General features: G+C 43.8%; 2 protein-coding genes and 3 long non-coding RNA genes across 8 annotated transcripts; 4 read left to right on the top strand and 1 right to left on the bottom strand.

Annotated features, from left to right (window-relative positions):
- Positions 1-10657: 10657 nt before the first annotated feature.
- Positions 10658-105482, top strand: LGR4 (leucine rich repeat containing G protein-coupled receptor 4). The gene is made up of 18 exons (XM_044751732.2): positions 10658-11226; positions 59660-59731; positions 79527-79598; positions 80817-80888; positions 87435-87650; positions 89014-89085; positions 90845-90913; positions 91801-91872; positions 92038-92109; positions 92446-92514; positions 94238-94309; positions 95801-95866; positions 96552-96623; positions 98247-98318; positions 98606-98731; positions 99562-99677; positions 99920-100003; positions 102462-105482. The coding sequence occupies exons 1-18, from the start codon at positions 11042-11044 to the stop codon at positions 103736-103738; spliced, it is 2856 nt and encodes a 951-aa protein (XP_044607667.2). The 5' UTR covers positions 10658-11041; the 3' UTR covers positions 103739-105482.
- Positions 105483-108311: 2829 nt separating this feature from the next.
- On the top strand, positions 108312-132105 carry CCDC34 (coiled-coil domain containing 34). Of its 2 annotated transcripts, XM_014831428.3 has the most exons (6): positions 108312-108727; positions 113851-113986; positions 120064-120171; positions 129264-129422; positions 129987-130128; positions 131572-132105. In XM_014831428.3, exons 1-6 carry the CDS (start codon positions 108408-108410, stop codon positions 131784-131786), a joined length of 1080 nt encoding a protein of 359 aa, XP_014686914.2. In that variant the 5' UTR covers positions 108312-108407; the 3' UTR covers positions 131787-132105. The 2 variants fall into 2 exon arrangements, with proteins under 2 accessions (XP_014686914.2, XP_070347477.1); XM_070491376.1 differs by lacking the exon at positions 120064-120171.
- A 1188-nt stretch (positions 132106-133293) lies between these two features.
- Positions 133294-168894, top strand: LOC106824920 (uncharacterized). 2 transcript variants are annotated; one of them, XR_011495966.1, is made up of 4 exons: positions 133294-133389; positions 166088-166513; positions 168276-168459; positions 168757-168894. It is a non-coding gene; the product is annotated as an uncharacterized lncRNA (long non-coding RNA). The 2 variants fall into 2 exon arrangements; XR_011495965.1 differs by lacking the exon at positions 133294-133389 and having other exon boundaries at positions 165545-166513.
- A 15459-nt stretch (positions 168895-184353) lies between these two features.
- On the top strand, positions 184354-190401 carry LOC139041071 (uncharacterized). Its single transcript, XR_011495602.1, has 2 exons — positions 184354-184609; positions 190079-190401. It is a non-coding gene; the product is annotated as an uncharacterized lncRNA (long non-coding RNA).
- A 19948-nt stretch (positions 190402-210349) lies between these two features.
- On the bottom strand, positions 210350-211897 carry LOC139041284 (uncharacterized). Of its 2 annotated transcripts, none has more exons than XR_011496137.1 (3): positions 211582-211897; positions 211182-211217; positions 210350-211099 (listed from the first exon to the last, which is right to left on the bottom strand). It is a non-coding gene; the product is annotated as an uncharacterized lncRNA (long non-coding RNA). The 2 variants fall into 2 exon arrangements; XR_011496138.1 differs by having other exon boundaries at positions 211182-211303; positions 211582-211882.
- Positions 211898-230132: the final 18235 nt, after the last annotated feature.

The following is a 230132-nucleotide window of genomic DNA, read 5'->3' as shown; positions in this document are numbered from 1 at the left end:
TCTACTTTTTAAAATGCCTATTGTGTAATTTTAAATAAGACATAACAGTAATGACATAGTATAGTGGAAAGAACACTGGACTTAAGCTACAATTCTGCAACTTAACATATGATCCTTGAGTCCTAATTTCCTTGATTGTATAATAAGGAGAGAGGTGGTTTCCAATCTTTTTTTTTTTTTTTAATTCATTAAGGAGCTCCTCTCTTCAGCCAAAGCTTAATATGTGGTGACTAGAACTCTGGTTCAAGGAGTCGGGGGTGCCCTGAGGCTGCCCCCTGGACACCCCTCCCCCTGCCCCAGAGCCTGGGGCTTCCTCTGAGCACTATTTGACAACCTCTGTCCCAGGTGATCTATAAGGCCATTCCTGTTCTAAAAGTTCAATGATACCAAAATGCAGTTGGTTTGATGCGAATGATTTTTATCATGTGACATATAAACCATGCACGCAGAAGCATTTGCTATAATATATATCAGAAATATTGAAGATATTAATAGCTGCTTGGATTAAGCATCTACTAGGCACTGAACCTAATTCTGAAAACCACTCAGCAGGAAGGGTACTGTCCCACTGTCACAGAATCAGAGACTAAATGGTTTGTCCAGAATCAGACTGTTAGTGATCAACACAGCCAAGATTCAATCTCAAATTTGTTTTCAAAACCCATATTTTTTTCCCAATGTCATGGTGAACTTTTAACTAGTTTTTTTCCTCTTGTTCATTTCATTTTTTTAGGTTTCTTGGCACTTTTTGTTTAAATGTGGGGTTTTTTTTGAGCTAGAGTCCTGTGTCACCCAAATAAAGAACAAATTTAACCAGTGAATTATGTCAATATTCACTCGGGCATTTTCAGGTTGGCATCTTTTCCCCAGTACGTAGGTATTATTATTCCATTAAGTTGCATTAGTGCATTGAAAATATCACTTTCCACCTATTGGGTTCCTTTGTATCACAAAATTAGGAATAACAAGTAGATTATAGCCATTTAAAAACTCTAAGCTACAAATGCTATAGAAATGGCAGCAATTTAAGTGAATTATAGCCATAGCAAAAACACTTGAAAAATAACAAAATAGGATTTTAATGACTGCTTTAGAATGGGAAATGGAACTGACAGAAGAAACGGCCATGACAAAGTTGGAAGAAGCAAGTCATCCACTGTGTCTCTATTCGTTTCAATGAAATGAACTTGATCTTGAGTCTCGTATTAGTGGATAGAAATCATAAAATTCATTAGCTCACTTATGCATTCCCTCAGCATCTATTTACTGCACAGCTGTGATGTACTGGGCCCTGTACTCAGGACACAGCAGTAGACAAGGCAACCCCTCTGACAAGGAGCTGCGTTCTTGCCAGATAGCCCGAGGAGAAGGAAACAACAGGCTCTCAGTAGGCGGGAGTGTTAGGAAGTCCCACGGGGAGAGCCTAGAGAGGCCTAGGAAAGGAAGACAGGGACTTTCAGCGCCTCTTTGCAGTTCAGAGTGAGGATCCCACAGTCCCTTCTCGTCTGCACATCTGAGGTGGGCACATCCACAGGGGCCACCATGTCTGAGCTGCTGACTTTGTGGGTTCCATCGGAACCTCCATGCAGCACCAACTCCACTTCCCATAATGCTTGTAATTACTAAGTACGAGCACTATTATAAAGCACCTTCTGTGTGCTGATGATCCATTCCTATCAGTTATCCTTAACGTGTCCCTTGGCTCCCCGACTGCAGTTAGAATAAAAATCTACGCGCCTCCCCATGACCCACCATGCCGGGCTGGTCCAGTCTCTGCCTCCCTCTCCAGCCTCACTCACGCTGCCTCCCCGCCGCCTCCAGCCTTCATGGGGCTCCAGCACGGCAGCCTCTACTGTGCCCTCTGCCCGAACTCTCCCGCCCCCTCTGCTGATGTCCGCCCACCCCTCCTCCCATCGTGAACATCTGGGGGGCTGGGGGGGCAGTACTCCGGCTGGTGCACTGCCGTGTACCCAGGGCTGAGAACGGAGCCCTGCCCGGAGGGGCCAGTGCTTGTGGAAAGAACGTGGAAGAATGCAGCCGAGCTCCTTAGGGAGGACCCGGAAGGCCTCTCCAAGAGAGAGTGGTTGAAGAGAAGCCTCAATGGCCTGAACTGAAGAAGCCGCCCACGTGAATATCTGGGCCGTGGGGGTTTTGACCCGGCCCAAGAAATAGCATCTCCCTTCCCCATACGGTTCTGAATATGGCAGGAAGTAAAACAAATGAGTGGGCAGGTGGGGATCAAAATTTCACCTTTATTATTTATTCATTCATCCTACAAATATTTGCTGAATGTTGACCATGCGCCAGACACATTCTAGGGTATAGGGACACAGTGGGAACAAAGAAACCTCTTGCTCAAGGAGCTTGCTTTCTGTTAGAGGCTGGGCAGGCTCACAGACCTGAGCCTTGAGAAGGAGATGCGCTGCCTCAAATTAGCCAGCCTGACCGGCAGTCTGGACCATGACTGGATGCGCATGATCCCCATCCCGCAGGGGCGGAGCTTGCTCACTGCAGGGACAGGTAAGGACAGAGGCGTGCCTCCTTCCTCTTCCCAGATTGACAGTCAGATCCTCACTCCATCTCCCAGAGGGAGTGCTTCCCAGGGTGGAAGCAGTTAGGAGGAGCCCCGAGATAGAGTCAAGCCTAGGAAATGTGGTGTCCCAGCAGCCAGGTAAAAATAGGAACAGATGAGTAATTTTGTGAGCAGAATGCCTGGAAACAAAATTGAAACATAAATTTTAAACCACCATTTAAACCATTTTTTAAACTTGCACATAGTGGCAGAAGTGGAATTTTAAAAACCCAAATGTGACATTTTATAATATGAATATTTTTCTTTTAAAGCTGATTAAGGAAGGAAGGAGTCAACAATACACACACATCCTTTTTTTTCCCCCACCTCTTGCTATAAAGACACCGAACCTCACAGATTTCTTATACTCTACGTGGATAACCTTTTTCTCCCCCCTTTTTACATTTTACCACAAGGTGGCACCAAAGTGCTGTTGTTGCTGTTTTAGAACTTTCTAGCAGTTCTTTTGAACTAAAGATCCGGCTGAAGTTTAAAAATGTACACAATATTTTCTTTTAAACTCAAAATTAGTATTTAAATGTATTTTATAAAATTCAAAGCTTTGTAAATGTGGAGAGAAAACTTTGCAGACTTACCTTAAAAGAGAACAAAACAAATGTATATAAATTACCAAAGGACATGAGTATCTGTCTACCATTTGGTACATAGGTTTTCAGCATCAGGAGGAAGGAGGGGTAATTCACTATTGTTTTGGTGCTTCTACTAATATGAACAACTTTAGTTGAGTGGAAACTGTCTTTGGCTTTGCACCTCTTATTAGTTACCTTCACCCAAGCTCAAACAGGATGCTTGACCTTGAGAAGAGTTGTTTCAAAGGGGATGTGGCAAGTTTCCTAAATAAACCAAAGCCCATCTGAGGCATTGAGATTAACTTGCTTTGTATGACACTAAATTTGTCAAAAAATTTTCTCTTTTCCATGAAAATTAAAAATACGAACTAACCCAAATATAGAGGGGAAAGATCAGTTGACCTAGGTATTAGCTCCAGTCCTGCCCGTCACGAGGGGTGTTGCACCCAGTAACGTAGTTATCCTCCATGGGTCAGAGTTCTCACTGTTAAATGAGGGGATTTATCACGTGATCTCAAAGTTCCTCCTATTTCTGAGGATGTTAAAGGTATGAAGGAGAAAGAGTTTGGCACAACATAAGACAGAGCTTTCTGGCAGCCAGAACTACCCAAAGATGGGCTCCGCTCCCAGTGGGATGCGGGGATGCTAACCCCAGACGTATCTAAGAGTCGAAGGGGTGCTGTCGAGCATTCTTAAGCCTTGGGCAGGTGACTGAATTAGTCTTACGGTCCTCTCTAACCCTGTCTTTCTAAATGCTGTAAATTAAATTAAATTGTAAGCTGCCTGAAGAGAGGGGCTCCTCCTCAGACGGTCTCTCCTGAGGCTGCGGTGAAAATGCACCTCTCCCATCTCTGACTATGGGGAGGCTGATTGATTACAGTCCTGCTGGGAAATCCTTCACCACCTTTCCCGCAGCCTGGGCCCAGGCAGTGACTGAGCACAGAGGGGATGCTAAGGCAGGCCTGGTCAGGAGACACGGGAGTCCTCTGATGGGTGATTTTTCTTTTGGGGGTCTCCCCATTGGCCTTGCCAAAGGTTGACAGAACTGCACTGCAGTCTAAGACTCACCAACCCCTTCTCCTTCCTTCTCTTCCTGACCTGGAGTCAAACCTGCACTTGGTCTCAAGGATCTAGAAGTCTCCCTCAGCTCCTTCCCCATCTTCCCTCACAAACATTTCCCCTAATAAACCTCTTGCACGAGTAATCCCATATTGGGGTCTGCTTCTCATGGGACCCAAAGTTGACGGTCCTCCAGCAGAGAGTCATAAACCTGGTGGGGACTACGTCAGACTCAGGAACTTCTTAAATAATGAGAAACGAAGTCCCCATCTCAGACCCACAATAGCAGAGTCAAGGGAGGTGCAATTTGTGTTTCTGAATCTTCCAGGTGGCTTACATGTCCGCTGGCCTGCAGTAATCAAGACTTTTCAACCCCCAACAGGGTAGATTCTGAGGAGTAGGTGCATGGTAAATATTCCCTGAAAAAAAATCCAAAAGAATATTGCAAAGATTGACAAGTTTGTGGTATTTTGGAACAAAAGGAGCAAAGTGGCATAGTTACTATGATGTGTTCCCCTTTCACCTCAAAGTCCTCCATTTTCTCTTTCATATTGAAATTTTTTTTATTTTCCTCATAGTATTCTGTGAACTGAACTTATATATTTTAACAATAACATGAGGCCCCCTCCAAAAAGAGTTCCATACACAGTACCAGATTTTGCCAACAAGACCCCGAGAAGAGCATCTGTGTCACCCTCGTAACACCCAGCACTGCGGATCTCGTCCCCGTGGCTCTCTTTGCTCTGTCGCTTTCCAAGGGAACCTTGAAAATCGCAAAGGCTTGGTAGTTTGCCCATGTTTTTAAAAGCATTACCTCAGAAATTTCTATTTTGAAAATGATTTTAAAGACACTTTCAAAAACCTCAGGATTGTTAACATTTTCACTCTGATGGCCACTCCTCTCATTTTGAAGGCAGCCAACGGTAGCTGTCACTAGACAATAGGGAAGGTTTGAGGCTTACCCAAGAGGTGCTGACAAGTGCCTTTTTTGAGACAATATTAGGCGTCCGGGTCAGGAAAAGACCATTTACAGAATGTGAAGTCCTCCCTCCACATACTACCACAGCTTCTCCTTGAGTCTAAAATCTCTTCTTGCCTTCTTTTCTAGATTTGTTTCCAAATATACTCCTGTGGTCAAAGAAGAGCTTTCCAGCACATTTCAGTAGCAGCAGCAAGAACGACCCCCACCCCCGACCCCCAACCCCAAGTGCACATTTTTTGTGGGATGCACAGATTTTGCATTCAGTTCTTTGAAATAATTGTCTCATGCTAAGTTGACGTGTTTAAAGTTTTATTTGGAATCCTGAGAGAGTGAAAAGATGTCCAGTTCTATGACTGAACTTTGTGTCAACATTTTGGTCCCGACAAACCCTCTGCATGATTGGTGGTACCCGTCCTGGTTTTCACTTTGCTCTCTTTACAACACTTGGCTTCTTTCACACTCATTTCCTCGTTTGCCCATGTCTGTTTCTCACCAGCAGTTCAGGCACTCAGCCCTTGGGGTCCACATGTGGTTCTGTCTTTCAGAAGTTATTCCTCTGAGTCTCGTTCTCCTCTTGGGTTAGATGTGAAAGAGAAAGATCAGGAAAAGAAAATTAGATTTTGAGAGGATTAGGCATGAATAGGAAAATATTCCTGATATGTAGCCTAGTGTTTGAAACTTGGGGTCAATATGGGTCTTCAGGAGTACTGAAAAGGATATCTGATTCTAGGCTATCCCAGCAGGTCAGGAGACTAAGAAACTCGTTGGTGATGTTTGGGAAAGGGCCGGCTTCCAGCAGCGCCTTCAGTCAGTCACACCAGAGGCCTCCCTGCAGCCCTCACATCCCAGAGGCCCACCAGTTCTACACAGGAGGCATCTGCTGCTTCCAGCCAGTATTTCCTGTTACAATAGGACCACTCTAGGGATGTTGAGACTCAGAAGAAAAGGACAAGTGAGTGAACGCCCCTATTTAAGACTGCCAGCCTCTGGGGCCCAAGGTATGAGCTTCTCCATCCCAAAGCCCCAAATGCAAGTGTGGAAACCTTGGGCACAGAAACAATAGCATTTATTTTGAGGACTCAACTGATAGAGTAGATACACATCAGAAGTCTGATGGGTAGGGGTTAGACCTGATATTCTTTCCTTATTCCCTGAATCTATCATGTTTTGAAATGTTTGTGCATGTATATGTACACATAGAGACCCATATACATTTGTATGTGTGTATATATAGATACAGATCTATTTTTAATATACATTTTCAGCTTCTAACTCCAGGTGACAGGTTTGGTGCCTATACGTTTGTAAAGTCAACACTAGCTATTTTTCAGAGGTCATGTGATTGCACCAGGTCAACTATTCGGGGTGCCTTTTGGATGAAAGGTATGATAAACCCTAAGTGCTCAGAACAATTTCTGAGCCATTCATTCCATAAAGAAGGGCATTTTTAAGCTTGTAAAGGGCTCTTTTTGGCTCGTTCTGCAATATAACAGTTGGCATGAGCTCACTGTGGAGACCAGATGTTTGAAAGTTTAAAAGTGCTTGACCTCAGCTTGCAAGAAAAGATGGACACCTTGGAGGTGTGTCCCTCTGAGTTTTATATAATCCTGCAAATGGTTTTCAAAAGTAATCAGATTTCAATAAAGGATTAGCACCCAGAAAACAGGGTTGGGAAGCTATGGCTCACAGGCCAGAACTGGTCCATCCCTGACTTTGCCAAAAAAGTTTTATAGGAACACAGCCACGTCTATCTATTCACATATCATTTATGGGTGCTTTCGCGCTACAAAGGCAGAGTTGAATAGGTGGGGTAGAGGCTATATGGCCACAAAGTCCAAAATATTTACTATCCGGCCCTAAACAATAAAAACAAATATGAACAACCCAATAGAAAACAAACAGGCAGAGGGAATGAACAGGAGATGCAGAGAAGGGCACGGCGCAAATCCAGGAGGCACCGGAGAAGACGCCGTGGTGATCAGGGAGACTCAGATTTAAACTGCGCCTTGATTTCACCTCATATGCATCAGATTCGCAGATATTTAAGTCTTATAATATCAGATGTTGGTAGGATGTGGGGTAATGGGGTTTCTTATTCTCCGCTGAAGGAAGCACAAATAAAGACAGTCACTTTCGAGAGCCATTTGACAACATCCCATAATGGTGAGTGCACATAATCTATGACTAGGCAATTCTACTCCTAGACACACACACAAAGGAAATAAAACTTAGAGAAACTCTTGCCTAGGTGAACAAGGAGACTTGTACAAGAATATTCATGGCAGCATTGTTAGAAAAAATAGAAATAAATTTAATATTAACAAGAGAATGGATACATAAATACTGGGTATGTTCTTTAAGTGGAACACAATATAGTAATGAAAATCAATTAACAAGAGCCACATATTTCGTGAACATGGATAAAGCTCACAGGTTGAGTGAAAAAAGCAAGCTGCAGAAGAGTACAGAATGCTATTATTTGTATTTGCAAAACCATACTACATATTGTTTAGGGATGCACACAGACGGAAGTATGAAAATATGCATGGGGACTAATTGCAGAGTTTAGGGAAGGGCTCACTTCCCAGGAAGAGGCAGGAGGGAAGGAATACGACTTGGGAGGGTACAAAATGGAGCGTCCTCTGCATTTGTAACGCTTAACATTTCTTAAGCCGGTTGCTGTGAACTCGGATCTTTGTTCTTTTTGTAAGTCAGAATTATTTCATAAGAAGTCAAATTCTGTGTGTTTGAAGACTTTTAATCCGATTGATCAATCATTATAGCACTACCTGTGAGCCCCCACAACCTCCACTTTTTGTTTCCTTGGTGGAGCACCTTGGCCCAGCCCCCCAGCAGGTAGGGCCACAGCACACACGTGTGCAGGTTCTGTATTTACAAGAGTGTCTGGGCGAGGCAGGGAGTGAGTGGGACCAAAGTCCAGTTTGTCCGCCAGTCAACAAGCCCTGTGCCCTTTGCAAAAAAAGCCCCGAGGTGAGCACCACCCGAAGGGGTTCCTTCTTCATTACCCGAGAGCGCCCTGCAGTGTCTGTAGAGGCACTGCAGCCGGCCCACTTCCTCTCACCCACCCTGTGGATGCCACAAATTTACTCGTCCACAGCCATGGAAAACTAGAAGGAGGAACCCGTTTGGAGGCAGAGTCTCTGTTAAGTTTATTTTTTGCTAGCCACCAAATTTTTTTCATCCCGATATTTTCCTGGGTCCTTATGGCTTATGTAAGAGCTGATTATTTTTCTCTAGATATCTGGGCTAGTATCTTAAAAATTAGGGGGGTTTTTTTTGGTTTTTTGTTTTGCTTTCTTGGGACATCTTATCCAAAAAGTGAAGACTAATTGACCAATTTATCTTTAATGCAAAGTACATATAATATAGCAACTATAAGAAATACTAACACTTTAACAGATCTTATCTCTTTTCTTCCCTACTCAAGTCCTTTGTTCCTGGTATTTTGTCTTGGACAAGCTGCAAATTTGAATCCTCCTTTCTTACCTTCTTCATCTGATAGATAACAGGAAGGTATTCTTCAATATAATCTACATCTCTCCTTTCTCCAAATCTGAAGCTCTCCTTTCACCTAAGTTGCCGGCCCTAAGATCTTATTCCTTGGAAGCAAAGAATAAAGTTCTCCAAGTATGGTTCACGGGCCAACTGTATCACTTTCACATCATGTGCATCAAAATGCTGATTCCTGGGTTCCACCCGGGCCTATTCAATCACTTCGCATTTTTAATCAAGCTTTGCATGTGATTCTTACACTTACTAAAGTTTAAAAACACTACTTTATAACAAAGGAAATGAGTTATTTGGGCAAAATAAAATCAATCAATATAACATATAATTGTTATTTAAAAACATCAGAAGAAAGTGATATCTTGGCAAGAGAAATTGTCATCTTTCAGTGTTGTTCTGAAAGAGAGGTCTCAAAGGAACCAATTAAAGACATCAAATTTACAATTTTTCCTCACTTCACTTGCTCATGAGAGTTGCCAGGAAATAATGGAAATTATTTAGATAGTGGAAGGAAGCCAATTCAAGGGAGGCTCCAGGGGCTCCAGAGCGAGGGACCCAGGGGCCCAGGTGTTGCTCTGTGATGATCTTGGGCAGAGGGCAGTGTCTGAGAGCTTCAGATTTATCTCCAAAGCCAGAGGGTTGTCCATACATCTGAAAGTTCTCTTTCAGACCTGCAATTAGAGGAAATATGTCATTCCCAAAATTTGAAGTCAAGGCATATCTGTGTTTATTGATCCTCTAGCATGTAAATAAATTTACTGTATGTTAGTCATGTGCCCAACTGGACATTATTTTTAAAGATAAGCTCCTGAATGCAAAGAAGATAGAAAGGTTTTATATTAAACTTCTTAGGTCTGCTTCAACTTGTTTCCATTTTCTTTATTTTCACTTAGATGACAGGAGTAGTCAACTTTATGATAGGGACATTTTTAACCTGTCTGCCTTAAAATATTCTTGAAAAATGTCTCTAATATAGAGTAAAACAAGGCATAGTAGAAAGCAAGAAAGGAGCTGGCCGTAAAGCAGTGTTTGGTACGAAGAACAGTTCTGTGGGGTTTGTTAAGCCACGAGAGTCCAGAGGAGGAAGGAGTGCTGACAGTTACCTAACACCGAAGGCGCTGCCGGCTTCTCAAGGGTAGTCACCTAGCACTCAAATGTTTTGTTGTCTGGAGAAATCGTCCAGTGTTCAGAAACACCACCTCCTTTGACCCTTACTAGATTCCCATGTTTTAGGATTTTAAAGTATGTGAGCAAGCAGTCCGAATTGCCGTCACCAGGAGGGTTAATTGCTAAGACCTAACTACCAAGCGCCTATCAAGATAGGTATACAGATCTCAGGTGAAGTGGAGGCTTGTGGGAGAAGATGTTTTAAACTAACGTAGAGCTAAAAACCTAAATATTCATGTCAGATTAAGGGAGACTTTCTCCCTCCTCTTCCAAATCTTTTTTCCGTTTGCACAGCTCCCAAAGCCCTCGCCCTTTGAACAGTGGAGAGTCATTTGAAACTCAACCGAACGCTGGAGGCAAGTTCTGCTTCTCAGGCCATCCAATTTAGGAGATCCAGTTTCTGCAGAGGAAGAAGATGGGTGGGGGAGGGAAAAACCAGAGTCTCATCTTCAGATCCTTCCACCTTCAATCCGCAACCTGCCACCCAAATCGAGCCTAGTCAGGGATTTTGCCTTGAACCACCACCACCACCACCACCACCACCTTGTCACTCACGCCCGATAAACACGCCCCCTTGGTTCTTACCCTTGGCCAATGGCGGCTCCCCTCCTTGCATAGTAATGAGCTCGAGACCTCCCCGGGCCAATGGCGCTCCGGGAGCAGGGTTAGTTTTGCATGTACCTAAGTGATTTGCATACCCCGGCGGCCGGGGGCCTGGGAGCCCGAACGTGCAACCGTAGAAGGGAAAGGAGCGGGGAGGCGAGCGGCGAGAGAGCGAGCCAGAGCCGGGGTCGGGGCGCGGGCGGCGGGCTGGGCGCGGGCCGGCATGGCCGAGCGCTGCGCCCCGCAACCTTGAGAGCGGCGCGCGGAGGCCGGAGCGAGGCGGGGCGATGGCGGCGCGCGGCCCCCGCAGCCGCGCCCGGCCGGGCCGGCGGGCCTGAGCCGCCGCGAGCGGGCTGCCTCTGCGCTCCATGGAGCGGCGGCGAGGGCGACTCTCGGGAGCGCCGCGTCCCCGCGCCGCCGCCGCCGCCGCCTGCTGAGGCCCGAGCCCCCAGCCGCCGCCGCGAGCAGCGCCCCCGCCCAGCCGGCCGGCCCCGGGGCGGGGGCGTCGAGGGCCGCGGAGGCCGCCGAGAGCGCGCAGCCATGCCGGGCCCGCTGCCGCTGCTCTGCCTGCTCGCCCTGGGGCTGCGCGGCGCGGCCGAGCCCAGCGGCGCGGCGCCTCCGCCTTGCGCGCCGCCCTGCAGCTGCGACGGCGACCGTCGGGTGGACTGCTCCGGCAAGGGGCTCACGGCCGTGCCCGAGGGGCTCAGCGCCTTCACGCAAGCGCTGTGAGTGCGGCCGGGCCGGGGGGCGCGGGGGGGGGCGCGGGGCCGGGGCCGGCCCCGGGGCCCGGGGAGGGGTGCCGCCCGCCGGGGTGCTGCCTCGCTCCCGCCCGCGGCTCCCCGGACTTGGCCGGGGCGGTCCGAGCCGCGGGCAGCTCTCTTTCCCCCACTTCGCCCCCCACTTCCCCCCCCCACCCCCACCACGCACGTCCTGGACCGGGAGGAGGGAGGCACCTGGGATGGCTCGCCCCGGCCGCCTTTCCCGCGACCTGCCCTGCTCCCTCGGGCCCTGCTCCGCGGCCGGAGCGCCGGGACCTGGCCGAGCCGGCGTTCGTGGGGAGCGCCCGGAGCCTGCTGGCCTCCAGCCTGCGCGGACAAGAAACACCTGCGCCGCGGGCAGGGCGACCCGCCTTCGTCTTGGCCCCCGGTGCGGTGCCACTCTGGGCTCCCCCGCGAGCGCCCGGGCTTCTGGAGGCGCAGGGGCCGGGCCGCAGAGCAGGGGGAAGGAGGGGACATGGCAGGTCTCTCCTGGCGAAAATACTCTCCTTGGCCAGGAGGCCCTTGACGAAGGCCCGCTGAGCCGGGTGCGGCGCGTTGGGGGAAAGCACGGCCCCGGAGCGCCTGCTCTGCCCGGTCCCCACGGGGCCCCGGGGGTCTGCGGGACTCGACCGGCAGAACTTCTCTTCCGAGCTGCCTGCGGCTGGGAGGATCGCTGAGATGGTGCTGACTTCGAAAACCTCCCTCCTCAAACGGGGACCTGGGCAGCTTTAGACGTTCCCCTCCGAAAAGGAGGGGAATCTGAAATAGGTGCTGGAGGTGGTGTTGGCAGAGGCCACCCATAGGGAAAGAAAGCACAGGGTGACTCCGGGCAGGGCTTGTGTCCCTCGCTGTCTTCGTGCTTCTGCTGGGTTAAATCAGAAGCAGGGAAAGGCTGCTTGAGAGAGGAGGGGATTCTGAGAGGCCTGGGTGAAGGGAAGGGCCTTTTACCTTATACTGCTGAAGGGGACCTCCGAGGAACGGACAGTTGTGGAGGAGCCCAGGCCTCGGGAAGAAATCCTTTCTGTGCAGGCCAGAGCGCGGCCGTGTTTCCAGGTGCCTGGTGGGAGGTGTTCTGCTTGCTCTCTGCCACGGGATTTTACTGAGTCCTGAGGCCTGTTGCCTTGGACCCTGTCTCATTCTTTGGCCTCCAGCCTCCCTCCTGTTTTTTCCCCTGTATTGGGGGTTAGATATGTGTTTGAAGTCATTTTCCTTCAGTATGGTGAAATTTAACTTTCACTGAAAAAAGTTAGCTTTGCAGTGAAGAGTGGTTTGTCCAGGGACCTGACCTGGGCGTGGGGAGAATGGAGGGAGCAAGGCAGGGCCGAGGGGGTGGGCTGTTTGTTTCCCCAAGTCCTGTTTCTTTGAGGGGATTCATACAGGAGAGGTGCCTTTACCTGAAATGTCTCAAGCCTCTCGAAAAGCATGATTTTACAGTTTTGACCAGTTGTAAAGACCTTCTTTAGCACACTCCTTGAGTTTGAATGAGTAGACTTGCCCTATAAGGAAAAGGGCTGTTTTACATCAGTACCTGAAACCACAAAGAAATACCTCATTTTTATGAGAGCAGCTTCTCTCTGTCAGGCATCTTCCCTCAGAACTCACCCAAGGTGGTGAAATGTTACATTGTCGCCTTTGAGCCTCATGGAAGTTACTCTCCATGACTTGGGAGACAGAAAAATACCTGGCAGCGGTCCAGGGTAGATTGCCTGAACTAGCATCATCCTAGCACTTTCTGAGCTGCTGTGGTGAGCGAGTGTGCTCTCTTTTCTTCATCCATTCATGACCTGTAGATAGAGTGATCCTACATCCTGATAACTACTTATTTCACCCGAATACTCTTCATTTCTCCCTCAAAAGTGTATTATTATATGGTGACCCCATCTCAAGGGCATTTCAAGGGCAGTATATTTGCATTTTGGGGAATCAGCTAGTCCAGTGATTCTGAAAAGCCCTGTTGAGGAGGGGCAGGTGCTGTGGTGTGCACTCTCCCATTGATTTGGGATCCCTTGGGGTCTTTTCCCAAGTACTTCTGATCTGCTGTCCCATCCCAATCTTCATGAGCTGTGGTCACCCCTAGGCACCAGATCTGGGGTCCCCAAACTTGTTCACCTCTTCCTAATTTCTGGAGCACGTGCACCAAGCCCTATTGAGATACACATAAAATTACAAGCACCAAAACAGAAGTTGAAAAGGTGAGACTGTAGTTATTACCCAAAATTCTTTTATATTCTCATTCCTCGGTGGAGTATAGTGCTTTCATCTCCCCCTGTGGTGTCCGAATCCCACTTTGGCGACCCCAGGACTGACCGGGCAGGGATTTATTTTACTCAGCTTGGAGTCCACAGAGCCTGGTACATAGGAGGCACTTAAAAATGTTGTCGCAAGTAAATAAGGACTTGAGGCCACAGCGAGGGGCAGAGCTGGGGCTCCTGCTCAGCCGTCTTTCCCACGCAGGATTGCCAGATTCAGCATTCTCAGCCTCGGGTCTTTGTCCAGAGCTGAGGAGGCCCCAGAGGAAGAGTACCTGCCGCTTCTCCTTCAGGCTCGTTTCAACTTGTTCAGGCGACCAGTGTCTGTTTCCTGCTGGAAGCTGCCTTCTCGGAGTCTGGGGGCAGAGTCAGCTGCAATCCTCAGTGTTGTTGACGGGATTCCCATGTTCACACCATTTGCTGCACCTGTAGGGATTATTTATGTTTTGCAACAGCAGTTCTCAGTGCTTTGTCAGAATGCACTGGCTTGTCACAGTTCACCTGGGGGTGTTTTAAAGGAAGTAATCTTACTTACTAGTATTAAAATTCCAAAGTTTATTTTAGGAAAAGGATTGAAGGTTATTCCTATATTAGTGGTGATAAGGTCACCCTTAATCACCCATGTTCCATGATTCCTGACTAGGGGAGAAAGGGAGGGGATTATGCACATCTGTCCTCTGGTTTGGGTGTTACTGCCACAAAGTCTGAGACCTGTAGACCTGGAGCACAGATTTCCACATCCTCCATTATACCTGGTGCACAGGTATTAAGATGATGAGTTGTGGAGACAGTGGTGGGTCTGAACCTTTCATCATAGTCTTTACCATGCCACCAAGTAATTGTGTGGCCTTGGGCAAGTGATTCTACTTTGTTTTGTGTGACAGTCTCCTCATCTGAAAAATGAAGTAATTGGATTCACTCATTATATCTAAGGCTGCTTGTAGCTTCCAGAAGTTCTATGATTTTATAATTCTTAATTTTAGGATGGCAAGGTGGCAACAATGTTTACAATCTTCTCATAAAAAGATCCCAGGAGTAGCAGAATACGTTGCTAGTTGAAGTTGCACAAGCCTATTTGTTACCGCTCGCTTGGAGGAGGCGTTCTTTGTCTTTAGAAGTGTGTGTTAGGAAATTTGCCATGGAGACTTTCTGCAGGATGCACGACTAGCTAAGGCGCTTTGCTGGGGGAGAACAGCCCTGCTTGTTTCCTGTGGCTATGGCTTAGCACTTGGAAAATAAAATCACTCAGTTTTAGTAATTTGGATACTGTACAAAAAGTTACTCAACGTCCTCACTTCCATATAATTAGTCATAATCTCTCCAACCTGCACAGTGTGCGTATGCTGTACACCAGCGGGTTATCGAGCTTTCTATGTGGAATGATGATGGTACCTGAGGGACTTTGAAGTGTTTTTAAAAATAATGTGTTGCTTTTACTCCTCCTTTTGGAAGCATCATCTCAGATTCTTCCCTGAGGTGTATTTTTTCACTGCACTGAACACCTTTCTTCTTTTAATAGTATCATTTGAAAATATTTTCTTATGTTTTCGCCAACTGTATTCCCTGGCAGGTCAGTAGTCAGTGGCTAACTGTTTATACCTTTTCTGATGGTAGATTTTGCTATCTCTTGATTTCTGATTTGCTGTCTGTAAATTTTGACATTAGCCTGGTTTGTGTAGTGTGCCTTCCTAGAGATGTATTAGTCTCACCTACAAGTGAACTTGGTCTGAACAAAGCCACCATATGAACATCTTTAAGTATAGATCCTTTATTTTACAAACTAGTGAACCATTGGGTTCTCTTTAAATACCAAGAACAGAAAGAACATTCTGCTGGGAATTTGGAGAGCGGTTTCCAGATCTGCCAATAAATCTTGAGCGACCTTGAGTGGGTGACATGCTTAACCCTGGAGGGCCTTGGTTTCTTCACCTGTAAAACAAGGAAGTAAACAACTCTTACTGCCAAGAATTTTCTTTCTATTTAACTTGATTTTGTTTTTTTATGCATTTCTAGGATCCTTTCTGTTGCATGAAGTGACATGTTGGTGTCTAAATCATGGAATCTCTCTCCTACCCAGGAAACGTTTCCAATTGTCCAACTCTCCTGGAGTATTTCCATTGAGTGGGGAACTCACTGCCTCCCAGGGCAGCCTTGTGCTGGGTGTGGTCTGAGCAGTATTCAGGACTTGGACCTGTGATTCTCTCATTCTGGGCTCCTTAAGGCTTGTGGTGACCACTAATATTTTATGATTTCTAGTTGGACTAAATGCTAATGACAGTTATGGCATCACAAGCATTTAATGTCCAGGCACTTGGCTCCTCACATTAGAAGTGTAAGGTAACATTTGACAATTTAATCTCTTAGGGAAGATCAAAGTTCTGTGCTAGTAGGTGGATCCAGGCAAGTTTAGGCATTTTCTTGGCCTCTGTCAGTCTCTCTCTCAAATTCATATTTTAGTCATCTTTGTAATAGTGGAAGTACTGACAGCCTGCAAGTTTGGATTTTGGTTTCTGGTCTCCCTGGTTGTGTCTTTTATTCCCATTTTTCTTATCAGCAAATAATGGATATTGGAGCAGATGATGGCTGATGTCTCTCACAGCTTTGAATTTCTCTGAATCTGTGTAAAATATTAAGCAAGTAAAGTTGTGAGCATCCTTCAGTGACTCATTGAACTTTTTCTAAGCCTGTCTTTCACTTTTTCTCTCGAAAAGAGACAGAAATTTTCCGCAAAAGCACGATATTTGTTGGTATACCTGGGAGAAAAGTTAAACCCTGCCAAATGTGCCCTTAACTCTGAAAAATGTAACTCATACGACTTAGAATGTTCTTGATAAGACAGCTTTGCTCTTTTAATCTTTTAAACTAGATCTCAAGGTTTTGGCTTTAGAAACATGTTATCCAGCTTGCTCTTTAACTGCTTGGTGCAGCCTTCAAATTTTTGGCAATGTGAAAAGCTTGTTTTCCTATCTATATAAGAGAATGGGCAACTTTTTCCTCCCCCACCAACTTTGCTCAGTGAAGGACAGTTTTTTTAAAGCTTCATTGCAGATAATAAAATGCTCTAATTTTAAATTCTGTCAGTGAAGAAAAAAAATCTAGCACCTTTAGCCAGTCAGGACTCTTACACAATGGCTGATTTGTCTGCCTTTCTTGACATTTCTTTTATCTTTAAGTGCTTGATGGTCAAACTATAGGCCAGGTATCAGCTCTGTTGTCTGAAATCGGGTGAGTTCAAAGTTGAGTTTAGAAATCAGTCAGAACAGGAGACAATCATGATTTTATGGTTCCTGTACATTTAATAACTTCTCAACTTTCTGAAGACTTTAGCACGTGGGTGCTCAGAGACCCCCTTTAAATAGCAAGATGTAAAAGTTAGTACGCTCTGGGTTCACCCAAGCATGAACAGATATTTGCTATGAAACTATGTGGATGGCTGGGACTATTTTTAGCAAGATTGTTAAAATGTACTGAAGTATTCTGTGTCATGTACAAGTGATTAAATCTGAATGTTTGGGGTGGTGGTTTTTCGTCTCTAAATACCTTTTGACACCATTACGTGTTTTAGTTGTCAGGAAAGCACACCGCGTCCTCCCTCTCTGCAGTAAGATTTGGCACTATGCTTCTCTTATTTTATTTTATTTATTTATCTTTTTGAGGAAGATCAGCCCTGAGCTAACTATTGCCAGTCTTCCTCTTTTTACTGAGGAAGCCTGGCCCTGAGCTAACATCCATGCCTATCTTCCTCTATTTTATGCGTGGGACTCCTACCACACCATGGCTTTTTGCCAAGTGGGGCCATGTCCGCTCCCGGGATCCGAACCGGCGAACCCTGGGATGCCAAAGTGGAAGGTGTGCACTTAACCACTGCGCCACTGGGCTGGTCCCAATGCTTCTCTTATTTTAGATGCAAGCGATGGAGGTTCCGGAATGTCCTTCTAATACTGTAGGTCCAAGAAATGAACATTTGTTTTAAAATGTATTTTTGTAGCTTTTCTGTACTGAAAGATCTTAGGGGAGAGCATTGAACTGCCCCACTGTGGCAGTCTGCGGGCCCATTAGAATATAAGAATATCCTTGTAAGGAAATGTAAACCATAGATATTTTGGGAGGCAGCTGGGCCCAGACTGGGTATACGTTCAGCTCCCAGACTGGTCCGCTGTCTGTGCCAGTGAGAAGACGTGGGGAGGAAGCATATCTAATATGTTACAAGATAATTAATGATCCTTTATCCTTCATCTTTCATTTCTAGTTAAGAATTCTGAATCAAGATAAGAAAAGGTTGTGTAAGCCCCTTTAGCTAGTTTTTTCCCTCTATTTTTACCCTACGAGAATGTAGCCTTTTTTTTTTTTAGCAAAGTTTTAAATACAAAGTTGACCATTGAAAGAGTGATCATCTTTTTTTTTTTTAAAAGATTGGCACCTGGGCTAACAACTGTTGCCAATCTTTTTTTTTTTTTCTGCTTTATCTCCCCAAATCCCTCCTGTACACAGTTGTATATCCTAGTTGCACGTCTTTCTAGTTGTGGGATGTGGGACGCCGCCTCAACGTGGCCTGATGAGCGGTGCCCTGTCCGCGCCCAGGATCCGAACCCTGGGCCACCACAGCAGAGCACGTGAACTTAACCACTCGGCCATGGAGCCGGCCCTGAAAGAGTGATCATCTTAATGCACTCTGACAACAAAATATTTTTGATATTTGAATCAGATTTTAGGACCTGATATCCAGAAAAATCATGCATTAGATTCTTTGCATTGCCATATATTTTTAAAGTTTTATTTGGGGAAATTTTCTTTCCTAAGAAGAGTGACATAAATTTGGCAGGGAGATGGCAACTTCACCTTGGAGCTGTGCGAGGCATGGCTGAGGAATGTGCCTAGGATGGCTCAGGTCTCAGCGCTCCGCTCCCCTCCGGCTGGGAGGTGCCCGCATGTGGCGCTGAGTAAACCACAGAGTAATTTAGTACAAGTGGTGACATAGAAACTTCCCCGAAGAGCTTGATCAGGGCTGTTTTCCTCGGAAGGTTGATGGATGTTCTAAGTCTTACTCTCTTCACATTTCTCCTTTTGGAGGAGCAGGATAGGAGGTGTGCTTCCAAGGTGGCCATCTTTTCTCCGAAACTCTAGATATTGAGCTATAATGTTGATTGCCTTCTAGATTTTTCTCGTTTTCCTAGGGGGTAAGAGCATGCATAGAGGCCCTTGGAGAAGCTATATGGATAGTAGGGGGAGGGCTTGGCAGACTAGATTTTCTCAGGAGAGAGGAGACTCGTGGTTGCCACTCTGTTCCAGATTGTCACCCTTCCCGGGTGTGGAAGCCATCAGCGTCTGCTCTCCTGCAGGAGAGTTCTCCACGATGAGAGCACTGTCCCATGAATAGCTTACAGCTCAGGAACTCGGGGATTCTAAGGTCTGTCAACTCTTTCCGGAGGCGAGGGAAGAGGACACAAACAGCGTTGACTAACCTTTAGGTTTCTTAATGTTCTTCAGGACCATTCATGTGCTCGTCTGTTTTAGGCACTAAATTAATCCAGTCTTTGCATTTTCCAGATGTGCTAATTGCCATTTAGGTCCTCTTCAAGCTCTTTTTATCTCACATAAACTGAAGCATATACAGAATTCTCGTATGTGTAATTTGATCAGAGGTAAGAAGGGAACATTAAATGGATTTAATACACCTCAAATAGTATCATGTTTTAAAAATTACACATTATGGGTTTACTAACTGATATTTAGCAGTTTATCGTAATCCCGGTTTTCATCCTTTTTGTGCTACTTCTGCTAGTTCATCTCATTTGATTAGTTTTTTTTTTAAATCTTAATATTTTCCTATCTTTGTAACAAAGAAAAGTTTTCTTGTTGGCCTTCTGTTTTCTCCAAGGTCATTTTGAGTGCATGGTCATGGACTCCAGCTTTTTATGTCACTATCTACTCTCCAGTCTTCTTTTTATAGGCATATTTTTGTAAACAGGCCTTTAAGAAGGGTTTTGTTTTTGAGACTGTGACAGGAATCAAGACTCCTGAGCTCCTAAGTCTGTGGGCTTGGGCATGTCACTCAACCACTTTGGGTGTTGGCTTTTCCATCAGCAAAACGAGCTAACGTCTTTATCTTTGAGGGTCACACGTAGCAAATCCTTCAGCATGACCTATTTGAGTGACAGTGAGAACCCAATTTGTTGTCATTTCTCCTGGGAGTGGTTAAGCAGTTGTGTATGTGTGTTAACACTTTGCAGTTTAAAATTCTGAACCCCATTTCTCTGGCTCTTTGGATGTACATCATGTTCAAAGTCCGCTGTGGACTGCCCGGGTGAGCTGCTGTGCTGGTGGAGAGAGAAGGCTGCTGTCGGCACGTCCTCCATTCAGGGACTCACGGTCCTGGTGGGAAGGAGTATGCCTGTGCGTTTATCAGGGGACTTGCTTATAGGCGGTGCTGCTCCCTTCTGACACAAAAGCCGGCTGGTGAGAGTTCCAGTTTCTCTGGAGGAAAGAGCTCGAGGGACATTGTGTTGCCTGGCCTCAGTCTCTGACTTGGCACTGCTTTCCTGAGATGGCCGGTCAGTGTTTGTCCTCACAGCAGACAGGCATGTGACCTTCGACAGTGTCAGCATGATCTTTAGATACGCTTAGTAGTCCCTGCTTATCCAAGGGGCTACGTTCCAGTGGATGCCTGAAACCATGGGTAGTACCGAACCCTATAGACACTATGTTTTTCCTATACATACATACCTATGATAAAGTTTCTTTTATAAATTAGGCACAGTAAGAGATTAACAACAACTTCTCTTTGGCATATGTGAATTGCTGGCATCAGGATTCTTGTGCTGTGGAGCCGTTGTTAAGTAAAATAAGAGTAATTTGAACACAAGTCCTGTGCTACCCTGACGGTCCATCTGATAACCAAGACAGGCTGCTAAGTGACTAACTGGCCAATGGTGTCCACAGCGTGGATCCACTGGACAGAGGGATGAGCCACACCCCAGGTGGGATGGGATGGAACAGCACGTGATTTCATCACGCTGCTCACAGTGACGTGCAATTTAAAACTTATGAATTATTTATTTCCGGAATTTTCCATTTAATGTTTTTGGACTGAGGTTGACCGCAGGTAACTGAAATCGCGGATAAGGGGGTACCACTGTACTAATTTTCTCCCTTTAGACTTTGGAACACTGAGGAAGTGCATTAAACAATGCTTCACTCGTTGGGAGCCTCATGCCAGTGTGTGCCCACTGTAGTTTTTCTGGTGACTTTCTATGTTGGGGATGGGTGAGAGTTACTCAGGACTGACAGTTTAGCTGTGTTCTTGTTTCTTCATCTCACTGTTTCTAGAAATATGCAGATCATAGGAGAAATTTTTCTAAGTATTTTGGAAAAGATATTTTACTGGTTATTGGATACCTGTGTATTCTTTTTTGCATTTGGGACTAATGCTCGTGTTTTGTGGCTAAAGAAAAGCTTAGTATCTAAAAAGTAATTTTAGAACTAAAATCCTTTCTTTAAAAACTTTCATATTTCTAAAAAGTTATGGCATTCTTGTTAAGTACAGTTAAGTCTTTCTTAGAAACTTTAAAAACTTTTCCGGGTTTTGATTCAGACTTGATCTGAGAATGAATTATACAGCCGGAGCAGTGGCTAACGTATGCAGCAGTGCTCACAAGCCGTTTAGACTGGCCGAGCGTTTCCAATACAGTTGTGCATTTTTCACCCTGGGTCTCTTTCTTTAGAAAAAAAAAAAATGTTTGAGATGTTTTTCCCATTACCATCTTGACATCTGCCTGGTTACACATGAATGGCTTCACCCAGTCCCACAGCAGGCAAACTGCTGTGGCCCTGCTTTCAATAGCCATGTCACTGACAAAGAAAACATATGGGATATTTCATTGCTGTCCTTTGCGAACAGTCTGGGGCTGGGAGGGCATGCAGCAGAAGGCTTCATACTTCATGGTAGATTGGCAAGTTTGTCTGCTAACCACAGCCTCTGCTGTTAGCAATCAAACTGTGTTTCCCAAAGCCCCATTACATTTTGTGGAAAGGAAATCTCGTGTTTTGGATAAATCAATTTCTAATAGCAGTTTGGATTAAGTTTGTATGACCTGCTTCCATGGTGGGGTTTCCTACTTAATCATATATTTCACCAAAGGGAGTTGTGTGTGTGTGTGTGTGTGTGTGTGTGTGTGTGTGTATATATGCAGGACATGTGTATGCAGGTTTGATATGTGGTCTGTATTTGATGGATACGCAAGTTGGGAAGGAGGATGCTTGATTCCTGATAGAACATGCCTTGAGGACTGCCCGCCTTTCTGTTTGTCTTCTTGTCAGTGCCTAGAAAGAGATTCTTCTCATGCTGGCCCAGCACTGCTGCATTGACCTGTGAAGGTTTCTCGTGCACAGTACCAGCCTTCTACTTGGGGATGCGGTTTCGCTTCAGCCAGCGTTAACGGCTTTGCTTTGTGCATCTGAATCCACAGTGTGGAGGCCTGTCAGCATGTATGGCAGGAGGGGGACAAGTGCGTGGAAAGAGGGGTAAATCAATTGCTGTTTTTTTCAGGTTGTCTTCTACGTTAAAAGAATTTGCCATTGGGGCCGGCCGGGTGGCATAGCAGTTAAGTTTGCACATTCTGCTTTTGCGGACCGGGGTTCACCGGTTCGGATCCCAGGTGTGGACATGGCACTGCTCGGCAAGCCATGTTGTGGCAGGCGTCCCATATATAAAGTAGAGGAAGATGGGCACGGATGTTAGCTCAGGGCCAGTCTTCCTCAGCAAAAAGAGGAAGATTGGCAGTAGATGTTAGCTCAGGGCTAATCTTCCTCAAAAAAAAAAAAAAAAGAATTTGCCCTTGACACCACCGTGGCTGAGGTGGCCTTCCAGAAGGAGAAAAATAAAGCCCTATGACATCCAAAGATGAGAAGATTCATGACTTCGGCTAAGGACATAATGACATCCATTTCATCAGGGTCCTTTCCAACTCAAGTTACCCCAGCCTGAATTTCTAGTTTCATTGTCTCCTAGGCATGCAGGCTGGTTTTGACGGGAGTTGGTGATTTATCGAAAAGGAAGTGAGCTCTTGTTTTATCCCAGATATAGCCAAATATTTACATTTATATATAGATGTCATCTAGAAGGTATTTCTGATGGTTATTGGTATTGTTACTGAACATTATCTGCAAAGCAATGTGCTAGTGGAAATTACTGCCTTTCACGTTTTCTCATAAGAGTAGTTCCTTTTGCAGTTCTTGAGGATAATAGATTTCGTTCAAATTTGTTGGCTCTTGGAAGGTTACATTTTAAAAAGTTTCAGTTTTATGGTCCTTTACAAATGAGTCTATTTGAGGTTCCCTCCCCTCCTGTTTTTTGTGCCTCCATATTTTTATCCTAAAATAACTACAGATCTTCCTCGACTTAACGATGGGGTTATTTCCTGATAAACCCATCATAAGTTGACAATATCGTAAGTCGAAAATGCATTTAACGCGCCTAACCTACCGAACATCATAGCTTGGCCTCGCCTACTGCAAAGGTGCTGAGAACACTGACATTAGCCTACAGTTGGGCAAAATCATCTAACGCAAAGCCCATTTTATAATGAAGTGTTGAATGTCTCATGTAATTGATTGAATACGGTGCTGAAAGTGAAAACAGGATGGCTGTAAGAGTCTTGGTTGCTCACCCTCGTGACTGCGTGGCTGACTGGGAGCGGTGCTCGCTGCCCTGGCCCAGCATCGTGAGAGAGGATTGTACCACGTATCACTAGCCTGGGAAAAGATCAAAATTCAGCTTTCCCAGTACGGTTTCTACTGAATGCGTATCGCTTTCGCACCATCGTAAAGTCAAGAAATCCTAAGTTGAACCGTCGTAAGTCAGCGACCATCTGTAGTTTAATCTTGGATATTCCATCTTCTTTCTTTCCTGACTGCTTAACTGACCCTCTTACCTGTGAGTTCACAGGGAAAACTCCTCTAAACCTACCAGTCTTTAAAGTGGTGCTTTTTAGCATACAGTTCTGTGAGTTTTTGTCACCACCATCACTGTGAAGCCCTAGACCATTCCCATCCCCCCCACCCCGTGCCCTTTGTAGTCAGCCCCTCTCCCCACTCCTAGTCTCTGGCAACTGAACATCTATTTTTGACTTGGGTCTCTTATTTTGTATTGTTTTGCATTTACCAGATTGTCATATAAATTGAATGAAACAGAGTGAAGTCTTGTGCCTGGCTTCTTTCACCTATCATAAAGCATCTGAGAGTCTGCCATGTTGTTGTCTGTCTGTATGTAATAGTCCTTTTTGTTGCTGAGGAGTATTCCATTATATGGATGGGCCACACTTTGTTCTTCCGTTCCCCAGTTGAGGGATATTTGCCTTGTTTCCACTTTTTGGCAATTACAAATAAAGCCAATATAAATATTCACATAGAGGTTTTTGTATGAACATAGGTTTTCATTTCACTTGTGTCAATAAATATAAATACCTAGGAGTGAGATCTTGGGTCCTAAGTATGTGTTAATAAGAAATGTTGGTCTAGATTTTAATGTCTTAGAGCTGTTGTGAGGTTTGATGTCACGAATCCCTTATAGCCTCAATATATACCTTTAGCAGATGCATATGTAGTATTAGCAAAAGCTGTTGAAGCTGATTTTGTTTAAATGTCTGTACTTCTAAAAGGGTAGACTGTTAGCTCCCTTTCTGGTCCTGGCAGTTATTGTGAGACCCCCGAGGAATGACCCAATATGGAGCATTTTGCTGACAGTGAAAAAACTTTGAATTATTAGTGTATCCACGTTTGGAAAGTCTGATTAAAAAAATGGAAACTTGATGAGGAATTGCTGGGCCCACTTTGTGTCCTAGGCCTGTCCCTTGTGTTAACTCTGATTTCTGCGGTGTACACCCCCACCGCCCGGCCCCCATTCGTGGTGGCGCGGTTCCTATTTTATAGCTGAGCAGACAGAGATTGAAATGGATGCGGTCACCTGCCCAGGCGGCCCACAGTTAGCAGGGGGGTGGGTGTCTATGAGGCTCAGGTGTCCATTTTTGTCCGTCCTGTGGTTTACTTAGATAGTTGACAGAGTTTAGCAGAAGAGGAAAGGTAAAATGAGAAACGAAATGGTGAGAAGCTACAAGTTATTATGGGGAAAAAAACCCTCAGAAGTGAAAATAAAGCATACCCACGTCTCTATACATACGTCCAGCGGGAGGCTGACTTGATTTAGGAGGAACTTATATCAGAAGTATTTACTGTGTAGAATGGAGTTATCTTTTCTTCACAGCAGAATTTTTATAAAGTATCTCTCGCTTAGTCTCCTTGCTTTTTGCACATCTTCATTTAAAAGCTTTCACGTCATTTTCTCCGTTAATAGTGTTTGTCTGTGTCCAGACAGTGTCAGTCGTGTGCATTTTGGCTTTTTCTTGTGGAATTCACTTAGATGGTCTGTGAAAGTCAGAGCCGTGAGCCTGCGACACACTGTTCTGTTCCTTCAGGAGCACGTTTCTGAATGTGCGTCTTTAAACCAAACCCTGAAGTACGTTAAAAAGCCAAGTGTGCAGTGTGATGGTTTCCATATAGCTGCCCCCTTCACTCCCTGGAATTTCCTGCCTCTCCTGTTGAAGATGTTTTTAGAGGGAAGTCAGCATAAACGTGAATCACTCATGAGCCTTTTTTCCCCCCAAGGCATTTCATTTAGTCAACTTGGTATTAATTTAGTCGGTCTCTCTAGTTGACTCGAACACTGTGCGTGTTGACTGTGTGAGCTGATGTTTATTAAGCTGTTAATGTTTTACGGACTGGCCGGGTTCCTGTTTGCATCTGTGCGTTCTTTCCTTTAGCAGCAGGGCTGTTTGGGATTGAACATTTTGATTTTGAATGTACCCGTGAAAGCCAGCCCCATCCTGGACAGTCATTTGCTTGGCAACTCTAACGGCTGTCTTCTCCTGGAAGCGCTTTGCTTTTTTATTTCATTGATGTTGCATTTTTCGTCATGAAGAGCTTCTTGACGGTCTGTCTTGCCATTCAGATAAACCATCATTATCGTCTTGTTATTAACTTAGGTGCTAAAAATAATAAATGTTAGTGAGTCCCAGGCATCCTGTGAGGTGCTTTGCATGCGTTATCTGTTTAATACTCCCAGCGTGCTGTGATTCCCTCCATTTGGGAGCTGGAGAAATCACAGGCGGTGAAGGCTCATGGGTCATAAATGAGGCTTGGTACGTGGGGTGCTGGACCTTGGTTTTCCAGAGCGGGTTGTTGGTTGAGTGGGTGGTATGACTGTGCGTTAGTGCTCCTCCTCGATGGAGGCATTCGTCCAGCTTGCGTGTGCTGGATATCGTGAGCTGCGCATTTTACAGATGAGGAGTTAGTTCTGAAGAGGTTAAATCTGTTCTGTCCTCTGCTTGAAGTGTTCTCAGCTCCTGAGAATGTAGGTTGGGACTCATCTAGATCCTAAAATCCTAAAGGCCATCTGGTGAGTAGTCCTAAAACTTGTGTGTGTTATGGCCCCTCATCAAAGAGGCAAGGTCTTTCCCTTGAGGAAACAAAAAGTCCGTTTTCCCCAAGGACGTATATTTACATTTATATGTTAATAGACCTGACATCTGTTTATTATTTTCTAAACCTTTCAACTGCATACATCATAGCCCCAAATTCTTGCTAATGTTTTTCAGACCTTCCTTCCTCCATCCTCCTCTGTTAAGAACTAGTAGTAAACAGTTGATCTGGCTCAAATTCTCCGTTGAACAGGGAAGAAATCCAGTTACGTTTAGTTGTGTGGCTTGGCCCAAACTATTGGTAGTCCTCCAGAGTATGTCAAAGACAAAACAAAGCAGAAGGAAGCTCGTTATCGGAATAGATGGTCTTTTCTTTAACTATGTAAACTTTCAGTATTTAATAAGATTTTGACTTGTGTTGCTTGTGGCTTATGCTTGTCAGATAGCAAGATTTCTTGAGCTTCTTCCTTTTGGTCCTGTCTTTCATGGGCCCGGTACTGTGTTGAAATTGTAGGAGATAGTTGTTTTGTGGAGATGCATCAAAAAGTTTCATGCAAATAATTTATTTTTTGAGAGCTACTAATATTTGTCTAATTATTCATGGAATCAGTAGTCTTTCAACGTGAAAGTAATAATTACTTACTGAGATAATGTCAGCACTTAAAAAATTAATTTGTTCAACATATATTTATTAAGTGCTCGCAGGGTTAGGAACTGTTCTTGGTGCTGGAGACAAAGATAGCTGATGATATCTGACAGTGTCCCTGCCCTCATGTTACTTACCTGGCAGGAGATGGTGGGGGTAGAGGTGGCAGTAGACAGTAAAAAACTAAACACGGTACACGTATAAGGTCAGGTGACATTAAATACTGTCAAGAAGAGTAAAGCAGGCTGAAGGATGCTCACTTCTTGAGTAGAGTGGTCAGGAAAGCCTTGAATGATTGAGTAAGATAATTACTGATTGAGACGATCAGTCTGTATCTGTTGGAATATGAATCCATCTTAAGCAACAGCAGAAGATTTTAAAAGTTCCTCCCCATCCCATCGTGATAAGTTTGCTAAAACAAAGAAAGAATAAAATCAATATGCCATAATAAACTGGTCTATCAATACAGTGGAATAGTACACAGCAATTAAAGAATGAACTGTTGATAGATGCAAAACATGGGTAGATCTTCAGGGTGAGTGATGCTGAGTGAAGAAGCCAATCTCAAGAGGTTATATATGTTGTGTGGTTCTATTTAAAACACTCCAGAAAGGACACAATTATAGTGATGGAGAACAGGCCAGGGGTTGTTAGGGTTGGAGATGGGAGCACAGTGTGACTAAAAGGATAGCAGGAGGACATGATGGAGCAGTGATAGCAAACAGATGTCTCTCTTATTTTGTTTAGTTTTTAATATAGGTGTAGTTGCATCTAGAGACCTAATGCAAGGGATGGAGATGAAGGCAAAGTTTTCCTTGAGTATGTTTTTATTTCACAGCAACGACATTATAGGAAGCTCTGTTTCATTTTCCAAGTGGATGTCTGGAATTGAAGGTGTCTGTTTTCTGCAAGGAATTGAAAACATTCTGCCAGGGTGAATTGAAAGTATTAATTCCACCCAGGGCTTTGTTTCAAGTAGAGTAATATGCCCATGATTTTTGTGGTGATGGAGCAGTTCGTTCCTTCTCGTGATGGTAGTGGTGGTTCCAAGAATGCATATGTGTGCTTCAAAAAGTGAGTGCATGTAAAAAGTAGTGGAATCTGAGTCGGGTCTGTAGTTGAGTTAATAGTTGTACCAAAGTGAATTTCCTGGTTTAGCTGATGTGTTTAGTTAAGTAAGATGTTGCCACTGGGAAAAGCTAGGTAAAGAGTGCATAGGAAAACTCTCTGTACTATTTATTTTGCAACTTCTGGTGAGTCTTAAATTATTTCAAATAGCAACAACAACAAGTACACTAGATCACTTTAGAGTCTTGAGAAATCTTAGTCTTGGCCTCACTCCGTCAATAAGATGAGGAACCCAAAAGTCTCTGAGGTGAGATGATAACTTGAGGTTGCAGAACCTAAGTCTGAATGTAGGCCTTTTTACTCTCAGCTCAGCACTGTTTTGCTCCCTTAGAGCAGAACCACTTTTAATTGCTTTTGTGCAGTTGTTGGGAGATTTTGTGTATCTCCCATCTTTCTCCCCAGCTTCCCTCCCCACATCCTCCCTGTTTGTGTGCGCGTGTGAATTCTCTTCTATGTCCTGCAACACAGAAAGTGTAATGTGTAAAGTATGCATTAGGTTTATCATTTAAATGGTTTTAGCCATCTATTTGAATGAAACCCACCTGCACCTCCTATTATGGAGGGGTTTCCTTACCGAGCGCCTGGTACAGTCTCAGGCGTATGGGAAAGATGTTGGATCTCTGCCTGCGAATTTGTAGCTGAGTGGTGTTTTACTTCTGATGATTCAGTATATTTGCCTTAATTGCTGGATTAACCAATTTCTTGCCTCCCACAAAAAACACACACATTTGTATAAAGAGAGGATAAAATGAATGAAGTTTTAGGGACTAATTTTTGTGGTATTTAAGCAACAATAGTCTAGATTACCCACAACCTTAATTTCCTTTGCTGAGTCCTATAGATGGGCTTTGTCACCGTTTACACTTGATTACTTCATTGTTAACCCCACTGATGTGATTTACCATGCAAAGACTTAATTATTCCTCTCTGGCCTAGTGAGAAATTTCCTTCCAATAATTGCCTCCAGTGCCCTTTAGCCTCTTAAGCTTTTGGTTTGTTTGCAACAACATGGTTGCTCAGTAAGCAATTCCAAGCTCGGTAGTGCCTAGAGCTGTCTGTGGACCATAATTTACCCCTTTGTCAGAGGAACTCAGGCCTCGGTTCTTGAGCAGTGTCCCTGGGAGGGAGATGGTCTTCGTCGGAGAGGAGTGCTGTGATGCATCTGTCTGACGGTGCGGGAGGAAAGTTCACGTCTCGGTGGCCCTGAATCACTCTCCTGTGGGCCGTTCTTCAATTTCGCATTTCCTTGTTTTACGTGAACAGTTGTGCCAACTTTGCAAATAAGATTAGCCTCTTAAAAAAAAAAAACCTTTATTTTTAAGAAGTGTTTTCATAAGGCAGTCACAGTTACAATACAGACGACATTGTTATGAGATGTGTCACTGTCAACGTGAGATCAGACTGGCTGAGAAGTTTAGGCAGGGTTGGCAAAGAGATGTCTTTGTTTTATTTTCTTTAGTTTTTAATATGGATGTAGCTGCATCCAAAGCCCCGAAGCAAGGAACAGATGAGAGCAAAATTTTCCGTGAGAGTATTTTTTCACTTCACAGGAGCAACATTATGGGAAGTTCTGTTTCACTTTCCAAGTGGAAGTTTGTGGAATTAAAGTGTCTATTTTCCATGAGGAATTGAAAATATTCTGCCAGGAGTAATTGAAAGTATTAATTCTACCCAGGGCTTTGTTTCGAGTAGAGTCATATGCCCACGTCTCTGTAGACAATTTACGAGGCTTGTTTAATGTCGGTTTACTGGGGGCAGCAAAGTTGTAGAGCTTTCCTCCTGAGGCCTCTGTCACTCAGCTCCAACATTCCATCCCGTCTCCTATCCTTAAACAATATTAACTGCTCCACTTCTCTCAGAGGTCTAGAATAACAATGGCATCACAGAGTAATCGGATCTTCTGCAGTAAAAATACTCATATGCCAGTCTTGTTCTGGGTACAGCCATGCTGTCAGAAAGTTGAATATCACATTTGTCCCACTAATTAAAAATGTTCTTAAGGAAAATGTTTTATGTGGCCAGGTTCCACCTTTCAACTTCCATGCTTACAAAACAAATGTCTTGCCCTAAATTATCAGTTTTGGGGAGAACCAACTTATTTTACTGATATACGAAATGGAAGGAACACTTGCTGAAGAGTTGTAGGTAAAGTAGTTCCGATTGTTAAAGATTTGGTCAGAAAGCACAGCAGAAACAGTCGAAGCTCTCCTGTAATGTAGTTCCTAGAGTTTAAAGTATTCAGCACACTATGGATGTTTGCCATTTGATTTCTGTAAGTAACATCTCAAGTAACAGAATTTTGCTCATAAAGGATATTTTCAAAATTTCACACAGTGATTGAAATAGATTTCTGTTAAACGTTAGTTATTGTGATACTATAATAAATTTATGATTATCCTTTCTAAACTCTCAGGGATGTTTTAAGGATTCATTATATTTAAGTAGGCATTGATTATTTTACAGATAGCCGGTAAATATCTGGATAGTGTTAAGATGATGGGTACCACTTTCCCTTGGATGAAGATAATAAGACTCTTGACAGTTTGACTTATTATTATAGCTTAGTTAGCTTAGGATAGTTAGATATGATCAACTAGGTGAATTTTCCCCCCTCCATTTGTATACTTCCATGGAAAAATAAGGAAAGCAACCAAAATTTATGATGGTGTGTTTTTATTTTGTTTGATTTGAATTTGAAATCTCCCCGAGTGAGTGTGGGAAGGAAGCTAGTTGGTGGTCTGGTCCAGTGAGAGGAGAGGAAGGAGGGCGCCTTGCTCTGGGGCTTGGTTTAAGGAGCTAATTTCTGCTAGTCTGTTGTTACTTAGTATTTTATGACAAAAGAATTTGAGTCATGAACAAATGTGTAGCAAAGTCGTTTTGTTTCTGTAACATTCTTTTCAACTAAAGAACAACTAAAACTCTGGATGATTTAATTTAATAATGGTTTTAAATTAGTAATGATTTCATTAAAGTAGATCTGACAAAAATTGCTACGTTTAAGCAAGTGCTCCTGTATTTAATGATAAAGTCTTTGAAAAGAGCATCATGGAAACAAAATGACTTTGCTGCGCATTTGTTCATGACCTGAAATCTTTTAATTTCATGCATAAGCGGTTTTGACTTTTACAGCGCTTCAGAGAGCAATAACTGTTATCACGGGACCCAGGCCGTAGACCTGGAACCAATGCATGTGCTCTGTTAATGTGGAGCATTAGTAAGAAGAGTAGGGTTCATTGAAGTATATGAACTAGAACATCCTAAACTTTCTTACTTTCTCTTCTCTTGGTGAAATGAGACACACTGGTTGTACATAAATCTTTTAAATGTTTGATGATTTAATATGCTGTTGAGAAAATGCACATTAGTCAAATATATTGTGAAAGCATAACATCAGCCATTAAGACAATAGACATATATTTCCAGATGCCTCGGGCTTGGAATTGCTCCTAAGCTCTCTGAGGGCAGGAGTCAAGTCTCACTCAGCATCTCCTTAACTCCTACCTTGCCTATATCTGACTTGCACGTAACATGTTCTTAAATGTTGGATAAATTGAAGGACATGGAAAGATTGCCTTTATAAATTGTATTTTATATTTTAACTGTTGACATTTTATTAGTAAATTATCTTGCCATGAGCATAGCCTATTATCCTCCCAGCTATGCTGCTGTCTTTGACGGGAGAAGGGAAGATAGGGACCATGCTTTGTGTCTTAACATTGATCAAGCTCTTGGTGGGTGCCAGACATTGTGGGAAGAGCTTTGCATTTGTGTTATTTCTGGATCGTCACAACAACTGTAGGAGAAAGCTGTTCTTTAACCTCGTTTAAAGCCGAGAACGCCAAAGTGGAAAATAATGTGTCCAAGGTCATATGTTTTATCATGTCTAACCGGGACTTGAACCCAAGGAGTCTTACCCAGAGCCTGTGCCCTCCTCCCTTCTGCCACGCCAGCTCACAGGCATCCGTGGGTGATCCGGTTTGCTGGAGAAGACAGACGTAAACACAAATAAAATAGAGTGTGGGAGTGCTGCAAGGAGGACGAACAAAGGCTGTGGGAGCAGAGAGCAGAGGAACTTGCTCTGCCTTGGAGAGTTGGGAGCCCTGCAGCCAGAGGTGACATTTGAGCTGGGTCATTTAGTCTTCCTGGGGCAGCTGCCCGAGTTCTGCCTCGTCTGAAATAAGCACATTTACAAGAGAATAGTGGAGCGCATTCCCCTTGATGGATTGGATTGACAGTTTGGAAGTAACTGCCCAGAATGATGGCTTTGTTAGGTATTTGTTCCGAGAACCCTACCTGCCACTCCCCTTGGGTGAATTGTGGCAAGAAAGCTGTCACATTAAGCTGTCACTCAGGATATTTGCGAGAGGGGGAGGGAAGAGAACAAATTATGGGCAGAACTAGGTATTTTCAGAACAGTCTAAACCCCGGAAAGATTAAGTTTCAGAGCGTTTAAAAGCGAACACAACAGCCTTTTTTAAGTTGTGCAAAAAGAAAATTGAATAATGAAAAGTCGATTAGACTATGGATATTTTTAAAGCTAGACATTCTGATTCTTATCCACTGTAATTATATGAAGCTTTGTTAAGGCCAAGATAGAAAAAAAAAATAGAGGCAGAAATCAGTTACAGAACTGTACAAAGTTCTTACAGAGATTGCTTAATTGTAAAAATACTTTATCTTTTTCTGTGTGATTTTTTTGAAGGAGTGTGTAAGAAGCTGATTCAGTTCCAGCTTGTGCTACTCTTTGTCTCAGTCGCCTAGTTGTTTGGTTTAAGAACCTCTCATGAGTGTTGCTGTTTCTTTCAGTGTGTAGATGTCAAGCTATTGAAAGTTTAGGAGCCCGATCTGGATCTTTCTAAATTATGTCTGCTAACTGTTATTTCTGGAGACACGGTTCCTCTACACTTCAAGTTGGCGCTCTGCTCCTCCTCCAGCTCCCTCTTTCCCCACCTCCCTCTGCAGCCCCTCATTCACCCTCCACCCCCCCCCCCAGCCTGAAATGGAAAGAACTTGCTTTGTTACTGATGATAATATTTAAGCTCTAAAATTTTAACAGTATTTCAGTTGCAAATAAATGGAAATTGTGTATTCTGTTTAATGTGTTTCAGAAAATCCCTGCTATTTTTTTTCTTTAAATACAAGAAAACAGGCGTGTAATGCCTCATTGAAAAAAGCCTGTGGGGGTGCTTTGTACAGGTCTTAATTAAGGGCTTTGAAAGACCAAACAAAAGGAAAAAGGAAAATGCTACAGGGTTATTGTTATTCCACCCCATTGGCTCAGCTAGCTGACCATCCATTGGAGCATTTTGTCCATTTTGAAACTGAATGACACTTTTGTCCGTGATTAACAGAGGTGAAAGAAGCCAATTATTGGGCCGTCTTTTTCCATAGAGCAGCTGCTGTTGGATTTAACTGCAGGCAAATATGGCCTTTTACGACCACAGGGATGTTGTGATGGCAGTTTATTTTTATAGAACTATGTGGTAGAAAACAAAATCTGTCTGACTCCTGTTATGAATATGCCCTGGAATTTATCATGAAAGGATGATTTTAGTGTTCTAGCTGTTCCACAGTTCTCTTTTTAAAAATAAATCTATGTGTGTGTATGTGTGTGCGTGTATATATACCCACACACACATACACACACGCATTTCTTAACAGCTTTTTATGTGTGGATTCCAACATTAAAGTTATATAAGATATTTGTTAATGTGTACATTTGCAAGCTGCTTCAACTTTCCCCTATTTTAATTTCAGTAGCCCCTCCCCCATTACTTGTTAAAGTTGCAGAGTAATTAGAGGAAGACTGAGTGGTATTGCCTGAGGCTTAACTTGTTGTGATATATGGACTGCTGAGGTGGGACAAACGTGTCTCAGAGACCACCTACCCATGCAGTTCTCCAGCATTGGGGGTAGGATGTAACCTGGGAGGAATCTCCCAGGTGCCTTGGTATTAAGCGAATGTGTAATAATGGGATGTAGCTTGGGGATGGGCACAGGGTCAGCTCAAATGGTCCCTCTGGTAGGCCCCCAGATGACACAGCAGGAGGTGGGGCTGTGGGACCAGGGCTTAGCCATGGTTTCCTTCAGTAAGACGCTAGGTATTGGTTTTCATCTTTGAGGCCTCCTGGTGCCGTGCACAGAGCACCATGTCCAGCCCTTGGGCAAGTTTCTCCACCTTTCTGCGCCTCGGGTGATGCCTCAAGTTGGAGTTCATAATGCTTGCCTTCAGAGGTGTTGTGAGTATTGAACAAATTGAGTGTGCTGTGTGCTAGCACAGTGCCTGGCACACAGGAAGATTTGATCTGTGCTGTTTCCCATGTCCTTTGGCGGTGGGTGGCTCCTCATACCTAGATCTGAAGCCAAGGGGCAAGGGTTCAATTTGTTTTGGTCTCACCAGATTTTCAGGTAGCAGAGGGTTGAGCGTTCAGGGATAATTTAATAAGAATAAGTGGTTTCTCTCTGCAGCCCTCTATTCATTGGCCCAGGACAGAACCAGTGTGGCCCCTCCCTGCTTTCTAGGCCTTCTGCGAACAGCCCGGAATATTGACTGGGTCCTTGAGAACCATTCTCATAAGTCATTTAGGCATCTTCTCAGGGCTGGCTCTGTTTGTTTTCTAGCCCTGGGAAAGTCACTTCACTTCTGTGTTTCTTTATTGGTGACATGGTGATGGTAACTCTTAACTCACTACCCACTCTTCAGGTTTGAAGGTGATTACATCCTAGGTAGTTAAAGAGCTCTGTAGAAATCACTACCTTAAACTGGAAGGGTGAGGTCCCCAAAACTGTAGAACAAAATAAATAAAATTTTGTGGTGAGGTGGGTAACTTAGGTGTGTAGCTGCACAGGATTAAGTTTCAGTCGAACAAGCTGTTTAATATTGAAGTGCAGTTTGGGGCTAAATGGGGTCATGGGACAGCATTTTCATCCCCATGAGAAGGTGAGTAGTTCTGATTGTAGACTTCCCAGAAGAGGTGTTGGAGCTGCGTTGTGTATCTCTTCTCGCCTGGCTTGATTCCCCATTCTTCCTCTTCATCCCAAACCCTTGCCCCTGTTCTTTGAAACTCTCCTGAGCTTGGTGCACTTTCTTCCATACTCAGCCTCTTCACGGTTCCTCCTGACCACACCGTTTCCCTGCAGCCCTTTGGTTAGAGGCTGCTCATCTTCCTACACCATTAGGAGGGTAGCGTTGACGTTCTTGCCCCTCCTTGTTGCTGCCCATGGGTCACCAGGCTTCTGTATTCACTTAGAACTCTGCTTCTTCTGTGGTGCGTGACCCTCAACAATGCTATCGTCGGTTGGCTTCTCTGTTGGTCTGCGTTAGAGAAGAACTCGGCACTAAGCTTATGGTCTTCTCATTTCTGCCATCCCTATGTGACCATAAGTCCTGTTGTTTACCCCAGTAGACAATCCTTCCTACACCCTGATGTCTCATTTCACTTCTCTCCAGCACACCAGGGAGCCCTGTTTCCACTCCACTTTGGCCATTTCCCATGGCCACATCCTGTCACCCCGAACTGCTCAATACCTCTTGACCGTCACTGGCTGCTGTTGCTACTTCTTCAGCTTCTCTCGGTTTCTCCATGACTGCACCAACTTTTCAACCTCATTGAGTCCTCAAGTCCTTTGATTCTTTTACTTTCTCTCCATCATTTATTCATTTCTTCTCTGGTCAGATTAAGGTCCGCTCCCCATTCCTTTAGTCTCTCTCACCAGCATCCTTAGGCTTCTTATCCTGTTGTCTTGTCAAAGGTCTCTTTTTGTTTAACGATGACAGTAGTGTACTTAGTCACCTGTGCAAATTTTTGTGTGTGTGTGAAATGCCTAGTAGGTCCCAAACTAAGTACTTCTCACCTGAGCCTCAGGGGAATAAAAAGTGACTCTTTGGGAGGTAGTTAACTATCAGGGTCTCACAGCTCAGATGGAGGGTTTGGTGGAGAACGAGCTTTCCATTATGATGCTGTGTTGTCTTCTTCAGTTTGTGAGCCTTCTCTGGGTTCTATTTGCCTCATCCAAATAATGAACCCACTTGGCTAAGTGATCTCCGGTTTTTCCTAGCCCTACACATTACATGATACTAAAACTAATTTGTCCCAACTCCTCAGCTCTGTCACTTTACGTAAGTCGGATGACTTCTCTGGGCCTCAGTCTCCCCATTTGTAGAAAGGGGCACTCCCCAGGCCCTGCTTGTCTCACACAGTTGTTGTGAAAGTCCAGACAATATCAGAAATGTAAGAGCGCTTTGTGCGATCTAGGCAGTGGGTCTCAGTTGTGCCACTTGAGTGTGCATCCGACTCTGCAGGAGGGCTGAGTAGAACTCCCACAACCAGGCTCCACCACTGAGTTTCTGAGTCTGTAGACCTGGGACACGCCCAGTTGTTTGCGTTTCTCATACATCCCCAGGTGAGGCTGATGTTGCAAGTCCTGAGAGCACACTCTGAGGGCCACTGCCTTTGAGAGTTCTAGACGTTACCCTCTCAAACAGTTCTGCATGGGTATGTTAACCACACTTTTCAGTTAGAAATCAGGATAAGCTTCCAAGAGTTTTTGTGGCAACAAAGTTACAAATTAATTGGAATTCATAGTCTTCCTGCTCATCTTGGGCTTACTGTTGTCCCGCGTGTACGTATGTAAAACCACATTTCTCCAAGAATTAACTCACGGGGATGACTGGACTTAGGTTGAAAGTCTACCCAATGGTAGTACTGTATCCTGTAAAAGCAGAATCTTTTTCCATGAGGTGCGTGTAAATAAGAGATCTTAAAAATAGTAAGACCTTTTTTCTCAAAGAGGGTGCCACATAGAAAGCTCAAGATGATGTGGGGAATTATTTCTATTAGGTTTCACCGACTGGAGTCAGAGGTGATTTCAGAATGTGTTTGGAGAAGGGTCGCCTACTGGCCGTGCAGGTGTATTCCTTCCCACGTTCTCCATGCCTCCCCACACCCCTTCGCCTGGCTAGGATGCATTACAGAAATTGTACTTCAAGGAAAATTAGAGGGCGAGTATTCATATTAAAAACTCATCCCCCAGGGTTTCTTTAAGGGTGCTCCAATTTTTAAAGTGCTGCTCATGCCCTGCTTCGTGAAAGTGCCAGGGTGTGGGAAGGGAGGTAGAGCAGAGAGAGATGACAGGGGAAAACTTCAGATCTTGGGAGCCTTGCCAATTCGAAGTGCACCTGAAGGAACGTAAAGTGGTGCAGCCACGGTGAAAAGCAGTATGGTGGCTCCTCAAAAAATTAGAAACAGAATTACCTTGTGATGCAGCAATTCTCCTGGGTATATACCCAGAAGGTTTGAAAGCCGGGTCTGGAAGAGATATTCACACGCCTATGTTCATAGCCCCGTTATTCACAGTAGTCAAAATGTAGAAGCCGCCCAAGTTTTTCATTGGTAGATGGATAAACAAAATGTGGCATATACATCCAGTGGAGTATCATTCAGCCTGACACGTGCCGCAGCATGGGTGAACTTTGAAGACATTATGCTGAGAGGAATAAGCCAGTCACAAAAGGACAAATACTGTGTGATTCCCTTTATATGAGGTACTTAGAGTAGTCACATTCATAAAGACAGAACACAGAATGGTGGCTGCCAGGGGCTGAGGGCGGGGAGGGTGGGCAGTTACTGCTCAGTGGGTACGGAGTTCCAGTTTTACAAGATGAAGAAAGTTCTGTGAATGGATGGTGGTGATAGTTGCCCAACAGTGTGAATGGACTTGCTGCCATTGGACTGTACACTTGGAGTACTTAAAATGACAAACTTTATGTAACATAACATAACATCGCCATTAGGATAATGTCAGTATTTTTGTCTATCAGGGTTTTTCAACCTCAGTATCGACATTTTGAGCTGGATAATCGTTGTGGGGGCCTGTCTTAGTCGGTGTTCTTCAGAGAAACAATCCAGTGGGATATACATAGGATATATATAAAAGAGATTTATTATAAGGAGTTGACCCTTGTGATTCTTGAGGCTTAGAAGTCCCAAGGTCAGCAGTCTGCGAGCTAGAGACCCAGGAGAGCCGGTCATATAGTTCCAGTCGTGTCTGAGTGTGGAGGCACGAGAATACTCATGGCCCAGCTCAGAGACTGGCAGAGAGAGCAGGTGCCCCCTTCCTCCACCTTTGTGTTCTATTCAGGCCTTCAGTGGGTGGGGTGAGGCTCACCGCTATTGGGGAGGGCAGTCGGCTTTACTCAGTCTGCAGATTCAAATGTTGTTCTCATCCAGAAACACTCTCAGACACATCCAGAATAATGCGTAACCAAATATCTGGGCACTCTGTGGCCCAGTCAAGTTGACACACAAACTTTACCATCACAGGGCCTGTTCTGTGCATTGTAGAAAGTTTAGCAGCATCTCTGGTCTCTGTCCACTAGATGCCAATGACAACCCCCATCTCTCCAGTTGTGATAACTAAAAATATCTCCAGACATTGCCAAATGTCTCCCAGGGGACACAGTCACCCCTGGTTTAGAACCATTGCTGTATATTCTTCAGATCTTAGGTCGGGAAACTAGATATTCTTTCTAGACTTGCATCGTTTTGCTGTCTTCTCGTGTTTTTTTAGATTTTGATGTTTGTATGTAATACACATTCATTACCAGTTTGTTTTAGGAAGAATGCAGGAAATGCAGAGATCTAGATTCTGGTTTTGATTCTGGTTGTGTGGCTTTGGGAAAAAAACTCTCCCGTTTGGGACCTTAGATTTGCTCGTAAGTTCTGGGGATGGGGTGGGGTTGGACGCAGCTTGAACTATTTCATTTCTGTTGCTTCTTTTAGCATAAACACACACACACATGACTCTGCTCCTTTAAATGAGATCAGGTAAAAATCCATAACGACTTTACAAGTAGAATCATCTTCTATCCATAGCTACCATGACCAGGAATGGAAGGTCAGATCTAGTCCCTATTCTTGTAGGAAATAGAGCATGTGGCATTCAGTAAAAATAGCCACTACTTCCCAAATTTAGCTCACTGTTTATTTATAAAGCACTTTGCAGAAAGTGCACAGTATAGAGATACACTGGTTTTAATGACTGCTCCTGGATACCACTTGGAAACCTTTTTCAATACTAGCAAATAGTAGCATGGCATTGGTCTATCCAGCACACATGGATGATCATGATTTCTTTTCAAAATAGCAATTTATAAAAAAAAATTGGCCAAAACAGTAGGGTTCCTTGGCTATTTTTAAGGAAGAAATTACTAAGATGCAAAATGAGATTTAAAATAAAGACAAATGTGTGTATATTTGGACTGACTTCCATGGTTGTTCTGGCTCAGCCACATAAGTGGCAGCTTGCACTCTGTGCCAAGCATTTTAGCCTTGCCATCCCCCAGATTTTAGACCCATCCCAACTTTTATGGCTCATGTTGCTGTCTAAATATTGGGTGGAAACAACAGAAGAACCAAAATAAAATGGAGGGGGGATTATTTGAAATTAAAACTAGTTAGTAACCAAACCAAACAGGCAGATGTGTGCCAGGCTTTTTAGTGTCACCCCCTCGGCCCCCTCGACATTTAACACCCCCCCCCCCACACACACACATACCCCCTTCTCCTGGTTCTCAGTGTAAAGACTGGCTAAAGTACAGCCATGGGAGAGCCCCTCCTGCAGATACAGGATTTGCAAACACATGATATTTAGGCTTGAAGTTACTTGCAAGTGTGTGATAGTTGCATGATAACACTATGCACAAACAAGATTAAGTTAACACCTGTGACCAGGACAAGCGGTCCAGAAGTGATTTTCACTACCATATTGTAAACTGTAATTATGAAAATTGTAGAGCTCCTAGAAGACATCTTTACTACCATCAAACATTTTCCTGAGATTTTTCTTTTCTTATTTTTCTCCATATGCATGGTGAAAAACTATCGTGGAAAAAATACGTAGTAAATATTTTAGCTATGTATCTGGCTTCACTTTCCACCAGACCAAATGAAATGCCCATTCTTATGGGATAAATTTCCTGGAGCAGTGGCTGGTTTTAGAATGTTTCTTCCCCTAATTTGTTAGTTCCTGACAGTGTTCTTAAAGCGTTATGGTGGAGTGAGACAGGCCACCTGCGTGCTCGAATCCTGGCTTGACATCGCTGCCAGGCGATTGGACAGTTCCATTTGCAGGTGTATAAAATGGAAGTAATGACAGCGTCTACCTCTCACGATGGTCATGAGGTAACGTATGTGACTCGTTTGCCACAGGGCCTGGAACTAAATGCCAGCTCTTTATTGTTGAAAGTAGTGTTGATTAGTGGAAGTGGCACTTGGTCAAATCAATGTTATCTTGCTAGGATAATCCTGTTAATAGAACTTCATCCTTTAAGAGAAACTAAGAGTTTGTGTCCAGTTATAGTGTCATAATCTCTGAGTTAAAAAAATTTTTTTTTCTTCATCTTCTCCCCACAGCCCCCCAGTACATAGTTGTATATTGTAGTTGTGGGTCCTTCTGGTTGTGCTGTGTGGGACGCCCCCTCAGCATGGCCTGACAAGCGGTGCCACGTCCGCTCCCAGGATCCCAACCAGCGAAACCCTGGGCCACCGAAGCAGAGCGCGTGAACTTAACCACTCAGCCACAGGGCTGGCCCCAGAGTTTTAAAATTTAAGTAGTCAGAAAGACCATCTGATGTAATGGTGTTGGTTCCCACCTGCCTGTGTAACAAATTGCATGGTGAAATATGAAAACTAGGGGTAATGTCATGATTTTTAGACAAGTCTACTTTTCATCATCTTAAAGGGCCATCTTTTATTCTAAGATTATACCCTTTTGGCTTGTGTTGGTATTAAATTGCCTTCTCGCCTTTTAAAATAGGTTGATGAATGTTTTGTAAATGTTCTCACGTGTCAAAATAAAAAGTTGGCAACTCTGGGTTGGTTTCCCCAGTTGTGTGGGATTTGGGGGGTGGGGTTTGGGTGCTCTGTTGATTTAAGGTACCAGAATTCTGGGAGTCACATCCATGGTTGGAATCTTCTCTCAGGTCCTTGACGGATGGTTTTGTAGCCACTGCCTAAGTATCTCCACTGACGGGGCAGCGGCTGCCCCTACTGACCAGCTCTAAGGCATTAGCAGTGTCCTTTTTTCTTCTATTGTGTGATACACTATGCCTCCAGTTCAGTGTGGCAGAAAGACCATAGGCTTCTACTCCAAATAGTATTTTATTGGGTACATAAGGCGCAGAGTTATGAACATTAAAATGGGCCACACATGTAAACACTAAGCATCTATTAGACACTCAGGAATTGTTAGTTTCTTTCCCATCTATAGCGTCTGTTCCTTGTACCCAATTCTCTCATCTACAGCGGTGGAGATGCGTCTTCTCTGATCTGCACGAGAGCTCTTCAGTTCCCCGCTTCAGTCTCATCTTCTCCAGACCAGGTCTCCTGTATTTTCAGTGGCTCCCCTAGTCGGAGTTTCGAGGCCCTCACCGTCCCAGGCTTCAGTTTTGGAGGTGGACTACCTGAAATTTCCATGTTCGGTTCATGCATTCTGCACAGGCTCCTAGTATGTGCAGAGTGGCAATGATAATACGTCTAGTTCACAGAGGGCGCTGCAGTTTTAACAATGCTTTCCTGTCTCCCCAGCCCTGTGGCAGGGTGCATGTTCTCCCATTTGCCCATGAGGAACCTGAGAGCCTTTCTAAGAACAGATAGACATTTAATTTTAGAATTGGGAAGGCTTTGTGTTCCCATGCCAGCCTCACATCCCAGAAGAGAAGCCAGAAGCTCAGAAGAGTTAAGGGACTTGTCTCAGGCCCCATGGTCAAGTATCACTGTGGCCCTGGGGAAATATTGGGGCTGCGTTTGAAGTCAGGTTTCAGTCCAGACGTTGAACCACCGCGCTGTGCTGCCTGTGTGCTATGTGACGGGGGAGGAGCAGCGGAAAGCAATTTGGTGGGGCTCCTCAGGCAAGACGTTTGCCCGGGGATGGAGCGAATGATTTGTCTGCTTCTGCTGAGTTCATTTAAAAATTTCAGCAGCTGGAGTGATGATGGATACGAACTTTGGGAAAAAGGTCCCCATGGAGTGGGGCTGTTCCAGGGGGACATCTTGGAGGAGACCTTGAAGAGAGATTAGCTCAGTGTCCCATGTGAAGAGTCTGGGCCGTGCTCCTTCAACTGTCTGGGCCCATGGGCCAGTTTGTTTGTTTTTTAATTTCCCATCCAGTGTGGCTTGATATTTTGTAAAGTACAATAAAGATTCATTTTTAGGAGAATAAAATGGAAAAAAGAAAACATACAAAATACAAACTCAAAGTTTTTATTGTTTGATTTAAGACATAACTTTACTCTGTCGAGTTGCTGTGATGAGAACTTTTGGTGTCTCCGCTGGACTCACTGTGGCTTGTCAGCAGTTCGCAGACTGGTCCCGCGTTTTGAGCAGCCCTGGTCTCCTGTGAACAGAAGTGGGAAGAAGCGGGCTGTGGTGGCAGGAGAGCAGGGGACGGGGGGCTGGGGAGGAGGACCCAGCCAGGGCAGAAGTATGTAGGTGAAGCGCGGGAGAAAAAAGAAGGTTAAGGTGGTGGTAGCTGATGGAGAATCCCAACTTCGATGAGGAGGCTAACGCACAGAAGTTGATCAGTTTGTGGAAGACCACACGGCTGGTGCATGGTGGAGCTTGGGTTTGAACCCAGGTCACATTGCTACAAAGCCAGCTTTTACCTGTTATCTTCCGCTGAGGCTGATAGGATCTTGCAGTGTGGACGGGTACCCTGAGGAGTGATCACATGCGTGGATTGGATCAGTCAGCTCTACGAAGGGATAATGCTTTTATCCTAAGTGCTGAGAAGTATGGGAAAAAAATAGTGACCTAAGTGTCAAGAAGGAAGAAAAGCGGAAGCAAGAGGGTCCCAAGCTCAGCAGTGTCTTTGGGGGATCCTGGGTAACAGCAGGTGTTGAACACACGTGCGGTCTGCACAGTTGTGGTTCAGTGGCCACCATATTGGTTCTGGAATGAGATACCTCTTCCCCCCGAATACCTACAGTGTGTTAGGCCCTGGACTAGGAGTCAGAAAGTCCGAGGTGAATAAGACAGGCTAGATCCTTGCCCCTGAAAGTGTTCCTTTCCGGTGGGGGGACCATTCACAAGCGAGGAGGCAGCATAATGCAGTGCACAGCTCTCACTTGTGTGCATGTCGGAATCGCCTAGAGAGCTGTCAGTGCACTGGAGCATCTGACCGTAGGTCTGGAGTAGGACCCAAGAAGGTGCATTTCTGTCAGAGTCCTGGGCAGCACTGGGTGACACTTAGAGAAGCCCTGGTTGAGTGGTTGGTGCTGTCCTATGCTAACTGCTGTGTGACTTTAAAAATAAGTGAGGCGGTTACAAATAAGAACCCAAATGATAAAAGCTGGGAAGAGGAAATACACTGGATGGTACAATAGAGTTAACTGGGAGCCGCTGTAAGGGGGCTAAGGAAGGATAATCTGAAGGGGTGACATTTGAGATGGACCCAGAAGGGGAGAATGAGCCTGCTATGAAAGGAGCCAGCCTGGTGGCATAGTGGTTAAGTTCACACCCTCCGCTTCGGTGGCCCAGGGTTCGCAGGTTCATATCCTGGGCATGCACCTACACTCCCCTCATCAAGCCATGCTGTGGCAGTGTCCCACATACAGAATGGAGGAAGATTGGCAACCGATGTTAGCTCAGGGCCAATCTTCCTCACACACACAAAAAGAAAGGAGCTGGGAGGGTCAGTGTTGGCAGCGAGGACAGAGGCCTCAGCAGTGCAGAGGCCTGGAGAATGTCACACAGAAAGGAAGGGGGGTAAGCTGGGGGCGGGGAAGACATGGTCTGGGAGGAGGTGGGGGAGGAGCACAGGGACAGTCAGGTAGGGCCTTGGTGGAGAGTGGGCAGAATTCTCAGGAGAAGAGACACAGCACCAAGTGTTTCTTATTTTAAAAAAATCACTTTGGCTCCTGCATGCAGGCTGAATTGCAGAGAGGCACGTGTGGAAGCAAGAAGACCAGACTGGAGGCGACTAGTGGTCCAGTGAGACATGGTGACGGCTTGGATGAGGGCGGGGGAGAAGCAGAGGGAGGTGAGCTGGAGGAATGCGCCAGCGTTTGTGTCTGGCGGTTTACCACAACTTTGGGTGCTCAGCGTGGAGGCCCACGAAACAGTTAAATTATATTTTATACGTGCTGTTTTAGAAAGTAGAGAAGTGCAAAGAGCATTTCAGAGAAGTTGGTGTTATCAGAAGTTCTTTGAATGCCTGTATGTTCTGCTGAGGGCAAACCCTCAACTCTGGAGAGCTTGGCTGTCCAGGCCACGTGGTTCTCTGAGACCTCTGGTTTAGCTATATTAAGGTGGAGTATAATCTGTGTGTGTGTCATTGCTTAGTTGTCGGCATGTAGTGACTCAACTGGTAATTTAAATTAATAGACTGTGCATATAAGCACACTATTGTTCTTCTTAGATCTCGATGGAGCTTTGATTGGCACTTTAGTGATGGTGTATTTGAATTAATTACTGTAGCTGAGAAAGATCTGGGAAAACACATTAGGAAAAAAAATAGATAGTTGTGATGTGATGTAGGAGTGAGAGGAATACATTCAGTGTGAGAGTCAGCCTGGAATAAATGCTCCTGAGTGTTTGGAGTCAGGCATGGGCGCCCAGTCTGTACCCAGGGCCCCGAGGAGCTGGGTCAGCGGAAGGCCCACCTGCTCACCGCTGGGGAGGCCGAGGTGCTTTTCCGCTCCTGCTGTCTCCGTCTGTCCCTCGGGAGGAAGAGTCACATTAGCGCCCTTCCCCTGCCCTTGGGACCCAGCCCAGCCAGCTCCACCTCACGCAGGCTCCATCCCACGTGTGAACACACATCCTCTTTAAACCTTGTGTTTCTTTTCCTTTGCTCTTATAAATCTTGCCCAGTTACCTCAGGAAATTCTCTCCCTTTCTTTGTTCTATTCCTGGAGCCAAAATAAGAAAAAAATATAGTGGTCATGGTTGATATTCATGACATTCATGCTATGATAAAACCTGCTGACAAACGATTGAAGTCCCCATCCTGTGGCTAATAGATTTACTGAATACTTGGCAGCATGTGACACTGTAGCATTTTATCTCCTCGAAACCTTTCCTTCAGGTTCTTCCCTCGCTCGTGCCTGCTCCCCGCCTTGCCTTCCTGTTTCTGTTTCTCAAACTGAGTTATTTCTAAAACTCTTTTTCTCAGCCATTTTCTTTATTTGTCCGCCTGCCCTCCCTGGGGGTTGCCGTGCACCTGTGCATATTGATTGTCCCACACCTTGACGCCCTCCCTGAGGCCTCGCCTCAATTCTGGGTTGAGTTCACAGCCTCCTGCTGCTAACCCACGTGATCTGCCAGCCCTCACGCTCTCCCTCCTGTATGTCCCCAGCGCAGGGCATCATCCCTCTGCCAGCTCCATGGACAAAAAGCCACCCTGCCATCTTCAAGGTTCGCCTTTGCTTTTTCCCGGCCTCTGATCGCTAAGTTCTGCTGCTGCCTCTGAGCGGGTGCTCGTCTTTCTTTCCTCCTTATCCTTGTGCTGCTGTGTCGGTTCCAGAGCTCATTATCCTGCACTGTTGTGTTCTCCACCTCCACCTTCTTGCCTCTACAGTCACCCTTTATATGACCACCAGGACGTGTCTGTGCATCTGTTGGCTTATGTACGCCAGGTGCATAGGGACTGCTCACAAAATGCCAGGATAATCCACCTTATTCCAGAAAGCATTCAAGATGGCTTTCAAAAATGCATGAAACAAAACAATAAATAAGTAGACGAGAAGACCGGGACTGTCCTCCACCCCCAAATTAGGACGAGAAAACATGGGTTGAAGACAGGAGTTACTGACTGTGCCCACCTAACATAAACATGAAAGGGGGCCACAGTTCTAGCTCAGAGAATCTTGGCAGCCGATAGGAAGAGGGAGAGAGAATCGACTTCCGTGATGCCACATTGTCCGCAAGATAAACAGGACACGTTGTGCAGGAGGAACACAGCCGTTCTTGGAATTGAGGTCAGAGAGAACTTTTCCCCAAGGGATATCTGATGAAGGGAACACCCTGAGGCTCCCTGAAGCAGAACCTCATCGCATTCTTACAGTATCCACGGTGATGCTGCTCGTAATGTCACTCAGGGGGGCCGGCAGCAGAGTGCCCATGAGTGGTTCAATAAAGGCAGTTGTAAAGGTGTGGAGAATGTCAACATTGTGCACATCCACTGGCAGTTCTTTGTAAGGCAGCCTTCTTTGGGTTCCTTAAAAAATCTTCCAGAGTTCTTGTTCCTGTCCTCAAACTCCTTCTTATACCGACACTCAGTGTCCCCTGTCCTCTGAGCCTGAGCTGTCTCTAGGCTTGCCCCTGACCCCTGCTCCACATCCCTGCCAGGGCTGTCTACGTGCTGTTTCCTGAAGGACAGGCTCTTCCTTCAGCCTTAGAGGCCCGCCCCTCTCTACCTCTTCACCTGGCTTTGCACACAGCTGCTTTTTTTTTTAAGATCAGAGGAAATGTTTTACTCATCGTGCCAGTAAAAATTTGTTGAACAACCACCACAAAAGCTCTGATATCTTTAGGATAAATTGAACATACCACCGTCAATGCATGCTCACCTTTTAAAAGTACCCAGAGTTCCACTTTGGAAATTTTGCTCTATTATGACTTCAACGACCCCTATTCTTAATAAGTAAGAGACTCTCCGGGCATTTCCTTGGTTACCTGCGGGTCGCGCTGTTTTCCTCCCTCCCATTGTTTGGTTGCAGCATTTGTTCATTATTTCAGCTACTGTGTGGGGCTCAGCCAGCTCTTACCCGTTAACCGAGAGTCCAGCACCATTTAACACGTGGTTTCTGGGGAAGTTGTTTTCCCAAACTCCAGAGCATATTGCTCCAACAGAACTGCTACACTATGTTCCAGTTGAGGGTGGTGGAACGAACCCTGGACATTGATTATCTTTTTGATTCTGATCTTGGTTCTTTGATTAACTAATTAATTATTTAACCCCTTTGGGTCTCAGTTACCTCATGAATGAAATGAGATGGTTAGATTAGGTGGTTGTTGGTGTTGATGCTAATAGTAGGAAGAATAATAGCTGACGTTGCTTGAGCGTTTGCTGTGGGCTGGTACCATGCTGGACGCTGCTCCGAGGGCCCAGCGTCTCATCCTCACCATCGTGTTCTGAAGTCAGAAGTGTTATCCCTTATCCCCTCTTAGGCTTGAAGAAACTGAGGCACAGAGAGACTAAGGGATTTGCCCAGGGTTGTGTGGCTGGTGAGTGAGCAGAGCTGTGTTCAAACCCGGGGCTCTCAGTCCGGCTTCTGGGAGAAACTTAACCACTACGCTTTCTAGTTCAGTGGTTCTGTGAGACTCTATTTATAGGACAAAGCTTGTATTTTGAAATTTTGAGGAAGAAAAAGTAGTTTTACTGAAATTCAACTTTACATCATTCCTCCCTAGCTATTTTTAAATCCAGGAACTTGTATTAAATGAAAGCCTTGCTTGCTTTCTTGCTTTTCCCCAAATGTGTTTGCATATAGGGTTATTATTTGGTTATATCAATAGACACTGGGAGGAAATCTGTCATGAAGCCTCTTTGCTGTCCGTAAGAAATGTTGTGTTCTTGACTGTGTGTCCTGGAAGCAGATCAGGTGTCACTTGTAAAAATGAGGCTATTTTATGTGCTCCTCCTGTCTTTCCTCTTGCAGCCAGGCCTCTGACTTCCTTGGCATGGCTGGGAAATTAAGCCTGTCGAAAAATTTCTTTTTTTGGAAATGCTAAGTAAGTACTTGCTACCGTGACTGTTAAAGCACTTAACGCCGTGTCTGGCATGTCATTCACTCAGCTGTGGCCACACATTGTGCCAGAGGCTTGGGATACAGCAGTGAGCAAAACACACCCCTGCCCTAATGGAGTGTAGGTCCAGGTCGGGGAGCGGGATGTTGACCAAAGTGATATTTACAAACTCTACGGATGCTTGAGAAGTTGTTTTTCATGTTATTATCATCATAATATCACACAGGTGAGGAATTAGCCTTTTAGTGAAGTCTTCCCCAGGGCAATCCAAACCAAGAATCCTACTTCCTACCATCACAGCTCATCCCGTATCATCCATTCAGGCCTTCTGCTGTTACTGGGATCATCATTTAATTTATCATCCAAATGCCCGTACCTGTGAGAGTGAGTAGGAGCACTATTTGTAATGATGCTGAGACAATAGATGTAAACTGGGCTTGTCCCGGGCAGACTGGGGTGTGTCGTCACTGCCCCTGTTGCTTTCTGAATTGATCCTCTAGTCTTACATTCTTTACTTATGGTTGATTAAGCTCTTTATGGAGTGTGAGTGTGTGTGTGTGTACGTGAATGAATCAGAAGTGTGTATCTGATTTCACTGGGGGTTGGGGACATTAAATATTCTCTTCCTTATAGAATTTATTTTCTAAGACAGTATTTCTTCTCTGCTTATCAATTTAGTAATAAAAGTGATTCAACAAAACATCGAGTCAAAGCAGAGTTGGGAGATTTTCTTAGATGAACATCCTAAAGCAATTACACTGAATGTGTTTTGATGTTCCTAGCGTGTGTGTGTGTGTGTGTGTCTCTGTCTCTCGCTCTCTTTTTAATAAACAAATTTCAGGGTGGCCCATTGTTTGCTGTTCAGGTTAAGAAACAAAGGACCAGATGACCCATATTGATCTCAAAAGTTAAAAGGAATTGAAGTATTTTTTTCCTGGGACTTTTTAGAACTTAAACACTTGTCACAAGTGGAGCTGCCCATGAGTATTACAAAACCAGATATGAGAATCTTTGCTCCCAAAGGTTCAGGGCCATCTCAGATTTGATTGCCTCGCCTCTTCTCTACCGAATAGATCATTAGTGACTTTAATGAGTGCTAAGTCGTTCCTAAGGGAATATCTTGAATGACTACAATTCAAGTCCTTATCAATGTCTGTTGACTGTAAAACAACAACTCAAATGACTTAGAATTTTGAGTCATTCCTTTAAGGCTAGAATATGTTTTATAAACCTTTTTAAAATGGCTGTCGGTGGGGAGAAGGGGCAGAGTGTCTGGTGTGTGTGCTGGGGAAGATATTGCATGCCTCGTGGCCTGAAGGGAAGCAATGGCCCCACAAAGCCCGCGTTACAGGGAAGGTGAGATCCAGAGAGCCTGCCTCTGGGCTCAGGCCTTGACCGTTGGCAGCTGGCTTTCGGGGTATAGACTGCCTCATCACTTGGAATTCTCCTCTTGCCCAACATAATGAGGTCACTGCCTCAGTGTCTTGGAAATTGGGGCTCCTGCCTAGGGTGATTACTGGGTGTACAAACAGTGCTTATTGGAAGACCCTTTTGGGATTTGGGGCATTAGAAGGGATTTATTGGAGTGTAGATTTTTTTGGTCTTTTTTTGTTTGTTTTTAACCTTTAAATCATTACATTTATCTAATGGATGGATTTGTTTCATCAGGTTATTTATAAACATTTTATGCACAGTAAGTGAAAAGTGTCATAACGTTATCATATATACTTCTAAAAACCCCAGTAGAGCCCAGGGTAGCCAAGTAGAAATTTATCTAATTCGGCTTATTTGTCGCCAGTTCTGTTGAAGCAGTTGAAAGTAGTAGCGTAATAAAATCTTTTAAATATGCATGTATGTGTTACGCTCTCTCTCTCTCTCTTTTTTTTTTTTTTGGTGAGGAAGATTGGCCCTGACCTAACATCTCTTGCCAATCTTCCTCTTTTTGCTTGAGGAAGATTGTTGCTGAGCTAACAAATGTACCAATGCTCCTCTATTTTATATGTGGGATGCCACCACAGCATGGCTTGGTGAGCAGTGTGTGGGTCCACGCCTGGGATCCAAACCCATGAACCCCAGGCCACGGAAGTGGAGTGCATGAACTTAGCCACTATGCCACCAGGCCAGCCCCCCACTCCTTTTTTTTAATAAGCAAATTTCAGGGTAGCTCATTGTGCCATTCCCTCATACCATTACTGTCCATTTTAGAGAGCCGATGTCACTAAAATAGGAAGATTTAAAGGTCACTCCATCCATTGGGCCAACCTTGTGGTGCTGGGAAAGCAGCTGTAGTTTTGACTCCATTTGGAAGGAGGAATGGGAAGTGTTTGGCTTGGATAGCCAGTTCCTTGTCCTCATGGTTGTGACTGTGTTTCACAGACGATGTGTGTGTCTGAAGTCGAGACTAAGTGGTATATACGAATTTGAGGCTTTGCAGCAGGGAAGCCAGAAGTACACCAATGCTGAAACAGAATTTCCTGAGACAATACCTGCCTTTACTACGTTTGATGCATTCTGACATCTTTCTGTTTTATTCTATTCTTTCCTATTTCCGTTAAAAAAAGAAAAGTTGGCTATGACCCATTAAAATGATTTCACAACCCATTAATTGGTTGTGAGCCCAAGTTTAAAAAGTATGTGTCTAAACAGAAGTTTTTGTGGGTGTGCATGTTTGAAGGCAAGGACCATGAAGTCATGTTTTCCTATCAATGGTGTTAATAACTCTAACTGTAATAAAACATAAACCGTTTAGTTAATTAGAATATTTACCATAATAAATGCCGTTGGGTTGATTTCTTTATGAATAGTGCATTTTGTCTGCTAGGATGAGGTAATTGAGTGTTTCCAGTCTGCCCAGACGCCATCCTTCACGATGCCTCTTGTTGATGTTAAATGCACTATTGAAATAGCATTTTGTCTGTGTGTCTTGGCTGGTAATGAGCCCTGCTTTGTCATCGTTGGGGTCACCAGAACAGCTGTTGACACCCAAAGAATGCCTGAGAACACCCGTTAAGTAGCAAGAAAACAAGGAATATTATAGTTTAATCCTTGTCTGTTCCATGTCATGCCAGATGCTGGGGTCCTTGACCAAACCATGGGGTGGAAAGTAATGTTCTTTTTGTCTTTGGGATTCATGTCTCTTTGCCATTTAGTAAACGTTGCTCCAGATTTAGAGCATTTTATATTTTTCTCTTTAGAACACATCTCACACTTGAAAACAGACTGTTTAAAAAAACAAAAACAAAAAGCCCTGAAAACAATCAGAACTTGGTTCAATATTAGAAAATATTGAATTAGCCTAATTAGTTTTATTTTTTAAAGTTACCATTTTAAGGATGTGGAATTTAAACCACACATGCCTTTCGCTGTGATATGATGTTTACACACCGGCGTTTTGTTCTGTCTGCCTTCTGACTTGACAGGTTAGCATCTCCTGGAAGAACACACCCTTAAATGTCTCCTGGGCTGTGTTGCTTCATCGGGAGCTTTAACAATTACAGCATAAAATAGTACCTTTGGAAATGAAGTCATGCGTCTTTCTTAATTGCCGAACCCTTGTAATTCTGGAGGAGGTATGTTTAAGTCTGTACTCATTCACACACTTGCTAACACAAGCAAATGTGCCTACATATATAGGAAAAACGTGAATCTAAGGGTTTCTTGTTTTCTACTAATTATGCATGGAATGTGCAGAAGCAGGAATGGCAAAGTGGGTTCACAATGATAGATTTGGAAAGGACCTGAGAAGTTAGTGAGCACAAAAGATTTTACAGTAAAGGAAGCTCAGTTCCAAGGAGCTGTGTTTCTTTTTCCTAACTTCTCCCCTTTTCCTCTCGTCATAATGTATGGCTGCCAGAATGATCTTTCTACCGCAAACCTGACATACTTAAACTTCCTCTGGCAGCTTTCCATGCTTTTAGAATAAAGCTCTGGTTTCTAGAGGTCACATCCAAGGCCTTTTCTGCTTGTCTTGGTGGCTTCTCTTACCACTTGTAACCATCCTGCTCGTAATGCTCATTTCCTGGATAGTTTTATCTCTTGGACCACTCTGGCTTTATCTCATGGACCATGCTTTCACACATGATGTTCCCTCTGCCCCGAAGGCACCCTCTACCCAAACAAACAAGTTATCTAGTTCAGAGTCTTTCAATTTTGTTTCCCTATGAACCCAATGAGGACGACGTTTTACATCACAACCCAAAATATATTTATAAAATCTAAATAATCGTCAGGGAACTTATTTTGTGTGATGTACTTAACTTTGATATTAACTATTCATTATATTTGTTTTAAAGAATGCCATTTGCCATCGCTAAATAGATTTCATGCCCCTCTCCGTGCTGCCAGCTTCCTCCGGGAAGGTTGGAAGTGTTTGGGGAATGTTTTTAGTTGTACTAATTAAGGTGCTGGGGGAACAAGGATGCCAAGCCCTCGATAGTGAGCAGGATTGTCTTGAATAATGAAGAATTCTTCTGCTCAACATGCCGGTGGCGTCTCTGCTGAGAAACAGTGCCGACCTAGTGAGTGAGACCCTAGATGGAAAGAGAGCTCTCTGAAGTAGGGTCTGCCCTTCACACCTCAGCAGGCAGCCCGGCCTGGGGAAGCCTTTCTCCAGCTCCAGGTTAGGGCAAGCCTCTTTTCTGCTGCGTTGCATGAATCCCAGTATTTACTTGTGGTTTTATTATTGCCTTGTCTGACTTGTCTTTCTGTGCCCGGTGCCCAGCACACAGACACAAGCCTAACAGGTGCTCAGTAAAGAGAGAATGAAGAGACTCAGCTCAGTGTCCTAATGCAAGTGGATAGCAGATGTTGGGAAAAAAAAAAAAAAAGGGACTGCAGGTTTCCTCTCTCAAGTCAGTGCCGCGCATCACATGATCTGGATTGGGGTAGAGCTGGGAGAGAGGACCTCTGATCATAGGATGAATTATTTTTTCCCATGGGAGAAATGTGAGAAGGTGGTATATATATACTTATTTGTAAAAGGGCAACATGGATATTGAGGTTTAATTTCCATATGGTAAAATTTGCACTTTTTAAATATGTAGTTCTGACAGTTTTGATAAATGTGTATAGTTGTACAACTAACATCAAAAGCAAGACATAGAATGTTCCATCACTACAAAAAGTTCTCTTGTTTCCCTCTGGAGCCAGCCTTTCTCCCCCCCATCGCCCAGCCGTTGACCTCACTGATCTGTTTTCTGTGTCTAAAATTTGCCTTTTTCAGAATGCCAATCAAATGGAGTCATACAAGGTGTAGCTGTTTGAGTCAGGCTTCTTTGACTGAGCATGAGGTACCTGAGATTCATCCACGCTGGTGCTTGTATCAGTAGTCTGCTCCTTTTTGTTGCTGGGTATTATTCCATTGTATAGATATACCGAAGTTTCTCTATCCGTTCACTAGTTGAAGGATATCCGGGTTGTTTTCAGTTTGGGGGAATTATATTGTTTATACCTAGCATTGCTGGGTCATGGTCATAAGTGTATGTTTAATTTTATGAGAAACTCCCAGGCTGTTTTCCAAAGCGGCTGCACCGTTTTGCATTCCCACCAGCAATGTGTGAGGGTTCCAGTTGTTCTGCATCCTCGCCTGCACTTGGTAAGCGTCAGCTATTGTGTTTTTACATTTTAGTCATTCTAATACTCGTGTGGTATCTCACTGGGATTTAATTTTCATTTCCTTAATGACTAATGTTGAACATCTTTTTATGTGCTTTTTGCCGTTTGTGTAATCTTCTTGGGTGAAGTGTCTGTTCAAATCTTTTTGCCCATTTTAAAATCAGGTTTATTTTCCTATTGAGTTTTGAGAGTTCTTTCTATATTATAGAAGCAAATCCTTTATCTGATAGGTGTTTTGCAAGTAGTTTTCTTCCAGTCTGTTTCATGTCTTTTCATTCTCTTAACAGTGGCAACACAGCTTTGAAAGTCTTTAATGGAAAAATTCTAAAAGGCACTCAAAAAGAGGTTTTAATCCATGAAAAGAGATGATGACAAAAGGAATGAAACTTTGTTCTCTGTATCTCCTGTAGCAAAGGTGTTATTTATATTATTTTTCAAGATTTGGAGCTGGCATTCTCTCTAGCCTTTCCGTGTTGTTAGGGAGGTTGTAAACTAGGATGCTCCAGCACCTTAAGTAGCTAGTGACCTTACAGGGTGATGACTTTGTCTGCAGTGACTAACATTTCTTTTTGGGGGTCGGTATGGTGGTCATCGCAGCCGTCCTAAGGACTGCAAGGCTGCAAAGAAGGAAGTTGTGGATTCTTTCTTCTGGGAAGCCCTGAGCCTTTGCGCTTGAAACACCAGGGAAGAGGCCAGATAGCGTGGAGCCAATTTATCCTGCTACCTGAAACTAGTAGGGGTGTGGCACACGGCATTGGAAGGGGGTCTGATGTCACATCTTGTTGGATTCTAGTGGTGCTAAAACCTGCAAGGTCAGGAAGACACCCTGAGCAGCGTCTGACTGAAGTGGCATGCGTACTGTTGGCCCTGTTTCTGCAGAGTAAAGAGCAGTCGTCTTCACATGGATGTACTTGCTGTTCTTATGCTTTCATACAATGATGCATTTTAAAGAGGTTAGATTTAATTGAATGTTGGAACAATGTCTTAAACTAATAAGTTAAAAATAGAGTGGACTGATGAATTTTAATAAAAAAAGAACCATGAATATATCTTTTGATATAAAAGCCTGGCCGTCCTGGCATAGCCCCTTGCACATATGTGGATAATGGGTACTTTGTAAAGCTGTGTTAGATGGATGACAGGGTACCACCTTTTCTCTTGTAAAGGAAAATCCTTAATTAATTTCTTTTCCTTTTGGCATGGTGGCTTCCAGTAGCAAAGACGTTCCCATCCCATGATGTGTGGCCTGCTGAAAATAGCATTGAGTGATATTAGACTTTGATACTTACACTTTCATTAAAAGATATTTTCAGAGACGATTTTTTTTTTCCATTTTGCAAATGAATCTTAGGTGTCAAGAGATAAACATGTTCAGAACTGTAGGATTTCATATTTGTAAAAACATATACCATGCATAGCAAAAGAATCTGTAATGACACCCATGAAATATAACAATGGTTATTTCTAGGTATTGATATTGTGGATGGTTTTTTCTGCATTTCAATTTTTTAAAAACAATTAACATAGGCTACTTTTGTTATCATAAAAAGGTGGGGAGAAAAAGAGATTACTTGCCCGAAGATATGGAATTGTGTAGAAAGGGAATTAAACTCTTGATAAGCTTTGAGTAGGACTTTGGTGTCACTTGTATGTCTGTGCTACTTGTGGATGAGAAATTCCCTTCAGGTTTGTTCCACCAGAGCCATTCTTCAAATTTAGTTGTAGTTTCTGTTTTGGTTTGTGCTGTAGACATCTGTGCATTAGAGGTTGGCCTGAAACTTTTGGCTGATTACAGAAGACCCTAGAAGAGTCACTGGGGTGGTATTAGTTCTTAACTGTTATCAGCATGTGTTTGTTGAGTTTAAAGACATCATCGCCATTCTCTAGAGAGCAGACTCTAGAATGCTGTGTTCTCTAGAACCTGTGTGTCGGTTTTTAAATTGCTGGGTAATATTTGAGGTATAGTGATCAACAATATGGCAGCAGCAGTACGGTTTTATCTAATACAAATAGGAAGACTTATTCAAATTTAGATAACATTGGGTCAATCACAGTATATTTAAAATTAAATAATTCCATGGCAGAAGGCCCGGTCCTGGCGGGCGTGCAATGGTGGAGTCCACAGTGCACACGCTTGGCCATCAGCAAACAGGTTAGGCTTGCTTAGGGAGCGTTTTACAGGGATTTTAAAAGGTACCTTGTTGAAACATGATGTTCCTCTTTACTCTGTAGATATTTCAGCATTGGTGAATTTTATGAGGGAAAAGAGATGAATGTTTAACCACTGGGGAGTTTTAGCAGTTTCCATTAAACAATTGCACCTTTAAATTTTAATTTTGAAACCAGTGACTGCTGTGTTTGAGTGTTCAGCTTTATTTTTTCAGAGGAGTAATGTGCTTTTGTGTTTCTGATCTCTGTTGTAAGCACATGGGGTGTTGCACTGTGTGGGTCTCTTATGTAGACCTTTGCGCTGTTCCAGTTGGTGTACCTTGAGAGACCTACCCATAAAGAAAGCTGTTACGGAAGAAATCAATACAGAAAAGACCCTTTCAGGCATCGTCTCCCTGCTCAGAGTTCTAGATCCTATCGCCTGCTTTATCACTAAACTCCTTTAGGTCATCCTGATCTTTTTGAAAATGGCTCTGGTCTTCCCTTGTTCTTTTTTTTTTTTTTTTTAAGAGTGCTTGACTGTCAGCAACTGGGCCTAAACTTTTTTCTTTTAAAATGAAGTATTTGATCTTGAGGGGCTCTTCCAGGTTAAAATCTTCAGCTCTTGGGGTTCTGGAGTTCAGAGTCTAGTTTCGTAGTTAGGAACAACTCCAGGTTGTAGGTCTTCTGCATCATTTACTGTTGCTCTCATGTAAAAGTGGGTTCTTTCTGGGAAAGAAGGCCACCGAAAGTCCCTGTGATTCTTGGCCTGCAGGCTGTCAGTCCGCCAGATGCAGACAGCTTCCAGGAACAGCAAAAACATGGACCATGATAGGAGATACCTGTTACTTATTAAGCTTCTTCTGTGTGACTTGACATTTTCTGATCCTCACAGCAATCTACAAGGTTTGGTTATTACTGCCTTCATTTTTCCAGATGAAGGTGGTAGGGCTCAGGAAAGATGAACAGCCTGCCCGAGATCGCACAGCTCGTGGTAGTGAATCCACAGGTAAACCTTGGTCTGGCTCCCAAGCCGTACACTTCCAACTACACCAGCCACCTCCCAGTAAGGCCATCATTTCTCTTGAAATTACCCTTCAGAGGCCTTCATGGGTTGGTGGCGCTCAGACCTTGTGTGAGCTTTTTTTTATATATTTATTGTCTTCATAGGAACCTGGGATGGCAAATCCCTGGGTTTAATTACAGCTGTTACTGGCAAGATTGTGTTGCTCATATGAATGTCAAGGCACTGCTCTGGGGCTGTATCTTCTGGCTGGAAATTTTCTATGCAGCTTCCTTTCACTTATGGATTTTAATAATTTTTATGGCTTTTGAGCCTAATATATTTGTAATTATTGGCACAGGGCTTCCATTAGTAAGTTGGGACAGTTACTCATCAGCCCAGCATCCTTTCCAACCTCAAGCTCTCTTGCTGGTGTCGATGATGTCAGGTCTGGAGTCTGCTCTGAAGGCTGTCTGTTGGTTGTTTATCACCGTTAGCCCTCATTATTTTAAATGAGTGCCCACCCACCTTATACTTTGTAACCACATGTTTCCAGAGCTGCTCTGGAGATAACATCTTGTAGCAACCTCCCCCCCCCTTTTTTTTTTAACCTTAGTTACAATGTTTTGTAACTGAAGCCCAGAAAGTATGAGAGAAAATACTTATAAAGAGAGACCCTCTCTAGGTGTGTGAAATTCTGAACAATTTGGAAACAAGTGTTGCTCCTGAATCTGAAGGTTTGAAACAAAACCTCACCATGTGTTTAACATCCATTAGTTTGTAAATATGGAGTCCCACTAATTGCATTTAAAGCTCACAGCAAAACTACCTGTTATGTCTTGTTAGTCTGAAGGGAAAAAAAAATGAGAGAATTATATAGGTGTATGCGTTTTAGAAAATTGGAATGCAGAGACTAGTATGGTGTAAATTCTCTCTTAATTATGTGTCTTTTTCTGGTGAGGCATTAATCAGTTTTTCTGTTACTATGCTCCTCACCTGAATTCAGGTGTGCCAAACTTGGAGGAAACTGAACGTACGAAGGGCCTCCTTTTGTAAAGTAATAAATCATGGTTGTCCCTCTTTCTCCTTTTATTGGAATGACTCGAGAGCTCCAAAATTGTGTGATATTTTATAGAATCACTGCTTACTCAGATTATTATTTTGCCTTTCAACGTGATTAAAGGTTTTGTCATATTCTTAAGGATTTTATTGGTTAAGGGCAGATGTGTTTCCAGTGGGGGTGACTCATAGTTTTATAATGGCAAGCTAATAGTCTTTAAATTTTGTGTTATGGTAAATTTTTCAAAAACATACCTTTTCCATAAAATGAACCTCATGTATTTTCATCAGAGAGGATGGACCTCTCCATGAAAACTACAGAAAAAGGTGAAGCCTAGGGGTCTATCATGTCAGGCCAGGAAGCCCCCCAGCCGGTCCGTTCAACTCCCTCATTTTACGGGTGGGCACACTGAGACCCAGGTTTACCCAGCAGCTGTTCGGCGGTGCGCGGAGCTGAGCCCGCAGCCTCTGAGCCCTCTGTCCATGCTACTTCTCCAGCGTCTTGCTTGAGTGTTTATGAGAAACAAGGGCTCCACTCCCCCTCCCCAGGGATAATGATAGCTGCCTACAGGAGGATGGGAGCCTGTGTTTAAAAATAGTAATTCCTTGAGAAGTATGTTAATTTTTTTCATACGTTATCTTTATTAGAATTTGAGTTGTTTTCAATGAGATAAAAGTTCAGAATGCATGTGAGTCTCTATGGTCGTAGGATTCATCCCAAGGGAAGTTTCATGCTCTAAGAAATATATATGAACTTTGGTTCCCCAATGTCTAAAGCTATTTATAGTTGTTTTTTTTTTTGAAATTGTCAAGCAGAAGTGCTCACCCTGAGATTCGCTGGCATCTGTGCCAGGGTCCCCCCCCCCCGTTACCCTTGGTGGGACCAAGGGCTTGCTTTCTGTCTTCACAGCCACTGGAGAGAGGTAACAGGATTAACTGATACTTGGGGAGACTCTGAGTTTGCAGTCAAGATCCTGGACTCTGAAGTTCACATTTCCCATTACACCCCCTGTTGGGTGGCCTTGGGGAGCTTGTGTACCTCAGTATGCCTCAGTTTACCCGTTTGTAAAGTGAGATTTTATCGGAGGTGTTATCACATTACCAGTATTCTCTGTGTGGGAGCTGCCACTGCTATTGCTGTTTTTGCTTCTGCTGTCACCATTACTCTCAAGCCGCAAAAGTTTTCCAAACCTGTCTTGGCAAGGGCTAATAAGGAGGCAGGCGAATTCCGTTTCTCAGTTTGAGTAAGAGGACAAGATGGGGAGAAGGGACTCACCCACCTTGGTACTGAAGGTATCACCTCCTTTAACAGAAAATTCCGCCTGACTAAAGAAGCAAAATGACACGGTGTTTTTATTGTTAGCTGATTTGGGCGTTTTGTTGTTAGCTGATTTCTCTTGTACCTCCTTATACTAACATGTCTAAACCAGTGATAAGAAAGTTGCACGTGTGAATTTTCATGATGATGTCTAGAAAGGAGAGACCTGAGGGCTCAGCCACAGACTTGAACAGGAGATAAAGGGCAGAGGAACCCGAGAGGGGCCACCGACCCAGTGCGTGCCGGGACCATCCCTAGTAAGGCTGCTTTAAGTTGCCTTTCACTGCATCGACGCTGAGTGGAGTGTGGAAGGAGAAAGCCAATTCAAATGGCAGCTGCCAGGGAAGAAGGAAATGGTTGATAAAGTATGTTTTAACTGTTGGAACAAGTTAATTGTTGAGTTGTATCGTCAAGTGAGTTCCCTGCTTTCTGCTGCCCTTCTAAGGAAGAGCTGGAACAGCCCGCATACCTTTCAAGTACACACTTGCCTCCAGGCTGCGTCTGTTCATGGGCTAAAAGTGAACGCCACTTACAACTGTTACCTGGAGGACTTTCATAGGTTTAGCAGACAATATGATGGAATACAGCCAGGACCCGTTATTGTCCCTGACAGTGGTTTCAGAAGCCACGCTTGGCCGCACAGCTCTTGTATCAAGTCCTGGGGTCTTCATTTGTTTATTTTGAGCAAGGACAGGACTCGGAATAGCAGAGCACTGGGCAGTCCAACTGGCCCACTTGCTGTGGGTAGTTTGAGGCATCCTTTTCCAAGGATATTTAAAGGGGGGAAACCCCAGGATCTGGGCACATTTCTAAATTATGGTACATAATTTATAATAAAAGATTTAACTTTTCTCCGTTTTCAGAGCATCGCATTCTAAAGCCAAATTCTGACCTGTCTGTCTTCTAAGCTCCTTTTTCTTGCTTCTTTACAAAATGTCAGCACCGAATTATTTTTCTGTTAAATTCAGTGTTTAAGTGTAGTATCACTTAGTTAATGCTCTTCTTAACTTCTGTTTTCCAGAGATATCAGTATGAACAACATTACTCAGTTACCAGAAGATGCATTTAAGAACTTCCCTTTTCTGGAGGAGCTGTAAGTATTACTTTGAGAGATGTTTTTTCGTTTGTTTGTTTTTTCCAGTCCTCTTTGGAAGCTCTTTATAACAGAGAGAGTCTGATGTTTTCTGTTAGGGGACCTTCGGATAGCCTAGTTTCAGGGGGCTTTGTGCAGAGGCAATCATGTTTTTGTGGGAAACGAACTTGATGTTTTAAGCAATATAGTTACTGAAGTTGTTTTGAGAGCCAAAACTAAAAATGCTACTTCTATAGGACTTTTTCACTACAGTTATTATACCCGTGAAAGCGGCAGTGACACAAGTTGATTGCAGCGTTATCCGGAGATGACAAGGCTGCTGTGTAATTACCACTGTTGACAGAGGAGCTGCTGGGTGGGTAACCCAACCATAAAAATAATACAAGGCATTTCAGGGTTATGACACAGGAGACAGTTCATCCCAAGGGAGTGGAAAACCAAGCGTAGGTCCCCTTGGACAATTGCGACTGGCCTTTGGGGACAGGGTGAAGGCGTGGAGAATCGTGTCTCTCAGAGCACCTTCCACTCTAAGAATGTTTCTGAACTTGTCAGTTGCATCTCACATTTCCAGTTTAACAGTTTGCGTTGTGAGAAATTTCTTTCCACCTGTTGTAGCCTCCATTTTGTTTTGCTCTCTATCCTTTTTTGAAGTTCGTAATCAAAATAGGCATGTTTAGATTTGAAAGGGATTGGGAGCTATATATTTTAAGAATCCAGGTGAAAAAGTAAAATCTGACTCGAATCAAGTTAAATATAGGCTTTTAATGGCCAAGCTAATGGATTATGTAACATGTGGAGGTAAGAAGGTGACAGTTAGATACTAAGAACATCAAAGAATATAGCCCTGAAGGAGTCTAAGTTCTCTTTCCCCAGTGTGTCCTGCAGCCCCACTGCCGAGCATAGACCCAGAGTGTCTCTGTCCTAGCTCAGCCCCTCCCCCAACACGGGGACCAGGAATCAGAGATAAACCATGCAGGTTGTGCGCCCTGCTGCTGACAAGAGCCTTGAAATAGCAGTTAAGGACTTAGTAAAGTTTAGGGGAAATTTTTCTTCCCACACTACTTAGTTGAGCACCGCATTCCCACAGCAAAAACTGAACGGAGATTATTTGCCGCTTCCAAGCTTGAGAACTGGGCCAAGTTACTTACCGTCCTCTGCTCCGGGTCTTTGTCTGTAAGGTACGGAGAACAATAGCCCTCCCTCGTAGTGTTCTCTGCTCCGGGTCTTTGTCTGTAAGGCACGGAGAACAATAGCCCCTCCCTCGTAGTGTTCTCGTGAAGAAGGAATGAATTCATGGATGTTAAATGTGTAGGAGAGCGCATGAAACAGATGAGTGTTATGTAAACGCTAGCTAGTATTTCTTTTACTGTTTTAAAAGTGCATAAGAAAAAAGGCAGTAGAATATGTACCAAATATTATGTTTGGGTAAAAGGATTAAATGTGTATTTTATTTTATTTTTGCCCATTTTTTTTTCTTTAATGAACATAAATTTTCTAATAAATGGGTATTCATTTTTAATTAAAATTTTAAATACAATTAAAAAGAAGTGAACTGTGTATCTGAAGCCCCCACTCCCCACTGCCCCTAATCAAACTTTAAGATGCTTTTCCTATTTTTTTTTAATTTCACATATAGTTTTAAACTAGGATTAATCTCCCTTTACAGAAGTAATGATGCAATGAAAGGACATTAGCAAGTGGTTGTTGAGCCATTGTGTAACCACTGTGGGGTGGGTGACACACCAGGTGGGAAATGCAGATGCTCTCCTGCTCTGGATGGGGCGACTGTGTGTGGACCACCTTTGCTGTTGCCCTTGATTGCCAGCTCCGCTCTGAGGAGCTTTGTAGTGAGGACCTTATGTGGAGTCGAACCTGCTTAATCTCCTGAAGTTCACATCTTGGAGTTCTTAAGGTCTCGAATGACCAAGCATATGTCAAGCTCATGAGTTCTGTCCACCAAGACTTTTAATTGGAACCAAATTCAGTGTGACTGCTGGTTCTTTGTGGCCACGTTCTCTCTGTATTCTGTTGTCGCAGAGTTGGGAGCCCGTCATATCAAATCAGTACACCTCTCCAAATATTGTGTGGGATTTCAAAAATGAATTCAGTTAGGAGAGCTGATGTTTAATTTTAAAGAATACTTCAGAGTGGTCTTTAATGCCCTGGCAATACTTCAGGCATTCAAAGGAATTTTTTTTCCATGTTAATATAAGCATGGTAAAAAGCCCGTGTTTTTTCTTTATAAAACATTGTAGTTGATTTTGACATTTTAAAGTGATGCTGCCATGACTATTATAATATTTCATAAACAACGTAACCATTGGTCCAGAAGTCATCTGGAATTCATTTAAGAGGGATTGCGAAGTTGAAGTGCCCTGAGTAGAAATGAATGATTTATGGAGGGTTTTTTCCATGATGCTTAATGAGGTACACTTTACAGGATGTGACCAGTTTGGCCAAATTTTATGTGATAACCCAGAATTCTTGGAGTATTGCGTGGAACCGCTTCCTGACAATAAATAAGAAGTGTTTAAAGATATTTACACATTCACTTACTCTTTCAACCAATACCGAATCCTGCTCTAGGCCAGGTCCTGTGGTGGGTACCAGGGAGACAGAGACAGGTGAGTGTGGGCTTCGTCCTTAGAGCTGACAGTCTGTCTAGAGCTGTGCTGTCCAGTACCATAGCCGTTAGCCACACTATTTAATTTGTGGCTATTTAATTTCAGATTTAAAATAATAAAAATTAAATAAAATTTAAAATCTGGTTCCTTAATTGAATTAGCCATTTTTCAAGTACCCAGCAGCCCCCTGTGGCTAGTGGCTCTTGTGTTGGACAGCACAGGTTTCGAACATTTCCAACACTGCAGAAAGTTCAGTTGGACGGCGTTGGTCTAGAGGAAGAGCTGGAGCTAACACTGAGTGCGGTGTGGTGAAAACTGTTGTGGAAGTCTTTGCAGGGCAGTGGAAGCCTGAAGCAGCACGTTTACTCGAGACTGTCGGATTTGGCAAGAGCTTCCTAGAATAGGTTCTTCTGAGTCTTGAAGGACGCATAGGAATTAGACAGAGGAGGATGGGTAGTAAGGATGCTCCAGGAAGAGCCTATGGCGTGTGCAAAGGCACAGACATTCCAGAGGCATTAGTACCCATGAAGTGGTTAGTTGTTCCTATTGAAATATAGAGCAAAAGAAAGAGAAGAGTCAGGGGATGAGGCCAGATCATGGAGGGACTTATTAAGCTGAGGAGTTTAGACTTTATCCTGAAGGAGTTGAACTGGATAGAAGGGTGAGTAATAGGGACAAGACGAAGATTTCTGCCCTGAGTGACTGGATGCTGTTCACTGAGACTGGGAACCCAGAGAGCAGATCTGTTTGGGGCAGGAAGAATTCAATTTGATAAAGATAATGGTGGTAAATAGGGTACATATAGAGCTTTACAATGTGTAACAGTCCATTCTTGTTAACTCTGTGAGGCGAAGCAGTTTTGTGGATGCAGAAGCCAAGCCAGAGGGTAAGTGGGTGCCTCTTCCAGGTTCCTGGGCCTGGTTTGCAGTTTGGTGGGACTTGAAGTCAGCTCTCCAGAGCTCTGTTCCTTCTGAACTGCCATGAGTGATGTGTATGTGTCCTCAGGGAAACAGTTCAGCCAACTTTTCAGTGAAATGTACTTTACGTGCTATTGTTGCTAGTTGATTATTTTCACCTTTAACCTTCTTTCAAAAGTTTTATAGTTCGCAATCATATAACCCAGTGATTCTCCCCCCGGAATACAAAAACATAGATTCTATCCCTAAATTCAATACATACAGGCTCTGAAATCTTGGGACAGTCTCTTGATGTTTGCACCTCAGTTTCCTACCCTTTAAAATGTGGCTCCTCCCTGTAGGATTGTGAAGGGAAAATAGGATAATTTTTATGAAAGTGCTTTGTGACCACAAAGTGCTGTGTCCACGTGAGCAAGGTGAATTTCACTAATCCTCTTAAACATTGCAGTCTTTCTTTTTCTTGAGTATTTAGAGGAAAGATTGCTTTGCTTGGGGATAGGCGTGGGAGTGGGACAATACAGGTTTCTGTTAGCGATGTAAAAGGAAAGCCGGGGTTCTTGGAGAACAACGCTCATTTAGCATCGACAGGACCTGTTGTCTGATGTGGCGCTGCCATGACTGTTTTCGGCCCTCCTGGAGACATGTCAGGGCTGGGGAACGGCTGCAATGCGGAGTTGTGAAATTGATTTAATTAGAAACAGCAGAGGGAATAGCCAACCCCTTTTCCACAGGCGACCCCTGAAAACTCCCCTGGGTGTTACTTTGAGATTAGATGTCGCAACAGCGGTGGAACCGTCGCCAGCTTTGGCACTCGGGGAGTCATTGTTTCGTACACACTGCGAGACTAGGATCCTTCCATTTGTTTCAAAATCTGCTTCGACTTTGGAGCTGTGCACAAGGCCGAAGTGAAGCATAGGTCTCTGAGCACTAGTTCAAGGTCACTCGTCCTTGTTTTTCATTTGTAGGACAACTCATTCTAAGTGGAGACATTACTTTACGAAAGAGCGCTAGTAAATATTTTGAACAGAGAGATTTCAAATCAAATACAAACAAAGTGAGTCAAAACTACATTTTTTTTTAAAGATTGGCACCTGAGCTAACACCTGATGCCAATCTTGTTTTTTTTTCCTTACTTCTTCTCCCTGAATCCTCTCAATACATAGTTGTCTATTTTAGTTGTAGGTCCCTCTGGTTGTGCTGTGTGGGATGCCGCCTCAGCGTGGCCTGACAAGTGGTGCCATGTCCATGCCCAGGATCTGAACCAGCGAAACGAAACCCAGGCCACTGAAGTGGAGCGTGCGAACTTAACCACTCAGCCACAGGGCCAGCCCCTAAATTGTTTTAAATAGTTTAATGTGTCTAATACTTATATATAAAACATTTTATATACATTTATATGTGTGTGTATATACATATATATGTGTATATATATATGTGTGTGTATATATACACACACATGTATAAAATTTCAGATTTAGAAAATGTTGCAAGCATAAAGAATTGTTGCACATACCATTCACTCAGATTCCCCAAAGGTTAACATTCTCCCTCCCTGTCTCCACACACGCACCTAATATAAAATGTAAAGTATATGTCCATTTTTTTCTGAACCATTTGAGAGTAAGTTGGAGTCATAATGCCTCATTACCTCTAAATATTGCATTGTTTTATTCCAAAAATACAAACATATTGGCTTAAATAACTGCAGTACAGTTTTCAAATTCAGAAAACTAGCATTGATCAATGTTATTATCTGATCTGTAAATCTTATTAAAACTTAACAGCTGTTCTACTAACATTCTTTATAATAAGAGAATCAAATTTCTGGTTCAGGAAACAGTCTAGAACCACAAGCTGCATCTGGTTGCTGTGTGCTGACAATGTGTTTTAAATTTCTAAAACTGTTATTTTGTGGTCTCTATCTGATTTAATGCATATAATTAAAATTGGTCAAGCCTGGCAAAGGGAAATTATTTTAGGGTGCAAAGGAAGTAATAACAGCAGCCCACATTTATCAAGAGTGTATTAGGGGCTGGAAACGTCATACCCACCACCTGACTTACTGCTCATGGGCCCTTACCCTGTGAGGGAGACAGCACTTATCATCAGCCAGCCTGCAGATGAGGACCTGGAGGCTGTAGAGAGGTGGAAAACTCGCTGTGGTTGTGTAGTAAATGGCAGAGCCAGGATTTGAATCCGTGTTGATCTGATTCAAGTTTTTCCTGTACATTTCTCAGCTATAATATTGCTTCGAGAGGCACAGGATTGGAAGGGAGCTAGAGGCCATCCCCTTGCTATCATCTCCAACCCTGAGTGTGTCCGTAGCTGACCATCCGGGGTGGTTGGCTGCCCATCCTTTCCCTTAGTAAGTTCATTCAACAAAAAGTTTATTTACAAGGGGCTGGCCTCGTGGCCGAGTGATTAAGTTCGCGTGCTCCGCTGCAGGCGGCCCAGTGTTTCGTTGGTTTGAATCCTGGGCGTGGACATGGCACTGCTCATCAAACCACGCTGAGGCGGCATCCCACATGCCACAACTAGAAGGACCCACAACGAGAATATACAACTATGTACTGGGGGGCTTTGGGGAGATAAAGGGAAAAAAATAAAATCTTAAAAAAAAAATTTATTTACGAGTTCTTCCTAGAAGGAGATTTTCTTGCCCAGCCATACCTTTTGCACGATATATTTTATGTTTTCAAGGCTCAGTAGCAGATGAGTGGTTTGTCCAAAGTACCACAGTGAGTGAGTAACTGAGCCAGAAGTAGACCTGCAGAGTGAGGTGCCGTTTCCACTGTATCCTGTCAGCCTGTACATCTCTGGGATGTGTAAGTAGTCTCCAGTAGTCTTACTGGGGTGTTTAGAGCTATAGAAAGTAGCTGACTCTTGTTCTCTTCTAAGACTTACAAGGAATTTCCTTTGCTTCCAAACTAGAGTTTGACTTGCTTAGCGTTTACTCCCTTGATCAACTGCAGTAATTTCCTGGAAAAAGCAGGAGAGCTCCTCAGTTGCTCTGGTGATATTTGACAGTTAAAAATATTATGTTCTTGGAAGCCTTCTCTTGTTCCACTTTGTAGCCATCTGGTAGGTGACTTGATAGCAGAGATCCCACCCTTACTGTTGGGAAGGACAGGGTGCGCTCATGGAGGAGGGTTGCTCGTCTGATGTATACTGTTCCCTAGATGTTGTTTGGGAAACTCAGATTAGTGAGTAAGGCTGAAAAGAGGGAAATGAGAAGGGACCTTGTACTGATTGGACCTGCCATATACTGGATAGGCCCTCCGAGAACAAGCACTGTTTTGTTTTAACTCATAAAGCTCTGTGAGCTCTCTTTATTCCCATTTTGCTGATGAGGAGGCTGCACTTTCTTCAGGGAAGTTCCGTAACTTTCCCAGTGTTGTACAGCTTGTTGGTAATGGACCTGGGTTTTTTTAAAGATTGGCCCTGAGCTAACATCTGTTGCCAATCTTTTTTTCTTCTTCTTCTCCCCAAAGCCCCCCAGCACATAGTTGTGTATTCTAGTTGTAGTCCTTTTAGTTCTGGACCTGGGATTAATCCCAGGTCTGACTCTGCCCCTGTAGATGTGGAGAGGATGAGGAAAGACTTATCAGACAATTCATTAATTCAACAGCCTTTTTTATTTTAGGTAAAGCACTGTATTCAGTGTTAAATGGGATTCTTGCCTTCAAGAGAGATGAATGGTAGTAGAGTTATGGGAGTTCAAAGAAGAAGAGAAATAACTTCTAGCAAGAAAGATTAAGGATGAACTCATCAAAGAGTTGGCACTTCTGGGGAGTCTTGAGAGATAATAGGCGTTATTCACGAGGAAATGTGGAGAAAGGAGCATGAGCAAAGATATGGAGACAGACCGGAGTGATGTGGGGTTTGGTTTGGTTGTAGTCCTGAATTCCTAGAAAGGAGTTTGGGGCCAGACTCAGGGCCTTTCTTGGCAGACTGATGAGGAGTTTCAACTTTTGGTTGGCTATTGAAGTTTTCTGAGCTAGGAGAGGACTTGATCCGATATGGCCTTCAATCTGTAATCTCATAGCAGAGGGCAGGATTCTGGAATTGAGAGAGTGCAGGGAGACAAAGACGACACTAATGGCAACAGTGTAGGTGAGAATTACGAGGATCTGAACTATAGCCGATGAGAGGCAGCGAGGAGGAGGAGGGCACCTATGCAAAAGGTGTCATGGAAATCAAATCAAGAGGATGTCTCTGCTGGAACCCTAGGACGTGTCATCCATAACACGTAATTTTAAGATTACCAGGAGCCTGGTGGTGCTTGGACAAAATTAAAGGCGAGACAGAAAGAGTAATTGTTTCAAAAGAGAAGATATTACATGCAATTTTGAATATAAATACTGGATTTACGTGAGATATGGGTGGGGGCGTCCCTACCATGTAGGCGCTCCCTCCCTGTACCACTTCACTCCATACCTGTAGCGAGGTGTGGAGTCAAGAATAGAGATTCACAGGTGTTGATTTCGGAGTCTTGCATTTTGAGGAGATGCCTGGGAACGTTGGATTGAAAAGAGCTTGCCAAGGCAGAGAGAGTAGAAGGAAAGGGAAGGAGGCCAAAGACAACTCCTTGGGAAACCTTAGAATCAGGGTGTGGGAAGAAGCCCAGGGGCCAGAGCAGCAGAACTAGGGCAGAACGCTGCCCCAGGAGCTGTGGGAGGAGAGGTTTCTCACAAGAAGGGAAGGATCCACGTTGGCACGCTGGGGAAAGGGCCCATGGCCAGATGCTGAGCAAAGACTGGGATTCAAGGGTTTTGAAGAATCATTTCAGTGGGGTTGTGAGAGTGACTTTGGGGTAAAGAGGTTCATCAGGAGGCAGGCCTTTGGCAACTGCCAGTAAGAAGTCACTGGTTTTTGGAGAGTAGATAAAGCTTGGAATGTGTATTATATTTGACAGGAGTCCATAGGATTTAAGAGACAGAAACCCAGCTGAGGCATAATAGAGGATTTATTGTCTCACATAGAACTAGAAAGTCCAGAGGTGGAGGTGGCTTCATGTGGTCCTGGATCTTAGGGTTTAAAAGTTCTGAGAGTTTTCTCATGCTCTCCGCTTCTTAGCTTCGATTGTCTCTACTTTTGTATTTTGACTTCATTCTTTCCTGCTGCAAATATCGTGTCTCCATGTGATGGGAAATACAACCTTTGGGAGCCCCAAGGTCATCCTTACACCCAAAATGAATATCCAAAGTCTTCCCGGCTGTTTTATCTGAAAACCCCAAGGAGGACTCTGGTTGGCCAGACTTGCCTCATGTTCCTGTCCTCGAACTACTCACTCTCTTGAGTATGGTATGGTCCAATCTGGGTCATGGACTCATCCCCCAGGACCACTTGGAGTGGAGAAGTCTTCCCCTAGTGGAAGGAGAAAGGGGAAGGAAGACATGCCTGGGAGAAAGAAACCATAGTTATTACAGTCCACTAGAACCTGGTGACTAGGCGTGCTGTGGGAAATATTCGTTTAATTGGGTCAATCTGAAATGAACACAGGATTGCTGAAGAACAGAAAGGTCCCAGTTGAAGCCTGGGTAATATAAATTTATAGTAGAATCAGCGGGCTCTGTAACTCTGTCCTATAGTGCTCAGCCGCCTGGAAGTGGAGGTAGTGAAAGATGGGATGTACTCAAAATTGGGGTTTCTAAGTCAGGATTTCATAGGGCACTCAGGGAAGTTAAACAGGAGAATCAAGCAAGTCATTGTTAAAGTGTTGGACTTGAGATTAAGAATGTGGAGAGAGGAAAACGGAACAACAGTGTGCTGGCTCATTTATTTATTTTAGCAAAGCGAATTATTTGTTCTTTGACGAAAAATAGTAGTGACTACAAGTAAATGAAAATGTATTTGATTTTCTACTAGCATTATTGAATTTTCTAGCAAGGAAATAGACTAAGACATTTCTTTCATGTATTGTCCACTCTAAGTCAAACCCTGCTTATTTAACTCGATGTTGTATGCTTTAGTTAAATCTGAACCTTTAACTCAGATTTGTTCATTATTTTCCCCTATTCACTCCTTGTTAGTTTGGACTATATGTATACATCACAACTAGAAATTTTTTTTTCTGCTTTGTCTCCCCAAATCCCCCCAATACGTAGTTGCATATTTTAGTTGTGGGTCCTTCTCGTTGTGGCATGTGGGACGCTGCCACAACGTGGCCTGGTGAGCAGTGCCATGTCCACGCTCAGGATCTGAACTGGCAAAACCACAGGCTGCTGAAGCAGAGTGTGCGAATGTAACCGCTTGGCCACAGGGCTGACCCCTAGGAATTTTTGTATCATAGGCACACTTGGCTTTTTAAGAAAAGGATCATAAAATTAATGGATATTCAATTTTTAAAATCTGGATGCATGGAAGATAAGGAGAAGGGAGGAAAAATAATCACCCATTATCTCACCACTGAGCGATACCCATGGTTAATATTTTGTTGTATATCCTTCCAGACTTTTCTGAGTATATATATGCAATTTCTTTTTTAAAATGAAATTTTACTAGATGGAGTATTTATACTATATTTATCATTTGGCATATTGTAACGTTTCCATATTAATGGATCTAGTTTTTGCCATCATTTAATGAATGCATAGTATTTCATCATTTGGATACACATTGGATGTAACCAGTCTTGTACTGATGAAGTGTTTGTTTACTCTGTGTGGTTGTTATAAACAGCAGTTTTAGAAACATGCTGTCTTTCTGTGTTTAATGTGCTATATTTGTGGTGCTTTTACCACAGTCTGTTGTGCAGTTTTCCTAAAGCCTCATATCAGAATTAGATTTGACTGTATATAACAGAAAACTCAAAATAAGCCGAAACACCCAAGGCTCATGCACACACGCACACACACGCAGAGCCACTATGGTGCATCACAGAGTCAGGAGGGGAGGAGGACCTATACTCTGCTCTGCATTCTGTGTATAGCTGCCCCACCAAGATCACAAAACAGCTGTCTGCCAGAGCTGCAGCCATGGTGACCCAGTTCTCAGCAGCAGGAAGGATGCAGGAGGAAAGAAAGAGGGGGATATTTTCTGGTAGCCAGCTTCAAGAAGCCGTCTTGAATACACCACACCACACTTCTGTGTATATCTCATTGGTTAGAATTTAGTCACGTGGGCACACTTAACAGCAGCATGCTGGGAAATACAGCCTTTGACTGGGCATACTGTTGTTTGTACTAAAGTTAGCGTTCTGTTACTAGATAGGAAGAAAAGAATGGTTATTGGTTAAGATGCTTTTGGCTGTAGGTAACAAAACTCAATTCAAAGTAGCTTAAACAGTAAGGAAATGTATTATCTTGCGTAGCAAGGAAAACCCCCGTGACAAGGTGGTAGAACTCTTCTAGAGTTGGTTAAGGGGGTTGTCAGGCCTCCTCAAGAACCCAGTTTTTCTCCGTCTTCCTCATCTGCCCTCCCCAGTAAGGGCAGCACCAGGCAGCAGTCCCTCCACGTGGTATATTCAGACATGATGGCATCCAGAAAGAGAAGAGGTCATCGCTTCTAGTGTGTCCCCATTTAGGAAGACGCTGCCTTTCCCCAGGAGACCTCCTGTGGCCAGAGCTAAACCAGTCCCTAAGTGGGAGCAGCATGATTGGTTAAGACCAGTCGGAGGTTGTTCATGGAGCTGAGTCATGCGAAGGAGGAGATATTTGAACAAACCCACACGGAAGTAAGGTGTGAATGGGTGTTTGGTAGGCAACCAACAGTGTCTTCCATGGTTCCTCTCTATACTGCTCACATCTTACCTGTTTTCTACAGTCCATTTTGAGCCCCTCTGCCCTAGGAAGCCTTCCCTGGTCTTTGTTTCCAGATCCGTCTTGCACTTTCGCTGCTACTCATCACTTAGCACGGGACGGACTGCCTTGTTATTTTGTGCTCTAGGTGTGTCAGTGTGTGCTAGTGTGTACTTGTCTCTTCAGCTCCACTGACTTTTTTGTAAGGGCAGGGCCCATTGTCACACTTCTCCTGTATGACCTTTGGTGACAGTAACCACATTTTTGAAGTTGAAATTGAGGGAAGGACTAAGACAAAGGATTTCTTCTTATTTTGAATTTATTGATGTAAGAAATCTTATCAGCCTATATAAAAACTAATATCCATTGAAGCTTTATGTTTAATGAATATCTTTATTTACGAGAAATGAAATGAGAAATGTCTTGGGAAAACTCAGTGTTTACTTTGCCGTACCCGTGGTGCTTGGCCTGTGGTACAAGGTCAATATTTGTTGGTTGATGATAGCTGTAAATTTTTTTTAAAACTGTAACATAGTTCCTCATATGGGTGGATATTGCCTGTGTTTATTGCCAGAGAATAAATGAATAGGGTGTCAGGATAACTTTACTCAGGAAATGTAACTATTGCCAGGGTTTTTATTGATTTACCTATAAAATAAAGTCTTTTATGGGTTACTCTAAGAGGAAGTGGGAGATACAAAGGCCAATTGGGTGCAGGTGGAATTTGAGCTTCTTTGAATCGACTGAAACTCTTTTAGTCTGTTGAAGAGTTCAGGGTGGCCTCTGGATTGAATTTAGCAGGGGCTGGCTGACTGACCAGTACTGCTTCAGTATTTGTACATATCGACACAACATGTATTGTGATATATAGAAATGAAATAACTATGTATATATAAATGAAATAATTTTCCCCTTCTCTGTGAAGGAAGACTACTTTAAAAACCTTGGGAATTTCCATAATAAGGGTTCTTAATATGTGCATGTTCATAAAACATATTCAATTTGACATGTACATACATAAAAGCTATATGAAGATGTAAAACTCTCCCCTGGTATGTGAAGAAACAGGGTAACTAAAACTTTGTTAGCTGACATAGGACTCTGATATGCTGTAAGGGGTGAGGTTTATTTTACCTTGATACGAAGAATGTCCTGGGGAACATAAAGGATGCTGTTTAGTTGTTAGCCCTCTGTGTTCACTAAGAAAATAACCACATCCTTTGGGCCCCTTAAAGTCATTTGTAGAAAATAACACAAAACAACATTGTCCTTTTTCTAGGATTACATTATTTTACTTGCCTTATTTTATTTCTAGGACTTATGTCATTTACTGTACTGTAGGACCTGGGGCAAGGCATGCAGGAAACAGAGGCTCACTTTCCTCATCTATTTAAAAAAAAACAGGAGGAGACGTAGTGATAAAGAGCCTGCTTGGCCCACTAGCCGGCTTTGTTTTTGGTACAGTAGGATACTGAAAGTGAAAAGTGCTATGCAAATGTTAGTTTGGGTCAATATGTATGGATACGAAATCTCCCTAAATGGGAACCAGCACACCTCTTGAGGTCTTTATTTTTCACAGGAGGCAGCAGAATTCTGAGCACACAGTAGGGCCTTAACATGTAAGTAAACATAGGATTAAGGACTTTATATTAGAGGTATGGATTATAATGTTTTTTGCTTTCACTTTCAAAGGGTTGCCCCAATTTTGGATCCTGCTGATTTCAAATTATATTTAATAAGAGAATGTCAGTCACCTTCTCTTAAGATGCTTTCCTGTGGCCGCACTTGTCTAGTTCAGTTATGAATGGAAGTGCCTTCTCTGAAGGCAGTGTGCCGGCCGGTGGCATGTCTGTTGTGCTTTGCACGTAGCATGATGCCGTGCTGATCCACCCCCTCGAGGAAATTCAAGGGCATTGAGGAGAGGCAGCCTGGATGTGTTTGGGTACAGTCTGTGATAGTTTATATGTGTGCCTTCAAAGGAAGATCTGTTGGGTGGAAGATGTAGAAAGAATTAGGGAGGAGAGAAGGTTTTGCTGAGGGGCAGATGGACGTGGCTCGGAAGGGAAGGTGGTGTCAGAGTCTGTCTCGGTCAGGACTTGACTGTGGCACAGTGCTGGCCATCTGGTAACCATCTCTGCAAAACGAATGTGGGCAGGTGGATGGATGGGAGTCCAAGGCCACTTTTCTGGCCGTGTCGCCTTCTCCCCAACCTCTCCCTGATGTGATAGAGTAGAGCCCTGAGTAAAGCTCTGTTGTCCATGTGCGAGCCTGCCCGGGCTGGGCACAGTTGCTCCCCTCCCCCTCTGCTTCTCCACCCCACTCCTCACAACAGCTGCTGGAAGCGATGGAAGTCTTGTCTGCCCTCCCCCAGCTCGGCACATATGTCTAGTCAGTGTATACTGTAGTCCTCACTGCACTGATTCTTGGCCAGAATTCCAGCCAAATGTACAGTGCAATTTCTGTAATAGACTAGAAGAAACCTAAAACCAGGCATTTCTCAGAGAAATAACACCAATTGGCTTACTCTCTATTTCACAGTTGCCTCTCTTGTTTCTTTAAATGGCTTCCCAAGTAAAGAAATCCAGTCTAATTCAGCACATTTCCTGAAGGTCTGAACCTTCCAGCACAGACTGCCATCTGAAATGTGGCCTCCTCGTTCCCACACACCGTTGACCAGTGTCCATTTCACCTGCACTGTTCCCTCTTTCCCCCTTCTGGGAGGGATGGCAGAGAGAAGATATCATGTAGCACATGCATTAAAAATAGAGGATATAATTGAAAACTCTGGCTTCCCCTAGAAGGAGCCCCTAATGTGAATCCATGGACCTTATGAATAATAAATGCACACAGAATAGATTCATAAAGACATTACACACTGAGCCACTTGTATCCTCTTTCCTGGAACTGTTCCAGATCTGGGGGGAGAGCGGAAGTCTAATGGATTGCTGTTTCCCTCTCCTCCAACCTTTCTCGGTCTCTCTCCTCGCTGTGTTTTCTCTCTCTACTTCTGGGACTGTTGTAACAAGCAGAATAAATAGGAATTGCCTTGAGGTAGACTGTGTCCTCATTGCAGTCCTGCCAGACTTATTTTAATTCTTTGTAATCATGTGCACGATCCAGTGTGTGTTGAGATAATACTCTTGACCAATGGACTGGTGTTCGCGTGTTTAAAGTTCACCCCCCCCCTTGCTTAAGAAAATATACTCCCAGAATATGTTGAGAAAGAAAATTGTTGCCTTAGCACTTTAAAGTCTAGCCAAATAGTTCTTTCCTGTCAGGAGAGTGAAGGGGAGTGGGGGAGTGGAAACAAAACACAAGGAGAAGACATGCACACAAGTGAAGATCATCAGAAAGCTTCTCTCACTCTTTAAGCAGCCGTGTTACCTTTTTGAATCTTGAGTCTTATATTGGGGTGCAGTTGAGGCATTATAGCAAATACCAAGTTGTCTGCTCCGTGTCAGGTCCCATGCAAGAGGATACAAAACAAATATGACCTTATCTCCTGCCCATGAGGGACAAATAATACAGCTGAAGGAGGTGGGACAAGTTGATAGAGGCAAAATAAGATGCACCCAATGAGAGCTTCACCCAAGATACCTGTGGATCGAAGCGAGGGGATCCCGTAATGGTTTCAGGTTGGTGGTGGTACCTGCCTAGGGCAGTGGTGATGAATAAGGTGCAGTTGGCTGAGGCTGGAGTCGGGGTATCTCAGGTGGAGGAAGTGTCATGAGCAAAGAGTCGGAGGTGGAAATGTGTGGTGTGCTAAACTGTAGGACACAAGGAATGTGAGGGATAAGGTGAGAAAGGCAGAGAGGATCATCCCGGAGGTCCGTCCTATTGAGCAGGGAGAAAACCGTCGGGAAAATGCTCAGCGTTGTGCTTCTGAAGATGTAGATCTCACAGTGTTATGATCAAGTGGTTTGAGGCGGAAGCCTTGTGGAGGTTCGAGGCAATAATCCAAGAGGAGGAAAATGAGGGCCTAGACCCAGGTGGCAGCAGGAAGAGTGAAAGGGTGGATGTATCGAGACCCGCAACGAGGCTCTCCATGGTCTTTGGAGGCTGAGGGGCTGCAGGGTGCAGAGGGGAAGGAAGTGATGTCTGGTGCTCTGTACCCTTATTAGGCAGAAAATTGTACCTCATTCACCGTTCTGTTCTCACTTTACTGATTTTTTTCCTTGGGCTTCACAGCCATTGAAAAAACAGTAAAAATTATAAATATCCTCAGTTAGCAAATTAAAAAGGTTTTCTGGGGCCAGCCAGTAAGTCCTCATGAGGTGAGATGCTAAGAAAACTGTTGGGTCCAGCACAGACAAACCCAGGCATAGAATAGGAAGTAGTTGCTCTTGGCTCCTAGAGGGCCGTTGGTGATAAATTAGGACCAGCCCCCTGGTTTTCCTGGAGAGATACTAAAAAAGCACAACAGAGAATACTCTGCCTCCTAAATCGAGTCCCAGTGGGCTTGGGCATGCCCCGACCCTGGCTGGTGCCCTCAGGGATCCCATCCTCACCTGCTTCTCACTGGTCATCTTAGGCTGTGGAAAGGATGGTGCTGTTGGTCTATTGGGAATCCCTCCATCCTTGCGGTTCTGAGCTCTGCCTGCCATAGTCCCTGCTTGTGAGCCCTGTGCTGCTGGGCAAGAGCTGTTGCTGCTCAAACAAAAATGCTAACTTACCCAAGTCCATCTGTTTCACCTCTCTGGGAATTATTTCCTGTTGTCTTGGTGACACACCAATGGCTTCGTGGTGCAGAGGCACACAGATAACCATTGGAGCCAGCCAGGCGAGAACTGGAATGTTCCCCTGCAGTTACCAGCTGTGTGACTTGAGCCAAGTCGCCTAACCTCTCAGGGAGTCAGAGAAGCAGGGCTGTTGTCATAAGGTGACTAAAATGAAAGCATGTCTCCAGAGCCCTTACCAGGCTGCCTTGTTTGCTGTTCCTTAGCTCCATAGCTTGATGAATATGGGAGATGAGTTCCTGAAGGCTCCCGGGCTGTTTCCTCCTGTAGGAGACGAGGGGAGCAGAGCCGTGGTGGGGGGGGGGTGCTCCCTTGCCGAGCATTACCACCATCCACCACGTCCTCGTGGTGTTTATTTCTCCAGATGGTGGCTTGGATTTCAGGATCAGCCAGGCACAGAGAGCTCATTGCTCATTTCTGTGAACGATTAGTGGAGAAAGAGAGGATACTTTTCGATGTTAGGTTATGTTAGTTTTCCCATGGCTTATAAAGGGGCAGAGATTTGGGAAAAGGAAGCAAATATTTTAGCTGATGTGGTTAAACTCCCTTTTCTGTCCACAAGTAAAGGGCATCGGGGTTCTGCATTTTGTCACTTGCTTTGGTACTTTATAAAATACTCTTTTTCATGAGCCCTAGGACAGTAGACTGAACTCCTCAAGGAAAGCCCACAGATATGGGGACGTTAAAACCTAATGTTAGGGCTGGCCTGGTGGCGCAGCGGTTAAGTTCGCACATTCCGCTTTAGTGGCCAGGGGTTCGCCATTTTGGATCCCGGGTGCGGACATGGCACCGCTTGGCACACCATGTTGTGGTAGGTGTCCCACATATAAAGTAGAGGAAGATGAGCATGGATGTTAGCTCAGGGCCAGTCTTCCTCAGCAAAAAGAGGAGGATTGGCAGCAGTTAGCTCAGGGCTAATCTTCCTCAAAAAACAAAAACCCTAATGTTAGAAACAAAGAATAAGAATCCTGGGTGTCAGTTTTTTTGGTGAACTAAGGCCTTTTAAGGCTGGTCTTTCAGATAACATGGAGGAGCAGTTCTAGTCACATGACTACTTGAGGCCCCGGCAGAAGAAGGCATTGCCCCTTCTGGTCCTTAGGGTACAATGTGACCTTTTAAACACCCAGTAGCAGCTTGTGAGCATTACCAGTGGAGTTTAATTAGTGAGGCTGGGGTGTGGAAAGGCCCTTGAATAGCTTGCACTAAGGTAGACTGGGATGCTGGCGTGGGAATGGCGAGCATTTTCCACGAGGAAATTCTGAGAGAGCAGTTTCTGACTGATGAGTTGGCTCGCTGGTGGGCAGTAACAGAGGGTGAGATGAATGCCCTGTCCTTGGAAGCATGTGGACTTGGCCTACAACTGATGTGCAAGAAGCAGTCAGTAGAAGGTAGCCTGCGACCAGGTTGAGTTATAAGTTTTGAGAGTTCACACGGAGGGCACGTTCACAGGGACTGAAGTGTCCGGGGGAAGTAGCCCTGCAGGTGGGTATTTCAGGGGCGAAGACGAGGCTGTGAGGGGAAGCATTTGACCACGTGGCAGTGGAGCTGACGAGACTAGAACCGAGAGGATTTGCTGCGGAGAAACATTTAAAAATGGAAGCCCTGAAGAGGTCTTGAAAGACTCTTCTTCAGTCCAGCCATGTGGCGTTTAACCACGGGGACATGTTCTGAGAGCTGCCGTGTGTGAACATCGTGGAGTGCACTTGCACCGACCCAGATGCTGTAGCCTGCCCCGCACCTGGGCTCTATGGGACTGACCTTACAGGACCACCATCCTGTACACAGTCCGTCGTTGACCAAAACGTTGTCATGCACACGTGACTGTACCTCATTTTCCGTGTGGTGAACCCTGGGAGGCAAAGGCCCTGAGCCTGGATGTGGAGCCTTGAACGGCCTGCAGTCTGGAGCTCACCTGCTTGGGGGCCTTGTGAAAAACAAAGGGCCTGGGAGAGGGCTTCTAGGAAGAAGTTAGTTTAGAGGCGTGAATGAACCCCGTGTTAAAAGTCTGTTGATTCCTGAGAATCCAGTGTTGCCGTCCTTGCTGTTGAAGAAGTCCTTCTACGTACATACTCTTGGTGTCTTAGTCGTCTGGTGGGTTCACCTTCGCTCCCCCACTGCCACCTCCTCCCAACACACACGTGCCTTCCGTGCACGTTTCCGTGTTACTGCCAGGTAAGGGTCAGATGCTATCCTTCCCAGGGCTGTTTGCGTTTTAACTGGGACAAAGACCCCAGGAGAAAATAATGCCTCTAAAAAGTAGGGCTTCAGATCTCCGTGACTTCAAGTTTTCGGAAGGGTAAAGGCACCTTCCTCGTGTCCTTAAAATCAGGGTGTGTAAGAGGAACAGATTGGAAGTGGGGACACCTGAAGTCTAAGAAGAGGATGGCATGTGCCTGGTGCTTAGTAGGCACTCACATGTGTTAACGAATGAACGGAACTGTTTAGTGAATGAATGGATTGATGAATAAGGCTCGGGGTGCAGGGCATGTATAGAGAGAAGGACAGTGGAAATAGACCCTTTAAAGGAGGAATTCCTATGACCTGGTGACTGTGTGATTCCAAGACATGAGGGGGGAGAGAGCATTTTAAAAAAATTATAGCTACAAAATCTCGTTGCTTGGGGGCGAGCACCCCAGAGGGAGCCAGGAAGCTGGGAGAGGCTCGCGACCAGTCACGTGGGCACACAGCTGTCGTCTTTAAGGCAGTCCTTGAAAACCTTCCTCCGGTTCACCTGTGCACAGGTTACTTAGGTGAGTTGCTGTCCTGCCACTTCTCCCTGAGGTCCCCTGTGCACCCCTCCTTCTGTGTCCCTGTGCTGCAGAAAATGGGAGGAAAAGTAGGCTCAGTAAACTGTGCACTCAGATTTCTTACCAAAGGGCCTGAAGAATCCTTATCCTTTCCTTATTCAGCTCTTGGGGTTTTTTTTTTTGTTTGTTTTTTTAAGGGTTTTTTTTTTTTACTACTTTTTTTTTTTGAGGAATATTAGCCCTGAGCTAACTGCTGCCAATCCTCCTCTTTTTGCTGAGGAAGACTGGCCCTGAGCTAACATCGGTGCCCATCTTCCTCTACTTTATATGTGGGACGCCTACCACAGCATGGCTTGATGAGCGGTGCCATGTCCGCACCCGGGATCCAAACAGGTGAACCCCGGGCCGCCGAAGTGGAATGTGCATGTGCACTTAACCGCTGTGCCACCAGGCCGGCCCCTCCTTATTCCACTCTTACTCTCCCCCTTAAATTTGTCACTTTAACCTTTCTTTAGGGCGTTTATTTTTTTAAAAAATGACGTCTATGGAAAAAAACTACTGACAGGAGAGTTATGCCTACAGTGACTTTCACTTGGTTGTGGAGAGCAGCAGGCCGAACTGCCTCCCGCGGGCATTCCTCCCGACAGGCTGGTGTGCTCTGATCTGAGTAAACATGCCTGCCTGCTGACCAGTGGTCTGTGTTTATGAGGCACTTGGAAAACACCTCAAGCTGCAGAGAGCGACCGTGAATAGCAAACTTAATTTGGTTTAATGTGTTTTGGCTTGCTTGACCTCACCAGAATAAAAATGTGCCTGTTTAAATTATTGTATTGGGAGTTTTGAAAAAATGCTAGGGATATTAATCTTGTTGGAAGAATCTTGGGATGGCTTTAGCAAAGGTTTAAGTCCATGTTTAATGTTGGATAGACTTGAGAAATGTCTAACATACAGCTTTAATCGCAGATTGGGTTGTGAGTTCTCAATTTTAAGTCTGAATTACAATTTTTTTCTTTCGCTACTGTTTTTTCCTAGACGATTGGCTGGCAACGACCTTTCTTTTATCCACCCAAAGGCCTTGTCTGGGTTGAAAGAACTCAAAGTTCTGTAAGTAATGCAATTGTAGAGTTTCACAGCTGGCTGTGTATTTGCTTTCTGCATAGTCAACGTGCTTGGAGCCAGGTTAAGCACAGTGCCTTTTAGTTCAGGATTAAAAGATTTAAGGAGTGGCCAATGGGTGGTGTGGGAGGCTAGAGGCTGATTTAGGCAAACTTGGGTCTAGATAACGAAAGTTAAAACTCTAAATAATAGGTATTCTGACCTCCAGTGCGTTATAGTTAAATGTTAGGCTTTTAGTGTGGCTGATGCATTGAATAAAAATCAAATTGAAGCTTTATTGGTGGAGTTTTGTTTCTACTTATTTTATAGCTGTAGAAACTTTGAATTGGCTGACCCTAAAGGGAAAAGACTGACAAGAGCTCCAAACGCTAGAATCCTTTTGGAGGTGAGCTGCCTCGGACTCACAGAGCTGGTGCAGGCTCAGGACTCTGGTCCTGGCAGGGGTCAGGAGTTTGGAGCGAGGCAGGTTGGGGAGCAGGTGAACTGACTGCCAGCCCCACTTCTGTCACTACTTTGCTGGTTTACCCTGAGCAGTCACTAGATCTCTCTGGTTCAGTGGGCCTGATGGGCCCTTGGCCACTCCTTTCTGTCAAGCAGTCATTTCATTAATGGGACTAGAAGTGGCTTTGGGCAGAAATGATAAGGACTTCATTTTCAGTGCTGCTCCATGCCTCCATTCTCCAGGTCGTAGCTAGTCGGAACCCTGGCCCTGTCCTCTCTGGGGACATGGCTGCTGCTCCCTGAGAGCTCGGGGTCTGCTCTCTTCTTGGCAAGATTGGCTTTCCTGATGTCCATGTCTCTGGGCTCTGCTTTGTTCCATTTGAGAAGGCTCCAGGGGTGCCAGTGGGTCTGCCCATCACACTCGCAGTTACTTGTTATCCCTCCCCGCTGACATGCACAGCACCCAGGGTGATGACCATGAGTCAGGGTGCCTTCATCCCCGCAGCTGAACAGCCCCTGGAAGTGTCGATCGCCCAGCGGGTCTGTGTGAGAGCCAACTTCGGGGAGTGGCCTGGGGGTCCTTCCTGTCTTTACAGTGGATGCTTCTTGCTCTTTTGTGATCCTCTTGTCTTGCATGCTTTCCACCTTGACCCCTCCCCCTTTCCTGACATTGGACATATTTTTTGGTAAGAAGTGGCTCTGAAGTCTTCTAAGAAAAAGTGATCACAGTTGCTTGTTACTCACTAATCAAACATTTCCTTTCAGAACCCTCCAGAACAATCAGTTGAAGACAGTGCCCAGTGAAGCCATTCGAGGGCTGAGTGCTTTGCAGTCCTTGTAAGTAACTTTTTGGTTTTCTGCATTCTTGGATCATGAGGAGACCACTCTGGCTGCTAAATGTGGAAATAACTGGAATCCTGGAGCAGAGGGAGATTGATCCTCTCATCTGGGATGGAGTTGGGGACTGCCAGTTGCCGCTGGCGAAATGTCCTTTGGTGAGCGGGAGGTGGGTGGTTCAGTTCCCTCCTCCTGTCTCAGAGGCTGGCAGAGGGCTCCCAGCGCACACTGCTAGGTATAGCTCCACGAGCTTGCGTGTGGCAGGTGGTCATCTCCTCTTCGGAACCAGAGTTGTGTGTGTACAGAAGTTGTAGTGTCTCCTGCCGTCGTGGTCAGGAAACAGCCGCAAGAGGTTTCTGTGGCAGCTGGTAATGGTAATCAGAACAGACTGAGTATAGTTCCTCATCTGAGGACACCGGACACACATTGGGGTGGGAACTTAATCACCTGTGCTGCCCTCTTCCCAGGTTTTTCTTTTTGAGGAAAGTTTGGTTTTCTTTGCTGTGTTCAAGATTTCAACTCATGATTTTTACCATGTAATTTCCAAATTCAGCCACTAATTTCCAAAGCTTTTACAGATAGCCCTTCACTTTGCTCTTTTTTGGGCTCTTTCCTGTGTGTGTGTGTGTGTGTGTGTGTTTGTGTGCGAACCTGGAGAGTGGGATCATTGCTTCTGTGGCTCAGGTTTGCACGCTGCACTCCGCCATAGTGGGCGGATCAGGGAAGTGACAGTGAGTCACCAGGATGGTGCAAATACACAGAAAGTGTGAAGAAACAATCATCTTTATCTGGAACAGTTACTCGTTAATGACTAGCATGCGTGCTGTGAACTAGTGCTGTTGGGGCGACAACTTTAGGCCCCTGCCTCTGCAGTGGGAGATCCAGTTCCTCAGTCTTTAGGGCCACATTAAGGGAAGGGGTTGGGAAGCACTGAACTGAAGCATGTGGTTGTTGTAATTCGACTTTTGCCAAGATTAGGAAAAGCCCTGTGCGTAGCTATCTGTCAGAATGTTTACGTCGCTCTCAAGAGAAATTCAGAGTTCAGATTAACGAGATTCTGAAACAGGCCTCTCTGGTTTTGAGTCTCTGCTCTGCCGTTTCCTACCTGGGTGATGTCGGGCAGGTGATTTAAAATTCTCCACACCCTGGCTTGCTCATTGCCTGCCGTCTACTTGAAGGCATGGAAAGCACTTGTAACAGTATCTGACTCAACATTTGCAGAATCTGTTAATATTAATGATGATGATGAGAGAGTTCATCAGTTTCTTTTCTTTGATTACACGTTTACCTAATTTGGATACCCAGGTGAAGGGACTGTCTGAAAGGGATGAAAAAGTATCTTCAAAACAAGGAACTTAGTAATTCTGCTAGAATATCAAGTACAAGCTTACGTTGCTTCGGTTCCTGTCCTAATACTGAATACAGTGGGTCTGTGGCATTGTTTTCCGAAGTGTGGCACTGGGACCACCTGCAACAGAATCCCTAGGGGGAGATTGCCAAAATGCAGATCCCTAAGGCAGCATCCTGGAAGTGATTATATTTTCTCTTTAAAGGTAGGATCCAGGAACCTGTACTTTTAACAATTTCCCCAGGTAATTCTCATATACATGGAAGTTTTAAGAAGCACTCTGAATAAAAAATTGTGATAGTCATCACACTTATGTATTCTGGGTATAAAATTAGATTTTTACCACATCACATATTTGTATACCAGTCTGTGCCCTAGGATTTTTGCTGCCCTTTGAAATAACTGTAAATGTAAACTTTTGTAGGAAATGCATGGGAGTTACAGGAGACCAGGTGAAAAGCATTGGGCTGCTTGTCCCATCCGCTTGCTAATATAAAACCATTTTAACTGCACCAGAAACACATCACTGGAAATTGCAAATTCGAGATTACCTTTAGATTTTAGATTAGATATTCTAGTAGTTAATGGGAAGTGAATGTGAAAACAGAAATATGTACTAATAAATCATATCATATGCTGTAAAGGTTAAACTTTAAAGTGTATCTTATGTCATAAAAAAGGAGTATCTGGGGTATTGGCCATTTAATTTCTGTTTAAACAGAAGTTTAACCTAAGGTAGAAATATATTAAGTAGCTCATTTCACCAAAATGCCGAATTCTGGAAGATGAGGATTTGTCCCTGGCCGCAGCCGGTGGGGTGGGTTCCGAGCAGACTCTCCCTGAGGCGGTGGAGGGATTCCTGTGCAATTGTGACTTGCTGCCTCCTCACACTTTCTGACCTCGGCCGTGGTCCCCTCTGTCAGTGGTTCCTCATCCTCCTCTGCTTCTTCAGAATTCATTTGACTTCAGGACCTCTATCCATAACTGTTCTTATTTCCTAAGACTTAATGATCACAATACTCCATCACTTTGTCTAGCTTGAAGGCCAAGAAAGAGAAGATTAAAATCTTTGAACTTTAGAAAAGAAAAAACATACAAATGGATTCTTCTTAGTTTTGTGGTCAATAAGTACATTAAAGTGTACATGACGTTTATTGGTAATTTAGGTGATTTAAAGTGCTTTTCACAGAAATCAGATTTCTCCCTCTAAAATAATGTTTTAAACAGGCATACTGTGTCCCTCACTCATTGAGTGAGTTGCAGAGCTCAAATAACCTCTAAAATTGGGATGAGGGTGCAGCTGAGGAGAGGGGTCAAAATAAACTAATTTTTAAAAAGGCTTTGGGATGTTTTTGTGTGTATCAGAAACCCAAGGAGCTGTGTCAGGCCTGGGTGATTTAAGAAGGAAATGTTAGTGGGTTTGTTAGCACAGTGGGTGTAGTGGTCAAGTTAGATACAATTGAAATTCTGACCTGGTGTAAAACAGTCTTATCAGCACTTGAGTCAGTTTGAAAATCTGATCTTCAGACCTGAATTACAGGAAAGATTTCCTGGTGGTTTTGAAGTAGTGCTTAACAGGAGCAAAGTTCACTGGGCATGAAGTTGAGCAGAAGTGGTTTCATGCAAGTGTGTGAGGATGTCTATAAAATCTGGAAGTGAATTGTGGAGAGTAGCAGAAGGTCGTGTAACGGCCTTGCACAAAGCCAGGAAAATGGCTGGAGTGTTGCCTGAGTGGGCTGTTAAAATGACACGTCAGAATTTGTGCCACTAGAACTTTTTTCTTTACATTAGATCACACTTACATTAAAGGATTTCAAAGATTAAATTTCCTGTTTTCCACAATAACAGAATTTAACTATTTTAAACTAGAAACTGGTAACAAAATGTAGCACTATAATATTTATATTATTGGTAAGTTAGAAGTAGAGAGAAAAAGGGTGAGCTTTTGATTATACAGAATAGATGTTTATTGGTAGACGTTCATCAGTAAATATCTGCAAATAGAATTATTTGGTTAATGTAATTTCTTTTAAGGCAAGAAAAAATAAGTAGGTGAGTCTCAAGATGTAAAACAAGCTTCTGAGACTAGGGAATAGAAACACATTTAAAAGACAAAAATAGTAAGGGAATTCAATTAATAATTGTTAACCTTGTAACAGCTAAAGTGCATTTCGGTGGACGTCGTTACCTCCTGCTGTGTGGAGTGTAGACGGTGGGACCGTAAGCTGCGTGATCTCTCCGCGTGGGAGATACCTGATGCCATTTACTGCCTCTCTGAAAGAATGTTACAGTATTTTCTTGGTCTGTTAGAATGAATATTAATGGTGTAGGCCATTGGTGGAAAGCCACAGTGCTAAGACAGTTCCTCTGAAACGTTGATTTCAGTGTAAGTGCAGACTCTTACATTTACACGTGTGCCCCCAACACCCCCATGTGAATTGAGGCATAAAGATTAACCGTTTGAGTCCCACGAGTCCTTTTTCTCATTTAACTTCTTATTTAAGGACTCCATTTTCCCAGAGTTCTTTCTTTTGAGCTCTTAGGTATGACTTTACAATTTGGGGAAATTTTGGGTACGGAGGAAGTTGTGTCTGTGCGTTTGTTGTTTATGACTGTTTGCCTAGAAGATAGTTTCGTTACTGTCTTAGCTCGGAACTCTCATGGTTATCTTCCTGTAAGTTAAGGGTGTCCCCTTTTTGATGGTATATGGCACAGAATTCTGCAGGAGCATAAATGGTGTATATAACTGTTCTTATGTTAAAAAGGTACGGATAACTTTTTTCACTATAATATCTTAACACATCTTAACAAAACACTTTTATAGAGAGGACTTAATTTCAATGGAGTATTGTGTGTTTATGTGGGGGGAACATTGCTCATTATTTTGGTGAATATGAACACACTTTATCATCAATATGATAACATAAGCAATTTAAACTTCTAAACTGCTTTAACACTGAAAAACGGGGAGGAACTTCCATCTGTATTTAAAATTCAGTCCTCTTCCCTGGCCTACAGCGTCCGCATACTCTGGTCCCTGTTCACATCCCCACTGTCTCCCTGGACCTCCGCTCCCTTCCTCCTGTGTTCTCATCACTCTGACCTTCTGGGAGGTGCTGAGCCCACACCCAGCTGGTTTCTGCTGCCGAGTCTGTGCCCTCGCTGTTTCCTTTGCCTCACATGCTCCTGCCCAGCGCCCTGTGCCACCTGCTCTTGCTCATTCTTCAGATCTCAGTTGAAGTAGCACCTTCTTAGATGCTTTTCCTGACCAGTGCGTTTGAGGCGGCTCCCCTCCCCTCAGCCCCTGTCAGTCTTGATCTCAGAACCCTGTGTGTTTACTTCATAGCACTGTGTAAGCACTCTATAATCGTTTTTAATTTGTTTATTACACTGTGGGTCACTCTGCACTAGAATGTCCATCTCATGAGGACAGGCCTCATGCCTGTTCATTTTGATCCTTCATGCCCAACAAGATGCTCTGTATAAATAAATGTGTTGAATGCATTGCAAATAATTAAATTAGCTACAAGTAGAATTTAATTGCATAATTTAGTTACATTATATGGTGAGTCTTGTGATTGTATGCTCAATGTTTCTCTCCCCTAAGTGGAAGTTTCTTGAGGTTGTGGAGTGTGTGTGTATATGTGTGCACGCGTGCATGTGCATATGTGATTGAGCACACTCCTATCTGCTCACTAGTGCAGATCTCCTGAGCAGCTTGTAGCCAATACGCTGCCAGTCTGTCATATCAAGGATGCCTGTCTCTGCTCAGGCATACGTTCCAGAAAGCCCAAGGAATAAACAGGCCTAAAGATGTTTGCTTCCAAGTGGATTCTTAAGGCAGCTGCTCCGTTTCCTAAGCTCTCGCTTTTCAGTGATCTCCCAGTTATCTTGACTTTATCGAAAAGAACACATCCATCGGATCCTCACCAGGCCTGCCGGCCTGTGACGCCTGCTCATCTGCCTCCAGGAGGGAGCCCGCATCTAGGGTGGGGGTGGGGGGGCAGTTGGGCCTGGGGCTCTCTGCTCACCTGGACATTAGCACAGGATCTGAAGCTTCACCAGCAGAAGGAAGCAGGAGGCACAGAAACCACTGAAAGTCAGAATTTCCTGAACTTGAAAACTGTCCAACTTGCTTTCTTTAAGAATTTGCTGTCATTTTGACTTTCCACCAGTTTTTGTGTTGCCTAATTTTCACTAAGAGGTCCCAGCCTGTGAAGGATGAATTTAAGGAGTGAAGATAGAGCAACGAGGGGTCTGTGAAGACAGCTGTGATTTGCCTGGCAGGAGCAGTCTGCCCCCATCACATTAATACCAGGCTGTCTCTGTGTTGAAAAGCGATTTTTCCAACAATTAGGCCTGGTTGTGCCAACAATAACCTAGGACTTCGTTTTCCAGATTTTCAGGTTTTTAAGTATGAAAAATTCTATTATATTAGTAAGATGTCCTTAATTCTAAAATTTTTGGAAAAATTAAAGAAGCTTTCAAGCCACAATAACATTGATCAGAGTAGCTGTTTAATTTTCCCTATAGACAGTTTGCCCTTTTCTTGACAACTGTTAATTTTAACAAACTAACATTTCAGAAGTTGTTAGCGCTGAGAGAGAAGGAGAAATTTGCTTGCCAGTACCCGGCACCTGCATTTTTAACTTGGTGGTAATAAGGATTGTTGAGAATCTACTGAAATGATTTGTTACTGTTAAAAAATTTTTGTAAATATTTTCTTATTTTTTTCCCCTTTGGTGCCAAGTCAGAAGAGCAATTAAATTTAATGTCAAATATTAGTTATAATGTGAAGTTGTAAGTAAAGTAGCTTATTTACTCAGCTTAATTTCTTCTTGTTGCTTTTCTGTTTTCTTGATAATATATTCTGAAATGTAAAATTCCAGCTCGAGCTGTGTGAGGATTTTCTTTTTTAATACTGTTCTCCCAGAAAGTTACTCTTAGCCAAAGATTCTTGAAGCATTCAGATTTGGATTCATCCCTTTGTTACGAAGGAAGAACTGACTTCTATGCACTGATCTCAGGAAAGCTGTTAAATTTTATGAGCACCTAGTGAAGTTAGAGGTATCAGGACTGCCATGGCCCTGCCATTTTTATAACTCCTTTTGGTTTTAAAAACTCTGAGAGTCGTGTGACGTGGATTGACTCATTCTGCTAGAATTCGTTATTGAACGAGGTTGTTCTGTTTCTGCCAGGCGTTTAGATGCCAACCACATTACCTCAGTCCCCGAGGACAGTTTCGAGGGGCTCGCTCAGTTACGACATCTGTGGCTGGATGACAACAGCCTGACGGAGGTGCCCGTGCGTCCCCTCAGCAATCTGCCGACTCTGCAGGCACTGACCTTGGCTCTCAACAGGATCTCAAGCATCCCTGACTTTGCGTTTACCAACCTCTCAAGCCTGGTGGTTCTGTAAGTCTCTACTCCCCGCCCCCCCCCCTTTTTTTTTTTGGTGAGGAAGATTGGCCCCAAGCTAACATCTGTTGCCGATCTTCCTCTTTTTGCTTGAGGAAGATTGTCACTGAGCTAACATCTGTGCCCATCTTCCTCTATTTTGTATGTGGGGTGCTGCCACAGCATAGCTTGATGAGTGCTGTGTATGTCTGCACCCTGGATCTGAAACTGCGAACCCTGGGCCACCAAAGTGGAGCATGCAAATTTAACCACTATACCACTGGGCTGGCCCCTCTCCACTTCTTTTAATATCATAGATTTGTATTAATTTGGAGATAAATCAGGTTTCTTGTGACAAATTATTATGAACATACCTCACTGAGTATGTTCCTGAAGGGCTAGTATTTGGAGGAGATGCCTTTTTTAAAAAATGAGATGTGCTGACTTTTTAAAATACAAAATAGGATAATTAAAAAATTAAACATCTGATGATAACTGTGGACTCTCTCTAAAATCAATGGCCATTTGTAGAAGAAATTGAGTCATTCAGCAAACACGTGTACAGCTCTACTTGTGTAGCCCCAATGTATTCAGCGTTACAAGAAGCAGAATACTTTTGAGATGCTCACAGAAGATATTCATCACAGAAGTTTCAGCGATATTTCATGTTATTACCAACTTATTTATTCAAAGAATATATGATTCTGTGTTTATACCCTTTTAAAGCTTGGACATAATAAAGTGGCATTTCTTTTAAAATCTGTTACTGATTCTCACTGATCGTTTCCCCCACATCCCCATGGGAGAGCTCATCACAGTTTCACTTCATGTAATTTAAAGGTCATCAAAACTTTTGTTCTGGGGACCGGCCCTGTGGCCAAGTGGTTAAGTTCTTGCACTCCCATCTTTGCCGGTTTGGATCCTGGGCATGGACATGTCACTGCTCATCAGGCCATGCTGAGGTGGCATCCCACATAGCACAACCAGAAGGACCTACAACTAGAATATACAACTATGTACTGGGGGGCTTTGGGGAGAAGAAGAAGAAAAAAGAAGATTGGCAACAGATATTAGCTCAGGTGCCAATTAAAAAAAAAAACAACTTCTGATATGGATGGTAGTATTTAAAGAATCTTCCATGTGTGTACTGTTTTTCCACTCAAGATGTTTTCCTTTTCCATTGGTATTCTGTGTTCAGTGAATCAGATCCTGTGTGGTGTACGTCGAGAGATAACTACTGAATGCTGTTTGTTTTCCATTAGTCAAGTGTTGAAATGTTTAGCTACACCATTCCTTTAAGCTATACCAATTTAGACACATAAAACATCATAAGAGTTGCTATTGGGTGATGCAAAAGTCATTTTGATGCTTTTTTCCACAGGCATCTTCATAATAATAAAATTAAAAGCCTGGGTCAACACTGTTTTGATGGACTGGATAACCTGGAGACCTTGTAAGTTCATTCATGTTTTGGATGATCACATTGTGATGTTAATGGTGCAATTTTGTATTTCACTGCACAAAAAGGAAAAAATAATGGCCTTGAGTTCAGCTCAGTATTAATTTGCTTTGATACATAACTAAGTTCTTGCCATCAAATAACACGGTTATGAAACTAATCTAAGTTTATGGTTAAAAATGGCATGCAAGTTTGAACTTGATATTTCTTATGAAAGTACATGTTAAAAACAGCTCAATCTGCCAAGCAGTATATCTTTTCAAAAATTTTGGTTTTGTTGAAAGATATGATAGACAGTTTTGGAACTTTGAACCTTATAAAATTAATGCTAGAAAAAGTTTGTTTCCACGATCTCAGTTGCCTTGCTAATTGTTAGCACTGGGTTTGAATCCTGTCTCTGCTTTCGTGTGCTAAATGCGGTGAAGTTCTCCATTTTGCTTAGGATACTTTTGTCGTTGTTTCTACTAGTTAAAGTATTCTTTAACTGGTATTCTGGCTGCTTCAACTCTACACTGCAACACAGTATGAGCTAAAGACACTGTGCCGCTGTGCGTAATCAAGAGTAGGGTCTTTATTTCTGTTATTTGAATGTATATTCGTTGACTTTAGTTGGAGATTTATAATATTTGCCATTGTGCTGTAATAAATGATTCAGAGAATGTCCCAATTAGATGGGTGAGTAACATCTGATTGGAATGCTAAGGGTTTGTAATATTTTGTTTTACGAATTTTCTGGTTAACCATCAGTTAACGAGAAGACTTATAATCTCTTAGTACTCTATTAATCCACTTTCCTGTCTAAACAACTAAAGGATAGTGAACATCAGTGGATATTTGTGAGCTGAAGCTCTTGAAGAAGATTCTTCCAAACTCAGTTCCCCTTTTCTAAGTACATAAATACTAGTATAACAGAGACTGGACGGGTCTTTGGATCCTAGACCATGTGTACTATTCCAATTAAAACAAAATTAAACATTTTCTTCCCAGTTAAATTTTTATTTGCCACTTTCCGTTCTATGTAGAAAAAGAAAACAAAATAGTTCTCTAAGGATCTGGGCTTCTGATTTTCTTTTCCTCTCATTCTAAAATTTACCATGCTAATTATATGCCAGTATGCTCTTTCGGTTTAAAAGAAATTAAAATTTAAACATACCCAGAATTAAGACTGTTCATACAGATCACTATGGCTTTTCTCGCTCCTGCTTAATATGAAGGTTTTCAACAGTTGGTACCCTCCTTGAGGATGACAGTTTGTGAAGCCATCCTGGTCCTTCTCCTTGTTCATGCTTATCAGAGGTCATCCTCTGAAGGGAGGGCAGAGGTCCATGGCCCTCATGCCAGAATTTCACAAGCCACTGTAATTGTCAAGTGGAAACCTCAGTTTCAGGCTATTGTCATTGATAAATGGATAGTGTATAAATTCTGTTTTATGGTGAATTTCCTGAGAAATGGCATTCAGATGATTTGTTTATTTAATGCACCAGTAATATGTGCTTCTGAGAATTCTTGGAACTTTTAAGATTATTGACTTAAAAACTTTGTAGAGGAATTAGGATTCTTTTTTCTATTCGATATTCTAAGAAGATGTGTAAATTCAATTAAACTCGTACAGTGTTTGGATTGGCAATATGGTTGGTAAAGAAAGAATTAACCTCCAGAGGGTGGATTTTTTAAAAACACATTTGTACCAAAATGCCTTATAAATTGTTACCACTCTTCAATATTCTTACATATTTTTCCCATTTTTTTCTAGGGACTTGAATTATAATAACTTGGGGGAATTTCCTCAGGCTATTAAAGCGCTTCCCAGCCTGAAAGAGCTGTGAGTATTGCTTTGCTCTCTCTCTGCTTTAATATCCCTAGACTCAGCGTTTAATGTTCCAACAAGGACATTTTAGAACATCTTTGTTCCGTTGCATATACCAGAACACACAACTACAAATGCATGTGCGATCATGCAGATTACTTTATCTTGGCCGGGTTGGACAATTTTGAGCATAGATTACCGTATTGGGCTAGATTCTGGGGAAAGCATCCCTAATGTGTTGTCTGCGCCTTTCGAATCTTGTAGTCTTGGTTTCACTGGGGAGACTGACCATCTAAGACACACAGATAGCAGTTTCTAGGTAGAAATAAGTGCCGAATGAATAGGATAGATAAATCAATCCAGAAAAAGACCTCATTGAAGCTTGGGGTCATTGGAAAAGGTATCACCAAAGAGAAGGAATTTGAATGGACTTGAATGGACGTATTTAAATAAGTGAAAGGAGTGAGACAGCATTTTTGGATGTTGGATTTGTCGAGGGCAGAGATAGGAATGTATATGGCATAACGGGCATTGTGTGTCATGAGATGACAGCTAAGCCCCTCGGATGCGTTGCTTACAGACTAAGTGTGGGCGAGTGAGCGACTTGGTGCTAGACCACCTTTTGAATCTCGTGGTCTAAAGTTCTTTGATGATGAAGCAACAGCTAAATGTAGGTGAGGGACCTGGTGGAGACTAGGTTAAGCACTGGGCTTAAAAAGAATTAAGTTTGGTCCTGAAAAAGATGAGATGGAATTAAAAATTCAGTTTCTGCACACTTTTGAAATTTTCATGTAGTCGTTATCAGTTGTGTTTTACATAATACTGAACAGTAGTTGATACTTGGTTTTAACTTATTTCACAAGGAATATGCATTTCAAAATATTTTTCTCGTGTCTTTTTAGGTTATTTCATAGTAATTCTATTTCTGTTATCCCTGATGGAGCGTTTGATGGTAATCCACTCTTAAGAACTATGTAAGTAGTTTTGAAAGTTTCTTTTAACATGTGATCTTCTGAAGCTATATTTCTATGATGCCAAACATCTGGATGAAGAATGAAAATTCAGGCTCTTAGATATATGGACTTTGTGAACATAGATTGTGAACGTATGAAAACTTCATTTTTTGGGTGTTTTTACAGACATTTGTATGATAATCCTCTGTCTTTTGTGGGGAACTCAGCATTTCACAATTTATCTGATCTGCATTCCTTGTAAGTATTATACAAATTTTAAAACAAACCTGAATGTTTATACAATTGCTTTAATGGAAAACTAGAATTTTGTTCTTATAGCTGCAGAAAACAAAATCTTTTATTTTCTTTTCCTTGGGTGGAAATCCAAAGGGCAATTCTGAAAATTTATGATGATTCTTATTTGTGTGAACACTTGGCTGACTTAGCACACTTCTAGGTATATTCAAGAGAGAAAACCAATTTTATTTTTAGGTATAGTAATCCTGTAATTTTAAACTGTTTAGAAAGTAAAATGAAAATATTATCTATGGAAAATTTTTATTCTAAAGTCCTTTTTCTCTCCCAATTTCTTAGAGTCATTCGTGGCGCAAGCTTAGTGCAGCGGTTCCCCAACCTCACTGGAACCGTCCACCTGGAGAGCCTGTAAGTGTGGCCCCTGCTGGCCTCTGGTCTTCGGTGATGATGACGACTTTATGTTGATTCCTACCATCTCCTTCTGTGAATATCATGCATGGAACTGGATATATTGGGTGTGGGGTCAGTCGGCTCAGGGAGAGTGTAGCCTGGTATGTGGAGAGAAGATCTGAAAAGGTTACTGAAAATATAAGGCAGGAACTGGGTGCCAAATTAGAAGCAGTGTGTTAGGAATTCAGAAGTGGCACAGTCCATGGAGACCATCAGAGGAGGGGAAATGTTTCACAGTTGAGTACTGTCAGGTTTCTCAGAGCTGGGTCTTTTATTTAGAAAGGCAGGATTTAGTTAAATGAGGAATACTGAAAATATACTCAAGGATGGCATACAGCTCATCAAATCCAGCTGGCATTGCACGTTTATAATAGAATGGGAAATGAGATGGAGAAATGTGGAAAATTGTCTGGGTCAGTTTTAAAATGGTAAGTCTTGAACACTGAACATTTGGTTATCGCAAAGTGTGCCAGTGGGTAGTCTGTTAATGGGTTACAGGTGCATCCAAGATCTTGATGATCTCAGCTGTCCAGACAGCCAGGTGGGGCCCAAGGTGGCTGGGGTCTCCAGCCACGAGGAGCCTTACCACAGTACGCCACATAAATGTTATGATTTTCATGTGCGCTAAGATGTAAGAAGGGTGAAGTTGGGAAGCACTGATCTGAGGGGTTTAAACTTGACTCTTAAGGCAGTTTGGAAGTGTCGAGAAAGATGGAGCAGGTGGCATGAGAAGAGGAGAGACTGGAGTTGGGCAGAGCGGTGAGGAGGCCCTGGAAATAGTCCTCTTGGCTCAGTGAACACATTGAACCATGGAGTTCTGTGTCTTCAGTTGTCACTGGAGTTCCTCGGTGTGGCCAGTCTGAGACTCCTACACCCCTATCTGCCTCATTTCACCCTTGATCTGCACAGTAGCAGTAAAAATGGGGAGAGAAGGTCAGATGCTGGTGCCATGCAGAGGAAGAAAGACCGGGATCTGGTGATTGACTGCAGATGGGAACATACAAGGGGAGGGGAACGTTCAGAATGCTGAGTCGGGCTGACTGAAAGGAAGGACAGAAGCAGGGTTTGGGGGCAGGAGAGGATGCTAAGTTGGTTTCGTATGTTTGGGTGTGAGAGGCACAGGACTTAGAGCTGGTGGTGGTCAGGCTGACCATGGATTAGTGTTTTTCCCTTGGCCCATGAGAAGTCAAGCTCATTGTCTGGTCAATGTTAACATCTCGTGTCACAAGCTTTTCTGCATTTCTATGAAAATGATATTGGTATTGAGGGTTAATAATTCATCTGCACACATGCCTAACTTTTTTGGCCCTGAGCTAACATCTGTTGCTGATCTTCCTCTTTTTGCCTAAGGAAGATTGTCCCCTGAGCTAACATCTGTGCCAGTGTTCCTCTGCTTTGTATGTGGGACGCCGCCACAGCATGGCTTGATGAGTGGTGCTAGGTTTGCGCCCAGGATCCAAACCCATGAACCCTGGGCCACCAAAGTGGAGCATGTGAGCTTAACCACCGTGCCACCAGGCTGGCCCCCTCATGTGCCTAACTTTAGGGAGAAATCAGCAGTGGGAGACATAGGCTCTAGTACTTATGCAAATATGTGAGCATTATTTTTCTATGCAAGAGTAGCATTTTGTTTACCATCTCAACTTGAATCATTTCTTAGATGAACTGTGTTTTTCCACAGGACCTTGACAGGGACGAAGATAAGCAGCATATCCAGTAATTTGTGCCAAGAACAGAAGATGCTCAGGACTTTGTAAGTCAGGTTCTCCTTCCGTCCTCATACCTTTACACACTTCACACATGTTGACTTCTGTTTTCAGTGAACTATTTTCATTAGGTGATTTTAACGTCTAATTAGTTCTTATTTGTTTCTTTCATGGAAATGAGCAGGTATGTTAATAGCCCCCCAGGGTAGGTAACGTGCATTGGAATTTGGTTTAATTGTATATTTCACACATCTTGAGACTTGACTTTGAGCAAAGTGAAACCAAGCTGCGCTCTTCCTTGACTTTTTCTTCTCTTGACTCCTTGTCCTTATTCTAGTTTCATCGGAGGTGTTTTCTCTCCATACCCTGCTCTTTCATCCATAACCTAAGCAGAGGCCAAATCTTTCTTAGATCAGGAACCAACTAAGTATGGAGCTTTCCAGAAACTTTTAGCTGACCTGGAAATTAAAAGTAAATAAAGGATGTAAAAATGTTGCAAGAACAATTAAGTTACTAAGTTGTTAATAAGTATTCAGTGGAGGGAGAAAGTAAGGAAATAACTGACTGACTGATGAACCAAGTACAGTCATGTGCCACTTAATGACAGGGACACATTCTGAGAAATGTGTCATCAGAGATTCTGTCATTGTGCGAAAATCGTCAAGTGTGCTTACGCAAACCTAGATTATACAGCCTACGACACACCTAGGCCATATGGTACTAGTCTAATGGGACCACTGTTATATACACAGTCTGTCGTTGACTGAGACATTGTTGTGCGATGCATTACTAATTAAATGGTGTCACAGAGTATCAAACACATTGATTACTGTTGAGGAAAAACTGCAGTGGGATTAACTGGGAGTTAATTAGTCCCAATATTTGATCTAATGTAAGTGTTGTTGAAAATGTGAGTATGCATACCTTTCCCCTTATAGCTTTTTTTTTTTTTTTTTTTTTGCTGAGGAACATCAGCCCTGAGCTAACATCTGTGCCAATCTTCCTGCACTTTATATGTGGGTCACTGCCACAGCATGGCTGATGAGTGGTATAGGTCCACACCTGGGATCCAAACTCACGAACCCAGGCTGCCAAAGCAGAGCATGCTGAAGTTACCCACTATGTCATGGGGCTGACCCCCTCTTATAGCCTTTTAAGTAAATAATAGAAACTATTTGTGGTATAATCAATATTGTAAAAATATAAATTAAAATACTTATAACTCTACCACTTAAACATGATTTTTATATATTTTCTGTATTATATTTTTATATATTTATTTTATATGTACTTAATGTTTTAAATTGCATTTTCTATTGTCTGTACTCAACATTATGTACTTGAAGTTTGCAAATCTTAACTGTTTCCTGAGGTCGTCTAGGAGCTTACAAGTCTCAGGAAGAAAGTAGTTGCTTTTCTTGCTCAGCTTTTCCCCTCATTGCAGATCTCAGCGCTGCTCTCCGTGATTTTGGGTGCAGCTCTTTCCATCTAGTCTTCTGATAACATGAAAATGATGTGTTCCTTTCCATTGTTTTAAGGGACTTGTCTTACAACAATATAAGAGAGCTTCCAAGCTTTAATGGTTGCCATGCTCTGGAAGAAATGTAAGTTGGTCTTTGACTTACTTTTTTTGCTGTGGTGTGTTGTTAATTCATTATTTCCTATTTTAAGTAAACGGCCTTAACATTAAGACATTAGAAATTCATATTCTCAGGTGTTCCTATGAATAAATGTCAGCTTGTGCCAGGTGTGTTCATGTAGCCGGCACTTATTAGCACCAGGCCTTCTGTGAGACACCACCTGGGGAGGGGGATGTATACAAAAAAAAAACAAAAGCTGGTCCTGGCTGATGAGAGAAACCAGACGTGATCCTGGCACCTGCTATGCGCAGGTACAGGACGGCTCCGGTGGAAGTTGATGGGGAGCTGGGGAGGGAGGCGCTGATTCTCCCATAGTGCTCTCCTCCTTTCTCTGACCTCCTGTCCTAGTGCTCATGATGGTGGTCTGTCTTCCTGCTCTCCCCACCGTGTGCGGTTGAGAAGGAGTGTAGTCGTGCGTGTTAACTCTCAGTAAAATTTGGGAGGGAATACCAGTCAGTGTAACACTTTCATCTTAGAGATGAGGAAACAGCAGTTCTCTTTACTTTCAACAAGATCAGGGTTCCTTGTGAATAAGTATTTAAACTTAGAAAAGTTTAATTGGGAAATATTATTTTTCAAAATAGAAAATAATTTTTTTCTCTCTTTTCTTTCTTTTTCCTTTCATTCTTTTCTTCTTTGTCTTTTTTAGCTCTTTACAGCGTAATCAGATCCACCAAATAAAGGAAGGTACTTTCCAAGGCCTGATATCCCTAAGGATTCTGTAAGTTTCTCTATGGTTGTTACAGACAAATAAAAGTTTTGACAAGCTAGAGGTTAACATATCATTACAATTCCCGTGTTAATGATATACTTAAAGATATGATTTATTAGGTGTAAATATTCTTGTTCAAACTTAACCACATGGTCCTTTATAAATACTCTACTTTTGGTATTTTTTTACCTTAGCTAATTTATGATACTGTCTATTGGTGAGTGAACAAGTGTCATGTGTATAACCTGCGAGAAGCAGCTTGTTTGTTCTCAAGTCGTAATATCAAGGTCAGCCAATCCATTTGCAGAGGTAGGCAGACTGTAGCCTGCGGGCCCCGTGCAGCCTGCCTCCTGTCTGCGTAAGGGAAGTTTTACTGGAGCACAGCGGGCCTGTTACGTGCTGCCTAGAGCTGCCTTCATGCTGTGGTGGAGTTGAATAGTTGCAGTGGAGTCTGCACAACCCCAGAGGTGAAGAATATTTACTATCTGGCCCTCTACAGGGTCTGCCGTGGGGTATCTGTCATGACAGATACAGCTAATATGCAGAAGAAGCATCCATTAAAAAATTGTTTGTATTTGGGTGTATATTTGTGCCAAGTATCTATTAGGCATTGGGGCATATAGAGACGACCAAGACAAACCGTGTCACTGTTTTCATAGAACTTCAGTGCAGAAAACACAATACACCAAATTGGTGAACGTTTTTTAAATACAGAACAAATTTGACAAATTGACAGGGAAGTGAGATTACATATATTGAATTCTGTTTTCCAGTGGATCCCCATTAAGAAATCAAAAATGCATTCTACTAGAAAATGTTTTACTGGTTGGGTGGTCAGATCTTTCCTTGCTGCTGGGTCTGAGCAGTGAGGAAGGGGGCTGGCCCCCCGCTGCCATCACTTCTAGAGCACTGATAAGCAGCAAGAATGAAAAGCTGGCCTCTTCCTGATTTGGAATCAAGTTGGTCGGGTTTTCCTATTCTCAGAGAGATGTGTCATGGCATGAATTTACCCAATCTTTAAATTTCCATTAAGGCTCAGTTTAAGTGTGGTTGCAGATTATTTCCCTGTTTTATTATTTCTGTAATATCAGAATTCCTCGGGGTGTGTTCCTGAATATAGCATGGCTCTGTGTTGATAGGGTTTTTATTTCCTGCTTGGGAAAAGAATGCTATCTGAAGCCCTTCTGGAATGCTCTTGTTTGCATATTGATTATTTGTCTTCCCTCAGCACCTTATCAGTCACCTTTGAGAAGGCAAATAATCGGAAACCTGTTTTTATTTTCAGCTTTGTCAGGGGCTGAGCTTTTCCTCACCTAGTTAATAGTAGCAAAGGTTATATCAATATCATTTGTATTTTTGAACTGGTACCAGGATGATAAGGTAGAGAAAATTCACAACTGTTTTGAAACACATGCCAACTAGAATTACGGCTGCATGGAACACATTCCAAGAAATAGGTTTTTATGAAGGAGTGGCATTCACCATAAACATACAAGATGTTGTAGGACAAGTTTAAAGATCTTTGTTATCTTATCAGGGATATTGTGACTACCTCAGATTCTAAAGTGTTGTCAAAGTAACTGCAACTTGAGGTGATTTGAAAAGATTAACATGTTCTTCTTACAATTGCAGAGATCTGAGTAGAAACCTGATCCATGAAATTCACAGCAGAGCTTTTGCCAAGCTTGGGTCAATAACTAACCTGTAAGTTGACGATTTTATGCAGTAACATCATGAAAGTCATGAATAGTCCACACACTGGTGTTTTAGCATCGTCCTCTCAAAATATGTTTCTGCTTGGTGGTTCCCTCGTGTAAACGCTGAGCTGTGTTGATATGGTAACAGCTCCCAAGATGGCAAGAGGCGTGCCAGATGTACTGTTCGAGCACCTGCCCTTCCTTAGAGCTCTCAGATTAAGATGTTAACACGTGTACAGATGTGTTTATGTGATTTGCATCTTAGAAGTTAATCTGAGGTCCTTCACATTTTAGAGATGTAAGTTTCAATGAATTGACTTCCTTTCCTACGGAAGGCCTGCATGGGCTAAACCAGCTGAAACTGGTGGGCAACGTCAAGCTGAGAGAGGCCTTAGCAGCAAAAGACTTTGTTAATCTCAGGTGTGTTTTTGCTTATTTCTCTCTTTTGTCAAGTTCTGGTAGGCTGCCAAATTATAGAGTGTGCTAGTTTCTTGCTATGGTTCCCAGATTTTCTGGAAGGCTATAATTTGAGAGTATTTTCTACCTCAATCCTTGCAAATTTGGTAAAAAATAGAACATGAGCATTATTCTGTAGCTTTTGAGAACACAAATTGGAATCCTTGATGCGGTCAAAGAGATAAAATAGCTGTTCACCTGAATGGTTTTTTTCCAGAAATCACGTAAGTGTGAACCTACGGAAAATTGATAGAATGCTGAAATCCTTGACAGAGACGATAGAGTCAGGGGGACCTCATTAGACAGGGTAGGGAGAGGTCTTGGGAGTATTATTATGGGAGAAGAGCATAAATATTTTCACTATACATAAGAAAGTAAATTCGTTTAATAGTATAAAGTCACAAATGACCTGAACCATTAATTTTAAATGCAACTACCAGTTTCATATGATGCATTAGTTGTGGTTAATTCATTTATAAAAGGAGTCTGATAAGATTTTACTTTAAATTGCAGTATTGCTAGTAAATTTTAAATACGGTTTGATTTAAACTCAGCTTTTGAAAGCATCTCTCATATGTATAAGTGGAGAAACTCATGTTGTCATCTGACACCAGAGGTCTTTTCACAGATGAGGAAACCGAGGCCAGGGGAGAATGATGACCAGCTTAAAGCATGTGCCAGTCAGGTGTTTTTCGGAGTCTTAGGCCCAGGCTTTCAGAGATTAAGATAATTTTACAAAACGAAAGTGTGTCTGTGGAGCTGCTGTTCAGTGTAGACTTTCCACTGTCTTCCAGGTCTCTATCTGTACCCTATGCTTATCAGTGCTGTGCGTTTTGGGGTTGTGACTCTTACGCACATTCAAACCCAGAAGGGAAGAGCCTCCAGGACCACAGTGTAGCAGAGGACAAAGGCAAGTGTGTGAGGTTTTACGGCATGAACCCAAGTTTCTGTTACCGTGATCAGTTTGTGAAGGATCAGTCTAAAATCTGTGAGAAAAAAAGCCTTTACTGCGTTCCTGGCATCTCTGATGTGTTATCTAGCTGTGTGCAGGCTGGACTTAACATCACCTACCAGAGAGAAGACTGCAGGAGAGTACAGTTCTTTTGATTGGCAGAAAGCTTGAATTCAACACAGTTTGTGTTGTGTGTTCAGGTCCCGCAGACGCAGCAGGTGTCACCAGCAGTGCGGAAAATGAAGAGCACAGTCAAATAATTATCCACTGTACACCCTCCACAGGTATGCCCCGTGCAGTGTCTGCAGTTTCTTGCTCCAAATGAACATCAGGCAAATGTGTCTAAAGCTTTTGGGGCTAGATGAGATTTCCTTAACAGGATTGGGGCCAGATGATCTGATTTGCCTTGTCAGAGTGTGGTCTGGGCTCTAGGAGCTTAGGCATCTCCTGCGGAATCTCAGGCCCAGACCCGCTGACTCAGACCCGGTGCGTTAACCAGCTCCCAGGTGCGGGTTATGCTCAGTGGAGTCCGAAAGGCACTCTCTTAATGCTCCTTTCACTCGAGGACCAGTTCCATAAGTTACTCATCTATCAGAATGTTCAGTGTTGTCTCTTTTTTTTTTTTTTGATACAACCTTGCCTTTCCTTTTCTTTCTATTTTGTTTCATTGAACTTTCAGCAGACTTTGGAAAGTTACTAAACTGATGCCACATATTTGGTCGTGACTGTGTCATATTCTTCCTAATCTATCTGAGAATGTGGATTTAGAATTTTACTGTGAAATAAAAAATTAAGTAATTGGTTAAATTGTGTGCTTGGAGTAGATTCCTTTTTAATGTAATGACACAGTATGATCTGGACATTAATTTTCCATCTCAGGATCATAAGTATTATGGATTCTCTAATGATTACTACTGAATTGTGAGCTTCTTGAGAGCCTGTGTGTGTATTCTTTTAATACTTAGCACAGTGCCTTGTGCAGAGAATAAGCTTACAGTGAGCAGATGAGTGAAGGGGATTGGCAAGAATCAGTTACGTTTATGTGATTTATTTTGTTTAGTTTCTGAATTAATTGCTGGAAGTTAGGGGTGCAGCTGGCTCATTTGCCCCACTGGGGTTCTTGTTTTGGAGAATGTGCATAAGGAGCTGACAACCCAGTGAAAAGGGAGCAGCTTTACTAAAGGGGAGGCTGGACCTGAACACGCAGAGATTCCATTTCCTCCACACTGAGTCTAAAGCTTTGGGTCACCCAGGAGGGAAGTTGGTCTGAGCTTGTCTCCCGAGGCTGCAGGAGGGATGAGCTGCAGGCCCGCCTCCTCCACGTGGTTGTGGTAACACACAGACACTCAGCACAGGAGGTGGAGGAGAGCGGGATCCCTCTGTTAGAGCTGGAGGAGGCCACAGGTTTCCACAGACACACTGGGGAAACCTGCTTGCAGGTTTCGAGGGAAAGCAGCTCCATCCACTAGTCACACTCTTCCAGAGGGTGTCCTGTTCTCCCAGGTCTGATGAGTGACTCCTTCCTTGCAGATACAGGGATAAAGGTGAACGCTTGCTCTTAGCACTTCCTTGAGAGGGGAATAAAGAAATAATAATTAAAATTTTTTTTCTTGTGTTATTTGGAAGTCAGATAGATATAAATGGCGCAGAGCTGGCTTGTTAGGTCTGTGGCTATCTCAGTGATTAAAATGCTTTATGGGATGTATCAAACTTCATGAGAGTTCAGAAAGATACCTCAGAACATGTCTTTTAGGCAATCGCAATACATTGTTTTCTTGCACTCTGTAGTCAAAATTTTGTTTTTCTTTACTAATTTTTAAATAAAACAGTTGTCATTTGTGTCATTTGATAAGTCATTTGTGACATAAGTAGCATATCAAAGTCAGTTACTGGAATGTACAATTCAGCTACTAAATGAGCTTACAATCCTAGTTTAAGTGACACAGGGTCTTATCAGACGTAGCTCTGTATGAAGAGTTCACATCAGTGTGGTTTAGTCCTTGCTGTACTGTCTTCCTGAAAAGCCTTTATCAGGTCAGACACTTTGAAATCTCAGTTTCTTTGGGTGAAAATGGGGATAATTCTGCCTATCTTAACCTGCCTCATTAGATTGCCTTTGAAAGCCATAAGAAATGTGTAAGAAATATATGTGTACATACATACATATTCACATGTAATTATTATACAGGATATTAGGACCAGGAAGGAGGCAGAACGGGACCTGTTGTTTACTGAAGTCAGCTCTGTACCCAGTAGCCTGCTTAGGTCCCTATGTGTGTGATATTACCTAAGCTGCACAGCTCTAGGAAACAGCATTATTACCCACAAGTGGGAAAATGAGATTTATCAAGGTTTAAGTTGCTTTCTTCAGTAAGAGCAGTGGGTTATGAACCCTAAGTTCAAACCCTAGTTTATCCAGTTCCGGCTCTCAGGATATCATGTGGTAGACGCTGTGCTGTGTATATTCACTTCAGTAAGAAAAAGTGAAGTTTTTCTTTTAAATATCGCTGTATGGCATTACCAAGTATTTAATAAAAGAAATTGAAGTCAGTTATTTTTAAAATAGCCCCCTTCAATGACTTAAAATATCTAAGAAATAGTCATCTTTTCAGTTTTGTTCTGTTCAATTTGGGAGCAGATTTAATTATTCTAGATGAGCTGACTTTAGTTTCTCTATCAAGCCATCTCATATGGAATGTGTTTTCTAAATTGTCTTTTATTTTTCTCTCTTTTTTGTTGTAGGTGCTTTTAAGCCCTGTGAATATTTGCTGGGAAGTTGGATGATCCGTCTTACTGTGTGGTTCATTTTCTTGGTTGCACTGTTTTTCAACCTGCTTGTCATTTTAACGACATTTGCATCTTGTCCGTCACTGCCTTCCTCCAAATTGTTCATAGGCCTGATTTCTGTGTCTAACTTACTCATGGGAGCCTATACCGGCATCCTAACTTTTTTGGATGCCGTGTCCTGGGGCAGGTTTGCTGAATTTGGCATTTGGTGGGAGATTGGCAGTGGCTGCAAAATAGCTGGGTTTCTTGCTGTTTTCTCCTCAGAAAGTGCCATATTTTTATTAATGTTAGCAGCTGTCGAAAGAAGCTTATCTGCAAAAGATAGAGTGAAAAATGGGAAAAGCGATCATCTCAGACGGTTCCGGATTGCTGCCCTTTTTGCCTTTCTGGGTGCTGCTGTAGCAGGCTGTTTCCCACTTTTCCATAGAGGGGAATATTCCGCATCACCCCTGTGCCTGCCATTTCCCACAGGAGAAACGCCATCGTTAGGATTTACTGTAACGTTAGTGCTATTAAACTCACTAGCATTTTTATTAATGGCCATTATCTACACTAAGCTTTACTGCAACTTGGAAAAGGAGGACCTTTCAGAGAACTCACATTCTAGCACGATTAAGCACGTTGCTTGGCTAATCTTCACCAATTGCATCTTTTTCTGCCCTGTTGCATTTTTCTCGTTTGCGCCATTGATCACTGCAGTTTCCATCAGCCCTGAGATAATGAAGTCCGTTACTCTGATATTTTTCCCGTTGCCTGCTTGCCTGAATCCAGTCCTGTATGTTTTCTTCAACCCAAAGTTTAAAGAAGACTGGAAGTTACTGAGGCGACATATCACCAGGAAAGGTGGATCGGTTTCAGTTTCCATCAGCAGCCAGGCTGGGTGTGTGGAACAGGATTTCTACTACGACTGTGGCATGTACTCGCATCTGCACAGGAACCTGACTGTGTGTGACTGCTGCGAGTCGTTTCTCTTGACAAAGCCAGTGTCATGCAAACACTTAATAAAATCTCACAGCTGTCCCGCGTTGGCAGTGGCTTCTTGCCAAAGACCAGACGGCTACTGGTCGGACTGTGGCACACAATCAGCCCACTCCGATTATGCGGATGAAGAAGATTCCTTTGTCTCGGACAGTTCTGACCAGGTGCAGGCCTGTGGACGAGCCTGCTTCTACCAGAGTCGAGGATTCCCCTTGGTGCGCTACGCTTACAATCTACCCCGAGTTAAAGACTGAATTAATGTGTTTGTAACTCTTTTCCCCTTCAACCAAAATCACAGTGTTTGTAGAGTGAACCCTAGTCTGATCTTTCTTTCATCTGGGAAGCACTTCTGTAATCACTGCCTGGTGTCACTTAGAAGAAGGAGAAGGTGGCAGTTTATTTCTTAAACCAGACATTTTCAAAGAACAAGTGCCTCAGCTATCAATTGGTGAACAATGCCATGTCCAAGCAGTGTGTGGTCTATTTGAAACAAATTTATAACTTGAAAAAGATTTTGTGTATGTCATAGCAATATACTGTTAGGTTTTTCGATCCATAAGAAGCAAATTTATACCTGTTTCTGAATTAAGCACAAATAAAGAACAGCTGTTAATATTTTTTTAAGGATATTTTAAAATGTGATTTTATATAACTGAAGAAAAAGTCTTGCTAATTTTACCTAATGTTTCATCATTAATCTCAGGACAACTTACTGCAGGGCCAAAAAAGGAATCGTCTCCCAGGTAGGACCGTGAGAGTGTATGTAGGTGTTACGTGACTGCATTTTCTATTTCCATCTTTGACATGATAGAATCATAAATTTTGGTTAAGTGATTTATAAATCCAAAACCTGAAGATGTTTTTAAAACAATATTAACAACTGTTAGATTTTAAAAGCCTAGCTGAACATTTGTCTCCAGTCATCATACGTTGCTTCAGTGCGATCACGGTACTTTTTCCTCAGTGTTTTCTGATCACAGTCCTGGGAAGAAGGAAAGGACTCATTGCTGTGTGCGTTTAGCAGATTTGGCTGAACTGCTAACTAACGTGGGATTTTATTAGTGTCTGAGGGATTCGATGGCTCTGTGAAATGATCCCATTAATAAACACTTCTTAGTCTCATTGGCTCTACTGATATTTTCCAATTTTGTTAGTATGTTAGCTGTTTATAGCTTGAATTATACAGAAAGTAAACTGTGGCAAATAACTTCATTTAATTGGAAGAAATTGGGAGTAATTATGACACAAAGCACTTACATTTTATTTACTAGCGAGTTGGATTCTCCTGGACCTGTGCTCTTACATGGAAGCTGCCATGCGGTGTCCCCTGACTATGACTTAAAAAAGAGCCTATGCAGCAGCTTAGATGCTGTGTTCTTGTGAGACAAGACAACTATGTCACGAAGAAAAAAAAATTGAATAAAGCTTAGGCCTATGTCTTTAAAAATGAAAAATTTTACTTGATTCTCATCTATGGACTTTTGACATGTCACTATGTGGAGTCTTAAAGTTATAAATGTTCAATATGTGTTTTGAACAATATGCTAAATCAATAGCAGACCCACTGCCGTGTTATTCAGGATATACTAAAAAACATTAAGCTAGATTGCAGTTTAATAATTAAACTGTATATACTGTGCATATAATGAATTTTTATCTTATGTAAATTATTTTTAGAACACAAGTTGGGAAATGTGGCTTCTGTTCATTTCGTTTAATTAAAGCTACCTCCTAAACTGTAGTGGCTGCCAGTAGCAGAATGTTAAATTGTGGTTTATGTACTTTTCTGCATTGTAAATAGTCTTGGTTGTACATTGTCAGTGTAATAAAAACAGAATCTTTGTATATCAAAGTCATGTAGTTTGTATAAAATGTGGGAGGGATTTATTTACAGTGTGTTGTAATTTTGTAAGGCCAACTATTCACAAGTTTTAAAAATTGCTATCATGTTTGTATATTTACACATCTGATAAATATTAAATCATAACTTGGTAAAAATATCCTAGCTAAAAGTATTTTTTTCAAAATTCAAGTTATTGAAAACTTTTCATTGCATTCATTTAAAAAATAGCAGATGTATAAAATAGGTGGTATCCCATGCTATACATGTGGTAGGAAACACAGTATTGTACGCAGTGTTTTGAATTATTAGTTTCTAGAAAGCAATCTATTTTGCCTTAATTTATAACCAAGTATATTAAGGAACTTGCTTAGTGTTAAAGTAAGCAAATTAAAGTAAAATATTTTTTAAGTGAAGAGTGTTAGAAGAAATATGGGAAGAACACTTTGCTGAAATTTAGCAGTAAGCTTTTATTTTATCTTAGGTCTGAATCATACTCATGGAAAATAGTGAAATTTAAGAGAATACCTACTATCAATTAGATCTTTATTTAAAAGCAAATGATTAAAAAACCTGCATGATACCAAATGTAGTCAGTTGCCCAAATTCTTAGAAATAACTCAGTATTCATAATCATCAGGCCCTCATTTTACAGCTGAGAAAATGGAGGACTCAGTAATAAAATTTAAGTGGCCTGAGTCACACAGCAAATTAGGACCCAAACCATCACCCAGTTCCTCTTAATTTGAGACATAGTTTTTTGTTTTTGTTTCATTTCTTTTGAACTTCAGCACATGTTTGGAATTCCCTAACAAAATGTAGAGCGGCATAATTACTGGTACCTGCTCCCATCTCCTCAGCCCCCACTCCGGGTACCCATCACCCAACTTGGGTAGTTAGCAACAGAACATGGTAAGACTTGTTTCATCATCCCATTCACTAACCCCCTCCAAGTCCCCTGTCCCTTAGATTATTTTCAAGTAAATCTAAGACATCATATTGTTTCATCTGTAAATATTTCAGTGTGTCCAGGGATAAATTTTTAAAAAGTTGCGTAATGTATTGCCACAGGACCAACTGGTAATGGCATTATTGTTGTAACAAAATCAGAGATTTTTAATCAAGAGTCACTCTGCTCTTACACAAGGGTACAAAGCCAGCAAAAAATAAAAATTATCTCAAATATACCATGAAACTGAAAATAAATGAGTAGTAAGAAGTTGCTAAGTCAATATCCTAAAACTTAAGGAGAGAGGCCCTATTTTGAGCTTATTTATACATTGATATATAATTCTACCAAACTTGATTATGGCTTCTCAGTCCCAGTAATGAAAAGGTGCTGTAAGAAAGGAGACCACAGGACCCTTGATGTTCAAGCTCCAGCACCAGCGCCGAGGGCTTCGCCTCATGGCTCGAGCGCTGCTCCAGCATAATGCAAGAGTTGGTCATAATGATGATTCTGAGGCCTCCAGGAAAGGGCATAATTTGTTTAGTAAAACATTTTAAGGAGGCAGAGAAGTGTATGACATTCTAGATTCCCCTGCCAAGATGTTGGTTAGAGTGGAAAAGTCTGGAGTTTAAATGACAGAGTCTACCATTTTCTGTCAGGTCCTGTGCTAGAAGCTTTGAGAATTAATGAGATAATATGACTGGGAGGTAGAGTATTTCCCTATTTTACTGAGGAGTAAGTCAGGATTTGGAAAGGCCAAACAGCTTGTTTAAGGAAACCCAGCGAGCAAGAGGAAAACCACTGACAAAGATCCAGGCCCCTTTCATACTAAAACTTGTGTTTTTTCCTACTATGCTTCAGTTATGCCTGTTGGGAATGGCTTAAGTTTACCTCTTTATAAGCCGTGAAGTGGCCCAGGGCCTTTTGATGCTGTTATTGATTGTAGAGTTGTTCTCATAAAAGGTTTTAACCAGATATGCCAATATTGAATAATACGGGTAGAGAATGAAAACTCCATTAAGCCAGTTTTATTCCTTGATCAATTTTATTACTCTTAAATTGCTCCAATTTTCTCCCATTTTATTTTTTTACCGAAAAATGTTAACAAAATTAACATTCTATTTAAATAGTTGTAACCACGTCATTTCATTAATTATAGCTTCTGCCTTCTGAATTGCTCTTGGCTGCTATTATTTCTACCATATCTAATTCTCCTGTGTCAAATTCTTTGCAGATCTGTTTCATCAAAGATTTGCATCATTCTTTGGTTAATGACAAATTTTGTGTGCTGTTAGCCATTGTTAGCTTTCACTTTGCGATATTTCTGCCAGGGAGATGCATTATGAGCTGGACAAAAGCCCTATTTACAGGTGTGCACACTTTTGTCAGGGTGAATAAAGCATCCAGCTTTATCCGCTCTTTCACCTCTCCCTTGCTCCCTTCATCCACAGCCCCAATCCCGAAGAGGGGAGTGCTGCTTCGGAGATCCCACAAAATTTTTCTTTTCTCCTAAAATGCCTGTCACAGAGTATTTTAAGGGCATGATTCTTCACCACAGCAGAAGGAGAAGTGTAACGGCGGGGCTTTTATGTCACGCATCTCGAGGGTTTAGCACAGACCCTAGCACACCGGAGGCTCCAGCGAGGCCCCCGAATTCACAGCCATGGAAACTAGTTCCCTCGAGATGCCAGGCACACGAGGTGCTGCCCAAAACAGGGGAGGCCTGTCCTGGCGCGCACTCCTGAACACACGTGCAGACCCGGACAGGGTTCGCCCGGCCCCGCCTCCAATACGGCCGCGTGCCGAAAAATCACGGCTGGGCCTTAGAACCACGGCCTCGGGACGCTGTGGGGCGGCTGTGGCTCCCGCCTCCTCAGCGACAGCACACCGCCAGGACGCAGCAAACAGGGGGCGGGCCCTACAGGCCGTCCGCAGAGCAGGCCGAAGCGGAGGCGGGCCCGGCAGCGCCGGCCGGGGGGCGGGGGCACGCGCTCCGCAGGCCCCGAAACGCCCCGCGGCCTCCACGCGTCGCCACGGCAACGCGGTCTGCGCCTGCGCGGATTGGCCGGCCCGGCGCGCGCGCGGGGCCCGCTGGGAGGTCGCCGGCCGCCCCGCCGTTTGAACTAGGCGGCTCATGTGGGCGGCGGGCCGGCGGCGGGCGGGTTCGTGGGGACCCGGCGCCCGGGCCCCGGCCGACCTCAGGTCCTGGTCCCGGCCCTCTTCAGGCGCCTCCTCTGTGCTCGCGGGGCCGGACACGGTGACGCTGGGCCCGCCGTCGCCGCCGCCGAGCTGCAGCGAGTCCACCCTGTCGCTGTTGTCCCCCCTCGGCCACCAGAGCTTCCCGTCGGACGACGACGGGGACGGGGAGGAGGAGGACGACGTGGACGCAGATGTCCGCGGCTCGGGGGCCGCGGTGGCGAGCCCGGGAGGAGCGGAGGCGCGGGGGCGCGGCAGGTAAAGCCGAGGCCGGCGCCGTCGCCCCGGCCTGTCCGCGCGGGGCCGCCGGGGTCCTGTGGTCCCCGAGGCTGTGATGGTGGCCGCAGTCGCCGCCCCGGGAGGGCGCGCGTCGTCTCGAGCACGCGGAGTAGTGTCACCATGCCGGGAGTTTGCTGAGTACTCAGCGGTCAGCTCGTGGGCCCCGGGGCTCGTCCCGGCCCCTGCCCCCCGAGCGCGGCCTGCTGCCCCTTCGCGGCTCCCGCAGCCGGCGTGGGGAAGCCTGAGGCCCCGTGGAGCGGGCGGTGGCAGGCGGCGTGCTGTCCGTGCCGTGAATGGGGCGCTGGGCACCGCGGCTGCACTGCCGACCTCAGCGTCCGCGCACACACGCCGGGTCCCGTCCAAGCACGCGCTTGCCGTGCGATCCAAGTCACTGCATCAGAGAGTGGTGGAACCAAAGAGATGGCTGGAACCACCTTCATTCGCTTGTTTCTGCACTTAGTCATTCAGCAAACGTTTAGTGTGTGCCACATACCAGTGTAGATCCTGGGCACCATAAGCAAGATAGACGTGGTCTACTCTCATGGAGTTGAAGCCTAGATAAGCCTCTCATTTTACAGATATCAAAATTGAGGCTCAGAATACAAATAAATAGTGATTCAAAGCATACACCTAGTTATTAGCAGAGCTGGGCCTGTACCAAGGTGTACTGGTGAGTTCTCTTCCGTATGCTGCATGCCTATTATGGGGTGTATAGAAATAGGAGCAAAGGACCTATTCCTGCAGAAATGTCTTTTTCTGAGACAGGCCTAGTAATGCAGGTCCATTCTGGGGTAGACTCATTTCGTCATCTTCAGAAAGCATTCAGAAGTTTCTAATTGTCGAGCTGTATAAGGTGCAATACAGGAGATCTAAACACACATCAGCAGCAGGCCCGCCTCCTGCCTTGTAGGGTGTTCATAGCTGGACTGAGTGAGTGAGTGGAATATGGCGCCATAGGAAGTGACTCCTACACGGTTACAACAGCCAGTTTCTCAAGAATGAGAAGTAAAAGTAGGTACGTTGTTGGGAATGGAGATGAGTGAGAGTAACCAACCAAGCCACTTGTCCAGACAGTTGTAGCAACAAGAAGCAAGCCTTCTCTGATGGAACTGATAGGAGAACTAGGATTTCAGGAGTCTGTTTTCATGTGGGCCTTTGTAGGGATTCTTCAGGACTGAGTTGGTCCCAAAGGTTTTTAAAATAAACATTAAGGCTTTGGGAAGCCTTAACAGAAGGTTTACCTTCTGACCTAATCCACAGGACTAAGCAATATAGACACAGTTTAGCCACCCAAGGAATGATGGCCATCAAAACTACAGCTCAGCTCCTGAGACCTTGCACTGGCTTCCCAGAGCCAAGGCCATGTGGAGCCCCCAGGGGAGGAGCCCCCAGGAGAGGAGCCCGATGTATTTGTGTCTCACCTTAGCCAGAGCCCGAATGAGCGGGGAGCATCCCAGCTCTCAGGCTGCTGTTCTTATCACAGCTCCTTTCCTGTGACTCAGAGGAAGCGATAGGATGTGGGACAGAAGGAACGCAGTTGTCAGACCTTGTGTGTGGCAAGTGTCAGAAGCTCATTAGGTGTTGAGTGAATGTGTGCTGAATGATGCCCATTTCCCGCTTCTGGAGGACTGATAGATGTGGCAATTGTTGTCAAATGCTTCAGAACACCTAGCAGTGCCTTTCAGGACAAGAAGTGGTGAGAAAGTTTCCTTGTTCCTCCTTCCTGCTTCTCACCTTTAGTTGGTGTCCCGGACAGTTTGAGGGTGATTGGTGAAGAGAGCAGGCAGCCTGAGTCGGAGTCCAGCCACAGTTCTGGGCGTTGAGTATTCTCTCTGGACCAGGGAGTAGACTAGAACCACCTGGGATTTCCTGCCTTTTTTCCATCCTTCACCTGGCACAGTGACCTGACTGTGGCAGAACTAAGAGGGTGTGGTTGTTTTGAGATAGACTCAGGTATTAGCTGCACAGGAGGGATTTGAGCGTGGGTATTTTAGGTGTAAACAGAGCCATGCTTAGCGAATGCATTGACCTTCAGATTTTTAGATCACTCTATCCACTAGGAACCCATCCCTTAATAAATGTCTTGGTCATAAACAGGTGCTTATCAAGCCTTTCTTCCTTATGGGTAGAGCTGTAGTGTATATACCACACGTTTTGAACACATTTGTTAAAAATGTTAAGGCAAGAAATTTAATATTTAAAGTGTCATTTTTTAAAAAACACTGATATGTGATAAAAGCATTTGTTAAAAAACAACAAATATTTCTTCTTGTTTTTTTTTTTTTTTTGGTGAGGAAGGTTGGTCCTGAGCTAACATCCATTGCCAATCTTCCTCTTTTTGCTTGAGGAAGATTGCCCCTAAGCTGACATCTGTGCCAGTCTTCTATTTTGTATGTGGGGCACCACCACAGCGTGGCTTGGTGAGCAGCTTGTAGGTCCGTGCCTGGGATGTGGACCCACGAACCTGAGCCGCCAAAGCGGAGCGTGCAAACTTAACCCCTACACCACCAGGCCGGCTCTTCAACAAGCATTTCTTAGGAGACTACTATATTCTAGGCCCTAAGCTAGACTCTTGAAATAAAAAATGACTTAGGACATGTCTTGTATCTGTAAGGAATTCATGGCCTATGGCAGAGAGGGACAAGAGACTGAAAGCCCAAGGCAGTTATTCGAATTGTTTGCAGAGTTTCACTGTGAGGCCCTAAAGATTCGTGCCTGAGCTGACTCTTGAAGGGAGAGTGGGAGGTAGCCATCCTCCTCCTCCTCCTCTGAAATGACAGGTAACAAATGCTTCCCAAGTGCCCGGAACTGGCCCAGGTGCTTTAGCGTGGATTCTCTCATGCCTGTGAGGTGCTGTGAGCTAGCCACTGCTGTTGTCTTCATGTTACAGATGAACAGTGGAGGCCCGAAGAGGATAAAAAGTGCCCGTAGCTAGGGAGACACAGACATTCACCCTGAATGTTCTGCCTCCAAGTCTAAGCTCTCACTTTGGCTGTGTGTAGAGGTGGAGGAAAGGAATTTCAGAGTTTTAGGCAAAGCTGCAGAGCACAAGGGTCTGGCACATTCATCAGTCTGCCCAATTAAACAAGACTGAAATGTCGAGTCTGGATCAGCCACTGGTCAAAGAAGGGGCTGGAAGATAGGCAAGGGCCAGCTCCTGGGTGCCAGGCCGCGGAGTTTGGATCTTAGCTTGTCGGCAAAAGAGGCACTGAAGAACTTTGGGATGGGGGGGTGACATGATAGATGGATGCATTTGAGGGGTGAATCTGGCAGCATTGTGAAGAATGGTTTGAAATGGACGGAGAAAGGCCGATTATGACCAGACAATGGTTGTAAGATTGGAGAAGAGGAGAATGGCTTGAGAAAATTGAAAGAAGTAGAATAGACCTGACTAGGTGATTATATGAGTGTGGGAGTTGGGGGACCAAGTGTGGACAGGGAACAGGAGGAGTCACAGTGTCTGCCCTGGCTAACGGGAGGGGAGGGGCTTTGGGACTCTTCACTGAGATAGGATTATCAGAGGAGAGTAGAAGTTTTCTTGGTGGGAAGGGCCATGGGTGGCTGGTAGAAGATGATTAGACGTGTGCTGGACTGAGTGTGATATTTCAGTAGAGCCATCAGGTGGTTGGGAATAGAAGTGTGAAGCTCAGGAGAAAGATCTGGCTTGGAATGACTGATCTGGGCGTCATTAGCACCTAGTGACAGTTGAAACTATGGGAGCAGACGAGGTCGTTCTGCAACACGGAGAAGGAGAGATGCATCAGAAGTAAGCACAGCAACGTGTCTCCCACTAAAATACAGATTCCATGAGGTCGTGGATAAATGAAGAAATAGCAGCAGCAAAAAACGAGTCAGCTAAAGCTGTGAGGTAGCAGAAGTTGTGCATAGCAGTGGGTGAGGCACTTGGCTGCCTGAGGCAGGAGTGTGTGTCAGAGACCAGAGAGGAGCCGAGTCTGTAATAAGCTCGTCTAGAGCTGCCTTGGGTCCTGAACCAACCCTTCTCTCCAGGGCTGCTGATGGTTCAGCTTTTCCTAAGTTTTATGAGGCTCGTGTATCTGGCCAAGGCCCTGTGTTCTTTGTGTATGGATGGACTTACAGTATTTCCCCTCCCTTCTCTCTGTAGCTTGAGTGAGTAGTTCCTTTTCCATGTACCCAGAAGAGACAGACTGACAGGTGCACAGTGGAGGTGGAGTCCCTGCTAGGAGCTACCCAAACTGTGGAGAGTCGTGGACACCCTGAGAATTGGCAAAAGGGAGTCAACCAAAACATTAGAGTACAAGGGCCATATTTTTTTATAACTTTTTATTTCAAAACCATTTCAAACTTAGAAAAGTTGAGAGGATAAGAATTTCTGTTCACCCTTTACCCAGAATTAACACATTTGCTTTATTTTTCTGTGTATATGCATATTCTTTTTGTCCCTGAACTACTTAAGGGAGGAAAAGGGAAAAGTCTGCTTCAGGATCTGATTAGGGTCACGTGTTGTAATTAGTTGTCCAGATATAAGATTTTTAAGAATAAAAAATTGTTGTCACTAAGGCAAGTGGATTAGGTGTGGCTTATCCCATTGGGTTTTTAAATAATATGATTTTATTTTTTTATTTTTGTTTTTATTTTTTTTCAAAGATTGGCACCTGGGCTAACAACTGTTGCCAATCTTTTTTTCTGCTTTATCTCCCCAAACCCCGCCTGTACACAGTTGTATATCTTAGTTGCACGTCGTTCTAGTTGTGGGATGTGGGACGCCGCCTCAACATGGCCTGACGAGCCGTGCCATGTCCGCGCCAGGATCCGAACCCTGGGCCGCTGCAGCGGAGCGCGCGAACTTAACCACTCGGCCACGGAGGCGGCCCCAATATGATTTTAGAAGATGAAGGAATTCAAAGGCAGTTTAATGGATAAACATTCAAATATTGGACTTCCTGTTCATGATTTTTCAAGTATATATTTACGTATAATTAATTCATATATATTTATTTATAAAAACCACAGTATTGTAAATACATTATTAAATTCTGCTTTTACTGTTCAGTTAAGTAATTTGACACTTAAGCCTAAGAGTTTCAAATTCAAGTGCGGTTGTGTCCTCTCTTTTGTTATAGCACGGTTGAATCGGAAGATAACGAAGAACAGCAGAACCAGGTGTGCTCACCGGAATGCAGCCTGACACCATGGGAAGTGTGGTTTGTTGGCAAAGAAAAAGAAGAACGTGGCCGTCTGCAGCAGAAAGCTCTAGAGGTGACGCCAGCCGGTACCTTCTTCCTTTAATCCAGAGCTCACAGAGCAGAGCTACTGTCAAAATTAACAAGTTAATGTTATTATTCCCCCAAACAGTCTGCATTTGTTTGTGTCAGTTTGCTATATCAATTTTAGTAACTCTTATTGTAGAAATGATGTGTTTATTATAAGAACATTTGGAAGCTATAGCTAAGCATAATTAAGAAAATTAAAATCTCCTCTAGTCTCACCACCTGAAGGTAACCATCATTAATATTATGGTATATAGCCTTCCAGATTTTCTTCTATGTAAATTTTTAAAAAAATATGTGTATGTGTATAATACAGATACGTACAATAAAACTTCACCATATGTACATTTAATTAAATTCAACTGTGTATACTTGGTAGCATTTTTAAGAAAGGAGAGAAACAAAAATTGAAATAGAGACAGGCATCCATCCCCATATCACGTGGAGCACGTGCCCTGGGGTGACTCTCTGCTGGCAGATGGGCAGCTGCGGGGCTGCCAGGGGCTGCCAGTCTCTCCGTGCCTCCCCGCCTTGCTGTGGACTCTTCTGTGTTCATGCTTCTCTCTGAGCTCTTACTCTCCAAACTCACAGAGTAGTTTGAGATACATTCTCAAGTGAACCCCTCATTCTCTGAACTCTTAGTGTTGGCTACTTAGAACCTAACAGCCAAACAGACATGGATAATTTGATGTCCCCCAGGATCCAGACTCACTGTCTGAATTCTCTCTGTCCAGACACAGAAGCCAAGTAGATGTGAGTGGGGAGGGATGTGTCTTGTTTTTAATGAAACAGGATCAAACTCTTTTGTAACCTGCTTTTTTCTGCCTGTTACATTATTAACACATTTCTGTATCATTAAATATTTTTACATCATGTAAAAATCGCTAGCTAAGATTATTAAAATATATTTCAAATGTATTAAATATGTATTAGGATATAGTTAACTGATTTACTATTGTTGGATATTTAAGTTTTATTCTAATCTGTTAGTAACTGTGTTGCTGTAAAAATCCTTGGAACTAAAGCTCTGCCCTCTGATCTTCCTTGGAATAAATTTTCCGTATCAGTTTTGAAACTAGCTGCTACTTCTGTGATGGGTTTCTAAAGGTAGGCAGTCACGTACTCAGGAGGCTTGGCAAGATTCAGATGATTGTAGAAACCAGTACCCTCTGCTGTTTCCCTGCTGCAGGATACTTTGTGTTCTAAGATGCAAATTTATTCCTGGAAAAGTGCACACTAGTACTTGTTTCCTCTTAGAAGGTCACAGGGCTTGAAAAAGACCTTATGGTTTGGTCTTTTATGCTTTATTTTAAGCTTTTCTGCTTTAATTTCCTCATGTACAGTAAGGAGAAATAATGCTTGTGTCACAGAATCTTTGTGAGGATCACGAACAAAGTGTAAAGATGGCTGGCGGTGTTTCACGGTGTTGTTGGTGTCACTGCAGCTCATAGCCTTCTTAAAGCATTTCGCTTATTTTCAGAGTTAGTGTGATTATTGAGACCCTAGACTCTTCTCTGACCTCAGCCTCAAGTTTTAACATTCCTAATTCCATTATTTCATGCAGTAGCTTTCAAAATATTTGTTCACTGTGAGAAATCTACTTTGCTTCATGTCACACACAAATGCATACTTATTTGTGTATGTATACATGTGTACATGCATGTCTGAAACAATATCTTAATTTTGTGGAAAACCTGGTGTTCTTTTCTTTTTTTTAGCACTTGTTCATAACTCATTCAGTTGGTCTTAGACTACAGTTTGGGAAACACTGACCTAGTGGGTCAGTGGTGTAGTGGAGGTCACTGTATGGTAGTCAGCTTGATCTCCAGCCTCACTAAAGGTCACTTGTTAATTAAGGAAAGGAGAGTCACACCGCATCACTTTTAGCGTCAGCATCCAATAAAAGAAGTTAATTAAACTACAGAAATTCATAAGGGAGCCTGGGCTTTGGAGTCGCCCAGAACAAGCCTGAAATTTTAGCCTTGCCGTTCTGTGACCTTGGAAAAGTGACATAACTTCTCTGAGCCTCAGTCTCTTCATCTATAAGCCAGATGTTACAGAGGCAATAGTAGGGTGGGTAAAAGCCAAGGTTCTGGAGCCATACTTCCTGGATTCAAAACTTAGATCTTGGGCAAATCCTTGGCCTCTCTGCCTCGATTTGTTTATCATAAGGGAGAGAAGAGTATTCACCTCCTAGTGTTGTTATGAGGACTGAGTGAACATCAGGATATGGCCTCGTCTAGGGGAAGCCTCAAAAATCCGGTGTTGTTATGAAAGCAGATGATGGTAACTACTGAAGATTTGTTTTGAGAAGAGACTAAAATAATGAGTATAAAGTCACTACCACAGTGATTGAGCAGGCATCAGGGTATGATGGGTTGAAAGATTAAACCTTTTCATGTGTTTAGTAGCTTGACATCTCTTACAGCTGTGTCTTTACTTAACTCTGAAGCAGTGGGAATACTTGCATGAATCTTACTGCATCCGTCCTACCAGGGACATTATAACCTGTAGGCCAGCTGCGCACTTTATTATAAGCTTGTTTTGAGCTATGTAGGTGTTCACATTCTTTTCATGCCTTCCCCTGTGTTTTGTTTTCTAAGTCATGCTTTCCTTATTTTTCTCCTTGTTTACTGTATCTTTAATCTGTTTACAAATCATATCATTAAAGCCTTGATTTTTAATCGTAAGGAACAATTCATCTGAGGTCCCTGTTAAAGCCTGAGGGCCAGAAAGTGACTTGTGAGGTTTCAGTCAGTGCAAAGGTGGCCTGGATCCTCATTCTTTTGACTTCGAATTTAGTAATTGTTTTCTCTCCAAGACCAAGATGTATTTTAGAAGTAGATGGGTCAGACTCAGTATTTAATTTTTTTCTCTTTTCTTTTTTTTTGGTGAGGAGGACTGGCCCTGAGCTAACATCTGTTGCTGGTCTTCCTCTTTTTGCTGAGGAAGATTGTCCCTGAGCTAACATCTGTGCCCATCTTCCTCTATTTTGTGTGTGGGACACTTCCACAGCGTGGCTTGACAATGTGTGTAGGTGTGAACCTTGAAACCCCTGCCGCCGAAGTGGAGCACGCGAACTTAACCACCATGTCCCTGGGCCGGCCCCGCTCAGTATTTAATTTTGAACTTACCCTGGCTTTATTTTCTTCCGTGAAAACTTAAAGGATAATTGGTCGTTAAAAAGATTGTTCCCTCTCATAAATTTGAGTTCAGCGACAGATAGGTAGATTTGTTTTAGACATCTCTGTAAGATTGAGTTAAAAAATTATGTTAATCTGTCAAAGTTACCCACTTACAAAATTTTTTGCATTTGTAACTATGTTGAGATGATAAATATGGTAAATGTTTAACATTAGTATTATGAGAAACTGGCATATTGGTTTTGTAGGTCATATACATTTTATTTAAATTTTTATTATTTAAAAACTTCTTTAGCAGATTGCCCTAAATTCTCTGTAGGCTTTGACTAATTCTAATTTTTAATGTTTGCTTTAACATTTTAGTACAATCTGTTCTAAATTATAAAAATTATCTAGTTTGTGAATAATCCAGGTGCTTTTTTCCTTTTTTTTCGTCATCTTGCCTCTGGCCATTTCATTCATCAGCCCTTAATGAAGAAATAGGGCAGGATATAGAGTTGGTGAAACTCAAAACTGTCAGTTTTTCTCATTGTTACATTCACTGGTAAAAAGTTATTTGAAAGTTGGCAAAAGCTCTTAAAATAAAAATGCATGTTTAGGATCCTTTTTGGATTTTGGTTTTCCATGATCAAACATTGTCTCGGAGGGAAAAGAGCTATAGTCCTGTGAAGTTCAGTGGTGGCCAGAAGACGACCAGGGGCCTGTGAGAGGAGAGCTCAGCTGGGTCTGGAGGAGCTTGCCGCGGTGGGTCACAGACAGAGGTGTTCAGGCTGGAGATGCTGAGAGGAGCCGGCCTCGGAGGGGAGGGCTGTGTCTCAATGTGCTGTCTGTTCTCGTGGCACGTCGCTCGAGCAGACGTCCTGAGATCAGAGCACTGCTTGGATCAGTGGTCACATTTTCCAGGTACTTTTGACCCTTCTTTCATCTTTAACTCTTTTGTCAACATTAGCTAAAATTTGTGAATCATCAAATTTGCGAACCAAACACAAAGTCTAATTTTTTTTCTCGATTTTTGAGTTTAATTATAGAAGGATTTTTAAAGGGTACATAATATAATCAATCATATTTTTAGTTGTATATTTAAATAATTCCTTTCCTTGAAAATGAAATTTAGGACTGTTTGGGAGAATTTTAGATACGTGATTGTCAGACCCGTATCTAGCGTGTCACACGTGCGCACGTGCACACACACACTCTCTCTCTCTCTCCCCCCCTCCCTTCCACGCTCCCTCCCCCTTCTTGTTTCCTGACACAGGTCCAGACCTCCTTCCCCTTACAGCTCATGTACTGTCTGACTGCGTCATCAATGTCCCTCAGGATAGTTCTGATCCCTTCAAATGCAGTCTTCAGCCTTTATCATGAAGAGTTCTAAGTCGTGCCTTGTCATGTGTTCCTGCTTCATGGTATTTGGTGTACTCTGCCTGTCTCAAAGGACCCTTCTCCATCTAGTTGGTACCACACTCTGATTTCCTCGTTGCCCGCCCTCCCCCTTAATCTCACCTCGTCAGGCCGTCTCCTCGCTGTTCCTCATGTGGGGTCGTTTCTGACTACCCTGGTCTGACTGCATTTCTGACCACACTGTTTCTCCTCTCACCTTCCCTCCTCTTCCTTTCCCTTTTCTGAGCTCCTCTTACACAGTACCCCCAATGTAGCGCTTAATTGTTCTGTGTGTTTAGAATCAGATTAGATCAGAGACCTCTGGAATTTCATCCCTGTGTCTCAGTTCTTGCTGTCTTTATAGTAGTGCTTCATAGAAATAGTATGAAGTGCATAATCAAGGAATAGCAGCTGCGGAGGTAATGAAGAATCCTTTTAAAACAGGATGGATATCTTACTTTTAGGGGGTAGGAGGAGTATAGTGTTTAAAAGTTGGAAGACTTTCTGAATGAGTGAGGGCAGCTATTCTCTGTGTAGCAGAATTTTAGGATGAGAGGTCAAAGAAGACAGGCACCCTTTGACCCGATGTTCTGAAGTGCAAAAGATGTGTTCTTGGTGTCAAGTTTTGTCTTCCTTTCATTTAACGCACTGGAATTGTCTGTGAGTTGAAAAATTGTACTTCCCACTGCCCAGGTACGGAGGTCTTTGGGAAAGTGGGGATGGAGAAGAGGAGTGGGGCCCAGTGGAATATGTATGAAAGTGTCTGATTATTAGTGTCTAAGGAGAGAGGAGAAAATAACTGGCAATTATGGTAGAGGAGTCCTAGGAGTCTAGTTTGAACAACATTCTCAACTAATGCAGTAGTTTAACTGATGAGTGACAGAGTGGTGGCATTCAGCTTGTAGTTTTATTTGGCCATACCTTCCACATTCTTTCTCCCGAGGAAATGCCCAAACGTGTAGAATCGAGTGACAGCAAGGCAGTTAAATAATCTGGGATATGAATGTGGTTTTGTTTTACAATCCAACAGCTATAAAATCAGTGAAGAAAAACCTGAATTCTTTTTTCCCTGAAGAAAATGGAATGGTTTCTTTACATTTCTTCTTTGGTATAACTCTGAATTAAATTTTTAATTTAGGGATTATTTAATTCCTATCCTTTGTCTTCATCAGGAATCTAGAAGCTTTTTATAGTTGTAAAGAAGGTTGGAATTCTCTTGAGCTTCTGCCAGTAGCGTGCAGTGGTGCCAAAATTTATGTGTGGGAAAGTTGATTTCAATGAGGGTAATTTAGCTGAAGTTTAGTCTAAGAAACTAGTGTTTTGCTGCCAAGCAATTATTTGCATTTCTAAAAAATGACTTATACTTTTTACCAATGCTTTCTTTTCATCATAGACTAGTTACTTTAGTAAGTTCTTGTCACTAATGGTATATTTTCTATAAAGGAAACTATATTCTTATTTAATTTGGTTAGCCTCAGTCTTTTTTGAAGTACATGGTTTGAGTACTCCTATTAAATGTTGCCTTTTGTTTGAATAAAACCCACAGGAATTAAATCAACAGCTAGAAAAAAGAAAAGAAATGGAAGAACGTGAGAAAAGAAAGATAATTGCTGAAGAAAAGCACAAGGAATGGGTTCAGAAAAAGAATGAACAGGTAGGGAGAAAAAAATTGCACACACGGTTACTGACATCTCTTTTGCAAAGTCTTCTTCCCATTACTCCTCATTACTTGGGTTTGTCTTCTTTTCTCTTAGATTCTTTCTTCTCCAAGCTGATTTTATTCTACCCTCAGGGACATGTGTCACGTCTCTGTCGTCTACCTCTGCCCTCTGCTTCTCTTCCGTTTCCTTCGTGCGGCTTCTACTTGTATATGGCTGCAGGCAGTCACGAAGTCACAAAGACTGTGTCCCTAGACCTGACCTCCTTGAGTCAGAGGTCATCAGGTGCCTCTGAGCCTGCAAACCTAAAACAACCGTTATTGCCTATTCCCCTTTCATAGAACCATTCTCCTCACTCCTTGATTTCTGTTGTCAGTGCTCCTGTCATCTCAGTCACCTGGGCGTGATGAGAATTCTTCTGTTGTTGGCAGTCATCCCCTCCTTTCCTGTGCAGTCACCACTCCTGTTTGTGGCCTCTTCCTATCTGGTCTCATTTCATCTTTCAGCTGACTTGATGTTGATCTTCCCACACTGGAATGTAAGCTCCATGATGCAGGGGTTTTCACCTCTTTTGTTCAGTTCTCCAGCAACTGGATCAGTACCTGACACATAATAGATGCCCCAAAATATTTGTTGAATGAATGACTCCATTCTCTGTGTCTTTGCCAGACTAATCTTACTGAAAAAGTTGAATGGCATTCCCCAATTCAAAAAATATTTTTCATCATTCCTCCGTCTTCTGCATAACGTTTGACAATTCTAGCCTGGCTGGTTAAAGACCTTCTGCTCTGCTCTCTGAGCTGCGTCTTCTTCCACCTGTGGCTCCCTTTGTTCTGTGCTGTTGCTTCTTACTGCCATTCTTTTGAGAGCACACACATGATAATCATGGTCTGTCTTCTTGGAGTATAGTTTTACTGGAAAATTGTGAGAGGAAAATGTTATTTTTATGTTAAGGCAAGCACCGATATTTAATGGAGTAGAACATGAATTTTATATTATTTTTAAGGTACACAATAGATTTCGAAGAAATCTTGAGCTTTGGGCTGTGCTCCCCACAGCGATATATGTTGATGAGAAATTTTGAGAACACTTCCGTTCTCTTTCTCACTTCCTTATTTGTTTTTCTCCTCAAAGCACCAGCACATAGTTATATATTCTAGTTGTAGGTCCTTCTAATTCTTCCATGTGGGACGCCACCTCAGCATGGCTTGAGGAGTGGTGCTAGGTCTGTGCTCAGGATCTGAACCGTCGAACCCCAGGCTGCTGAATCGGAGTGTGCAAACTTGACCACTATGCCACGGGGCCAGCACCCCCTTATTTTTCTTTATATGGTATTTCATCAGCATGCAATCTCATATCCTCCACCCCACCCTTCCCTTCATCATCCAACTCAGAGCATTTCCTACATGAAGCATTCGCTGATCACATGCTAGAAACGCTTTCCTTCTTCAATTGTTTTGTAATTTATACACTTTGTCATGTACTGCCTTGTGTTATGTATATATTTTGTTGCTATTTTGTATTATGCATATGTCTTCACTTCTCTTGTAATTTTAAGACTCTTAAGGATAGGAATTATGTTTTTATATTACTTTTTATCCATTACAAGATCTAGCGTAATGCTTTGTAATATAGTAAACATTTGTTATTGGAATGAATAAATGAATGAATAAATGTATTATCTTCCTTTCAATTTTAATACATTCTTGTATTGAATCACAAGTTAGAAATTTTAAAAGTACTTATCTGGTCAGTTTGTTTTCTGTTGTGATTTTTACATATTTAGAATGATACTGTTTTTTGTTATTACCTAGTTTTATGAATTTAGTCAATGTTTAATTGGTAGGACAAAGTTTTAAATTTTTAATTCTAATTTTTTTCCTTAACTATTGTTGGATCTAATGCCCAGTGGTATTAATAAGCATATCTAGTAATAATTTCAGTAAATTGAAGATGACATAGCTTTCTTCATCCAGGGATTGTAAGAAGGAAACTGGCTAGACGTGTGTGTTATAACATAAATGTATTTGTTCTTTACTTCATAAGTAAAGTATTATTATTTTCATGTTTGCCTCATCCCATAATACAAGAAGAAAGAATTCTTTGTGAATTAATGCCAAAATCAAAATATGTCTGTGTCACCAAGCTTTGGGTGATACTTTTTTTAAGTTTATAACTATAAAAGAAAATAGTTTTACATGTACAGCATAGTGGGCTTTCTCCTCTAAAAGCTTCTCTTATCTTCTAACTCCATTAAGCTTGTTTTACCCTGCCAGTCAAACATAGTTGTTGTTTGTCTAAGAATGTAAGATATGGCTGAGAGATGATATATTCTCTCTTTTAATTAGTGGCAATAGATCTAATCCAATTATTTGAGGAAAAATTTCTCTCTTTTGGAGGGAAATGGCTTGCCCTGACATAAATCACTAATTATTGAAAGAAGAATGCCATAAAGTTGAGAATAGTTCAAAAATGAACGCTGAGAAATTAAATTTACTTATTCTGCAGAACTCTTGTGCATGTTAAGGAATAATTGATTACTGTGTTTTTTTGTTCTTTAAGACCTATCAGATTTCTTATTTCAGTCTTAGTTACATTTACCTCTATTTGTAAAGACTGCTCTCCTGGTTCTTCTCTTCCTGTCTGGCATCTAGCGTTTTTCTCCTCTGTTTACATTTCATGGTGTGTGGTCCACTGCTGCCTCCAGCTTCATTCACATTTTAGCTGTATCTGTGGCGTTATTTTCTCTAAGTCATTTTCACTGCGTTCTATCAAAAAATCAGACAAAAAGAATTTATGTATCCATTAGCAAAGTTAGTTTCTAATAATATGACTGTAAATTGTTAAATCCTTTTCAAATAAATGGCTTATCTCATCTGGTACTCTTAGATTTGTGTTGCCATACTAATTCATTTTTTTGATTTGTTTTTTACGATGTGTTATCACATATTTTCTGAAAGGGACCTTACCTTCATTGTTTTAAAAAATTATTTAAAAGTGAAATTATTTTTAATCCTCAAAACATGGAACTGAGTTTTTTTAATATAAAAAATTAGTTCAGATCAACAAAGCATATGGTTGATAGCACTGTTATCAGTGCATCATTCATGCATTCAACATTTTTACTCTGTAGCAGGTACTAGTGAAGGAGCTAAAATAGAAATTCAGAAACTTTAGCCAGTTGTTTTGTTAGTTTCCTTTAGTTGTGAGAAACAAAGGTTTTCTCAGGGCACCATGTTAAAGAAAGGAAGATTTATTGTTGTGCTCTGTGTGGTATAGAACTGGCGTGCCAGAAAATCTGAAGCCACTTAGTGGCTGGCTGCTCTCTCTCGGTGCTTCTCTCCAAGTGCCTGCTCTGTTCTCCTTTTGCTAACTAAAGGCTTTCCATTCTCTCGTCTCTAGTTTAAATCCTACAGAGAGCCTGTCTGATGTTTTAAAGTCAACTTCATTGAGCTATAATTTACTTACAGGAAAATGCACTTATTTTAAGTTTGGTGCGGCTTGACAAACCTATGTACCTGTGTAGCCAGCCCCACAGTCAAGACATAGAACATTCCTGTCACTCGGAAAGGTTTCCTAGTGCCCCTTTGCACTCCGCCCTGCTCCCCAGCCCACCTAGCCCCTGCTCCAAGGAAACCGTTAGTCTGCGTACTGGCCCTGTAAATTAGAGGTGCCTTTTCTAGAATTCCTATAAATGGAATCATAGAATATGTATCCTTTTGTGTTGGGCTTCGTTTGTTTTTAAAATTTCCTGATATTTCTTGTATTAAGATTGTTCCTTTTTATTGCTGAGTAGTATTCTGTTCTATGGAATCCTACAAATTGTTTATCCATTCACTAGTTGATGGACTGTTGGGTTGTTTCCAGTTTTGGGGTATTATGAATGAAATTTATGACACTTATGTACAAGTCTTTTTGTGTACACGTTTTCATTTCTCTTTGGTAAATGCCTAGGAACTGCATTGCTGGGTTGTATGGTACCTATGTGTGTAACTTTATAAGGAAATGCCAAGCTTTTTGTTTTTTTTTTCAGTGAGAAAGATTCACTCTGAGCTAACATCCTTTGCCAATCTTCCTCTATTTTTCCTTGAGCAAGATTAGCCCTGAGCTAACAGCTGTACCAGTCTTCCCTTACTTTGTGTGTGGGATGCCTCCACAGCATGGCTGATGAGTGGAGTAGGTCCACACCCAGGATCCACACCCGCAAACCTGGGCTGTCGAAGCAGAGTACATGGAACTTTAACCACCTGGACATGGGACCAGCCCCCCAAAGTGTTTTTAAAGTGCTTGTACCATTTTATGTCCCCACCACTATTGTATGAAAGTTCTGATTGTACCACATCCTTGCTAAAGTTGGCGTTGTCAGTCTCTTTTCATTTCAAGTCATTCGAGTGAGTGTGTAGTGGTATGTCATTTGTTGTTCTAATTTTCATTTCTCTGAGATCTAATGATATTTAGCATCTTTTAATGAGCTTATTGTATTAGTCAGCTTGCACTACCGTAACAAAATACCACAGACTGGGTAGTTTAAACAACAGAAATTTATTTCCTTACAGTTCTGGAGGCTGGAGGTCCAAAGTGGAAGTCCGAAGGCCAACCCACACCTAGCAGGGTTGGTCTCTCATGAGGTCTCTCTCCTTGGCTTGCAATTGGAGCCTTCTCTCCATGCCCTCACATGACCCTTTTTTTGTGCATGCACATCCCTGATGTCTCTTCCTCTTATAAGGACAATAGTACTATTGGATTAGGGCCCTACCTTATGACCTTGATTACCTACTTACCTCTTTAAAGACTCCTTCTCCAAATGCAGCCACAATGAGGGTTAGAGCATCAACACAGGAATTTCAGGGGTATGCAAGACAGTCTCTAGCACTATCAACCATTTTCTACATCTGTTTTTTTTTTGCTTGAGAAAGATTAGCCCTGGGCCAACACCTGTGCCAGTCTTCCTCCACTTTTTATGTGGGTCGCTGCCACAGCATGGCTGATGAGTGGTGTAGGTTCACACCCAGGATCCAAACCTGTGAACTAGGCCAGTGAAGCAGAGTGCACCAAACTTAACCACTCTTTCATGAGGCCAGGCCCTCTACCTCTTTTTTCTTATCTTTTTTGTTTTGCTTTGTGTTTAACTTTTTGCCCATTTTGAAGAAGGATTGTGTGTCTTATTAATAAGTTGTGAGAGTGGTTTATGTATTCTTTTAAGTCCTGTCACATATATGTATTGCAAATATTTCCTCCCATTAAATTTTTCTTAATGGTATTTTTTAAAGAGCAGAAGTTTTAAATTTTGATAAAGCTCCGTGTTTCAACTTTTTCTTTTATAGTTTCTGGGTTTTGTGTCCTGTTTAAGAAACATTTGCCTACACCAAGGGTGTAAAACCTTCTCCATTCTTTTCTTCTAGGAGTTTTATAACTTTAGCTTTTACCTGTATGAATATTTTGAGTTAATTTTAATGTATGGTGTGAGTTAAGGGTCAAAGTTTATTTTGTTTACATATGGATATCCAATTGTTCCAACACTATTTGTTGAAAAGAGAATCTTTTCCCTATTTAGTTACCTTGGCACTTTCGTTTAAAATCAATTGACCATATTTGTATGGGTGTATTTCTAGACTCTATTCTATTCCATTTATCTGTATCCTATGCCAGTTCCACACTAGCCTGTTATTATAATTTTATAATTCTTGAATTTATAATTCTTCCAATCAGATAGTGTAAATCCTCCATCTTATTTTTTCTTTTTCGAAACTGTTTGAATTTGAATCACTTTATCAATTTATTTAATCATGCTTGCTTGAATAGTACCTGACACTATTGGGATTAAATATATAGATCAGTTTGGAGAAAATTGTCATCTTAATAATATCAAATTTTTTGTTGTTGTTGTTGTTGTTTGTTTTTTGGTGAGAAAGATTCACCCTGAGCTAACATCCATTGCCAATCTTCTTTTTTTTTTTTGGCTTGAGGAAGATTAGCCCTGAACTAACATCTATGCCGGTCTTCCTCCATTTTGTATGTGGGACACTGCCACAGCATGGCGAGTGAGTGGAGTAGGTCCGCGCTGGGATCCGAACCTGCAAACTCAGGCCACCAAAGTGGAGCACATAGAACTTTAACCACTCAGCCATGGCGCCAGCCCCAATAATATCAAAGTTTAAATCTATAAGCATGGTTTTTCTATTTAGATCATCTGTAATTTTTCTCAGTAATAGTTTTTGGTGTACAGGAGTATCATACATTTTCTGTTAAATGTATCCTTAAGTATTTCATGGTTTTGGGGATGAGAGCACTCATCTTGCCTTATTTCTGATATTATGCTATAATGTCCATGCCTAGTTTTGATATTAAAGTAATACTGGGCTCTTAAAATGAGCTTGAATATGTTCCCTTTTTCTCTATTTTCTAAAATAATTTTTGGGGCAATTGGTATTATTTCTTCTGTAAATGTGTGATAGAATCCACCAGCAAAGCTATCTGAGGCTGGAGTTTTCTTTGTGGGAAAGTTTTTAATCCTGAATTGTTTTTACAGGTAGGGGGTTATTCAGATACTGTTTCTTCTTGAATCAGTTTTGTAAAGTGGTATATTTTAAAGAATTTTGACATTTCATTTAAATTGAATTTATTGGCATAAAATTCTTTTTAACATTCTCTCATTTTGGTGTCTTTGTGATCTTAGGCAAGTTACTTAACCTCTTTATGCATCAGTTTCCTCATTTGTAAGGTGAGATCATAATAGTGTCTACCTCATATTGCAGTTATAAGACTTACTGGGCATAATACTTAAATGCATACTTCACTTTATTGTAGTTCGCAGATATTGCATTTTTTATGGATTGAAGGTTTGTGGCAACCCTGCATTTGAACAAGGACGTCAGTGCCATTTTTCCAACAGCATTTGCTCACTTCATGTCTCTGTGTCACATTTTGGTAATTCTTGCAATATTTCAAACTTTTTCATTAATATTATATTTATTGTAGTGGTTTATGATCAGTGATCTTTGATGTCACTATTGTAATTGTTTTGGGACATCAGGAACCATGCCCACATAAGATAGTGAACTTAATTGATGAGCATTGTGTATGTTCTGACTGCTCCACTGACTGGCCGTTCCCCCATCTCTCTCCCTCTCCTCGGGCCTCCCTGTTTCCTGAGACACAGCAATATTGAAATTAGGCCAGTTAATAACCCTGCAGTGGCCTCTAAGTGTTCCAGTGAAAGGAAGAGTCTCATGTCTCTCACTCTGAATCAAAAGCTGGAAATGATTGAGCTTAGTGAGGGAGGCATGTCAAAAGCCAGGACAGGCTGAAAGCTAGGCCTCTTGTGCCAAACAGTTAGCCGAGTTGTGAATGAAAAAGAAAAGTTCTTAAAGGAAATTAAAAATGCTACTCCAGTGAACACACAAATGATAAGAAAGTGAAACAGCCTTATTGCTGATACGGAGAAAGTCTTAGTGGTCTGGAGAGAAGATCAAACCAGCCACAACATTCCCTTAAGCCAAAGCCTGATCCAGAGCGAGGCCCTAACTCTCTTCAGTTGTGTGAAGGCTGAGAGAGGTGAGGAAGCTGCAGGAGAGTTGGAAGCTAGCAGAGGCTGGTTCATGAGGTCTAAGGAAAGAAGCCGTCTCCATAACATAAATGTGCAGGGGGAGCAGCAGGTGCTGATGCAGAAGCTGCGGCAAGTTCTCCAGAAGGCAATTCATGAAGGTGGCTGCACTAAACAGATTTTCAATGTAGATGAAATAGCTTTATATTGGAAGAAGATGCCATCCAGGACTTTAGTAGCTAGAGAGGAGAAGTCAGAGCTTGGCTTGAAAGCGTCAAAGGACAGGCGGACTCTCTTGTTAGGGGCTAATGCAGCTGGTGACTTTAAGTTGAAGCCAGTGCTCATTTACCACTCTGAAAATCCTAGAACCCTTAAGAAGTATGCTAAACCTACTCTGCCTGTGCTCTATAAATGGAACAAAGCCTGGATGACAGTGCATCTGTTTACAACATGGTTTACCGAATATTTTAAGCCCACTGTTGAGACCTACTGCTCAGAAAAAAAATTCCTTTCAAAATATTACTGCTCATTGACAATACACCTGGTCACCCAAGAGCTCTGATGGAGATGTACAGTGAGATTGATGTTGTTTTCATGCCTGCTAACACAGCATCCATTCTGCAGCCCATGGATCAAGGAGTAATTTTGACTTTCAAGTCTTACTGTTCAAGAAATAAACATTTCATAAGGCTATAGCTGCCATAGCTGGCGATTCCTCTGATGGATCTGGGCAAAGTCAATTGAAAACTTTCTGGAAAGGATTCATCATTCTAGATGCCATTAAGAACATTCACGATTCATAGGAACAGGTCAAAATATCCACATTAACCGGAGTTTGGAAGAAGTTGATTCCAACCCTCACAGATGACTTGAGTGGAGGAAGTAACTGCAGCTGTGGTGGAAACAGCACGAGAACTAGAATTCTAAGTGGAGCCTGAAGATGTGACTGAATTGCTGCAATCTCATGATAAAACTTGGTCTATGTAAGACTTAAAAGAATTACATAGCCAGAAATTTGTCTCTGTGTGCCTTTATAGCAATATGTAATGTGCCAAAATGTTATTTATTTGTCCTCTGTAACTCACTGATGGTGAAGATTTATCCAAGTATTTGTATTGGCAAACCATCCAGGAAATGTGTACGTATGTGGCTCCTATTTTAGAGTGAGTGTAAATACTGATTAAAAAACACTAAGATTCAGGACAATCTAACAGGTTGTAATTTCTGTTCACTAATTTATTCAACAAATCCTTATTGAAGCACCTACTTCAGTTATTCAACACTGTCCCAGGCTCTGAATATACTTTGGTGAGCAGGATCTTTGTAACTGCCATCATGAAACTTATAGCCAAGCTTGTAGACTAAAATTAACCAGGTAATTGCAGGTATGTTATATATTTTCCTAAGTCACATTGTGTCAGCTATGCAGTTACCACCTATTTTAAGAAACAGGTAAAGTTTGGAAAATTACTGTATATAACACTTTTTCATCATATGAGGATAATTACAGATATTCCAGTTAAAAATTTTTTATTTTTATTTAAGAAAAGGAAAGAAAAGGAACAAAAAATTAATAAGGAAATGGAGGAAAAAGCAGCAAAGGAACTGAAGAAAGAACATTTGCAAGAAAAAGCAAAAGAAAAGTATGAAGAATGGTTAAAGAAAAAAAATGCTGAAGAATGTGAGAAGAAGAAGAAAGAAAAGGTATTTTTATTAAAGTGACCAGTCAGAATACATGGCTCTCGTGTTCATATGTGCCAGCTATATTGTATAAAACGTTTCTATTGGAAATTGGCCCTGTCTTAGCATAAAGTAAATACGTGAAGCCATCCCTACTTATTGTACTCTGTTTACACTTCAGAGGTCAGTGTGCATTTGTAGTTTTCCCAGGGTGAGAAATATTAATAAGCCTGTTGATATTGTTTCCGTCAGGTTCAAACATTTTATTGTTGCTAATGCTTTTAATTATTTTTTGATGCACTTGTATGAAAAACCTTATTACATTATTACAAATTACTGTTCTATTTTAAAACAGAAAATTGCTGTTTTCTTCTTGGGTTTGATGTCTTATTGTTGTTTAGAGGCAGCCGCCTTGATAGCACATCCCTGATCTTGTTAAAGTCTGATTTCAACTTATAGAGTATGATGCAGTATTTATGATCAGTAAGCCTTTGAGGGGGACGCTCTGGGGAAACAAGTCAGTAGAATGTGAATAGAATTTTTAGCTGCAGAATATGCCTGGAGTTTCTTTGGTCTTGTCATTTTAAGGAAAAAGAAAAACAACGGCAAGCTGAATTACAGGAAAAAAAGGAAATAGCAGAAAAAAAGTTTAAGGAATGGTTGGAAAAGGCAAAAAATAAACCTCGTCCAGCTGCAAAGAGCTATGGTTATGCCAATGGAAAACTTACAGGTTGGTTTTTATGTTGTGTGGCTTACATAAATATGGCTTGCAGGAGCAAATATTATACATTATGTTTCCTTTTGACAGAAATAGAAATGTATAAAAATCATTTTTCTTTCAAATTACTATTTTCTGGAAGATTTTATTATGCTGTGTTCCTGTGGAGATGCTACAGATTTATTGTCACTCTCTGTAAGTCAGATATATTTTAAAGGCAATAGTTGTAAAACTGCAAGTCATGATTTCTAACATTAAGAAACAAGTGAAATTTTCCTGCAGTTCTTGGATTTTAAAGTTTCATCAGGATGTATTCAAGAGGTCATTTTTCCTCCCCCTTTTCTAACCCTCTTTAAGGCAGAGCTTCCATTGTCTTTGGCACATTCTTTCTGCAGGACGGAGTACTAGACAGCACGTGAACGAGACCCAAACCGGCTGGCCTTCAGGCTGGTCTCGCTGGAAGCGGCAATGCGTGCTTTCCTTTGTGCTCCGTGCTGGGAACGCATACCTTGCTGACAGCTGCCTTCACTTGTTTAAGTGATTTATTATTCAAAGACTCCCATTCTGTTTTGTTCACACAATAGAACATATTCCAGACTTTGTTTTGACCGTCTTGGTGAAGTGTGTGTTGACATATCTGTGCAGTCAGAGTGGGTTGCCGCTGTCTGAATGGCACATCCCTGCGTCTCCCACGTGTCCCAGAGGTCCTCTGTTGCGGCTCCTGAGCGTGAGCTGCTCCTCTTTGTCTTTCTTGTTTCAAGAGAGAGTAATAAGCAGTGGTTTTAACCAAACGATTGGATAGTGAAGTTAAAACTTTTGGTGGGAATATACATAGTAATGACTAGAAGTTAATTGCTAAAATAATGGATTATTAAATTTTTTGCATTTTTAATTAGCTTTGTTCTAATAAATGTCTATCTGCATTGTTCTACTGCTCTTAATTAATAATCAAAATGACAGTGATAATAGGAAATCTGATTAATTTGTGTGACAGTAATTTAGAATTTCAGTGATTCTAAACAAGAATCTTGATTTGCTTTAGCTACGTTTGCAACAGAAATTTTTTTCTGTAAACTCTGACTAGGGGAAACTAGAACACAATCTGTGGTTTCCCAGACTGAGGTAAGACAATGAAGATTTTGTTCAGTTTAAGGGTTCTAGAATTAATTTTTATGTGAGTTTTTATTTGTGTAGATTTCCACGCTAACATTCTTTGGACTTTTAGAAATATTTATATTTTAATTTTTACTGCAACATTTTCTGTATTTGAAAAGTGTTACTTGCTTGAAAATATTTGAGAGTTCAAGTTTTAAATGAATCAAATTGGTTTATCAATGATATTTTTGCCTTCTTGATATTTTAACATTTCTCTAGCAATTTAAAAGTAAGTAGTTTCTTTGATGCCAAGAAGTGTTTTTCTCATTTTGCTTCGTTCTGATTTTTTAATAACTTTAGGTTTTTACAGTGGAAATTCTTATCCAGAACCAGCCTTCTATAATCCGATTCCGTGGAAACCAATTCCTGTGCCTCCTCCCAAGGAAGCTAAGGATCTCTCCAGCAAGAAGACCGCAAGGCCTGTGCCCAGGCAGCCACACAGGCCATCGTCCCTGGTGGGTCATAAAGCCAGAAGCCATCCCTGCCTTGGAACTCTGTGCAGAATACAAAGATAGTAGATGTGGGAAATTGCATGCTTTTACCTGGAGCTATTTAATTTCAAAATCAGAACTTGTTTTTTACTGCTCAGTCCGTAGCTCAACATTTGATGTGATTATTGACAACCTGAAAGTTTTGCATTTGTATATGGAGTCCTTAGAGTTAATTGTGGAAAATATGTTACACACTTTCCTTTTTCTAAATGCTTCATGGTTGATCTCAGAAGATTGGTTCACAGGATAAGACTGAATATCTAACAATTGTGTTTGTATTTAGCTTGTATTAAAACTACACTGTAATACCAATAAAACCAACAGTTTTTCTTGCGTTCTTTCATACTCTGTGTTGTTTTTTTGTGTTTATGTTTGTGAATGTAATAAGATTAAAATTAAGTTGTTCAAACAAGCATTTCTACACCGCATGCTCAAGATAACTCTTAGAAGAATCTAAATGGGTTAGAATCCTAGAGTAAGCAAAAATAGTCTTTTTGATGGCCATTGGTGTATTTTTCCCTATGTAAGTATTTTTAAGTAAGTAACTGGTGGCATATATTGTAACAAAGAAATGAAAGTTGAATTTTTGAAAGGAAAATTTAAAAACATTGTTTTGTGCTCTGGATCCTAGATAAATATATAGTAATCTTGAGACACTAATAATATTTTGCTATACTTTGTACAAAACTTGTACATTAATTATAATTAGGTTGTTAATTTTGAAATTGTGATTATCATGCGTTTTTTAATGTCAAGTGTTAAGAGAGATTTTGCTAAAGTTGGGGTCACAGATCTCATTGATAAATACATGTTAAGGATAGTAGTTCAAAGAATTATTAAAATACCACTCAGCACTTTTTCTTACATTTTAAAAGTCTGTATATTTTTAGGGGACCATCAAGAAATGAGAATTTGTTGTGGCAATGAAAAGTTCAGTAAGTTCATTGAAAAGTGATTCCTATTTAGAATGTATTCTATGTTTCTGCTAGGTTAGTCCTGTGCAAGTTGCTGGTGATCGATCTGCAGTGGTGTTGATCAACGCAGGAAACAGCAGTAGGAACTTTGAAGTGTATTCATGTCATCAGAAATCTGGGCAAGTTCACTTCTAAGCAAAGAACAGTTTGGGAGGACTCAGTAGGGTTTGTTGGGTCAAAGTATTGGTGAGGTTTAGGGGCCTCACCGTCCTTCTCAGAACCTCTTAGATACAGTGAAACTTCCAGACAATCATTCTACTTGAGCAAAATCACCTATATAGAGAGAATGTAGGGTTTGCCAGGGTAGCAATAAACTTGAGTGTAAAAAACATAGTGTACTTAAGCCTGAATTCCTGGGGTTTTTAGATATAGCTTAGAAACCTTCAATTTCACTCAGTAGAGTAAGTCTTTAAGCAACTTTTAACTGTAACCATAATCCTAATAAGACTTTTCATTCAATCAGTAATTAGTTTGACCAATATTAATTGAATATTTACTCTGTGAGAGATGTTTTGCATGTTGATTTAGGAATTTAAATGATCTATTTCTTTAATTCAGGAAACATTTACAGCCTAGCCAGGAAAATATGTAACAGAGGAGTGCTATAATACACTGTGCTTAACATCGTGTCCGGAGCTCATCTTGGAACAGAGGTAAGAGAGAGTTCAGCCTGTGAAGGGATTAAGAAAGGCTACAAAGAGGAGGTGACATTTCAGCTGGTAAAAGGTAAGCAGGAATTTTCTAGATGGTCATGAGGCTGACCACGCACATGGACATGTGCTGAGAAGTAGCTGGGAGAGGAGCAGAGGTCAGAGGGAGAGGCCCTGTCTGCTGCAGAGTTGGGGCTTGATCCTGCACGCTTGTCATGTCCTGTTTTACTACCCAATGATAGGTTTTAACAGGATTTTGACTACCAAACTCATTTATTATTGAAATTTCATTTTTATTAATCAAAGACTGCTTCAAACCAGTCAACACACTTCATTACCAGGAGATTAGTGTTTTTAACCTGAATCAATTTTTTTAAAGTCAAGATACTTGATATTTTAGGCACTCAAGCTATATTGCAATATTTGAAATTTCTGTTGAGTTTTTAAAAATATCTCTTTGACTTCTACTATCACTTTGATTGGAACTGCTCTGAAAAATCTACGTAACCTAGAATGTCGACAAATCCATGATCTGATAAAAGGACACAGGCGGTGTGGGCCTCAGTCTGCCTTTGAGTCCTGACTTTCCATCTGCTTATCTGGAAGATGTCTCATACCTAATTTAGAAACTTGTGGGTATAAAGTAATAGTGAAAGTACCTAAAATACAAGTTGTTTCTTTTTTATATGATTATAATTCTGATAAGATGTACCAATATTTTTTTTAAATATGGGCAGTATGCTCTTTTTTTTTTTTTAATTTTTAATTTTTCCTCCTTCTCCCCAAAGCCCCCCAGTACATAGTTGTATATTTTAGTTGTGGGTCCTTCTAGTTGTGGCATGTGGGACACCACCTTAGCATGGCCTGATGAGCAGTGCAAGGTCCATCCCCAGGATCCTAACTGGCAAAACCTTGGGCCACCAAAGCAGGGTGCGCGAACTTAGCCACTCAGCCATAGAACCAGCCCCAATATTTTTTTCCCTTAGTGATAACTGCTTTACTTAATGACTGACTTTGGTTAACATACCCTTCTAGACTGATGGTATACCAAAAATAAGTCAACTTGTCAGTGCTTGGGGTGGACTTTCATTTATCCCTGTGCTAAAAGCAAAAAGTGAATGCTGTTGTTTTCATTTTCTTCAAGTTGATTCAAATATTTCTTGGATACTTCCTGTGTGCTGGTTAGTCTTCTAGATGCTGGAGGTTCATCTTGAGTAAGAGAGGGTCCTTGCTGCCCTCGTGGAGTATATATGACCTTGATAGGAAGCAGATACTAAACAGCTTAACAAGGAACAGTTTATTTGGCTCTAGGTGCTGTAAAGAGAATCAAACAGGGTCTTGGGATAAATACTGACTGGGTGGAGGAAAGGGTCCACTGCTTTAGATGGACAGGCTTCACTGAGGTAGGAACTGGCAGCTGAGCTGGCCTTGCTAGGGCTGGAGAGAGATAGCCAGGCAGAGGGAACTGCCAGTACAGAGGCCCTAAGGTGGAAATGAATTCGGTGTCTTTGAAAAAGGCCAGTGTGGCTTGAGTGGAGAGAAAGATGGGAAAATAGTGAGAGTTAAGGTTAGAGTCAGGCAGGGCCAGATCATATGTAATCCTGAGTTCAGTAGTTCAGATTTTATTCCAGTTGTATTGGGAAGCCTCTGGGAAGTTGTAAGCCAGGAACTGATACAATCTGGTTTATACTCTGAGATTTCTCTGGCTGCTGTGAGGAAGTTGGCTTTTTGGGGACAAAGAATCAAAGCAGGGAGACTCATTGGGAGCATTTTGCAGTATCCATGAAAGAAAGCGTGATAGCCTGGATTAAGGTGGCAACAGTGAATGATAAGAGAGGGAGTTGGGATAGACTTTGGAGGTGGAGCAAACAGGACCGCTAGCATTTGGATGTCAGGTTGAGGGAAAGAGGAAAAATCAAATATGCCTTCTGGTTTTTAGGCCTGACAACTGGGTGAATAACTATAACAATGCAGAAGATGTGATAGGAGCAGGTGTATGGGCGGAGATGGGGAGAGGGGAGTCCTTAAGAATTCTGTCTGAGATCTGTGAGGTTTGCAGTGCCAACATAATATCCTGATAAAGATGACAGCTAGATATTTGTACCCGATGCTCAAGGGAGAGCCAGGAATGGAAATATAAATTTAAGCAACATCAGTACATAGGTGGTATTTAAAAGCATGGGACTGGATCAGGTTACTAGGAGGAGTTGAGATAGTAAAAAGAGCGGCCTGAGTATTCCAATATTTAGAAATTGAGCAGCCAGAAAAGATCCTTAGAAGGAACAGCCAGTGAAGTAGCAGGAAACCCGGTAGTATATGATGTCGCAGGAGCCACAGGTAGCAGCGTTAGAAGCAGGGCGTTGTGAACTCTGTCTGGTGCTCCTTGAGGACAAGTCAGAGCAGGAGAGAGCCTGCATCAGTGGATGCGGTATGATGAAGGAGGGTCCCTGCGGACCTCAGCAGCAAACGCGAACTGAATACTTTCTATGTGCCCGTGGTATCCTATGTGCTTTTATATGTGCTAACTCTTAGTGCTCACAGCAACCCCATGAGATAGTACTTTAATTATCCCCATTTTAGCTGAGGAAACTGACACCCAGAGGAGTTATGCTGCTTTGCTACCTAGTAAGTCACAGAACAGGGATTAGAACACAAGAGGTCAAAGTCCAAGCTTAACAACCATATTCTATTTCCCTCCTATATAATATATATGATAAGAAAAGCTGGTATGGAACTATAATCAAAGTAGGTTGAAGAGAGAATGGAAGGTGAAAAAGTGGAGACAGCTGGAGACAACTCTTGGGAGAAGGTTTATAGCAAAGAGGAGAAGGTAAATGGGATGGGAGCTGGAAAAGGACATAAGGTCAAGGACATTTTCTGTTTCTTTTGCTTAAGATGGGTGATATTAAAACATGTTTCTCTGGTGATGTTGATGACCCAGGTGAACTAGGAAATCTCTTCCATTTTAACAGGAGAGAACACGTAGCACGTAGGTGCAGATGTAGCTGGATTAATAGCATTGGTGGTAGGAGGATGTTATAGGTAGTTCTTGTCTGATAGCTTCTGGTTTCTCAATGAGGCCTGAAAGGGAGGCCAGGTCACCAGCAGAGGGATAGAATAAGTTGTTGCAAGTAGGAGGGAAAAGGAAAAGGTAATAGAGAAATGAGCATCTTTGAGGGGGAAAACAAATTTACCAGAGAAATTAGTGGGACTGACTGATGGGCAGTGATATTTGCCATTTGATATTTTTGGTCCAAAATAGGACCAATTAGCAGAATTCTATCATGTTTTTCTCCATTTCTGGAGAAAATATTAGCTGCTTAGGTTTAGGAGCAGAGTAAGGCTTAATAAGGGTTGGGCAAGTAGAATGGAGGGAGAAAGGAACAAAGCATTTAAAGAATGTTTTCAAGGGAGTGATTATAGCCCTGAATCACAGTACAGCCACACATCACTTAATGACCGGGACACATTCTGGGATATGCATTGTTAGGTGATTTTGTCATTGTGGGAACACCATAGAGTGTACTTACACGAACCTAGATGGTATAGCCTACTACACACCTAGGATCTGTGGTACAAACTTATGGGACCTCTATCGTATATGCAGTCCAGCATTGATCAACCGTCGTTATGTGGCACATGACTGTATTTAACAAGGGTTGGGTGATGGATGGGTGAGGAAGAGGACTTCAGTTGATGAGCATTTCCAGTGCTGTTGCACAATGTTGGGATGAGGGTACTTGAGGGAAGCTGGAGAGGTAGGAGCTCATAGTCAGAGGGTGATGATGACAAGATCCAGCGGATGACCATGGCAGTGGGTGACCTGGATGGAGTATAGTCATGTGCTGCATAACGATGTTTTGGTCAACAACAGACTGCATAAATGACAGTGGTCCCATGAGATTAGAACCATATAGCCAGGTATATAGGAGGCTATACCATCTAGGTTTGCATAAGTGCTTTAGGGGAGGAGGAAATTTTCCTCTACCCTCCTAGGTTCTTCTGGCTGGTCTAAAAATTAAATTGATGTGAGACAGATTAACAGAAGAAAAACAAAAATGTCAAAGCCCTCACCTTAAGTACCATTCTCAGGTAAAGACAAAAGAAGGTGTTGAGGGTGGGGAGAGTCAGAGACTTCAAAGGGAAGGAAGGCAATTCACAGGTAGATGAAAAGGGGAAAATGATTAGAAAACAAGTGTTTGGCCACAGAAACAGAAGAACACAGAGGGGGGCCCAACAAACAGATTTCTCCCTGTCTACCACCTAGTTTATGTGATGCTAAGGTGATAGCTCACTTCCTGAGACAAGTTTTTTAATCTGACTTCTTTTAGACAGTTAAGGGTGAGGTAACAAAAACTTTCTGAATCTTTTGTTTCTTAAAAATAATCAGCCTTAAATAATCCTTATTTTAAAGAGGCAGCTTTTGGAGTGGCAAATTTTGTCCCCCTTCAGTACTCTGTGATGTCCGCACAATGACAAAATCACCTGACGACACATTTCTCAGAACACAACCCCATCGTTAAGGGATGCATAACTAGATACTGTTGAAGTTGAGGAAATTAGGAAACTAAGAGGCCAGCGTATTGGAAGGATTTTTTCACATGGATGTTGAAATTGCCAAGCATTACGACAGAAGTAGTCGTGGAAAGAAAGACAAGGAGCTGGGTGCTGGAATTCAGTGACCAGGGTAACTTATTAGCCAGACCACACTCGGAAGGAGCAGTCTCGGTTGGGATGGTCAGAAGGATTGTTCTTCAGAGGGGCTGGGAGTTTGGAAGGGGGTGGGAGATAAAGCAGATTGGAAGTGACAGTGAGGAACAGGGAAGGTGGGGGAGACGCTGACCTACCCACTCCGGGGCTGAGGTTTATCCTGGAGGTGGGGGCACCAAGGAAGAGCGTTGTCAGGAGTCCCCTGCAGGTGTGGGGAGCTTTTAAAAGCAGGGCAATAACAGAGTGGTTTGGGGGTAAGAGACCAAAGACAGAGCCTCCAGTCATGATCTTGTGGAACCTTCCAGGGAGCGGTGAGGGGATAGATGAGGACAGTGGGGAAGGAGGAGAGGGGAAGTGTGGAACCCATCCGAAGTGGACCTGGGAAAGGGTGTTGTGGAGCTCACAGGCGATGCTAATGTTAGCTGAGGAGGGCAGGTTTGGGGTAAGAAGCTGAGGGGTTCCCTTTCAAATTGTTTATGAAAGTGGTGTATGCACGTGGTTTAAAAATCAAATAGGACTAATAGTCTTTTGATGGAAAACCATTTTGCCTCACTTCTCATTACCCCACAGGCCTGCTCCCAGAGAATATTTACTTGTATTATTTCTTTGATAATTTCCTCCCCACAATATTCTCTGTTCTCTTTTTCTGGAATTCGTTTAGTCAATTATTAGTCTTCCTGAATCAATTCTCTTAATTATTTTAAAGTGTTTTTTTCCCCTCCAGTCTTTCTTTTTGTTTTTGTTTTTTTGCTGAGGAAGATTCACCCTGAGCTAACATCTATTGCCAATTTTCCTCTTTTTGTGTGTGGGCCTGTGCAACAGCATGGGCACTGACAGACGAGTGGTGTAGGTCCACGCCTGGGAACTGGGGCTGGGCTGCTGAGGTGGAGCACACGGAACTTAACCACCTGGCCACCAGGACTGACCCTCCTCCAATCTCTTTTAACCCCTGATGAGAGGGACTGCTTTCTGAGATTTCTTTGATGTTATCTTCTAATTCTTGAATAATTTTTTATGGCTACCTTATTTTATATTCCAAGCACACTTTCTTTTTTTCTGTTTATTCCTTTTTCATAGCATCTTATATTTATTTTATGGATATAATATCTTTTCTCATCTCTGAGGACATGAATTTTTTTTCCTCTTAATTGGCTCTCTTTCCTCCACGTTCCTTTTTTCTCTTCATTTTCTCTTTTTCAGTCCTCAAATGTTTGTTAATTCCTATCCGACATTTATGTTCATAAATTGGATCCTCATCTGTTCGCATTTGAGAATAGGGCATTAAGAAGCTAAATGGAAGCCCTGTGGGCACAGGTAGGGCCTGTTGATGGTAGATTTTGTTGAGGGGAGCTCAGAATACATGGAAATCTTCCCTTTAGCCTCCTCAGTCTCTTGGAGAAGAATCTTCTCACCTTCCTGGGAGACATAAGCCAGCTGCCAGTTTTCCTGAGGAGAGTCTGAAAGTGGCTGTGTGTCTCAGAGTTCATTATGTAAACCGTTACTTCACCTGCGATCCAGCCCAGCTAGTGCCTGAGCTCCACTCTCCTTGGTACCTGCTGTCTCCATATGCTGAGCCCTCCAGGTTCTACAGGCTGAATCGGTTGTGTTTTCTTTTTTTTTTCCAGTATCTATTTCAGTAGACAATGAAGACATTGAAATTATTAAAGATTGTGTTAACCTTGGTTCAGTCATCAGTGTAAATGGAGACTGCAGCCAAGAAACCAAGAGAAGACTGAGACTTGGAAGGGCAGCAATAAAGAATTAGGAAAGATTGGCAAGTGCAGGAAGTGTCATTAGAGACCAAGGCCAAGGTTATCCACACCCTCGTATTCCCAACTACTATGCACGGATGAGAAAGCTGCACAGTGAAGAAGGCTGACAGGAAAAAAAGGGACTCACTTGAAATACAGTGTTGGAGGAGAGCTCTGCAGACACCTGGACCGCCAGAAAGATGAACGAGTGGGCGCAAGAGCAAATGAAGCCTGAACTATCGCTGGAGGCAAAAATGATACTGAGGCTGTCCTACTTTGGACACATCATGAGAAGGCAGGACTCTCTGGAAAGAACAATAACGCCGGGAAAAGTAGAAGGCAGCAGGAAAAGGAAGACTAAATGTAAGGTGGATTGACTCCATCGAGGCAGCCATAGGCATCAGTCTACAGGAGCTGAGGGGGGCTGCTGAGGATGGGACATTGCGGACATCACTCATTCATAGTGTTACCAGGAGTCAGAGCCAACTTTACAGCACATAACAACAACAATCTATTTCAATGTTTAAAACCTTTAAATGGTAAAAGAGAAAAGGAAGGAAAAAGGCACCTGGAGGAAACACAGCCAATTAAAATAGAAGAAAATAATTACAGCTATCATTAATATTCTTAGAGATGAGGAAAAACGTACTCCATCCGTACTCTCCTAACTACGGTGCTCTCCTCCCTCGGTTATCACACCACCATCCACTTCCTGTCCTCCAGCAGTTTGTTGAAATCTTTAGTTAGCTATTGTATTCTCTTTGCCCTTGTGGATTCGTACCTTTTTTCCTTTGCCATCATTTTAACAAGGTTGGGGAGGAAAGGGAGATCATTGTGTGTCGCCCGTCTGCTGTGTTGAATTGGAAATCCTAAGCTTAGCTGTGAACGTGTTGCCATCAGGGTGCTCGTGGAGATACGAGTTTGTTGCCCAGTTGAGAAATTCAGTTAAAGGATGGCTATTTAGACCTCATCAGTTTAACATAATTATTGAGGCTGTGGAGATGGATAACTTTTCCTAAGGGGAGTTTGAAGCATGACGTTCTTTCATTCAACACGTTTATCAAGTGCCTACTGTGGGCTGGCAGGGAGAAGACGGACGGGGCTGGAGTGTAGGGAAAGAGCGTGACGATCAGGCAGAGGGAAAGAAGCCTCTGGAAGGGCAATGAGAAAGGTGGGCAGAGGACAAGAGGACGGTGAAGAGTGCTCCCACTGTGAGAGGGCAGTTTTGAGGGAGAGTGAACTGTTTTCTATAATATCAAATGCTGCCTAAGGGTTCAGACGAAGGAGTGAAGCCTTCTATTTGATTACTCCACTAGTATTTATTGTGCTGGATTCTGGGGCTATAGTGGTCAACAAGACGGACCTAATCTTGAACCTGTTAGTGCGTACCTTCTAGTAGAGATGACAGTTAAGCCAGTTTTCACCTTAAAGCACAAGCCATGAGGGCATGTCAGGAGGAAGCTAACCTTTGCTGGGGTCGAGCTTCCAGGAGGAAGGGATTAAGTTGAGACTTGGTTTTGAGTCACTCGAATAAATAAAACTTAGCATTTAATCTTTTTGGAGGCTGGCGAGTAAGAATGAGCGTAGAACAACGGTGATTCCACGTGTAACATTTCTTTCTTTCAAAGACCCAGGGTAGGTGATCTGACAGCTTGTGAAAGTCAAAGCGATTTTCGGACGGCTTATAAACATTGACACGCTACAGCAGTACAAGGGAAATTTCTAAAATTTTGGTCATTTCTAAAGAAAATCTTTAGAATTCCATGGGAAAGTAAGCCTTTGAAGTTTCAGAATAAAAATAGACCATCTGTGGCCTCAGGGTCTGAAGTAATAAAGATGGGGCTATTTATTTAAAAATGAATTGGTAGTGATTTAATTATAATTCAAAGTTTGGACTTTCACAGACTTTCTTATTAAGCTACCCACGGGCCAGGTGACTGACAAAGTATGGACTAGTTTACGTTACACTAACAAATTACACTTACGACTTAAACTAAAAACTGATTTTTCTTTATTAAAAAAACAACAAATAATATTCAAGTGTTTACTATGCCCATTAGCATTCTAAATTAAATTCACATGTTGGCTTGAGAAAAAATAAAACACACAGTTACTTTACAGTGAATATTTACCTACTACTGTTGATAATGGCAAGCTGCCTCAGAGAGAAAATTTTTCAGAGAGGGCAGTGGAATCTTGAATTTTGTCTGAAAATTGGAAGAGGGTGGGAACACTCAAGAAGGGAAAATACTCACTTATCTGTCAGTAGGGAGAAAGCTGTACCTTAGTGCCGGAGAAAAAAGTGGGGAGGCACATGGCCCTCTTCTTCCTAGAAACCACAGAGCCGCCTCCTTTCCCTTTCTCACTCAGATGCTCTAAGCTGGCGTAACAAGCAGTGAGCTTGGAAAAGGAGGAGCCGCTCGCTTCCCATCAGCTGCCCGGTCCTGGGAACCACCTGAGGCCACAGGGGGATGCAGGCCATCTTTGTTTCTCTGAGGTGGCCCCAGCCCAGTGGGATGTGGGAGCAGAATGATTTCTTAGTTTGAATGAATTTACCAGAATAACGGTCCAACGCCTACCTGTCTACCACTCCCACTCCTTGGCCAATGCCTCCCTCTCAGTGTAGGCTGAGATGCAAACTGTGCCCAAGCAGGTAGCTCTAAAAAGTAAATCCGAAAAGGTGTCAGTCTCTCAATACGATGGCGGGGATTCTCACCCATTTCCTTAGCTGTCCAATGAAGACATCAGATTGGATGGCCCCTTTCTGCTCTGTCTCTGTGATTCCACATGGTTCACTTTCGTATTTGTAGAATGTGGACTTAGCTCACGGCTTATCCCTAGTACAGACGGCGAGGGCAACTTCATCTCCCTCTTAGAATGTGACACGAAAACAACTGGCTTCAGTGTCCTTCCTCCAGGCTATGCCCCGCTTCTGCCAGGAGGCAGCCTGGCTCAGGGGAGCAATAGAGACTCACCTGAGTTTGAATGTGTGCTCCACTGCCGATGCTGTGGGAACTAGACAGGCCTCCACCTCTCTCAGCCTGTGTTTTTTCTTCTAAAAGATGGATTTAGTGATATTTTCTCCATAGGGTGGTTGCAAAGATTAACCCACCATGTAAAGTACCTAGTACCATGTTTGACACATGGAAGATGCTTAATATGTCATTTTGCGTACCTATTGATAATGGAAGTCACAGTACCCCTCATGGCAGTAGAATATATGAGTGTACACATTTTCCAACAGGTTGTACAATTCAGGGGAATTCCTCATGGATGCTACTTTGATGTTTTCTTCATTGTGGTGCCATTTTTGCAAATGTCGTTTGAACATTTGGTCTTTGAAAGCTGCAGAAGCATCTTCAGATAGGTGTATGCTTTATGGGATGCCAGTCTTTTCAAGATGTGGAGCCTTTAATATACTCAGTTTCTTTGTTAAGCTTCCGCATAAATCCTCTGTATGAGTTTGGTGGGGCAAATCCAGGCGTATTTTGGCTTTTCTTTGGCTAGGTCGGTTTGCTTAATTAAATTGGAAGCCCTGCTAATATGCCTCTTGGAAACTCATTTAAGTTGTCTTCGGCTGAAATTATGGAGAGTTGTTTCCCATATTTCATAAGAATCAAATAGAAAAATTAATTTTTAAAAAAGTTAAAACCCTTTTATGTTAGTTTGGATCCTCTGAGAAACAGACACCAAGACGGGATTAGTCATGCAAGAGATTATTTGAGTAACAGAGTGTGAGGGAAAATGTGGAGGGAGTTGGAGGAGGCCAGGAGGTCTGACCCCTGAGCAGGAGAGAGCGAAGGAGGGAAGGTTGGGTAGGAGGAGTCTCAGGTTGCAGTGCAGTTGTAAGGAAAGTTCAGCAAGGCTGATGAGTCTCCCAATGCCCATCAGAGGAGTCCACATCTTGCAGTTATGGCCCTGCCTCAGAGCCCTGCTGTGCTCAGTCTCTGGCCGGGAGCTGTGTGTGGGAAGAGTGAGCTCGACTAGAACACAGCATCTGGGGCCTGTGGTCACTCACGCTTCTGACAGTACATCCGACAGGCGCATTTCCATGGCCTCCACACTATATACGCTTCCATAGCCTATGTTACAAAATCTCATATCCTACGTAGTTAATGTTTTCCTCAAGTTTAAGTGTCACAAAATAACTGACAAGGAACATGTGACGCTGCATTGAGGTATGCTTGACAGTATTCTAAAAGCAGTTTCAACTGCAAACTGAGGTTAGAGGAGAGATTGGGCCTCTGTTCTGTTCTCCCAGCTCTGCCAAGTGCCCAGCGCTGGAAACCTGGGCTTCGTCCATCCTTGACATCACTCTCCCACATTCTCAGGTCCGTCTAATCAGTAATCGATTTCCGCTGACTTTATTCCCTCCACATGTCTGCACATTAGAATCACCTGGGGAGCTTTTAAACATTCCAAAGACCAGGTCACATCTCAGATCAATTAAATCACAAGGTTTTTGAAGCTACCCAAATGATTCCAACGTGCAGACAAGTTTGGAAACCACTGTCTTAGATACTTTTCAAGTCTGACGTCTCTCCATCCCTTCTACCGCGGCTCATGGCCCACGTCATTTCTCCTTGGACGACTGGACCAGCTTCCTATTTGGTCACTGTGCTTCTAATCTCATCCTGCTCATTTTATCCTGTTGGCAGCAACCAGCTGACCTCCCCAAAATGCAAGTCTGACCATGTCACTGCTCTGCTCCCAGCTCCCCACAGCCCCGCATCTGTAGCATTGCTGCTCACCCTGTTTTCCGGCCTCCACTGCATGCACCAGCATGACCCGTGTCCTATAGGGAGTATGGTACCTGGTGATTTTCAACCTATTGGACATGTTCCCCTGGGGAAGAGTATCAGGATTTTGGAGAAGGACTCAGCCCAGGCTACTTGAAAAGTACTTTCTCCCCACCACCGTTTCCTCCCTGTCCCCCAATCTGATGTGCGCTGCTCAAACCTGAATATGGAGTACAGGACCACCTTTTGATCTGGCCTGTCTCCCTAATCTCATCTGTCACCTTGTTACTTTTTCTCCTTAAACTCCCAATTTCCGAAAGTTCCCAGTATAAACCAGATTGCTCCCATCTTTGATGACTTCACTTTTGTCTGTCCCCTCTTTCTGGAATGCCACACCTTTTACTTTCTCTTGCAATGCTGTCTCTTAACCTAACGAAGTTTTGAAAGCAATCCTTAAGGCTCACCGCTGGGGTCCCTCTGCAAAGCCTCCTCTGCTCACTACTCCTGCCAGATTGGGCCCTTCTTTCATCATCAAGGGCCCTGTGTACTTGGCTCATTAATCTGGCAATGTGGTACTGTCATCAGATGTTTTCAGGGGTCTGGATTTGCCGTTCTCTAAGTTTTCTAGATTTAAAATTTGTGTAATGCTTTGATTTCATTCACTCTAAGATGTTGAACCCAAGTAAAGTGGAGTAGGGTGTTATGACTGAGAGAAGCTAGAATCATAAAGTATCAGTATTGGAAGGGACTTTTAAAGGTAATTTTGTTCAATCACAGAAGTTTTTTTGTCTTACGTTTAGTGAATTCGAGGAGGGTGCTATCTACCCAAATGGAAACATCCCCGTGTGTTTTGGAAATACGTGATCATAGTACATGCTGGAGAAATGAACAGAAAAGGGAGGTGAGGCCCCCAAGGGAAAGAGTGTGCGGAGAAAGCGAAGGGCAGACGAGGCGTCACGGACCGCGCCCCCCCCCCCCCCCCCCGCCCCCGTCCTCAGGAAACAGGTGTGGTGCAGACACGCAGTTGAGGAGACAGAAGGTTGGCGGAAGGAGAACCAGTGCAGTGTTGGAAAAACCAGAGACAGGAGTGCTTTAAGAGGTAGGGAGTGACCGTGGGACCAGTGCGCCTGTAAAGTTCCTCTTGGATGTGACATCTGCTCCCAGGAAGCAGCATCCACTGAGGAGGAATCTGAACCGCCAGGAAATCGGCCTGGACAAGTTTATGGAGACCCCAACCCCTCCAGCCAGAAGCTAAACCCAAGTAGTTCTTGACCTTTTTTAGGGACTCCAAAACTTTTGAAAATCTGGTGACATCCATTGATTTTGTCCTCAGAAAAATGCGTATGGGCACACATACACGTACAATTTCTGAGTTCGCTCTTCCACCCAGCAAACAATCCCCTCTCAAGCCTCTACATGGACCCTGAGATTAGCAGACATCGCCCCACTGCTAGGTAGCAAGGCTTACTCGGGTGAAGAGGACAGTGATAAACTTGAGGGCTGAGAATGACTTCCCCTGCTCAAATCTTAGCTAAACCTGTGGAGGCCTCAGAAATCCTCTAATTTGGTTTACCCTTCTAAGGAGCAATAAGCTGAGCAGAGGTGCTACTTGGTTCTCCAAGACTGCCTAATCTGCAGACTGAACGTTTTCTGGATTCTTGTCTGCTGACTGACTAGTCACTAACTTGGGCCTGCTGGCCACTGTGCTGCTCTGTGCCTTGGCTTCTGAAAGGCCTCCTTCAGAGTTTTAACCAGCAGCCACAACTTACCTCATTTCCACCTGTCTGGCCTCTGACTTCCACTTCTTTTAAATGACTCACCCTCATTTATTCCCTTTTCCAATTAAGGAATTTAGGAAAGCAATGAAAACATTCTGGCTTGCAGAAATAGAGAAATGGTTGTTTAATTTTTTATGGGAAAAGGAAGCAGAGTTACAGTCAACTTTTGCCAATCTCAGCCCAAGAGAGGAGCAGCAACATGGGAAATTCAAAGCACTGGACAATTTAAAAAAATATTATATTTGTGATTTGTATTATGAAGCTATTTTTGTACCTATTTTTCTGATTTTCTTTGGATTATCGTAGACATACTTTTGGAATGACTATATGGAGAATGGAAATGGACATGTTGGGAAATTGACTTGGGATGCGAAATATAGTTTGGTGGATCCATGTGTCATTAGTAACTGAGGCTTGATATGTCTTCAGGAGAGAATTTTAGAGTTTGATAAATAATGGAGATTTCTTAAAGTGGAACATGAACTTTGGGTGAAAAAAAGTAAAAATAGTGCGTGTGAAACAACATTAGACCAGAAATGATTATTTTGGTCAATTGTATATTTGATTTTTAAAAGGGTATGAGTCTGGAAAAAGAATTTCAAATGCTGGCCCCACTGCACAATGGGATTTTTAGGGTGATGGGCCTGGTCTGTCTGATACTGTGGTGTTGGATTATATAACTCTGCGCATTTTTCAAAACTCATAGAATTGTACACCACAAGAATAACTTTTAGTGCATGCAAAAAAAACCCAAAAAACAAAAAACCCAGGATGTCAGCGGAATCCAGGGTGGAATGCAGACTGTGACAAATGAATGTAACTATATTACAAATATAGGGCATAGTTTCTCTGAAGGGAGTGGGGAAGAAAGGAGTTGGTCTAAACAACTACGGAAAACAGTGTTTTGCCTAGATGCTATAGGGATGAAGACAAAAAGAACCATATAAAAGCGCCGGTAAATTTGTTTCAGGGGGCACAGTTCAGCAATTCTGACACCACTTTACATGTTTTCTAGGGTTGGACAAATAAGGAAATATATTGTAGATAATGGGAGCCAGGTGCCAGGCTTTTCACTGTCAGAGAAAGGAGTGACAAATAAGTGGGATGAGGGTGGGGGTTAGAGTTTACTATACAAATAGGTAGGCACAGATATAAACATAGACATGTGTGTTTACAATGGTTACTATAATATGTACATTTCCCAGCTCTGTTCCCTGATGGGCTGGGAAGCAACGGTACCCAGCAGCCACGAGCACACCCAAGATCTTGGTTTCTAAATGCTTGTCCTCAATAAAAGGAGCCAAGATTCCTTGAAGAAATGGCCGATTGATTCTAGGGCTGGGGCAGGAAAAAGCCAAGGTGAGCCTGGAGCATCTTATAGCAGCAGAAAGTACGGGAGGGAGGTGGAGATGAGGACGTGTCACAAGGACACAGGGGCCAACCTGGAAGGCCAAAGCTGGGAACAGTTTGAGTAACTAAGTAAAGATCACACTGGATCATAGTCTAAAGAATAAAATAAATATCCATCGATCCATATCCATAACAGATTGAATAGATAAGTAAATAAATGTGCAGGGTGGGGAGGAGAAAATCTTCCCTACAGAAGAATGCCGTTTAGTAACTGCGGAAGGCCTGAGGGGAATGGAAAATTCCCATTAGACCGCGGTCGTAATGGCTGCTGGCAGGACGCACTCACGGGTGCAGTCCGCAGCGAAGCGTCAAGGAGAAGCAGGATACTTGCATAGTTTCAGACTACCTCCCCCAAGATGGTCAGTCAGTACTGCAGTGTTTTTCACATGGTCGTAGATGTTTCCATACTCCTCCCTCACTTCTCAGGAGGTGAATGTAGAGAAATCTGGCAGACACCACCTTAACCAAGTGATCAAGGTCACCATCACCAGTAATAACAGGTTGATATCATGGACTCCCTGAAACGATGCTGCTAGAAGGGCACTTCCCCTCTGTGGGATCCTTCCGCCCAGTCCATAACCTCAGTCTAACCCTGAGAAAACCTCAGACAAACCTGAATGAGGGTCACGGTTCGCAGACCCAACCACTGCTCTTCAACATGGTGACAGTCATGAAGGAAAGAGAAGGACTGAGAAATCACCGCAGAGTGAAGGAGACTACAGAGACAACTAAATGTGCCTTGGGTTGCATCCTGGAAGGGAAATCAGAATAAAGTCTATAGTTAACAGTATTGTATCAATGTTAATTTCTTAGTTTGATAAAGGTACCATGGTTATATTAATGTTTGTAATTGGTTGCGTAAATATACTGTGGTTATATCCAAGGGAAAGATGGGTGAAGGGTATATGGAAACTCTCAAGACTATGTTTTTGACTCTTTTTGTAAATCCAAAATTATTTTCATATAAGAAGTTAAAAAATATGCTGCCTCTGAAATTGATGCTTACAAATTCAGAGCTTTGGGGGGGCTTGTTGATTGTTTGTTCTTCTATTTTAACGTGATAACTTCTCATTTGGTAGGAGAACATTTAAACATAGTCAGAAATACCTGGCATTTATCTAAGGTGAGGGCTTTACTCCACTTTGAGTCTTAAAGAGAACTAAAGTAAAAATGAGTAAGGATCAAGCCTAAGGCGAGTTAGGTTATGGATGTGCACGGACCTTGTTTCCTTTAACGTAATGCTCTTGCCGAGCAGAGAAGAACTTGTATTTGGCGTGTTTCCAACAGAATATCGTCCATACAGAAAAATGCATAACTTCAGGTTAAATACGTGAAAGAGAACGGCAATTTCATGGTGTCATTGGGGGGAAAAATAACCTATTTGTTTAATATCATAGTATCTTCTATTAAAAAATACATATCCATATAGTTATATATATAATATATGTATTCAGGTAAAACTAATTTTTTAAATTATTCCATCTCCAAGAATTTGAAATTATGAAACAATATAGTGAGTTTATAGAATATTAAAATATTCCGATTTAAGTTGGGATGGGCTATGCCAGAATTTACAAATTTGTGGCCTATGGGCTGCATTTAGCCCTGGGGCATGTTTTCACTGGCTGGCATTGTTTAAATTTTTTGAATTAGTTGCCAGTATTTAAAATAGTGAGTTTTTACATAAAAACCCGAGTTTCCATGCTGTCCCGGACAGAGAGAGCTCTCAGCACTGAGGTCCGTTCCAACATGGCAGAACGTGGCGAGGCCTGGGTGGTGGGTGCCCGTTACCAGGGGGTGAGATGCCCTTGCAGTTTGCCACAGTTCCTTTGTTGTTGTTGTTGTTGTATATAGATTTTTTAGAAATTGAGGTGAAATTCACATAACAAAATTCACATAACATAAAATTACAAAGTGAACAATTCAGTGGCATTTAGTACATTCATAGTGTTGTGCAAACACCGCTTCTTTCTAGTTCCGAAACTTTTCATCCCCCCAAAGTAGAACTCCCTTTCAATTAAGCAGCCACTCCCCCTTCTCCCTTCCCCCAGCCGCTGGCAGCCGCCCATCTGCTTTCTGTCTCTTTGGATTTACTTACTCTGGATATTTCATGTAAATGGCCTCATACAATATGTGAATTTTTGTGTCTGGCTTCTTTCATTCAGCCTCATGTGTTCAAGCTTCGTCAATGTCAAAGCACGTGCCAGTACTTCTCTCCTTTTTATGGCTGAATAATCTTCCATCGTGTGAATAGACCAGGTTTTGTGTATCCATTCCTGGGTTGCGGACATCTGATTGTTTCTACCTGTGACTCTTATGGATAGTGCTGCCATGACCACTCGTGTACAAGATTTTGTTTGAATGAATGTTATATTTTTGGTGTTTTCTATGGACATTAGGGTTGTTTCAGCCACAGTTCCCAACATCGCCTGTTGCCTCCTACGCTGGCCTGCTTTACTTGCCTGCCTTCTCATCCTGTCCCCATTGGCTTTGTGTTGACATTTTCGGGCGGGCGTATCCATGTCCCCTCCATCCCTGCACTTTCTTCCAGCACAAAACTTGAACTAATTAATGAAAATGTGTCTTTTTTTTCCTTAAAAACACACCGCTACGCTAGATTTGTTTGTCTTTTCTCCCTCGATTTTGGTCACTGTCTGATAAATATTGACTATGGATGAGAGTTGTTTTCTTTTCTTCTATTTTTGACATTAAAAAATTGCATGTTTTGAAAAGATCTAAAATTGGGGCTAAAGCTTTGCCCCCTTTACAGTAAGCAGTGACTTTATGTCTGCGTCTGGGTTTAATTAGAGTTGGCAACTCTAAACTCTGAGGCAGGATACGCGGTGCTGAGATGGCATGTGTTTCTGGCGGTCCGGGAGTATAACCACCCAAATGGACAGCCGCTCCCCGGCTCCCTGACCAGGCTCCAGGTCTGTGTCTCTGGCTCCTGCCCTCACAGCCCTGGGGAGGCCTCTTCCCCTCCATCCATATCAGCGCCCCCTCTGATTTCCCCTCATTTGCCATTTAATCACTCGCTCTAATGGGATTTAACTTCTTTATGGTTGGATCTTGCCTCCCTAACTAGATTATAAAGCCTGTTCAACAGAATCTAGTTTTTTGTTTATTTTTGATCTGCTTCAGTGCAGAGCATATGCAGCATGCGTGGAATAAATATGTGAATTAGTGACTCACCAAACCAAAAAAATGCCCCTTTAAGTATACTGAACTTCTCAGTATCATTCAGTTGAACAAGTTTAAAAGTGTTCAAGTTTGTTTTTTAGTATAATACTTATCACTAGGATTAATAGCAAGGTGAAAAGAAATGTTTTGTGTTATAGTTATGGCAACTGAATTCCTTTTCAAATCTAATCAATGTATTAGCATAAGTTGGTGATTCTAAAAATGTGTATTGCAAACCAGCTGCACCAGAATTGCCTGTGGTGTTGGTTAAAGACGAAGATCCTTGAACCCTACCCCTGAATTTACACACGGATGCAGTCTGAGCGTTGAGCCCAGGAATCTGCATTTTTAAAAAAGCCTCCTTGAGTCTTATGGACTCTAAATTTTGGGAACCGTTGGGATTGTTTGAGAAGAAGTTAATATCTTTATCTGCAATAATTCAGGTAGATTGGAAGTTCCACTTAAGTTGGATACAGGGACAATAAACAGTGAAATTATTTAATGAATGATAATTTCAGCTCAATATTTGGGGAGTTAGTTTTTCTGCATGAGTCTACAAATGAATGTTACTGATGTATTAAAATCCTAAAAACTTAACAAATCCCAACTAACCTGAGAATTACTGTGGTGAAACCGAATAAAATCATTGCAAAACATCATTTTATGTGATTAACACTTAAGTTACTCCTAGGATGTAATTAGATAACGAAATGCTACTCCCTCTTCCAAAAGCTGAAAATGCGGCTGAAGAGCAATGACTACACCCCAGTTACAGCTGGCATTTACCCATGTTTTAAAATCCTACCTCATTCATTGCTGTTGTGAGGAAGTGCTGGAATGGGGTGAGCAGAGGCTTTTCAAGGTCCTGCATTCAGGTAATGCAGACTTTTGTGTCCTAGGAGTTAAATAAACAAACCATTAATAAGTAATCCAGCAGTGCAAGGAAACCATCGCCAAGCAAAAGTGAGACCATACATTGGGTGCTGGTAGCAAGTAATTGAAATGGAACAAGTTTGTTGTATTTTGGATGCTATAAGGGAATAATTGCAAGCGATTGAGCAAGGACTCTTAGTTAGAAAAATCAGTTTTCTGGCTGCATTTTTCATCCCCATTACAATGCTTTCCTCCCTCTTGACCTTTTGACATCTTACCTTTCTTAAATATATTACTTTAGGAAGGCCCTGCTTGGGTAGTGGAGCAGTGGTGTTTTTCATATATTCTGAAAGATGTTTGCAATGTGTTTTCCGTGTGGGATTATCTTTACTTCTTCTCTATAGATTGAAAATTCACCATGTGATTTGGTAGAAGCAGAGCTGCCTTCAACCGCAAGCTAATAAAATGGAGTTGTCATTTATACAGAACTAAACATGCGCCAAGGACGAGTTTGGATGCTGTGTCCCAGCACGGCATCTAACCCTCACGGGGGCCAGCTGGCGAGGAAAGGAAAACGAGGGTATGCAGTGCAGTGCTGTGCTGTGCCCTATTGAAGACCATCCAATATCTATTTTTTTCTTATTTCATACATTGTGGGGCCCCAGTGGCATTAGAAAGGGGGGCTTTTCCACTCCCACACAATTTTCTCCCTCACTTAACGGAAGATACAAGCCACAAACATTGCAGGTGGAAGAGGGCAAGGTCTGCGCACGTTGAGTCTGGCAAAGGAAGCCTGAACTCCTGGTAGAGCTGAGAGCACATGCAGCTGGAGACAAACTCAAGGGTGAGCATCTGCGCTGCTGTTCCCGGCTCCTTGAGTCAAACAGTGTGACCTCATTATTTTGTTTCCATTTCCAATCCCAAGGCTCCAGATATACATACCCCGCGTCAAGTGTAAATACCAAAACACATTCCAGAATCAAATACATGATTTTTGGATTATCTGGGTCACTGGTCCCCTCCACTAATGTATATAATCAAGAGCTGATGATGCCCATGTGATAAGCAATCCTTTGATGAAAGACTTGGCGCTTAATTCCTTGTAGGAGTTCAGTTTTTGTTTTCACAAGTTTTAGTTTTGACAAGCTTGTTTGTGAAGACTGCCCTGTTCGGTCCTCTGGATTTTAGAATGTCGTTTGAAATACTTAGCTATTTAAGAAAAGGAAGGCGAAGTCATGTTTCATAAAAAAAAGGGTCCAACTGGGAGTAACAACTTCAGCCAGACCAAACCACATAAAATACTAACTCTGGCTGTCGAAAGGACAAGTGAGCAATCATAAAGTAGACTCCCGTCCAAACGGAGTGGCCTCTTAATCCTTTTCTCTGACATACGACTTCTATAAGGCACTCGTCAGGCCAGTTGTTAAATTCATATTTGTATGCTGACCATGAGGACTGTTTTGGCTTCCAAATTGGTCAAGTCGAACTGCTTTGAAGCTAGTAATCTGCTGAATTAGCTAACTTCTTTCATGGCATTCCAGAACAAACAGATCCCCTTTAAAAAATCCCCACTTTTGTTATTTCAGGTGGTTTGAGTCTGTTATTCTTACATAAAGATGTTAGGGTTCTTCCAAGAGAGGTTCAAAGAGAAATTTAGAAATAAAATGTTCAGCAGATTAAAGGACCTTTCGTATAATGATCATGTCACTGGGTGAAAGACGAGGTTAAAGCTGGTCGTCACTTTATTGTGTAGCCAGTCATGGTTTTTTTCTTAACTTTCATGGAAAGTCTCAAGGTAGGCCTAAGTTTAAGGAAGGGATGTCATCACTGGACAAACATCAGAATAATAATATTTATTGAATGCTTATTTTAACAACCCTGGGAAGCAGGCATTACTATTATCCCCATTTTACAGATGAGGAAACTGAGGCACAGAGGGGTTAAGATCATGTGCCTAAGGAAGACGGACAAGCTCTCAGCCTGAGGAGGCAGTGTGCCTGACGCGGAACGTGGCTGCAAGGGCATGCAGCCATGGGGTCGATGTCCAGCCGCAGTGCTCATCAGCTGAGCAACTTTCAGCACATTTCTTAGCCTCTGAGCTTCAACGTCCTTGTCTGTAAAATGGGATTATAACATCTTCAAAGGGTGGTTCTAAGGAGTAATTTTAAAAATAGTAAATAATAATAAGAATACTGAGCATTTATTGAGTGTTTACTGTGCACCAGGCATTATTCTAAGCACTTTCTTAATTTGCATTTCATCACAACTCCAGTACATAGGCACTTTTAATATTTCCATTTTTATGCTCAAGAAAACATTAGTGTAGAGAAGCTAACTTGCTAGTTAATGGTAGAACTCGGTTTCAAAATACCTAGCATCACAGCTGACAATAGGCGTTGATAATAGTAATTATGTCATTGGTACCTAGAGAAAGGGAAATGTTTGCAGGATGTCAGAGTAACAGTAATTCTTCCCTTTTCTCATGATGCCTTTACTAATAAATATTGGAGAAGGACAAGAGTAAAACAAATGCCATGTTCATGGGGCCTAAACCTATGCATCAGAGTGAAATCCAAAAAGAGGAAACTAATTTTAGCAAATTTGATTTCAACTCCATTGTGTATGATACATTAGAACCATTCTGCTTTTTTTCTCTCCTGGGGCCAGTCAAGCGGATGTGCTGAGACAAAGCATGAAGAACGAGAGGCAATCATATCTAGAAATGTAGCCACATGTTTGTGTGTAACTAGGTTTTGTCGTCACCTAAATGAATTTAGTCAGTAAGAATCTTAAAATTATGTTTTGGGATGGTTTTCTTTTGCCCAATTTTATCTTTCTGGGACAGTTTTTCTTTTGCATAATTTTATCTATCATTTTTGACTATGAATAGTTGCCATGTGAGTTTACTTTTAAAATATAGTCAGTCCTCCGAGCCCCATTTCCCTTTTGCTCGCCTGTCCATGGCCCCAACACACAGACATCCCCCGCTCCACCCCCCCCACAGAGTTGTACAAAGTGTAACTTTTAAAACTCCATCATTAAGCATAAAAAGGCCAAGGAATGTTTGGAACTGGTATACTGGAGCCAAAACGGTTTATCACATTCTAAAAAAGAATCTTTGGCATCAACGGAGAAAGCAGATCCGATTGTAAAGCATAATTACTGCACAAACACGCAGTATGTGTGAAGCCACGATCATCCCTTTAATCTCTCAGAGCAGAGAAAACCCAGACAATGTGTCCGTTGTTTAATTCCCACGCACGCTGCTCCCATATCCTGCTGAAACACTGCTGTGTTTATACATACATTTATATAAAATGCAAGAAACACTGAAGCTCAACTTCTTGGAAATACGGTTTGAGTTCTTGAAGGAGATTCAGAGTCTTGGCTACTCACGCAGGTTAAAAGAAAGGTGAGTCACATAACTGGCTTTATGGCTCCAATTTCAACAACCAAATGGTCTCATGCAAATAAATGACTCCCTTCCACTCCCAAGCACTAACTCCCACTTCAGGAAGCCGACTCATTTTCAGGAAGGAAACCCCCTGTTTTTCACATTTGTGAAATGAATTTCCCTGCAGACTCTTAAGGCTGTCTTAGGTGTTTCCCTACCACACGAGGATTTCTGTAACGCTCATAACCTTGTTTTTGGGACTCTATGACACAGTTACGCATTAATGATAATCATAACCGTGGTAGCTAAAACTAGTGGGGCCGACTATGTTCTAGGCACCTCGCAGAGCCCTTTATGAGCATAGCTCCCAGAATTTGCTCAACACCACAGCCAAGTAGATACTTTTGTTATACTCATTTTACTCGTAATTTTTTTGTCTGTATCAAATTCATTAAAACACCATTGCCCATGTCTTCAGTTTTTAGAGAAAACTTTCTTTCTTGAGAGTCATCAAAATTATTATGCTTCACATTTATTTCTGCTTAATTTTCATAAAACATTTTCATTTATTCAGTATATAGTTTTAGACTTATGTTAAGAGCTAGGAATTTCACTATACTATTTGCTGGGCCTACAGAGATCAGCGTTTTTTCCCATCCTCAAAGGTCATTGTATAGGAGGGAAGGCAAGAATGTAAACAAAAAATTATTGCATAATAAATTCAGTGATAGAAATATGCACAAGATATAGAGACGATAGAGAGAAGGAAGTGTGGGGAGGGATGGAGAACATCAGAGAAGATGAGTGAATGAGCTAATATATGAACTGGAAATTAAAGGACAGAAAGAGTTAGTCAGATGAACTCAAGGGGAAGGGCACCCTGCAGAAAAGCCACATGTCAGAAGGCAGAGGGCCTGGAGCCACCTGGTGTGTTTGATAAATAAGGACCCATCGTATAAGATGTTTCATTGGCAGTAAAGTCTGAAGTGGGAGGGAAGGAAAGCAGGCAGGTATCTGATTGTGAAGGGCCAATGAAACGATGCTCAGGGCTTTCGACTTTATTCCATAGATAATGAGCTTGTGTGGGGTTAAGCGGGTGAGAGACACGACAGGCTTATGTTTTAGAAAACTTACTTCAGTAGTCACTGTGTTAGCCTAAGCAAAAAACATTGAGCCCTTGAAGTTAGACTCCCCTGGTTTGAAATGAGAGGTAAGGGGAGATTTGAGAGATACTTAGGGGTCAAAATCAGCAAGGTTTGTTTGATGTGGGAGGCACGGGAGCGAAAAGATCCGGATGACTGAGGTTTCACAGTTGGCAGAGGCACTACTGAGGCCTACACTTGCTGTTTGTAACACTGCCCCTGTCCTCCAGAATAACAAAGGCTTAAACTCAGAGGATTACTTCTCTCCCATAAGGGAAGTCCAGAGGCAGATGATTTGGCTCCATGGGGTCAGCAGGAAGCTATGCTCCTATCTTTCTGCTTTAGCCTCTTACTGCATAGCTTCCAACCTCAAAATTACCTCTTGTTCCAAGATGGATTCTGGAGCTCCAGTCATCACTATGTCCACGTTGTAGGACAGAAGGTGCAGAAAAGACAGAAGCACAGAGATGGGCCCCTCCCAGCTGAATCACTTTCCTTAAAGTAGTCTTCCTGGAAATCCCATACCACATTTCTATGTCATTAGCCATAACTTTGTCACATGGCTCTATTTAACTGCTAGTAAGGCTGGGAAATAAGTCATTCTGGGCAGCAATGTGCCAGATAAAAATGAGATTTTTACTTAGGAGGGAGGAAGAGAGGAAGAAGTGTTCTGGGGTTGGCACCTAGTAGTATGTGGTTCATGAGACTTGGTGAAGGGTGATGCAACAAAGAGAAAATCAGGGAAGAACCTTTGCAGAGCACTGAAAAGAAACGAACAGAGGAAGGGGACCCAGAGAAGAAACGATTGCGGAGGCAGAAGCAGAATTAGAAAGAACGACGCAAAAGAAGCCAACGAGGATAGAATGAGCAAAAGTGCCCCATATTACAGATTAGTTAAGTAAGAAATTAAAAAATGCCTATTGGATTTGGAAGGTGGAGGTCATCAGTGGTGGTTTTCTAAAGATCAGTTTTATCGGAGATGGACCCATTAAAGATTCGAATCAAAGGTTAGAAAACAGAGACTTCTGTAGACAACACCTTTTAAAAACTTGGCAAGTGTGAGACAGGGCTGCAGCCGAGGAGAGGCTCCGCGGGGAGCCAGTGCTCTGGAAGGTGATGGATCCCTGAACGTGTTACTGGCTGAGGAGGAGCAGCCGGTGGAGAGGCAGAGGCTGAGAAGGCGTGAGCGTTCTGATGCGGGAGCGCGTCAGAGCAGACGGTCTGGAACGGAAACTGCGAAAATTCAGGAGGGACATTTTAAACAGAAATGGCTGAACTGACATGAAATTAAGGAATGTCCTGATGCCTACAGTGACATGGAAGAAGGAACCCTGGGCAATAAACCAGCCCTGAAGCTGGCTTTCGTTCTGAGGTTTTCAGAACCCTGCAGATGCTAAGTCTTCCTTTTGATGGCTGCATGGAGTGTGGGGTCCAGGACGTAGCACCCAGGTCCTGCCCGTGCAGCGTTTCCAGGAGGAGAAACACATGGAAAGTCAGGGCTCAAAGAATGAAGACCATGGAAAAGTGGACAAGGAGGGAGGTAACAGTGGTGGAAGCGGGCAATACCGCCTGAGAATTTGTAAGACTCACTTGTTTGCACAACTCAAATAATTTAATTTTAAAGTGATCCTTGACTGATAGTGTCTTCAAGTCACTGACAAAAGCAAATATAAATCCTTTCTGAGGGAAATCAGCTCTAAATCAAGCCTCTAAGAACTACCCCAAAGTTCTAAGGGAAATTTGCAGCTCACAGTTCAAAGTCACATAACACACGAGGCCACCGTTCCAGACTTTTGCTTCCAGCCAAGATGGTGTAACAGGGACCTGATGTATCCTCCCACCTGAAATAACTAAAAAAAAAAGGAAAAAAATACATGAAACCAGTTTTTCAGACTTTGGGCATTAGGCAAGGAAAGACAGTGATCGCAAAAGGGTGGGAAACAAGCCAGGTGGGCCCTACAATTGCTCAGTTTCCACCTGGAAACTGGGAAGTGGGACCCAGGCTGAGAGCAGCAGCGGACTCGGGCGAGGAGGTGGAGCTGGACGTGCAAGGTGACGGGGGTCACAGGGCAGTGTACCGGAGAGGGCAGAGCTGCACAGAAAGAGCACTCTGGAGATCTGCACAGTGTCTCTCTCAAGTTTTTAGCTAAGCACTGATCAGGCATACCTGTGAGAAAACTACCTGAGGTGGGGAAAGAACAACCTAAAAGGATTACAGGATCCAATCCCCAAGGCTCACCCCAGCCAGAGACGGAGACCTCAGAATCATACCATCAACAGAGCACTCAGGAGAGCTTTGCCTCAGGAGTGGACAAGACCGGTCCGTGAATAAATACTTCTGTGGTCTCACAGAGCAAAGCTTAAAAGCAAGACCAACAGAATCAAATAGTTTCCAAGTTACTGAACTGCACCCCAGAAGTTTCAAGGACATTTAATAGCCAAAACCTGAAAATAACTCAATGTCCATCATTGTACGATAAACCAATTGTTGTGTCTCACACAATGGAATACTACTCAGCAATAAAAAAGAATATACTACAGGCAGACAACATAGATGAACCTCAGCATAACTGTACTTTGTAAAAGGAGCCAGACTAAAAAGAACACGTACTGCATGATTGCATTTATGTGAAATTCTAGGAACTGCAAGCTAATCTACACTGACAGAAAGCAGTGGTCACTTGGGGACGGGGTGTTGGGACTAGCAGGGAAGTTCTTGAGGGATGATTTATAAAGAGTAGGAGAAAATTTGGGGGGTAATGGTTATGTCCATTATCCTGATTGTGGTGGTGTTTCACAGATATATGCATATGTCAAAATTTATCAAATTCTACATCTTAAATATGTGAAGTTTATTGTGTCTGAACTACACCGCAATAGTCTTAAGAAATTTTTAAAAAAATAGACAAAGAAAGAAGGAGCCACAAGTAAGAATTATCAAAACTGATAGCTGAAATAATAAAAACGCTTACTATAGAAAGGAACTTCCTTAATTTGATAAGGGCAACTACAAAAACATACAGCAAATACGTTTTATGGAAAAATGTTGAAAGTATTTATTTTGAGATCGGGAGGAAGACAGAGAGGTTAGCTAGCACCTGAATCCACTGCATCTCCAGGCCGGTGAGTAAGATAAGAAAAAGAAATAAAGATCATTACTGATGCTGAAAAATTCTAAAAGGTTCTACAGAGAAATCATTCTACTTATGACAGAGTTAGGCAAAGTGGCTGGATATGGGATTAATAGAGAAAAGTCAGATGCACTTCTAGTCACTGGCAGCAGGTAGCTGCCTTTTTACAATATCAAAACAAAGTATAACATTCCAAGGAATATAAAGCCCTTAATGGAGAAATTATAAAACATTATTGAATATCATTAAAAACAACGTAAATGAAGAGAGATAGACCATAACCTAGAACAAAAAACCTCAACGTTGTAAAAATGCCAAGTATCTGCAGATCTATCCTTTCAGGGTGCTTTCAAACAAAATCCACACGGGTTTTGAGAGCAACTTGAAAAGGTGATTCTAAAATTTATGTGGAAGAGAAAAAGGTCAAAAATAGAACAGAAACTTGTGAAGAAGAACCAGGTGTGGAGCGGCTTGCCTTCCCAAGATTCAGGACTCATCAGAAAGCTATAATGAATAAGACATTGTATTGACCCAGAGGTAGACAAATAGATCCACGGATCAGAATAGAGAGCCTAGAAACAAACCCACTCCCGCGTGCAAGCTTGATTCACGGGAGAGTCATTGCAGATCACTGAAGAAAAGATCAGCTCTTCAATAAATGGTGCTGGCATGATGTACGTAGACTTAAAAAATAAAACTGGATTCTGACCCTGTACCATATAGGAAAATCCATTTTCAGTGGATGAAAGACTTAACTGTGAAAGCATAAGCACAGAGCTTTTAGAAGACTGTGATTTAACACAATCTCTTGATACAGAAGGAGTTCTTAAAACACGAAACAACAAACAAAAAAAATGCAAATGTGTTTATAGAGGAAAAGATTGATAAATTCAACTATATTACATAACTTCAGTTCATCAAAAATACAACAAAGTTAAAAACAAATCTTAAGTGGGAGATGGTATTTGCAACTCATTTCCAACAAACGATTAGCACCTAGGAAATATAAAGGACATTTATGCATATATACGATGTAGATATCCTAGTAGAAAATGGCCAAAATATATAAACAGACATTTCATGGAAGAGGAAACACAAATGACTCATAAACTTGGGAAAGTATGCTCTGTTTCATTAGTAACCGTGGAAATGTAAGTTAAAACCACAATGAGCTACCATGTAATATCAACAAATTGGAAAAAATTTTAAAAGTTCATTTGTCACCAAGTTAGCAAGGCCATGGAGCAATGTAACTGACATGTCCTGTTGGTGGAAGTATAAATTGAGGGCGTCCCATTGAAACACGGTTTATCATTACCTGGGAAAGCTAAAACGGGCACGTGCTTTGCAAGCCAGCAATGTTACTCCCGGGTATATGTCTGAATGCAGTTTTGATTTTTCCTGATTGGAGTCAGATCACACTGGTGGGTGAACCAGCGTTTTTTAAAAAACAAACAAACAAAAAACCTAGAGCAGGATATGAGGAAATTAAACAGAACAGAATAGAAACAGAAAACCTCAGAACACATTGCTGATAGTAAGGTTATGTGTATTTCTTTTGTTAATTTTTTGGGATTGTTAATAGTAAGCTTTTGTGTTCTGTTAATCATTTGGGGTTATGTCGTAAAATGTATTTCTTATCATAAGTTGTGTTCAAAAACTTTTGAAAGCCACTGCCCAAAGGAAATTCTTAACACGCAACTACAGGAGTGTCTAAATAGTATTGCTTATAATAAGAAGAAGCTGAAAACAGCTCAGCTATCCAACAACAGTAATACGATAAATTAATTGTGGATTAGTCACGTCAGGAAATATTCTACGGAAATAAAAAGGAAGGAAGCTTGTGGGTTCGTCAAGAAATGAAACACTCAACGGAAGGGAAAACAAAGGAACTCTGGCTGCACACACCAAAAGGGGTAAATCGCCAAATGTGTAATAGTGAATAAAAGAAGTGAGTCAGAGCATATAAATCAGTATGATTATATTTACATAAAACTTAAAACTAAGCAAAGCTAAATAAGACGTCGCTTAAGCCTACATACATTGGTGTTGAAACTATAAAGGCCACAGATTTCTCTTCAGTGGCAGGGGGTACGATGGAGAGGTACGAAAGCAGGGCGATAGGCACACATGCGCCTGTATTTTTATTACTGTTTATCTGAACAGATATATTTATATGCTTTTGTATGCATGATATATTTCACAATTTAAAATAATTAAGATACATACAAGCAAGGGGGAACTCAACTGGCGGAGTAAGATCCTTGCGCCGCAAAGGGATGGGCTTCGTGACACGAGCGAGCAGCCAGTTCTGGAGCAGAATGGAGGGCGCCTGCTCTTCTGAGAAGCAGGGCCCTAAGAGGGGAGGAGGAGGCAGAAGCGGGGATGCCCCCAGGGCTGTGTATGGAGCGGGAAGGTGCCGTGAGAAGCTTGAGGGAATTCCAGTCTGGGGGACTCTCTGTTCAAGACTGCAGGAGATGAGGGGGTCTGCCCTGAATGAAGGGGCCAGTTTGGTAGAGACCTGGGGAGGGTGGCGGAGGCTGGGAAAGAAGTCACCTTTGAGGGGAGCAGGCATGCCGCTGTCGATACCCCGGAGGCGGTTCTGGGTGCATAGGCGAGGTGGTTTTTAAAATTTTGATAGTTATGAGTTTATTTTAATGCAAACTTTTTTTTATTTTAATAGTTTTGTTTTTATTTGACTGGATATTAGGAAAAAACAATTAGCACAACCTAATTAGTATAACCTAATATTTCGTGGATGTTACTTAAAAAGCAAAAGAGCTGTTTAAAAATTGAGTTAATTTGAAGAAAAGTTGTCAGTAAATATTAGCTCAGGTGCTACTTTGATATGGCAAAACCCTCAAAGGTGGTGCTCAACAATTAAGATAGCTCGCAGGGAGCTTGGGAAAAGAGCGCTGTGTGTGGAGAGACCAGCGAGCCGAGCCGAGCCCCAGCCCCGACTGGAAGCATTGTGTTGCCTGGCTTGGACCCCATCCTCACCGGGAGGCCCCTGGCCTTTCACCAGAGGTTGCTTGTAACGGCTGAAAAAATTGGATTTGCCAGAATCAAGATAAGCCCAACAAACTGGAGAATGAACCAATTCATTCCTGAATTTAGCAACTCCTGCACCCCTCATGGGGCCTCCTGCACGTGGTGGTGGTGGTGGGGGGCGGGCAGCAACATGCGTAATTCTGAGAGTCCCATTGCATAGGCCTAACGCAGTGAACTCTGCTCCCAACAGGTGAGAGCTGCCAGCCAGGACAGCTGGAGAAGACCCCCCTGAGGTGACACTCCCCGGGCAGGCAGGGTTGATGAGAAGTCAGCGGAGGTCACAGGACCAAAGCTCAGAGGTGTGGAAGGGCCTGCTGCGTAGAAGGTGTGAGATGACCCGAGAAAGCCTTCCCAGCTCAGGTGGATTCTGAAGAGTCTGCCTTGATGGCTGAATGTTCTAGTCACTCGAGTGCTGCATTTTTAGTCAAATTTTAATATATACCTTTTAAAGTGTGCTGTCCTTTCTGGGAGGGCTGAGGCAGGGAGCTGTTGTCATTGCTTAGGTTTGCTCGCCACCCAGGCCAGACTGTGGGTGTGGGTCACAGAATAGAGAACAGAACTTTCTTAAGAGCAGCCAAGTATCCCGACCCTGAGGCTGCCTGTGTGGGGCCTGCTAGGGGAATGTCCCGGGCAACTGGAGGCCACGGATTAATCAGGGAGGGACAAGAGCAGGTTCCCAGAGGAGCTGACTCAGCGACAACCGTTCACCTACTCATCCATCAAACACCTGATAGTGTGCAGTAGTCCCAGAGTCCAAGTAGGATGTTGGGAATACGACTGAGGGATGCAGACATGGTCCCCCCTCAGGGAGCTTCCGTGGAAGAGACTTGCGTGAACCAGCAAACCATCACCGTTCGTTGAGGCTTTTCCACAGCTCTGGGAAGTGCCAGGACGAAAAGGGCTGAGAGGTCAGCGGCAGTGCTGGTGTTCGTTACCGGAACGTCCTTTCTCTGTTCACCGTGTCGCTTCTTCAGAGTCTCCACAGAGCCTGTGAGACTGTGATAGCTTTCACATTTGAAAAAGGGCCTCCGCAAATTGCTGCTTTCCTAGAAACATCTCAGTTTGTCCCTAATCCTGGGCGTGCCTGTGGGAATGCTAGAATGCCTTGATGGCAACATCCACAGGCTTGTCTTTAAATGTTAGCAAATATATACTAATTTGTTCAATCCATTTAAATACTCTGAACAACAGGCTGAAGAGATAACTGGATAAGCATGGAAAACATCGTAATTAAGGGAAGAGCAAAGGACTTCAGAGTTCATACTCTGTGAGTTCCTGACATCTCAGGGTTACATCCAGTGGAGCCGATGGCTTCCTAACCCGGAGTGGTCGAGTCCTAGAGGGGGTCGGGAGGGACCCTACCAGGTGGTGTGTGGACCTTCTGATGTTGTGCAGAAAAATGGGGACGTCTGGACCCTTAACTCTCATACGATTCTTGAGGGAGCCCCTGAAAGTCAAGAATCACTTGCATAAACCCTGTGAGAATGCTCCCCTGGGTGCTTTCTGTGAGAATAGTCATGGGCGACTACACCATTGTCGCAGAGCAGGAGGCAGTGCGGTGCAAAGACACGGGAGGCCTGGTCTCCAGTTCCCTTGTTACCAGCCACGTGACCTTGTACAAGGCTTGGCCCATTCGAGCCTCAGTTTACTTACCTGTGAAATGGGGGGGAAAGGTACTTTTACTTTTAGATTTTGCGTTAAATGATCAGATGTAGGTGGCAAGGCTATAGAAACTTCAAGGTGCTATGCAAAGTCAAGACGCCTTAGAAGACTTTTTTTTCTGTCCCTCCGGCCTTGTTAGGTTCTTGGTCACTAGAGGGAGCTTTAGGATTCAGGGGAAAGAGAAACCAGTGACCATGTCTGTCCTTGAAAGCTTGAGGCCTCTATGTGGAATTCCTCAAAAAACTTTCGTAATTTATACATATCCAACTGGATTTTTCTGTGTTTTTTAATTCAGACAAAGGTCTATGAAAGCAAATATGATTACAGTTCCTTGCGACACAGACTTTTCCACCCATTAACCTACAGGATTCTTCCTTCTGACTTTCTCTGTGGTAAATTTAGGTTGTGGAAAATCCTAGTATTTATATAATTTTACACTTAAAATTATTATATAATTTTATACAATTTAAAAGCAAAAAAACACAGAAAACAACTTTCCAGAAGGCCATAGAAGAAAGTACTTCTCTATGAGCCAACATGATTCACTGTGAATTCGGGGACAGGCGGCGATGGCTGGCTGAGGAGTTTGTGCCCAGGCAGGACGGGGCCGCGGTGTCTGAATTGGGCAGGCTCCAGGTCTCTCACCTGGGATTTCCTGGTGGCACTGGCTGCAGCGCCTAATTGGTGTGCTCTTCTCATGTCAGGGCTGGCAGCAGAGGAGGTTGCTCATGAGAAAGAGCTTGACTGTTACTCCAGAGGGCCGCGAATGGTCGGAGGAGGGGGTGTGGTAGAGAGGAAGGCACTGCCCTTGCCTGTTCTGGAGTCAGAATTTCACTCACTCCCTACGTGTTTGGGGGACAACTTCTGGCCCCCGTTTAGGACTTCAGTTTCTCTCTCTGCTTCTGTCCAACGCCCCACCCCTGTTCCCCACACATACGCACCCAGGGTGTACGGCCTTTCCTCATCAAGTCTGGATCGTGAGGTGATCAGACTCAGGAAAAGCCAAGTTTTGCAGGAACACAGAGCTCTTAGATTTATCAGATTTTCAGTCTGAATTTATTTGGAGAGGGTGGAGTCTTGGTATTTCTCTTCCTTGAAGCCCTGCAGATTGTATTTCAGTCCTGCAGCAAAACAGATGCCTGTGGAAAAGAGCTAACATCCTTTTTCCCGTGCATTTTCAGGGAGCAACGTAAAGACTTGATGGCTAACATCCGTTAGCAAAACTGGCCAATGACATTGTTACACACCGGTTTGCCAAGTTTTCTTAATTTTAAGATACAAGGCCACAAACCCTGCCCTCCACAATGTCCCTTTTTAAAATGGGGACATGTCTGTGACTTACATAAAGAAGTGTTGATCACTTCTCCTGGAAAGCTGTAATTAAATCTGGGAGGTTTCTGCAATCAATGGCCTTCTTGAATGGAGGAAGTATTCTAGGAAATAATTGATTTTAGTTTTTTATATTTCTCACCCTGCCGCCACCCCCCGACCACCACATTCACGCCCTCCTGCGGGTACTGGTGCCTCAGGAGTCACCCCAGCAGGAGAGGATTTCTCTCTGCCGACAGGGAGGCGAGAGGTTGCAGGTGATGAAGGATACGGCCCTGCCCGGCTCCTTCATTGCAGTTTATGAGAAACAGCCGCCTTTCCTTGTAGGGACACTAGTTGAAGGCTTTTCTCTCCTTTCCCTGAAGTCTGGTAATGAACCAAGACTCATCAGCTGATTTGGGTCAGAACAAGTACAGGCTCTCCCAGCTCGTTTTAAGCATGGCTGTTACCATGTCAGCACTAGGAAATTTTCTAAAACCGTGCAAACGCTTGATCGCTGATTCCATTAGGGATGACAGTCTGAGCAATTTTCTCCCCTTTTTGTTTTCCAGAGGCTGCTGTTTCTTCTGAAATCTTCCAGGGGGTGAAGGTCAGAAGGTGAGCCACAGAACCGCTGTTCCCTCGTTTCGGACTTCTCCAATTTTAAGGAACGTAAGAATTATGGAGGATCTTGTTAAAAAGCAGATTCGGATTCAGCAGACCTGGGGGTGCGGGGGGAGGAGCTGTGACTCTGCCTTGCCAAAGAGCTCCCAGGTGGTCGCAGTGCTGCTGGGCTTTGGACCACCCGGAGGAGCGAGGCTCTGGTTAATTTGTATCTCTATTTCCCGTTTCAAGCTGATGCATGTTAGTATGATGAAGAGTACCTTTTCTAATCTGCTCCTCAGACGCCGTTGGAAATGAAGAATGAATAAGTAATGTTTTCAAAGCCCGTGGGAAATCATGAGGCTACAGATTCTATCTTCTGAACTAACAGTCTGGTAAGCCATGCCTTCGAATTCTGATTTATCGCCAAGCAAACTATGGAGAATAGACGTGCAGTGCGCACTAGTGCAGAGGGCAGTGTTCCAGCAGGTCGGATTTTTCTCATGAGATGGCAAAGCAACTGTTTGTTTGAGGTTATTATTGTTTTTTTCTTGGAAAGCATCGTGTTCTGTACTTCATTTAAGTAGGAATCGGGGGGGACTGCATGCAAGTTTGGGTACCAATTCCTCTGGCTCTAAACCATCTGTGTACATCCTCTTCATCATCCTACCACGAGCCCAGCCTAATTATTGCTTATGCAAAGGGATGAATCTTCTGCAGGTGTGAAGAAATTGCAAGTTTTTCTGGAATATTCTCAGGAGAGCTGCGTTTTGGAATTTCTGTGCTGAGTTTTCAGGCCTTTAATCTGGTTTATTGTATGTTGCTTTGGATCTGCTATTTCCACAATTTTGGTTTTCTATGTTAAACTGGAGCTTGGTTATAATTGGAGGTCGTGCCTTCTGATTTCACAGGACTGGAAAACTGGAAGTGAATTTTAAGCTCATCGAGTCCAACTTCCTCTTTAATATCTGAATTTCTGCAAGCCCACCTGTGCTTGAAACCCCCTCGGTGATGGGGGTCTTACCACCTTACACTCTGTCCTTGAACAGCCCGGACTGTGAGGAAGCCTTTCCTAACACTGGATCAACAGCTGTCTCCCTGGGGCTTTAGCTCACTCACCCGGGGCAGTTCCCTTGTCCTGAATAGAAAACAGACACAGTACCTATTGTTGGGCAGCTGCTTTGCTCAGGCCCAGGACTGGGATGTTCTTGGGGCCTCTGGCAGGTCCTCATGCAGCAGAGTGGCCTTCACCTTCTGACCTGAGGCACACGCCTGGGGCGAGGCCCAGGGCTGCAGTGCAGGATGGCGTCAGCGGGGTGAACGGGGCCGTGGCTGCCCGTGAGGCCTTCCCTGCTCCGTCGCAGGGGCTTACGATTTCCTGCTCGTCTTTCTTATATTCAGCCCAACTTAAGCCTTAAATGAAATGCAGGATGAGGATTCATGCTTACTCATGAATTTTCACACAACCGGATCATGCACTAGGAATCTTAGAAATGGCTCCAATTTCCAAAATATTTATCTTTTCTTTAGTTCTCACCTAAAGCAAAAGTTTAAAGCTGGCAACGTTGGACTCCCCTCCTCCCCTCCTCCCCATTTGGAGGGCCGTTGCCCCTTCCTGTTCCATGGTCGCTGGGCGCCTGTCTCCCAGGCTGCCCCTGCAGGATGGCTCTGTGCCATGGACATTCCCCACCTCATGCTGCCCTCCCCTCCTCCAAACCTACCTGTCCTCTGTCTGAGTCTCTCAGCAGCTGGTTTATCAGATGTGACCCTGGCTGCCAATGTGTTTTGGTCCCCTTAGCAAATCCTGCTTAATTCGTGAGATAGCTCCTGCCTTATCCCCCATCCTTAGCACCAGGATTCCCTGAGGAGGTCGAACACAGGTCACCGGAGGGCCCGTAGGTGGTGGCTTTTTAGTGGGGAAGGAAAGACATCATGATAAGATCAAGGATGAGAAACTGTTTTGGTCTGCAAGCCCCTCAGCACAACTTCATACCTTGCATCTCCTTGTTAAACGGTGCTAGTTCTGTTCTCCACAAACAATAACAATAGCTCTTACTGCGTGTGATTATTAATTATAGCTACTTACTGTGTTCCAGGTACAGTGCCTAGGGCTTAACGCGTTTCTCATTTTACATTCATAACAACTCTTTGATGTAGGAAGAATTATTCTTGTTTTGTGATGAGCAAACTGAAGTTCAGAGACGTTAAGCAATTTGCCTAGCATCACACAGCTACTGCATTGCAGAGAGAGGGAACAAACCAAGGTCTGTGTCACTGAGGCCCATGCGCTTAACCACACAGCCTTCTTTTCTCTGAGCAACCAATACAGCAGAAGCCTAAGGTCAGTGAGCTTTCTCGGACAAGCCCTGCTGTGTCCACCTTGAACACAGCCTTCCTGCTTCACCTCAGCATGACAAAACAACCACCTCGCTCACCCCCATCCTCTCAGCTCTCACCTCTCACTTTCTATGCTGAGAAAAGCCTCTTCTAACTTCTGCATGAATGAAGATAAAAAAAAATCCTTGTTATTTAATTACAAGGATTTATTAAGGGATGGGAGGAAGGACAGTAACGCATTCCATCTGGGGCCCATTCAAAGAACTGTGCTTCTGAATATGCGTGGTTTTTCTTTTCACAGGAGAGGAATAGTTCCAGCAAACTCTTTGGTGCACGAAGCGCGGCCCGTTTAACAGGAGCCAGGAGACATCTCGGTGCTGTTTCTGAGAAAGCAGGGTGGGTCCCCACCTTTAATGGAAGGGAAACGAAGTTGCCTACAGTGTCAGCCTTGGGCAGGAGGATTTACAGTGTGCCTGGATTTGTTACATTTTTTTCTTTTAAAACGACATCCCCATGAAAGTCTCCTTTTGGGAGTTTGGGAGTTGCGCCTGGTGGACGCAACTACTCTGATAAATAGATTTTAAGACAAAATGCATTAGTAGGCATAAAGAAGGTCATTTCATAACCTACCACAGACAATTCACCATGTGCGTGTACGGAATAATATGGCCTCAAATATATTTAAAGCAGAAATCGATTGATTTATAAAGAGAAATTTGAAAATCCGTATGTACAGATTTTTTTTTTTTTAAGATTTTATTTTTTCCTTTTTCTCCCCAAAGCCCCCCGGTACATAGTTGTGTATTCTTCGTTGTGGGTTCTTCTAGTTGTGGCACGTGGGACGCTGCCTCAGCGTGGTCTGATGAGCAGTGCCATGTCCGCGCCCAGGATTCGAACCAACGAAACACTGGGCCGCCTGCAGCGGAGCGCGCGAACTTAATCACTCGGCCACGGGGCCAGCCCCTGTATGTACAGATTTTTACAAACATATCTCTTAGTAATCGATAGAGTAAAAGGTCAAAAATTAGTAAAGATATTGAAGGTTTGAACAATCCAATTAACTAGCTTGATCTAGTCTACAGATATATAACCCAACAGCTGATCGCTTGCTGGACCACGAAGGAAATCTCCTCCACAATAGCAAAGACTCAGCAACATACAGAATGTGTTCTCTGACCAGAGGCTAATAAAATATGAACTTGAAAAGAAAAAGATACTTGAAATTATATTTTGGGAAATTAGAGAGACGGAAAGACACTTCTAAAGACTGTTTGGACAACGCAACAGTCAAAATAGAATAAGTTATGCTGCCGTAATGCACAGACCTGAAATCCCTCAATATCTTAAAACAATGGAGGTTTATTTCCCACTCAGGGTACATTTCCAGTGTAATCAGCTGGGAGCTCGGTCCCACATTTTCCTCACTCTGGGACCTGATGGAGCTTCCACCACTGGGCATTACCAGATAGTACGTAGCTCTTAAAGTTTTCTGCCCCAAAATGACAGACATCATTTCCACTCATACGATGTTGTCCAGAGCACGTCTATTGCCATGGCTGACTTCAAGAAGGAGGGGCCCTGACCAGAAAGAGGAGAACTGGACACGTCAGTGACCAGCACCAAAGATGATCACGAAGAGGAAATAATCAAGAAAGCGGGGAAACATTTACACTTAAAGAATAATGAAAATGTAACATTAAAACTTGTAGGATGTAGCTAAAGCGGTAGAGTAAAATTTACAACCCTAAATGATTATATTAGAAAGAGGAGACGGACAATTACAGACCTAACCGTTTATTCAAGAAAGTAAAGTATCCTAAAAATAGCGGAGAAAAGAAAATAATTAAGAGATACATTGATGAAACAGTCACAGAAACCAAAACACAATATAGAGAAATGGAAAAAAATAAAACTGCTGACTGGTCGGGCTCCTTAGAAGCAGACTCTGAGATGAGGAGAAGTGTGTCCCAGACCTATTAATCTACCCTTGATTAAAAAGTCTGTTCTCTCTCCTCACGCTGGAGGGGCAGTGAAAGCCAGTCAGGGAAAAGGAAGCCAAGCAGAGGTACAGCTTCAGACCAGCTCCCACGGTGGGCTTCTGAAGTATGAACTACACTTTCGAGCCGTCCCACCGAGGGTGGGGCTTCCACGCTGCCACAGCTGTCGGTTATTGGCCAAGGGTGAACTGGAGTGGGTGTGAATTCCCAGACACTTGGCTCTCTCTTGGGCAAAGTGGCTCCAGTAGCCTGAGGACAGTCCTCTGAAGAAGAGTTTTAGATGCTGGACACTGGAAGCAGAAGCACCCTGAATCTGGAAGAGGGGTAGAAGGACCCTAGGGAATCTGGGTGGGGCACAGGTGCACTCCAGTGGATTCTTTGGGGGAAAAAAAACCTAATAAAATCGACAAACATTTAGTAAAGCTTTTCTTAAAAAAAGACTCAGCATTCACAAACAGAAATGAAAAAAGAGTCATAGTTACAGATATAATAAAGATAAACAAGAAGATAGTATTATGCCAATACATTTTAAAAACAGAAATGATCAATATCCTAAAAAAAATATGACTTATCAAAACTATCCCAAGGAATGGGAACAAGAGTGCAAACTTCGCCATTAAAGAAATGGAATCAGTTGTTGAAAGTTTACAGCCTGGTCCTCCATAGGACTAGATGAGTTTGGCTAAACATTCAAGGAATAGATAATTGCATGCTGATGCCAATTTTATCGAAGAGTAGAAGATAGAGGAACATTTTTCAACTCACATGAGGAGAGTGTAAGAAAGGAAGATTACACACCAGTCACATTGATGAATATATGTGCATAAATAGACAAAATACTGGAAAATTCATGAATGTATTAAAGTAAAATTGGATTTTTCATAGGAATATAAAGATAGTTTGACATTAAAACTATTAAAGGAGAAAAACCATTTGATAAAATACCATTGATAAAATTCCGTTATAATACCATTTGATAAAATTGAATACCTATTCACAATTAAAAACTCTCTCAGCCAACTCTTAGCAAATAGGAATAGAAGGAACCTTGCTTAGTTACTAAAGGGTGTATACTAAAAATCTACGGCAAACTTTTTTTTTTTTTTTTTGGCTGGGAAAGATTCACCCTGAGCTAACATCTGTTGCCAATCTTCCTGTCTGTTTCTTCTTTTTCTTTTTTTCCTCCCCAAAGCCTCAGTACACAGCTGCATGTTCTAGTTGTAAGTCCTTCTAGTTCTTCTGTGAGAGCTGCTGCACAGCACGGCTACTGACCGACGAGTGGTGTGGTTCTGCGCCTGGGAACTGAACCCGGGCCACCAAAGCAGAGCATGCTGAACTTAAACCACTAGGCCGTTGCTCTACAGCAAACGTTTTTAAGAATGACTGTTAAAATGTTTTTCTTTAAAGTCAGGAACAAGACAAAGACTCTTGGGGGGAAAGTAAAGGTTAAAGAAATAGAGAAATACATTATGTTCATTGACGTGATGACTCAGTATCAAGAAGAGACTCAATTCCCCCAAATTAACTTGCAAATTATGACAAAAATCTCAATAGAGTTTTTCCTGGAACTTAATCAGGTTATCCTAAAAGTGATATGAAAGGGCAAAGGTCAATATCAAAAAAGAAGAGAGACAAGATAGGCGGGGAAGGGTGTAGAATCGTTCTACCAGATATAAACTTATTGTAAAGCTGGAGTAATTAAGATTGTGCGGTGCTGTGACAGGAATAGACAGAATAGAGCCCTGGAGCCAACCCACACCGATATGGAAACATGACACATGAGGAATGTGACATGACCAGTGTGGAAAGGTTGGTGGTATTGGGAACAAGTGACACTAGGAAAACTGGTTATGTGTTTAGAAAAAAATATATTCCTACTTCACTTCTTAATCCAAAATAAATTCCAGGGGCCAGCCCGGTGGCGCAGAGGTTAAGTTCAAACGTTCCGCTTCTCGGCGGCCCGGGGTTCGCTGGTTCGGATCCCAGGTGCGGACATGGCACCGCTTGGCACGCCATGCTGTGGTAGGCGTCCCACATATAAAGTAGAGGAAGATGGGCACGGATGTTAGCTCAGGGCCAGGCTTCCTCAGCAAAAAGAGGAGGACTGGAAGTAGTTAGCTGAGGGCTAATCTCCCTCAAAAAAAAAAACAAAAAAACAACAAAAAAATAAATTCCAGAGAAATTATACACCCAAATATGCAAATTGAATATTTAAGCCTTGTAGAAGAAAATACAGGAGAAATATTTTTACAATTTGAGGGATTCTTATAATTTTTAAATAATGTTTTGATTTTTTGATTTCTAAACAAGAGAAAGAACAAATGAAAAGATTGATAAATATAACTCCATTAAAATAAAAATAAAACTTCTGGACGCTAATAGCCATTACTGTTTGTGAGGATTAAATATCTGAATACGTGGAAAGCAGTGAAGCTGTACCACGTGTCTGAGCACCCAGCAAGCACTACTTTGTATTTGCTATTCTCTCTTCTTTTATAGGGTATTCTCCCCCACGATAAGTACAGTAAAGCTGCTTTCACCATGTATTTTTTCTGCTTAAGACACACGTTTTCTAGATATCTGGCAAATGATTAACCAAAGGAAGAGAATATTATCTGAAAAACAATACGAAAATGAGTATTTCATTCTTGGGCAAACCTGGCAATTGTTTTAATACGGGAATCTCTGCCATGGGAACTAGTCTTCCTTTGTACGAACTGTGGAGCTTGTGGTCTTTTCTTGGTGATGTTCACGTGGAGCAGATTCCTTCTGGTGACTTGCTTCGTGTGCCCAAGAATGCAGCTACTGGCGTCTCATAGCATTGTAACTGCTGGCGGCCCCCAGCGGGTCTGAGACTCTGCTCCTGCTGGGGACTGAATTGGTTAGTGTGGAAACCAGGGGCCGTCTCCCCCACTCACTCCTAACCCTGGCTCGTCATTTCACTTCTCCATCTGGGTCCTTCCACATTCATCTCTTAAGGCTGCTGAAATAAACAAGCGAACTTGTGTTCTTGCTTCTGTGTTAGACCGCACCCAGATATTGGCGTCATCAGAAGAGAAACATCTGCAGAAGCTCTGGAGGTCTTACATATTCATCATTTGACAGATAAAAATCGGAAGATTCTGGCTTATGTTGATCATGAAGGTGAATGGTGGTCTTTTTTTTCTTGTATAAGTCATTCCTCAAAATGGTATTATTTCTGGCCCCTTGTCTGAGTGTCTGCAGTTCCAAAAGGCCTCTCTCTAAAGCCAATCGCCCTGCATTACAAATAACCCATTGCCACGCACCCTTCAGCAGCAGCTAGAGCTGTTTCTGCTTCAACCCAGAGCACAGTTCAGAAGGTCAGACGTGACCACAGCATCTCCTGTTATTCCAGGGCTCACATGTGTTTGCCTTGGCGCCATTTCCCTGGCATTTGGTTTCCGTTATTTTTCCATGGGTTTGGCTTGCAGGAATCAAAGAAGCATATTTTTGAAAATAAGCGAAGTTTGTAGAGATGAAGTATTCCGCACTGGTGGTGACTGGACCCAGGGCGAGGGAAGGCACGCCTCCTGGTTTGTGTTCAGTAGCGCGGCCCTGACCCTGCACATGGCCAAGGTGGGGACCGGCCAAGGCGAGGGCGGCCCCCCTCCGGGAGGCTGGCCGGCGCCTCCCTGCTCGCTCAGCTGTCTCGGTTCACAGTGCCTACTGAGGCCTGAGCTCAACCCTCCAGAGAGGGGAGGGCCTCCCTGACGAAACGTTCCCATTTCAGCCTCGGTCACAGCTGATTGTCGTCCATGGGAAGACTGGCCCTTCGCCATGGTAGTTTCGGTTCCTGCCGGGAGCTCTCTGCAGAATGCGTCTGGGAAACCGGGGTCACTCTGTGCGAGAGACAGCTAAGCTGCTGCTGATGGCGGAGGCCTCAGGGCCAGGTCCCATCAGCCTGTGGGCTGGCCGGGGCCACCTTGCAATTCCAAACTGCCCACACCTGGGCTCCACCCCAAGAGGCTGTGCTTTCAGTGGTCTGCAGAGTCCCCTGGGCTTTGGACATAGTAAAAGGCCCCCAGATGATGTGGGAACCACTGATGGGGTGGAGAGCTCAGACTTTGAAGCTGCACAGCTCTGGTTTGAGTCCCACCTGCAACATTTAGTAGCTGTGTGACTTTGACCAAGCCTTGACAACTTTCTGAACCTCAGCTTTCTCGTCTTCACTGTGGGGATGCGGTTGTCCCTTATGCGGTTGTCACGGAGAATGGGTGGAAACATGCCACGTTTTAACATACGACAGTGTTGCACCGGGAGGCGGAGACCACGTGCCGAGCCGGCTTGCTGGTCCCTGAGCACGCGCTGGAGAGGAGGGCACGAGAGTTCGGAGAGGGCTGTGGAGTCGTGTCGGCCTGGGTTTGAATCCTGGCTCCGCTCTTTGGCCTTGGGCAGGCGTGTTTCCCTCTGAGCCTTCACTTTCCTTGTTGATAAAATGAGGATTTGTTCTTACCATTTGGAGTTGATATGAAAATTAAGTGACACGGTACACACTTCTAGCATTTAGGTTGAACTATATGAAATTACATTTTTTATACATTAAAAATGGTAGATTATCAGCAATCTTAGATGTTTAACCTAATATTATGTCTTTAAAAATGTTAGTAATAACTATTATTATTACTATTAATCAGTATGACCTTGAGGGACTGACTTTACTTCAGAAGGTCTCAGTTCTGTCATCCATAAAATGCACACGTTAAGATTTTGTCTCCCTCGTAGAATTGTTACAAGGCTTAAACGAGATGATGTTTGTGAAATCACTTTGAAGATGATAAAGCATGAGGAAATCATGATAACTCAAAAAATGTTCTTGGCAACTGGGCACCTGCTGTGCATAAGGTAACTTTATTCTGGGGAAGCTAGAGGAGTGCGTCTGCCCAGTGTGGAACTTGGGAAGGGAACCGAGCCACAGAGGGAATCCCTCGCCTCTGGGATCAGACGGGAGATGCAGCGTCATGCCTCTGCTGGGGTCAGCAGTGCTCCAGCATCGTGGGGACCAGAAGCCAGAAGCCGGTGGCTGCTGCCAAGGGCAGACCTGCGAGGTCCTGACGGCGGGGCTTCACGCACCGCCCGTGGAGGACTCACCAACACTTCGGGAATGCCTACCGCCAGCTGGCCTCTGCCCGTGTTCCCTTCATGCGTTATCTCAGCTGGTCCTTTGCGAGGGTCCCAATTTTTCACAGGGGAAGAAGTTCGTGTCCCGGTACGTCACAGGTGAGGAAACAGAGGCCCAGAGAAATTAAATAATGTGCCCAAGTCACACAGGCGTAATAATAAAAGACATCCAACAAATGATGATTGTGAAAAATGCCTGTGGCAATGAATAAGTTCAAAGTCATCGCCAATTATAACAAATAACAAAATATTGGCTCTAGAGCTCTTTGGTGCTCTTCTACTCCTTACTTTTAATATAGACTTTTTAACCAGAGTGTAAACATCCCTTGTAGAAAATGTCTCGTGGCTTATACTGAGGACTGATTACCCACAGTTTTTGATTCTTGACCCCATTTTCATCCCTGACACTCTGGGTGGCCTTGAGTGGGAAAAACAGCTTCCCCACGTCTATCGTTTCTCCACCTATGGCGTGGGTCTAATAAGGCCTCCCTTGAAAGCATGTTGTGGAGGCGAATTATCATCAAGTCATTTTTGTGTGTGTGCCTCTGATGCGGACTAGAAACCCAAAGGGCCACCCAGACTTCAGCCCTGTGGTCAGGTCTTGGCTTCTCTTGGACAGAGACTAGAGTATCGCTTCTTGGTGGGCTTCCAAGCCTCTCGCTGTCTGCTCCTGGTACGGGGCAGGGCCAGGGCTCTGTGTTCACATGCAGCATTACTTGGAGTAGGTTACTGTAAGTGCCCTGTGGTCAAGGAGTAAGCAATACCGTTTATTATAGGGTTACTTGGGAAACATTTTCAACTAATAGGGATCATAAGGCAGGGACAATGTCACCCGATATGCTCGTGATCCAATAGGGAAAATCCTGTTCCTCTAGGGAAAACAGACAGAGGACTGACGTTCTCTTAGAGCAGAGACAGCGGCTCCCGTGCATTCTAGAGCCTTGCCTCTCCAAGTGTCGCCCACAGTATGGCAGCACAGGTATCCCCTGGGGGCTTGTCAGAAATGCAGCTCTCAGGCCCCCTCCGGGACTACTGAGTCAGAGTCTACTATCTAACTAAAGCCCCAGGTGGTGGAAGGCTCGGGAAAGCTCCAGAAGCAGCACCCCACGTGGAACTGAGCGGTGCTGACACCGCATGCAGTGGGGCCGGGATTCCAGGCGAGTTTCAGACTCTGGAGCTCCCGTTCTGCTGTCTCTGTGGCTCTGCCTCCTCTCGGGTGGTGCACTTAAGGTTTGAGTCATTGCTGAGAAGCAGTCTGTCCTTCCAGTAAGAATTCTGACCATGGCTCCCACAGTGGGTACGCACTCCACAGCAGAGGAAACTTCTGGATAAAAGCAGCTTTTATCATAGTGTTTGTAATCTTATTACATTTTGATTTGCTGCCTTTTTAAAAAAAAAAAAAAAAAGCTCAAGGTATTTCCTTACTTGAAAAAAACAGTGAGAGAGAGAGAGAAGAGGAAGGGAGAGAGTAGAGAAAGAAAAGAGAAAAGGAAAAAAGAGGAGAAAGGAAAGAGAAAGCAAGCATTTGAAGAAACCAAATGTTTCATGCTATAGTAATCCATCCTGGTTGTGGGGTAAATGCATTTTTTGTTAACTTTTAAGGGCTGATATTTTATTTCAAACTTTTTAAAATGGAAATCTTTTTGAAAGAATTGAATAGTTGAAAGAGTATACCACAACAATTTCTTCCTTTTCTTTCTTCCTTTGAACCTATTTCCTTTTACAGACTATTAAGATGACCAAACCAGGATGAGATACCCAATAAATCTTCATATCATTGCGACTAGGTTTTGATTGTCATTCTCATATAGCAGTTACATTTATTGCTTTTTAAGATAACTTGTTATACAGCAAGAATGATCTTTGAAAAATGCAAACTTCAACTCCTGGAGAATTACTTCATCTGGGCATTTGATCATCAATTGCTGTTATCATGAAAAGACAAACAGCCGTGGAAGTACACAATGTCACCTAAGAAATAGTCTTACTGGAAGATAGAAGCGTAATGTCATTGAGATTCCATATCTAACTACCAGTGCACACGTAATGTGGAGGTGACTTAACTATCCATGGGGGCCTTCTGGAATGCTTGCTCTTGGCTCACTCTGTCTTAGAACCCAGCTGCCATCCTTCGAGAGGCTGGACTCACGTGGAGAAGCTACATGTAGGCACTTCGGTTGACAACTCCAGCTGGGCTCCCAGCTGACACTTGTCGTCAGCTGTCAGCGTGTGAATGGGCCATCTTGATGTCCAGCTGATGCATGACTACAACTGCATCAGAGACCCCAAAAAAGACCCACCCAGCTGATCCTGGTCATCCCACAGAACCAAGAGAGTTAATAAAAGTGTTTTGAGGCACTAAGTTATGGGATGATTTGTTAAGTAGGGTTATGGACTGAATGCGTCCCCCCACCAAATTCATATTTTGAAGCCCTAACCCATCAATGTAATGGTATTAGGAGGTGGGACCTTTAGGTGATAATTAGGGTTAGATGAGGTCATGAAGGTGGGGCCCCCATGATGGGATTAGTGACCTTACAGGAAGAGGAAGAGAGACTAGAGCTCATTCTCTCTCTGCCATGTGAGGACACAGCAAGAAGGCGGCCACCTGCCAGACTGGAAGTGGGCACTCACCAGGAACTGAATCTGTCGGCACCTTGATCTTGGACTTCCCAGCCTCCAGAACTGCGAGAAATAAATGTGTGTCATTTAAGCTGCCCGGTCTGCGGTATTTTGTTACGGCAGCCCGAGCTGACTACGACAAGGCAGCACTAATCAGGGCAGCATGCAGGGCTCCATCTGCTGAGGGAGAGGCATAGAGAGCAGGTGAAAACCATCCCAGGTTTTGGGCTTGGGAGAGAGTGTGAGTGATGGTGTTATTCACTGAACTCAGAAGCCTAGGATGAGGAGCAGTTTGGGGATGGGGGGGGGGGGGCAGGAAGAAATAAATGTTTTTCATGACTAACCTAGTAATATGCATTAATTTAAAAAATTTTGGAATGTACAAAAAAGTTAAAGAAAGATAATAATCACTCATAATCCTACCACACAGAGCTAACCACTCTCCTCATCTATTGTAGTTCCCTCCCATATTGTTTGTTTTGTGTTTTTTACAAAATTGCAGGGGCAGTTTTCCCCAAACTGTCTTTAAACATACGGATCTGGCAACCTTATTGGAGAGGATTTATTTAACGCAAGATCTTGGACCAAAAAAATCCAACATGAACCTCTAGCTGCAGCTCTGGCTTCCTTCTGTGAAATTTCAAATAAAAATAAATGAAATAAATGTGACTGTTGGGAATTATTTGTTTTGGAAAAACAGCTTATTGTTTTCACCAGGCCTAAATCTTCAGGGAAATTCTGGACATTTGTCCCTGTGACGGAATTCCTGGCCTGTGACTCAAGGGGCAGATGAGGTTATGCTTTTAGTGCTTCAGGAAACAAAATTCACCAGATAATTATTTGTCTATAATCTAACTGGAAAGACTAAAATGAACCGGACACATTCAGGGAAACGATATAAATTTCTGGCTGTGCTATGGCCTATTTATTCATTCATTTATTCTTTTATTCTTCAAGAAATATTTTTTTAACACCTACCTACCATGTACCAGATCCTGCGTAAGTTCCAGAGATCCAATGGTAAACAAAATAGTTAATTCCCTCCTGTCCAGTGAGGGAGACAATTAGTAAGCAAATAGTTTCACAAATACATACATAAATACTATGACAAAAAGTCCATCAACAATAGCTATTAAATGCCTTCTATGTATCCATCCTTTTGCTTAGTGTCATGGGAGCTGCCAAGAGGGCTAAGATGGCATTTGTCCTCAACATCATTGTCATCCACGTGGAGAAGCATGTGCTCTCTGCAGTGATGAAGAACCATAAGTGTTCGTCTATATAGTACAGATTTGGTATGATGGAAGATGAGAAAAGGAAGCAGCCAATATTGGAGCAAACAAATTTTTAATTTGCAAAAGTAGTAGATAATAAATATATAATGTGGTAAAACACATTCAAATAGTGCATGAATAGTAAGTCTGCTTCCTACCCCAACCTCTAGACGTGACAGGTGTTAATAGTTTCTTGTGTATTCTTCTAGAAATTTTTCATGCGTTCTTGAGATCGTAAATATTTCGTATGCATTATCCTTTTGTTTGTTTAAATAACTTTGATACATAATCTCCATTGCTTCTGTTAACCACAGGAGATATTAAAAAATTATAAAGCTAATATTTGCACAGATTTAGAAAACACAAATAATATAAAAATATCTTCAGTGAAAGTCAAAGTCTGTTCTTAGAAGTAACCGTTGTTGATTGTTTATTGTATTTCTTTCTTAAAAAAACTGTACCCATATGCCATCACATAATTAGACAGAAAGACTCTTGGTTCACCAACTCATATATTCAAGCAATAAAACTTTCCTGGTTGGTGTTTACTAATTCAACTTTTTCTGGGCCATCACTTTCTGTGGGGAGTAGAACTAAATCTCAGTCAACGTGGGGACCTGCCACTTTCCTCAATGTTGTCCTTAAATTCTGAGTGAGCTTACAAAGTACCAAGGTGCTGGGGCCTTCATCTGGTGCCATTTGGTTGGTCTTCCATGCACCTTGACTATTGTCGAGGTGTTCTCTTTTCCTAGCTGCCTCACCCCTTTGGGTCAGTGCTATTTGCAACATCTTGTATGCTTCTCTGGGCCACGGGGCAAGTCTGGAAGGGGTCTACCTGCCTGGACACACCCCCAGTGCCATTGTCTCTTGGAGTATTCCTATCTCTCTCCAAAGAGTCTGGGATGCCTCCTTGAGACCCTATACAGGAAAGAAGGCCCCCTTCCCTCTGGGACCCACAGGACCCTTCCTATGTCGTTAATTTTTGCTTGTCTCTCATCCCTGCGCTTCACCCTCACCTGGAGGCATCTTTTTCATAACTTGTGGCTGGGGGTTGAGAGATCTCCCTCCAAAACAATTATTCTTTCCAGCTAAACTCTAAATCTTCCCTTAATGGTTTAAGTTTTTGGAAATCAAAGCCAAGAAGAGACCTAAAGATGATTTCTACTTCTCTGCACTATCTCATCCCTTCTCAAAGACAATGATCATGGAGATCACGATTACTGGAGTGGTGACAGCTGGAGATGATGAAACATAAAGTAAGGACAGAAACTATTAATATTAAAAAAAATCTTGTCCTAACACATAGCTCAAATCTCAGCTTGGTAACTTGCCTTTAAGTCCATTTCTGGAGTTTGTGTTGTCAAGTGAACCCAAGTAAGGACAGTGGCTGTAAAAAAGTGGATGGCAAGAGAGCTTGGAGCCCTGGGTTCCTGTCTCTGCCATGCTCACTACCAGCCCTGCGACCTCAGGCAAGTGTCTCCCCCATCAGACTGCAACTTGATCAATGGAAAGATGAGCAGGTTAGATGACACTGAACTGAACAGGAAACATCATTGTGCTCATGTTAAGGTAAGTATTATTGTGTATGGCATTTTAGAGTGTGTGTATGTGTGTGTGTTTAGTGGGTCACTGTGTAAAATGTATTTCTCACGTGAGGCATGATCAACAAGTTTGAAAGTCACTGGACTAGAGGCCTCTGCAAGGGTCTGAGTAGTTGGCCAACAATTGTGAGATTTTTGTTGTGGAGGACCGCCTGGTGCTACAGGCAGTGGGGATGGAGCTGCTTCTTCCCATTTGTGCCAAAGGAACCACTTAACCCTTAGTTATTGTCTTCTCTAGCCTAACAATTTAGCGTATTTTCATTCTCGCTGTCTTATTTCTCTCTGCTTTTCTCTTTCCCTCTTCCCTTTCTTTCTCCTTCCTTTGCCCTGACTTTCCTCTCAATCTGTCCCCCTGTGTTTCCGCCTTTCTTCCTCCCCTCGTCCTCCCTTCCCTTTCACCACGTGCCTTTTGGTACAGATTTGATTGGCATGCTTTCCCTCATGCCAGCACTAAAGATATCTAAGATATCAGTAAGCCTTTAAAACAAAGGCTGTAGACCCTTTCTACTCAAATTGTGGCCCATTGGCCAGCAGCCTCAGCATCACCCAAGAGCTTGTTAGAATGCAGAATCTCAGGCCCTGCCCCAGACTTCCTGAAACAGTCTGCACTTTAACAAGACTCTATGTGATTCTTATGCACATTCCAGTACAAGAAGCACTGCTCTAGCATTGGTCATCTCCTTTAATTAAACAGGCCTTTGAAAATCTGTCCTCAGACCCTTAAACCCAATTATTCACAGATGCTTCCCATCAGCATGGTCACAGAAGGCGCTCCACTCCCTTGGAAACTGGAGTGAAAGGTGGGGCAGGTGTGGAGATGTGGGGGTTTGGATTCCTACGTGGGGAGGTGGTGGCTTTCCCTGAGACTCTGGACAAAGGACAGTTAGTTATGGAGGTAAATGTCTAGCTGTTCTGATAAACATCAGGTCTTTTCTTGTTTGTCAAGGAATGGTAGGTGATGTGGTTTGTGGTTTCAGGGCTTGCAGTGTGTTGTCAGACGCCAGCCTGAGGATGCATTGGTTGGTTTCAGTTGGCTCAGAAAGGGGCATCGTTCTATTTGTTTTCCTTCCCTGGGAAACATGGAATGAGCTGGAGGTCATCTACTGAGAATGCATCTGTTACAAGAATGGTGGCAAGTCCTGGATTTCCTGGGACAGTCCCAGGTTAACACTTACTTCCCAGAAAAATTAATAGTGGCCACTTTCACATTTAAATGTGTCTCAATTTGAACAATAAATTGTGGTCACACTGGTTATAATAGGTTCCGGGGGTAAGCAGACCCCTCTTAGGAACTGGGTAAAAATGAATCTAATGAGCTGGAGGGATACACACCCCTGATTCTATTTGTTGCCAAGGCACAAGGCCAGGAAAAAGATTCCCCCTTAATCAACGCCCCTGATACTGGATATCTGAGTGCATTTTGGTCACCTGGAGTGTTTTGGGTAATTCACAGATGGGCACCCGTTCTAAGATCATACCTTGTCATCTTGGTCTAACCTCTGACTTCTCCAGCGTCGGTTGTCTTTCTGGTTATGTTGCCTCTACCCAGGACCAGATCATGTTTTCAACTCCCTGAACTTCTGTTGTCACCAGTGACACAATAAAAAGTGTAAATCTATGAATCTTCCTCGGCTTCTTTGGTCTTTGTGTCTCCTGATTCATATTTGGGCTAGAAGAGATGGTGCTCCAAAGAGCTGAAATACCTTCACTCTAGACTGGAAGTAGGAAGCTAATTAATAAGTGCCAGCAAAGAGGCAAAACATTTTTAGGCCAAATTATTGCATTGGAATTCTGAAACTGAAACTAGATTTGACATCAGATGGTTAAGAGTGGGAAAATGGAGCGTCCTCAAGACACAAGCTTACAAGGACTCCCCAGCATATTCATTCTCAGTTTTTCCCAATGCTTTTCAAGGGCCATAAAGCACATCACATGATCCAAAGCTCCAGGCCCTGTAGCTCCTCCTTGCCCTTGGCTCCTGAGTATTTAGGGTGGGGCTCAGAAAATGCTGTTTCTCCTCCTGCTCCACCCAGAAGCTGCTAAGCCAACATTCTGGTGGTGCTAATAAAATTTCAGAGCTGAGTTTTGTTTGTCAGTCCTGGGACAGGCCCTGGCAGATCTGGGGTGAGGGAGCACAAACAGGTGGGCTCCCAGGATGTCTACAGTCGGCTGGAACGCATTGTGATGCTGTCTCAGGGAGCTGGTATTTTTTTTCCCAGTCATGCTTCGTCCTGCGAGGTGTGAGATTTCTTGAAAACCTTCGTGGCTCACGACCCCAGGAGAGCTCAGATTCCACTCCCCCATGTCCTCAACCCCAGCTGCCTTGCTCTCAGAAGAGAAAATAGCAAAATCTCTTCGAGTGATCACTTGTCAAAAAGCACGTCTCTGCTCAATTTGGGGAGAGCACTTTATCAGCTCCGAAGTGCCACATAGCTGGGAGGAGGGACCGTCACTGCGAGGAGTTTGATTGTGGTGGGTGATTTTCTGCAAATGTTTTCAATTGACAAAACAGGGCTCATCTTTCAAAATGGCCCCATGTAGGCTCGCCTCCTTCTTCCACATGTGTTTCCAGGGCTCAGAGAGTGTTTGGCGTCACCTTCAGGGCCAGCTTAGGGGACACAGGAGAGATTCGGTCTCCGTTGTTTCACCTCATTTTTGACCTAAACACCCCTGTCAGGTTTGGTCTGCAGGCTCATTCATCAGACTTGGTACAAAACGCCAGTTGGCTTTTCCAGAAATCCAAACCTGCCATTATTGAGGAGATCCAATGGAATATACTCAGACTTTTCTGGCACGCTCCAAAGAGGAGTTTTAGAAATTCACTGAATTACTGTTATGTCTTTGGGACAAGGGTTTAGCTTTAGGAGGTGACCAGTGTGGAAATCAATACTTATTTGGAATGCACACACACAGAGCAATAAATATATTCCAAAGAGCTCAATCAGGTCACCTGCTGCCATTTCCCTCCTGTATTAATACACAGTTTTTGTTTATCTGTTGTTTTTATTTGTTTGTTTTGGCTGAGTAGCCAGTAAGTAGCCAGTAATTTGTTCATTAACTTATTTATTTATTAATAAATAAATTTGTTCATTCCTTCGGTCAAAATCTGCTTGGCATTTGACTTTCTGTAGCAAAAAGACATGGTCCCTGGCTTCATTCAAGTTGCAGAAACAGTTGAACATTAATCAAAGAATCACTTAAATACACGGAAAAACACCCAAACAAAATCCACTGTGGTAAGTGCTGTGGAGGAGAGGAGCCTACACGGAGCTAAGAGAGAGGCTAGAGGAGAATTCCACTGGTCAGGGAGCATGTGAAGGAGGAGGAGCAGTGACTGGAGAAGGGGAGAGGAGTGGAGGGCTTTCCAGCTAGAAAGGACAGCTTATGTCAAAGCCCCGTCGCAGGAGGGATGATGGAGAGCTGGAGGAGCAGAAAGAAGTCCAGTGTGGCTGTTGCTCAGAGCACGGCAGGAAACGAGGATGGAGATGTCAGCAATGGGAAGACCACATGGCACCTGATAGGTAGGGGGAACCGCGTAAATTATCGTCCAAACTCAAACACTGGTGAGAGTGAGACGAAAGGTCACCAAAATAGGCATAAATCCCAACCATCCTGGGCAAACCAGGACAGATGCTCCCCTGACTTAAAGACCACGCTGGGGATTTTGGTCTTCATCCTAAAAGCAATGCTAAGCAGGGTTTAAGGTTGGGGATGAAATGACGACATGATCATATTTGCATTTTGAAAAGATCTTTTTCGTTGTACTGTGGAGACAGGAATAGTGGTCATTTCCTAAATGCCAAGAGTCCTGATTTGATTTGGATAAATCTTCTTTACGCTCCAACCTCCTTTCTCTGCTCCCCTCCCAGTGCTCAGCACACATCTGTGCAGCAGCTGCAGAACTGGGATTCCAGAGGTTCTGGCTAATTTGTAGAATGATGGGGACGGTGCCTGGCGATGGAGCGTTCCTGTTAGCACTGCTCATGTTCGCATTGTAAGCTTGATGCCTTCCACATGCTCCCATTTTATTCTGATTCTCTAGGGGCCAGGCCAATAATTAACTCTTTGGAGGAATTTGGCCCAACCTAGTGTCTTTCATTGCTAACATTTTCAGAAAAACAGGGCTTATGCGTGGAGATCAATGGGAACAATGTCTTGAACCCGCAGGGGCTTTGTTCACGTGCTGATGTCTCTTCTGGAATCTCTTCTCTGTCTCTTGTACAATCACAGAGTTGGAAGAGGCTGTAAGAGGTCGGAATCCCTTATATGGCCTATTGGGGAGTGGTCGTCCGGCTCTGACTGACTCTTCTGGGTACCCTGGACACACTCCTTCCTAGGATCTGCCTTGGCTTTGCTCATTCTGTCTCCATTGCCACCACTCTGGTCCGAGCCACTGTCTTCTCTCATTTGGACCTCTGCAGTGGCCTCATAACAGGTCTCCCTTCTTCTCCTTCAGCCTCTCATCCTCCACCCCGCAGCAGAGTGACCTTTTAAGACAAAAGTCAGTCATGTCAGTCCCTGCTGAGGCCTGAACAGTTTCTCATCGCCTTTGGATTCAATCCACGCTCCTCACAGTGCCCGCAAAGTCCTGCCTCCGCCTCTCTCCGACCTCCTTTCCCCTTCTCCTCTCACATGCTCTGCTCCATCATCACTCGCCTTCTTCCATTTTCTCAGGCACAAGAAGCTCTTTTTTGCCCCAGAGCTGTTGCCTGGAACTCTCTTTCCTTTTCTTCTTATATAACAGGCTCCTTCTCATTCTTTAGATCTCCATTGAAGTGTCACCTACACAGAAAGGCCATCACTTTACAGTGGGTCCCTCTTACTCATCTTTCTCTCAGGCCCTTTTATTGTCTGTAACACATAATTCATAATCTTTTATTCATTTATTTGATTGTTTGTTTTGCTTCAGCCTCTCTGGCTAAAATGTGACCACCCAGAGCGGGAGGCAGCGGTGGGGGTGGACCACGATTGTCTCATTCGCTGCTGTGTCCTCAGCACCTAGCACTGTGCTGGCACATGGCAGGTGTGCTCAACAATATTTACAGAATAGGTGAACAAGTGACAGTGGGCAACTTTTTGTTTCACAGCTCCACTTGCTCTGAAGTAATGTCCTAATTTGGCCTTACAGTCATGGTTACTTTTTATTACACTTCTCTTTGGAATTCCTGTTTCATAATGAAGACCCCCACCTGCCCCCAGATATTTGAAGACTATCATCTTGTACGTTCTAAGACCTCTTTCCTCTAGGAAAACACTCCCAGTTCTTTCAACTCTTAGCCTGTGAAATGCCATCTTATTTGAGTCACCCTAGTGTTCTTTCAGCCCACGCCACTCTTTTTGGTTCAGAATCTGTCATCTACCATAGTGGTTATGCCTCCCATCTCCTGGGCCGCTTACGCATTTGGTAAACATGCTAGCCCAGCCCTCTGCCAAATCACAAGTAAATATGTTGAATGCCCCTAGAGAGAGTCCTTTCTCCAGGCAGTGGTAACTTAATGAGCCCGTGGAAAAAATTAGAGGCCCTTGCATTAAACAGAAAGCAAAAAGTTGAATGCTTCAACCAGAAACAAATTTTTCTGTAGCTGTCTAGATGACATTTCCAATTGGATGCATTGCCTGCTTCATACACTCAACATATGTGAAAAGAAACTTACAAATTACGGTACATAATAGTAGGTGGCCATTTAAAAGGTGGTTTTGAAGACCACGTAACAACACAGACTAACGATTCTGCTGTGATAGACGGTAAACGAAAAAGGCACAATGAAAATTATATTGTGAACAAATTTTCTTCTTTATTTTGAAATATGTGGTTTTCACATTTATAATGAAAAACATACATATATGTGAAGACTTTACTTACATTCTTCTTATGTGAAGACTTTAGTTACATTCTTCTTCTAAAAACCAGTGCCTTCTACTAAGGAACCTCCCTCTCTCACAGAAACGGGGGTTAGGAGATGTTCTGTAGGTAGTGGAAGGCAGACAATCTTCTCGGGATTGGGAGAGTCACGCCCCTTCTATCTTAATCACTTGGCTTAAAAAAGTATGTTTGCATCTCATTTTCTAAGTTTGTGGTTTCTCTCTTTTGAATGATATAGGCACTTTTTCTATGAGCTTATTTTTAGGAAAGAAAGTGAAATGGATAAGGCTTTTTCTTTTAATTCCCCTTTTCCTTTACCTTTTCTCTGTCCTCAAGTAACGACTTCATATGGTCCCCACCACAGCCACCCCTGTGAGTCCCAGCCCTCTGCTTTGCCACTCCTGACCCATCCTGAATACTATCTCCTCGTAGCATCTATCATCTCATTACTGGTATTTCCTCGACTCCAAGAGTGATATTGATCATTATAAACGTCTATAAAGTTCAGAAAAATATAAAGAAGAAGGGAAACATCACTCATTACTCAATCACCCAGAAAAGGCTCCTCTATTTAAAAAAAGAGCAGACCAGAAATCCACTAGGTTTAAGAAATTTATGTGTGGTAATGCCTGAGTCTTTCCTTCCCCTGTGGTAACTCTTTTTCGTTCTAAACTACTAGTCTTTAAATCCCTGGATTTCAAGGAGTGGCTTATCAGTGGACATTTTATTCACTGTATTGGGGCTGCCAGAGCATTTTTTTAGGAAGAGGAGGCTGTTTGCCTTCTTCCAAGGAAACCAGTAAGGCAGCCACTTACTCCACCTTCTTGGAAATGGACCCCTTCTCTTCAAGATCCCATGTGGAGAAGATGCAACTTAATACTCTTCCCCTATTTCTTTATTCAATTATCCATCTCAGGCCCCACTCCCCACTCCTAGGCAGCTCTCCAACTCCCACTGCTGTTTATTAGGGACAGGCCACCCAGCTAGGCTAAGTCTTCTCTGAATTCCTCTTTTACTTTATTGTCTCTTCCACTTGCCTTTTTCCAGCCTTGCATTTCTTTTAGTTATTTCTTATAAAGAAGGTCTGCCTTTCATCCAGACATGACTCTGAGGACCAAGTCTGTGCCATACACAGGAAAATCCCATTTAATCAGAATGCTTGAGGACCTTGGTGCATTTTACTGAAAATGTATACTCAAAACTAATCAGAAGTTTTCCCCCCAGAATATATCCAAGGCAACTGATTCTGCTTTCACATCTCCATAATAAAGACTAGAGAACATAATGACATTTTTCATACTTTTTGAAGTACTTGCAGTTTCAGCATTCTGGAAAGGATTCTTATTGTTAAGATTTAACTATTGAAGCAAGAATATAAGATCCAAGGTAGCCTTATTTCTCTCATTCTTTATTCCTAAGACTTGACCTTTAGTCATCAACAGCACTTGAAGTGTCCAAGTCAACGATGACAGGAATGATGAAAGATGACGTCAGAGAAGCAAGAGCATCTCAAGATCACGGCAGGACCTCCTCATGTGATCAGGAGAAACAGCAGGGCAACAGTCCCAGATCAGGGAAGTCGATGCATTGAGCTTCCAAGGAAGAGTATAAGTCATGTGCATCCTTTCAGGGGTACACAACCTCATGGGGTGTGGGTGGAGTTGTGCATTGTGGTGCTGGGCCCCAGAGACTCAACTCTTGACTAAAGGCAGAAACTCATTTCATTGTAGTTTTTTTCCTAACATCTATTCATTCATTCTCTTTTGAACTCCTCTGGGCATATGATTGAGAAGCTACTGTTGAACACGTAATGAGTGAAAATATGGGATAAAGATTCAGAGTCTGACACATAGAAAGCATTCAACAAATACTTGGTGGCTGGATAAATTAGCACAGGGATTTGAACCTTGCTTTGGCCTCTAATTTCTTGAGTGGTCTTGGGAAGCTGTTTAATCTCGCTAAGACCCAGTTTCTCTTCTGTAAAATGGAGAGGCAAGTACCTTCCCTATGGAATTGCCGTGAGGATTAAATGAACTAATGCATGTAAACCACAGAGTACAGTGAACAGTAACAATAATATCGATATTCCCCATAATAATTGTCATTATTGTTATTGATATGCAAGGCCAGTAAATTAAGACTCCTTCTAGTTAAATTTTGATGTATTGAAGTTTTCATTATGCATACATCTCCTCCATTGTCACAGCCTGGTTGCCCAGGACATGTCTGAGTACACTGCAGGGCCTTAGTAAATCCTTGTAGCTGTACCTTCCAAAGACAAAATTAGAATCTCTTCCTTTCGTTCTTTTCCTCGTCCTTCAGGCCATACAGCTTCCCTCGTTATTCACTGGATTATTGCAGTGAATCTGATTAATGGTGGCAAAAATGTTTCATGTATGATGAACACCAGATAACTCCTGTAATGCTGAAATTGCCCTTTATGTCATGGCTGTATTTCTGGGGAGGAAATGCTTAACGATTTCAAGAGGTTGATCTGTGCCAGCTGGAAGAAATGACCTCGAGTGGCCTGGTGGAATCTGGAGAACAAGGAAGAGGGTTCCTTGAGAGAAAAGGATCGAGCTCTGCAGAAACATCCTAATCCACAAAGTCCTGTCTCCATTCTGTACTTGTTCTTACAATGAGCCATACCTCCTGGTATTCATGCTCTTGTGTTGTCCCCATCCCCCTGCCTTGATTCTGGTTTTGGCTAAGTGACTTGCTCCAGCCAATGGCATATGAATAAATATGATGGAGGCAGAGGCTTGATGAACACTTGCATGTGGAGCGTGTCTTCTAGGAATGCTTCCTCTCGGGATCCAGATTCCATGCTGTAGCGATGCTCAGCATAGACCACTGAATGCTGAGAGGTCAGGCGGAAAGATCCTGGAGGATGAAAACCAGCTTAGACGTGTCTGCCTCAGCTGAACTGACAGCTAAGTGCAGAACTGGAGTGACCTCGGCCTCAGCAACGCTCTAAGGAGCAGAGGAGCCTCCCAGTTAAGCTCGGTCAACCCACAGACTTGTGAAATATAATAATACATTGTTATTTTAAGCCACTAAATTTTGGGTGGCTTGTTTATGTAACAATAGATAATGGATACATAGTTTCTTTCCTCCCTTTCTCCAGGACCCACGGGCAGATCAAACGGAAGCATCCTCCGGGATATCTCCAACAAACATCTTTGTGTTCACAATAGTCAGCCCATGCTTAGCCCGAGAAGAGACTATTCATCTCCTCAGCTGCCTTCATTTTACAAATGCAAATACTGAGGCTCAAAGAGAGTAAGAAACTTGTCCAAAATCACTTGTCTACGTCTCCTGATTCAGTATCCAGTATTCCTTCTGTGAAGAACCATCAGAACATCTTTAGTTTCAAAGGAAATTTCAAACCAAAATCATGTCATAATCTCCAACTTATGTATAAACGCTTTTTATCTACTCACACAACAATCTCTGTTGACTGGCCATGATTCTTTCTAATTTGAAATAATAATCTAAATGCCTCGTGAGACTCATGCTGTCCTTGGAAATTAATAGCTAATTTAGCCCAGGGAATAAAGTGCTGGCAAAAATACAAATCGATATCTTCAAGAAGGAATAGAGAAGTCATACTGATATTCAGAAGGAATAGAAAAATAATCTGTACTGATTCTTGCTAGAAGTTGCACTGGGCCTTTAGGAGTACAAATAATGCCTCGCGTAGCTCCACAACCCACGCGTTCAGCGCCGATCTTTGTGTAGACACTATGGTGGATGCTGGGAGCTACAGTGAATGAGACAGTCTTTGTCCTCAAAAGCATTTGACACAAAGATTAAGTCGCTTGTTCAAGCTCACAGACTTAGTTAGTGTTAGATCTGGGGCTATGTCTGAGGGCTGGTCACCCTAGTGACTGCCAACCAGATGCCCAATGGCCCTCGATTTGTTGGGCATGTTTAATTTTAGGTGACCTTTTCTTTGGGCCTCTGTCTCCCTTCAAGATTAGAGTCGTGATTTCCGAGGGCTTTGCCGTAGTTCACTCTTTCTGAGACTCCCCTTTGTATGTCAAGGACAGCTTTCTTACAGACTAAATTCGGCTCTTCTGTCCCTCATTTGCTGGGGCAGGGTTTGATCTGTGCTATAGTGTTGTAGTTGCATTCTTAAGAAGCCTTTTTATAAAAAGAAATCACTTTAGAAGTAATTATTTCAAAGGGAAAATATGGGATTTGGGGCTGGAGCATTCAGACTCACAATAATAGACTAATTTTGCCTGCAGTCATCTCAACAATACTGCTGTTTTCATAGCTTTGAGTCTATAGGTATAAAGCTAAATATCCCTGGGCAAATCCAGCCTTGATTACATCTAGCTTTTGATCAAGAGAAATGGCCTTTGTTTTTTAATCCTCACCAAGACTATTGTTGGCACGAGTCTTCTTAGCCATTTTTTATCACATTTTTCACCATTGTTGGATAAACATATCCCAAAGTCACTCAAACAAAGAGGTTGACAGCAAATTTTTTCTCTTTGTCTGATATAATGTTAGTTCTAGCATTACATCCATGTACGTAATGAAAATCATGTGTCCCATTATTTATTCGACAAATATTCTTTGAGGTCTACGTAGTCAGGCACTGAGCGAGGCCCTGGGGGGATGGTGGTGAGCAAGATAGACAAGTCCCTTTGCCAGGGAACTTGCATTCCAGTCAAGGAGATGGTTCACAAACAGATAAATACACCAGATGATGTCATCCAGCGTAAGTGGTGTGGAGAAAAATCAGATAGAGTCAGAGAGGGACCAGTAGCTGCATCCTGTTGAGCCTTGGGATCATTGAAGGGACTTGGGATTTTATTCTGAGTGTGATGGAAGCCAGTAGAAGTTTTTGAGAGGGGAATGACGTAGTATGATTAACATTTTAGAAGGCCTACTCTGGCTGCTGTGGAACAGATTATAGAAGGTGAAAAGGGATAGCTGGGGAAAAGGGAGGAGGCTGTTGCAGCCTGGATTCCTCCATACAGCTGAGCCCAAGGCATGGGCTTGCGTGTAGGTAGTCTGTTTTGGGAAGTGATCCAAGGAAAGCAGTGGGTGACTGGGAAGTGTCGGACAAGAAGGAAGGCAAAGTCAACCCAGGGGTGTGGAAAATGCTGATAAATTCTGTAGGCAACTGGGCCTGTATCCCACTGGGGACCTCTAAGAGGCCAGGTGGGAACACACCTCTGACTTGTTCAGTTCCTGTCCCACTGGTCCAGGGCAACCCCTGGGTGTTAACTCTCTTTCACCAGCAGGTGTGTGCATGAGGCAGAATGACTGAGTAGTTCCCACAAACACCCCCATTCCAAGCAGCAGGGACAGAGGCAGGAGCTCTGTGGAGCAACTGAGGCGCCGTGAGGGTGGCTTAGACCCAGGAGGCATCTGAGAGAGAATCTAATGCAGTGAAGGATGATGGGAGCTGCAATTTGGATGGCAGTGAGGAGGCAGCGAGAAGTGCACCCATCTGTGGGCTGTAGCCAAATTACTTAGTGAAAATTTGCATTGGAATAGAAATATCTATTTTCACAGTGAAACAGACCACCGATTTCACACCCCCTTCCCTCTGGGATTTTATCTCCACTTCATCGTCCTGCTCTCTTTCCCACTCACACAACTACCCATTGTCTAGACGTCAAAGCTTACCATTCAAAGCAAAGAAATTGACGAATGAAGATTTAATAACCTGTAAACAAGTCTCTTTCACCTTATATGTCTTTTGTGTTTAACAAACTTGATCCATGGGAGAAGCAAACTAAGGTGAAGTCATGGGAACAAACTCGAACTTGCTGTATATTTGGACAGGAAAATGCACTTCAGTTTAGACAAATGTCTGAAAGGGTAGAAAACTTATGGACAATTTCAAAAATGTTTAAAAGTTAAAAAACAAAAGATTATCCTCCATTGGTCATGGTTGTTCAAGTTTCTTATATCATGCTAACCCAAGGACAGAAATACAATTTTCATGGCATGAAACTCAACATTGTGAAAAATAATATGCATTGGGGTGTTTCTCAGGAAAAGAAAAACATCTGTAACTTGTTAGAAAACATCTCCTATGGATGAAGGTGCCTAGGAGAGTGATTCTGGAGAAGAGCAGTCCAGGGAATGTCGCCAAGGCCACGGTGAGGAGGTCGGGTGGGCAGGCGCTGCGGCTTCCGCGGTTGCCGCGCGTCTCCTGTGATGAGTTTTAGGATGCGCTCACGGAAGTGTTGTCTCCCTTGCCTACAACTTGGTTCTTCTGGATTTTCATCCTTCTCTACGGTCACCGAAAGCTTTCTGTTTAACCTCACATGGGCAAAGTGACAATACTGCTACCACTACAAATTCCTGTTTAATGAGTCCTCTTTTGTGTGAGCTCTGTGTCACGCCCTATACATACATATGCATTGATAAAGAACGAATTGTTTCTTAGCAAATGAAGGCAGAATTTTTTTTTGTGGAGAGACATCTTTTGCAGAAAAGTTTCTTCAACCCACTGAGGTGTGGAAGGAAGCCTGTAGGGCCTTGGGGTGGACAGCCGGATATCGGGCTATTCCCAGGTTTAAAATAAGGAGGACTCTTTGTGTTAGCAAGCGAGATAAAAGGGAGATGATGGAGGGTCCAAGAACGGATGGATGTAGAGGGTGAGGGAAGAAGAGACCCCCTTGGCCAGAAGCAAGAGGAATCACTCGGGAATAAAGCTTGTCTAATGGGGCCTCTCTGAAGTGACTCATTTGTGCTCCTCGAGCTGTGAGCCCCCCTGCTGACAAATCTTTACTGGAGTTATGAGTCATGGTTTGCAGTGGAAGGGCTGTGTGGTTTCAAGGCAGACTTGGAGCTGACACATTCAGGCTTTGCAGATACGGAGGAGAAAAGCTAACAACTGGGATATGCTCAAGAGGCAATGGAGTGAGTGGTTAAGAATTTCAATTTGAATCTTAGCTCTACCATGTTTTAGTTTTTCTCCATTTACCCTTCCTTGTCTGTTTGCAGCCTTACTCTTTGCCTGGAGGCTGACCTCTACGTTCTATGTCACTTGGTCTCCCCTGACCCCTTACTTCCAGTAGAGTTTGATCAGTGGGATGGGAGGTGCTGACAGAAGATTAGAGGACGGGAGAAAAGAGAGATCAGAGATTAGTCCCCTCTCTCCTTTCCTGCCCAGCTGTGGTTTTGGCAGTGGCTGGGTTTCTCTGTCTATGGCCGTCTCTCCCGTGTGTACAGCTCTCTCCTGGTTTCAGCTACATCAGTCTCTCCTCTTGTCCCTTCAGGCCTAGAGGTGAGAATGACTTTCCGCTGGGCAGACCTCGGATCCGTACTTAGAACTATATTGTTGCCTTAATTCTGCCCATACGTTTAGTAAATGTTCTCTTCCCCTTTGAAGGTGCCCACCCACCTGGATGACCTTGTGCAAGTTACTGAACTGTTGTGTGCCTCTGTTTTCACATGTGCAAAATGCACTGGTATCAGTATATACCACATGGGACTGACTGTGAGGCAATTAAACAAATTAACATATATGATGTACTTTGCATATAATAAGTAATATAGCAACAGTAAACAATTATATTACTTATTATAGTAACAAGTAAATAGTTTCTCACTTAATCCTTAAAACCACTTTATAATGTAGATATTATTTTCCTTATTTTACATATGGAGGAACTAAGACCTAGTGCAGTTTAGGTAACAGAGTTGAGATTCAAAACCCAGACCGGATTTAGAAGCTATCACTCACCTCATTGCACACAGCGAGATTTCCCGCCTAGGTAAAGAAGAGAGAACAAATAGCAAGATTAGGAGCTAGCAAAAAGCATACTAAAATACTCTAGTGATGGTGGAGTATTTGGTAAATTTGTTTTTAAAGAAATCAGTCTCCTAGAGGCGATCTTGGACAGTAAAAAGAACATTTTTCAATGTCATGCCAATCATGCCATGAAATATGGCTTTTGTCCCCTCAAACAGAGCTTGTCACTTCTATTTTTATTTTTTAAGCCAATTGAATTTTCCCTTGGCCTCTATGCCTCTCCCTTTTAGTCTGCTTTTGTGTCTCCAAGCCTCGATTCTGGTAAAGGACTATTTTCTTCTTCCTTATCGCCCGCTGAAAAGACCTGAAGTCCTGTGATTAATGAAACAATTCTCACTCTCATTTTCCAAGGTAGAACTTCTGTACTGAAAGTAGGATGGAAAAGTGAAACTGGAAGACCTCAGTTTCACCTTACACCTTCATTTAAAAACCTGACTCTTCTCTAAGAGGAGACAAGGAGACAAGGAATTTAATCAAACTGGATTTGCCTGAGCGAGTGATACAGCATCTCCTAAAACTTCTTTTAAAGGAAATAAATTCCTTTTGGCTTCCACAGCTTGGGGAAAGTATGCTCTTTCAGACTGAAAACAAAACGATGGGCTCCAGACGAAGATAAACTGGTAAAACATGAGTGCCAACTTCTAGTCAACGGTCTCCTTTGTGGGAGCTGGACCAGAAGGAGGATGTGCAGAGAAGACGTGTCAGAAAGGAGATTGGCCAGAGGTATCAAGAATGATGGTTCTAGACCTCAACAAGATGACTGAATAAGGTGTCCTTCATTCATATCCCCCCTGAGTAAAAGTTAGGCATCCATCCACAGACAAAAGTGGGAACTGTGGGATCCAGCACCATATGCCAAGGGGCCTAGGAGGAGAACGGCCCACTCGTGCATTGGGTAATAGGCACAGAGACCTCAGTCCCAGCTGTGGACCCTGCAGGGGTCCCTGAACTTGCTGCAGCTCCCCTAGGCCGTAGCACAGGAGCCCCGGAGAACACTTGTAGACAATCACTCAGGGACTAGAGCCTTTGTGGATGCTCCAGAGTGCGGCAGAGAAGTTCCAGCATACTGCTGGAGCAAGAAAAATATGGGTTCGGATGCATCGAAGAGGGTAAGAGGCACAGTTTGACTTTACTTGTGTCACCCCTCCCCCCAAGACCACACAGCCAAGTGCCAAGAGAGCCCTTCTCTGCAGTGATTTCTCCTGTGGGGAAAGTGAGATCGTGTAAGTGAGCACCCGGCTTCCCCAACGGTGCTTCCTTCGTGGTCCAGGGAGGATCAGTAGAGCAGATTTGCAAGATTTATTTCCTTTTGTCTTAGAAATCTATTTAACCAGTACTTTTTCCCTTCCCCACACTGTAGGAGCTCTACAATCAGAAACAGTCATTGTCAGTGTGGTCTTCATCATCGTCATCCTCCTCCTCGTTATCACAATGGGAGAGCAGGAGCAACCACCACTCATCGAGTGTTCCTCTGTATCGGCCACCACGGCCAACACTGCCCGTAGTCTCTCTCATTGACCCTTTACAAGGAAGGGTCATCGTAAGCAATGTATTATTCACTCACATTTAATAGGTTTTAGGAAACTGAGGCTTGGAATCACATAGTAACATGGAGCTGGAATTCACACCCATGTCTATTTAAATCCTGAGTTTTGTATTCTTCGCCACTTCTCTACAGGGTTTTAATATAGCTTAAACACAGAGAAGAACATTGAAAGAGGTAAAAGGAGACTATCAATCCAATTCACTCCCCGCTTAGAACGAAGTGGAGAAAGCCCTGGAAGACTTAGTCAATTCTTCGGGGTTGATCTCAGTGTCACCCTGGTCCCTAACCCTTGCAACCTGAGCTTGCCGACACACACAAGCTCTCTCTTTCCTCATCCACCCAGTAGTGAAACTCAGGCCTTTCCTGGGTTTATGCAAATGCTCCCCTCACCCCCGCCCAAAGCCATGTGTGTATTTACTAGATTTTCCTGAAATTTGTGAGATGTGGTTGGGGGATACAAGGACAGTTTATATAGTCAAAGAGCAAAGAACTTCACACTGAACATCAGGTATCCGTGTTCCCAGACACTCTCCCCCAAGCCCCAGGACCCTGCACTGGGTGCTCCGAGCCTCTCCTGGTCCATTTGACCTTCTGCCCTGGATTACCCTCCAAACTCTACGGGGTTCTTATTCTATTAAGTACCGCCATTCAGTTTTCTCCAGCTTCAAGCTCTGCTTATGGTTACCTTTGTGAACCAAATCCATCGAGATGCTCAACACAGCAAAAGTGCTTTCTCTCTGAGAGACTCCACCTCCCCAGGAAGAGAAGGGAGAAATTTCCCGTCCTACCCTTTCTACAGCCACCGCCCTGGAGACACTGGGCTCATTCCCGCAAGGACCAAGCCGAGCCTTGGATCAATGCTCATGGTAACCCCACCCCCATAGCTTTCCTGACAGCCTGAGTCAAGAAGATTCCCTGGAGACTAATTTTCCCGGGTCTGGGTTTCTGCCACCTGCTACTTCTGGGCGAGGCTGGGGTTTCTGGAACCAGGGGACTGCTTGGGGCTTCTGGGCTCCTGAGAGGGCATTTGGTACCCTGTAAGAACTGTTCATTAAAGTAGTCTAGCCATGGAAACTTTGACCCACTGGGGGAGGTCAGAGATGGAAGACTGTAGACTCAGAGACAGTGGGGCCAGCCCGTTTGGCAAGGCAGTAGCAAGGGGACAGAGGGAAGATATGGCCCCTGGAGCTCTGAGGCCAGGTTCCTGGTGGTCAGGAAGGCCCAATGAGGGTTCTACAAAAAATAATGACCGCAGCTAAGCCATTCGAGGGTTCAATTTGAGCTGAAATTCCAGATTTTGCTTTTCTTTTTTCTCTGTCACTCTTGAGGTTCAGCTCACTGCTTTCTCCCCCCTCCTGAGGTCCTGTTGACACATGAGTGTTATTAAGGCTTCGGGAGGGTGGGGTGAGGGGTGATCTTGTCACAAAGGAAGGCTAATTGTCTGGAACTCCCTCTCCACCCCCTCCAGCTGGCCTGAATCTCTTTGGTTTTTAGTTCTTCCTAAAGGGTCTTGGCATGTGTGGCCTGCCTCTCTTTTCAAAATAATTAAAACCAAAGGAATTCAAATTTGGTCCTTTTCTTGCTGTCAATGCTGTTTTCCCCTAGTTTGCAAGGGAGGCAGAAGCAGGGTGCTATTGGGACATTTTGGCTCCCTACCTGAACCTGAACCCAGTGAACTCCTCCTTCAGAGTGCGTTCAGGCTGTGACATCCCCTAAAGCAGGAATGGCAAATTCTGGGCATACATGAGGCTCTTCCCACTCCCAGATTTGTGGCAGAAATTACCAACGAACCAAGGCATTTTTCGTCTAGCTGAGCGTGGGCAGAGTCTAGTCTATATCCTTCTTAACGCAACTCTCCCAGCAGCTCCCACCAGTAATCAAGGCTGGCTGAAGCTTTGGAATCTCTTGGACATCCTTATCCTTACCCTAAATTGCTCTGAGGTCCAGAAGGCATTGCCTTCTTGGTAGGGTCCCAGCCAAAGGCAAGGAATTGGATAAATTGTAGGTTTGCTTCCGAATCCGAAAGAAGCTCCCTCATAGGCCTTCAGTCCTCTTGTACCTTCTTTCTCCTCTCCCCCATCATCTACCTCTACACTTCTTCTTCCAAATGCACTCTAGCTGCCCAGGGAAGGCACTCTGCTTTCCAAGGCACCCACTTACTGATGAAAGGGGCCACCTAAACCAACTCAGACTCCCTCCACCAGAAATTTATACCACTCACAGCGATTCTTAAGTTAAAATGAAAACTATGTTACCTAGAAGAAACTGAGCTGCCTAGAGCTTCTGGAATGTTGAGCAGGTGACAGCAGAGTGGTTAAGACTCAGGTACTAGGACAGATAGAGCCAGACTCAAATTGCAGCTGGCTCACTTCCTGGCTGGATGGCCTTTGAGAAGTGAAGTGAAACTCTTTGAACGTACATTTCCTCCACAGTGACATACAGACAGTCCCAACTTACGATGTTTTGACTTGATGATGTCACGTGATGGTTCCAAAGTGATACGCATTCAGTAGAAACCGTACTCCGAGTTTTGAATTGTCCTCTTTTCCCAGGCTAGCGATATGCCCTGCTATCCTCTCTGGTGACACTGGTCAGCAGCCGCGAGGGCAGTTCCCAGGCTGCCCCGGGATCATGAGGGTGAACAACTGACACACTTACAACCCTTCTGTGCTCATCCCACCATTCTTTTTTCACTTTCAGTACAGTATTCAACAAATTACCTGAGATATTTGATACGCTCTTATAAAACAGGCTTATGTTAGATGATTTTGCCCAACTGTAGGTTCATGTCAGTGTTCTGAGCATTGAAGGGAGGCGAGGCTAAGCTATGATGTTCCGTAGGCTGGGTGCATTAAATGCATTTTCGACTTATGATATTTGCAATTTATGATGGGTTTATCAAGATGGAACCATGCCACCCATCTGTTGGTTACTACACTGTGGCAGCTGCTGAGGGGGTGATGCTGAGAGCTATGCCAGCAGTATTTCCAATACCAGCAGGGTCACCCATGGTAGGCAGGTTTTGGTGGAGCTTTCAGACTAGACAGACTAGGAAGAAGGATCTGGCCACCCACTTCTGAAAAAATTGGCCATGAAAACTCTATGAATAGCAGCAGAGCATCATCTGATAAGGCCCAGAAGGTGAGAGGATGGCACCAAAAGACAGGGCAGCATTCTGCTCTGCTGTCCACAGGGTTGCTAGGAGTTGGAATCCACTCAATGTTACTAACAACAACAAAACCCCAGCATGGGCCAAGAAGATCTGTAATAATAAGTCCTTATCTCATGGTGTGTTGTGAGGATAAAATGAGTTTATGCTTGTAAGTTACTTGGCACAGTTTGGCAAACTCTGGGCACATATGAGTCCCCTTTCACCCCCAAACTTGTGGCAGACATTATTAATGGACTGAGACACTCAAAAATTTGTGCTGATTGGACATCTTCTACTTATTGACCACTTGACGAAGAGGCGATATTAGTCGTCAAAGGCCACACGGCTAATAAAGGACGGAACTGAGCTTTGATTCTGTGTCTGTTGGACTTCAAAGACCATGGTCTTAACCGCTTTGATGTCTCCTAGAGACCTCAGACAAGCCACCCTGATCTTCTGCTTCCTGGAGGGAGAAGTCGTTTTCTCACCTGTCTAATGGAGATAATATAATCTATCTCATTGACTTACTGTAAGGATTGAGACAGGACTTGTGGCATAGGGCTTGATCTGTTGTAAACATGTAGTATCACACATTTATCATCATCATCATCATCATCATTGTCATTATGATTTTTCTGAATCTCGCCCTTTTCCCCAGTGCCTAGCACTGTGGTTGGCACATCGCGGGTGTTCAGTACGTGCGAGTAGCTCTGTTGGGCCACTCATGGTATTGTTACTTTAGTAAGAGAGGAGGAACAAATGACTGTTGGGACTGAGAACTCTGGCTGACCTTCTGGCATCCTCATAAACAATTCCAGGAAACCTCTTTCTAGCTACCTTGGGAAAAGCCTGGAGAAGCAGCTCAGCCAGGCCAGGACGAGAAGCTCTTCCCAGTCCTCGCGGGATCTTGGCTGCTTGTGGCTGTCCTGTAGGGGCTGGCCTTCTAGAAGGCCAGTAAGACAAGACCTGTTCTTATGCTCATGCGGGAACAGCTCCTGGGCCTCCAGTGCATGGAAAGGGCAGATGATAGGGTCACGTAGGAAGGGAGATCTCAACTGTTGTGCCCCAGTCTTTAATACCCAACGCCTGGAATACATCTCTCCTGTTGAGATTGTTACCAGAGGTGTGTTTTGTCACCCAGAGTTCTGAGAAAAGCAGAACTCCCTTGGCTTTGGCCTGAACTGTGCTCAGACAAATGCTAATATTAGATTGGTTATCCAGATTACTACACTTCCTTGTCTCCAGTAGGGAATCAGTGATCCCCACAGGCTCCTTTAATCTCTTAGTGGCCATTTCCTTCTTAAAAACATTAGTGCCAGTGATGGCAATTTTCTCTCTCTCTTGGGTCAGTGATGGTGGTCCACCCTGCTTCCAGTCTGCGCGTGTCTGGTTCACCTCTTTTTCGAAAACTAATTTTTAACCCTTTTATTTCCAAATAATTGTAGATTTACAGAAAAGTTGCAAAGATATTTCCCGTATGCCTTCGCCCAGCTTCCGGGACGTCGCACGCAATCACAGCACACTTGTCAAAACTAAGAAGTTAATGTCGGGACCATGCTATTAAATAAGCTACAGACTTTTTGGGACTTTACCAGTTTTCCCACTAGTGTCCCTTTTTTTTTGTTCTGTGACTCAATCCAGGATTTCATATTGTTGTAAATTGTCATGTTTCCTTAGTCCCCTCTGATCTGTGACAGTGTCTGAGTTTTTCTTTGTTTTTCATGACATTGACAAATATTTTGCAGTATGTATTTCTATTTGGATTTTTCTGATGCACCAATTTATTTAAGTAAACTTCTTTATTTTACAGTAGTTTGGGATTTACAAAAATTGCAAAGATAGCACGTAGAGTTCCACATACCCTACACTATAAGAAATAGTATTTCTTATGATTAGCAGCTTACATTATTTGGAGTATTTGTTACAATTAATAAACCAATATTGATACATGATTATGAACTAAACTCCATAGTTTATTCAGATTTCCTGAGTTTTTACCTAACATCTTTTTCTGTTCCAGGATCCCATGCAGGATATTAAATTACTCCTCTGGTTTGTCGAAGTTTCTCAGACTTCCCGCGTTCTTGATAACCTTGATATTTCGAGGAGTCAGGTATTTTGTAGACTGTCCCTCAGTTGGGATTTGTCTGACATTTTTCTCATGATTAGACTGGGGTTATGGTTTCTTGGGAGGAACACTATGGTGGTAAAATACCAATCTTATCACACCTTGTAAAGGATACATACATCAACATCATTTATGACTGTTGACATTGACCTCGATACCTTGGCTGAGGTAGCACTTGTGAGGTTTCCCCAGCCCCGCCCCTTCTCTACTGAACTCTTCAAGAGAGAGTGACTCTGCACAGCCCACATCTAAGGAGGGGGGAGCCATGCTACTCCTCCTTGAGGGCAGAGTATCTACATACATTATCTGGAACTCCTCTGCATGTAAGATTTGTCTTATCTCTCCTATAGATTTGTTTAATCATTTTGTATCAGTATGGACTCAATGTTTATTTTATACTTTGGGTTATAATCCAATATTTATTTACTTATTTTGTTGCTCAAATTCTTCCAACTTTTCAGTCACTGGGAGCTGTGCCACTTGGCTCCTAGATCCCTGTGACATAGCTCCATCATTTTGTTTATTTATTTATTTTCCGGAGCATTCCTTTCTGCCTGGCACTACAAGATGCTTCAGGCTCATCTTATATAATTCCTGCCCCACTTCTAAAAAGAGCCATTTCTCCAAACCTTGGTTCCTTTTATTGGAAAATGGTCATAGAAACCAAGATCTGGATGGTAGGCAAGCTCATTGCTATTGGAGTGTTGTTGCTTCTAGGCCCTCTTAGCTCACTGAGCAAGGAAATATACGTGTGTAGTAACCATGTATCTATTAATAGTTCTATATGTAACTATCTGTATCCATATTAAGCCAAATATGAATTTATACTGATGTCTCCAATTCTAATCCAGGCTCCTCTCTTAGCTTATTTATTTATTTATTATTTATTATTTATTTATTATTATTTATTAACTCTCTCTTCAGTAGTAAGAAACCTGAATTCTACCATCTGCCATTCATTCATTTAATTGTGAATTCTAGTATACATGTATAGTGGTTTGAGATTTGTTAACCTATATCCCTACGGGGAACAATTTTATCAACTAGGGTACAGCTCTATGTACAGTTACTTTTCCCCTCAGTCTTACAGACTCCACTCATTTTGTCACTTGGTGAACTCTCTCCCCGTCCCCTTCACTGAGGTTTGTTTCATGTACTTGCAGTTCAGTTAGACTCTTTTCTCGCATTCTGTACTCCGTCTGGGGTTCCCCTGACCTCCTAAATGATTTATTTTTAATTTGCACATATGAAAGTTTACTTTCTGTGCTGAAAAGTTTTATGGATCTTGACAAATACATAGTACTGTCCATTTTTCTACTTGCTGTTTCAGTGTACTTTTCAGGAGTTTTTTTAAAAAAATTACTTTTGTACAAATATAAGAAGCATCAGAGATTCTATTTAACTCATTAATTACCAAAGGAAACTAAGCTTTTTAAACCAGTCCAAAGAGCATTTCAGAATCTAGGTATCCAGAATTAGGTTAAGAGCGCTAAATTAGGTATAAAACTGGTTATTGTCTAACAGAACCATAAGCCATACATTCTGAGATTACCTGTTCCACGAGAAAGAAATTATTTCTAACTCAACCACAGAAAAACGTACAAGCTAACTTCTGCCCCAACAGGGCTGTAAAACAGCTCAGACAATAGATTGTCAAGAAGAGCATTGCACTCGGAGAACATCTAGCCATTTCTTTTCAATTTTTAGGATGCTGAGTTGGTGACAATTGAATTTGAGGGATCTAACAAAAGTACATAAGTGGAAATAGGCCAAAAATTGGCAAAGGGATAAATTTAAGAGAGAAAAGTAAAGATAGAACAAATCCAGGGGTAAAGTTAGACTCAGAAATTTATAGCTGAAAATTTTGTACAACTTCTGAGGATGGCAAATTCAAATATGAGCTTTCTAGCTCCCAAAGCAAAGAGGGAGCTAGGAGACTCCTAAGATTTGTCATGTTCATAGATGGTTCTGAAATACACAGACTTTGGATGTGAGTTTTCATTAGGACAAAAAAAAAAAAAAGGTGTTGGTTAAATTGTCGGCAGAAACTTCTGTAGCTTCAGAGCTGAAACTTGTGGGACTAGAGAAGACCTCAGAGAAAGTCCAAGGGTTCTTGGACTTTTTCGTCAAAGATGCTCTCTCGGGTGCTTCCAGCCAGAGCCCTTTGCTGATGAGACCAAGACCATGGGTCCAAATCTGCCATTAGCCAAACAAGGGAGAGCTCTCTGATGTTGCCTACCATAATGTGTCTGGCTAGGTTAATTTTCTATAAATATCATTCGAAGAGGTGGTAAGGTTGTATTCATGGTGACAGAATTCTAAATCCACACCAAACTGCCCATCCCTAGAGCTGGTCCTCTAATGCCCTGAAAGACACATACCCGAGGGCTGGGAGACCAAGAGTTATTGAGAGCTCTGTAGGCAAGGAACCGGGCTCAGAACAGAATCGAATAGGAGGTCGACCAGGTAGGAATCAGAAGCCTGCTCTTAGCCTGATGCTGCTTCTAGATTGTTTTGACGTTTTCTTGATTAATCTCCCCATTGTGTTTCTGAATTTTAGGTAAAGGTCCTTTTGTTTATTTATTTGTGTGTTTTTTTAAACCGAGGTATAATTGACATATACCATTATATTAGTTTAAGGTGTACAACATAATGATTCGATATTTGTATATGTTGTGAAATGATCATCACAATAAGTCTAGTTGACATTTTTACCATACATGGTTACAAACAGAAGTTTTTTTCTTGTGGTGAGGACTTTTAAGATCTACTCTCTTAGCAACTTTCAAACATGCTACACAGTATTAGTAGCTATGATGAGGATTTTAGGCTGGTTATTTTTAAAACTACAGATGAGAAGCAGGCTCTGAGGACTGGAATTTTGCTTGCCCTTTTGAGAGACATTTGCATTTGTGAAGGAAGGGGGATGACATTGTAGGGACCTGAAATTGGCCATCCCAAGATATGTCTCTTTGGCATTGGGATTGTTTTGGGGCTGATTGCTTTTGATAAACTGGGACAGGGAAGGAGGCTCTGAGGAATGGAACTTGCCCTTGTTGGGACACATTTACATTTGTAAGGTAAATCTCTATCTGTAAAAGGTGTCTCCCTCTCTGTACCAGGAAGAAGAAGAGAGATGAACTTATCCCTAGAAACTCTTAATGGGGAAGGCAAGAACTTAAGTTGGTTGCTGTCTGGCAATCTCATGTAACTGATTTAGGGTGGTGGCTTCTGACCTTTACTTAATCCGATTTGATTCTTGTCTAAAAGTCATGGGATCACCCAACGACCAGACCCCACCTACACTGATACCATTTTAACTTTTTTTCATGTTCTCTCCTTTGTCTTGTAAAGAAATGATTCACATACCCATGCCTTATAAAATTAGCCCTAACCCTCAACTCGGGGCAGCAGCAGGAGCTCTGACTGCCCGTGGGTCCTGTCCCCACGCACCAGCTCTCACTGCCCATGGGTCCTGTCCCCATGCCAGCAGGGGCAGCAGCAGCTGCTCTGCCTGCCCATGGGCCCTGTCCCCATGCCAGCGGGGGGAGCAAAAGCGGCGGCAGCAGACTCTGACTGCCCATGGGCCCTGTCCCCATGCTATTCCATACTATTCTCTAAATAAAAGAGCACTACTGCCAGATCTTGAGAGTCCAAGAAATCTTTCTTTCGACTCCTCGGCTCACCGACCCCGCATCAGCTAGAGTCACCATGCCGTACAGTACAACCCCAGGGCCTATTTATTTAAAACTGGAAGTTTGTACCTAGGTAATGTTTCTTTTGAAATGTCCAACCTTTGTTCCTTTGTCTGCGTTTAGGCTGTAAAGATAGGGACATACTGAGTCTCCATAGGTGGCATCAGAAGGATGCTGAGAGAAATCCTAGAGGGGAGGAAAATATCAGAAGTCACTTGTGTGGCTGGGTCTTCCCAGAGCTGCACTTCCCAGGAGCACATCTCTGCTCTGGTTTTTTTTTTTTTTTTTTTTAAAGATTTTTATTTTTCCCTTTTTCTCCACAAAGCCCCCCGGTACATAGTTGTGTATTCTTCGTTGTGGGTTCTTCTAGTTGTGGCATGTGGGACGCTGCCTCAGCGTGGTCCGATGAGCAGTGCCATGTCCGCGCCCAGGATTCGAACTAATGAAACACTGGGCCGCCTGCAGCGGAGCGCGCGAACTTAACCACTCAGCCATGGGGCCAGCCCTAGTTTTTGAAGGAAAAGTTGTCGGTTGGTTCTTTTAAGGGCGATCCCCTTACTGTGTGTTTCTGTAGAGCTGGAGTTGAGATCCTGTTTGCCTGAATCCTCATCTCTCAGTCAAGAAGGAGCACTGTGGGATTTCTTCCCCACACAGGATTAACGGAAAATGGCTTTTCTCTTTGAAAGGGTGTTGGAAATACAATCCCTTCACTGGTCTCAAGTTCAGGCAGATCATTTCCAAGCTAAGTGTTTTTACGGAACTGTTTTCGTTTTCCCACTGAGGTCACTGCTCTGCCTCCAGGGAGGCCTCCCGCACAGGGAGCCTCACACCATCCCTCTCAGCCCTGGAGATCCTATCTGGCTGCCCTGGCGCGTGTCCCAAGCCTGAGATGTGGTGAGAGCAGATATGGCTCCTCTTTGTCTCACCCGCAAAGATGTGAATCTCAGCACGCCGATGACAGTTTTGTGGTTTACAGATGGTGAGAAATGCTCATGCAACCAAAGGAGAACTCGTTTTAGCTAAGGATGCTGTTTAAACCCCAGATGCTGGATTTAAAGCTGCAAAAACTTTGAGGAATTTTCCATTTTCATCAGTATTTCTTTATTATAAATTACCAGAACGATTAGCTTCTGGAACATTCTGAAGGCCAAGGTAACCATGCCTTTCAAAGGCGAGAAAATTCTAAACATCACAAAAATCCCCTGTCAGATGCATGCTCAAATACTACTTTTTCATTATTTACATCATCACCACAAAAAACAACGAAACTGCCTATAGCTGCCTAAGGACGTCTCCTTCATATTTCCTGGGATTTTACTTACAAAAGGTATTTCTGGGTTAAGAAATCTTCTCTCTAACATTATAAATTATCCTCTAAATACAGGCACGTGACACATCAGTTGATGAGGATTTTAGCCTGGTTAATTTTAAAAAACTGCAGATGAGAAGCAGGCTCTGAGGACTGGAATTTTGCTTGCTCTTTGAGAGATATTTGCATTTGTGAAGGAAGGGGGGATGACCTTGTAGGGACCTGAAATTGGCCACCCCAGGATATGTCTCTTTGGCATCGGGATTGTTTTGGGCTGATTGCTTTCGATAAACTGGGACAGGGCAGGAGGCTCTGAGGAATGGAACTTGCCCTTTGTTAGGTCACATTTACATTTGTAAGGTAAATCTCTATCTGTAAAAGGTGCCTCCCTCTCTGTACCAGGAAGAAGAAGAGAGATGACCTTGTCCCTAGAAACTCTTAATGGGGAAGGCAAGAACTTAAGTTGGTTGCTGTCTGGCAATCTCATGTAACTGATTTAGGGTAGTGGCTTCTAACCTTTCTAACCTTTACTTAATCCGATTTGATTCTTGTCTAAAAATCATGGGATCACCCAATGACCAGACCCCACCTGCACTGATACCATTTTAACTTTTTTTCATGTTCTTTCCTTTGTCTTGTAAAGAGATGACTCACATACCCATGCCTTATAAAATTAGCCCTAACCCTCAACTCGGGGCAACAGCAGGAGCTCTGACTGCCCGTGGGTCCTGTCCCCATGCTATTCCACACTATTCTCTAAATAAAAGAGCACTACTGAAAGATCTTGAGAGTCCAAGAAATCTTTCTTTCGACTCCTTGGCTCACCGACCCCGCATCATCAGTCATTCACACTTTGGTGTCTCTTATTTATATAAGGTGTTTTTTCCCTAACATCCTTCTGATCTGCCCCTGAGGAAGTGGACATTTTATTGGAAAGGAGTGAGAACAGGGGCAGGAAGGACTTAAGTTGGGGAACACCGGATCATATCTAAAGATCCCTCAGCCTTAAGACTTTTCCCTAGCTCAAAATATCCTTTCCTTAAAAATTTGTCTTGCATTTAAGCCAATCTAGAGTATAATATGGGGCTATATTAATGCACACCTGAGGACAGTCACCCAATATAAACTCACAGGGTCTCAAATATTCGATTTAGGTAGAGACGAGAGAGCAGTTCCCAGTGAATGGCTTATTGTTCTATGTCTGGCTCTCAGGGAGATTTCAAGCTACTGTGTCTGTGGCCACAGGGCGAGTTAGGAGGTTGGAAAGGAAAATGGTCCTAACATCCGAGGTACTCACAGGCAAGTGGCACACAGCATCCTCTGCAGCTCCCCCAGCCCCATGACAAGGTGTGGCACCCTTCTACCCTGCCCCTTCAACACTCTCCCGTGGATGACATTTGACCCATTGTAACATATCCTCACTTATCCATTTATTCATTCATTCCCAAGCAGGTTTAAGTTATGGTTTGAAAACTGCAAACAACAGAGGCTGACTTTGACTATTTTTAATTAAAAAGGGGATGTGTTGGAAGATTAACAGGGAACTGAAGGACAAAAGCGTGGTGGCTTGCAGGCATGACCACACTTTTCCACCCCTCTCTGTGCCCGCTCCTTTGCAGTATGACTTTGCAGCTCTTCCCATCAAGGAGCAGAGCCTAGTTAGCATCTCCTTGAATCTGGGCTGGTCCAGTGACTTGCTTTGGCCAATAGAATGAAGTGGAAATGCTTATGTGCCAAGTCTGAGCCTGGCCTCAGCAAGCTTTGTATGCTTCCACTCTATCTCCTGGAACACTACCCAGCTGCGTGTGAATAAGTTCAAGCCAGACTGCTGGAAGATGAAACACCAAGTAGAAGAGAGATAATCCCAGCTGAGGCCACCCTAGACCAGCCAGCCTCCGGTCCACTGACAGCTGATCTCAGACGCACGTGTGAACGCTTCCAAGACCAGGAGAAACGCCCAATGTAGCCAAGCCCACAGTGCTCACCTCCAGAATTTTGAGACAAATGGATATTTTATGCTACCTAATGTTGGGATTATTTGTTACACAACAACAGCTCATTGGTATGAAAGCCTTGAAGAGTAAAATCCAGGAGCTGGGGCACTTGAGGCTCCTCCAGAGAGCTGCCAACAGATGTCACAGCTCCAGTTGCCTTTCATTCTTTTTTGAACGGTGCCCATTCCCAGGTGGAAGAATTTGATTGGTCCCTGTTGGGTCATGTGTCCTCCTTTAGGATGGCAGTGGAGTCCTCTGGTTTAGCAGCCTTGCCTGAACCATAAGGAGCAGAGAAAGGACAGTTCTTTAAATGAAGGGGGTGGGCAGCAGCTGCATTTTCCAAGAAAAGGGAAGAGGAGGTCCTGGGTAGACAAAACGCATGTCCACTATCTGCGTTTATTCTGTGTACTCACTGCAGGAGGAGAAAGCCCCTCACTGTCAGCAGGGAAGTCTTGGTCTAATCGAAGAGTCCAGCAAGCAACGGTGTGCTCAGTGCTGTCACTGAGGGGCCGCAGAGAGCAGGGCAAGGACACTTACTCCAGACTCACTACCAGGAAAAGATTCTTGGTGGAGACTCCATTGGAACTGAGTTCTGTGAGCTAGATATGAGCTCGGGGAAGAGGCAGGAGTGGCGAGCAGCACTGAGGTCCTTCCAGGCCCTTGAGTAGCATGAGTGAGAACCTAGAGTGAGTTTTAAGCTGTCACCAGGGGCCAAAATGATACCATGCATATGACTGGTATGGCCCACCCAACTCCTTAAAAAAAAGAATTCCACTCACAGATTCCACCAGTTTCTATTGTTTTATCGCCTTCTGTTATAGGGAGCCTTGCACTCCTGCTGAGGAATGTGTACTTTCTTCTATAAACAATGGAGAGCTACTGCAGGGATCTGAGCTAGGGGGCAGTCGTGCTCAGATTTGTGTTTCAAAAAAATTGTTCTGGCAATGAGCGGAAGGAAGGTGGCAAGGGGCAAGAAAGGAGGCAGGGAGACCCATTAGGCAGCTATTGCCGTTTTCTAGATGAGAAGCAATGGCTTCAACTAAGGGGAATGGGCTGAGGAAATGGTGAGGACCGGATGGATCTCTCTATGATATCCTCAAGGGGTATCTGGAGATATCAGTTGCTTCTTTCTTTAAAACCACTGTGGTCCCCTTAGAGTAAAGTCATAATTTAAAAGAACTTTGGATCTGATAACAGATCTTCCTCTATGTGAAATAAGATACACCTGTCCTGCGGAAATTGGTGATAAGCTTAAGTCTACATGACGCTGAAACACAAACCGCCCCCTTGGCCTAACTTGTAAAATTAACAGCTCTCCGTGGACCCACTCAACTTGCCAGAAAGCCATGCAGTTTCCACACTCACTTAGAGTCTCAGTGTGAGATGGAGGGCTGTCAAAGGCCAGTGCTGAACTAGAACCAGATGGGAGAAGATTCTTGCCAGAGGCCATCATACAAACCTCTGGCTTTTCAGTGATCAGGGGCTGAATGTCCAGAGAAAGTGCATCTGATGCCTTAGTCACAACTGCATCAACTGAAATTGCAATGCAAGGAGGTGTCTGCCTCGTGAGGGATGATGGAACAGCTGCTGAGAGGTCCTCGATAGCCTTCTAGGGGGGAGTCGGGGGAAGGGGTGGCATCCTTGCTCCAAGGGGTTTGGACAGAAAGCAAAGAAAAGATTGATTTGAGGTTTCCTCCTTTTGTACGAGAGAACAGGCTTGGAGAATAGATGCAGATCTCTAGGATGTGTACGAGACGGGAGGGAAAAGAAAAAATATAAATATATTGCGGAGAAAAGTGCATTTTTATTAGTTAGTACTTAAAAATAAACCCTGCTATTCAACATGCGTCAGTAATTCAAGCAGTAAGTTACATGTCTGTTATAAGCATGAAAAGTCACAGCAGAGCATACGACACTTTTACTCTGGTTGGGAAGCCCAGAATTTTGCATGAAAAAATGCTGGGATTAATACAAGGAATAAAGACTAATAGCAACAGAACCTACTGGTGTTGGCAAAAGGAGGAGGCACTTAAGGAAGGCAACTTGGCAATGAAATCCAATTTTAGACTTTATTTTTATCTCCAAATGATGCCACTGAATGGCAGAGCTTCCCTGATGTGATTGAAGGAAGCGTTCGTCCATCCCAGAGGTCAGCCGTGGTCTCCTTACAGGCTGCAGGTCCTACACAGTGTGCGCTCAGTACATCACTTGTTTTCACAAATCTTGAAATTATATCATCAATTGCACAATTTTATTGTATTGTGGTTTTGCAGGTATATGTATGATTTGTTAAATGAAACATTTAAAGTAGATCACACGTTTTATAATTCTGTTTTTCCACTTTTCTCTTCTTATTTTAATTTTTTAGGAAACTAGGCAGCTCCAGAAAACGGAAGTGACTCGTTCCTCTCTTGACAGTGCAGAGCTCCTGATTGCGATGTGGGAAATGATGGGGCACGGTCTGATTAATTGCCAAATAATGGTGATTACTTTCTGTCGTAGACCTCTTATGAGCCAGATACCTTACTCATATCCTCTAAAATTAAAAAAAAAAACGAAAGTAAATGCATTTATAGCAGAAACTATAAAAAAATCAGATGAGGAAGAAAACAAGTTACCTGTGACACTGCGGGAAATGCCATCGCTGGAGACCCCTGTAAAAGGCAACCACAGTGTCTCAGAGCCACGACAGCAGCGGGCTGGATGAGGGGCCAACACTGCTTTGCTTTGCTCGGTCGGGCTGAGGGCATGGGAGAAATGAGGAAGACACTCTTTAAGGAATGGAGCCGAGAGAGGCCTCTGGAGTACCGGGCACTGCTCACTGGCAAGGGAGCGTGATTCCGAGGTGCGAGCGAGGGCAGGGGCCTCCCAGAACAGCCCAGGGAGGCTCTCTGAGTGACTGGCTCTGCGGGAAGCTGGCTACCCTCCGGGAAGTGCCCGAGCCTGTTCTTTCACACTTTCTCTCTCCCTGGTGAGACGCCCACGGCTCTTCTCAGCCATCAGCCCCGTCTTGCTTACCCCAAATGAGGAGAGTCTGGGTACGAGAGCTCTGCTGACTCCTCCGGCCGGGGATGTGCCGCTGCTCAGACGCAAAGCCTGAGCGTCTGGTCTCTCCTCCCATTGTGTCCCTCTGCTGATTGGATTATTGTATTTTCATTACGTTCTTCTCTGCCTCCGTCCTGCCAAAGGTCTGAGGAAAGTGTTTCGCCTGGGGAAGACATCTCCTTTCCCTGAAGAGTTCCCAGGAGGGGGATAACTTAAAGGCCATGAGATGCTGTGTTTGAAGCAGGACTTCATGAGCGCGTGTACTCTGACTTCTGGAGGCCCCAGCGCCCAGCATACCAAACATACTAGCTGCACCCATATCCTCGTTAAATAGACTTCTTTGTCTTAAGAATTTTTGTAAGGACTTTTACATTTGAGCTTTAGAAATTATTTGGCACTATGTTACTCAATATATGATTTGTTATGAGTTCCCGACAATTACTGAGTGTACTTCAGGGAATTTGTGAAGGGAGGAAATTGACCCTGTAGGTTGCATTTGATGGAATGAAGTCTTCGTGAAGGCTGAATGTAATGGGATGGAGCTGGCGTGCTGGTCCACTTTGTAGACATTTAATTAGACATTTATTACATTTAATTTTTATTGTTTTCTTTTTGTAGATTTGGAGCCAATAGCTGTGTTTCTACCTGAGTCTCATACACTTTTCTAGGCCCCCGAAAAACCCTTCGCTCTGGGATCTCACTGCCCTGGGGAGGTCCTGGTACAATATCGGGTCTCCAACATTTTGGCCTCAGGACCCTTTTACACTCTTAAAAATTATTGAGGGTCCCAAAGAGCTTTTTTTTTATTTAAAAAATGTTGGTTATAGCTACAAATATTTATTGTACTAGAAATTACAACTGAGAAATTTAAAAATCGCTTATCTAATTTAAAATAACAGTAATGAACTGATTACATGTTACATAATTAACATTTTTATGGTAAGTAACTATATTTTCCCAAAAACCTCAGTGAGAAAAGTGGCATTTTCACAAATCTTTTTCACGTGTGACTTAAGGGAGCACAGATTCTCCTAACTTCTTCTGCACTCAAGGTCTTGCTGTATATTGTCTTGCCTGTAGGATAGGAAAAAACTTAGCCTCATGCAGATATGTAGTTGGAAAAGTGAAATGCATTTTAATAGACTTTTTTGATATTAAATCAAGACTCGATGGCCAGTTTCTGAAAAGTTAGCTATAATGTGGAATCTGAAAACTTATCACTGAAATTTTCATTGTATGTTACCCTAAAATCTATGGGCAATTTTGCACGTTGAGTCACTGTTTCACCTGTGCACGACTCTGTAACAGATGCATGGGGCCTTTGGAAAATATTGGCTCACTCAGTTACGAGGATCATCCAAGTGTTGACACATTTCTTTATACCATATCAAGATGTCGCATTCATTAACGCTACCACAGATCTTATCAGAAGAGTCTTTAAGTATTCAGAAGCTGGCAAGTTTCGTTTTCCCAAAATTCTAATTTCCACTTGAAAGCTCGAGTGTTCCCATTGGCGACAGACATTGTCTGTTGTTTTCCTTCACTTAACGGGTTCTCTTAATTAATTATCGAGAACACGTCTGCAATTACCTGAGTCTGCAGGCCCACGAGTTTCCATTCGTTCTTTCAAGTACAACGGTAGTCCTGGAGAGGAGCGTTCAGCGTGATCCCTCGGACGATGGGGCAGGTGCCTTTTCTTGGGACGACTGCGGTGCGTGGACACGCGTGCCAGTGCATCACGCCTCCTTCCTTCTTCCTCGCGCAGTCTCAAGGGTTGAGATGTAATGAACTTAATACTTACTCTGCTTCATCGAAGGCAAGCTTCAGTGAAGCGGCGTTTTCCAGTCTGGGAGCCAGGTGGGGGAGCGCGGCGTCCGCAGTGCAGTCTGTGCGCGGCCTCGCGTCGGGCGCGTCTGCACCGCGGCTTCTCCCGCTTTCCTTCCGCCCCATCCCTGCAAACGGACGCACACTGGAAAAGGAAGAGCGTCCCAGTGTCATTGTGAACGTTGTTTTGACCTTGCGGAGCCCCTGTCAGTGTCTTGGGTACCCGGACAGGCCACGGACCTCCCTTTGACACCCGCTGTGATGCTCAGCCACGGTACAAGCACCCAAGACGCGCAGGGAAATATTATGTAAAATCCAACCAATTGTAGCTAAAACCAGGTTTTCTTTGCCTTTCTAAGCATCATTTTTTCTTTTTAAAAGTAGGGGTTAATATGACTTACCTCATAGGGTGTTTGTGGAGGTTACATGAAGCAGAGTGCGCAGGATGCTCAGCACAGTGGTGGGCACATCATAAATGGGGATAAATACAAAGTGTTATTATTAAGAAGTCATAGAAGTATAAGCCTGATTAATAATGGCTCATAGACAGCCTTTCCTGGAGGGCCCCGGCAGCCCCCCTGGCATTCCTGCTCCGTGTCCCCTGCACGGCTCTCCTGCTGGGCCTCTTCACAGGCCCCTCTTTCCCCTTTGTCTTCACCCTCAGGCCGGGGCTGCTGCTGCTGGCGATTCCCTCCTGTCTACTCTGGAGAAGGTCCTCCGCCAGGCACTGCCCCTGGTTTGAGGGCCTCGGAAAGCTGCAGTCATGTTTTTTTTTCAGCTCTTGCAATCTAGTCTAGACCCTCTGGGGAGCTGGAGGATGTAATTACAGCTTGAAACACTTTGCATGCACCAGCAACTCATCCGCCCCGAGAGGTCAGTGAATCTGATGATTAACTCGCCCAGAGAAGCTGCAAGTAACCCCTAGAGGCCCAGGGTCACCTCGACCACACAGCACCCTTCACTCAAAACCACTGTCTCCACTGGGTTGAGTTCAAGCCAAAGCAGCACATGTGCCCTGTGCCCCCTGAACACCCGCCTGTGCACTGTGCTGCGTTGGCTGTCGCACGGGCTGTGCTCTGCGGGCCGCCCCACACTCCTTCCTGCTTTCCTCTGACCTCCTCCGGCCGGAGAGGCTGACCTGTATCCACAGCATCATCAGGCTCTTTGACCCCAGGCCTCCAGCCAGACTCTGTCTAGGGAAGGGGCCGGCAGCAGGAGATCGGAGCATCAGAGGAGAGACCGGCTGGTGCTCTGGCTCCTAGCTGGTTCTTCTCCGGCCTCAGCTTCTGTCTGGCGACCCCTCTTCCACCGTTACAACCGGCTCTAGCTCTCACCACAATCTGGTAACGCCATTTTCTCCCCTGTCCCTTCCAGGGTGGTAACGGCCTCCCTCCGCACCTAGTCCCTGGCACATCAGCACCCCTGCATGCTCTCGTCCTGCCTGCCCTCTCTGCTGTGAAGAGTGCCTGCACTACAGCCTTTCCACGGAAGCCTTGGAGTGGCCGTCTGCCCCCTGGCTGACCCCTGACCCACATGGGCAGCATCCTGCCCTGGAGAAGCTCACGGTCTAGACGAGTTATCCCAAACCAGCCTCACCGCTGTTAACTCCAAGAACCAGCTCCACCATTATGTGCCAAATATTTCTGCTTAACTGGCCTCAGTTTTTTACCAGGCATCGATTCAGGTGAAAAAGAGACTTTCTTTTTCATTTAAATGATTTAATTAGTTCAATCCAAATTAATTAATTAAAATTGAGGTATAATTGACTATAATATATAACAAAAGAGACATTTTATCACCACCTAAATATAGAGTATTCTTGCTCCAGAGAGAAGACAAGGATAAGACAAACAGTATTAGACCTTAGTTCAGAGTATTGTAGTTAAGAGTACGCACTCAGATCCTCCCCCCAGGTTGCAATCCTGGTTCTCCCACTTTCCAGCTGTGTGACCATGAGTGAGTCACATAAACTCTCTGCGCCTCAGTTTCTTCATCTGTAAACTGGGAGTCTTGATTCTCTCTACTTCATAGGCTCGTGAGGAGGAATTGAATTAATTTATGTAAATATAGGTAAAGCCCTTAAAACACTGCCAGGCACACAGAAAGGACTACAGGAGCTCAGCGGCCGTTGTTTTGATGATGATGGTGATGGTGATGGAATGACCTGACTCAGGCGCAGAGCTGGAGTGTTATTAGCAAGGGGGTCAGGACACATCAGCCCCAGACTGAGGCTTTCTCCCAGGCTTAAGCAGAGTTTGGAAAGAACCGAAAACAGTAGCTTCCTTTTCTTGTGGTTCAGTGTCATTTGTTTGTCTGTGTACTGTCTACAAGTACTGAGGTACCTCAAAAGTTGTCGGCAGGTACCACACGTGGAATGCCGCCCACACACAGGGAAACAAACTGTTCTGTTGTGGCAGACAAACACAAAGCACAGTGTGCGAGGCGCGCAGAGAAATGAGCGGCAGGCGCGGGTGGAGCGGTGGCGGGAGGCTGTTGGCCAGGTCTATCCGTCTGAGCTGGGCTTGGAAAAGGGCAGACGGTGGGGCTCCCGGGGGTGGAGGGAATAGCCTGTTCCAGGGCAGGTGGATAACTTAGCATGGTGTGTTCAGGAAAGGCCAACATTGGTGAAGAAATACCAGCTCACTAACGACAAGAGGCAGCAATGGCTTGTGAAGATCTCTCTGGAGAAGCTGCTGTCAAAGTGGGGTTCTCAGAGCTGCTGCATCAACAAGGCTTGGGAACTTGTCAGAAGCACAAATGATCCAGCTCTCAGACCTACTGACTCAGGCACTCTGGAAGTGGGGCCCTCCCTTCAATTTGGGGCTTGACAAGCACTCCAGGTGGTTCTTATGCATGCTAGAGTTTGAGAACTGCTGGCCTAGAGGACGATGGGACAGCATTAGCAATAACCGAGCATGAGATTTGCGCACAGTAAGAGCCATTCATTGAGCGCTTTCTTTGAGCCAGGTACCTCTTCTCTCTCCTGTAATCCTCACAACAACCCTGACAGGTAGATATACTATTATGCCCATTTTACAACTGAGCAAATTGAGGCTTGGGTTGAAGTTTGATAACCGTTTGTTCCCAAGGCAATAGAGCCTAGAATAATGAAGTCATTGGGTGGTGGGAAGAAAGGCAGAAGATGGGTTCAAACTGATTGTCAGAAAGGTGTCTAGAGCAGCATTGTCCAATAGAACTTTCCATGATGGTGGCAATGTTCTGCATCTGCACGGTCTGATACGACAGCCACCAGCCACGTGTAGTTAGCGAGTTGACTAATGTGACAAAGGAAGTGAATTTTAAATTTCATTTAATTTTAAGGAATTTAAATATAAATAGCCACATGGGGATAGTGGCTACCATCTCAGTGCAGGTTTAATGTCCCAGAGCAAGTAAGTTCAGGGGCAGGACTTGACCCCAGGTTTGTCTGATCCCCAAAGCCATGGGCTTGCCCACTGTCGCTCTCACGTACAGCCTCTCTGGCTCAGTGTCTGAGAAGGTCTGGGATCTCTTCCTGGTCGGGTCCTTGGGAGGTTTACCTCTCTGACCCAGGATGGCTCTCTGCTCACCCTATCCTTTGCTGATCAGAGTTTGCCAGTGGTTGGAGGAAAGGCAGAGAAAGGAGCCACAACAAGCTAGCCGCAAAATGTTCCCCAAGGTACAGAGGAGAGCTGACTGGTGACCTTCAGAGCAAAGAGACTGCATGCTGACCCTGTCCTTCCTGAGCCTTTCCTCTGCCCTTGCTGGCCCTTATGTCAGTATTAGACGTGGGGTGGCCCAACCAGAGACTCCAGGAGGTCTCCTGGAAAAGGTACTTTTTAAACTAAATTCCGGAACTAGAGCACATTCTATGTTTTTACTTGCTTGATTCTCCATGGAGCTGGTGAAACATTGAGAACTCCTGTTCGCGGGAATTCTTGGCCTCATCAGCCCAATAAACTGTTCAAGTCCGCCCTCTGCCTTTTGTCCCACCGTCCAATGACCTCATTATTCCAGACCAGGGGTTGGCAATGTTTTTCTGTACCGAGCCAGGTAGTAAATATTTTCGCCTTTGTGAGCCATGGAAGGTCTCTGCTTCATAGTCTTCTTTGTGTCTTTTTTTCTAAAGACAACCCTTTAAAAATGTAAACACCATTCTTAGCTCTCAGGCAGGATTTGGCTCACCAGCCAGGGTTTGCTCCCTGTTCTAGGCTCTCTTGCCTTCTGAACAAATGTTTATCAAACTTCAGGGGGCACGAGGATATTCTTGGCGAGCTTGCTGAAACCAGATTCCCGTGCTGCTCCGAGATTTTGACTTCAGTGGGGTTGGGCCTGGGTGTAGGAATTGTGTGGTTTCACAAACATTCTAACGACCTTCTAATGCAAATGGACTGTGGTCCACCTTTTGAGGAAACCTGTTAGAGGTGGAAGGTCACTGAGAGCTCATTCAGTGACCAGGCCCATCAGTGGACAGGTCAGGGGTCTGAGGTCCAGGGAAGGGAAGCATCCGTTCTGTCCTGAGGGTTTCTGAGTTAAGACCCCGGGGAGAGAGAGCAGGAGGAGGACGATGCCAAAGGCAGAGCAAGGGGACTGGGTCCTCGGTGGTTTGATTTAGCTGCGGGGAACAAGTGTCCTTGGAAGGTGGCCCTACTGCCGCACTTTCAACCAAACCCCCTTTTTCCTTCAGCCAGTCGGAGTCAGAGTCTGTGCTGCTGGCAGTTGGAAGCACCTCCCTGATACAGCCCCCTCTTCCTACTAGCCTTCTTTGACGCACCCCTTTAGAGAGAACTGTCTTTGAAGGAATACTCCCGAGGCATCATCCAAAGGTTTAATCCTCTAGATGGCAGGCCTGTGTGACAAGCTGGGCAGGTCCCACACGCCTCCCTGCCCCAGAAGGCAGCGTGGGCGGAGCTGAAAGTGGGCCAGGTCCAGAACTGGGACATTTGGCTTCTCTTCTGCTTCTGCTATCATACAGCTGTTTGAAATGGGCACGTGACTCCACTTCTCGGGGCCTAGCTTTCTCATCTGGAAACGGAGGGCGGTTTAAAGAGCCACTTTTTAGGCCCCTTTTGTTCTAGATACACCATTGCATTCTAGAGTCAACACTGGCCTCCTTGACTTCCATAACTCTCGCCTCTCCTCTCCCTCTTCTTTCCTTCCTTCTCTCCCTCCTTCCTTCCTTCTTCTCTTTCTCTCTTCCCCCCCTCCCCCTTTTCTTTCTTTCCTGAGAAGAAACGCAAAAATCTGAGAGCACTCACTTTGGCCCCGTCTACGGTTTTCCAGCAGAAATTGTATGCCCGAGGGGCTCACATACGCTGGCGTTTGGATCAACAGCCCTCCAGGGTTTTTCTACGGAACTTGAACATTTCCTTCCAGGTTTGAAGAATGGAGCTAATTGACACAACATGGATTTTGATCAGGTGGAAAACGTTTCTTTGCATTTGGTAAAAAGGCCTCAGGCTGGTCAGCTGATCAGGAACAACAATAAAAATAAAATGCACTCGCTGCCTCTCAGTTTGAGGGCTGGTGGAGTGAACCCCCAGTGCCCAGGAGCCCGGAGAGTGGCTGCCTCGTCCTGGCGGCTTTCCTCTTCTCCCGAGGGAGGCCATTCCGTAGTTCCGCCTTGACACGTTGTGACAGGAGCCAGGGAGGCCACGGTGGTTAGAGCTCACACTCAACGTGAAATCATTTGTGTTTGAGTTTTAATATCGCTTGTTCTTTTTTCTTTTAAATCCTAAAGCATGACATGTTCAAAGCAGAAAATGGAGTAAAACAGAAAACACGCAAAGGAGAGGAGGAGAGACACGAATCTCCAGGAATCCCACGACCCAAGACGACCACGTGTGGGGTCTTCACTGCTGTGTTTCCGCAGCCTCTTGTCTAGTCACCAAAGTGATATATGATCGATGCTCCAGCCAACATGGGGAGAGAAACCCACCCCTGCAGGCCCCGCTGCCGGCCGCTTGTCCGTGCTGGCCTTGTCCCGGGCCCAGAGTTCCTGTCCCTGAACGGAAGGTGCGGGCCTGGCAGAGAGGCACTGCAGATTTGGTGGAGAGCTCCGGAGCGACGCCTCCAGGCTGGCCCCCAGGAGGGTCTGCGCATGGGAACACCAGCTCCTCCGCGGAGCACACAGTCCCCCGCCCCCTCCCAGTGGCAGAATTTCAACCGAGGCTGGGACTCTGCTACCAGGGCCTTTTCACACTGGTTCCAACGCCAGCTCTACTCACAGGCCGCCAGCCATCCGGCCTCAAACAGTGTTGTTTCACTTGCAGAGTTAGCTTCTGATGCCATAATATAATTGGCCATCTTTCTCCCCAAACCAGTTCCCTTTTTCTGTCTTTCTTGCTTCTGCCAGAAACACCATCACTCTCGCTAATGCCCAGGCTCCATTTCCTTTGGCCCCGTCTTTTCTGCCTAGAAAAGATCCTGCCTGTTTTCTTATCAGGTATGTGATAAGGAGCAGTGGGAGAAACACTCCATTGGCTTTGGAGTCAATTTGTCTTGGAATTAAATTCTGCTCCTGCCACTTACCAGCATGTGAGGTGGGTGAATTAATTAATCTCCTTGAGCCTCTATTTCAGGCTCTGTAAAAGGTGATAGTAGCCATTACATATTGTTTATTATGTGCAGAACACTCTTCTTACTGCTTTGTTATACTGAATTATTTAATTTAAGAAATTGGCCCAGAGAGGTTAAACCACTTGCCCTGGGTCACACAGCTAAGTGGCCAAGTCAGGGTTCAGACTCTGATTGTCTGCTCCCAACCATTCCTCTACTTACCCCTCCAGTGGGAGGAAAATTTACTCCAAAGGGTGTCATGAGGACTGAATGTGAATTTATGTTTAGTGCCAGAGAAGAGCCTCATCAATCCACGTGCTTCACATTTCTTTTTTAAAGAAATTTTTTAGATTCTTAGAAAATTATCCTTTCTAAATTTTATTATCCTTGTCCTTCCTTTTTTTTGCAAGGCGTGGGAATTGCAAAAACTGGAATTTTAAGAATGCAAATGGTCTATAAATTTTTAATGACGAGGTCATGAATACAATTGTATAGCGTGCATTTACCAGCTTCCCAGGACTCTGCTAAGCCCGCCCATGAAAGGTCTTCGTGAGTGCTCATGGTAGCCTCGAGGCCCGCGCTGTTGGGCCTCGCCCAGGGATGCTGGGACCTGTGTGGTGTGGTTAGGGAACCCAGCCAAGGTCACACAGGTCCTGACGGAGCCAAGGTTCAAACTGACGCTGCTTCGTTTCTCACTTGGGAGCCTGAACTCTTTATCACTTTTGCTAAAAGATGTCATTCTATGTGTTAATGCTGGTGAAGATTAAATGAGTTAATATAAAGAGCTTTGAACAGTGCTGGGCACGTGGTACTTGATAAACGTCGCTGTTATCTGGAAACTTTTTCCCTTCCCCCAGCCAATTTTGTGCCTCAGTGGCCCGGGCAGTGGCCTTGGTCACGAGATAAGGGTGTGGCAGAGCTGCTGCCAGGTGGAGGGTGGCAGGGATTCCCCAGGCTTCATAGGAGCAGAGGGGGTTGGTTTGCAATCCTGGAGTGGATTGGGGCTAGAGGTCTGGAAGCCGGGACTTTCTCCGTGGCCGGTGGCTGTGAGAGATGCATATTGCGTCGTTCTTTCTATTTTTTTGTGACAGAGCAGAGCAGAGGCTTTTTTTTGGTTCAAACGGGAGTCAGGGGCAAGGCCGAGCAGAGAAGCAGAGCAGCTGTCAGGAGAATTCAGGCTGGAGCAGGCTCAGGGCCCAGGGAGAGGGGGGACACAGCGAAACGGGACATCTGCTGGCCAGCCACGGCCCCGCGTCGCCCTCCCGGGCCCAGTTGCTTAGGAGAAGGAAGGAAACCAGCCTTTTCCCACTGCCATTGTGTCCCTGACAGGTTCGTCAATCAGCTCGGCTCATCCTCAGCCTCTCACGCTGGCTGTCGCTCCTCTTTGACGGGAGAGGAAGAGGAAGGGAAGAGGAAGAGGAGCTTCAAGGGCACGGGGAGGGGCAGGGCCAGCCGAGCTGGGCCTCCAGAGCCCCTGCTCCTTTCACGCCAGAGAGCTGTCCCCGGCCGGCCCGTGTCCCAGAGAATCAACGCCAGGGAGGCAGGAATCCACCAGGGGCGGGAGCTCCTGGCACTCAGGGCCTGGAGAAAGGCGAGGCTCGAGCCCAGGACTCCTGCCTGGGCCTGTGTCCCTCGCCGACCCCTGCCTTTCACCTTCCTGTCCCCAGACCCTGGACAGACCCTTGGCCTGCAGGGGCGGCCTGTCCCCGTGCCAGCGCAGCGGGCTTGGCTCTCACAACAATAGCTGGAAGGGCCTCTTGGAGCAAGTACTTCCTGAAGTGCCCAGAACAGCCACTGTCCCCGCGGCTCAGGAACAATCACAGCTCATGCCAGCTTCCGTGCTCCCATCGGGGCCTCGGCAGAGCCCGGGCCTGCGGCTGTGGCTCCCACTCCAGGGGGACAGGCCCCACCTGCTCTAAGCCTCAGGGGCCCAGGGCAGGCCTGGGGACATGTGGCTGTTTGTTCCCGTGGAAGCCAGAGGAAAACCCCTGGATTCTCACTTTCCTCTCCCCTTCCTGTAAACCAACTGCCTCGCCCTTGATCTTTGTACTCTGTCGTCTTTCTTCAGGCTTTGTAAACAGAGAGGGAGAAGAAGAAAAAAAGAGCCAAAAGGAAAAAATAAATTCTGGAATCAGACGATACACTCAGTTATTCATTCAGCAACATCGAGTGAGGCCTGCTGTGTGCCAAGAACAATGGGGTACGAAAAAAAGAGTGAGTCGGTCTCCACTCACTTACGTATTTATCTACTCACTTCATAATAAGGCTAGAGCTCCCGCCAGGTTCCAGGCATTGTGGTTGTGGCGATGCCTGGGTGGCTTGGGCCCTGCCTGCTGGGGGACGGAGCCAGAGGCCCAGCAGCTGAAACCCAGCAGCTGATGTGGTGAGTGCCCGGATGGGAAGTACAGGAGGATGAGGGGCAGGCCAGGAGGGCAGCGGGCCCCGTCCGGAGGCCTGGAGGATGGCAGGAGGGAGCGCAGGGAAGATGAAGCTGGGCTGTGGGGTGGAAGAAGGTACAGGAAGAGAGAGAGGTTCTCGTGAGGGCTGCAGGGGAAGAGGGATGCAGGTTTGACAAAAGCGGACGAGGTCCAAGTGGCCAGAGTGCGAGAGGAATAATGGCCTCTAGTGTCACGATGCCAGCCTGCCTGGGTCCTCACGGGGCCACTTATTACTGTGTCTTCAGCCAAGCTATCAACCTTTCTGGAACTCACTTCTCTGGTCTGTAAAATGGAAAGGATGAGAGTAACAGTGCCTCCTCCACAGGTCGTGGTGAAGATGACAGCGAGCCAAAGCATGTGGAGTGCTGCGACGCCCCTGCCGGCAGTAGGTGCTGTGGATTGTTGCTATGATTGGGGTGGGGGCGGACAGGAAGCCTGCAGAGGGGAGCAATCCGTCACCTGTAGGAGCTCCGACTGTGGACAGGCGCCAGCAAACTGAGCAGAGGCGGAAAGACCGGGCTCCTGCCTGCGGGGAGCCAACAGCATCCAGTTGTTGCTAAGAACTTGGAATCCGAGAGACCTGGGTTCCAATCTCATCTCATCTGTGTGACCTTGGACAAGTTATTTGTCCTCGTTGAGCTCCACTGTTCTCATCTATAAAATGGGCGTAAAGACAGCACATTCGTTTCAGGGACGCGGGAGGCCTGACTGAGATGATCCTTGTAAATAGCCGAGAAGACACAGCGCTGGAAAAGAGGTAGCTGTTAAGACCGTTGGTAAAAAGCGAAAGAGGGGGAGACTTTTATAACAAGCAGGAGGAGGATGTCCTCGGACCCTCTGGCTCACCTCTCGGTGGCTTCCCATTGCTCTAGAATGAAGATGTACTTAGTCCCCTGGCTCTCCTTGACTCCATCTGTCCTGTTGGTATGTACACGGCCTAGAAGCTTCTGATCACAGGAGGGACATCGTTTACTAGAGGAAGCCTTCCCCGCCCCCAGATGTGGTCAAGTGCGTGTACCCCTGCGTCACAGCTCACAGCTCCCTTCGTTTTCGGTAGTGTCTGTCACCCCCTCTGAACTGTAAGCCCCTGTGGAGCCAGGGGTCGTTCTCTTTTACTTATTGTGTTTCTGGCACTCAGGGTGGTCCCTGTAACAGGAAACCAGTAAACATTTACCAAATGGGTGAATAAACAAGCTGAAGATTGAACTCTTAGGAAAGGAGCAGGGGAGCCCGTTCCCGAGGCCTGAGCCCCACTCCAACAGGCCACTTTCCCCAGGCCCCTCTGCCCTCTCGGGCCGAGCAGCGGGTGCCGAGACCTGCTCCCCTGCCGGACAGCGGTGTGACCGACATCACGCGGCAGTGAACTGCAGGGCTGATTAAGGGCTGATGTAGAGGCTGAAACCTCTGGCAATGGGACTTTTTCTAAGAGAGCTTTCAGAGAGTCCCCACACCCAGCAGTGGACACCTTAGAAGGAGGGCGCAGGGAGGGGAGGGTCCCTGGGTGAGGGATTAGGGCCCCATCAGGGTTGCAGAGGCACATGGAGACGAGACGTCAGCCTGGGCTTGTTTCTCTGACAGAACCGAGATGCTTTTCACCAGAAAGTTTCCAAGAGCTTTTAAGGGGAGAGGTTAATGTTGTAGGTTTATAAATAAATGGACGTTTGTGGGGACTTCACTGAGGTTCGTGTAGCAAGGCGAATGTGGGGGGGGGGGCCTTACGCCTTGCATCAACACCGTAATTGCTTCGTCTGCCTCTTGGTTCAGGGAGTGGACGGAGGGAGCCGCCTGGGTGAGGACTCAATTGGGAGGCCTTTCTTTCTAACCTGAGCCTGGCCTCCGGGGAGCTGTGTGACCCAGGGTGTGATCATAAGTGCGCTCTGCCTCAGTTCCTTCGCTTGCCCCGTGAGGCTGAGAAGAGCCTCGTCAGAGTGTGGTCACACTGGCTCGTGGAACGGTCTCTAGGCTTCTTTGAGCACTTCCTGGGTCAGCACTTGTATGAGCTCTGTGGCTCCTCAAGCGACCTAGGAGCTGGATTTCCATCAGTGCCCCATTTCAGAGAGGAGGACCCCGAGACACAGGAAAGCTAAGTACCTTGCCCAAGGTCACACAGCTGGTAAGTGGCAGAGCTAGGATTTGAACCTAGGCTGCCTGGCTCTGGAATCAGTTTTAATGACTGCGCTATGCCATACTATCTTTCTAGGAGAGGGGACATGGGTTGGGAAGGGCTTTAAGAAGAGTAAAGCCCACTTGTTTGCTAGCTGGCCAGGATTCCAGCAGGGTCCTCAGTTGTGGGGGAGAAGGGCGAGGTGGCTGCCTGGGAGAGACATTATGTCTCTGTGGTGACTGCCCCTCCGGGGGGTGAGGCTGACCTTCTCATGGCTAGTGTTGGGGAATGAGAGTGCTGAGACCCTGGGATGGGAGACAGGTGTGGACTCGAACCCGGGCTTGGCCCCTTGAGGTGTGGTGGTCGGGGTAGATGACTCATCTGAGTTTCCCAGCTCCCCAGAACACTGGCGCTGTCGAGCTCGTAGGGTGTCGTATGGATTACGGGAGAAAAGGGCTGGCACAGAGCCGGGGCTCCACGAGTATCCTGCCTCGTCTTTTTATCATGGTCCCAAGAAGATGGATTGATTTAGTGTCCATCACACCTGAAACTATTTGGGATATGTTTATTCTCTGGGTTGTTCAGAAAAATTGCATTATACAGTGAGAGTGTTTTTCAGGTCAGGGTAACGGAGAGTTTTCAGGTTCTCTTAGACACTCACATTTGTCTGGCAAAGAGCAACTTCCTTGTCCTTTTGTCTGAGGCAGAGGACCATCTCCTGCGAGGTGTTAGCCATTCCAGTGGTGAGCTGGAATGGATGTGACATGTGGGACTGCTGGATCCCACACCCTTTTTCTTGGTACTGTTTCAGTGCCAGGTGTCTGAACCCAGGGCTTTGGTTGTTCATCCAGGAAGCCAGTTGGCTGAGTGGGGGGCTGTGGCCTTGGTTGGGGGTCTTGAGGACCTGACGAGTGCTTTCTCTCAAGGAAGCAGGAAACCAGCAGAGCTGGCAGATAAACCCGAGCCAGAGTCTGTGGTGGCGACTTGGAGTCCTCTGCTAGAGGGTCCAGATGCAGAGTCCATGGGTCGGAGGAGGGGGATTGTGCCTGAAATCCGAAAAGCTGGACTGGAGCTGGAGAAGGTGAAGGTCCCAGTGAGGAAGGTTCTAGACAAGCGCAGGTGGATACGTATGACCCGAATTTATGGAAGAGAGGGTCCATGGTGTTTGAGAGTGCTGAGTGTTAGTTATAAGTAGGGGGTGGAGATGGGGCTCAGGTGTTGTACTCAGCAGTGGAAGACAGCCAGAAAAATCCTGGCATTCCCTGGCCACGCCAGCCTGGGGGCAAACATTCGGGCGGGGGTATCACATGGTAACAGGAGGGAAAACTGAGCTGGTTCCCAGCGCCCACCTAAGTGATGATGAGAATATTTGCAGGCATTGAGCACTGACGGTGGGTTGGGGCTGTGACGACGCGTTCTCCGATAATCTCCGCAGCAAGCTTGTAATATGAGAAATCTATTTCCTCAATCTTATAGATGAAGAACCTGGGGTCAGGAATATGGAGTGATGAATGGTCAGTCAAATGCTTAGAAAACAGGAGGGCTGGGCCGGCGACTCCTGACTCTTTGGCTTCCTCTCTTGCACGTTTTCTGGGCTCCTGAGCTTCCTCCATCCACATCCCTTCTTTTCCCTGGTAGGGTTCTGGAGGCTCTTTGGTCTAATTGGCAACCAGAACATTTTGCTGGCTGTTGCCATTTTTCCCACCCGGGGGTTCTTAACCAAGAGCTGGTGTGCTTTCTCTCCCCTGCTGACTTGGGCCGCCTGATCCTGAGGAGGGCTTCCACCTCCAGAGTGAGAATTTCAGGAGGGGGCAGGTTGCATGAGGTTGGGCCAGAGGACCCTTGTGTAGCACGGTGCAGGGTCCTTCATAAACATGGCCTGTCTGCTGACAATGGCATTTCAGGACAGAGCCTCGAGGCTGGAACTTTCTCCTCCCATTGATTGATGTCCCTACCCATTGAGAAGTCTTTCTCATGGACACCTATCTACCCATGTCCCACAGCATTTATCCCAGGATTCTGGAGGAAGCCTGGCTGTCCCAGTCTCCTTGCAACATTTTCCTCAAGGTCTTGTGGGTTGTTATGCAAACAGAACACATCAGACAGTGCTCTAATGGCCACTGAGAGGTGGGAGGGAAGATTAGACTCCCTTTTATTGGACAGAAAGTGTAAGACTTGGTCCATGTCCTCAAGGTGTTGATATTGTCATGGACACAGATGGATAGAACATGAGAAACATCCCTCTAGTCAGTCCTGTCTTCCATCCTCTTTTTTTTTTTTCTGCTGAGGAAGATTCGCCCTGAGCTAACATCTACTACCAATCTTCCTCTATTTTTCTTGGTATGTGAGCTGCCACCACAGCATGGCCACTGACAGACCAGTGGTGGAGGTCCATGCTGGGGACTGAACCTGGATTGCTGAAGTGGAGCATGCCGAACTTAACCACTAGGCTACTGGGGCTGGCCCCCCCATCCTCTTTTTCAAGTTTAGGGTCCTGAAGGCCAGTTTTGGTATTTGTCTGGTGGTAGAAGGTGGTCCGTCCCCTCTGCCTCATTCACTCAATATATATTACTTGAGGTGCTTACAATGTGTCAGGGAATATTGTAGATGCTCGTGATATGAAATGAACCCTGCTTTCACAGACCTTGCAATCCAGTGGGGGTTACTGATGTGAGAATACGCAACTGCCAGTATGATAAGAAATCTCATCCAGGAAGTAGCAGGTGTTAAAGGCCCTCCTAAACGGAGCACCACTTAATGAGATCCGGGAAGACTTCCTGGAAGAAGTTAGACTAAACTATGTCCACACTTGTGAGGAGTTGGTAAGGAGTGAAACTTTCCATGAATTGTGTCAGGAAAGCTTGAACATTTCCTTACTCCAAAAGCAATAGTCACATTCACTGTATAAGTTGGGACTGAGCACAAGTTCCAAAAAAGGATGAAAAATTCTAATTAAGACTCACGTCTAAAGTTAAAAAAGGTGAGGCCTCCTCTCTCCCATCTCGCTCACCCTCAGCGCTGGGGAGACAGATCCACCTGAGAATGGTTAAATTCTTCAAGTCCTGATTGACACTGACAAACCAGACGGTGTTTAAAAGGGGGTCACCCAAAGGCGGAGAGACTGGAAGGCTTGTTGCCCAAGGAGTGGGTTGTATTTTGAAGGGGACACAGCAAGGCAGAAGCAGAGCCACGGGAAGCCTGTCGTCTTGCCGGGGACAGGGTGGACCTCCACCCTCCTCGTCCTCGTTACACACACACGCTCCAGCTGGAATGCCCTCAGTGGTGACTCAGAGTCATTGAGAACACGACCACTTGAGCAGTGCGAAGATTAGACAGCCACCAGCCGAGAGTCTGTTGTGTTGAAGTGGCGCTGGGTGGGATGCTGTCTCTCCGGAGAGTGGGGCAGGGCATGACTTGCCAGACGAGGGTTCACAGAATGTTTAGACTGTGACTCATGAAGGTCCCAGATGAATAAATAGCTCTCTTTCTGCTGTGACCGTTGACGGGGCTGGTGACAGCTTACCTTTGCAGTTGCCAAGGAGAATCTGACTTTGAGTTTTGACAAGTTCAACTTTCCTAACCAGCCAGGCCCTCCAGAGACCACCGTGAACAAAGACCTGGCCAAATGCAGAGGACAATGAAGCAATGGGATATTTAGAGGCATGAAATCAGAAGAGCATACATCTCCTCCCAGCCCAGGAAGAGCCATCGCTGAGAAGGGAGGATTGGAGGAAGAAAATTTTCTGCTTCGAGGATTGGGGGAACATTATCTTGGGTCTTTGTGTGGCTAGTTGGCCATAGACTACCACTTTCTTAACTGTCTTTGAGCTTCACAATTCTAGTGAGAAGGAAAGTAGTTCTCTTTCTGGAAATCACTATATAATTTAGGATATATTTGGCTATAAGTAACAAAAAAACCTGACTGATAGCAGCCTAGGCAGTAAAGATGTCTGATTATCTCACAGAAGAAGAAGTCTAGGGGTAAGTAGTCTAAGGTGAAAACAGCAGCTCAATAATGTTATCAAGATCCTAGGCACTTTTCCATCCTTCCACTTTTCCATCCTCCATATGGATGTTGATCATTGATTCTTCTCCTGGTTGCCTCATGGTTGCAAGATGGTTGCCACACCTCCAGACATCATAACAGTATTCAAAAATAGAAAGGTGGCTAGGGGTAAGGGTGTGGAATGGCAAAGTATCTGTTTCCTAGAGTGGATATGCCATTTTATCAATGAAGGAACAAAAATATCTCAGGAGCTCTCCCAAGCTGACTTACACTTATGTCTAATTGACTAGAATATTATTGATCAGAAATGGGTCACATGTCCACCCCTGGCTGCAAAGGAGTCTGGGAAAATGAGTGTCTAACAAATGTTAATGGAATAGTAATGACTGACTTCAAACAATCACGATCCAACCCCCACGGGGCTGGACACCTCGCTGGAGTGACGAACTGTTGTTCTGTCGTCAAGGAAGAAGTTTGCTGGGGGCAGGGAATGGTCTCTGCCCTCTCCTCAGACAGCTAGTTAAACGTTACACTGTGAAGGCTCATCATGAATACAAAACAAAAAACCGGGGATAAAAGTGCAGATTTGCAGAATTTTCGAGAAGGGAAGGTCTATAGAGACTGTCAGCATGTGCTAATAGAGGTTTGCAGAGGAAAAATCACAAGTCACTTAACACGCCTTTCGTCGTACTCCTCCTTCGAGTCCCAGGTCCTCACCCGCTCTGCGAACCTCCCCACCCGCTCGGGGCAGAGGCAGCCAGTGGGCCCTCCTTACTTCCATTGCACTTTGCACACGCCTTGCTTCTAGGAATCACCGTGCTGAACTCAGAGTCAAGAGGAATTTACCGTGTCCTTCCTCTGTTCTGGCCCTGGGCTTGGTAGCTCTCTGCTTCAGTTCAGGAGAGACCTCCCATGGCTTCCCATTGCCATCAGGTCATGGGAGTTCATGGAAGGTAAACTCAGGTGAATTTCTAACTGACCTCACCAGATCCCAGTGATCACCCAGCTTATTCTCCAGTCTTACCTCTCCCCCCGGCCCTCCCTGTGGATCCTGCATGTCATTCATTCTCAATGCAGGGAAACTGCCCATTTCTTCTCTCTGCACCTCCACGCTGCTGTGCTGCTGCAGAGAATGCTCTTCTTTTTCTTCTGTGCCTGGCTAGCTTCTGTTCATCCTTCAGGACTCAACTTAGACGTTGTTTCCCTTGGACTGTCTGTCCTGGCCCCAGGACTGGATCACGTGGTGCTTGTCTGTGCTCTGTCACACTCTGCATATCACAGGCATCGCTAGTCACTGTGGCGTGACTCCTGGGTTTCCCCAGCCGTGGGACCAGGTTGTGGTCACCCCTTCATTGCCAAGGCCTGGTGTGTGTCTGATCCATCTCGGTAGATTTTTGTTGGATGGCTGAGCAACAAAAGTCTTTCCTCGAACACTGAGAGCTGGATCGTGGGGCAGAGCCGGCAGTCGCAGCCCTGGTCTGCAGGAGACCTCGCAGCCCTCACTCGGGGTGTGGTGGAGTAAGCGCTGGAGGCTCGAGGGGAAAGCCCATTTCCTTGCCTTTTCCAGCTCCAAGAGGTAACATTTCTTGGCTTATGGCCCGTCCTCCATCTTCAG

This window comes from Equus asinus, chromosome 20 (assembly GCF_041296235.1).
Source record: "Equus asinus isolate D_3611 breed Donkey chromosome 20, EquAss-T2T_v2, whole genome shotgun sequence".
Lineage (NCBI taxonomy): Eukaryota > Metazoa > Chordata > Mammalia > Perissodactyla > Equidae > Equus > Equus asinus.
Note: the sequence above shows the minus strand (reverse complement) of the source record. Positions and strands in the feature narration are given on the sequence as shown.

What these genes read in the sequence shown, in the direction of transcription:
- LGR4 (XM_044751732.2), top strand. Translation starts at nt 11,042, where the DNA reads ATGCCGGGCCCGCTGCCGCTGCTCTGCCTGCTCGCCCTGGGGCTGCGC. An exon ending in CTCTCAAGCCTGGTGGTTCT is followed by an intron (nt 87,651 to 89,013) that starts GTAAGTCTCTAC and finishes TTTTTTCCACAG; the next exon opens with GCATCTTCATAATAATAAAA. An exon ending in CAGTGTAGCAGAGGACAAAG is followed by an intron (nt 99,678 to 99,919) that starts GCAAGTGTGTGA and finishes TTGTGTGTTCAG; the next exon opens with GTCCCGCAGACGCAGCAGGT.
- CCDC34 (XM_014831428.3), top strand. Translation starts at nt 108,408, where the DNA reads ATGTGGGCGGCGGGCCGGCGGCGGGCGGGTTCGTGGGGACCCGGCGCC. An exon ending in TGCAGCAGAAAGCTCTAGAG is followed by an intron (nt 113,987 to 120,063) that starts GTGACGCCAGCC and finishes TAAAACCCACAG; the next exon opens with GAATTAAATCAACAGCTAGA. An exon ending in TGCCAATGGAAAACTTACAG is followed by an intron (nt 130,129 to 131,571) that starts GTTGGTTTTTAT and finishes TAATAACTTTAG; the next exon opens with GTTTTTACAGTGGAAATTCT.